At 38.8% G+C, this 288358-nt stretch overlaps 13 protein-coding genes, 1 non-coding gene and 1 pseudogene across 22 annotated transcripts in view; 10 read left to right on the forward strand and 5 right to left on the reverse strand.

Moving 5' to 3' along the window:
* The first annotated feature begins 11375 nt into the window (after positions 1–11375).
* si:ch73-71d17.2 (RPA-related protein RADX) lies at positions 11376–20396 on the forward strand. Of its 2 annotated transcripts, none has more exons than XM_066681945.1 (15): positions 11376–12046; positions 12782–12936; positions 13158–13329; positions 13970–14078; positions 14364–14455; positions 14594–14719; positions 14807–14914; positions 16923–17096; positions 17541–17662; positions 17738–17811; positions 17897–17971; positions 18338–18387; positions 18500–18805; positions 19577–19729; positions 19828–20396. In XM_066681945.1, the coding sequence occupies exons 1-15, from the start codon at positions 11449–11451 to the stop codon at positions 19950–19952; spliced, it is 2439 nt and encodes an 812-aa protein (XP_066538042.1). In that variant the 5' UTR covers positions 11376–11448; the 3' UTR covers positions 19953–20396. The 2 variants fall into 2 exon arrangements, with proteins under 2 accessions (XP_066538042.1, XP_066538043.1); XM_066681946.1 differs by having other exon boundaries at positions 12785–12936.
* A 180-nt stretch (positions 20397–20576) lies between these two features.
* amdhd1 (amidohydrolase domain containing 1) lies at positions 20577–25593 on the reverse strand. Of its 2 annotated transcripts, XM_066681948.1 has the most exons (10): positions 25442–25559; positions 25237–25301; positions 24211–24317; positions 24064–24128; positions 23104–23381; positions 22742–22967; positions 21421–21545; positions 21228–21321; positions 20883–21043; positions 20577–20716 (listed from the first exon to the last, which is right to left on the reverse strand). In XM_066681948.1, the coding sequence occupies exons 3-10, from the start codon at positions 24224–24226 to the stop codon at positions 20611–20613; spliced, it is 1071 nt and encodes a 356-aa protein (XP_066538045.1). In that variant the 5' UTR covers positions 24227–24317; positions 25237–25301; positions 25442–25559; the 3' UTR covers positions 20577–20610. The 2 variants fall into 2 exon arrangements, with proteins under 2 accessions (XP_066538045.1, XP_066538044.1); XM_066681947.1 differs by lacking the exon at positions 25237–25301 and having other exon boundaries at positions 25442–25593.
* A 1523-nt stretch (positions 25594–27116) lies between these two features.
* snrpf (small nuclear ribonucleoprotein polypeptide F) lies at positions 27117–28910 on the reverse strand. The gene is made up of 4 exons (XM_066681942.1): positions 28752–28910; positions 28060–28185; positions 27484–27548; positions 27117–27326 (listed from the first exon to the last, which is right to left on the reverse strand). Exons 1-4 carry the CDS (start codon positions 28752–28754, stop codon positions 27260–27262), a joined length of 261 nt encoding a protein of 86 aa, XP_066538039.1. The 5' UTR covers positions 28755–28910; the 3' UTR covers positions 27117–27259.
* A 1889-nt stretch (positions 28911–30799) lies between these two features.
* Positions 30800–45463, forward strand: ntn4 (netrin 4). 3 transcript variants are annotated; one of them, XM_066681424.1, is made up of 11 exons: positions 31906–31993; positions 33030–33118; positions 35448–35923; positions 36118–36387; positions 38794–38920; positions 39200–39385; positions 41562–41751; positions 41904–41971; positions 42140–42208; positions 43251–43424; positions 44499–45463. In XM_066681424.1, exons 2-11 carry the CDS (start codon positions 33058–33060, stop codon positions 44630–44632), a joined length of 1755 nt encoding a protein of 584 aa, XP_066537521.1. In that variant the 5' UTR covers positions 31906–31993; positions 33030–33057; the 3' UTR covers positions 44633–45463. The 3 variants fall into 3 exon arrangements, with proteins under 3 accessions (XP_066537522.1, XP_066537521.1, XP_066537520.1); XM_066681425.1 differs by lacking the exons at positions 31906–31993; positions 33030–33118 and adding an exon at positions 30800–30916; XM_066681423.1 differs by lacking the exon at positions 31906–31993 and having other exon boundaries at positions 32726–33118.
* A 2971-nt stretch (positions 45464–48434) lies between these two features.
* Positions 48435–120678, forward strand: dock11 (dedicator of cytokinesis 11). Of its 2 annotated transcripts, XM_066680467.1 has the most exons (54): positions 48435–48602; positions 56125–56241; positions 56853–56942; positions 57027–57109; positions 58040–58100; positions 60439–60534; positions 62429–62563; positions 63362–63536; positions 66207–66286; positions 66410–66493; positions 66613–66753; positions 71308–71559; positions 73370–73492; positions 73761–73843; positions 74829–74951; positions 75150–75226; positions 75555–75739; positions 76248–76313; positions 77243–77335; positions 78146–78269; positions 79153–79274; positions 79811–79894; positions 80053–80142; positions 81168–81289; positions 81963–82032; positions 82196–82321; positions 84274–84345; positions 85452–85598; positions 86323–86406; positions 91220–91331; positions 92475–92513; positions 93504–93685; positions 94506–94619; positions 95507–95579; positions 95714–95802; positions 96880–96994; positions 97200–97266; positions 98006–98053; positions 98144–98286; positions 98757–98872; positions 98973–99110; positions 100362–100544; positions 101059–101172; positions 101351–101566; positions 103608–103665; positions 108820–108926; positions 109209–109331; positions 110245–110358; positions 112102–112248; positions 112618–112828; positions 114755–114945; positions 115502–115599; positions 116020–116158; positions 118131–120678. In XM_066680467.1, the coding sequence occupies exons 1-54, from the start codon at positions 48501–48503 to the stop codon at positions 118218–118220; spliced, it is 6234 nt and encodes a 2077-aa protein (XP_066536564.1). In that variant the 5' UTR covers positions 48435–48500; the 3' UTR covers positions 118221–120678. The 2 variants fall into 2 exon arrangements, with proteins under 2 accessions (XP_066536564.1, XP_066536565.1); XM_066680468.1 differs by lacking the exon at positions 92475–92513.
* Positions 120679–124416: 3738 nt separating this feature from the next.
* LOC136707600 (granulocyte-macrophage colony-stimulating factor receptor subunit alpha-like) lies at positions 124417–129753 on the forward strand. The gene is made up of 10 exons (XM_066681770.1): positions 124417–124716; positions 126350–126486; positions 126613–126796; positions 126900–126999; positions 127136–127314; positions 127604–127731; positions 127827–127965; positions 128181–128268; positions 128499–128592; positions 128815–129753. Exons 1-10 carry the CDS (start codon positions 124641–124643, stop codon positions 128896–128898), a joined length of 1209 nt encoding a protein of 402 aa, XP_066537867.1. The 5' UTR covers positions 124417–124640; the 3' UTR covers positions 128899–129753.
* A 21947-nt stretch (positions 129754–151700) lies between these two features.
* Positions 151701–163218, forward strand: il13ra1 (interleukin 13 receptor, alpha 1). Its single transcript, XM_066681400.1, has 10 exons — positions 151701–151962; positions 153539–153672; positions 154991–155159; positions 157139–157238; positions 157500–157675; positions 157913–158037; positions 159723–159861; positions 160572–160671; positions 160755–160833; positions 161930–163218. The coding sequence occupies exons 1-10, from the start codon at positions 151890–151892 to the stop codon at positions 162026–162028; spliced, it is 1194 nt and encodes a 397-aa protein (XP_066537497.1). The 5' UTR covers positions 151701–151889; the 3' UTR covers positions 162029–163218.
* Positions 163219–169702: 6484 nt separating this feature from the next.
* On the forward strand, positions 169703–169776 carry trnar-ucu (transfer RNA arginine (anticodon UCU)). Its single transcript has one exon. It is a non-coding gene; the product is annotated as a tRNA-Arg (tRNA).
* A 2200-nt stretch (positions 169777–171976) lies between these two features.
* Positions 171977–216348, forward strand: kirrel1a (kirre like nephrin family adhesion molecule 1a). Of its 2 annotated transcripts, none has more exons than XM_066680801.1 (15): positions 171977–172221; positions 195957–196106; positions 198519–198668; positions 199727–199884; positions 200265–200415; positions 201745–201850; positions 203811–203959; positions 204392–204519; positions 204981–205107; positions 205354–205454; positions 206821–207031; positions 207508–207615; positions 207990–208117; positions 210322–210432; positions 212472–216348. In XM_066680801.1, exons 1-15 carry the CDS (start codon positions 172173–172175, stop codon positions 213087–213089), a joined length of 2445 nt encoding a protein of 814 aa, XP_066536898.1. In that variant the 5' UTR covers positions 171977–172172; the 3' UTR covers positions 213090–216348. The 2 variants fall into 2 exon arrangements, with proteins under 2 accessions (XP_066536898.1, XP_066536899.1); XM_066680802.1 differs by having other exon boundaries at positions 210358–210432.
* Positions 216349–220811: 4463 nt separating this feature from the next.
* On the reverse strand, positions 220812–228260 carry ndufs2 (NADH:ubiquinone oxidoreductase core subunit S2). Its single transcript, XM_066681356.1, has 14 exons — positions 228115–228260; positions 227306–227409; positions 226925–227115; positions 226532–226652; positions 226157–226269; positions 225331–225405; positions 225129–225206; positions 224841–224926; positions 224470–224589; positions 224202–224331; positions 223862–223957; positions 222981–223064; positions 221615–221672; positions 220812–221144 (listed from the first exon to the last, which is right to left on the reverse strand). Exons 1-14 carry the CDS (start codon positions 228216–228218, stop codon positions 221107–221109), a joined length of 1398 nt encoding a protein of 465 aa, XP_066537453.1. The 5' UTR covers positions 228219–228260; the 3' UTR covers positions 220812–221106.
* Positions 228261–231901: 3641 nt separating this feature from the next.
* On the forward strand, positions 231902–244907 carry fcer1g (Fc epsilon receptor IgFc epsilon receptor Ig). The gene is made up of 5 exons (XM_066681880.1): positions 231902–232261; positions 235052–235143; positions 236061–236096; positions 238985–239017; positions 243586–244907. Exons 1-5 carry the CDS (start codon positions 232198–232200, stop codon positions 243643–243645), a joined length of 285 nt encoding a protein of 94 aa, XP_066537977.1. The 5' UTR covers positions 231902–232197; the 3' UTR covers positions 243646–244907.
* Positions 244908–250245: 5338 nt separating this feature from the next.
* Positions 250246–258801, forward strand: LOC136706771 (very-long-chain (3R)-3-hydroxyacyl-CoA dehydratase-like). The gene is made up of 7 exons (XM_066680389.1): positions 250246–250401; positions 252540–252646; positions 253555–253682; positions 255888–255997; positions 256218–256324; positions 258091–258222; positions 258338–258801. Exons 1-7 carry the CDS (start codon positions 250358–250360, stop codon positions 258418–258420), a joined length of 711 nt encoding a protein of 236 aa, XP_066536486.1. The 5' UTR covers positions 250246–250357; the 3' UTR covers positions 258421–258801.
* A 10-nt stretch (positions 258802–258811) lies between these two features.
* focad (focadhesin) overlaps positions 258812–288358 on the reverse strand; it is a 61709-nt gene continuing 32162 nt past the window's right edge. Inside the window, exons 17-48 of one of the 3 annotated variants that reach the window (XR_010804147.1) lie at positions 288138–288188; positions 286303–286386; positions 285692–285824; positions 282741–282929; positions 282099–282220; positions 279593–279685; positions 278878–278966; positions 277938–277979; positions 276934–277042; positions 276651–276767; positions 276286–276524; positions 275792–275881; positions 275335–275488; positions 274616–274735; positions 273645–273767; positions 273039–273116; positions 271412–271480; positions 271011–271113; positions 270801–270881; positions 270495–270623; positions 269840–269955; positions 269001–269261; positions 268755–268844; positions 267929–268106; positions 267396–267493; positions 266447–266701; positions 266151–266226; positions 265435–265504; positions 261037–261134; positions 260088–260342; positions 259792–259867; positions 258812–259145 (exon numbers count right to left, since the gene is read on the reverse strand). Coding sequence is in view for 2 of the 3 variants with exons in the window: in XM_066680387.1 (XP_066536484.1) it covers positions 265431–265504; positions 266151–266226; positions 266447–266701; positions 267396–267493; positions 267929–268106; positions 268755–268844; positions 269001–269261; positions 269840–269955; positions 270495–270623; positions 270801–270881; positions 271011–271113; positions 271412–271480; positions 273039–273116; positions 273645–273767; positions 274616–274735; positions 275335–275488; positions 275792–275881; positions 276286–276524; positions 276651–276767; positions 276934–277042; positions 277938–277979; positions 278878–278966; positions 279593–279685; positions 282099–282220; positions 282741–282929; positions 285692–285824; positions 286303–286386; positions 288138–288188 (3363 nt within the window). In the remaining variant the exon portion in view is untranslated. Of the gene's footprint in view, positions 259146–259791; positions 259868–260087; positions 260343–261036; positions 261135–265170; positions 265505–266150; positions 266227–266446; positions 266702–267395; positions 267494–267928; positions 268107–268754; positions 268845–269000; positions 269262–269839; positions 269956–270494; positions 270624–270800; positions 270882–271010; positions 271114–271411; positions 271481–273038; positions 273117–273644; positions 273768–274615; positions 274736–275334; positions 275489–275791; positions 275882–276285; positions 276525–276650; positions 276768–276933; positions 277043–277937; positions 277980–278877; positions 278967–279592; positions 279686–282098; positions 282221–282740; positions 282930–285691; positions 285825–286302; positions 286387–288137; positions 288189–288358 lie in introns of those variants that run through there. The other 2 variants (XM_066680388.1, XM_066680387.1) reach the window with 2 other exon arrangements.
* Positions 260261–265164, forward strand: LOC136706772 (very-long-chain (3R)-3-hydroxyacyl-CoA dehydratase-like). The gene is made up of 5 exons (XM_066680390.1): positions 260261–260365; positions 262245–262354; positions 262575–262681; positions 264450–264581; positions 264697–265164. Exons 1-5 carry the CDS (start codon positions 260345–260347, stop codon positions 264777–264779), a joined length of 453 nt encoding a protein of 150 aa, XP_066536487.1. The 5' UTR covers positions 260261–260344; the 3' UTR covers positions 264780–265164.
* LOC136707920 (U2 spliceosomal RNA) lies at positions 286095–286272 on the reverse strand (annotated as a pseudogene).

Raw genomic sequence — 288358 nt, forward strand, 5'->3', positions numbered from 1 at the left:
AGGAGTGATTCCTCTGCAGTATCTCTGCTGCAGGCTATACACTCTTTATCACATAAACAAAATGTTGGGGCTAAACTGTTGTAGCTTAAATGGGCTGAGTTACAAATCACACACATACATTCAAAGCACATTTCAGTATGGGAGTGTTACAATTGTGACTGATTTCATTTATGTCTGGTGTTATGAATGTATGGACTTTATTTCCTATAGAGTCAGTGAGTAATATTTATTTATTTGAGCTCAAGCTGGTTTGCTTATCAGTCAGCCCTTCAGTTCCAGCTTGAGTCCATATCTATATATGTCTGATGCTCAGTTATTGTGTTCCACAGGACTGATTTAAAATGAACAGGTCTTAAACTCACAGTGATTTTCCATGTCGAAGATGAAGCTGGATTTCCTCGTAAATACAAGATTGCAAAGTGTTTTTTCTCCTTGTATCAAAAGAGCCTTTAGCTGGTTTTATCTTCATCACCCTGCAATGAAAGTAATTGTTAGAGCTACACATTCTAAAACAGCATATGATGTATTTGTTTATATTTGTTACCTGTTTAGTGCTGCAGTGACTGTTCGCTGGAAATGGGCACATAGTCGTTCAGTATAGAACTGATGGGAACGGTTGTGTTTTGGGCTGAGGCCTTTCTTTCCCCAGCTAACATTTGTCTCGTAGATATTAGTGTGCCTCAGCTTCAGGAAAAAAACACACAGAGACATGTTGGTTTGATCTTATTTAACCTTTTATATTGCAGCCATTTTTCAGATATTTATTATCCAGTTAATTAAATATATTCATTCATTCATTCATTATCTGTAACCACTTATCCAGTTCAGGGTCGCGGTGGGTTGAATCAAAATATACAGACATCCTTATAACTGAACATATTGTATTACCAGGGAACTTTCTAAACATTAGGGTTCTCCTGCTAGCATACTGAGCTCTCAGTGGTAATGTTATAGCAGAAGATAAATTGGAACCTTATGTGACTCTGAAGAACCGTGTGCTAGTCTTGGTATCACTGCTAGTTTATTATCACAGTGTATGTGTTGAAAGCCTTAGGTAGTGATTGATAATGCCAATAAATAAATTGAAGAGAAAACAGGCGTAGGGCAGCACTGTGGTACAACAGCTCCCGGGATCCTGGGGATGTGGGTTCGAGCCCTGCTCTTTGTCTGTCTGGGTTTCCTCCAGGGGCTCTGTTTTTTTCCCCACAGTCTAAAAACACGTTAGTAGGAGGATTGGCGACACAAATGTGTCCTTGGGTGTGAGCATGTGAGTGAATGTGTGAGTGTGTGTTGTTCTGCCATGGACTGGGGACTTGTTTTGGTATCCTGCATTGCACACAGTGATTCCTAGTTTGTCTCCAGACCCACATCACCCTGAACTAGATGAGCTGCTATAGACAACGAATAATTGAATGAAAATTGAGTAAATATTAATAAATAAATAAATAATACAATATAAAGGTAGATTAAAAATCTAAACAATAAAAAATGTGATTTTCTGCCAATATCAAGATGAGTAATTTATATTAATAATTGTCTCTACACATCACGTCTACACAGTTGTGTACCAGTACACGTATCTTAGACACCAATCGTGTTGATTCAAAATGTTTAATTCATGTGGAAATTATGAACATATTTAAATTTGTTGAATTCAAAGCATTACTTTTTTAACTGAAACCCCCACCCATTTTGTACCTTGCTGTGGACTTTGTGAATGAACCTTTGCTGGGCTCTGTGCAGGATCTGGTTTATATCTGGTCTTCCTTTGTACAGGTCGATGAACTGAGGGGCGTATTCACTCTTCAGGTTATACAGCAGATCAGTGATGATGCGCTTATAGCAGTGACTGTACTCCTCAGCAGGCAACTTTGCCCCCAGACCCAGCTCTACCTCCAAGTCCAGTACTGACACACACACACACACACACACACACTATTAAAAAGCATTATACATTATTCTGGAGAGGGACAATTCTGAAGACAGTGAGCATAAGTAGATTAGAGTGACTCTGATTATATATAAAAAGTGGATTCAGTGAATCAGTAAGTTTTTAATAGACATAACTTCTAAATTATGTCATTTGGATTAACCTAGATGAGTTTTAGGGGGTTAATCAATGAGCTTTAATAGTCTCAAATACATTTAACTTGGCTCTTTATTGTATGACATTAAAATGGAGAAAGCTGTACTGTAGCAGTAGACATCTTGAAGCCTGCATTTCCTCCTGCAGTTTATAACCAAGAAATTGTATTACATAATTACATTTTAATCATAATAGTGATCAGAAAAATATGCAGTTCTATGATTCTGACCATGTCTACCACAGTATGCAAGAACCACATGCACACACACACACACCTGTCCTGAGTAAGTGGGCAGTAGCTGTCTCTCCAATAGCTTCAGGGCCATTGCGCTGGATCACTCCCCACATACGCAGACATGAAGAGCGCCAGGCTTTCCTCGCTGCCTTCCTCCTCTGTCCATCTCGACTCAGAATATCAGGATACTGTGAGCTGATTTATGAAGACAATTTAAAGAAAGCAAAAGCCTAAACAAAATAAATTTGATAAATCTGATAAATCTATACCTGTTTTAACCTGATGCTCACAATACGTCTTCTAGGCTTCATAACTTACAGACAAAATACATACATCACAACATTTCATTGGTTCGTTTTCGTTCATTCATGTATTCATTCATTCATTCATTGCCTGCCCACTCAGAATCAACAAGTGCAAGTCATTACAGGGCCCTCCCCTGTGACCCTGTAGTAATAAATAGTTTAGAGTATTGTTTACCACCTGTCTTGCTCACTTTGGTTCTCCCTGTTCTACATTACTCATGTAATCTTATTAATATCCACATTAATTAAATATATTACTTCAATACAATTCTTGCTACAGTCAGTAAACTAAAAGTCAGAATTGTGCTGATCTGGAAATGATCTGAGCTGAGCATATCCAGCACTGATTATTGTGTATTGAAATATGAGTGATGACTACACTGTGCTCCAGATGTTTGAATTCATGTATGTGGAGGGATGTGTTTCCACCCTAGCAAAAAGTAGAATAACTGCCTTCTCATTTTACAGCTCTGTTCTCTATGTATTGTGTAACTATCCTAGTGGCTGTAAACAAAGTTCTACTGCCGCACTTCCATCCATGGAAACCAAACAATCCTGTATCAACCGGGCTACAGGGCTCAACACTTTAGCTCTTCAATACCTGTAGCCTACTTAGCAACTATGTGCCATAAGGTGTCTTGGATAATCATACATATGTATACATTTACTGTTACACTTATATAACAGCTTTCTAGACACACTAGGACATTTTACAATTAACATTGTACAGAACACATCTTCAAATCACACTAACATACTGTAAATAATAGTTTACTTTATGCTTCCACCTGCCTTGCTCCCAGTGATTTCAGGTAGGTTCTGGACCCACATTGAGTGTGAACTGGTAAAGCAGTTACAAACAATGAATGGATGAAATAATTAATTATGTCATTAAATATTAAATTAATTTAGTAAAGTTTCCCCAGACCTTGTACATATGCACAGGTGTATTAACTTCTGTATGCTCCTTGAATACTACTTTCCTATAATTACTCTCTCATCTGTTATTGTATTCATTCATTCATTCATTCATTCATTCATTCATTTATTGTCTATAAACACTTATCCAGGTGGGTCCGGAGCCCACCCAGAATCACTGGGTGCAATGCGGGAACACACTCTAGAGGGGACACCAGTCCTTCACAGGGCTACACACACTCACACCAATGGACACTTTTTTTAAGTCACCAATCCACCTCCCAACGTGTGTTTTGGGCTGTGGGAAGAAACCGGAGCACCCGGAGGAAACCTATGCTGACACAGGGAGAACACACCACACTCCTCACAGACAGTCACCCGGAGGAAACCCACCCAGACACAGGGAGAACACACCACACTCCTCACAGACAGTCACCCGGAGGAAACCCACACAGACACAGGGAGAACACACCACACTCCTCACAGACAGTCACCCGGAGGAAACCCACACAGACACAGGGAGAACACACCACACTCCTCACAGACAGTCACCCGGAGGAAACCCACACAGACACAGGGAGAACACACCACACTCCTCAAAGACTGTCACCCGGAGGAAACCCACACAGACACAGGGAGAACACAGCACACTCCTCACAGACAGTCACCCGGAGGAAACCCACACAGACACAGGGAGAACACACCACACTCCTCAAAGACTGTCACCCGGAGGAAACCCACGCAGACACAGGGAGAACAAACCACACTACTCACAGACAGTCACCCGGAGGAAACCCATGCATACACAGGGGGAACACAACACACTCCTCACAGACAGTCACCCGGAGGAAACCCAAACAGACACAGGGAGAACACACAACACTCTTCACAGACAGTCAACCTGGAGGAAACCCACACAGGGACAGGGAGAACAAACCACACTCCTCACAGACAGTCACCCAGAGGAAACCCACACAGACACAGGGAGAACACACCACACTCCTCACAGACAGTCACCCGGAGGAAGCCCAAACAGACACAGGGAGAACACACAACACTCTTCACAGACAGTCAACCTGGAGGAAACCCACACAGGGACAGGGAGAACACACCACACTCCTCACAGACAGTCACCCAGAGGAAACCCACACAGACACAGGGAGAACACACCACACTCCTCAAAGACTGTCACCCGGAGGAAACCCACGCAGACACAGGGAGAACACACCACACTCCTCACAGACAGTCACCCAGTGGAAACCCATGCATACACAGGGGGAACACAACACACTCCTCACAGACAGTCACCCAGAGAAAACCCAAACAGACACAGGGAGAACACACCACACTCCTTACAGACAGTCACCCGGAGGAAGCCCCAACAGACACAGGGAGAACACACCACACTCCTTACAGACAGTCACTCGGAGGAAGCCCCAACAGACACAGGGAGAACACACAACACTCCTCACAGACAGTCACTGGAAGGAAACCCACGCTGACACAGAGAGAACACATCACACTGCTCACAGACAGTCACCCAGAGGAAACCCACACAGACACGTGGAGAACACACCAAACTCCTCACAGACAGTCACTCGGAGCGGGATTGAACCCACAACCTCCAGGTCGCTGGAGCTGTGTGACTGCGACACACTACCTGCTGCACCACCGTGCCGCCTTATTGTATTCAGGTTCATTTTATTTTATTTTATGTTTATTTTGAACTGGCAGTTAACCCGAATCAGATTTGTTTAATATTGTACGTTTCACATGTAATGAGGACATCATTAGCTGTACCTCACACACAGCAGTCGATAAACAGGAGGAACCGTGTTCCCATCCAGCTGGTACCAGGCCTGCAGAAGGCTCAAATCCCGATCAAAGTCTGCCCAGGATCTAGCCAGCCGTGTCTCCTCTCCTTCTGAAAAGGAACTATGGGAGTTTGAATATTCGCTCATAAAGGTGGAGCTTCCTGAATGCTCCTCTCCCTCAGACCCATGCGCCACTGTAAAACTGCCATCGTTGCTAACAGCAAGACTGGGCTGTGATTCAAGAGATGTTTCCTTCACTTCTGTTGGTTGTTTGGACAACTTCTTCCTGTTCCTCTTGACAACTTTCAAAATGTCCTCAAAGTCTCCTTGGGAGATGATGGTAGGTATTGACTGGACCTCATACTTCTCCCCTATGAACAACTGTGAAAAACAACAATTGATTACAAATAACCCAGTAAACAAGGAATGTCCCTGGACGTTCAAATAATATAGATCTAAAAGTAGTCTGTCCGTCAAGGACATATTTTAAACGTCACGTCATGGACGTGCAAATTCCATCTTAATAAGTTAGTTAAGTTGTGACCAATCGATAACGTCAGTGGACGTCCAAAATACGTCTAATAGTCGTCTTTTCTATGTCTGTGTTTGGACATCTTTTCAACTCTCATTTTCAACCTTAAGAGAACGTTGATTAGACGGCAGTCATTATGTTATTTCAACGTTGAATCAACGGCTAAATGTTTACTGGGAAAGAACTAAAACATAAAGATCCTCATAATTATGTCTATTCATGTCTTCATTACGGGACCAACACTATATACAAAATTAATAGTCAGTCCTGGAATAATGGAATAATTCAGTATATGATCCATAGAATGGTTTTCCGATTGGAACTATCCATATTTAAGGGTTAGAACAGAATTGATTAAACATACAGGCCACTAGGTGGCAGTATAACAGCTGTTCAAAAGTTACTGGAGGCAATGACTTACTGCTCCTTTAAAAACTCATAAAAATTCAAACTCACAAAAAAACTGGGTCCATCCGTCTCTTGGCACTTCTTCAGCATTTCTATATGTAAATCTGCTGAATCATGGCGATCAGAAACAGGATCAGCCATGTCTCTACGGAGGTCCACCATCCTAAAATCAAAGCCTCTCTGCTTACAGTACAGATACAGCTGAGGATACACTCTCTCCATTAGCGCTGAACGCTCTGCAACTGTGTCTACACATAAACAAATGCACACACACTAACACAAATGCTCTAAAAAATTTACCAGAAATTGTCAAACAAACTCAAACATTGATAATATTTCATGTTTCATAATATATATAACATACTGTCATTGTTGGAACAAAACCTAGTACCTACATTTTTCTTTTTTTCCCCATATTATTAGAACAGAAGCTGTTCTTCACATTGTGTCAATTTTTTATAAAGAATGTAACCACAAGAATGTAGCCGATAACTGCATAGCTTTTGAAATGCTTTATATACGGGATGATTAAAAAAATATCAGTAATAATAAAACGTAATGAATGCTTCTCTTTAATTATTAATTTTAATCTGCAGATTAAAAACAGTTGTGAACAGGCGGCACGGTGGCACAGCAGGTAAGTGTCGCAGTCACACAGCTCCAGGGACCTGGAGGTTGTGGGTTCGATTCACGCTCCGGGTGACTGTCTGTGAGGAGTGTGGTGTGTTCTCTCCGTGTCCGTGTGGGTTTTCTCCGGGTGCTCCGGTTTCCTCCCACGGTCCAAAAACACACACTGGTAGGTGGATTGGTGACTCCAAAGTGTGAGTGTGTGTCTGTCTGTCTGTGTTGCCCTGTGAAGGACTGGCGCCCCCTCCAGGGTGTATTTCCCCACCTTGCGCCCAATGGTTCCAGATAGTCTCTGGACCCACCACGACCCTGAATTGGATAAGCGGTTACAGATAATGAATGAATGAATGAGATGTTGTGAACATAATGCAAGGCTGTATTTCATCACTGTTCAAAATAAATAGTATCTCATTTTTCCCGTTTTTTTTTTTCAGAGAATATGTCATTTTTGCTGTATGAGTCTTTCAAGAAAGATCTGTTTGTTTTAATTTACAAATAAAGTAACTAAGTTGCCATTTTGGAGCAAGGATTTGTAATATGCGGGAAAGGCAATATTATGGGTTGTTGACATTGTATAGCCTTTAAACATTTACACTTAGTTTGGTCTTACCTCTGTATCCTCCACACAAATAAATCATGAATCTTCTCTGTTTCACATGACAGTGTCTTTCTGTGTCTTCTCGCAGGGTTGTTCTATAAATACAGTCCTGTACATCTTGGACTATTCCATCCCATTCTCTAGAATGTAAAATCTTCTCAGCCTCTGAGGCTCCACATGTTTCCTCAGAAGATCCCATGTCAGGACCCTCGTCAGTGCAAGATGAGGAAGTAGGAATAACTCCTGTATCCTTTTGGTCTTGCCCCTTGTGTTCTATTTCTTCTTCTTCTCCTTCTTCACTTTCCTCTTCTTCGTCTTTCTCGTGTACTATTGCTAAACTCTGTGGAGCCTGTGTAGCATCATCCAGCAGAGCTGCAGGTCCGCTGACACTGAGCAAAGTCTTCAGAGCCTGTTCCTGAAAATGTAATATCATTATATATAAGAACTCTTTTACATGCAATGAACCTCTTGAGACTTGTAACTGATATACTCATATTAAGGAACTGCTCCACAAGGGGGTGCTACTCAGTGCTTTGCATCACAGACATTTGAGTGTGACCAGAATGTTTAGTGTCTCTTTTCCCTCTTAGTTATTAATAATACATGCAGTAATAATGTAACTAGTGGTAAAGTGTTCCCTTACATGGTTCTTTGGATGGATGTGTTTTTCTGCTGTATTTATTGGATGATGTGATGAACCCACTGATATATATGAGATCAATTAAGTAATCAGTGTTATGCTGGGTTTACCTTGAGGTGAGCTGTGATCTTCAGATCTGTCTCCACACTCAGTTTGGCATAAGGAACAACCTGACGTCCTGAGGGTTTCTGCTTATACACAGGACATACTAATTCAATGTACTACAATGTACTTTCTTGGAATGTACATTATACAATCAAAGTTTGTACAATCAATGTACAATCAAACACCAAACATTATTAGTAATTCAGATTCTTTATGGCACACCCATTATGCCCTGTGATGTACATTTCTTCTTTTGTCTCCACAAAAAATATCCACAGAAAAAGCATTAAATTAAATAAAGGGTTGCTGCCCGTGAACAGCTGCACAATAGCTTGAGGTCATCATGCTCCATGCATCATTTAGAGGGGCATAAATCCCACTCAGCGTTTGTTTGTGAAGCAGTAGAACTGTGTTTGACCCTCCTGACACTGCACTCCATTCAGTAGTTCAATAGTTAGAGAGGCCAACTCACTATTAATACCATTACTTTCAGTAGAAAAGTTGGATTAACACACTTTGGCCATTTAGTGTATGCTAGTTTTGTAGTTGTGAAAAAGAGGAAGTATGGGTCCATACCTAGAATTATAGCATTTGAGAGATTAATAACTCTGATTGCTCAAAAAGACCCAACTGAATTGAACTGAAAATATGATCCTTGTTCTGCACCTTGTTCTTGACTGTGCTGTTGAGAAGGCCATAATCACTGAGGTTCTGGGAGAAGAAATGTTCTTGAAGCCTTTGCGAAGTACTCTGCCTGGTTTTATGATCCTGAAGAAGTCATGCATTTTCAATGAGGAAAGCAAAAAAGTGTCACACACAAACCTGCTCCAGTGATTGATTCCTGAACACAAGTAGCCTAATTAGTGATGCTAAATGAACAGATTATATTACAGCAGGGGCCGAGACATGAGAAGACACCAGCAGCCTCAGTACTCAGTTCACCGATCTGACAATGACCGGATTAGCAGGTACTATCACATTATTAAAAGTGAATAATATGATCTCAGAGAAACTGAGAAACTCACCTGTGCCACTGCTTTAAAGGGACTATTGGAAATAGGTGGGAAGTTTACAACATCTTGTTTCTGAACATTGAAAGAAAAAGACATATTTGTTTTTTTGTAGTAGGCCCTGATGATGGACTAATAAACAACACATATATCTGTAGTGCTAAGAATCAGGCACAGTTTTTTTATGTATGAAATACACATCACATTTGCCTATAGTTCGGTCAATATTTAAATATTTGGTGCAAATAGAAGAATCATTCACTCCCCTCCAATGAAAAAAAGCCATCATTTTCAGTGTTCCAAAGACAGTGTTTCAAACAGGTGAATTCAGATTTCCAATTTTTTTTCCATCATAAACCAAGGAACCAATAAAGGAAAGTTATGGGCAGAGATATAAATGGAGTTAGAGGTGGGGATTAAATGCATATTCATAGATGCCTGCCCAGTAAACAAGGAACGTCCCTGGACGTTCAAAATAGGTCTAAAAGTAGTCTGTCTGTCAAGGACATATTTTAAACGTCAATGGACGTCCAAAATCCATCTTAATAAGTTAGTTAAGTGGTGACCAATCGATAACGTCAGTGGACGTCTAATAGTAGTCTTTTCAATGTCTGTGTTTGGACGTCTTTTCAACTTTCATTTTCATCCTTAAGAGAACGTTGATTAGACGGCAGTCATTACGTTATTTCAACGTTGAATCAACGGCTAAATGTTTACTGGGTGTGTACTAAATTAATGTGAAGGTGCAGAATTAAATCTAATATAAACTTTGGGGGAATTTTTTCTTATAAATAATGTAATATGTTATTTTAAACCGTCTTCTTCATCACAATACTAAACAGCCATTGTACCTACAGACAGAACATTAATGTATCTGATATGCTGTGTTAAACCTGCTTTAATTGAGCATAACTGGTTCATTCAGAGACGGCAAGACATTTTGATTCATTTTATTGCACCTAATAGAATAAAAAGTTTAATAATATAAAAAATAACCTATTCTTTGCTACTTGGTAAAAATGACATATTGCTCCATTAATCATTTTGTCAGAATTAGAAGAGAATTATTAAAGGTACAGTTGTTAGATATTCTGAATCTATGTACATGTATAAAATATATATTTATCACATTTAGCACACTTAACCTATGAAGATCCTATTTATAAGAGTATAGAGTAAAACTCCAAAAATATTAATTAAGCACAAGCATATTCCACTGTTTTGCAGTACATTTGAGTAAAAAAACAAACAAACAAACAATGTCCTACCTTTTTCTTCTTTTTTTTATGTCCGATTCCATTTCTGTAAATTGTCCACATTGTTGAATTCCAAATTTTACCAGTTGGATTATATTTTACCGAACTTCTACAGCTCTCCACCACCAGCCGGTGTCCACTGTCCAGTAAAGTCTCGCTGAATGCGGTCACCCGAGACTCCACATCAGGGCTCAGTAACAGGAAACATTTAAGACAAGCTGCGTTTAAATGAGAGATAAATCCCGCCTAAGGCCCCTCCTCATACTTCCATTCATTTCGCTCTGCGTTTCATTACTATGGGAACTAAGGAGCTCAGTCTGGTTCACACAGAACAAGCCTCAGGGAAAAGATTTATATACTACATAGGACTACTAAATATTGAAATAATTCAGTTTGTTACCATAGCTAACTACTGACTATGCACCATTTTGAAATATTATATATTGAAATATTGCTGACAAAATAAATAAGAAAAACAATCACAAATTATAAAATCAAGAATTTTCTACCTCATTTGGACACACCAGCTGTGTAATGTTGCATTATGTACATATATTTATTCAAATGTAAATGTAAAATAAAAATATTGGCTCAAAACACGATATAGAAATGTAGTTGAAATATGATTTATTAAAATTAATTTATATATGTAATACATAATCAGAAGTACATATTAAACCTAAGGTTAGGGTAGTGTTTAAAAAGTGTTTTAGACTTCATCATAGCATAATTTAACAAACATACATTAAACACACACACACACATATACATATATATATATATATTTTTTTTTTTTGTCTTGTCTGTAGTTGTTTCTGGTTCAACACTAGGGTGACGTAGCTGGTCCGTTTCGAATGGACTACATTTCCCAGAATGCACTTGTTTATCATTGTGGTGCCAGTTGACAGTTGAAAATGGCGGCGCCACCAGACTGCTGTGGTCTGGAGAGGAGTCTGAACAAGCTGCGGTCGGCCTCCTCTCCCTCTCTGAGGGTTAGGTCTCAGTCCGAACCGCTGTATGTGCTCTCTCTGGAGCGCTACACCAGAGACCCTGAATTCTCTGTGTGTTTCCCGGACTCTGTGAATGTGTGTGAGGACGTGTTTGACGCGGTGCTGACGGACGGACACTGCCGAGTCAAAGTCTCTCTGGACCCGAGCCTCAACAAACTGATCCAAAGAAACAGGCTCCGCTGCGGCTCCGCGCTTCGGGGCGTCGTGTTTTCAGCGGGAGGAGGAGACGCTGATGCCGAGGACAGGACCTTTCACATCTGCAGCTTGGAGGTTGACGGTATGGGCGGTGCGGACACTGCCCTCAGAGCTCTCTCCTCGTTGTCCGTCTTCTCTCTTCCGTGGCTGAGAAAAGACTCAGAGGACCCGGCTACACAGCCCCTAAGAGCCCGCAGGAGCGTGTATTTACCTCTGTGGAACAACCACGACTTCACGGGAGACGCGTGGAGAGACACTCCCCCTTCTCGACACAGAGAGGACCAGTCTGAGGACGAGCTAGAAGAAGGTTGGAAAAAATTGAGTCTTTGTGTTCTTATTATTACATTGGTATTACACATAATAATGTGAGGATTGCCTGCTTTTTTATCACTCACTCAATATTAGCAGCACAAGATTCTTCATTATCTTTTGATGCTTCACATGAATGACATTCTGTATTTTGTTATTATTCCTAACCTGCACTTAATTTCTCATACAATGTAGAAAGTTTTGTATTTGGAATGTAGGAAACCTTGATGATTGTGGTATGAATACCTAGGGCCCCAAAATCCTGGAGATCTGTGGGAGACCATGTTGCCTACATCTCAGATGTGCCTTGTAACTCTGTCACTCATGTTTACAGTCTATGGTTTAGAACAGGCGAATGACTCTGAAGAGCTTAAAGGTTACAGGCAATAACCCAACATGTTATGATATAATATGTAGGGAAATGGATCCCAGTGATTGTAGCTAAGATACATCTTTCCAAGTTGAGGTACTATAAATATTAGTGTATTAATTCAAGCAGAAATTGATTCAAACTTACAATCAGCTTAATATCTGACAGTGCAGGGTGTTGAAACAGAAACACCCTGTTCACTGGATTTACTGGTGTTTTTTGCATTCAAGAGATAGAATACAGTTTTAGTTGTTTTATTAATTGCTTGTTACAGGTTGCTGCTTATTGATATAAGACATGTGGTTTTAACTGTTAACAGTGCTGACACTGTTAATATTGAGAAACGTTGTGTTTTATGTCTAGCAGATGTACGGCCGGTGGTGTCTCTAGCAGAGCTTCGGCGCCGTTTTCTGAGTGGTTCCCGGCGGCCCAGAGGTGCTCTGTGTGTGCGGATCCTGCACAAGTCTAGGCTCATGTATTACGGAAAAGCAGAGCAGAGTTGTGAATGCCCATATAAAGTAAGTGTTTTACAAAGAGTGTCATGATAACGACAGATTTTGCTACTGATTCAGTTACAGATTTCTGTGGGTAGTGTCACAGTCACACAGCTCCAGGGACCTGGAGGTTGTGGGTTCGATTCCCGCTTCGGGTGACTGTCTGTGAGGAGTTTGGTGTGTTCTCCCATACCAATATGCTGATATTGAGTGCTGTTGTTCTAACCTGTCTCACTGTGCTGCAGGCAGAGCTGCAGGTTGCAGACGGCTCCTTGAGCGTGTGTGTCGTGTTGTGGAACACTGTGTGTTTGGACTGGTACCGGTGCCTGCAGCCTGGTCACGTTTTGAGGTTGAGTCGTTATCGGGTCAAGGAGAGCTACAGCAACCGCAGTGGACATAACTCAGAACCAAACATTGGTACAAAAATACATACACTGACATTCGCACCCACAAAGTCTGCACTTACTGTGACCAAGAACAAAGGATCACTCTTCAATCCGATGATATTAAAAATATTAGCTTTCATCATTTAGTGCTGATGCTAGCATTGCTAATAATTACTAATCATTCGGCACCCAGATCTTTATATTAAATACAGCCTCAAAACCCCCCAGCTTGCTCTAACCTCTTCCTGAATTATTGTTGTTGTTTAGGGCACTGTATGATTCGTTATGAAATATTAATATAAACAACATTTCACCATGTGGTTGAATAATGCCCGAAGGCATCAACAGGTGTTGTGCCAAATTTCAACCCCCCATTGTAACTTAGTTTATGTTTAAAGGTAAGAGCAACACAGAAAGGAATGTTCATGCTTTTCGAGACTCTGTAGAGATAATGAATTTCACACAATGCCAATAAAATTGTCCATTTTAATAAGCCATGTCCTCAGCCACAGTCTACAGAGCCTTGATGTAAACCTGGATGTGAATGTAGTGGTTAAAGAGAAATGATTGCTTTGAAGAGAAATTGTTTGCTTGAGTTAATATGGACAGTGTATAACACTCTCATACACTAACTTTCACTTTTTTCTGTCTCTTCTCTCTCTCCCACTCAGAGATAAGTCTAAACTCAAGAAATCCCACTGCTAAAATTTCAATAATTTCAAAGCAGCAAGTTCTTCCAGATTGGAGTTTACCAGACCTGCCTCATAACTTTCTCTGCGGGTACATTTACACATGCATGTTATTAGCTGTCAGCACTTTAACTCCAGACATATCATTTAAATTCCAATTTTGCATTTATTGTCATTTTACACTGTTCCCTTTGACACAACAAATTTGCAAAAAAAAAAAATATTATTTTATTTTTAAGCTGGCTCACATTTTACAATGCTGTGTGACAGTTTGTTATACCTGTGTAACTGTTATTGTAATAGTCACTTTGTTATTTCAATGTCTGTTTTTCTTGTCAGACCAATGTGTTCACTATTTTGCATTGTATTGCTCCAGGCAGGAGTTGTCAAGTTGTCCTCACAGCATCATCTGTGATGTGATTGGAGTGGTTATCTTTGCGGGTCGACAGGAACGTATCAGGCATAAAGGTGAGACATAGACTCAACCTGTACATGTCCAACAAGAGGATGAGAATATGGAGGAATATCTTCTGATTCATAGATTGGGAATTATCACTGTAATTTTCATTTAACATGAAGTTATTTATTTTGATATTTTCTTGAAAGACGGGCATAGGACTGAGTTTGAAGAGTACCGATGGCTTCAGTTGGAGGATGGGACCTCAGATCAGCCCATCACAATCAAACTTTTTTCAACATCACAGCCAGATATACAGAGCCGAATTCAGCCGAGTAATTTCTTTTATGTGTTACATCCATTCTTTTATTATATTTTGCATGTAACACAAAGGATAATACTTTATTTCCTCTCTTTCTCAGTGGCACTGGTCGTTTGTGCTAGGCTCAAACTCATAAGAAAGACAGTGGGGAGAGTGACAGCCTTCGAGTATCTGACCAACACACCGCTTACCCAGGTGTACTGCACAGGTATTGTACACAAGCCCATGTTCACTATGGATAGATGTGGATATCTTTTTACTGTTCAGTTTACAGTCCAGGTATTAATAAATAAAAAGCTAGGAATTATTAATTATTTTCACTTACTTTGATACACAGCGCAGAATCAAAGTACATTACATTTACAGCGCCACAGTAATGTGATTACATCAGCAGGAAGGTAGTATTAGAAGCATGCTATGAATTCTTGAACCAGGCCTGAACCATGCTCTCCTGTGTTGAAAGAAAGTGACTTGAACATTCTGCTAAACAGACAAATGTGCACAGCTCAGAATCTGTCCCACTCTTAAAAAAACACAATGACAGATTCCCGTGTGTAAAACTGTAGTGATTACTGCCAAAACAAATGTTTTTTTTGTTTTTGTGGGTTTTTTGCACATGTTCTCAATAGTAAATAGAGCTTTTGAAATGATTTTGTGGATCTCTTTTTATTCTAGTTGCACACAGCAGATGTTTAACCTTCTGTTTTTATTCATGACAAAATAATATAAAAATAAAATATTTTGTCTTTAGGCCATTAGAATGTTTGTGATTTATGATTATTCACATAGCCATATCATTACAAATTATTCATCTGAAACATTAACTCACTCATGTATATATAAACCCCATTTCTACAAATGTGGGGACACCCCAACAATGGAAAGAAAAAAAACGGAAATTTGTAGGTTATTGATTCACCTTTATTTAACAGACTACAGGGTGGGCCATTTATATGGATACACCTTAATAAAATGGGAATGGTTGGTGATATTAACTTCCTGTTTGTGGCACATTACTATATGGGAGGGGGGAAACTCTTCAAGAAGGGTGTTGACCATGTTGGCCATATTGAAGTCGGCCATTTTGGATCCAACTTTTGTTTTTTCAATGGGAAGAGGGTCATGTGACACATCAAACTCATTGGGAGTTTCACAAGAAAAACAATGGTGGGTTTTAATGTAACTTTATTCTTTCATGAGTTAATTACAAGTTTCTGACCACTTATAAAATGTGTTCAAAGTGCTGCCCATTGTGTTGGATTGTCAATGCAACCCTCTTCTCACACTCTTCACACACTGATAGCAACACCGCAGGAGAAACGCTAGCACAGGCTTCCAGTATCCGTAGTTTTCCGTAGAATTGGATAAGTGGTTTCAGACAATGATTGAATGTATACAAGATGCGTGCTGCTCTTCTTCGGGATGAAGCATACATTATCGGTAGGAGATTATCGGTTCTATGTCTATGAACCCAATGTAACTAGTGTAGAATGAAACTTGGCATGGTCCTACTGAAATAGCTATGGAGTTCCTTGGAAAAGACATAGTCCTGGCAGAAGGATATATCTGTCCAAAATACCAATATAACACACCACATCAATAGTTTCTTCACCTACACACAGATCAGTCATGCCGTCATGCACACCCATGTCATACCAGATGCTGAGTTATGTTCTTTCTGTTTGTAAGATTATTGTAAACGTTACTGTAAAGAATGTAGAAGATAGCTTGGTGATCATGCTTTTTTAGCAGAGATTTCCACACTGTGCACTTATACAGAAATATTTCCCGACTTCCTAAATCTTTTCATTACATCATGAACTGAACCGGGTGAAAACCTGTAGTGGACACTCCTTTTATACCCAGTTTTGAAGACCTAAATGGTTAAACTGCTAATTATGGAACCCTCCAGAACAGGGTTAATGTTTCAGTCTCATTTAGCCTCTGTCCCAGCTGTTTTTTGAGAAATTTGCAGGCATCAAATGATATTTATTTATTTACAAAATACAGTGAAAACACAGATTTTATTTATTGACTTTTATCAGTTAAATAAATGCTATTAAACACTTTGGTTTGAAATTTTTATTGCATTTTTAGAAAGTGTTAACTTTTCTGGAAATGAACTTTGTAGTTTTTAATATCAATACTCAGAGTAATCCTTCTGCACGTACTGGTAGCTATAGACATTAAACTACTGAAATGTGACTGGCATTCAGGTACTGGGACACATCCTGTGATGCCGTACAGAGGTTTTCGTCCAGTCAGGCAGTTCCTGCAGTGGCTGAAACAGGTGGACGAAGCTAGCATGCTGGACAGGGCTGTGACTGGTGGATACTTCAGCTTTCCGCCACTCCCTGTTTCTCTTCAAAGCTTCATGGACAAGAGAGAAGGTAATGACCTTCTATCCACTCCAACACTTAAATGTTCTCCACAGAAAGGCGGTTGGAGGCTCCTGCTTGCCCTCTCAGCTTCATGTGCAATTTGTAGCTGAAATCTCTCATTAGAATAGATGTCAACATATGTTTAGAACACGTTTGACCCAAATAACTTGCATTTTGCAGCATGTGATATGCGCCTGTATGTGATGTAAGCATTTTTATCACGTAGCTTGCAGCTAAAACACTTGATTAATGTCATGTTCCCTGACGATCACATGGCTGCAGAGTCAACAAACACACGCGTGAGAAAGAGCCAAGTTTGAGAAAGGATTGCGTAATAAATCAGCGTTTGCTGCACCCTTGTGGCTAACAGAGGAATTGTATATAGGATTTACTCTCAGTGACTACATTGGCTTGTAACATCTGAAAGAACATTTTAATGTTATTTATGTTTAGGTGAAACAGGTTTAATCAGTGGGGCTGAAATGAAGTTGCAGTGTGACAGGCTGCATTATAGAGAGAGACGACGCTTCGCTATTCAGTGCATCATCACTGCAGCCTGCTATCACGGCAGAGAGGTAAACAAACATAAATTGAATGCCAACAAATATTTGTACTTTTATACAAATAATGACATGGTCTGTCTGTCTCAGGACTCTGGAAGAGCACGATATTCAGACCCTCCATCTGCTCAGCTCAGCCCTAGAGTACCAAGACTAAAAGAGAAGTGTGTTTATAAAATTTACAGCACAAGTCTGCTATTTATATTTAGTGTATGACATGTGTAATCGTGGTATTGTTTTCTGTTTCAGTTCTGAGCCCTTTAAAACCCCAGCAAAGAGGAAACTGATTTTCAACTCTGGCACTCCAGGGAGCACCAGAAAAAGGTAATGTGTAAATGAGGGGACAAGCCCTGTTTCATATGGTGCATCTGTTCAACACACACATATATATATATTTCAGCGGAATAACTGCAAGCACTTGTGCAGAAAATAAAGTGACTTTAGAAACGAGGTCATTTAAATGGTATTGTATATTGTATTGATAGTGAAAACAGCTGTTTTTTTTTTAAACTGAGTGTGTTGAAATGTGAGATGTATATTTGGCTAAAATATGCTTCAGTGTATTATTCAGCTCCACTGTATTTAATGTGGAATGGTTTGTGTAGCGTTGTCTGACAATGTGGCTGATTTTCTTTATACATTCTATACTGCTGAAAGTCACTGTGAAACAACCTGTGTCAATGTTGTCAGGTTGGCTCCACCCCTTCAGCAGGCATCAACAGAAGAGGATATAGAGAATGGTGGGAAAAGACTAAAAATAATCTTTATTCCATTTTTTTATCTACATCTACATGCCATCAGAAGCAAAGTTTATAAATGACATATTGTGTTTATATTAATTTCTTTCTGCAGAGTTCTCTCTGTTTGATGGAGCTATGGAATTTCTGGTTGGAGAGGAGGAGGATGATGAGGGTGATGATGATGTTGAAGATGAGCCTTTTTCCATTGTACCCACTAGCCCAATGCCTCATCACCTTGGTTTAGCCTGTGCTGCATTGGAGACAATACCACGGAACTTCTGTTACAAACGCAGACATGTCCAGGCTGCTGCTGTGGGATTACACACAAACAGTTTCCAAAAGCTCCTCCCACACAGAGAGCTGGGGTCCTTTAGCCCTGCCCCTTGTTACACTGGCTACTTCACATTAACAATGAGAGGTATGAAACAGAATAACGGAAACACCTGTTTACTGTTACATTTTGGCACAGGCATAAGAATGTGAAAAAAAGTGATTTTACCATAGGGTGTTGAGTAATCCTATGTTTCATGCACTGTGCAGAAGCAAGCCTGTGATCACTATATTACTCTTCCATTCCATTCCATATTACTTACTAGTGTCGCAGTCACACAGCTCCAGGGGCCTGGAGGTTGTGGGTTCGATTCCCGCTCCGGGTGACTGTCTGTGAGTTGGTGTGTTCTCCCTGTGTCCGCGTGGGTTTCCTCCCACAGTCCAAATACACACGTTGGTAGGTGGATTGGCGACTCCAAAGTGTCCGTAGGTGTGAGTGTGTGTGTGTGTGTCTGTGTTGCCCTGTGAAGAACTGGCGCCCCCTCCAGGGTGTATTCCCGCCTTGCGCCCAATGATTCCAGGTAGACTCTGGACCCACCACGACCCTCAACTAGATAAGGGTTACAGATAATGAATGAATGAATGGTTTTATTAAAATGTTATATGGTGATTTAACAAACAGAAACAATTAAGATTAACAATTAATTAACAATTAACAAAACAATTAACAATTAATATCTTATCTTTAAAGAGCTATTGACCATAAAAACATAAATTGTACGTAAAGTGTTTATTGTTTTGCTGTTTTATGAGTTCAGTTATGGATGGAAATTGTGTAGTTATTGTCTGAGGGATTGGGATTAGAGGCAGGAAAACCTGATGAAATGATAATAGTTTACTCATGATTTTGTGTGTGTAGCTTTGTCAGATGGAGTTATGCTGGATGTCCTTTTCCTCCCTGCTACTCCTGGAAACTTGCATTGGAGGCCCCTCCCCCTGACACATGACAATACCTGGGATTCAGTTCTATCACACGGTGGCTTCTCACTACACGCCCCACCCCCAACTCCAGGTAAAATAAAGTGTGACCATAACCATGTATACTGGTTAATCAGTAAAGATAAATGATAAACTGTGCTTAAACTACAGGATTTCTTTTTAATCTTACAGCTGACTTGATTGCCACAGCAACACAGCTAACGAATCAGAGACTGGTGTGTATACTGGAGGCCTGTGCACTGGGTGGAGACAAGGTGGAGCTTGTTTTAAACCGTGCCTTTCCTCTGCGGAACTGACCAAACTCCAGACAGCACTCGATTACCCTTTTCTAGATGTGTTATATGCCTCAAGACCATATTTCCAAAAGAGCATTGGATGTGTCATGACTGCATGTACATAGCAGGCTGCACTGTATCAAGATTTCTGCTGAAATCATTAGTTCATTAGAAGACTATCATCACTTTTGGAACAAAAACTTTGTGGCGATATTTTTAAATATATATCTTTAATTAATACATACATAATTGAATATGTAATAATGTAATAATAGATGATGATGATGATAAATTAATACATATTTAATATTAAAATGCCATAAAAAATCAACAGAAATACTGCATATATTTTATCTCACTTTACAGTATTTAACAGTCATGCCCTTATTCCTAGTGTTCAGATTGACCCCTGAAATGCTGGCCTGAGGTTTTCTTTTTTCTCATGCATTCAAAAGGAATGGACAGTAAATTGCTGGACCAATTTAAACCACCTAATGAAGGACTTCCATTACGGCCAAATCAAATGCCTTTATTTTGTTTAACAAATGTTTCATATCGTTATTTATATTATTTATATATGAGTTAATATGTGAATTTATTTTGGAATTACTTCATAGCTGCAGTATATTCTTCATGTAGACTGTTGTTTTTATGTAATAAATCAGTTTTTTAAGCATATTCAGAGATTCAAAACTTTCTCATTATCATAAACAGTGTTTCCTTTGATGATGACAAATCTGATGAGTTCCTGGTGGCTCCCAAACTGGTAAATAAGATGTTCCCATCTGTAAAGAATAAGAATAATTGTTTATATAAGTAATTGGTGGGTCCATATATTTTCTCTGTTATCATGGCGTGATATAAGACCATGGACTTAATTTTTGATTGCAATTTGTTTTAATTGTGAATCATGTGACCCATTTATTTCATATGCTCAGATGTGTCTTTTACCTCGGAGCATTGATGATGAGCAAATCTCCTTGTTTGCCGGGTTCTAGTGACCCGTGTAATTGAGAGCAATTGAGAGCATAAGCTGCATTTATAGTGGCAGCTGCCAGAGCTTCAGGCATGGACATCTTCAGTGTCACACAAGCCAAATGCATCACCATGGGCTAACAAAGAATAAAAACATGGTAAATTGTAATTGTTATAATATACCAGGGTTTTACAATGAAGAGGATAGTGCTGATGGTGTTTGATATCACCAAAGCTCAAAGCTGAAAGGCATCACTTTACAATTAGAGCAAAAAAAAAAATGTTTTGGTCTGATTCTGTACAGGTGCGAGTACAATTTACCATTGAACAGCAGTAAGCATTAGGATTAAAGTCACTCCCCAGTGATACTATAACTCCAGCATCCAGCATATCCCTGGCTCGGGGACACGGAAGCCTGTTTTAACATTAGAAATATATTTGCTCATGTATAGTGCTGAATAATAGTTAAGTGTATTTTGATGTATTTCTAGCGTATTTACTGTTGAGTTTGTACCTGAGAATATAGGCAGTGGTTGGCAGAAGGACAGCTGATGTCTTTGCAGTTGCCATGGCAGCAATGCCGTCATCTGTCACCTCCTCCAGGTGACTTATCGCTAAAGCACCAAGCTCCATCCCAAGCTAACATCACAAATGAGGGAGGGGGTGGGGGAGAAGGTAATTTATGCTTTCCTGTATCTTTCAGTATTTTCCATTTCAGTATTTATTCAATATCTGTCTCCTGCATCCAGTTCAGGTGGGTCCAGAGCCTACCTGGAATCATTGGGTGCAAGGCGGGAATACACCCTGGAGGGGGCGCCAGTCCTTCACAGCGCAACACACACACTCACACATTCACTCACACACTCACACCTACGGACACTTTTGAGTCGCCAATCCACCTACCAACATGTGTTTTTGGACTGTGGGAGGAAACTGGAGGAAACCCACGCAGACACAGGGAGAACACACCACACTCCTCACAGACAGTCACCCGGAGGAAACCCACACAGACACAGGGAGAACACACCACACTCCTCACAGACAGTCACCCGGAGGAAACCCATGCAGACACAGGGAGAACACCCCACACTCCTCACACACAGTCACCCGGAGCGGGAATCGAACCCACAACCTCCAGGAGCTGTGTGACTGCGACACTAACTGCTGCGCACCGTGCCGCCCATGTTCCTGTCAGTCTTGTGAAAATATTAGGTGCAGTTGTGGACAAAAATTTAAGAACCTCTGGGAATTATTTACTTATTATAGGAGTTTGGACAGAAGTGAGATTTCACAGCTTTGAATATTTGAGGAAGTCTCTTGAAGTTTATGGGAGATTTAGAATCATGTGAAGCCTCCATAGTCTTTACTTGACAGAATCACATTTGGTCCCATAATGGTCTGATATTAATTGAATATATTTTTCCATCTACCAGGGCGAACCTCTTCAGCTACCTGCTGAACAACATAAGTTTAAAGCAGTGTATAGCAGATTCACTCCCAGGTTTAACACTGTTCAAAGTGTTCTGTTCATTAAAAGCTGCTCCTTCTTTCCCCAAATATACCTTGGGCAATAGTTACCCAAGTGTTCCATTTTTACTTCATCTGGTTTATTTAAATATTGCTGATATTTGTGAAAAGAGTCAGAAGGTTTCTGTACAAAAAAAACTGTTTAAGAAACTGGTGCAGTCTATTTTCCTGTGGCTACTTCATGATGATGATGATGATGATGATGATATAAGCTTTACTTGAATAGAATCTGCAGTACTGCTTACATACTTAATCCCCAACAACCCTTACACACTTAATCCTTAACAGGTGTCGTTTATAATTCCCACCTGTGCTGAGTTCATAGGATGCAGTTCATCCCCATGAAAGTTGATACTGAGGCCCATGTCTTTCCCAGCCTGCAGGATTCTGCGTGTGGAGTCCAGATCAAACACGCCTTTCTCACAGAACACATCAATGTTGTCCACTTGAAGACTGCCGGCAGTGATCAGCTTCTCTATAGCAGGCAACTGCACACACACTATGTCTTTTGTCGCCTCCTCCGTGGTTTTACCTCTGCACATGAGCACAGGTGATAAAGGTGTGAGAGAAAGTAAGAATGAAAATATAGCTGTGAGCAGTTGAGACCAGTACATTTTCAGTGGTATTTATTTTACAAAAGATTCAAAATATCATGTGGAATATGTGTGACCTCGGTACTGCATGTGCTCCGCAGTATGTTGAAGAAATCCCGATAGGCATGCTCCTCCGTGCTGCATCTATTACCCTCAGCATTTTGAGCTCAGTATCCAGTTCTAGTCCATATCCACTCTTACATTCAACCAGAGTAGTACCAGTCCTCAACATGCGCTCCAATCTGCCCTTTAAACTCTCCAGCAATGTTTCAAAGGCTGCCGCATGTGTGTGTTTCACTGTGAAGTGAATGCCTCCACCAGCCTCGTGCACCTGCATGTAGGTAGCTCCAGCGAGCTGTAACATCACACACAAGGTTCTTTGAATGAAATGATGGACGTTTATATACATTCTGTTTTATCAGCATCATACAGGAGCAGTTTAAGATCTACAGTTACAGACTATAGCACCTGTTTCTCTTTATATCTTCTTATCCCCCAGTTACACACTGCTCTGTGGGGGTCCTGACCATTGACCATGATGCTGCAGTAACAATGATGTGGTGACGATGTGCTGTGGATCAGACACAGCAGTGCTGCTTTGCCCTCAGTGTCACTTCTGGACTCAGAATAGTCTACCAACCAAAATCATCCAGCCAACAGTGTCCTGTGAGGAACTGGGGTAAAACCAACACAAACGGTGTAGCAACAGATGAGCTACTGTCTCTGACTTTACATCTACAAGGTGGACCATCAAGGAAGGTGTGTCTAACAGGGTGGACACATTGTTTAAAAAGTCAAGCAGCCTGCTGTGATCCACTCATAACAGCACAACACACACTAACACACCACCACGTCAGTGTCACTGCAGCGCTGAGAATGATCCACCACCCAAATCATCCCTGACCATTGACCGCTGAGATGGAGGTGGACTACAGTCTTTAATTGTAGAACTACACCGTGCTCCTGTATGGTCAGTGGAGTTGATTGAATGGACAAGATGGGTGAGTTCTTGGGATAGATTAAAGCTGTTTGTTTACCTTCATTGCAAACTCATGAACTCTGTCCCCAGCCCACACTGGATGAGTGTGTGCATCAATCAACCCTAAAATGTATACATATGTGGCTTGTTGTTACGATACCTTGAAAATATGCACAAAGAAAGATGCTACATAGGGAATACTTGCCAGGGAGGACACACATGCCAGTAGCATCTATAATCTTATCAAACACAGCTCCTCTGAACCGAGACTCGATGGAATCTGCTGGGCCCACTGCGTTTATTAGTCCATCACTAGAGATACACACAGAAATTCCTTTATAAACAAATACATTTGCATCCAGTCACTTTCTTTACTGATCCTGCTTCACATTCAGAAACAGCCATTATAATGACACCAGTGATCTGATTCTAGATTCTGTACTATACATAGTGTATTATACACACCCCCTATTTATTGTGTGAATTATTTATTACTACTTTAAACACAAGATTTTTTTCATTAAAGTCATTTTATGTGATGTCAATCCAATGTGCTTTTTGGAAAATTCAGTGAAAGTTTTTTCACAGTTCACTACCACTCCGGCTCTTAAGTATGTGGATAAAAAAGTGGCTTGCACCAAGAAACCCTCACCACTGTGTAACAAGGTGCTTGTGTTCATGCACAGGACGGGGCAGGGAGGAACTGGGGAGATGGCAATGCATATTCATGATTTTATTGGGCAGAGCTGCTGAAGGAGGGGTGTGTTTTTATTTAGTCTTTCACAGTGCAACACACACACACACATTAACTCACAACTACGGACACTTTTGAGTCACCAATCCACCTACCAACGTGTGTTTTTGGACTGTGGGAGGAAACCGGAGCACCCGGAGGAAACCCACACAGACACAGGGAGAACACACCACACTCCTCACAGACAGTCACCCGGAGGAAACCCACACAGACACAGGGAGAACACACCACACTCCTCACAGACAGTCACCCGGAGGAAACCCACACAGACACAGGGAGAACACACCACACTCCTCACAGACAGTCACCCGGAGGAAACCCTCGCGGACACAAGGAGAACACACCACACAGACAGTCACCCGGAGGAAACCCACACAGACACAGGGAGAACACACAAACTCCTCACAGACTGTCACCCGGAGCGGGAATCGAACCCACAACCTCCAAGCCCCTGGAGCTGTGTGACTGCGACACTACCTGCTGCGCCACCGTGCCGCCCAGTGCGTCTTCACCTCAAATGTTTTTTCATCCCAAAGCTAAGCCTAAATATTTAAATAATAAAACATTGGTTAAGGCTTTTCTACTACTTTTTGGTGGTTAAATGACAATAGCTAAGGCATAACTCATGATCACTTTCAATCAAGCCTGCAAATCCTCAGAAGTGAATGCAAAAATGACTTACTGTCCAATCACAACACTTCCATTCTGAATGACTTCCAAATTCTGCATCCCCTCTTTGGTCAGAAACCTCTCCCCATTTCTACACACTAAAACCACCTGTTCAGCTCCCTTCACTAGAAGCTTGAAGCTGCTGGACATTTTGTCTGTGTTAACACAAGCTGAACTGAACTAACTCTCAGATGAAAAGGCAGGAAAATATTTAGCCAAAGATAAAATCAGACTCCCGAGCAAAGGTCAGTCATGGGAGGAGCACACAGGCAAAAAAGTAACTGGTCAGTGGATGGGGTGGAAATGTTGTTTTATAAGTAATACCTTAAACTCAGATCATCACTGTAATTATGATGTTGTGAAACATACAGGAGGTACTAAAGAGCATATATATGAAGCAAATACAACTTAGATGTCCTGTGTATAGTGCAATGCTTGCTATATAATTACATGAAGTGTCTGCACTACTGATGACTCAAATATTACACAGATGTTAGAAGTCATTTTTAGAATGGGCCTTTATCTAAATTGCTGTTTCATCCAAAACTCATTTTGTTTTCCCCAATAATCCTTATGTATTCAATCAGGAAAGGCCAACATCAGCTGTCCTTCTGGTTATTTAACAACTTGGCACACTAAGTATCTTGTGTAATGATTCAGAACCTAGTTCACATGTTAAACTGGTGGCTATGAAATTCCACTTCTTGTGGTGCCAGGAAAAATCAAAAGAAAAACCTATGTCTGACTGAGTCAGGTGGAACATTATTTAAATGTCTTTTTACCTTACACTTAGGCACTGGCGTAGTAAAGTTTATAATTATATAATTTTGTTCCTATTCTTGAATGTTTTTATAATCGTTTTATAGAAACTCCATAATGTAAAACTGTTTGAGTTTCATATATGAAATGTGCTATAAAAAGACTATTTAAAAAATTACTAATTTTATTCACAGTATTTTAAAAATAAATGAGTAATTGTATATGTCCCTGCCTTCTCTTACTTTTGGCTACACCACAAATAGGAAATGGAAATCATGTACAGTGATCCCTCGTTTTTCGCGGGGGATGCGTTCCAGGATATTCATGTATTTAACGAGTATTTGGACTTTTAACCCCCTCCCTGTCACTGTTAACAACCCACCCTTTGCATTAGTCATTCTATGTTTTTCAGCTGGAACCACATGTGTTATCCTACCAGTTTCTTTAATAGAGTCATTCCTAAGCTGTGATTTAGCGTAAATTTCACTCGGATGTGGACATGAACAATACATGTACTGTACGTAACAAATACTTAGTTTCCCTAGATTTTCCCTCAATATCCGCGATATAGCGGCCATACACCCCGTTGAAAAAACCCGCGAAAGATGAACCGCAAAGTAGCGAGTGATTACTGTATCTGCATTTTTGTCGATTTTTAGTTTACTGTCATTTGAACACAACCGCTGTCTTTACACTGAGAAAATTAAATGGTGAATGGCCCAATAGAAATGCTCCAAAATTACTTGGAATAAATATTTTTCCATTGAATGATTTCTATTGAAATTTAAGGATTTTTCCTTAAAGATATTATTATTTTGGAGATGCACAATTTACTACAGAAATGTATCTAAATCTCAGACTATTTCAGAAAGTAACGTTATCAAACTGAAGACCACAAGGAAAATACAAAATGCATAATTTTATTTGGACATTTGTGCCATGCAAATTATGCTTTTACAGTGTACAAAAAAAACCCTACACATGTATTTTACAAAGAAAAATGGAAGAAACAAAGCTTCACATACAACTAAACCAAACATTTCCAACACGTACTCCAAGCACACAATTTAAATCATTCTCTCATCTCGCCATCTTCTTCTTCCTCTTCTACTCCACGAATATATAAAACATTGTTACACCTGTGGAAAAGAAAAAAGAAATGCACTCTGTATTATACAGACTCTTCCAAAAAAAATTTTTGTGGATGCCAAACTGTAAAAGTATAAGCCAAACAATCTGTGCCCTCTAACACTAAATAAATAAATAAAGTGGTGTTATTTGTATACAGTGCATTACCTAACCAGCACCTCCCCAAGGTGACCCGCCAAAGCTCCATCCACATACTCCTCTGTGTTAGCCAACTGGGCAGAGAGACAAGAGGAAAAGAGAAGAGAGAGGGAGGGAGGCAGAGAGAAAGAATCAATGAATAAACTGATTACAAATAATAGCCATATTGCCACAAATCTGCCATTTTGTACTCATCATGACATTCTATAAAAACTTAAACCCAGTGAAATTTTAAAAAGATAACGTGCCCTTATTTGTCCTGAATTTCTGCATATTTTAACATTTCAAATTCTCTCAGCGGATTCTTGTGTTGAGACTCTTCTGGCCCAAATTGTCTAATTAATTAATGGTAGAGAAATACATGTTTTAAATTGACCTGGGTCAGCTCTTCATATGAAAATACATAAAACCTACTTTAATTCAATGGTGTACAATTGTAGACACTGTGTAACCAAGTTCCTATCATCACATATTATTGCAGTTCATTCCAGTGTATCTTTTCAGCACCGAACAGAAGTTTTCATTCATATATTTATAAACTGCACATGTGTGTACAATAATAAACTCATTAGGCCATGACAGTACCTGCATGTTCATGTAGCCATCCACTGATACCAGGTATCCTTTATATTCCATTCCCCATTTCAGCTTCACCATCACGGGTTTTCCAGTCAGACCGTTCAGGAACGGCTTTGGGTTAAGGGGTAAACTCTGTAAAAACAAAAAGAGGTCAGTAATTCATCAGCACTTTGATCCATGCAGACATGGGCAACACAAGGGGTATAAAACCCCCGGTAATGGAGCTGTGTTCATTAAAGTGAAGGCGTACCTGTCCCTAACCTTAAGATGAGTAGCATTTGTGATCCAAAATCAGTAAAGTTCTCAAGGCTTAACGCAAACAAATCATCACAGCAATGTTCCAACATAGAGTCTAAAGCCTCTCTACAAGTACCATAACTACCCTGTATTTCAGAACGGATATTTGAAGAAGTGGTGTACACAAACTTGACTTTTAAGTCTTGTTTAACTGGATTTAGTGCTGCAACATTACAGTATGTGACAGATATAAACTCAACCCCTGTACTGGGTTTTGCTGAGACGAACGTTTGCCGAACGTTTCCCGTTGGTGACAACTACGTTAGCATTCCATATGAATGAACCACTTAGCATTAGCATGCTAACGACAACCCACACAAACACTGAACTAAACCCTATTTATATTCACGTTTAAATAATCGTGCACACACGCAGTGAAACACTCACTACTGAATACTCACCATGCTCAGAGAGATAAATCAGGCTTCGGTGTCTGCAAAATACTGTTTTATCCAAACGCATCTGTTTGAGGAGCTCACCCGCGCCTCGCCGCCAGAAAAGAAAAGACAACGAGTAACGAGTTGACCTCTGTACTCTGAGAACACTGAGCACAGCCCCATAGCGCCACCCATTGCTCCGGACCACTCTACTGCCTCCCACATTCACCCTGTCACCAACAGAGGGCGCCAGAACACAAACCTCCGTCAACACAAAAATGGTAAGTATCTCTGCAGGCCGAAGGCAGCTGTACAAACTATTGAGCACCGAGAGAATGGCGGTGGTGAGGATGAGATGTGAGAATCAATAATTCATTCATCAATTTACTGTAACTGCTTTATCCTGTTCAGGGTCCAGAACTCACCGGGGACTTTACGGCACAAGGTAGGAACACACTTTAAACAGTGCGACAGTACATCACAAGGCATCACAAACTCACCCAGTCCCAATCACATTCATTTCATACAGAAAGTTGACGTGTAAACACCTGTGTTTTTGTTCTTTGTGAGGAAAATATATATTTAGATATGGAGTATTTTCACTGAATATATGTTGCCTTATACTGAATTTAAAACTCACTATATTTGGTTTACAACATTAGGGTGACCAGATCTGAGATGGTGAAAAATAGGACACGTCTCGTTTAAGTCCTTTACACCTTTATTTGCTACACATGGGAAAATATGGGAATTTCTTTTTTAATTCACCCGAGAACTTTGAGTCACTGTGAGCAGTAACTGTGAAGAGACCAAAGCCAGAAACATTAAAAAGTGTACAAATGAAGGTTGGTATTTTTCCACATCAGATTTATAAAAAATATTTTAGATTATTACACTATATTGCATTACCACATTCATTGTTATTGAATGGATGCAGCAGGTAGTGTCGCAATCACACTGCTCCAGGGACCTGGAGGTTGTGGGTTCGATTCCTGCGATGACTGTCTGTGAGGAGTGTGGTGTGTTCTCCCTGTGTCCCCATGGGTTTCCTCCGAGTGCAACGGTTTCCTCCCACAGTCCAAAAAAACACACGTTGGTAGGTGGATTGGCGACTCAAAAGTGTGAGTGTGTGTGTTGCTCTGTGAAGGACTGGCGCCCCCTCCAGGGTGTATTCCTGCCTTGCGTCCAATGATTCCAGGTAGGCTCTGGATCCACCGTGACCCTGAAATGGATAAGCGATAATGGATGGATGAATGGATGCTGTAGTGGCCCCTGTTCTGCACACTTTAAGCCTTGTTCCACATGATGCTCTATGCCCTGCAGTCCTCCTCCATGTCCAACAACATGCAAATTAACCAGGAAGGCTAAATTAGATTAATAATAATAATAATAAAAAAAACATATTTGCTCACTGATTTAAACAAGAGGCTGCTACTGAGTTCAAATGGGGTCCTTGATGAAGACCACACTAAGGCTATTTGTGAGCAGTCATTTGAACGTACAAATATGAAATGGGACACCGTAATTGCACACATAGTTGAGGACTGCAAGACACAAAAATGGAGCAGTAGCACATGCACACAAAAGTGTCTCATACTGCATGGCTTTGGCTTCTGAAGTAGCCTGCTGGTTGAACTTGAGATGCATGAAAAACATAGTGCACAAACTAGCTAAATGTAAAGAAAATATTTTTAATGCTATTGTTGTTTTGTATGTGAAGGATAAGCTAATGAAAGGCTTAGTGTGTAAGGTCTTTAGAAGCAGCTAGCTGTGATGTGTCTCACAGGTTCCCAGTTTAGTTGAATGACACACTAAAGCAAGGGGAATAGGATATTTTATCAATGGCAGTCATAATATAATGGCATAACTGGTAGTTCAATAGAAAAAAAATGTCACAAATATGAAGATTAGTACAAGCCTGTTCTTTCCTTTTCCACCTTTTCCCCTTAAGAAACAAACTTTTGACTTGAACAATCAGAGTGACACATGATGGATACTTGTTTGGATAAATGGAATGAATGGAATGGCCAGCAATGTTTTCTCATCATGTCTTCTCAGGTTTGTGAAGACTATGGGAGATCTGTTGGAGGATCTGCTGTAGTCTGCACCTGAACACCTGACCTGAGCAGAACATCAGGGGAATGAAATGTCAGCTTCTTTCCTCAATATGAACTGGAACTCCCCTCCAAGTGAGTGTTTAATCTTGAAGGGTATTCCCCAGCTAGACTTGTCTAAATATTTGTAGCTTCATCTCTGTCTTCCCTCCAACCTAAATGGTCCCATTCATCCAACAAATAATGACCAGCATGGGCAGTGTCCACCCACCGAACCCACGACAACACCCCTCACTTTTACAGGAACCAACCAAAAGGAAAGACTAAAAACATTCTGATTAGCTTCAACACATTCTCACTGCAACACACTTTCATTACACCCATATTTAATAGCGATTGTTTTCCTAAACGTGACTGAGTGAGTGAGTTAAAAGCTAGTTTCATGAGCTGTTTTATATCTAACGGTTCTGTTATTTTGTCGCTGTCCCACAGTCCAAAAAACACGTTGTTAGGTGGATTGGCGACTCAAAAGTGTTCATAGGTGTGAGTGAATGTGTGTGTGTCTGTGTTGCCCTGTGAAGGACTGGCCTCCAGGGTGTATTCCCGCCTTGCACTACTGTGGTTATTAAACCAGGTATTGGTACTTTTGGTGTGGACAGGAGCCAGGTCCTGCTGGACAATGAAATCTTCATCTCCATCAAGCAGCTTGGATTGTGCCCCTCTCCACTCTTCCTCAGACTCTGGGACCTTGATTTCCAAATGAAACGCAAATTTGACTTTCATCTGAAAACAAGACTTTGGACACTGAGCAACAGTCCAGTCCTTTTTCTCCTCGGCCCAGGTGAGACGCTTCTGGTGTTGTCTCTGGGTCATGAGTGGCCTGACACAAGGAATGTGACGGTTGTAGCCGATGTCCTGGATACGTCTGTGTGTGGTGGCTCTTGAAGCACTGACTCCAGCAGCAGTCCACTCCTTTTTGAATGGCCTTTTCTTGACAATCCTTTCAAGGCAGTGGTTATCCCTGTTTCTTTTGCACCTTTTTCTACCACACCTTTCCTTCCACTCAACTTTCCATTAATATGTTTGGATACAGCAGGAGGGTGTGTGTGACTGGCCTCTGGACATCTGTCAAATCAGCAGTCTTCCCCATGATGGTGTACTCTACTGAAACAGACTAAGAGACCATTTTAAAAGCTTAGGAAACATCTGCAGGTGAGATAATGATGGTTGGGTTTTCATTGGCTGTAAGAATAATCATCGTCCAGTAAACAAGGAACGTCCCTGGACGTTCAAAATAGGTCTAAAAGTAGTCTGTCCATCAAGGACATATTTTAAACATCAATGGACGTCCAAAATCCATCTTAATAAGTTAGTTAAGCGGTGACCAATCCATAACCTCAGTGGACGTCCAAAATACGTCTAATAGTCGTCTTTTCAATGTCTGTATTTGGACGTCTTTTCAACTTTCATTTTCAACCTTAAGAGAACGTTGATTAGACGGCAGTCATTACGTTATTTCAACGACGAATCAACGGCTAAATGTTTACTGGGCGACATTATTAGAAATAAACACTCTGTTTGTAATGAATCTACATAATGAGTTTCACTTTTTGAATTGAATTACTGAAATAAATTAACTTTTTGATGATATTCTAATGTATTAAGAGGCACCTCTATTTCTAATATAGTAACTTTACGTCAGTGTAAAACATTTTATTACAAGTGGTATGTAAAGATAGGTTAAATATCAAGTGGGTAATGGTTCTTCAGGCATGAAGTATGCCCTGTCTCTTGGGACACAGTACGTCTCGTCTTGAGAGAGTCCTGGGTCAAAAAACACTCTGGACAGGGGGGCGTGGCAAGGTTCCAGAAGATTTCAGCGGGAGAAGGGGCGGCTGGCCGGGGGTGTGCAGAAGGGAACAGAGAAAAAGAAGAAGCGGGACTTGGGGAGAGGGAGTGTGAGAGAGAAACAGAAACCAAGAGAAGAGGAACAGAGTAAGGACATGGAATCAGTAAAGGAGAGAGAGGCGGAAATAGAGGGAGTGAGAGTGGGGCCGTAAACAGAAGTGTTCATGGCTGCTGTGGTGTGTGCGCAGGTGAAAGGCTCGTGTGAGTTTGTGCTCGAAATGAGCTGCACCTGGCGGCCTCGCGCTCTGCAGCTCGTGCTGCTACTCGCCGCGTGAGTGCGTCCGCCGCCCCTTGTTTTGGACGCGAGGACTGTGTTTTTTTGTTTTATTTTAAAGGACAGGTCTTGCTTTGACTCTGACGCGGGAAGAATGGACAGATGGACCGTGTTGATATTGCTCATGTGCGGTGGACCTCACCTCGTGCGCTCAGGTCAGTGTTTTGTGTCTGAAGTGAGCTCATGCGAGACGCAGGTGCGATGAAAACCGAGAACAACTTAACACACACAGCTTAACACAGCGGGACCATGTGCAAACTGCAAAAAAAAAAAAAAAACGGTATTAAAAACAAACAGGAAGTTAATTGTTCTTTCACATGAAATCATTTTAAATGTTATAAAATATGTATGTATTTTTATATTTTTTGTAATATATATATATAATTTTTTTCCTTGGTAAATTATATATGGAAACCGGATATTGAGTGTTTTATAAGATATTTCCTGTGTTATACTCAAATACAAATGTACTGTACGACTGCACCTGGTGATTTAAAAAAAGTAGACAAACAAACAGGAACACTGCTGCTTTTATGGGTATTATAGCACAGAAATACTGTCCGTGATCTAGCAAATATGTTGATTAAAAACTTCTAATTTGAAAATTTAAAGGAACCTTCTAATTACAGTTTTAGAATCATTTTGATGGTCCACTGAGCTGTAATAGATGCGGCATGGTGTTCTCCCTGTGTCTGCGTGGGTTTCCTCCGGGTGACTGTCTGTGAGGAGTTTGGTGTGTTCTCCCTGTGTCTGTGTGGGTTTCCTCTGGGTGACTGTCTGTGAGGAGTGTGGTGTGTTCTCCCTGTGTCTGCGTGGGTTTCCTCCGGGTGACTGTCTGTGAGGAGTTTGGTGTGTTCTCCCTGTGTCTGTGTGGGTTTCCTCTGGGTGTCTGTCTGTGAGGAGTGTGGTGTGTTCTCCCTGTGTCTGCGTGGGTTTCCTCCGGGTGACTGTCTGTGAGGAGTGTGGTGTGTTCTCCCTGTGTCTGTGTGGGTTTCCTCCGGGTGACTGTCTGTGAGGAGTGTGGTGTGTTCTCCCTGTGTCTGCGTGGGTTTCCTCCGGGTGATTGTCTGTGAGGAGTTTGGTGTGCTCTCCCTGTGTCTGTGTGGGTTTCCTCTGGGTGACTGTCTGTGAGGAGTGTGGTGTGTTCTCCCTGTGTCTGCGTGGGTTTCCTCCGGCTGACTGTCTGTGAGGAGTTTGGTGTGTTCTCCCTGTGTCTGTGTGGGTTTCCTCTGGGTGACTGTCTGTGAGGAGTGTGGTGTGTTCTCCCTGTGTCTGTGTGGGTTTCCTCCGGGTGACTGTCTGTGAGGAGTGTGGTGTGTTCTCCCTGTGTCTGCGTGGGTTTCCTCCGGGTGACTGTCTGTGAGGAGTTTGGTGTGTTCTCCCTGTGTCTGTGTGGGTTTCCTCTGGGTGACTGTCTGTGAGGAGTGTGGTGTGCTCTCCCTGTGTCTGTGTGGGTTTCCTCTGGGTGACTGTCTGTGAGGAGTGTGGTGTGTTCTCCCTGTGTCTGCGTGGGTTTCCTCCGGCTGACTGTCTGTGAGGAGTTTGGTGTGTTCTCCCTGTGTCTGTGTGGGTTTCCTCTGGGTGACTGTCTGTGAGGAGTGTGGTGTGTTCTCCCTGTGTCTGTGTGGGTTTCCTCCGGGTGACTGTCTGTGAGGAGTGTGGTGTGTTCTCCCTGTGTCTGCGTGGGTTTCCTCCGGGTGACTGTCTGTGAGGAGTTTGGTGTGTTCTCCCTGTGTCTGTGTGGGTTTCCTCTGGGTGACTGTCTGTGAGGAGTGTGGTGTGTTCTCTCTGTGTCTGCGTGAGTTTCCTCCGGGTGACTGTCTGTGAGGAGTGTGGTGTGTTCTCCCTGTGTCTGCGTGGGTTTCCTCCGGTTTACTGTCTGTGAGGAGTGTGGTGTGTTCTCCCTGTGTCTGCGTGGGTTTCCTCCCACAGTCCACAAACACACGTTGGTAGGTGGATTGGCAACTCAAAAGTGTCTGTAGGTGTGAGTGTGTAGGTGCCCTGTGAAGGACTGGCGCCCCCTCCAGGGTGTATTACTGCCTTGCGCTCCATGATTCCGGGTATGATCCGGACCCAACGCAACCCTGAACTGTATAAGTGGTTAAAGATAATGAATGAATGAGCTGTCATAGGGTGAAGAGTGCCTCTGTCGCTGCTACTCAAGGCTTTGCACAGCAGAAACTGCACTATGATGACTCCCCTTTAGAAGTGTGGGGTGTTCTCCCTGTGTCTGCATGTGTTTCCTCCAGAGGTTCTTATTTCCTCTAATGGTCCAGAAACACATGTTGGCTATGTGAATGTATCCGTATGTGTGAGTCAAGTCAAATTTATTTGGATAGCGCTTTTTACAACTGATGTTGTCACAGAGCAGCTTCACTGAATTCCAGTAACCCACCGCGACCCTGAACCGGATAAGCAGTTACAGACAATAACAATGAGTATGTTATAGTAATGGTTATTCTGGTGTGTCCGTGTGTGTATCAGGCTGTGAGAATCGAGTGTGTAATCCTCGTATGGGAAACCTGGCCGTGGGGAGGCACCTGCGTACCGACACCCAGTGTGGCTCCAGCTCACCTGAGCATTTCTGCTACTATGACAAAACCAGCTGTGTGCCGAAGTGTAGCGTGTGTGACGCCACAGCTACGGAGCAGGCTCATCCACCCAGCGCCATGACAGACTCGTCCTTCAGACATCCGCGCACCTGGTGGCAGTCTGCCCAAGGCATGGTCACTGAGATCCTGCAGCTGGACATGGAGGTGGAATTTTACTTCACTCACCTGATCCTAATCTTCCGCTCACCACGGCCTGCTGTCATGATGCTGGAGCGTTCACGGGACTTTGGCCAGACATGGAGCATGCTGCTTCTCTATGCACAAAACTGCAGTGGAGAGTTCGGGGTGAAGGACAGCAATAGGTGCACAGAGAAATACTCTTCAGCACAGCCCTGCAGTGGTGGAGAGGTAGGAGTCTATGCATCTATTCCTCACAGTTTTGCATTGCATTATCACAGTATTACAATATAACAAAGCACTCACACTGCATTTATACAAAAAAAGTAGGATATGGCTGTTTAAAAACTGCGGAATATATAATCACATCAGTTAATCTGCACACGGGTTGTCTTCTCCAATCATGTGTGGGTGTGTATCTCCAGGTCATTTACCGCGCTCTCTCACCCTGGGACACTCTACAGCCTTATGACTCTGAAGCTCGTGACAAGCTGGGTATTACCAACCTGCGAGTACGTCTACTGCAGCCCCAGCCCTGCCCGTGTCAGCTTAAAGATTACAATGCCAGTCAGCCCACTGCCCCCTACGCTATCTACGACTTAATTCTTAAGGGAGCCTGCCTCTGCCATGGCCATTCTGACCAGTGTGTGCCTACCGGTGGCTACCACACAACAGGGCACCGTAGCCAGCACATGGTGAGTAGTGAGAGTGTGTGTGGGTGTGTATTTGGTGCAGTATTAAATCATTGGTACATACCTTCTGCTGTGTTCCAAGTGCACATAATGGACTTATCATTTAAACATTGGCAAGTATCATACTCTCTCAAACAAAGGGACCGGATGGATTTTTGACACACGGTATTTGCTTGACCTGATTTATGACCGGGTAAATTTAGACGACGTTTGGATGTGAGATAACCACCAGATGTGAGAGAGATTGATCGTTTACAAACACTACAATTCCTGCTTGGTGCCCTAATAGCACTGATCTGTCTGTAAAATTATTTGCCAAAAATGTATAATAACGTATAGTAATCTGTTATAATGATAGTTATTACATGAACATGTTTTTGTTTTAAACAAAGCCTTAACACATTACGCAACCTGCTCCATGCAAAATAAATGTAAGTGCGGTATAAGGCCATTTTAGGTGCTTACTCATGAATGACTAACCTGTTTTTAATGAGAAAGTGCTTTCTGGACTACAATCAAATTTTTTATGCTTGGCCTGTTGGCTACCATTTGTTTCACTCCCTCACATTCTCCCATTGTTTTCCCCCCACTTTATCTCTTGTACTGTGGATTATATAATCAGTGAGCAGTGTAAGTGTATATACAGCATGCCCCCTCTCTGTGGAGACATTACTGTAAACCCAAACTCTTGATAGCAGGGCTGAGATTAGACAACAGATAGGAAAGTCAGACAGGAAGGAGGGAAAGAGGGAGGGATGGTGGAGGCAAAATGCAGAGGAGAAAGTTGAGAGAAAAACAGATGAGGCCACTGTCTTGTTGTTTGTCTCCTGTAATCAGACATTAACGGCAATTACTGATACACATGTAAAAGCACTTTACCAAGGGAGGGTCTAACTATTTGATCTTTTAGAGTGCAGACAAAACACACACCCCATGCCAGCTTCATTACAAAGACACGCACTTGAATGAATACACACTGACATTGTAGGCATCCAGATATGGATGGTGGGTCCAGAGCCTACCCAGAATCACTGGGCACAAGGGCGACACACACTCTCACTCACTCACTCGCTTACACCTATGGACACTTTTGAGTCACCAATCCACTTACCAACGTGTCATTTCGGACTGTGGGAAGAAGCTGAAGCACTCGGAAACCCATGCGCACACAGGGAGAATACACCAAACTCCACAGACAGGTATTGTTGTGCTTTCCCTCACCTGTCTTTGCATGGGATCGGCACGACTCACTTTTAGCTGGTAGCGCAGCTCCCTCACGAAATGGAGCCAGCGATGTTGCAAAACCCCATCTCTAATGGAAACTGCGTACATTGAAAACCTCGAAAAAGTTCAGTAAAGTTAGGCGCTGTTACCTCTGTGTATTCATGTGTTGGTTTTGTTTTTTTGGACATAACAAGGCTCTGTTCCCCAGTTCTCACAGATCACAATTTGCCTTGTTGCACATTTGGGTTTTGCTGGAGATTTTTGCTACAGGAGTTTTGCTGCAAGATTTCTGGATAAAAATGTGAAAACTGCTGTAACTTCAGAGATTTTGGTGGGTAGTTGGAACTGTATGCGAGCAGGGACTAAAAAAGTGCCTGGTTCCAGGGACCAGAACCAGATTTGGCTGGAGGTCACGTGTCGGTTCCATGCAGTGCAAAAGCACCATAAGTTGTTCTGTTTCTTCGCTGTTTTCCTGCTTCCATCTTCAGTCCATGTATCCTGTTAAATATAGACTTCTCTGGACAAATCATCACAACAGAGCCATGGACACGAACATGTTAAATGTAATGTAAAAGCTGTGACTCAATATGTTTTATTGGAAATACCGACCCCTACACTAGCTGAGATTTAAGCAAGCCCCAGCCTGCCCATGCCTCATTTACATATTATTAACATGACACACACCCTAATTCATGCAGACGTTTCAGTAGTGAGCCTGTGAAAATATATGGAGTTCAAAATCTTGTGAGCAGTGGCTGTGCTCGTCGGTGGAGGTGTTTAAGTTCAAATGTAAAAAAAAAAAAATAAAATAAAAAAAAAGTTAGTTCCGGCCTCTGGACACATGCATAAAATTATTATAGATGTTTAATAGCTAAGTCCTTTTTGTTGTTGCTGTTATAGAAGATATTTATATTCTGGGTTATTTAACTGCCAATCAAATAACAACCTTGAGTCGGTTTGGTTCTTGCTTGAAGGAAAATAAAGTAACACCTTAAGGGCACTTAGTTGCAAAATGTCAGTGAGAATAAAGCCCAGGTATTTACTGAGTTATTCATTCACTAGTCGCTGGATAAAGCTACTGTTTAAAAGTTTAAATATTAAATATTTTCCTCATGAACATAAGGAGAATTCTTTGTAGATTTGTTGGAAAATGAGAGGTGATTTTAAGCTGTCCTTGCTTCTTAGGTGAATGGCAAATGTGTGTGTCGACATCACACAGCAGGTGACCACTGTGAGAGATGTGACCCTCTTTATAATGACCGCCCCTGGAAACCAGCCAATGGCCTGACTGGAGAAGCCCACCAGTGTGCTAGTGAGTTACTAAATCTCTTTCTTTTCTGTTTTTTTCTATATTTTTTTCTTTATTTGCTTGTCAAGTTTCCTTATTATTGTACCAATCACCTGTTTTTCAACAACACACTAAAGCTAACCACTATATACTGTATCCTGTTTTCTTTCTTCCATACTGTTGTTTTTTTGTGATATTTTAACAATGTCTGATTTTTCAATATTTAACTATGGATAACTGCTGTATATCTCACTTGTGTGTGTGTGTGTGTGTGTGTGTGGAATGTCTGCGTATGCTTCATAGAGTGCAAGTGTAACGATCATGCAGAGAGCTGTCACTTTGACGAGAGTGTGTGGCTTCGCTCTGGTCAGCGCTCTGGAGGTGTGTGTCACTGTCTGCACCACACAGAGGGACGGCACTGTCAGCTGTGCCAGAAGGGTTTCTACAGACATCCACACAAACCAGTGACTGCTCCGGACTCCTGCATATGTAAGGCAGAACTGACCCCTCTATACACATACACACACATACAGTTTTACTTGTATAATTGGTTGACTTTAATGTGATTAATGGCAGTCTTCATATGTAGAATTTACATGAACAGCTCCACTTGGTAAAGGCAGTGTGTGCCTGCGTATCTCTGAGCTGCTGGAAGCTGCTAATCTCTGATTTTGAAAAGCAGCTTAAAAGGTTTAAGGGAAATCTGCCCTATTTTCTTTTTCACTTCCTTCTCTGATCTCCCTTTCATTTCTCACACTCTTTCAGTGCCGAATGTGTGTGTGTGTGTGTGTGTGTTCACGTACACTTACGGGTACATGTGTGTTTATCTTTAAGTATTAATTCGTGGAGTTTGGCTTATGATGTCAATGTTCAGGATCTCTGCATTTTCCTTATTTATTCTCTCTTTCTCTCTCTCTCTCTCTCTCACACACACACACACACACATAGGGGGCTGTTTGGCACAGAGCTCTATTCCAGCTTGGAATGCTGATGGCTCTTACGACGAGCTGAGACATGCAGGATAACAAGAGTACTGAAGGGTCTTTGGCTGTGTGTGTGTGTGTGTGTGTGTGTGTGTGTGTGTGTGTGTGTGTGTGTGGGGATAGCAGACAGATTAATCATCACATGCATTGACATACTGCTCTTATGATACTTTCTTTCATAGCTAAAGCATCAATCTCATCTGGACAGATTTCTGAAATATTTTTTCTGTGCTTTCTATCTACTTAGATTTGTCTATCACACACACATGAAACAAAAGTCTTTTATGGTACTGAGTCTGTTTTAATGTCATGTAATACGTATAACAATCTTGCTTTTTTAAGCAGGTTGTATACAGTTGTTGTCAGATCGTTAACTAGCCTCTGATGATGTATATTTAGGGTATTGTTGGGATCAGGTTTAGGGAAAATACTTATATAGTAAAGCCGTTTTTGTTTTTATTAAAATCAATTTAATGCACTTTGAGAAGCTCATCTAAGGATATTCTCTTTAGCGTAATACATGTTTATTACCTTCTCATATATATATCTGTGTTTCTTGACACCAGTCTTGGACACAAGGGCAGTTTGCATTATTTCTGTAATAAGCCTGTTCCCTTTGAAAAGAAAACTGCTTTGCCCTGAAGGATACATTTTACATTTGGAGCCAGTCCTCAGACAGTATTGACAATGAGGTATTAAACATTAGATGCAAGTGCAGTCTCATTATCAGTAAAATACCAGAAAGTCACTGTTTAAAAAATAGTATTCATGATTATACCATATTTTAGAAGAGCTCAAATATATTAATAAATGTAGGTAATGATCAACAAAGGTAATCTTGATATGAACAATGAGACAAAGGGGCTATACATATTTGCGGTTTTTGACACGTCAGACCACTGGCTACTTCTAAATGGATTTGAAAATAATAGATTTAACATGTCTCTCAAACTCTGTGCATGTGGTTTAAGATCTTCTGGAAGATGTGTATTGCCTCATTGGCCGGTCTAATACGCCATGCTGTGTAGTGTTCCACATTCAGATGGCATATTGCTACAGTTTGAGCACATTTAAAAACCATACTGAAAAGCTATGAAGTGGGCTGCTGCAAGTCATCCAAAAAAAAAAAAAAAAGAAATTAGCATAAACGAGGCAAGTTGGGACAGATGAACCTGTGATGAGGGATCTTGTTATAATCCTGGACGCTGACCTGAGTTTCAAATCGCACATTGAATCACACTTGAATCATGCATTTGAAATTGCTCACTAATACTGCTGTCTTTCATCTTAGGAACACTGCCAGTTAGGCTCTGTAAGATGCTAAGAATTTGACTCATGCTTGTGTTTTCCTGCCAGACAACTGACACAAACCCTGAAGAATGAGCATATTATATTAAACATTCTATCTCATTGTCTTTTCGCGTCATTGGCAAATCAGTCAAAAACTATTCATGTTTGTTTCACTTCGCTTGGAAACTGTTTCTTTTTTCGTTTATCCACTTCTGAGGGACTTTTAAGATCAGCCAGGGAGTACAGACAAGTGACAGTCTCAGTGGCAAACTTCAAATAAGTGTCTTAGGATGATGTAGGACTGGAAAAGTAATTCCTTTTAAAAGACTTTGCCTTTGTTGAAGGCTTTTGTAGAAATGAATGTTTATACGTTTTTCTTTTACACCCCCCAGCCTGTGTTTGCCATCCAGTTGGTGCTGTGACCTGTGACCCCAGCAGCGGTGACTGTATCTGTAAGCCAGGTGTAGCCAGTCCACTTTGTGAGCAGTGCTTTCCTGGATACTGGGGCTTCGGTCATTATGGCTGTAGACCCTGCCACTGTGCGGGAGAATGTGACCCCTATACTGGAGACTGCATGAACGGGTTAGTGGGTGTGTGTTTGTGTTTATTTACCACCAGAAAGACATTTACGTTATGATATGTGAAATACAGTTCTTTTAATAAACCTGAAATAATTCAATTGTGATTGTGGTTTTTTTCATAATTGAGTGGGTATAAAATTTGTTTGCACGCAGGCCAGATGTTGACCAGAACAACACTTTATTTCGTGTGGAAGAACTATTTTCTGCCCTGACCATTCCAGGTATGGAGTGTTAAATAATCACAGTGCTATCTTTTTCCCGATGGTTTATGATTTGTTAGGACAAGGTATGTGCTACTTAAATGTCATGTCTGTTTTTATATTGTCTTGACAACGCATACAAACTGACAACCAATGTGATAATTGCTGTTGCTTTTTACCTCCTTGCAGGGAAATGTGTGTGTAAACAGCAGTCCCTAGGAAACAGAAAATTCTTCTGCAATATGAATTATTCCTATGGTTAGTACCAGCATTTTCACCTGACTCTAACTCTGAGTCCTACACATTCAAACACTCTTACCCAGTAAACAAGGAACGTCCCTGGACGTTAAAAATATGTCTAAAAGTAGTCTGTCTGTCAAGGACATATTTTAAACGTCAATGGACGTCCAAAATCCATCTTAATAAGTTAGTTAAGTGGTGACCAATCGATAACGTCAGTGGACGTCCAAAATGCGTTTTATACAAGTAATTTATTTCAGGACCAATTAATAACGTCAATGGACGTCCAAAATCCGTCTAATAGTCGTCTTTTCAATGTCTGTGTTTGGACGTCTTTTCAACTTTTATTTTCTACCTTAAGAGAACGTTGATTAGACGGCAGTCATTACTTTATTTCAACGTTGAATCAACGGCTAAATGTTTACTGGGTATGCTTTGACACATTCTGCATTACAATATAACTTTCTTCTGCTCAGTATGATGCGTTGCAGTTCCTTGTTGGAACTGTGAAGAAGATGTACATTAGAAATGGAGAATTACAGATTTACACAAAGACTGAGGGCATGTCACTATTGTAGGGCTCTAAAACAATCCCAAATAGATTCAGGAAGCCAGTGTTGATTACAACACTTTGGCCTTTAAAAGAACACTAGTTAAGATTTGGGTTTTATTCTACCGAGGCCCGTGCTAATGTAATTCATATTTACAGCACTGTACATCAACGGGTAGGGGAGGGAGTGGGGTTGATTTCCTGCCGTCCTCCATAAGTTACATAATGCCGTTTCGGCAGTGCTGAGCCTGTGGAAACAATGACAGAGGCTTTATTCTAACTATTAAAGATCAGCAAAACATCGGTGATTTTGAAGATTATTAAATTATGTGGCACAGCTAAAAGACCGACATTTACCGGTGTTTTTGTACATTGTAAAACTTAGGAACAAAACTTTTTGGCTAAAGGTAAACTTGTTCAAAACTGATTTGAAAGTAAGTGCATATTTAATGTGTATGTATAATAAGAAAAGTTTTAGTTAAATTACGTCTTTGGCTTCTCTGTGTGAAGCTCTGAAGGTGAGAGTTTTAGCAGCACACGATAAGGGCTCTCATGCTGAGGTGGATGTGAAGGTTCTGAAAGTGCTGTGGAGCAGCTCCATCCTCAGACACATGCAAGGAGCTCTGACCCTGTTTCCAGAGTCCTGGACCTCACGAGGCTGTACTTGTCCTGTACTGTACCCAGGTAAGCACAAGAATACACACAAAATGATAGGTAACATGACAGCATAAAGTGTTGTGTACAACTCTTAGGACTGCTAAGAAAAGTGTTTGTAAGTGTTCGTAAATTATGTTAATAATAAATGAGGTAATATCATAAAATCAAACAAGTATTTCATTCATTATCTGTAACTGCTTATCCAGTTCAGGGTCGCGGTGGGTCCAGAGCCTACCTGGAATCATTGGGCGCAAGGCAGGAATACACCCTGGAGGGGGCGCCAGTCCTTCACAGGGCAACACACACACACACACACACTTTTGAGTCGCCAATCCACCTACTAACGTGTGTTTTTGGACTGTGGGAGGAAACCGGAGCACCCGGAGGAAACCCACGCAGACACGGGGAGAACATACCAACTCCTCACAGACAGTCACCCAGAGCGGGAATTGAACCCACAACCTCCAGGTCCCTGGAGCTGTGTGACTGCGACACTACCTGCTGCACCACCGTGCCGCCCCAAACAAGTATTTCTAGTTTTAAAAACATTTTGATACTTTGGAGTGCAAAAATAACATTAACCAATAATATAATTTCACTCTCCTCTGCGCTGTCAAATGGTTTATTTGTATTTAAACAAAGTGTCCCTGCCACACGTTTCCAATTTCCTTTGGTTCTGTGTGTGGTCACTGTCAGTGAGGCGTTTGGTGTGTACTTCCCTTGTCTCTGTGGGTTTGCCTTGAGTGCTGTATTTTCTTTCCAATATCTGGAAATGCATGTTGATTGGTACGAAATTGCCCATGGGTGGTGTAAGTGTCTGATGCCCTGTAATGAACTGGTGCCCTGTTCTTGCCTTGCACCTAGTGATTCTTGCACCTTGCACCGAGTGGGCTCCAGACAGCCGTGAACCTGATCTGAATGAAGCAGTTACAGAAGATGAATGAATTATTAAATGTATTTATTAAACAGTTACCTCACTTAGATATAAATCTATTTACCTTCCATTTTTGGAGAGTGACAGTATGTTTTTCAAGTGAGCTAAAATGATTGTACTGTAACTAAAATGGTCTGCTGAGCTATTTGTACCTCTCTTGCTTGTAGGGAAGGAGTACCTTGTTGCTGGGCACAAGGATGTAAGGAATGGTCATCTTCTCATCGGCACAAAGAGTTTAGTGAAGCCATGGAGAGCCAGTCTCAGCCGCAAAGTACTTCAGCTCCATGCTAAGTGCAACTGAGAGAAAGAATCCTTAAGATGAGTTATAAAACAGAGGTATTCAAATCCAGACCATGAATTCAGTCCTGGGTTTTGTAGTCACTGATAGGTCTGTCTTAATGTGGCCAATATGTTTAGTTCCTTACCAGTGATTAAAAAGACCAGGACTGGATACTGGATTCAAGCTTGTGAGTTAACGACTTCTGAGCACAGCCAGTTATCAGCTAAAACTTGTTGTGATTGTACAGTGTACATGTGTAAATGAACGAGATATAGAAAGCCAGAGCAGGTTCCTATAGTGTACAGAATGTATATCCATTTGTTTTGTTTGTATATAACATTATATAATGCTTGTGATATTTTTGTATTCCTTGGTAGCTTTGTGTACATAATATACAGTTTGTGTGTATTTATATATAGATGTATTCAAAAGATATTTTCTGAGAATATTGCTCTCTAAATAAATTAATGCATATATATTTGCACTCATCCTGAATGTTTAAGGAACAGTATGTATAGTATACAGTGCTGTGCAAACACTTCAGGCATCTGAGAAAATGAGATTTAAAAAGCTATTCAGAGTAATAAAATAAAAACAAACACCTTGATAGTAAAAACAATATTATAACAGTGAGAAATGATATTCTCTTTGTGAATGTGTTGCTTTAACCTCCAAATCCATCCAGGTTCAGTACTGAAGTTATGATTCAATGTCTCTTTTTTCTAGTTAATAAATACTTCATGTTAAATCAAGTGTGCTGTTGATTGAACAAATCCATAAAATCAGAATATCTGGAAAAATATGTATTCTTCACATTGGCTCACAATCCATTGATTTGTAGGAAAATAAAAATGTTTAGTGTGTATATACGCTAATGTATTTATTCATTCATTCATTCATTATCTGTAAGCGCTTATCCAGTTCAGGGTCGCGGTGGGTCCAGAGCCTACCTGGAATCATTGGGCGCAAGGCGGGAATACACCCTGGAGGGGGCGCCAGTCCTTTAATGTATTTATTGTAATTATAATTTTATACAAGCACCATGCTTATTGAAAAGGTAAGACTTTGAAAGTGCTTAATTAAAACTTCTTGACTGTGGAATTATGATGACATCTACAGTAAAGCAGAATTGGAGAGGAAAAGTCTGCCCAACACTATATGAATATTATAGAATAAGACCCAGAACCTGGATATTTGTTTAGTTACGTGAGTAATGAAGAGATGCTGTCTATGAGAGTTAAATAACTTGATAGAAACCACTGTGTTGAAATGAGTCTAATAGTAAAGGACTAGTGCTGTGGTGTTTTATCAGCATCAAGCAAACAGTCAAGTGTATTCAGTTTAGTAAACTATTTTTTTTTAATAGCACGTGCTGCCGCTGTGGCTTAAGCACACTTATTTGAAGCTCATAAGACATTCAGTTAGTTTATTCTGTACGTAATGTTATAGTTTTACAAAAAGTCCTTCACTTCAAGTATTGCAGCTCTGAAGCAGTTTCTTCTTTTACTGATGCAAACCAATCAGTGCCAGTAGCTCCCCCTTGTGGAGATGATTTATTATAGCCCTCTATTCGATGACCTTCTGAGACTTATACTATAAACACTATGGTCAATATCAGTGTATATTATATAGCCACCTCTTACAACGTGTCTTTAGAAGTGAACGATATTAAAAATTAGATTATTGAACGTGACTGGGAAAACAGCTGCTGCTTACATTTTTTATATATTTGCTAATTACATTTTTATTTTAACCCAGGCATGCATTAAGAACATAAATTTCATTAAACTTTATTTTGTGTTCACTTTAATTTAAACAATTTAAAAAATCGGATATTATCTCTGATTTTTTCTGATTATTTTTGGTTTTTAAAAGTATAATTATTGATATCAATAGTATTCAGATGTTACTTTAATATCAAAGGCCCTTTACTCAGTTTTGGAAAGGAATAAAGTGCTTGTCATTCCCAAAGCCAACTGTTGTGATGTGACACATTCAGTATACATTTATACATTTTATATTTGTGTAAATAAATGTTTATGAATAAAAGAAACCTTTCTGCATGTTCTGTATTCGTTTTCTTTGTTCAGTGAACGAAAATGAATCCTCTGATCCCCAGGGTCTGTTGTACTACCAAATGAGACCAAAAGATGTCGACACAAGACCAGGAAATAAAACTCAAGCAGCATTCCCCGGTTCAATGACGCCACACTTGTACAGAACGTAAGTTCCACAAATCCGATTCCGCTGATTCACAGCGTTGTGTATGTTACTCTTAACAATAGAAGCTCATTGACAACTTGAACAAAATGGAAGTCACGTAGTATTTGTTACAATGATGGACCGTATCTCATAATGACTTAGAGGTATTGTATACGATTTCAGTCCAATACACTTGTAAACTTTAGTGCAGTGGTCCTCAAAAACCTGTAAGTGATGTCACAGAAACAGCTCCCTGCATCAGTTCAGACAGACCAGTGTAGATTTTTGTTGCTCTGCCCAGCTCTTGCTGAAGTCTTTCATCAGCCACCGATACAACGAATGCTTCTTCAAAAGGCCATGGTGTGATTTTACAAGCTGCTGTTGTGAGTCAGATAAAATAAATGTGATTTCTACCCTAGCTTGGAGATTTTACTGTGATTGAGGCCTGCATTTTGTGGTGATGGATAAGTCTATCAGTCCAATAAGGGCTTTGCAAGATTTCCACATTACATGTAGACCCTACCCTGTTTGCATGGAGCTGTGAATGAGCAGGGCCTATAATTAGTCTCAGGTACAAAAATGCCTAATGGAAAAGCAAAAAATAAAAAATAAAAACAACCTGAGTAGAACCTAGTTGAATTGAGTATGTACCATGCAGTGGAAAAGCATCAAAGTCTGAAGTGCTAAATAGATGTTTGCCCTGCTGCCAAGTACAAACAGCACAAGATACTTTCTCAATAAAAATAAGATTCATTCATCTGTAACACTTATCCAGTTCAGGGTCGCGGTGGGTCCAGAGCCTACCTGGAATCATTGGGCGCAAGGCAGGATTACACCCTGGAGGGGGCGCCAGTCCTTCACAGGGCAACACAGACACACACCTACAGACACTTTTGAGTCACCAGTCCACCTACCAACGTGTGTTTTTGGACTGTGGGAGGAAACCCACGCGGACACAGGGAGAACACACCCACGCAGACACAGGGAGAACACACCACAGTCCTCACAGACAGTCACCTGGAGCAGGAATCGAACCCACAACCTCCAGGCCCCTGGAGCTGTGTGACTGCGACACTACCTGCTGCGCCACAAAAATAAGATACTAACTCATAATTTTTTGTAAAGTTTTAATAATTGTTTAATTATTTCATAAATATTTGAACATATCTTTAATTTTAATAAAGATATGTTCAAATATTTATGAAATAATTAAACAATTATTTTGTAGTATATCATAAATATGAGGTAAAGATTATCTGTGTAATATGTTCTCATTATTCGTATGTTCTGAGCTTCATTCTCTCTTTTCTGCTGCTGTAGTCATCATAACATATTCCCACGTTGTAAAAGGACAGATACGGTTTTTAAAAATGTTGTAGAAAGTAAGCTGAGTTGTTCCTTTGTAAACCATGTTTCATAAAACTGACACACAACGAGTGACCAATTAACCGTCATAACGGTCATTTATTTGTTTATTTAATGTTGGCGCTTTTTCGTATGTCTGGCAACCCCGGTGAGATGGGTGGAGCGCTATGAGGAGGGAGGGGCTCTGTGTGTGAGAGAGTGAGTGTGAGTCCCCACATCTGTCATACTCACACCTGGACCTAAGCGGCATGTCTTTTTCACATTTCACACTCGAAATGAAGTTCTACTCCGCAGTGTGAAAAGAAGGAAATAGCACAGAAACATGACTGAAGTGCGGAAATTCACTAAGAGGCTGAGTAAACCGGGCACGGCGGCGGAGCTAAGACAGAGCGTCTCGGAGGCGGTCCGCTCCTCCACGATTGTGGTTAGTAACGAGAGCGTTCACTCTTTAACGGTTCACTGGAGAATAACCTTACGGCGGTGTAGTTTTATGCCTGCGAGTTCCTGTTTGTGTCCTACACGTATTTAATCAAACCAGGCGTTTTCGAAATACGTTTTACTTTGTCCAGTTTTGCTCTTGAGTCACCCGGTAGTCAGTCAGTCTGTAAGCAAAGTCAACTGATGCTGCAGAGAGAAAACCCTTCAGTGGCGTTATTTTAATTTCAGAGTCTTGGGGCGATGTAATCGGGTCATGAAGATTTAATGTAGCATTAGAGGCTTTTAGTCGTTCTCCAAAGCTTAGAGACCAGGCTAGCCTCAATAGTAGAGGACCACATGGAGCATGTTGCAGTGGCTGCTTTCCTTTGTGTGCAGAAATACTCGTGTGTGTGTGCTTCTCCCTCTGAACACGCTTTGGTTCCGTCCTCTCCTCTTCTGTTTCAGCAGAACTGATTTGTGCTTGGTTCGGTCTGCTCTGTGTCACTGCAGGCCGTGGCTCTACTCGGAGAGTGGATTGGAGGATGTGCCCTTATTCATAAATGATGAATGAGCTCAGTGGAAATGCTCTGGAGAGGTCCTTGGTGCTTTTAGTCTTTTTACGATGTTAGCTAACGGTGCAGAGAGAAAGGTCTGAGAGGCAAAATGGCTGCAGACTGCAAGGTTTACTTAAATCCAGAGCAAACGTGGTTAGGAATTTATTCTTATTCAAAGCCAGCTGGGAACAGTAGTCGGGGTGAAGCCCCCCCTCGGGCTGTTCTGCCGACTTCCTGTGACTTCTGCTTTTCTTCAATACGCCATTTATTCTCTGTCCTCATCTTCAGCTGTGTCTTTTCAGCTTGGACTTTTTGACTTGATGGCGTTTGCGGCTGTGTATAATAAACCACGTTTTGTGTGCCATGGTGAATGTGTGAATACTACATTACCTTAACCTTAGTCATGGAAACTAATGCTAAAAGTCACCATAACAACATGCTGTGTCTTGCTTTTTAGCCCTAGTTTCATTAAGTAAAACTTCAAGTACAGCCGGGCTACTCCTACGTTTTTAACATTTTAAACTATAATTTAACACAGTTTCACCCACTGTTGGGTATCTTCTGTAACAGATGTGATTTTTATTGTAGGATATACAGAATTTATTAAAATATTTATTTTAGAAATACGTTATATTTGGTTTATGCTGCACATGTCCCAGGGTTAACTGGCATCCACATTAAAGAAAGGTTCCTCAGGGGTTCTTCAATATACTCATGGTTCTGTGTTAAAGGTTCATTCTGATGAGAACCCGATAAATATTACCCTTTTAAAAACACTGGAAGATGCTTCTGTGTAACACCAAAACAAATGTTTCACCTATAAATACCAGTACAGAGTTAGCTTGACTGAATATTGAAGTCTAAAATAATGTTAACCAACACACTATGTGAAATGTTTTCTTTTCTGCTGTGTTTCGACAGATATCCCATAATGTAAGGCCATAAAAAGTTCTGTCAAAGTGAAAGTAAGGGTTCAGAATAAGGCCATGATGGTTTAGCCTAGCTGCTACTGAGTGTGTTTGTACACAGTGGCCTAATCCACATCAGCTGTAACTCTGGGCCTCCTACATTTGTGTTGAAGCAGAGGAAAGTCCAACATCTGGAGAACCGCTTGTATTTTTTTTACTCTTGAGTCGTACCCAAGGTTTTGTTTTGTCACCATCGTGGTTGCTTTTACTGCACTGAGTGTTTACAACCTGGTCATGAATTTAAGGTGCTTAGTACATTTCAGTTCATCGTCTCTGTGGAAGCGGAAGTACAAGAAGCTCACATAGCTAATGCAGTGCCAACGCCCTACAAGTTCTGAGTGGTCTCTTGCTAGCTAGCACTTCCGTTTCTCTCAGCTTGTGGTTTGGCGTTCTGTGATTTCACTGCTTTTTATTTTCTTGCAGAAAGGGATGGAAAAGGAGTTTCCAGTTGTGGTCACCTCTGCCAGTGTGGTGATTTGTGCTACAGAGGTTAAGCATGAGATGTGGTTATTGAAGCTGGTCCTAGATCAGAATAAAAGCACAGGCTGCGCAGGCTGGTGCTCAGACAGTTATAGAGTTCAGCCAGAAGAGAAGCCAGTAAGTTTCTGTAATTTGACCCGTGTTAGACGCCTGGCTTGGCTGTGGTTTTTTGGCTTCCCCTTTGCACATGATTGTGACGCATGACAGGAAGCTGTTTTGTTATTTGTGAGTATATTTGACATGTATGTGTGAGAGGTATGAGAGGGTATTGATGTGGGTGTATAGCTCAGGAATCAAAGTGGACATGCATCTGCTTTTAGGGCACATGATGCCTGGACTAGACTACACCTTATGTGTAGGAGTAAATTGGAAAATATCTGTGGCTGGATGGCGAGTTTAAGGGATTGATTATAACACCCTCACACTTGTCTGAGAGTAGTATCAGGTTGCCATGGGCCTGTTGAACCTCAGTGGTTATAAGCAGTGAGCTACCTGTAAGCTGTGTTGATCTTAGACACCACTTCATTTCTATTTACGTTTTGCAAACAAAAATTGGTGGGCAATATTTTAGGAAAAAACGGATCTTAATAACCATGCACAACAATATCAGAATAATACCGACATCAAAAAGAGCTTGGATGGAAGTATGCTTCTACTTAAGCCTTCTGTTGCTGTCAGATACAGTATTTGTTCTGTGCAAAAGACCTTCGTAATCTCATGTGTCTGCCTTTGGGTTTTTGTAGAGTTCTCTAGAGAATTCATACACTGTACCTTTTCCAGGATACAAATATTAATCTTTGCCTGCAATTTTATTTTCATCCCTCTTTTATTTCTCTTGAATCTCATATCTCATTTTTATCAGAGATTTTTTTTCTTCGAAGTGCATCATTTGAACAATAAAATTACCTATTGGTTTCAATGCTTGCAAATAGTTACAGGGAAGCTTTTGAGTAATTCTTGTGGGTAGCGGTTATATTTCACCTAATCTCAAATTTTTCTTGTTCTAGTGCATAATTTTGTATTTTTTATCTTATGTTATGCCTTTTTTTCAAATTCTGACATGATATTGCAGATTATTTTGTCCTGTCTCTCAAAAACAAAAGCTTTAAGTACATTATAATGTGGGGGTTGTTTTGGTGGCCTGCCAGGTCTTGCACAGCTGTTATGGTGGACATGTTTTCCCTTATTTCCTCAAGTTTATACAGTTACCTGAGGGTCATGAAATGTCTGCAACAAACAACACAGCATCATTATCCGGCTCAAACAGCGCTGTTCAGAAAGACCTGTGTCCCTGATCAAACTCAGCTCACCCATAGCTCGCACAGTGTCAAGCGAGGCACACAGAAGCTCTGTTTTAGCAGGGTTCTCATCTGTCTCCTCTCAGATTTGATCAGTTTTCTGATATATTTGCTCATGTTTTGGCTCTGTTTTCTCATGTTTCTGCTCTGGTCATGTCTGTTTCACATGGTTCCACCCCACCTTTGCTCATGGGTCATGTGCCGTTATGGAGATACTCAGTGGGGGTGTGGGAAATTATTAGAAAATGTAAGGAGCAGCACAAAATCATAATGGCTACTTTTATGCTTTGTTTATTGACTTAAGCAAAGTGCTAAATATGTGACTTGGTTGTCATATTTTATAGTGTGTGTGTTGGCTCCACATCCCCAATCTAAGCCTGTCTAATACCCTCAGGAATATCTCATTTGGTCTTTTTTGATGCACATAAAGATAATTGAAAGCCAACAAAGGTGTATTTGAGTTGTTTATGGTTATTGTTTTGGTTTATTTTTAATGCTAGTGTCTATTTGAAGGAGAACATATCAGTTAAACCTTTTGGAACAAGTTTGTGTCTGTGATGTTTTGTTTTATGAGTGGAAGGTTTAAAGTGTTAAAGCCACAGTAAAGAGCAAAAATAAACATTAGACATTAATATGAAATACTGATTTCTGATATTACAGTTAGAACGGGATGATGTTCGCACACTGAACATACTTCAATTTAGTGGCCATTTTGACATGGAGCATGAATAAACGAAAGAATGTCCAATGTACATGATGCTGGAATCAGACCATTTCTGTATTAGTCAATCCCTAAACCTAAAGTCACCTTCTGCTAGTTTCTACTGGAAGCAAGCACAGTTAGTTTAGAACTGTGGTGTGTTGTACATTCGTTATAGTGTGCTGTATTTGTAGTTCTGTGTGTATATGCTTTTTTTTCCTCCAAAATTATAGATACCAATGTTTTCATTACTCTTCTGGTCTCTGATAAACCTCCATTAAAACTTGACAAAACAACAATACAGTATTGTCCTGTGAGGGCTGATTAACATGGTCTAATTCACACTTCCATGCTGTGAACTCCCTGTTCCCATGTTGTATTTGTTTTTATGTAATAAAGGTCAAAGATACCTAACAACGTACTGCCTTCTTCTTCTAATTGTCATTCTAATTTAATGTACATAGTACAGTTCAATAAAAGACACAGAGTGATTTGCAAAAGGCAGTTGCCAGGAGACCCAAAACAATCAACTGAAATTCGTTAATAAACCTCTAATTTGATGAGAGGTAACTGGAAATGCCCCAGCTGATGCATTCCATTTACTGGAATCCATTAGTTGTGTGTTTTACGACTAAGCTGCTTAATATACACCGATCAGCCATAACTCCATCATTACCTTCTTGTTTCTACACTCGTTGTCCATTTTTTCACCTCCACTTATATGTGCTTTTTGTGAGCTCAGATTTAACATTTACATGGAGGACCAACAGATTAGGCATGTGTAATAGTGTGGAGAGTGAGTGTGTAAAAAGTCCAGGAATACTGCTGTCTGCCTTTATCTACTTGTATTAGGACAACACATTAACACCCAAACACCATGTCAGTGTCGCTGCAGCACCGAGAATGAGCCATCACCCAAACAATGCCTGAAGAGAGAAATTCTTTTTTTCATTGTGTTTTTATAATAATCATAATTTACGGTTGTTGATACTTAAGGGCAGCGACCCTGAACCGGATAAGCACTTACAGACAATGAATGAATGATATTTAAGGGTAAGGTAGGACTGTAAAGCTAGCTTGGAGGGGAATGAGTCTGGAATGCCAGACTTCACCTTTGAGCGTTCTGGAGGTGTCATGGACTTAATTTAGTGAAATACTGATGAGGGGAGGTGCCTACCTGATGACCCCTGTGAAGAGCTAGTGATGCAGTGGGTGGTTTGGGTACTCATGGGATCATAAACGGTCACAGCAAACTTAGGGTGTAGCTTTAGGATTGGAAAAATAGAAATTGTGAGGCTGTTGGTTGGAAGAGAGTGGGGTGGGCTCTATGTGAAGCTCTAATGGTTTGGCATATTTCTTATCGTGTGTATGATTATAATGGTTTTTAGGAGGTATGCTCCCACTGGATAAGCGGTTACAGACAATGAATGAATGAAATATAATATTGTTATTAATAATAATAAAATGAATAGTATCTTTAGTATCTTAATAATAATAAAATACGCTGTCTCGCCAACAGAGACGTGAATACCAGAATACCCGGATGAGCGCCAGTGAGTGGTAAATCAATGGAAAAGCCAAATATTGCTACAGAGGGAGTCATCTTAACATTCAAATCTAAAACCTTTGTCATTGTCTCAAAACAGTCAGACCAAAACTTTCATACAGCAGGAAAGAAAAAATACATGTGGCTTAAATTACAAGGTGAGGCACTTATCCCACTGATCCTTAAGCACATTAGGATAGAACCTGGATAACTGAGTTTTAGATCGATGGGTTCTATGTAATACCTTAAATTGTATAAGTTGTAATCTTGCACATGGCGTATTTGAACGCACTTTATGAATAACTTTGTCCCACCAAAAATCTGTAAAGGCCATATCCAACTTATACACAACTGTTCCCAAGCACTTTTAATTTTATTAAGAGAATGTGTATCTAATTGGCTGAAATGTGAATAAATCTTGGATATAAGTGATTTTTTTAAAAGGGTCAGGAGACAATAGGTCATCCCATGGATGCTTAGAAGGAAGATAAATATTATCGGGAGAAAGAAACACAAAGCTTAACTTGGAAATATTGAAACAAATGTGAGGAGGGCAATTAAAATCTCCAGATAGCTGAGTGAAACTACAAAAAAATACCATTCTTATAAAGGTTGCGAAAAGACTTGATACAATGTTTAAAACTTTTAAACGGTTCTTCACCCTCACACACCTCTTACACAAACATGTTCCTTTATGTAACCAAAAGTGGCTCTTCTGTGGCATCCCTCAAAGAACCTTTTATAGTACCTTTTTTCTAAAGAATGTATGTGGTAAATAGAGTCTATCAAATGTACAGTGAATGCAGAAACAATGAAGTATGGCTGATTGGTGTATGGGCCAGATTTGTATTTATTATAATAAACTGTGGAGGAGTGAGCTACATCCCATACCCTAACATATTTAGTAAAAAACAAAACAAAATGAAAAATGCTGCAAAGCTATGAAAAATGTAATTATTATTTTTTTTGCATTTCTTTTAAATATTATTATTATTATTCATTCATTCATTTTCTTTAAGCACTTATCCAATTCAGGGTCGCAGTGGGTCCAGAGCCTACCTGAAATCATTGTGCGCAAGGCGGGAATACACCCTGGAGGGGGCGCCAGTCTTTCACAGGGCAACACACACACACACACACACACCTACAGACACTTTTGAGTCACCAATCCACCTACTAACGTGTGGTTTTTTTATTTTTATTTTTTTTTTGGACTGTGGGAGGAAACCGGAGCACCCGGAGGAAACCCATGCGGACACGGGGAGAACACACCAACTCCTCACAGACAAGTCACCCGGAGCAGGAATCGAACCCACAACCTCCAGGCCCCTGGAGCTGTGTGACTGCGACACTACCTGCTGCACCACCATTATTATTATTATTCTTTTAAATTTATTTTTTAAATCCACTTTCTATGTGACGTAGTGAATTTAATGACATTCATTTCCATGTAATTGCTTGGTGCAAGCCTATCTGGGACCAGTTGAAGCGTAGAGAAAATAAGATTGGGGATTAATACCTTTTAATATTCAATTAATTATTTTAATGTCACAATAATGCCTGGACAATTTATGTGGTATTTCAGGGACAAGGTAGATTTCAAGTAAGATTTTTAAATTTTATCACAATACATTATACTGTGCTTCTAAAATACATATAATATAATATAATATGTCTGATCTCTCACTGGATAAAGACTTGGTGTTATGGCAAGTTTCTGGTCAGTCAAAATATTTCATGGGCCAGGGTCCTTGCTTTAAAGAAATTTCATTACTAAGTAACTTTTTATATAGTTTTCATATTTGGTTTGCCAGCAGATGTTACTGTCAGAATAAAAGGGAACACATTTTTTTCCATTATACTGTACATCCTTTAAGCTACAAGCAACTTAACGGTAGAACAAACATTGGACACATTAAATTTGAATTAGTTCTGTGATCTCCTTGTGTCTGTGTTCTAATCTTTGTGTCTGATTGTTTAAAGGAACAAACCAAGATCATTGAACCACTAGACTATGAAAATGTGGTGTTCCAGAGGAAAGCCCAGATCCACAGTGATCCTCAGAGAGACCTGCTGCTGTGGCCTGCTGATGATGTCTCGGTGAGGTCACTAAAATAGTTTTATGTATAATAAAATACAATGTGCATAATAAAGTCAATTTAAGTCAATTTACAGTTTTTTTCTACTGAATGTTTGAATCTTTTATGTTTACATTAAAATAAAAGTTTAGCATTAATCTTGTTGCAATAATATGTTCTTGAAATTAGTCAAATATTTCTCATGTTTTGACATATCACCATGAACCAAAAATTATTGCAATTGTTTTAGGGCCATATCACCAACCCCTAGTCTATATCTGCAGACTGTTCAGTAAGAGTCCAAGCGCTGTCTGTAGACTTGCGAATATCTTTGTATTTTGGTTTGGTGATTAACCCAGTCTGGCTTTAATAGTTTGGTTAGGATGAAAAGTCACACTTGCTCCTATAACTGAGCTTTTACATGGATTTAGTCAATAAAAGATATATCTAATGTTATATCAACATAGTTATGTAAACATGAAAGAAAGCTATTACCTTAATCAGGCGTTTTATTAAAGATTTTGATTTAAATTATGTAGTTAACAGTAATATCATTAAATAAAAACAGACATACCAAGTATACTGTGTGTAATGTATCAAGTATACACACTGGCTTCTCCTTCATGTGAGCAGGTGTCCCAGATTGATCGTCAGAGAAGAACAACCATCTCTTCAGTTCCTCAGAATGCCGAGAAGGAAGCTAAGAGGCTGTTTGCCAAGGAGGTAGGTCACTTGCTCGTGCATTTTTTTTAGTCTGCGGCACTTGCTGTGATGTTCTAACTGGCCTATGCTGCTTCTGTTTTTCAGTGCATCAAGATGTACAACACAAGCTGGTATGTGGTCAACTACAATTATGAGCCTTACTCTGGATGTTTCCGCATGCTGCCCTGGTAAGATTTTCTGGGGAAAGGGTTTTTTAATCTAATTATTTAAAAAAATATGATATCTTTGCTCAGTTACAAGTTATTTTTTACATACATTTTGACAATTTTTATCTACTCTTTACCTTTTAATATTAAGATATCTGACTGTTGCATTTGTATTTTCCTTCATATTCGAAGAATATTGTTACTCTCAAGTTAAAAACATGTACCTCCATTTTTTGCTGTTTTTTTTTTTTTTGTGGATTGGATAAGCGGTTACAGATAATGGATGGATGGATGGATGGATGGATAAATGGACCAATAGAAATGCTCCAAAATAGCTTGAAATAAAATCTTCTTACATAGACTTCCACTAAGAGTTCTGAATGGTTTTTCTTCAACTATTTTGGGAGCTACGTTTTAATTGGACAGCAACAATATATTCCAACTAAGCTCAGAATTTTGAGAGGTCTATATTTTTACTGACAAAGTGAAATTTTGAATCCTTCACATTTCAGTTTCTTTTTTTTATTGTTTTTTCATGGAGCAAATCAGTAATCTGTTTGACCAGAAAATACCACAGTGAACCTAAAAGTAAAGGCAGCCTCACATTTGCTCAGAGACCACTCAAATACCAAAGGCAGTAGGTTGATTGGCGACTCAAAAGTGTCCGTAGGTGTGAATGTGTGTGTGTGTGTGTTGCCCTGTGAAGGACTGGCGCCCCCTCCAGGGTGTATTTCTGCCTTGTGCCCAATGATTCCAGGTAGGCTCTGGACCCACAGTGACCCTGAATTGGATAAGCGCTTACAGATACTGGATGGAGGATGTAATATGCTAATGTGGAAAACAAAAAAAGTTTCTCAGTGTGTGATTGATGAGGAAGTAGTTATGAAGAGGTTCAACATCATCAGGCTCATTACAAAAACATCAAATGTGCTGTTTTATTTTCTATTCCAGCAAGGGATCTAAGACTGAGAAACTACCAACCCAAATGTTTGAAGTTGACGAGGGTGAGGAGGTAAGATGGCAAGAGCATCTTTGCAGATATCAATTCCTGGACTAAGCACTGAAAGTCTTTAGGAGGCTGGAATAGGCCAACTTTACTATAGTTTTACAATGTTGACACATATAAATAAATAAATATTATATATACATATAATATTTTGTCAGAGCAATCATTGTGTGTTCATTCTAGCCCATAAATCTCTGTATTAGAAATAAACAAGTTTGAAAGCATCATGTCCGTTTATTTACTGCCTAGCTGAACAATTTGAGTTGTGTGGGGAGGCAGTGCTACAAGTCATGGACATGTACAGGAGGCCGAGCAGTCAGCACAGAGGCCTATTAAGTGAAACCAGAGCTTCTGGGTCTATAAATAGCCCAAAATAAGATGTCTGGCCAATCTAGATAAAAATAGAAGGAAAGGATTTGTGTCGATTACAGTGGAAAACATCACTTTTCTACATGCTTTGCATACCCAGAAGGCCCTGGCCGTGACTGCTGTACATAATTTTGTATAACATATATTTTTGGATAATTAATGATATGATCTATTTATGGCAGTGTGTGGTGTCGTATGACTCGGCACTTGGTTTCAAATCCTGTCCCTTTATGCCCTCATATGTGCTCGTTCAAGGACATTAGTGGGGTCCCATTTATGCCTATTAATCAGTGATGGCAAATAAAGGCATTTCATCCATCGAGTGTGGACTGGAAATGAAAAGACGGTAGATGATTGATCCTTTAGTCAGAGAGACGGAGAGAGAGAGAGAAAGAGAGAGGGGGGGGTTGGTGAGAAATGATAGCGCAAAGGGGAGGGAGAGCCCTAATTATATTATAGCAGAGAGCTACAGAAAGGCACATTCATGAAGAATGCCAGACCACTTTAATTATATTAGAGCACACACACAGGCACACACACACTCTGGAAAGGATACAAGCTCATAGCTTAGCCTAAAGTTGTGTATCAGTACCAACAGCTAAGGAAAAGTAGTGAAGACATACCATTGTTATAGTTTTATTAGTTATGGAAACATGTCCACGCTTATGTTTCATCATAATTATATGATGATATAATAAATATGATTTTGAATCAAGTTGCCTATATTTTTCCATGCATATTATATGTATGCTTAAACTTAAACATATATTTTTTAAATGCAACCTGTAATTACTGCCAGTTAAAAAAAAACCACACACATATATGCAAATATATACACTATAAATATGTTGATTATTGTATATTTGGCTGTTTCAAGCTGATGCTGTCCTCTGACGTTTATAGTAAGAATGGAAAGTTTCTCAGAAACGGATGCAAAATGCTTATTTCTGGAAGTGGGTAATATTGGGTAGTAGTGGCCTAATGGTTAGAGAAGCAGGCTTGGCACTGGATGGTCACTGGTTCGATCCCCACAGGACCGCCGCTCTGGGTTTGTGTGTTCTAATCTCTAGTGTGAGTGTGTATTCACTGCTACAGATGGGTTAAGTTCAGAGGTCAAATTTAATTTTACTTTTTTGCACTTACCATAAAAGCATGATTAAAATTTGGATTGAATTGAACAATGCTATTCAGTTTTGTTGTCAGATTTCTCTAAATGTTTTTGCATCCATTCAAATTATCACCTTAATATACAAAACAGACACAGAATGCTGAAACCCTACTTATTTTATGTGATTAAAAAAACGACTTATTTTATAAGTACAGCTGTTTACTGGTGCATTATATCAATCTCAGTTTATTAAACCTTACGTAAACAAAATAATGTAAGTGTTGTGACATTGGGTTTTACTGTCTTTTTACTGTGTGTGTGTGCGTGCTTATTAGTGTGTATGTCGTGTGTGTGTGTGTGTGTATGTGTGAACAAGTGAGAGAAAGAGAGTGACAATGAGAGTGTATGCTGCTAATGAGTGCTTGTTTGTGGGGACTCAGAAAGGCAGCTCATCTGAGTCAGCATTAATCTTAGGGCATTTAAATGAAGTACATATAAATTCTGAGCAGAAGTATGTGAATTAACACTTTGACATTTTTAGCAACCACAATATATAGCTGCACAACAAATACAGTGATTCATTATTTCACATACTACACCGTGTTAAACCTAGTTATTTTAAACAAACATGTACCTTGTCAATATCCTGTAAGTTCCATATCTATAGCATGTTCAGAAATGTACATTGCATATTGTGATAAAATAAAAATGTATCACAAAGATTTAGTATTATCAAATATTGTCATATTATCCACATTCTTAATAGGACATGGAAGACAACAATCCCATAAGCCCACATTTGTCTAACAGTATAAAAGTAAATCTACATGAAATATTAATAACAGTTTGTGTTTGTTTGTGAATCAGGATTCCTCATCGCTGTGCTCTCAGAAAGGAGGTGTGATGAAACAGGGATGGCTCCAGAAAGCCAATATCAACAGCAGCCTTTCTGTGTCCATGAAGGTATCTGTAAATCAAAATTTACAATGTTTTCAATCACTGAAATGACTTAAGTCTTGTTATTCAGTAAATAATATACTTCTAAATATATTTTGGGTAATGTAACATAATTATTATTAGCGGCTTATAGGGTTACATTTTTAAGATCAATTTAAAAAAGGGAATATTTTATCCACTCTGCTCATCATAGGGTTCATTGCTGTTATTGTACTACATATATTAGATCTGTAAAATGCACAATTTTTAAGGAAATATTCCAAATAATAATTTCATACCAGAAATCATCTGGATACTCACAGTTAATCTAACAAAAAGCTGCATGATGTGCTTCATTTATGTCTTAAACACTAAAATATACACCAATCAGCCATAACAACATAACCACGTCTTGTCTACTTTGTGCTGCCAGAACAGCTCTATTCTTTAAGATCTCTGACTTGTTTGTCCAGTGCATCCTAAAGATGACTGATCAAACTTAAATCTGGAGAGTTTGGAAGCCAAGTCAGCACACTGAACTCTTTGTCATCTTTCTCGAACCATTCCTGAAGTATTTTTGCAGTGCCAGGGTGCATTAATGTACTGAAAGAGGCCATTGTCATTAGGGAATACTGTTGCTATGTAGAGTACTTAGTCTTTGACAGTGTTTTGGTAGGTGGCATGTGTCAAGGAAACATGCTCATGAATCCCTGGTCTCAGGTTTTTTTTCCCAGTAGAACAGTGTCCCAAGCATCACAATGCCTTGGCCATCTTGCCCTCTTCATTTAGTGGATCATGGTGCAATCTTTTTTTGGCTATTCACAGCATGTAAAAAAAAACCCCACATACTTTCATTGCTCCATTGTCTATGTCTGGTGCTTGCAGTTAAGTTGTAGGCACTTCTGGTAATGGACAGGGGTTAATAAAAGGACTCTGACTGGTCTGTGGCTACACAGCCCTACATGCAGCAAGCTATGATGCACTGTGTGTTCTGACAGCTTATCATCAATGCCAGCATTAATTTTTTGTTAAATTTGTGCTACAGTAGCTTTTCTATTGTATTCACGTCTATTGCTAGTCTTCATTTCCCAATGCCTGCCAGTGAACCATTAACACCCACAATTCTGTCATGGATTCACCAGTTTCCCTTTCTTGGACCACTTTGGTATATACCACTGCTTACTGGGAACACACCACAAGACCTGCCACTTTGGAGATGGTCTGATTGACTCATCAAGCCATCACAGTTTGGTCCTTGTCAAAGTTACTTAAAGCCTCATGTTATTTTTCCTGCTTCCAGCACATCATCTTCAAAAACTGTTAGCTCGCTTGATGCCTCATATATCTAACCTCTTTACAGACGCTACTATAATGAGATTAGTTTATTGCCATGCATGTGTTGTTAGAAGGGAATTTTTAAAAGTCTCTGAATGTGTTGCCAGTGATAATTATTTTGATGTGTTTACACTGAGGATGTCAAGTTTGTCATGGGATAAAGCCTGTGTGTCATTTTCCTAAATCATCAGAAATAGCCTGGATTATGTCGTACCATTCATCTAGTTTCATTCAGCAACTGTAACATCTCTCAGTGTCTGTTAGTAAGTAGGTTTAGTTATTAAATGAACAAATTGATTAAAAAAGAGTTACTGTTAATAAGGGAGCTTCAGACTGTAAAATATTCTAAAATTTTATGTTGTTAGATTTAGGACATTGTTGATAAATACTGGATAAATCACAGATCTTGTCAGGAATTACATTGAATTACTTTAGCAAATCTAATCCAGGCTTAAGCTTTTCTGATTATCCACCACTAGCCATGTCATCAGAGGTTTTATCAGTTTGCCTTAATGTTTTTCAGTCTGTTTCAGCATGTATTTCAGAGTCTTCTGTTTATTTCATAAGCAATTTTTTAAAATCCTAGGTTTTCAAGCGGAGGTATTTCTACTTGTCTCAGCTTCCTGACGGTTCATATATTCTGAACTCCTACAAGGATGAGAAGAACTGTAAAGAGACCAAAGGATCAATCTACTTGGACTCTTGTATTGATGTTGTTCAGGTGAGTCCTATCTGCGCAGTTAATCAGTGACATTTTAGGCAGATGTTTTATATATACATTGAAACCTCTACTAACGAACGCCTATACTAACAAATTTTCTAAGATACGAACCGGGCATTTGAATATTTTTTGCCTCCACCCACGAACCATGACTCTAGAAACGAACCCGAGCCTCCGCCGAGCCGACGGCTGGAAACGGCCACTGACCCCAATAGGCGAGTCTCCCAGCGCCCAGACTTGAGTGAGCTTTTAAGATTAGCAAATTGTAGCTTTAGCAATTTAGCATTAGTGTAAATAGCAGACATCGAAATTCGTGCTAAGTTAAGCTGTATCTACGCTTCGTAATGCTACATGTATTTTTTTTTACTAATTTGAGAGTGTTGTAAACATATATCAGTGCAAAAATGGTGACTTTCGGGGTGGGGGCTGGAACGCATTAATTGCTTTTCCATTTTTTAAATGGGGTAAATTGACTCAAGAAACGAACATTTCCACTTACGAACCGGGTCACGGAACGGATCAAGTTCGTAAGTAGAGGTTCCACTGTACTATAGCTCAGGGTTTGCCAAACACCTATAGGTACCTATTGGGTTTACTGTAGATCTATAATTAGGAATACAGATTTTGACTAACAAAGGATATAACTACACACAAAAATTGTGCAGGGTATCTCTTGTACATGTCTCATTTTCGCAATGACATTACAGACTGCTACATATTACATTGCATATTAATCTACAACACAAAGTGCTTCATACCATACCATCAAAATATGATACAAAATAATCATTGTTGTAGTGTCCTAAGATGCGTCGGAATGGCTTTGAGCTGAAGATGCAGGAACGCTATAGCCACTATTTGGCAGCAGACAGTGAGGCTGAGATGGAGGATTGGGTGAACACACTGAAGCTTGCTCTACAGAGTGCCTCAGAGGACAGGAGGAATGGAGCAGACTCCTCAGACTGCACTTTAGGTTTGTTGCTTCTTTTCCTGTAATTTTTTCTCAACTTACAGATAAACATACTTATATTCCATACTATGCAAAGTTTTTGAGACCACAGTATATTTATTTAATTTGCTGATTTGCCAGATATATCTGACATTTTAAAATAAATCACTTAATTATGTTAAGAATTTTAATCTTAATCTTAATTATCTTAAGCAATAATTAAAAAATAAGAGTTTCTAAAACTAGAAAAACTGGTCAACCACCAAAATCATTCCTTTTTTTCCTTTTGTTTATTCTTTAACAGTCAAGGTACAGTGGTGCTCTACTCCTGTTTCAGATCTGAAAATAATTTCACATAAAAAAAGCTGTTACTGGGAAAAAAAGATAATTTTTCTAAAAAATGTTTTATCTCCCTAGTGGCCAGACCTTAACATCACTGAATATGTTTAGGATCACTGGGACTCACAGAAGAAAACAATATATGCAACTTTTTGGAGGGTGATAATAATTCATTCATTCATTATCTGTAAGCGCTTATCCAGTTCAGGGTCGCGGTGGGTCCAGAGCCTACCTGGAATCATTGGACGCAATGCGCGAATACACCCTGGAGGGGGCGCCAGTCCTTCACAGGGCAACACTCACACTCACACATTCACTCACAAACTCACATCTACAGACACTTTTGAGTCGCCAATCCACCTACGAACGTGTGTTTTTGGACTGTGGGAGGAAACCGGAGCACCCGGAGGAAACCCACGCAGACACAGGGAGAACACACCACACTCCACACAGACACCCGTTGCGGGAATCGAACCCACAACCTCCAGGTCCCTCAGCTGTGTGACTGAGACATTACCTTCTGCGCCACCATGCCGCCGGGTGATAATAATTTGTTGAATAAATCAGTGAAAAAGGAATTATCAAAATTTACTGAAATGCCCAGCCCTAATAGAAGCACACCACAGATTCATACACAGATAATTTGCATTTCTATCCTAATATAACAGATAAGATAATACTTTATTTGGGGGCAAATGCCAAAAACAAAGTTTTGGTATTACAAAACACAGATGTTCTCTTGGATTTAATTTGTTATGGCTACCTATTTGCTACTTTTCTTGTAGAGTTGTGGAGTACATAATTAAGTAGACTTCAATATTTTAGTTACCAAAAGTCTGCTGAATTGGGTGGGGTTCCCTACATCTCCCTTCACTCAGGAACAATTGCACAGACAAATAATGCTCATGTGCGATATGCCTCAGAATTGCTTAGAAGATAACATCACACATGATCAATTAGTGTAGTTCAACTTGATGTTATTGCGATATGATTTAAATGGTTCCTGTTTTTGGCATTTTACTTTCACTTTGGAAGCTGTTTGAAAGTGCTGGATTCAAAACTTCCAATGTCAGAAAATTTTACATTTTAGTGCTGTTGAACATTTTGTTTTAACGTTATGAGCTTTTCCTAACAGCACACTCATTACCACTTCTGACTTGAATGGTTTATATATTTTCCTGTGCTGACACTTAAAAATTACAAGTCTGTGAGGGATTTTTCTGTTCTGTGGGAGTTAATGTCTATGAGCTCAGCAATAATTAAGAAAAATTAAAAAATAAATCCTCTTTAGAACCCATATTCAGAAAATGTAGACATTTTGTAAAATAAAATAACAAAAATTGGTGATTCTCAAAATGTTCTCTTGGACTAATTACACCTAAAATGTACAAAGATTTTATTTCATTTATTTTTATTTTTATATTATTATTCTTTTATTTTTGGTGGGGGGAGGGGTAATTAATATCTGGAACATATTTTAAATAAGCTGAGATATGAGCAAAAAAGAGTAAAAATGTATAGAATATTTAAGATGCATTTGAAACATTTCCCAATAAGCAGGTGAATAGTAACATGACTGGATACAAAAGGAACAAACAGAAAAAAATCATTTTTATCAAGAAATGCAACCTGAAACTAAACTTTACAAAGTAAAAAAGACAAAATTCATGTTTCAATTCTATGTGACTTGCATGTGAAGATGCTGTTGACACAGCGGTGTATATTGGGATTTTAGAAAGATATATGCTTTTCTTGGGAACCTCACTGTTATTTCAAGAAGACATTTTGAATTTTCATTCTGCACATGGTGTAGCAGCATGTCTTCATAGACACAAAATGCATGTACTTGACTGGAATGTATAACTCATCAAGAGGAGAATCAGACAACTGTGAACATAGACTACTGAGCAGCTGAAGTCAGGAATGAGCGTAATTTTCATATGCAAAAAATCAATTGGTATCCTGAGTTCCCACACAATCAAATAGTGTAATTAAAAGAAAAAGTGATGTAACACAGTGGTAAACATGACTCTGGTCAACCTTTTGTCTTGGAATGTGTTGCAGATGTGGAGTATATTAAAATGTGGAGTATAATCAGCACTAAATTAAACATTCACCAGGTTCAGTGTTTTTAACAATTTACAAAGACCTATTACTTCTGACTGTCTACTTCATAAATTATTGTATTTAAGTTTAGGTGAAGAAATTTTTAATAGATTTAAAAGATATTAGGTAATAACATTAAGTGTTATTATATAACGAACAATGTGGGTATATATATCAAGTCATTATTGTTGTTGTTATCATATTTATGTACTTCACATTCTCACAGCTTACATATGTATATTCATTCAGATGAAGACACCAGTAGCCAGGGGAAACCAGAGAGCATTGTTGAGAATTTTGGCCGGAGTCTTCATCCAGAACTTATGAAGGTATATTAGTTATTACACTAAAGTGTGTTCAAATTTTAAATTATTAAAATGCAGTCCACATCTAATAATTGTTTTTTTTTTAATATATATATTTTAATATTTCTTCATTGTTTCTTTCTCCAGTACGCTAGAGAAACAGATCAGCTCAATAAAATCAACAGGAATGAAAGTCGGCAGAAGATCATTTCTCTAGATCCAGAGACTCAGGTAGGTAACCGTTATGCCCTTCTGAAGCTATATTACTGTATCTGCTGCTGTCTCACATTCTTCCTATGTCTGTATCCTAATGGCCAAATCTAGTCAGTGTGGTGTTTTTCTCTGCTCAGAGACTGGACTTCTCAGGCATAGAGCCAGATGTGAAGCCATTCGAGGAACGATTCGGACGGAGGATTATGGTCAGCTGCCATGATTTGACCTTCAGTCTGCAAGGCAACGTCAGTGAAAAAAACGATGGTGTTCTGACCAATGTAGGTGAACTTTTACCTTTCATTACATAGATTGTATAGAAAATCACACTTTCAATTTTTAAATAATTGAAAAAAAAAACAAAAATGCAGATAACTTGTTCACAGCCATTTGTTTTATTTTTAATAAAGCCACTACCTACTCCTATTCATATATTAACTATCTCTTGTATGCTTTGTTATAAATATGCTCCGACGTGGCACAGAATATATGATACAGACATTTGTTTTTTGATGTATATTTAAACAGTGTTTTCCAAGGTTGTTGACGCTGACACAGTATTGTATTCTACATATCATAGACTTCAGTTTTGTCACTGGCACGCTCTTAGATCTCATTTGCTGAAGGGGCATCCAAACTCAGGCTAGCCCTAGGGTCTTTTCACTGGAGTTCTTGCTATCAGTAATGCTCTGCTACTAATGCTGCAATGTTTACATTGCCACAGACTGCAACAAATCACACAAACACTATTTGATTTGACCAGCCCTTACAGCAGGCAGAATTTTTGAAGATTTAAAATGATATTCAACTGCATTGCTCAATAAATATACACCTCTCTGCCATAGTATTATTGCAGAATCCATATTCCTACACTCACTGTCCACTGATTGTGAAAGTGCACATTGTAGTTCTACAGGGTGGGCCATTTATATGGATACATCTTAATAAAATGGGAATGGTTGGTGATATTAACTTCCTGTTTGTGGCACATTAGTATATGGAAGGGGGGAAACTTTTCAAGATGGGCAGCACTTGGAACAAATTTTGTAAGTGGTCAGAAACTTGTAAATAACTAATGAAAGAGTAAAGTTACACCATTGCACACCATTGTTTTCCTTGTGAACTTCCCAATAAGTTTGATGTGTCACATGACCCTCTTCCCATTGGAAAAAACAAAAGTTCGATCCAAAATGGCCAACTTCAAAATGGAAGCCATGGTCACCACCAATCTTGAAAAGTTTCCCTCCTCCCATACACTAATGTGCCACAAACAGGAAGTTAATATCACCAACCAATTCCATTTTATTAAGGTGTATCCATATAAATGGCCCACCCTGTACAGCTACAGACTGTAGTTCATCTGTTGCTTAATCCCCTGTTCTTCAGTGGTGAGGACACCCACAGGACCACCACAGAGCAGGAATTATTTTGGAAGTGAATGTTTGTGAATGGTGCACTATTCTCAGCCGTGTAGTGACTCTGAGAGGTTTTAAATCTCTAGCAGCACTGCCGTGTTATATATTGAATATAAGATTGGTAAATGCTTATTCAGTGGCACATATTTAAAATTGACATAAATGTTTATAGATTAAAAAACAAGTGTAAATGTGGATGTTTGGTTTGCCCCAGTCAGAAAATAACAGTAGAACACAAGCTTAAAACAAGGCTTTGTAATAGATAAAACCTGTCACCATGGTGAATGACCACTCCCAAGAGAATCCCATGACACAGGTGGTGCAGGGGAGAACAAGGGTGTAGTAACAGCCACAAAACACAAAAGCATGTGCATCAGAATCGATTGAGAAGGTAAGCAAGAAAGTAAAACAGATAGACAAACAGACAGACAGGAGCAAGAATGAGCAGGATATTACAATGACAGCTGCCTCATCTGTAGCCTGCTGTGTAAAATAATAATAATAATGATAAGTTCAATTTATATAGCAGCTTTCACAAACCCAAGGGCGCTGGGTTTGTGAAAAAAATTAACAAGAATAGAGAGAAGAGGAAAGTTTTAAGCAGAGGTTTAAAGGAAGACTGTGAAGGACAGAGATGGAGAGACTGAGGCAAAGTGTTCTAAAGACTGGGAGCAGCTGCACTAAAGGATCTGCCACCCATGGTAGAGTGTCTGGTGTGAGGGACAGTAAGAAGTCCAGTGTTGGTCGATCTGCAAGAGTGACGGTAAATGAGAATCAGGTCGGAAAGATTAACTGGAGCCAAGCCATGGAAAGCTTTAAAGATTAAAAGAAGGATTTTGTATTTTACCCGAGAAATGACAGGGAGCCAGTGTAGTTGCTGGAGGACAGGTGAAATATGTGAAGTGCGCTTGGTAGATGTAAGAACTTTAGTGGCAGAGTTTTGGATGTACTGGAGACGGTTAATTAATTTGACAGGAAGGCCATAGAAAAGGGAGCTACAGTAATCGATTTGAGAAAAAAAATAAAGGCAATTATCAACATTTTAGAGTCATTATCACTAAGCATGTGGCAAATGTTATGCAAATGGAAAAACAGATTGGATATGAGACTCAAAGGAGAGTGTGGGATCAACAATACAGCCAAAGTTTTAAACAACCTGGACCGGCTTGATAGCTGCACCATCAACAGAGTCAACAGAGAAATGTGAAACATGAGAAAGTTGTGAATTGGCTCCAACTAGTAAAACTAGTTTTATCAGCATTGAGTCTTAGATGGTTAATGTGCAGCTAGAGCTTTAAATCAACAATACCGGGACTCACCGCGTGGGCAGAGGCAGTGGGAGAAGCAGTGCTGATATAGATCTGAATATCATCTGCATAGCAGTGAAAATTAATACCATGATTATAAATAATCTGATCAAGTGGGATAATGTATATAATGAAGAGGAGAGGCCCGAGAACAGATCCCTGGGGTACACCTTGGTCAACGGTGGCCATAGATGATTTATGAGATCCTAATGCAATGTAATATTGTCTGTTTGTGAGATAAGACCATAATCAATTAAGGGCTAGGCCAGTAATACCAACAGATGATAGTCTGGAAATGAGGAAGTCATGATTAACAGTGTCAAAGGCTGATGATGGATCTAGAAGAACCAAGACGTTAAGAAATCCAGCATCGGTTGATAGCAGCAGATCATTACTGACTTTTACAAGGGCGGTCTCAGTGCTGTGCATGGTGCGAAACTGTCTGTTGTTACATTATTTGTTGTGATAGATGTTAAAGAGCCATTTCTTTATTTGGATGATTTGTCATGTCATCCATTAAAATTAAACAATGTTAAGTTTGTATTTAAGGTTTTCATACAGCTGCCAGAATGCACTTGTATTCCCTTCCAACTTAAAATCCTCTAAATGTACATTCAAGCTTTTCCTGATCTACTCCAATCCAATCAGTAAGAGAGTGCAAAATATGTCATTCTGCCTTGACAGAAGTTAGTATGTCTTGGCTGAGGCACAGCTGAACAGAAAAAGGGCTGTAAACACAGTAATGAATAACCCTTGCTCAGTGGAGGGCTCCTAAAGGCTTATGGAAGAATGCTGACAGACATTTCTGTGGCTGGAAAAACTGTGGCTGCTACTGTTAATACACACAAGACAATAACAGTGCTTAGAAGAAATGAAGTACAGACCAATAAATCTTGTCCTGGGCAAAATAAATTTTTTTGTTCAAGTTTCTAATTGATTTAAACCTGATATTTTGATATTTTTGAGAATATTTTTCTTATAACATAAACACATTAAATCATAATTTGCAGTGGCACAGTACCACTTTTTTTACAGTTCTTCACCAATTGGAAAATAAATAATTTTTTTTGTTCAAGTTTCTAATTGATTTAAACATGATATTTTTGAGAATACTTTTCTTATAACATAAACACAATAAATCATAATTTATTTTTATTTTTAACAGTTCTCCAGTCTTGAATATGAGCATTGAATATTAGCCAAAAATATCAGATCAGTTTAATACAGTATGAAACTTTAAACAATTAAGATTTAATTTATTTACTAATTTGTCTGTTACAGTGCCCTTAAAAGAACGATAACAACACAACTGCAAATGAGGCAAATTTTCCTGAAAGGCCTGTTTTCAAGTGTCGTCCCTGGCCAGATGTATAAAACTGGCACCATTGGATAAAACTGATTAATATCTAAAAGTGTGACATTTGCATGTGCTCATTTAACAAGCAAATTTGACCGTATGTAGCTTTGATGACTAAGGGCCAGTATATTGACCTATGCAACTGACACTTAAGGCATGTTTTAGCTTTTAGCATGTTTTTACATAAGTATTAAATACATCTTTAATTATTCTTTGAGCTGAAGAGAGATTGAAAATATAGTAATGTTGTATTGAATTTAGTATGTTTTAGTTATATTAAGCAAAATAAATATCATGCTACTACCCCACCAGAGGAAATTAATAATCACTATCAGCTACAATCTAACAACATAGCATTGTGAACATTGTTGGCATTTTTAGGATATGTTTCTTTTTCTTTTTTTTTCCTTTCAAGCCAGACTATTCTGCTGATATTTTTCCTGGTATAGATTCAGTGCCAGTTTAAATGATTTAACAGCATTTTGCTTCAGATCCAACTGATTATTCAACAGTGTAGGTTTATTGTACTGGCACACAATGAAAATGTAATCACTGGTAATATACACAGTCATATCAGAAAATTATGACCAACTCCTTGTTTATACACTCATTGTTAATTCATGATCCAGCTCTAAAAATGACCAATATATATGTCCGCATTTTCTGATATGACTTGATAAAATGAATTGTTTTTAGTTATTATTCTAATGTCACCTAGTTCATCTTGTTTCTTAATCATATTCATTCTGACCTCAGGTGGAGCCCTTCTTCATCACTCTGGCTTTATTTGATGTAGCCAAAGGTTGCAAGATAACAGGAGACTTCCATGTGGACATAAACCCACCATGTGTACGAGAGATGCTGTCAGAGGGCTCCCCTCAGACCCCCACAGAGACAAAGGCAGAGGCTGGAGAGACAGAGGCTGGAGGGACCAGGGATTCAGGCAAAGTCAGTGGCTTGCCTATTATCCAGAGGGTTTCAGAGTCACTTCTGCAATTTCCAACCCAGGTACGACACTGCTTTTGTCTAAATTCTTTATAAAAATACAAACCAATGTCTTTATGTGCCCTGTGAAGGACTGGCGCCCCCTTCAGGGTGTGTGGACCCACTGTGACCCTGAACTGGGCAAGTGGTTACAAAGAATGAATGAATGAAAGTCTTTATGTGTTAGATTTGGAATTCTGTTAGACTTATCATCACACCACACTGGACTAACAATAAAAGAGAAGGTCCTGAAGGAAATTGCATTGTCATAGTACTGCACATAGTACTCAAGAGAAGACATACAGAAATCACAATAAATAGGGCAGGGGTATAAGAGTGAGTTACACACGTATAGATGAGGGGGTTATACAAATATAACAAATATGTAAATAAAACCGCTATGTAACACCACTACATTTCAGGTTCGGAACATATTTAATTTTTCATTAGCGTTTACAATAGAGTTGTATAATGCAAGGTACATAGGTTAGTTCCTACATTTGCACTTGAACTTACAGCTTATATTAGAGAGACATTGTGAACAGGTTTGCACCCATACGCTTTATGTATACTTGTGTAAGTTGCTTTATGTAGTGTCTCGTGAATGATGGCTTATTGAGTATTGTAAGCAACCGGCACTGGGGGGAAAAAGATATTCAAGTGTCACTTGTATTTTGGTTATAATGGAGTGGTACCATTTTCCTGAGGGGCTTTCTGGAGCCAACCCAGAAAGCAGATATATTTGGGCCTTATTTGTATCAATTTTGCATCTCAGTTACAGCATTGTTAAGTGCTCTGTGGGCCCAGATCTGTTCTACAACACACCAGGTATTTGGCCTAACTATATAAGGTGGACTTGAGGCAGCCAGAGTCAATTTGCGTCAGTCACATCATTTAAGGCCAAATATGATCAATTAGAGAACTGCAGAAGTGCCACGTTTTGAACAAATATTCATTGTTATCTGGAAATACTTCCCTAGGTGTGTCTACTCAGCCATGATCCAGCATGGGCTTTGAGTGGCAGAAGACTCAGCTGAACCACACAGTTCTGGTTATTGTAGTTCGTATGCTGTCAGTGGTTAGATTTGCAAATCTATCACACAGCTCGCCATTCATTCTCTCAGTCAGCCAAGCACCCTCTGATTAGCCTTCTGGATGAAAGGTGTTGTGTTTATCTTCTGTTTAAGATATTTGGAGTGGTGATACCTAGAAATTTGAATGATTCCACCTTACATCACTGATGCTAATATCCAAAAAGGGGATGACAGTGTGAGGTTTTATGAAAATCAGTGATAATTTCTACTGGTTTTTCGGTGTTAAGTTCTAACTTATTGGTACACCTCAGACAGATGAGCCCTGTTTTTCCTTACATGAACTCATCTGTATTCCAGTCTTTATTTTCCAGTCAGTGTTTAATCATTGTTACATGTTACATTTTATAGGGCGGCACGGTGGCTCAGCAGGTAGTGTCGCAGTCACACAGTTCCAAGGGCCTGGAGGTTGTGGGTTTGATTCCCGCTCCGGGTGACTGTCTGTGAGGAGTTGGTGTGTTCTCCCCGTGTCTGTGTGGATTTCCTCCAGGTGCTCCGGTTTCCTCCCACAGTCCAAAAACACACGTTGGTAGGTGGATTGGCGACTCAAAAGTGTCCGTAGGTTTATATGTGTGTGTGTTGCCCTGTGAAGGACTGGCGCCCCCTCCAGGGTGTATTCCCGCCTTGCGCCCAATGATTCCAGGTAGGCTCTGGATCCACCGCGACCCTGAATTGGATAAGCGCTTACAGATAATGAATGAATGAATTAATAATATTTTATGTGTATTTTAATTTTTCTCCAGGGTATCTTTTCTGTCACTGTGCCCAACACTGACATATTCCTGGTGGCCCGAGTGGAGAAGGTTTTGCAGAATGGCATCACTCACTGTGCTGAGCCCTACATGAAGACTTCAGACATGAGTAAAGTGTGTATTGTCCACTATTAAATATACATTTAGAGGGCACAAGCATGCACACAATTTAGAAGGTTGATGAAGGAGGAGGAAGTATTTGACTTTACAATGGAATTTAATTTCTGATGCTTTGTGAATTTTGACATTAAAGGTCTTTTTGTTTTTTGTTTTATGCTAAAGTTACTTTTAAGGAGATATGAGGGTTTTTCTGACATCAGGAAAGTGATTCCGCCGCTATTGGGTGTGAATATTAATAAATTATTTTTTGTGTAACTAACAGACAATGCAGAAAGTTCTTAAGACAGCGAAGCAGACATGCCAGCGGCTTGGCCAATACCGGATGCCCTTTGCCTGGGCTGCAAAGTAAGAACTCTCAGTGTAGATTAATGTGTTTTAAAAGCTAACAGTTGGGGGGGAAATAGCAAAAATGTATCTTCTTTCTAAAGAGCACAAAATTGTGCATTCAAGTGTATTAAAAATAATATATATTTATAATTAATATAATAATATAAATATATATCTGAGAATCTGCATTACATGTTGCTTGGTTAATGCTCCTATTTTAAGTGTCTGACTTGTCATAAGTCATATTTTTAATAGTTTAAAGATTATGTAAATATAAAAAGAAATCATCCACCATTCATGAAATAGTCAGTGTTTAGTGTGGGTTAAAGCCCTATAATTCCAGTAAGTTCCAGTAAGCACACTCCAGAAAAATGACTGAATTTGTCTGATTGGACTGAATTCAAACTATACTCCAGTTATAATTACTTTATCCCATGTCCACATGTAAAATTCAGCCTGTCTTTTGTCAGAAAACCATGGGATAAAATGAGCTGTTCTGATTTTACTGTTGTGTCTGATGTGAAATACTGAGGATCTAGAATTGCACTGCCCCCTAGCCTGAATATCTGCAATTACAGTGCTGAACCCACATTTATGTCAGTGTACAGCAGTTTGGTTAAACCTTGTAAAATAAATGAAAAATTACAGTGAAATTGGAGTATTGAGCAAAAATGAGAATCGAAAAGAAATGAGAGCTTTTACTCACTTCTCACTCCAGGACGCTCATGTTGGGGTGAACTGTGACTCATAGTCGTTTAAGGGAACCACCTCCAACCTGTTTTTCCGAACATGGATGTTTATACCGGTTGAGAACATCACAGAGTTTTCTGATTCTTGTGGTATTTTGACCAAAACATATCACAGATGTTTTATTAAGTCGCCAGGCCACTGTGTTAATTTGTGAGAATGGAGTATATCCTCTGTGTCGTCTTTAAAGATTTTGAAAGCTTTAAAATGTGCAGTTTAATTGAATATATTCACAACCTAATTAATCTTGTTTTAGGCAGGTATTTAAAGATGCCCAGGGCACTTTGGACATGAATGGAAAGTTCTCTCCTCTTTATCGGCAAGACAGCAGTAAGATCTCAACAGAAGATCTCATCAAGTTACTAATTGACTTAAGAAAGTAAGTGTGTATATGGTTTACATGTTTAATAGAATCACCCCTTGCAAACAGGTTTTCAGGTAGGTGTTTTAATTAGAAATAAACTGTTGATCTCTAAAGGGATGACACAGATGTGGACAAATATTCTAGTATATTTAATGCTGATTGTCGAATTTGAAAACTAACTGTTATGTCTTTTTGTGTCTTTGTTTTTTACAGACCAGAAAAAAGCAAGATGCAGATAATACCAGGGCAACTGGACATCACCATTGAGTGTGTACCTCCAGACATGTCAAGTACGGTTTCCCACTGGATCATGCATTAATATTTTGCAATGGATTAGGTTGCGGTGCCAGAAAAACGTGCTATGTTATATGTTCTTCTGAATACTATCAAACTAGTTCAGATGTCCAATTTTTTTAATAATGAAAAATATAATAAGCTTTTAGATTTAACTTATCTATTTCAAGTACAGTATTTTAATTGTAAAAATTAAATTGCCTGGTTAAATATATTTTATTATCTTTTGTATTATATCCATGCACCTTAATGTATGTAAAAAAAAAATAAATAAATAACCCTTCCCAATTTGAAATTGGGTGAAATAATGTCTTTATGTTTTAGATTCAGTCACTTCATCCTACATCCCAGTAAAGCCATTTGATGAGCAGTGTGAGAAAGTCTCCATCGAAGTGGAAGAGTTTGTTCCAGAAGAGGCGAAGTACAATCATCCCTTCACCATCTATAAGAACCACTTCTACATCTACCCCCAGCAGCTCAAATATGAAAACCAGAAGACCTTTGCCAAGGTGACCTGTCAAGAACTGTACTCAACTGAGAAAAAAAGAATAATTTTTATAATATGTACATCAAGATATTTTCCAGTACACATCGTCATATCGTCATTGTCTAAAGACAAAACAGTCTCTCAAATAATATCTTTATAGGAGAAGGAAAACCCTTGACTTTCAATGAAAGTCAATGTCATGATTTAATTTAAAAGTACTATTGTCCATTCATCATTACATTTTCACAGAATGTAATGAACAGCAGCTGTGTTCAAAACACATAGTAAATTAAAAATATACAAAAATTGATGTTTTTATTTGAACAGCAATGATATATAGTCTTTTTGAATTTGAGAAAGTGTAATAATAGTCTAAAATAAAAAAGGTACTATGAAAATCTGCGTGCATATAAAACTGAATCAGTATCCATTGCAGTATAAATATCGAAACAGAAAAGAATAGGATATGTATAATATGTGCACAGTCTCTAAGGTTGTTTGTGACTACTTTATATCCATCTGCTCTCTAGGCAAGGAACATTGCTGTCTGTGTTCAGATCAGAGATTCAGATGAAGAGGGTGCAAGCCCAATGAAGGTAAATATAAATAGCCATTCTTCATTCATTCTTCAAACAGTTATGCAGAAGCACAAGAAGTCTTACTTTATTTCCTCAAAAAATCGATTCTCTGCATTGATTCTTTCAGTCTTTCATTCTCTATTTTATTTGCCAGTCTTCACTTACCAATGACTATCAACCAGTACTGAGCCCTCCTGATTATAAATAAAACTTGCTACTTTCAGTTAATGATGTTAGCATGTGGTATCCAGAAGGCAGTAATGGTAAACAATGACATTAATTAATAATCACACAGTTTATCATTGTATAAAAACACAGGTTTTGCATCCTCTTCTGGTTTAATTACCAAGTTTCGTTACCGTTCAAGACATTACAGTGAACTCTTCACTGATATTAATTCAAGTTTGATCTAGATTTGATGTGCTTATTTATGAATATATTTTAAAGGTCATAAAAACACTACACAGAGTTAGGCACATGCATATATAAATGTCTTTTGAATTTTCTCCCAGAGTTGTTGACTGACGGCTTTGATTCCCATCGTTCATATAATAATGTCGCAAAAATTGCAACTGTAAATCAGGGGAAGTGAAATCATGATGGGGATGTGAGATTGGGCAAAGCACGGGTCCTGAGGATCGAATGAGTGACATTCCAGTCCCAAGCCTGCCTCTCTGATCTTAAGGACACTGTTTTGCCTAGTTTTGTGCTAGTTAAAAATTAAACTAGTGTTGAATTAATCACACAGCTCTATCACGTAGTGCTGAATTAAGTTCTACAGTAGTAAATTAATAACCACTCTTTTTTTAACCTAATTGTACACACATGTACAGAAGATTTAACCAAAGGCATTCTGCTGTGTATGGTTTGGACTGGATGGGCTGGTCTTACATGAGCAAAATGAGACATTTTTAAGTGTGTTTGTTTTCTGCTCTTCTCTATTCCAGTGTATCTATGGCAGGCCAGGAGGAGCTCTCTTCACCACTAGTGCTTTTGCTGCTGTGTTGCATCATAACCAAAGCCCAGAGTTTTATGAAGAGGTAATGTTCATTATTGTAAGATTAATGATTAAGCACCGTTTTTGGACTGTAACCAGTATGCACATAAAACACTACAGTGCCTATCTTAGTTTTTTGGTCTTGTTCATTTAAATGAGATTTCATCAATTTTCCTCTTGATATTGCAAAATATTGAACAAGGCTGCGAACCAAACAGAAACCTACTCTAAGGAAACAGAGAAGTACTGAGTCATTTCATTTCCAAACATGTCTTAAGATTCTTGGGACAAAGCATAAACACAAACAAAGGTCATTTTTGTTCATTCTGGTTACATCACTAGTCACAAGATTCCTGCCACTCAAGAAACCCCCTCCTCGTTTCTTAACTGTTTGCAATTGAATTTCATTTCATAATATTAAGCTAGAACGGCAGGCTGGGCTATATTTTATGATGTGTGGCTATCGTCATTCCAGAGTATTTTGTTTTGAGGAGTTTAGCATGCAGGGAGTGCATAATTTATTGATGCCATCTTGTGGTAGCAAGTTGAATTTCAATGAATAATCAACATCCCAAGAAAAGGAGTCCCAAGGTGTCACCCAAAGCAGAGCATAACCTCAAATAAATGTGGTTGTGTTTGTATATAATATTTGATGCCATCTTGTGGCAGGTGGAGAATTGAGTTTCCTTGAATTAATAGGATTCCCCCAAATAGATCATCTTCATCTTGTTTATATTGTTGTCATCTGTTGTTATATAAAGCTAAACATAGAATGAAAAGGATTCTGGTTATCATTAAAAATATTACAATATGATGTACTGATACAGTTTTCATTACACTTTTTTATCTGTAGATTAAAATTGAGCTACCTGTCCACATTCATGAGAAACACCACATTCTCTTCACGTTCTACCACATCAGCTGTGAGCTCAGCCACAAAGCCAACTCCAAAAAGAGAGAAGGAGTGGAGACACTTGGTAAGTAAATTAGGTGATGAACCATTATAATGACATAGATGCCTGGAATTATTAAGAGTCTGTACACAACCTTATAAAAAATTTCAAATATATATGGCACTGCTGAGGTGTTGTGGAAGCCCAGGTTGCTTTGATAGCGGTGTTCAGCTCGTCTGCATTGTTGGGTCTGGTGTCTCTCATCTTCCTCCTGACAGTACCTCATAGATTCTCTATAGGGGTTAGGCCAGGTGAGTTCACTGGCCAATCAAACACAGTGATACTGTGGTTATTAAACCAGGTATTGGTACTTTTGGTGTGGACAGGATCCAGGTCCTGCTGGACAATGAAATCCTCATCTCCATAAAGCTTGTCAGCAGAGGGAAGTATGAAGTGCTCTAAAATTTCCTTGTAGATGCCTGCGTTGACTTTGGACTTGATTTAACATAGTGGACCAACACCAGCAGACGACACGGCTCCCCAAACCATAACTGATTGTGGAAACTTCACACTAGACTCAAGCAGCTTGGATTGTGCCCCTCTCCACTCTTCCTCAGACTCTGGGACATTGATTTCCAAATGAAATGCTGTGTGTGGTGGCTCTTGAAGCACTGACTCCAGCAGCAGTCCACTCCCTGTGTTTCTCCCCCCAGATTTTTTGAATGGCCTTTTCCTTTCAAGGCTGTGGTTATCCGTGCCTCTAAATAATTACATTATTTCTTTATTGTAACAGATAAGCCCTCCAGAGGAATGTGTCTGTGGCTGTTTGTTTTAATGAATCAGATCAAATTATCTGATGTAGCTACATAATCTCATTGCTAATACTTTGTACATGTCATGGAATCCTACTGTATGCGTATGTATGGGTGTATATGTATAATTAAAGATGTACATCAATTCATTGCAGTGGGATATGCATGGACCCCTTTGCTAAAGGATGGTAGAATACATTCTTCAGATCTACAACTTCCTGTTTCTGCTAATTTACCTCCTGGCTACCTCTGTGACAAGACCCAAGATTCTAAGAAGGTACATTTAGATTTTACACTCCAGATTATGGTAGAAACTGAACACAAAGCTTGTTCTTAAATGCTACACACCACCAGTATTCTATGATAAAACTAAGGCTACCACACTTCTTTTTGACCATTTGCATTTAATTATTCATGAGTAATCAGACATATGTTTCATTTTTTTCCATTCTCTTTTTTCAGCGTGGTAGTTTTAATTCATTTAGAACAATTTAGAGTTATTATCTGAATCGCACATTATTATTTCATGACATGCTTTTTATTTAAAAAGTGGTAGCTACTATGCCTAATAGAAATTCTTACTATGAATGGCTACCTTAAATTGAAATAGAGCATTGCTTGTTAAACAATAAAATGTTTAATTAGGGAAAGCCCCTACTGTTAAAAAACCCTTCCAGCCTTAACACATATGAGGCAAAAGTCAACCAGAATAAATGTAGAAAAACGTTGAAAAATGTTTACTAAATGAGACCCAATGTTAGAAACTGTTTAATAATTCAATGTTAAATTAATCATCTTATTTTCTGCCAAAAGTCATCACAAGACATCAAGTGGGTGGAGAATGCCAAGCCATTGTTCAAAGTGAAGACCTATTCCGCATCAACAGTTTACACTCAGGTGTGCTCTTTCTGCATGAGTATTATTCAATGACTATATAACATCTGCTTTGTTTCAGAACATTTAAAAAGTGTTTTAATTCTGATGATCTACCTTTGCATTTGGAACATCTGTTGAATATCAGACAATGTTGGAAGTAACATTTTTGTCCAATCTAGGATTTGCATCTCCACAATTTCTTCCAGTACTGTGAGCTAATGAGGTCGGCCTCAGAAGGGAATCCAGCAGAACTCATTAAATACCTGAAGGTGAGAGCGTTAAATGAATAAAACCAAAACAACAGATACAGTGACAGACTAGAGAACAAGTGTCCTCTGAAGTAGGCAATCAGTTGGACTGTACTTGAATTGCCATTTCCACAACTTTTGTATATATTCATAACATTGAATAAGAATTCATATAATTATTTTATGAAAACAAGAGGGGTGGCACGGTGGCGCAGCAGGTAGTGTCGGAATCACACAGCTCCAGGGGCCTGGAGATTGTGGATTTGATTCCTGCTCCGGGTGACTGTCTGTGAGGAGTTTGGTGTGTTCTCCCCATGTCCGCATGGGTTTCCTCCGGGTGCTCCGGTTTCCTCCCACAGTCCAAAAACACACATTAGTAGGTGGATTGGCGACTCAAAAGTGTCCGTAGGTGTGAGTGAATGTGTGTGTGTCTGTGTTGCCCTGTGAAGGACTGGCGCCCCCTCCAGGGTGTATTCCCGCCTTTCGCCCAATGATTCCAGGTAGGCTCTGGACCCACTGCGATCCTGAACTGTATAAGCGCTTACAGATGATGAATGAATGAATGAAAACAAGATATTTTTAAACTTTTGGCTGTTGGTACCAGTAAAGACTCTTAAAATACATAACATGGGACAAGAAACCGAACACACATTTTACTCTTAAGACAACAATAATTCTATCTAAATAAGTACAGTTGGTAATGTTATGTCCAGAGGTGTCGTAGGCTTAATTCAGTGAAACACCAACAAGGGGAGGTGCCTACCTGATTATCCCTATGAAGGGCTAATTATGCAGCTAGGGCTGGGCTCAATGAGTAACCAAAGGTTTTAATGGTGGCTGGTTGCTGATCGGATCATAAATGGCCACTGTAACCTTAGAGTGTAGGATTTAAACAACAGAAATTTTGTGGCTGCAGGTAGGAACAGAGTGGTTTGGGCTCTGTGTGAAGCTGTAATGGTTTGGCATAGGATACTTTACATCTTATCCTGTATATGATTATAATTATAATGTAAACATTCTCTTATTTCCTCTTTGTGCTGTGGCAGTGCCTGCATGCTGTGGAAACTCAGGTCATAATCAAGTTTATGCCCACGGTGTTGGTTCAACTCTTCCAAGTCCTCACCACGGCAAGCAAAGATCCTCAAGACATCGCCATTAACACCACACGGTCAGTCTTTCTCTCATGCAACAGGAAAACAAAATTAGATGTGTGTTTAAAAAAAACTTTTCTAAACCTCCAAAAATCTCTCAGTCGCACTGCATCTAAATAATTGCAAAATATGACAAATCATAGAGATTACTTGTGTTAATTTTATCATCATGGTTAGTTTGAAAAACAAAAAATAACAGTCAGCACAACCCCCACTATTGTGATCAGTGTTATGACGCATTTAGCTTTAGTCTCATTTGTAAGTCCAATGGAGAGACGGATCACTTTACTGATGAAAACATATAATATGTATTTGGGAAGCTAATGTTGAGAATCATTAGCTGAATGTGTTTTTGCACCTTTGGTAACACTAATGAGTGTTATTTAGCATCTAATATGAATCTAAAATGTAAGCTATATAGTTGTGAAAGTGAGTAACAAGGATGCCCCATAAAAAATAAATAAAAACACATTTTCAGGGTAAAATATATGAGCAAGATTTTATTCTGAATAATGTTTGCACAGTGTCTATTTAAAATGTTCTGTACATCATGACATTTCGACATAATTTAAAAAATGTTGAGTTTTTTGGTCATGTAAAAGACTGAAAATCAACAGAAAAGTTTTGTTTTTGTCAGTTTATCTGTATGTGTATTGATACCAAATCAGTAATGAATAATGTTCCCCACAGCGTAATCATTCACATTGTATCCCAATGTCATGAAGAGGGACTGGAGCACTACTTGCGTTCCTTTCTTAAGGTACCCCCTGGTTTCGTTCTAAATCTCATGTCACTAGTTGCTTTTTTGTATACAGACTGCAAATGTATCACATGGAAGATTAAATAAATGCCTTCTTTTTTCATTTTACTGTAAATGAACATAGGTTTTATTTTAATTATATTTTAAACGTTTCTTTCTGTAGTACGTATTTCTCACAAACGATCCCGCATTATTGAACTCAGTGACCACACATGAAGTTTTAGCCACAACAGTGACTGCCATTCTCAAGCAGACTGCAGACTTTAACACCTGTAACAAGTTACTAAAGGTAAGGTGTGTGTGTGTGTGTGTGTGTGTGTGTGTGTGTGTGTGTGTGTGTGTGTGTGTGTGTGTGTGTGTGTGTGTGTGTGTGTGTGTGTGTGTGTGTGTAATTCCAGTAGCATGACATAATGTATTTATTTGTGGAATGTTATACTCCCTTTGAACAGCAGGTTGCACTGTGTACATTTTCCCTTCAATAACACCATGCACAGCTCTAGGAAAGCCCCTGGTTTAATGCAGATTTAGTGACATGAACAATTTTTAATAGATATCTGTTTTTCTTTCTCTTTTTAGCTTCATATCATGCAATATTCAGTTCTGGTTTGCAAGTTATCAGCTTGTGTGTCTTAGGCTTTAATGTGAATCTCACATTCACATTTTTAAAGTTTTATTTTTACCAATATGTTGATGTACACTGTCCAATCACATTAACAGCTAAGACAGGACTGATTTGCATAATTTATACTGCAACACCCAGGATTATTGGCCAAGAATGATACCCTGAAGTAAGGCAGTGGTTCACACACTTGATCTGCAGTGCCCAACTTGTGTAGATGGGAATATTTCAACTCCGCCCACCCAAAGTCCCACTCTGACACACACACTTACTGTTCTTTTGCTTCCAAACTGCACTGGGATTTTAGACATTGTAATTCATACAAAACTGCTACCTCTTTATGATGCATTTGCCCTGCTGCTCCTGCCCATCCCCCTAAACACACACACACACACACACACACACACACACACACACACACAAGGAACAACTGCATTAAGGATCAGACTTAGAGTCTCGTTAGCATTTTAAAAACTTAAGAAATGCAGGAAGAAATTCCCCATAATACAGGTTTGTGTTTGATGCGTTGTGAACTAATTTACAACCAGCTATCTGCATTTTGTTAAGCAATGTAAAAACAGTTGTATGAAGAATTTGTTTGTGTTTGTCAGTAAAAATGCTGCGAAGCCTGTTTCTTTTTGGACAACACAGTTTTACACAGTTTCAGTTCTGGGGTGTTAATAAAATGTCAGTGACATGCTTTTTGATCAAAAAACAACATAGATCCAACAGCACAGTACTTGCCCTCTCTAGAGCCCTGTTCAGAAGGACAAGTTTCTGTTTACTTTCAAACGTGAGGTGCCAAGTAGTGTGGCACAAGCAGCAGACAAGCTGGCTTTTAGTCACTTTCACTTTGTTCTTTTGTTTCACATTGTTATTTAATCCGTACACATATTTCTCTGCCCTGGATTTTGTCTTGCTTGGATAAACTCCTTGCACTCACAGTTAAACATGGGTCTTTGTGATTAGGGAGAGTCAGATGAGGAGGCGATCACATCAGTCACATTTGGTTTCATAAAGAAATATTTTTGCTAATAAATTTTACACTTGAACCTTTGCATCAACTGAAATTTCTTTAAACCTTTAAAGGGTTCTTTACACTCATACATATCTTTAACAAACAGGGTTAATTATGAAACCAAAAGTAGTTCCCCTATGGCAGCGGTTCTCAAATTCTTTTAGAGATATTGGGCCCCTTTGTGGATGGTAAGTGCCACTGCCACCCCCCAGTTGTCCACAAAAACAGAAAAGAGTTGTCTACAAATGTATATAATGTATGATTATTTGACATAATATTCACCAGTAAGTAAATAAAGAACTGTTTTTTATATACATATACATAGAATTTTTTTTAATGTACATAAATTAACAATGTCTTCAGTTGTTTGCAATCTGCAACCTTACTGTTAGGGACCTGTAAATTTTATGCACTGTAACTTTAATATTTACATAGGGCCTAAATGACAATACAAGCAAATATGGGTTTTTGCAACTCCCACCTCCCACCATATTTCTATTAGGATTGGGTTGATAGGGATTAGTTGTTTAGTCATTGTCTGCAAATAATGTGCACCACATTCCTGTGTAGTATTTTAATGCTGTGCTTTTCATCTTTTTTTCAGTACTCTTGGTTCTTCTTTGAAGCAATGGCCAAGTCAATGGCACAATACCTCCAAGAAGGCAACCGAATGAAGGTTAGTTTTATCTACTTCATATTTTGAATATCAGAGTACAATTTTTTTTATCCTGATACAATAGCATACTGTCACACTTTCCCATTTTTACTTTCCCATTGCCACATGGTTTCTGTGTTATCACAATATTCAAATTTATGTCTATTTGTGTGCCGTCTTTTCTCCTTTTTCTCTATTGTTAGAATTACACACACACACACACACACAGAAATATTATGTATTTGGACACATTAATACTCACGTTTCTCTGTTCTTTAAAACATGGTTTGTTACACAGAAAGAATTTCACAGAAATTCTTGTGCCAGCACAAGAATACATACCTTTTGACATATTTCAATAACAGCAGGGACATACTTTTTAACAAACCCCTTGAACCCTTTAGGGTTAATGCAAGAAAGTGAATATTTCTGCTGTTCAACATGACACTGACATAGTGGTGGTGTTGGTGTGTGCTGTGCTGGTACGAGCGGATCAGACACAGCAGTGCTGCTTGAGTTTTTAAACATTGTGTTCACACACTGTTCACTCAGTGAGACACGGCTACCATGTTCATTCACCTTGTAGATGTAAAGTCAGAGAGTAGGTTCTGATTTGTTCCTGCACAGTTTGTGATGGTCACTCTCGAGTCCTTCATCAGTGGACTCAGGAAGAAACCCACAAGACTTTGTTGGCAGGATATTTTGTTTGGTGGACGAGTCCAGCAGTGCTACTGAGGGCTTTAAAAACTCTAGCATCTCTGCTGTGTCTGATCCACTCGTACCAGCACAACACACACTAACACACCACCACCACCTGTCTGTGCAGCACTGACAATGATTCACCTGATCTCTGGTGGTCCTGTGGGGGTCCAGATTATTGAAATGCAGGGTGAAATGTAGATAAGAAATTATGCAGAGAAACAAGTGGACAACAGTCTGTAATACTAAAACTACATAGTGCACCTTTATGGTCCGTGGAGCTGATAATATGGGCCGTGACTGTAGATACAAGGTAGCTCCGTATCCAGTGATTGTTCAGTGTATGTTGTAGTGTATATAGGGTACTGTATATGCCCTGCATTACTGTAAGTTGAACTGTAGTTTAAATGATCTTTTTCCTCCTGTAGATGCCTCGAGCCCAACGGTTTCCAGAGTCATACCACCAGGTGCTACAGTGTCTGTTACTCTCCATCATGCCTCACATCACATTACGCTACGTAGAGATCCCAGAGGAGGCTCGCTGTGTCAACATCAGTCTGGCCAACTTCATTAAGGTTTGTTTTATACTTACCACAGATCCTGGATGCAGACACAACTGAAAAAATAATTATCACTGCCAGAAGAGATAAGATAATTGCCTGTGATATTAAGAAAACATTTCTTTTCAAATCTTTATTTGAGTCTTGTTTAAACAAATCTAATTTGAACATTTATTTTTTTGGGGGGATCCATTAACATGTATTATTACAAAAATTATTATTATTATTTTATTTTTATTTTTTTTGGAGACTAACTGCATAGAGACTTTATATCACATGAATAAGATTTGAAAAACAAATTTAGAAAAATCATTATATCCATTACTTGGAAAAGATGCAACATAAGGTTACAAACGTCAACTTTTAATGTTTAATGTATATATATTACAGTGGTACTGTTAAAACAAAAAATGCTCGCATAGGTTTCAAGTGCAGAGGGTAGGAGCCTGATTCCTTGTGCACCTTTTCTGTTTTGAGTGTAATCAAGTACATATTGCAAAGCTGCTAAACTTTACGCCTCTTAGTTGGGGCATGTAAATATTTATATTAAGCAGGATACAGTGCTATAACCTGCCGCATTCAGACAGCTGAACATCTGAAAGACTTTTTCACAACCAGACTGAGGAAAAACTTTCAAAAATATACAATCCACCCAAAGCTGTTTTCAATTATTATCAATTGATAATTAAATACAATTATGTTATTGTGGCTGCCATTTCAATTTCACTTTTCATTACAGCGGTGCCTAACCTTCATGAACAGAGGATTCGCTTTCAGTCTTGTGAATGACTATATGTGTGGCTTCAGTCAGAAAGACCCCAAGGTAAGATGGAAAATGTGTACATTACTTTACAGAACACTGATTATAAGACTTGTGATTGGATCAATGTGAAGTCTTGGCTCTGTAGTCACGGTCAAATCAAAGTCGATAAAATTACACAACAGACACAAACATATCCCTGGCCATGTTCTGAGGTGTACACTGTAAATGATTCTTCTAACAAAAGGTATATTTTGAATACCTCTATGTGCATCACAATGGTAGATCTTGATCAGTGTAATTACTGTTCAGCATCTTTTGAAATATGGCTCTATTCACCTCTGCTATTGGAGCATAATATTTAGAGGTTCCACAAACCTTAGGAGATTAGGAACAAGATATACACCCTGCTACACGTTTCTCCAATTAGTTCTTACAACTGTCAGAGTTGAATTTATTTTTAGCAGTGATTGTAATATAAACAACTGTTTAGTTCTTTTTATGGATGCCTGTGACACAGGGGAGAATGGAAAAAAGTCTTCACTGGTCCAGGTTTTTTTGAGGTTTCTAATTGTATAGTTGTTTTTTCTTCAAAGCATGTTGTGGCAGCTGATAATAAATTATTTTTCTTTGTAGTGGTGTCAGTGTTTTTGTAGAGGGCCAACTTTGAATGAATAGAGGGGAAACATGAGTGACCAGTTTCCTGTTTAATCTTTAAAGTCACAGGCCATTTACTGCCTTCACAGCATGGTTTCAAGCATTGTGCCTAGTGACACCCTTGACGTATGGTGTATGTTTTGTTCTCAGATTTCTTGCCATATATTGTAATCTATTTTATCTAATTGGACCAGCTACAGAATGGCATATAGTTGAAGACTAAAATTTAAATCAAATATATATGCAGATTTGAAATGTAACAATTTTAAATCCGAACACTGGCCTAACATATATGACACTGTTAAGACAGTTTTTGAGTTTGATATGTCTTCTTTTTTAAATTAAATTTAATTTTTAAATGAAATGCACATCATTTCATTCTGGATTTTTTTTTACTTTATATTATTTTGCAATTTGTCCCAAATTTCTTGGAGAAAGGATTGTACATATTTTGCAATTTTCCAGAAATGTATTGCATAATGACAAACGACAAACTTAGATTTAGAAAATTAAGAAAGCAAAGCATGGTAAACTATGAGGAAGTGCTAGTGGTAGGCCTTTGATATGGGTTGAATAGAAAAAGCACTATCCTGTGGGAAAGGCATTTACTTATTTGTATTATTTATTGTTGTGTACAAGCAATGGACATTTGATCACAGTATATTCAACGGTTGCTTCTTCTGAGAGTATGTTTTACAAAAATATAATTGATTACATAATATCCACATAAATAAATTTAGTATAAACTTATGGAATTAAGAAATGTTTGCCCTTTTCTAAACTTAAATGGAAATAAAATCACGCAGGCACCACTATAGCATTGACGATTCAGAAAAGAAATTAATGGATCTGCTGCAAGGAAAGTAAATGTTTATACTGGCATATTACCCATCTATACAACTGCTCAAAACAAACATAGAAGACAAGCCCAAAAACTTCCTCTGTCTCAACAGAAAAGCAAGCATTAGCCAGAAAGCTACTGATGGTGTTGATCTAAACAACAGTCAGCTGCTCCATGAGCAGGCCAACAATTGTGAAGTAGTCCTGTGCAGTTTGCCTATGTATGGAAAGAAGTGTGTCTAGTGATCCCTTCACACACACACAGAACTCAGATGAACTATGAATATAAGAACTGGAGTCTTCAAATGTACTACTACAAATAGAGTTTACAAATAAATCATTCCCTTCCATTTATGTATAATTCCAGAGTGCTTAAATTAGTTTTTATTAACTATATTTTATGCTATTCCAAGAATATATACTATATTATGTAATCTAATAGAGAAACACAGAAAACCATTAGAATGGTAAAACTAAAAAAATATATATATTTTCTCATATTCTTATAATTTGAAGCCCTTAAGTTGCTTAACGAACAAGACCCTCTTGTGTTTATTAAAGGCAAACAACGGAGATTTGAGGTTGGATCTTAGAGGATTTCTGCCTGATCTTTGTGCAGCACTACTCTGTTAGTGCTAATTTAAAGGAGCACAGAAAGTAAATGAGATGTGGAAATAGAGAAAATAGTGAATGGCCAGTCTTTTGCCTAATTTCTTCCGGCAGTACGCTTGCTGTATTCTGTCCACCCTCAGCAGGGTTCAATCTTCCGCTCACACTGTGTGATCAAGACGGGGTGGATAGGACTTTGTAGACCAAACACACTTCGTATTAACGAGTTCCATCTGAGCCGAGTCTTTGACTGAAGGACAGTGTATTTGGACTTGGGAGGCTTGGTTAAAAGTGCCACAGATGTATTCCACTGCAATAGATCTAGTGAGGGTCACACCATCTCTGTCTTCTTGTTGCCAACATTGTCGCTATGTATGAAAGCCTTTTAAGGCCCACAGGCCCTACTTCACATAGCAGCAGAGAGTAATGATGTTACCGAATACAGTGGGGCCACTGTAATAACAAAAAAGGCTTAGTATCCAACCCACCCTCCTCTTTTATTTTCCTTCTTTATTAAGCTTCTGTAATTCTTTGGTTACAAAGACTTAAAGCCTTAAAACAAATGTTTAGGTGAGTTAACATAAGTATATGTGTGTCACTAAACGTTTAGAATAGTCTAGAGCAAAATGAGTTGCAACAAACTTTCTTAATTTGTTTTGTTAAAAAACACTCTGGGCCAGGCACTAGTCCATACAGGGCTTTACACACTCACAGCTGTGGACCGTTTCACATAGCCAGTGGACCATGTGTTTCTTCAGAGAGTTACTGGGTGATTGCGTATTGGTCTGTATTGGATGGACACCCTGATCAGTTTCAGGCCCACCACAAACCTGATCAGGATCAAACACAAATGAAAAAATGAAGGGGATTAAATAAAAATAGAAAATTGATCAGAGGAGGATGAGTCCCCTTGTGATCTTGGTTCCTCCCAAGGTTTCTTCCTCTAGTCTCTGCTTCACATTATCTGTTCCGATACTAATTCTGTGAAGCTGCTTTTCGACAACGTCATCTGTAAAATGCAATTGCAAGCAATAGAAAGACATTGACACTAGATGATGTTCTTTAGGTATTTAGTTGTCTGAGGCCATCACATTTATTAAAGATAACTGCATTTTGGACACTTACAACAAGCAGAATGTGAAGATAAAATCACACTTTAATACATTTTTGAGAAATGCTATGGGTCTTATTAAAATAAAAGCTCCTAACACTAATTAGACAAAACATTAAATTTAATATTTTTTTAGGTTGTGTTTTGCTATCCCATATTTATATATATATTTAGGTTAATACCTGAATTGAGGAAGCTTCTTTTCTTGTGGTAACAATAAGATAAATATAGCTTTGTGGTAGATGCTATCTCTGGTTTATTCACTTTTCCCTTTCACTTGCAAATTCAGATCCACACAGCCTTTTAAAGTGGCTGTTGAATTAGAGCAGCATAACAATTATATATATTATTGTTACCCCAAAAAAAGAATGTTTTATTCTTCAGTAAAACCTGTTGTTTATTAACAGTTATATAATGCTTTGTATAAATGTTTGCAAAGGTATCTTTCTCTAATAAGTATTTTTACAGAGTTGTGTATACACTTTACAGTTCATGATGTTGTGGTCTTTGTGTAAATGACAAAAGTCAATGAGCTGTTAGCTTTTGCATGGAGTAATGACAAACACTTGTTGGGTAATGTTCTTTGTTACAGATTGCTACCCAGTGTCGATACAGTGGTTTGCATTTCACAGAAAAACGTTTAGCTGTACACCTACACAAAGTCTTTCACACTGTTCAGCCTGAGAATTCTGATGAAACGTGGGTTATGAATAGAAACGTAAATTTTTAACGGTGCATTGTGTAAGGAGGATCTATAGCAGGAGTGCTATATGGAATATAATATGAACAAAATTAGTGTACAGTCACATGTAACTTCTAACTGTTGTGTTCTCAGAATGGGTCCTTTATATCTATGTAGGAAACAAGTCCTCTTCCACCATGTTATGAGCTCATGTTTCTACAGCAGCCCACTACAGTGAAACCAAACCATGGCTCCAGAAAATTCCTTGTTCGTTTTTGTGTTGAATCTGCAACCTCAGTGCTAGATACCACATACACACTGTGTCTTTATTTAAATGATTATTAGGAATTGTATTAATTTGAATAATTTCAGATGAAAAATATTTTTACATCTATTTAAATGTATTAGTAAGCAAAGGAATTTCAATTTAAATCTGTTGTATTTTAGATATGTTTATTGTCATTACTTCCTTTTTTATATTTAATATCATTCTTGGCTAAAAGATTAAACATTTTATGACAAAACCACAATTTGAAAGAATGCAACTGTTGAATGCAAAGGCTTTACCCTGTTCAAAACCAGACCTTCATAGTCTTTTTGGTTTATTAAACAAAAAGAGGCCTGGACATTCATTTATAGTAATGCATTTGAATATTAGTCATAATATTGTTTCTCAGCATTTTAAGTCTCAATATTTCTCAGAAGAATTGCAACTTAATTTTCCCCACATTTTCTGTACTATTTTCTCTACCGCTTTCATTTTATTTTAACCCAAAAGGATTTAAAATAGACACAAACATAGCCATGCAAATCACTATTCCAGTGCTGATCCTGGACATAAACAGTTTCACTGCCATTCTAGTTACTCAGTACTGCAGTAGATTTTTTGAGCTGCTATTTTTTCCCCCTCTTTCTTTTTCCTTGTAAGTAAGGAGTAGATGAGCTGTTGCCTAATATGTAACATTTGTCATCTACAGGTTTTGACAGAAATGAAGTTCTACTTTCTCATGACCGTGTGTAATCATGAGCACTACATTCCACTCAACCTCCCCATGGCTTTTGGAAGAACGAAATTACAGAGAGTCCAGGGTAAGACTCCGGGCAATAACGGCTTTCTGACGTATATTATCAATTAAAGTTTAACTCCCTGTCTTCCTTATACTGCCTGCACTTGATCCCATCCACATCGTGCACATGGTGCTCATTCAGTAACTATGACCACTGACCTCCACCCTTAATATCTGGCAATAAAGCTGTATGTTAAACTTTACATGAGGAACTTTGTTATACTTGTGCATTTGTAGATACAATTTAGATAATATAGTGTAGGCAATAGTCTGAGACTACTGTACATTTCCAGTCAAAATTCCCAAGAAATGCAAAATAATATAATTTTACACAGGAGACTTGAAAATGAAACTGATCACTTTTTCAGTATTTTGGCTGTCCAATCATTATCACATTTTTGGGCTCTGGAGGGTCCAGCCCAGTGTTCTGAGAACACCAACAGTTTCTTGATTTCTCTATAAGGACCCACAGTTTTGTGTTATTTTCTACTGTTAATGTTTATCTGATGGCACCAATTTTGTGGGTTCTATCTATCAGGACTTTTTACAGTTGTCAGGAATCACTTTACCTATGAGTTTTTGAAATCCTCATGCTAATGAAGTGGGTTATCTTATAGCTCCTGAAACTTTATTAACCTAATGGTTCATTTGATGGGAAATCTTATAAATGAAAGGTGATCTCAGACTTTTGCACAGCTCTAAGCATATTTTATTGGTGTTTTATAAATATACAGGCTATGCTTCTATGTAACTTATTTTTCTCTACTAAATTGCTCTTTTACTGTTATAACAACTAGACAGGTATACAGTTCCTAACTGTAAAATTTTGTCTTGCACTTCCTTCACAGTTAAGTCTCTTTGTTCCACAACAGTAGCAATGTTGAGTTTCCTTAAAGCGTCATATAGAGCAATAAAAACAATAAAGCAATTAAAAGCAGTTAATACAGTTAATGTAGCACAAGTAGCATTCTCTGTCATAGTGCGTATTCAAACGAATGCCTCTGGGAAACGCAATTAAGTGAAATGGCATTAAAAATGAATAAACCATCAGAATAATGTTGCTCATGACCCCTTTGCAAATACATTTTCACACACCCTTTCCCTCCCTGCATGATGTCCTCCTTTTTTCATTTTCTGTTTTCTGTTTTTTTATACTCATGGTCAGATTTTATAACATACGCGGCGGAGTGTTTTGGCGTTATAGGTAGGTGATGCCGGCAAATGTCAGTGGAAAAATAAGTCCAGGTTAGCGGTGATGAGCTTTCATAACCTCACTAACTGGCAAGCCACTTTCTTGCAACAGCCATTAATCATGCTTGGACATCTAACTGCCATCACATCTGACATTTCAGGCCTGGGCTTGTGCTTCTCTCGAGTTGCCATGCGTTATGAGTCTGTTTGTTATGCTGCCATCTAGTGCTCTGTCATACCAGGGTTTGTTTATATGTTTAAGTACAATTTTTTAAAAAAATAAATAAAAGTTGGAAGTCTGTTGTGTCAGCTGGGTTTCATTTTTGTGAAACTCATTTGTGAAAATTAATTTGTTGTCACACATGAATGTGATTTCTCATAGGTAGGTGCTGTAATTCCTTGTCACACTTTATCCTTTCTTGCCTTCTGCACTCTTTGATTGATTGTGCATACAGAAGGATCTTGTGCAGATTGGGGGCTTTTATTCAATTAATAATAAAATAAAAATTAGAAAATGGAATAGCTTTATCATGTGATGAATGAAATCTGCCAACACATGTCAACGTGTTGAATTAAGGCATTGAAATCCTGCTCTATGAATCACAAGTTCTTTCAGAAACTCTACATTTTTCTTGTTGTACTTCCTGTTGAACCAAGGAGCAGTTTTGATATCAACTAGAGCACTAGACCCAAAATTACATGTTCCATCGTACTGTGTTTTCGTTTCTGAAATACCTTGTTTTTGTATGGACATATTCCACTATCAAAGCTTTGTCTCTGTGGCTTAGTGAAAATTTATTGCCAGACAATACTTGCCACAACATTTGCACAAATGCATCTTTTTGTATATGTATCATGGAGTCCAATGATGCATGAAATGCATTTATATTGCTTGTCAGTCAACTTGAAGGATCTGACCTGTCTCAGTTACAAAGGTATACAATGATATGAACAGTGATCACCAGCAAGTTACTGTTGGTAATACGGGTTCACTATTTTGCAGACCAGAGTCTGGAGTACAGCCTCACTGAGGACTATTGCAGGAACCATTTTCTAGTAGGACTGCTGCTGCGAGAAGTGGCAGAGGGCCTGCAGGGCAGTCCGGAGATCAAACAGCTGGCTGTAGCTGTTTTGAAGAATCTGATAATTAAGCATGGCATGGATGAGAGATACACAATGTATAAGGTGAGTCACCTGGGAGAGTTCAGTCATCTTTATATCAAAATCAATCAATCAATCTGAACACACTTTCCTTCATACTAAATAACAAGTGTTTTTGCTGACTAGACTGTAAATGAACTTTGTACTGTAAAGTCTGGCGCCAGTGACATATTTGCGTAGATAGCTGATATGCTGTTTTATTTGACTGAGAATTGTATGAGAGCATTGTTTTTCTCTTCAGTTCCACCAGACCTTTGTCTCAGTACTGTAGTTATCCTTACAGAAACCCTCTGAAATAAAGAATGAATCTGAGTCAGCTATGTTCAAACATAGAGGTTAACATGAAGGAAGAGGATGTAGGATATTGCTATGCTGCAGGATATTGGAGGATATTAGCAAACCCTTCTAATGCCGTTGTGCAAATGACTCTCGAACAATGCTTTACCATTACACTCAGATAAGCACTGTCTGTTATGCAAACTGTCCTCAAACAAACACCAGCAGCAGAGGCAGACCACACGCACCACTGTGTCTGAAAGGACTCAAACAATAAGCTAAATTCATATGGCATATATGGTTACCAGCGCTTATGGAAATATGTAAACCTACATAGTTACCTCCTGCATTACACACAAGGCAATATGGATACAGTATTTTTGAGTCCCAAACTCTTGGTCTTTGTCTCATAGATTTATTGACTCTTTAGTTTATTGGCCTTCTTAGAAAAAGAGGTTCAGTTAGAACAGTATTTTACTGTAATTCTATCATAACTGAATTGCATTGTTTTAGTTTGTGCTCTGTGGATGAGTAATTTAGAAATTGTTTCTGTTTAAACCCTGAAAAGAATCAGCAAGCCCGTATATGTATGCTGTATCTTCCGCTCTTTGAGCTACTGTATCAGAACCTGAATCATCTGACTGCACAGAAACAGCCCTCTGGATCAGGCTTTGGCCTCATGGTAAGCTCATCTTAGGCAATGAGTCAAGAAGCAAAAACATCTGTCAAGAAGCAATGACAAACTGTATTTTTAAAAATGTATTAAAGCTGCTATCTCAGTGTGTCTAGCTGAACCCCACTTAATGAATATCTTATTTATGCCCAAAATGAAATGTATTTTTTCAGATCTGAAAAATAGTGGATATGGATTTTCTCCTTTTTGTAAAAGGTGAAAGCTTTAAGGTCTGTTTACCTCATGAGGACAGTCCCGGGGGTCTGCTAGGCCTATCTTAATTTTTAGAAGTAATTTTCTCTACCATTTTTAATCATTTTTGAGCTCAGAATATTTCACGAAACCCCATTTCATAATATAACTATCGCAACTCCATTTTTTGTTTTTCTTCTCCCTTTTTCATAAATTGAAAATAGCAGCAGCTCTTTATATTATGTTAAAATTCCATGAAGACCAGACCAACAGACATTTTCTTCTTCTAAGTTGGTGTTTTAGTATGAGACATTTTTTCCCTAACAGATTATATATTCTACATGAATATTCCCCTTATCAAAAATACACATTGTCACTGTCTAATAAGAATGTATCTCCCAAAATAGTAACTTTACACAATGTGAACGATGCCTGCTTTGTTTAAATTATGTAGTAAATTAAAACTGACATAAAAAAAATGGAGATACATGTTTGTAATTGGGCAGCAATGATATACTTAATAGTAGATTTGACCAGACATGAAATAAAAGCTGGTGTCTCTTTTTGCATTATATTACATGTATTCTCTGTAGCACAGACTGTTAAAACAATAGTCATATGTTGATTTCACTAGAAGATATTCCCAATTTTGTATCTTATTTCTATAGAGAGAAATAAATAATTATTTTCAAATCTTCCCTCAGTGCAGAGATGACTTGTCCATGACCGGCTCAATAGACAGCCGCCGAGCCAGTACAGCCATAGACAAGGACCAGAGTGAGTTGAACTGGCATTGTTACTAACATGATCAAATTTCACACTTCAACAAGTACTGCAGTATTTGAGATTGTGGCAGAATATCGTCTTTATTTGTATTCTGTAATGATTATACGAATGTGTTTGTGACTTAGCTGGGGTCGTCACCCAAAATGGACACGTAAGGAGAGAAGACTCGAGAAGTTCTATATATGGGGAACCGGGTACACCAGATGTTAATGAGGTTAGACATGTAAAGGCATACAAACATACTTGTATTTGTTCATAATTATCCTTAGTATTATTATTGAAATCATTATTTGTAGTACTCTGCTGTCTGAATGAACACTTTACAAGAACATTGCACTGTGTTAGGTATTGTTTGTATATTAATCTATAGGTGTACGGTTGGTGAAAGAACACTGAGAAGTGATATAATTGCAAAAGTTTTTTTTTTTTTTTTTTTTTTTTTAACACTACTGAGCCACAAGCGCAGTGAAAACAAAAATCCTATAAGCACCAACAGAAAAATGCACACAGAAAACACATGAATCAAAACCCAATGAAGAAATGACAGAAACATCACTGAAGCAGAAAAGGACAAACTTTGATAATTGGTTGTCTACAGGAAGACATATCCAGGAACTGAACGGTGTTAAAACCCAATGCAAAGAAGCATATGCCCAACTCTAAAACCTATTTTTAAAATAATCAGCACAGGAAAAAACAACACTAATTAGTAAACAGAACTGTTTTTGTGCTTACAAGAGATAATGTGTATTTATACCACATGTACCTTCTTAAATTAGAATGTGAGAAATGTGGAAAAAGAAATTAAATAATTCTAAACCCCTATTGTGGGTGGCACGGTGGCGCAGCAGATAGTGTCGCAGTCACACAGCTCCAGGGACCTGGAGGTTGTGGGTTCAATTTCCGCTCCGGGTGACTGTCTGTGAGGAGTTTGGTGTGTTCTCCCTGTGTCTGTGTGGGTTTTCTCCGGGTGCGCCGGTTTCCTTCCATAGGTAGGTGGATTGGCCACTCAAAAGTGTGTGTGTGTGTTGCCCTGTGAAGGACTGGCGCCCCCTCCAGGGTGTATTCCTGCCTTGCGCCCAATGATTCCAGGTAGGCTCTGGACCCACCGCGACCCTGAACTGGATAAGCGCTTACAAATATGGCTTTACAAATAATGAATGAATGAATAAAACCCTATTGTGATTCACCACCTTCTTCTATAACCTGCAGTAATCACAATTAAATATATGATATAATCAACTTAATCTCACTTCAACTTAGAATTTACAATATTGATTTTATTTCCCAGTTACACAGACGTGGTTCCACAATGAGCAACCTTCCATCTATAGGCAGACTCGGAAAATATGAAGTAAAAGGTCTGCTGCTATGTTTCCTACACATTATCAGGACAGTTTCAGAGGGTAAGTACAAACAATCCTACAAAAAATTTGTTTCTTCAATTTCAAATATTTGTCATATCGGTTAAGAATGTGTTGTTTACTGTATCCAATATGTGTGTATTCAGGATTAATTTGAGACATTTGGTTTGTTCTGAGAATCAGTAGGACGACCAACAGCAAACCTACAGATCAAATATTTTTCTTCCATATTTTCTTCTTTCCTAAGATACCTTGCTGGCTTACTGGAACAAAGTGAATCCACAGGACATAATGAATTTCCTCACACTTCTAGAGTGAGTCACTTACTCTGGGAATATATTAATTCACTTCTTGTTCAATCCTTCACAGCTATTCAAATGTATATTTTCTTATCACCACGCTTGGATGGCTTCCAATATCACCAGGTTCATCAAGAGTAAATCATGTAGATTTTGTTGTCTGGTATCGTTTTTGGTGTTAGTGCTCACCTTACTCCACGTCAAACAGTGAATAAAAAGAAGTCTTCTTTGGAAAATGAGTCCAAGATCTTACCAGTGTAGACAAATTCCTTCATGAACAATGACAACTTTTCCCTGAATGACTTCCTTAAAACGTCAGTCAGACAAGTTGAATCCACTGTGGAATTTTGTTTCTGTTGTGATTACAGAAACCATAAGTAAACAATACCCAAAGCAAAGCATGGGCAAGCCATGAGTCACACATTAAAAGCCTCATGGTGTGGAGTAATTCATAAAAATACTTTCCAGATTGCTTATTACTCTCTGAATTATAATGCCAAGAAAAGCTCAATTCCTAGACAAGCTTGGCACAAAAAGTGTTTAACCAGTTGCAACATTAGTGTCAGTAAGTCACGTCATTATATTATGAATAAGCACAAAAAGCAATTGCTAAACATAATTATTCATGTGTTTGTGTAAAAAAATTGCTACAAGAGCTTGGAGCCAAAAACCCTTTTGACTGTTTCTGTCCTGCATTTATCTTTACATTCCAAGCTTTTATTGTTTCAATAAATTGTATTCTGTTGTTGTACAGGATTTGTCTTGTCCAGTTTCGTTATGTTGGCAAGAGGAACATCAGTAGGTATGGATTTGTACAGACTGCTGTGTTTTCCATTTTGTCACTTTTGGAATAATTTCCAAACATTGGTAATGATATCTCCTACTTGTGTAGAGGTCAGGAGTCCTGGGTGTCCAAGATTTTCTCCTCAGACAGAAAGTCTCAAACAATGCCAGTAATGCGTGGCCGGTCCAGCCTTTTGCAGGCGAGCCTTCAGCAATTCAGCACCATGGAGGCCTCTTACACTCTCAACATGGGTAATGTCCATCATGTCACAGATTACAACTCTGGGTTAGGGTTAAGGTCATTGCCTACATGGGCTGTGTCTCCACATACTTGTCGTTGATTGGCATGCAGGTAGTGGAATAAATAAATCAACAGATTTACCTCTACAATTTACTCTTTACAACTACTACTTATTTGTGGCTCAGATTAAGCTTACATATTTAAAAACATTAAATGCATATGTTGCTTATATATTTTGTACCATTTTAAGAGACACTTTTCACATCTGTTACTTTGTTTTGGCCCAAACTGTAAAAGTGAGAAGGTGTGGACCAAATCACGTAGGAACGTTGTAAACAGATTCCATGTTGTAAATTTAGCTCTCATTGCTTTCCCCATTATTTCAATGAGTTATGTTCCACCAAACTGGTCTTACTTTAGAAGATTTCTCAGACATGTTACCATATCAACTGGCCCAAACCTGAATATTATTTTACTACAGGTGGGGGTCCCACAGAAACAGAGATTAACCACCAGGCCTTGTTAGAGGGTAACATCTCTACAGAAGCCAGCCTCATTGTGTTAGACACAATTTCCCTCTTCATACAGAGCTTCAAGGTAATACATGCGATACTTGTTAAGCTTTGTGTTCTTTTTTTACTCCGAAACAGTAACAATGTTGTTTTATACGTTTCTTATTTTTACCCTTTTCTCACAGAACCAGCTTCTGGACAGTGATGGTCATAACACTTTAATGAAGAAAGTGTTTGACATTTATCTTGCCTTCCTAAGAATGGGACAATCAGAGGTGTCCATCAAACATGTGTTTGCCTCACTCAGAGCCTTCATCACCAAGGTGAACACAGGCTAGATAACATCTGCTTTTTTTTATATTTATGGCTTCATGAGACTGTATAATGCCTTTACACAGTAGGTTTTTCGTAAAAATTCAGTTATACTAGTAAAGGATCGAGTTTTTATGGCACATGAAATGAAAAATATTGTAAGCAGTCAAGCATGAGAGGGAGTGCTATAACCTGAGATCTTTAACGGGTTCTGTTCTGAATCTTTGAGCTTTTTCTCTTTTTTCTCAGTGAGCCAATCTGTTTGTACCAGTTATGATGGGAACCAAGGCTGCGTTATTCATAGCAGTCTCAGTCTAAATAAGGACAGTGCCAGAACCAGAAAAATGGTTAATGTCAAAAAATATATTGGTTTATCCATTGTGAACATCAGGTTAATATCACAGTGATAGGATGCCAAGTTCTCTCTGTAAGTTAAAAGTGAGCATTATGGAGTATGGCTCCAGAGCCGTCCTGCTGAACTGGTGAACATGAGCCTCAAGCTCAACACAGCCACAGAACCACACAAACCTAGCGTTTTTGTGTTTTTTTTTTTTATTTCTTTGCGATTTTCTTTTGTTTACAAATCACAATGTGTCTACTGTGCCGTAACTTTTGGAATGGAAACTGAATCAGTTTTCTGTTGGTCGAAAAAGTGTAGGCACCCCACTACTGTCTTGTAAGCACTGGTGTTGTTGCTAGGTTTCGTGTATTTTGTGGAGTAGTACCAGAAGTGCTTTGGTCAGAGTGCAGTATTGGCAAAGTCTGTCACAGCCAGTCACATTACAGGGTCGAACTAACTGTAGAATAATAGTTCATATGATATGTACATTGAAACAAAGCTGCTATTTTGAAATTATCATTGATTTTATATTTTTTAAATGTATTTACCACTATTTATTAATTAATTATATTGTCTATAATTATGTGGTAGATATTGCAAATCCTGATTTATATGATAAATAAATCTAAATGGTAAATTTCTATACAATGCTCTATTTCACAAAAAAACACTTCAGATTGTGCATAAATTGTTAGGATTCTCCTTCAACTATTTGTTTTGTACATTACAGGCTTAAATTCTTTTAAAATCGGCCACTGTACAGGGCAGCCAATAATGAGAGTTATTACTGACATAAATTGGTCTTAAAAACACTGTAACAAAAATTCATTTCTTAAAGGAGACATTCATGACTGTAATCAGAAAACACTTTTTATAATGTTGTGGTCACTCTGATTTCTTAAAATCATTTACCCCATTTCAGTTTCAAGTAGTTCTCTTCAAAGGCCATGTGACCTTGTGTGGATCGCTTTGTTATGAAGTGTTGAAGTGCTGCATGTCGAGACTGGGAATCGTTCGTGGAGAGGCAGCTGGCCTGCTTTACCTCCTCATGAAGAACAACTTTGAGTACACAAAGAGGAAGACCTTTTTGCGAATGCACCTACAGGTACAGTGTACCATGCCCTTTGTATATTGACTTCAGTCCAACAACTGGGTGTTGAAATCATTTGTGGAATTTTATCACAATAGTTGATTCATTGGTGCCCAAGTGAATGTCATTGGAAACAGAAAGTTGTTCGTCTTGGCACATATTTTTGAGTCAATTGTTTAGATACATCAACACAAGAGTAATGCTTTGAAGCTCCCTTCCTTAGACATAAAAAAAAGACTAAACTTTCATCCAGTGTAACTTTTTTCATTCTTCTTAATGAGGGAATGAATTGAAACCAGCTTCCATCCTTTGAACTCCGGTAGCTGAGTACTTCTAAATGCATTTTAACAAAGAGAATGAACAGCTTGAAATCAATCTCATGGTATGCATTTAGTTTTTATCTTTTCCAGACTTTAGAGATGAGCCAAACAAGAATAGCATAATGGTGTTACATATGGTTTGAATATGTCAAGAAATGTCTGCATTTGAACATTTATTTAAAGCTGTGTTTCTTTTGGCTCTTCTGTAGATTATTATTGCCGTGAGCCAGCTAATTGCAGATGTGGCTCTGACAGGCAGTTCACGCTTCCAGGAGTCACTCTCCATCATCAACAATTTTGCCAACAGTGACAAATACATGAAGGTACAGCAAAATTGTGCTGTTTGAGGTCTTTGAAGAGAAATAGAAGTTAAATAATTATAATATAATAGAAGTTAAAAAAATTAATTTGTGCATTTAAGAACTTAAGTTTGTTTTACAAGATATGGAAATTTAAAATAATTTTTAAATGTTCTATGAAAAAAATGTGTGTGTTGTGTAGACTACATCATTCCCAACAGAGGTGAAAGGCCTAACTAAGCGCATCCGTACAGTTCTTATGGCCACTGCTCAGATGCGTGAGCATGAAAAAGACCCAGAGATGCTGCTGGACCTCCAGTACAGCCTAGCCCGCTCATATGCTAGCACCCCTGAGCTCAGAAGGACCTGGCTGGACAGCATGGCACGAGCTCACATCAAGAACGCTGATTTCTCTGAGGTAACTTTCAAACAAATCACAACTTTTTTTTTTTTTTTATCACTTCTGTACCTTTTGTTAAACACTGGAACATAGACCACTAGTGGGCCATGAAGTACATTTTGCTGTGTCCTTCTTAAGTTACTGGTCTCTGAGAAGACAAACTGTCTCAGTCCAGTATGCTAGGCTTTCTCTCTCTCAGCTCGTAGCAGAGAGTGTATTTAGACAATGGAGAGAATTCCAAACATTGAAAAGCACAAAGTGAAATGAGGATATTGCTTGTGACTGCTCAATAGGTGGGTAATATAGACTTATTTTTGCTGTTTCAGCTCACTTAATGTGGAAATGTCTCCAAACATTGGAGTCAGCTAACTGCATTACCAAAAGTGCTACAAAACTAAACAATTCAATTTACAAATCAGTTTCTATTTTAATTCAAACAGTGGATAAAACTTCATCCAAATACAAACAACAGACATTTTCCCCTCAAACACACCATTCCACATTAAAATACACTTAGCTTCTAAAAGTAACCAACCAGAGAGAACTGCAATTACCCACAATCACAGATGCTCCCTTTAAGGCCTTTGTATCAGTTTCAAATACAAGTGGAGGTGTTGTGTACAGAAGCATTTTCTTTAGCAAAGGGCAATGGACTATAAAATATAAGCTCATGCATTTGCATTGAAATAACATTACACAAAAATTAATGGAGATATTTGACCTACAAAACATAACAATGACTTTACTAAAGTTGGAGGAAATATGTTTGACCTTGATTTCTTCTTCTACCATTTAAAAACCAAAGGTATAATTGTTAGGAGCTCAAAGTTGCTGGTTTTTTTTTAACAATCACACACACTGTTTATTTTTAACAATTACACAAACCTGTTTAAAGTTGAAACACAGTAATTATTTTGTCTTAAATGCCGCCATCACATTTTCTCTACATTCATGAGTTGTCATGCCTAGAGATTAAAGAGTTAAATGGTACGTGTGTTAGAAATGCCTTCCCGAGTTTAGCAGAAAGGAATGATTCATATCTTTATGAAATTAACACAGTCCTCCTGGAGCCACGCCCTGTGACTTTGCTGTTCTTATCTTTGCCATTGTGTTCAGTGTGGTAGGCTGTGAGGGTTGCATAATAAATGCTCCCATTTGGCAAGCAGACTTATTGAGCATTGTCAAATAAATCCAGATTTGCTCTATAATAGGAAAGTGTAGTTGGCATATTCACATTTACTGTCATGATGAACTTCTGCTGATAGGCTTTTTTGATTTCCTGATTGGGATTTTGCTTTCACTTAAGCATGTACATAACTACAGCTGAAGCACATGCATAACTGCTGATAAGAGTAGCATGTAGACTATGAATGGTATTTAATTATGTGTTCTGAACTTACTTGCGTGTACAACAGCAAGGTTTCTGCATGTTAGTCATAGCATAAAGGGCAAGGGCAAGCCCAAACCAGTTTGTTGTGTTAGAACTAGAAACCAGGGTTATCAAAACTGCCAACTGTTTTTTGCTCAGAGGATTTGTTTTTTTCTTGTAAACATGTAACACCAAAATATCAGGGACCAACAAATATTTGCTGCATCAAATTCTTTTTGGTTTATCTAATTATTTTTAAAATATTCCATGAAAATTACAGAACAATTTAATGTAATTATTATTTCAGTTGAATTCTGTTTAAGTAAACATACGTCTTAAACGTCTTATACGTCTGTTTGTTCTGCTGAGAAACTTATATTTAAAAAGATGCATCATTTAGTTAAGAAAACAATATTATTTGCACTATATGGCACGCAAATTATATTTGCATCAGTGACTTTGAAGCCAGTTCTTTGTTTCTTTTGGAGCAACGTAAAAAAAAAATCTCATAAGAAAAAGAACATATGGGAAAGTATGGACATGTATATAAGTAAAGAGTTAGTAACCAGATCTGTGTATAAGGCTTTCGGTCACTTTTAAAATAATGAAGGTACTTTGCACAGTTTGTGCCTGCATTTCCTTCTTTTCACATGATATAATTTATTTATTTTTTTGTTCTTTTGTCTATAGGCAGCTATGTGTTATGTCCATGTTGCAGCATTGGTGGCAGAGTATTTGCACAGGAAAAGTAAGTTTCTTCCTTTTATTCGTTAAAATTAAAATTCATCTGTTTTTTATTATTAGTGCATTATTCAGTAGTTTAATGGGCAAGTACAACTGCAGAACAACTACATTTGACAAAGGTAAATCATTGCATGATATACTTAGCAGGGGCAGTTCATTCACTAGGCAATGGGCCGACACACTGCCAAAAGGTAAAGGAAGGACCTTTTTTTTCCTTTCATTCTACTAAAGTAAAAACCCCTGGCTTTGTATTAACCAAGCTCTGTCAGGCAGTTTGTCCCACTTCTAACTATCAAAGTCCACCCAGCATTAGGTTTTATTACGTACAGTCCTTCCTCCATTTTTTTGAAAATTGCCCCAGACTCTTGTCATAAACTCTCATGTTAAGGCTCTTTTTTTCGAGCTGCAGGGCCTTCAGTGCATTCTCAGTGGGTTCTTGGAGGGCTTTCCTCAATGTACTTTGTCAAATACAAGATGAGGGTATATAGTGAATAGGGCACTGATTAATATAGGGCACAACCCAGCTATCAAACTGATCAGTACGACTTCCATAAACTTCACAATACCCTTTATTCTGGAACTCCTGCACCAAAAATAAAATACCTGAAGACTGAAAAGTGAAAAATGTATAGCATTTTATACGAGTAGTGATAAAGCTGGTCTCTCTTCAAAATACTTGTGAGGGCGACTCAGTGGCAATTTTTTTTGTTTATGACCACAGTTGATTGTTAATTCACTGTAGAGGCAAAGTAACTTTATTAAAGATGACATTTATAATGAACTCCTGGATAAAGCCCTCCACAAGTACTGTACAGTATGTAGATAAACGTTTTATGAATCTGGTGGTTACTGGTGGTATTTCTATATGAGGTGACCACAGAAATAAAACTCTTCAACATTAAATGACACTATTAAGTTAGATTCCTATATAATAATGTTATGTAAATGTATGCATAATCAAAGTTCTGGATGTAGGTTTAATGAAATGATCAGAGCATATGGATGGCATTAATATAATGCTGGGAGCGTGGAGATCAAGTTACACTAGATCTTACACATTTGCCTGTATTGTCAATAAAAAAATCTAAAGAATGTAACTCAAAAACGATGCAATATGTCTTGTGGTACTTAGAAACAGAATATGCATTGTGCCATTGGTCAATTTGGTCATGTAAATATTAGTTCCAATGCAAACAACCTATGTGCCACCAAATTTGCATAACTAGAAAACAGATGAGGAGTTCAGTTATAAGGAAGAGCTGATCACAGTAAGAACCCTCAATGACCCATAATTTTGATTTTTAAATGTCATTGATAAATGGGATATTTTCGTATATGTTTTTAAAACAAGAATGTGTGATTTGTTAATGCTTTTAAAAATGTATGTCAAAATTAAACTGAAATGGTTTCCAATGTTTTTTACACACCAACTTGTAAATATAAACCAGTTATGTTCATTTGAGGCCTTTTAGTTTTTAATCAATTGAGCATATACTATGTTGCAAGTTTTCAGCTGTCAGTAGTCCCTGGTCAGATACTCCTCTTCGTGATGCTCTTTGCACTTTCAGTAGGATACAGATCTGGATAGCAGGAAAAACCAGTAAACCATGTGTACTCTGTGTCTACCAAGCCACAATGCAGATTGATAATAATAATAATAATAATACATTTTTATTTGAAAGCACCTTTCAAGTGACCCAAGGACACTTTACAATAGATAAAAAAAAAAAAATAAAAAAAAAAAAAATAAAAAAAAAGGTCAATAAAAGGTAAATGCGCATAAAAACATAAAATGACCATAGAGACATATACATAATATCATCCATATGCCAGTTTAAAAAATGAGTTTTTAGTCTGGTTATAAAAACATCTAAAGATGAAGAAGCTCGCAGTTCGTCAGGAAGACTATTCCACAGCTTTGGACCCGCAACACAAAATGTTCTATTTCCAATGGTGCTTAGCTTAAAATGTGGGACCTCAAGCAAATGGAGGCTTGAGGACCGAAGAGTACGCACTGGAGAGTATGGTTGCAGTAGACTACTTGGGTAAGAAGGGGCAAGGTCATGCAAGGATTTAATCACCAACACAAGCAATTTGTACTGTATTCGGTACTTCACTGGAAGCCAATGAAGACGACTTAGGACTGGAGTAATATGCTCCCAAGATCTTGTATGGGTCAGCACCCTAGCACCAGAATTCTGCACATAAAGCAACCTGCTCAAAGCCTGAGCAGGGAGGCCACACAACAGAGCATTGCAGTAGTCAAGTCTAGAAGTGACAAATGCATGGACTATGGTCTCGGCAGCAGTGAGAGAGAAAAAAGGGCGAATCCTAGAGATATTTTTAAGATGGTAGAAGGCTGTCCTACATGTGTTGTTTATATGTGAGTCAAACAATAATGTAGAATCAAAAATTACTCCGAGATTTCTCACTAGTGTTGAGGTACAGACAACAAAACCAGGGATACAAACAGTAGTGTCACTAAGCCTCCTGACTGTTGCAGGAGAAGCAATTATGATGGCTTCAGATTTTTTATTATTTAAGATTGATGGCTGGCATTGTCTTGCTGAAATAACCATGGATGTCCCAGGAAAGATGTCAGTGTATGGTCCTCTACATCAGCCTTAACCGCCCATTCTGTTGTAACTGACACACCCCCAAACCATGTGGCTTTTATGCCTGGAAGTCCTGTCCCCCATCAATTGCTAAAATGTGGACTCATTTGACCAAAACAGACATTTCCATTTTCTTTCTGACCATCTGGGGTGGGCTTGGGCTCAGAGAACTCAATGTTTCTCTATAGGACAGATGTATGTCTGCTCTATGTATGTATAGACTCTGGTAATAACAGTAACAGTTTTCTGAAGTACTCCTGAGCCTATATGCCTTTATTTATCACAGTAGCATGTCAGGTTCTCATTCAGTGCCATTTGAAGTCTCAAGAGTCATAAACATTCAGCTATGTTCTCTGGATATCCTGAATATTTCCACAGTAGTATGTATGGTGTGCCATGACCTCTTTGCTGGCAAAGAACAAGGTTTGGTGGATATTACTTCTATCATTTAATATTGAACTTCTTCTTGTGGAATGTTTCAAAAAGTTTTTGGCTGATTGTCAAACTTCCAAATTAAGTGTTTATTAAATAAGTGTTTTTTAAGAGTGTGCTACATCCATGAAAGTGAGCTTTTTCACTAAGCACAAGTAATGCAAGACTGGTGTTTGCAAATTATCACCACAGCAAAAGCTTAGATTTTTGAGTGAGTTTTCTCTGGTAAGATGGAACAAAAATTGTACTATGGAAATTGGTAAAAGGGTGTGGCGTGGAGATGGCAGCGTCATGTTCTGAGGCTATTTTACTTCAAAAGGGACTGCTGTAAATAGGTGGAATAATTAATAAGCATGATTACTCAGAAATACTGGAGAAACACCTTAAGGCAACAGCCAGAAAAATCAAACTTCTTTGCAATCACATGTGGTAATCATAGAGTGTGTGGGCTGAACTGAAAAAATGTTTTGAGTAAAGAGAACAACAATATATATATTGGCAAGAGAAATAGACTAACACTCCAGAAAATTATTGTGGAAGCTTGTGCCAGTCTACCCTAAGCATTTGACTCAAGTTAAGCAATTAAAAAGCCAAGCCACGATGTACCAATTAGTGTATGTGAACTATTAATCCATTATTTGAAATGACATATTGTGGAAATCAAGAACATAAACAAATTTGGTTACACTTTACAATAAGGGTGCATTGATTAACATTACATACGAAAGTGATAAACATTATTAAACGGATAAGTAATGTCATACCTAATAATTACACTAGTTGAGATTGTATTAAGCATAAATTATAAAAGAAATGGTTGATGTAGTAAAATTTACAATGTTACAAGGAATGAAATGAGGAAAATAAACAAGTGGGAACATGGAATGGACAAGGTAAGGAGTATATTGTAGCATGTAATGATATCTGCAGTGCATAAACAAAAAGGCCAGTGTCAAAAACAACAAACAAACACTCGAGCTAACCAACCCACAAACTTACCTAACAACACATCATGAGAAAACAAAAGACAATTACTTACCAATCTCTTTAACCACAAAACACACACATAAAACCCATACCAAAACAAAATGGCGACCAACCCGACCCTGGTGAGATGCATACAAAATGAGCTTATTAACACAATATTACAGAAGAGGGTCAGGCTTAAAAGCATACTCTCAGAGAAACTCTGATATTTAGACAAAACAACAGAAGGAGACAAGGCTGAGCACTACAGTATTTATGATTCCTGTGAAGCTGAAACAGATTCAAGCTAACTTTACACAAACTCAGAGTGGACTACAGAATGATGCACAAGTCAGGGAGAAGGAGCAAAACCCAAACCAGGATGACCTGCAGAATTTGAAAAAATCACACACACACACACCAGTCCATGTTTTGCTCCTGCAATGGATGCGTTATGCAGTAGGTGATGTTTCAATTAGTTAATGATTATCTGAGACATTACTTAACATTTTAATAACAGTCAAGATTGTTGTAAGGATTGTTATTTAATGTTCCATCCATCCATTATCTGTAACCGCTTATCCAATTTTAGGGTCGCGGGGGGTCCAGAGCCTACCTGGAATCATCGGGCGCAAGGCAGGAATACACCCTGGAGGGGACGCCAGTCCTTCACAGGGCAACACAGACACACACACATTCACTCACACACTCACACCTATGGACACTTTCGAGTCGCCAATCCACCTGCAACGTGTGTTTTTTGGACTGTGGGAGGAAACCGGAGCAACCGGAGGAAACCCACGCGGACATGGGGAGAACACACCAACTCCTCACAGACAGTCACCCGGAGCTGGAATCGAACCCACAACCTCCAGGTCCCTGGAGCTGTGTGACTGCGACACTACCTGCTGCGCCACCGTGCCGTAGTTAAGACATTACTTAACCATTTAGTACTGTTTATTACTGATTTAAGCACTGTTAATTAATGTACCCTTATTGTAAAATGATACCTTAATTTCACACAAAAAAAAGTGATGTGTAATGTGAGAGTCTGTGAAACATTTAGTTTGAAATTCATTACTCTAGGTTTGTTAATGTTGGGGGGCTCATGCAGCATGGTTTAATAATGTGCACTTGCTTTATAGAACTGTTCCCAACTGGACTAGCAGCATTTAAGAAAATTACCTTCAACATAGATGAGGAGGCTGCAATGAAGGAGGACTCAGGCATGCAAGATGTGTACTACACTGAGGTACGATTTATTGTTTTTGAGCATGATAAATGTGAATAGTGAATAAAGTGAACCACTGAGAAAACAGAAATTAAAATAAGATGTATTTTGTGAAAAGAATAATGTTTATCTCTTTTTAATGAAGTGGATGCTTCTTCAAAAAACGTATTTAAGTACGAAGTTAATGCAGGCAAAACATGATAGTATCAGCCATACCTTATTTACACAAAGAAAATAGTGAATTTATAACAATGTGATACAACTAAAATTAGTTTTGTGCGTCTGTGTGTGTGTGAGAAACAGGATGTCCTGGTAGAGCAGCTTGAGATGTGTGTTGAGGGCTTATGGAAAGCTGAGCGGTTTGAGCTTATCACACACATTTCCAGACTTGTCATCCCAGTCTATGAAAAGCGCCATGAGTTTGAGGTAAGCAGATTTAGGGATGGTTTGTAAATTGCTGTGTTAGTGTCTGCTTTCAGTAGTGCCATTATTTTTATTTCACACCCCAATACATCTTTGAGTAAGTGTATAGGAAATATAAACCTCCTGTATCAGTGTTGAGTACCTCTATATTTAGAACTTAGTTAGTCCAAATCAGTCCCAAATGATATTCATTCATTCATTGTTTGTAGCTGCTTGTCTGGAGACTACCTGGAAGTACAGGGCACAAGGCAGAAACACACCCAGTCCTTCTCAGGGCAGGACACACACTCACACCAATGAACACATGGAGGTTGGGGGGGGGGGGGGGTTACATTTACCACACCACCAAAACTTAGAAACCTCCAACACATGAGCAGCATCCCCTTCCACCATCTATCAGTATATGAATTACAGAATCCTGTAGATTCTGATTTAACATATGTCAGCAATACTAGAAGACTGCATAAATATTGTCCCAGATCCTAGTTGGCTTTGATGTTGGCTGTGTTTTTCCTCAAGGATTAAAGGCTTTCATTCACTGCAACTGAAATATCATCTTAAAGTCCTTTTTACCATAAAAGCCATTACATTTTCCTAATTTCTTCCAACTGTTCTGACAAACTTAAAGTGAGGCTGTAATGTCAGGAATGTGCATGATATGATATTAATGTATAACTAATACTGTGCATGTCACTTGAAAGAAAGGAAAAAATTCCTGGATCAATTCCTAATGGATATTGAGGAGCCCTGAAATTAGAAGAGAACATTTAGATTAGATTCAGATGGAAGCTTGAGTTAACTAGTTGCAAAACCAATTTTATTTTAATGTGTGGTGCCTGGGACCTGTTGCCAAAAGTTAATTTCCCTTGTACAATCACACAAACAAATGAACCATATCCATGGATTCCCTTTGTAGAAGCTGAGGCGGTTGTATGACACTCTACAGAGAGCCTATTCTAAGATTTTAGAGGTGATGCAAACTGGACGCAGGCTACTGGGAACCTATTTCAGAGTGGCTTTCTATGGCCAGGTAAGTGAAGTTAAAATATGCACTCAACAACCCTCTAGGTGGAAAAAAAATTATATATCCAAAATACTTTCACACATCCATATCACCCACAACGCATTTGGTATCTGAAGTGAGCTTTTTTATTTTTTTTTTTTTTTGGAACACCCTGAAATTTAAATGAATAGAACACCTTGGATGCTCTCTGCATCTATTCCTTCATCTTACGTCTTGTATAATTCTATGTGATTGTAAAATAATAATTAAAATGTAATAGTTTAAAGGTTAAATAAATTATATATACTATTTGATTGCTTGCTATTTAATCTCATATTATTAATGGCATCATTTCACTATCTGAGATCCCTGTGGCATTCACTAATGTACTTTTATTCATGCTCCAGTTATCCTTTCTTCTTTGAAAAGGAACTTTGGAATGCTTTGAAAACAGCTGTGTGTATATTAGACCTGCAAAGAACAGTGAACAAAAACACAATAGTGATACATTTCATGTTTACTCTTATGAAAGAAAGAAATATTTGCATAACGTTTGCTGCTTCCTCATGCAATAATAAAATTACTTAAGGTTTCGTTATACCCTAACCTAGGAAAGAAGCATGGAGAGAAAAAAAATATCTGTTAAAGGCAATGTTCACAATTGGAATGAAAAAAAAAAACTTTTTATAAAATTCAGATGTTTCCTCAACATTTGTTAGCGCTTCAGTCTGTTTGCATGCTCAAAAGAGATAAAGTTTAGTAAAGTAATAAAGTAAATAGACAAGTTTGTCTTGGCCTGGTGTGCTAGGCTTGCTCTCTGTCCGCTCATGGCATAGAAAAGGCGGACTTCAAAACAGACTTATTTTTGCTGTTTCAGATCACTTAAGGTGGGAATATCTCCAAATTTGGGAGACAGCTAACTACATTACTGAAAGCTACTTAACAACTCAAGATACAATCTTTTTTGTGGTAGTCTAACAGTAAATAAGAACTTACAGAAAAATTCAATTTCAGCCATATTCAAACAAACAATGTGTCATTCTTCTTATCAGACATACTAATCCACCTTAAAACACATGCAGCTTCGGAATGTAAATAAACGACTTTCCCCACTCTCGTAGAATTCCCATTTAAATATGTTAAGGAAAGGTGTGTACATTGAGACCAGAAATGGTGTACAGCATACATAAACATTAAACAGCTGATATGACATGGCTCATAACTTTTCTCCACCCATTTTCATTAGAATCAGTAAAACCCTACTGCACACCTCTGTTAAAGCCAGTCTTGTTAGCTTACACTATAAAACATGACATAAAACATGGTAGGTTTTGTGCTCTTCCTCTGTAAACATGTTGACTTACATTACATTTTACGTACTACATTTTACACACTACAGAAAATCATCAGTGATGTTTAAGTCTAATTTTCCATATGAGATTTACTGTGACAGCCAGTTTAACAGTATTATTTTACCAATAATTTAATAAAGTTATTTTCTCATACAATTTAATGAGTTCCAATATATTTGCTGGTTGTCCTTAGATTGGCTTTTAATCATGACTACACCACTTATATCTGATGGATTATGAGCTTTTCCTATAGCATTAAAGGTTCCAGTGGACCATATTGAAGCATTAACTGAAATAATTAATGAAAAATTTTATAGGACAATGAGAAGTTTCGTGTAAGTCTTGCAAAGGTGGGATATGTTTTACATGTGGTAAAATGACATGAACTAACAGACAAGCCGAATATTTTCAACTTCAGGGCTTCTTTGAAGAGGAAGACGGAAAGGAATATATCTACAAAGAACCAAAACTGACGGGTTTGTCAGAAATTTCTCATCGGCTACTAAGCCTCTACGGGGAGAAGTTTGGAGCAGAGAATGTCAAAATCATCCAAGATTCTAACAAGGTATTTAAAGGAAAATCTAACTTGATACTCCCATGTTGCTGTAGGTCTTATTTCTTTGCAGGTGTTTTTCACATGGACAAAAGGAACAGTTAGGCCTTTTTTGTGCTTAAGTTGTTTGCAAGGCTTTTTTAGACATTCTGTTGGACTGAGTTCACAAACCAAACAGGAAAGACTTGTTTATCAGTGCTTTTGGATATGGTCCAGCAAATTCCATCTCTTTATACCCCCAATACTTACTGTATTGCTCACAGTGGCTTTCACTCACTTCATTTATGTTTCATTTCAATCTTTACTCAAAGTTGCATGTTTTACATTAATATTTCTTCAGATTGTTGAGATTGCCTCAGCCAATTTTTTTCCACTTAACAGGTAAACCAGAAAGACCTGGACTCAAAGTTTGCCTACATACAGGTCACATTTGTCAAGCCTTACTTTGATGAGAAAGATCTGGCTGAGCGAAAGACTGACTTTGAAAAGTGTCACAACATCAACCGCTTTGTTTTCGAAACACCATACACACTTACGGGCAAAAAACATGGTGGTGTTGAGGAGCAATGCAAGAGACGAACAATTCTCACGAGTGAGTACAGCAGCTGTGTTTGTCAGTGGAGTTTGTATGACATATTTTGGGTTGTCTAGATGTTACTACGCTTGACCTCAACATTTCATTCATGCTTGTTACTAAATATACAGAGTGGCTGTAAACAACATACTACTATGACATTGAATTAAATACTTTGAGGATAATATTAATTGAGGTTTCGATTAAATGAATATCTCATGGTAGTGCTCTCAAAGTCCAAATTTAAGTAATAAATTATGAAAACACTTTTTAATGATGTTTGGTGCATTGTTTTAGTTTAATTCTTCAAATCTACATAGAAGTGCAGGCTGATGTCACGCAACAGCTGTGGATTCCTTCAATACACTATAGGCCTACAGTACAGCACTCGAGACAAAAGCAAAAAGCTAACCTTAAAAAAAAAAAAAAAACAGAGCAAAGCTTCACTTCCCCTCAATGGTCTCCGTTGTTCCACAGTAACCAAATTTTATTTAAAAACAAAAAAATAAATAAAAAAATAAAAGGAAAAACTGGAAGATGGAAAATTACAAAATATTAAATGCATAAGTGCTGTATACGCTCTATGTCCAACTATTTGTAGATACCCTTCTAATTAGGGAATTCAGCTACTTTAAAACCATTGTAAACTCAAACACCTATTATGGACAGCTGTTAATTATACCCAACTGTTTATATAATCTCCAAAATTAATGAATTTAAGGTCACGCGTAATGCCAGGTTTGGGCTAGAGGGTAACCATGATCAATTGTTGTATTGTTTGACTGCTACAGTTCATAGATCTCATGGCAATAGACTTCAAGTTACAGCTTTTTTTGCTATTTAATAATTGAGATTATTCCTTTAACAACTACAGCAGGTGCACAGCGTGCATTGCCCCCTAAATGATGCACAGATAAGGCAAACTAAGATTATTGCTAACAGATCCTCCTGAGTCTGCTCTGTTTGCCTGCTGTCTGACTGGTATTACTAGAAAAAAAGTTTGCAAAGCAGATCACAAAAGGCAGGATTAAATCTGTTGTCACATGCTCTGCCTAGGGCGGAAGGTTTTTTCTTTATGATGAAGAAAACACCACAATGTTTATGCATCTATGTACATTAATCAGCCAAAACAATAAAATTGTCTAGGTCCTCTAACCATATAGATGCATTCTGTAATTCAGCATTTTTTGTAATTTAGTAATCTGCCTGTTGTTCTGCATTCTTTGTTAGCCCTTTCACCTTGCTCTTCAGTCAGCAGGACATCTACAGGCTCATCAACGTGCAGCTATTATTTGTGGCATGGATCATTCTTAGCACTGCAGTGACACAGAGGTATTGTTAGTATGTGCTGTGCAGGTGCAGGTGCACGTGGATCAGACACGGCAGTGCTGCTGGAGTTTCCCCTCAGAGGCACTGCTGGACCGGGAATAGTCCACCAGCTAAAATTTCTAGCTAACAGTGTCCTGTGATGGAGAGTATCTAACACAAACTGTGCAGCGACATTTTAGCTTCTGTCTCTGACATTATATCTACAAAGTAGACCAGCAATGTAGATGTGTCTAAAACTCAGGTCAGTGAGTGGTCACATTGTTTACAAACTTCAGCAGAACTGCTGGATTACACTAACCACAACAACCATTTTGTCACTGCGGTGCTGAGAATGATCCACCACCCACATCATACCTGCTCCATGGTGGTCCTTTGTGGACATCCTTGTTGAAATCCAGGGGGAACGGAGGCTAACAACATGTGCAGTTAATTGCAATTGTAACAATACTAAGTGCATTTATGTTGTAACTGGAACTGATAAAATGGATAATGAGAGCAGGAATAACAAGGTCATATTTAATGTTTAGGTTGATTGGCATTTTTCTCTGTGTGTGTGTTTTTTTCTTTGACTGTACACTGTTGACTGTGTTTATCTACGTGTGTGCATGTCCACAGCGGCAAACACCTTCCCTTATGTAAAGAAGCGCATAGAGGTTGTTGGGGAGAAGCATTTGGAAATGAAGCCCATTGATGTTGCCATTGATGAGATGAGAGAGCGCAGTAATGAACTCAATAAACTCTGCTCAAACCAGGAGGTGGACATGATTCAGCTTCAGCTCAAACTGCAGGGCTGTGTCAGTGTGCAGGTCCTGAAGCCTCTTAATACTTACTTATGTCTTGATGATATAGCTCATTATAGTTCATCAGTATTGGAACTGTGGACCGGTTGGGATATCTAGAATTTTCCATGTACATATTGCTTATGCCAGTACCATTTTTAAAATGTGAAAACTGGGACTAGATGCATATCCTGGTCCACATCAGAGGAATACAAAATCATTTATAGGGGGAAAGTTAAAAGAAAAATGTAAGTGGGGAATATAATCAAATACAAAGTAGGCTTTTGAGCACAGAAGCCCTGTACTGCCTTAATGTTCTGTTCCAAAATACAACAAATAAGTCATTAAATATCTGCATGACAGCAGTACATTTTAGACAAACACCTGCAGAACACATTAATATTACAGTATCAACATTCATCCTTCTAAAGAACATTTTGTAGTTTTAAATGTTTGTTTTTTGAACTTCTAAATTACTAACCATACAGTTCATGCGAGTGATTGTGAAGTTGCCTAAAGAAGACTTGTACATGATTTCAGATTCAGTCACACAGTAATTTTGGATCTTTTTTTCTGTGATTAGGTCAATGCTGGACCCATGGCCTATGCCAGAGCATTCCTGGATGAATCCAAATCTGGCCAGTCCAATAAGAAAGTGAAAGAGCTCAAAGATATTTTCAGGTGTGTGAGTTTCAGGAGTCTCTCATGGATACACTCTCAAGGATGTGTAGACCAAAGAGGAACAGTGTGAACTATATTTTGCCTCCCCGTAAATGTTATCTTTTATTATCTTATTTGTTTGTTCATGTATCCACCCTGTATGCTGATGTAATATGATAGATTTCACAGTGCAACTGCTTATATCATGTGACTCAAATCTAAATAGAATGAAGGTAGTGGTAAGCAGATATTATGCAGGCATTCAGATGGCATTACACCAACCTATTCACAATGTTTACCCCTTCATAAACCTTTAATATTATATAATTTGCATGTTAGAAATGTTACATAAGGGACAGGCACAGTTATTACTGTAATATTCTTAATTACACTTACTAGATGTAGTATTTCACTTGACATTGTTTTCTCTGCTTGTTCCAGGAGGTTTGTTCAGGCGTGTAGCTTGGCTCTAGATATTAATGAGCGGCTCATTAAAGAGAACCAGTACGAGTACCATGAGGGATTGAAAGGCAATTTCAAAAGTATGGTGAAGGAGCTATCTGAAATTATAAATGAACAGGTAGGACACAGTGACTTACGTAGCACCTTTCCAAAACATCATATATAACTGCATCATCTCAGAAGAATGAGCAGCATGCATCAGAAAACAATAACAGTGCATTGCTTAATGCAACATGAATGGAAGCTGAAAAAGAATAACATATAATTATTTTATCTCAGCCTGTGGTGTGCTCTACAGGCTTAAGCTGTTGTTTTAAAAGTTCTTTGAGCCTTTCAAACCACATTTTTGTTACTGAAGTTTTTTTTTAACGTACATTTATTTCTAAACTTATTTCTGTAGATAAAAGATTACCCGCAGACTTCAGTCTAAGAAATCTGAAGTTACACACACTTTCTGTAGATTTAAAGCACATGAAATATCTGAAGAATATAATGTAGTATGTGCTTTTTGCTTTTCCCCAATCATAATAAAAACTTATGATTTTTATTATGAAACTGCCCTGTACTAAACTATGATGCTGTGCAAGACCTAAACTCAGTGTTATACCTTCTCTGCTATTGCTGATTGGCAATTGAAAGTGCACAGTTCATACCTAACTTATCTGATATGCTGATATTTTATGCAAGACGATGACTCTTTAGATGAAGTAAAGCATGAAGAGATAATACCACAACAAGCTTAAAACTTTGTATTCAGTTAAACAACAAGGCGTTTTCACTCAGGTGTGCTCTCTTTGAACATATATAATGTATTTAGGACAGCAAACACATTCTGCACATAATAAACCATGACTGCTAGAAGATGGAAATATGTCTCTTTAAAGACGTAGTACAATCCAGATCTCTTTACTAAGCCTCTGCTTGCCCTTTCACTATTTTTATCTAAAATCTCCAAATCCTATTTTCCCTTACTTTCATTTAGCACACTTACCTCTCTGTCTACTGCATTTTGTTTTACTGTGAATCCACTTTGAGTACAGTATTTCTCTTGGTTTAAGGAAGAAAAGCAAATATTGATTTCTTATTATTCACCGTAGGCTTTGTCTCAGGAAGCAGCTATCTTTCCCTCTCTCTTTCCCCATAAACTGAAATATTTTAGATGATAAAGAAAGTGAGTAAGACCATATACTGATTAGTTTCCTTAAACTGCAGGTAGATGAGGTAGATAATTCTGTTGTGAAACTAGGTGTACTTGGCAGTTGGTTTTCCTAGAATTTCTGAAGTCACCATGCAGTTGTTACCAAGTACAGACATGTCACACAACCCCCTCCCATTCCCTGAACATTGCTATGACCTGTAATTTTTTTTTTATTCCACAATTGATACTCTTCATTTGGCCACTAGATTATTTTAGTTCATTTTACGTTATCTTCTTGAGAAATGAATTTACCAAAAAGTGCCTGTGAAAGCATGTAAAAAATGTAAAATGATATGTGCGATTAAAAGTTTAGTTTGTGCACATCAAGCAAACATTTCATATGAAATATTTCTTGCATTGCACCTAGTGTGTTGTTGAGGATGGTAATTATCTAAATTAATACACAAATTTGAAAAAAATGGAAGCAAAAAACACACACAAAAAGTAAGCAAAATGGTCGTATACTGTAGATAATTCATGATCATTAACTTTTGGCCCCAGATAATTCTAAAAGTAGTTTATTTCCAAAAAACAAATACATTTGTATTCAGGGCAGTTCCTTAACATTCACTGTAACATAGTGTATGTGTGTATTTATCTATTGTTATGTGGGCAATGCAGAAATGTACTCTCTCTCTGCTGTACTCTAACGTGTCTCTGCTTTCTCTCTTTGTGCTGCTTGCTGTTTAGATCGAATGCTAGGTAACATTCATTTAATTACAAAAGGCATGTGATATCTTGAAGCATGTACCTAAGTATTTGTCTGTGTTAACACATTCCATAGAGGATGAGACGGCCTACAAATGCTTTCATGAGTTATTTTAAATTGATGTGCAAGATTGATTCGAATCTGAATGTGGTATGTCTAATTAGTGCTGTTTTAAATGTGTAGATATTCGAGGAGGATGAGATGCGTTCCCTGTTGCAGAACTCTGTACATGTGTTCCGTGCCATCAGTGGAACATCCACTGGCTTCAGCTAAGATCCTGTTTGCTGCTTTACACGATCAACTCTCTGCACACTTGAATGTATGATACAGAGTCGACCTTGAGCATCCATAAATCGTCTTCTGGGTTGACGTAACTAGAATGTTCTAATCAAGTGCCATGTTGTTACGACTGAGCTTTGGTGTTCCATTTAAATTTACATGTTCAGAACATCCATGTCAATCATTCCTGTTCCTGGAACCTACACCCTCAGCAGATCATGTTCATTGTAGACAATGTTAAATGTTTAAAACTTTAACCAAGCCAGCATTTGAATATCCAAATATATTTTAGTTTTATTTGTTTGTTTGTTTGTTTGTTTGTTTTTTCCCCCTTAAACATTCACTGCTGTATCTAGAGAACGCATTTATGTCTTAAAAAAGGAGAGGGTTGGGCTTTTTATGGATTTAAAGGTTTTATACAAAATAAAATCTGCAAAAATCTTTGGATCAAAAGGAAAAACGTATATTCAACTAATTTATTCTTCATTGTATTCAACACGAATTTTAGCTGGAATTTTGGTTTCATTGTTTTTCTTTAGGTGGATTTTGCAATTGAAGTCTCTTGCTTCTGGAATTTCTCATTTGTTTCTGAGTTTTGGCACATTTTCATGGGTGGGAGTGTCTTAGAAGGCATTGCCCTTGCATCTCTATTGTTCAACTGAATTTGGGCTGACGGGTCTGAAACCTTGTTTGAAACCACGCCAATGTTGAATTGTTCCTCCACATGGTGGAACAAATTTGTTTCAATACACAGCAACAGGTTGATTTAATTTTTGCATTAAAACATTAATATAGATATGATAATAAATTAATGAATGGAATCTACTCATACTTCTTACTTAACCTTGACAGAATTATTGATAAAAGCCCAAAAACTGGTTGTTTAACTTTAGATAATGTACCATCTATGCAAACCATTACACAACATTCCTTGTGTTAGCGGATCTATACTAGGGCACATTTTTGCCCAGAACTGTTAAAGTCTTTTATGTTTGAACTAGCCAAGAGATGTGTAAGGAGGACAAAAAATAAGTAAATACGTAAATAAATTAATATGGAAGTGAGAGATTACAGAAGCAAAACACTGTCAGCAAAACCATTGCAAAGAGTAATGAAGTACCCAAGGATTTTTCAAAAATATATATTTGATGTTTTGTTTTTCCTATTTTGCATTCGCAACATTAATTTTCTGTTACATTTTTTGGAATTTTGTTTGCAGATTTTATTTTGAATAAAACTTTGGCACAAAAATTACTTTTTAAAAGATTTTAAGCTGTATTGAAAAATAATAATAAAACAGGTGTACCCTGCACAACTTTAGAGCAGACTGATTTAGCCATGATTTATTTCCTTATTTTGTCTTTTTTTGTTTGTTTGTTTTTGTGAAGTGCTTATTATTAATAATTACCTTTGTTTTGGGTGAAACACCAAATGTAAATTTTGTGTTCCACAGGTAATTAAGAAGTGCTGAATATCTAGTTTACCTTCACATGTGTTGCCTTCTACAATGCCTGGTACCTCAGAGCACTTAGACGGTCTTGCACAATTTATGTGAAAATCTTGTGTAGTCAAATTTCAGACTAAACATCCTCCTCTCTGCATTCCCCTTGGTATTAAGAAGGAAAGCCTCAGAGACTGAGCAAGGCCATTGCTGTATTTACTTGCAAAAATCATATTTGTTTTGTGTTCCTTAATAGTATTGACATTCAGAAGCCTCTGCTGTCGAAATACAGTTGCGGCCAAGCCACAATGTGTATTGGAGAGCTTAACCGTTTTGACAGACTTCCTTTTTTCAGTATTAAATGAGGTTTGGTCAAAGAGCTGTGAAAGAAGCTAAGATAGAAGCAGTAAGAGCTCATACTATACCCACAGACAGCTGCACATGGCATTAAAAAGCGAATCAGTTGTGTAAATTACTATATAATTTAATGCAGTAATTTAATATTAATATATTAGTGTTATCGCTAATATATTATTCAGATTTAGAATATATTTGTGTACATAAAGGAAAAGAGCAGAAATGAAGGTACCTTGTGACGTTGACGTCAGCTGTGGAACTATGTTGTCCTGTGTTACATAAGTGAGTGAAGAGGCTGTTAATGGAATCATTCTTGCTACTAGGCCATTAGAGGTGCCACAGCGTTGACAATGCCTGTGCAGGCTGCTCTATTCTAAAGGACTGGGGTGGATTTCCTCTGTATTTCTCTTGTTGCCAGAGCCTTCACTGCCTCGGGAACAACATCCTTTCAAAGATGTAAATGTCAGTTGAAAAAAAAGTGCTGCTGATACATTTTTCAGAGCTGTGTGTGAGCATATATATATAGTGTGTGTGTGCAACAAAATAGATGTTGCAAAAAGTCATCATGTTTTGTTACAATAATGCTTTTTCCTGGAAAATCTTACAAAAATGCTAATTTTTCAAAAAAGTTTCATTTACTTAACATGTGAATAAACCTGCATTTTCACAATCAGAATGGGCTCACTAGTGTAATCCCTTTTTACCACCAACTTTAATGTGGGAAATCCTTTACTTTCTGTACCACAAATAGTAATTTTCCCTCCTTACTATAAGCTTTCCCTTTAAAATGCAATCTTTCCCAAATTAACAAGCAATAGTAACAGTGCCTTAAGATTAGCTCACACTTCCCTTTCTCAGTACTGCAAAAACCACAGAATGCCTAACAAATAGGATATGGAACCATTTGAGGAAGGAAATAACAGGCTGTATTTCTAAAGATTTCCCACTCTGTAGTATTCCTGTTGAGTGAGCTTTACTTACAGTTATATATAATCACACTAACAAAAAAAAGAGAGATTTGGAAAAAGTTAAACCAACACATTCACACACATAATATTACACTTACTGGAAGTTTACTTGTTTATTAGCAAATAAATACTTACTGCTCAGATAACTCTCATAATCTCTCTCTACAAATATGATGTTTATACATTCATTCATTATCTGTAAGCGCTTATCCAGTTCAGGGTCATGGTGGGTCCAGAGCCTACCTGGAATCATTGGGCGCAAGGCCAATGAGTCACCAATCCTACCAACGTGTGTTTTTGGACTGTGGGAGGAAACCGGAGCACCCAGAGGAAACCTACGCAGACACAGGGAGAACACACCAACTCCTCACAGACAGTCACCCGGAGGAAACCCACGCAGACACTGGGAGAACACACCAAACTCCTCACAGACAGTCACCCGGAGGAAACCCACGCAGACACAGAAAGAACACACCACACTCCTCACAGACAGTCACCCGGAGGAAACCCACGCAGACACTGGGAGAACACACCAAACTCCTCACAGACAGTCACCCGGAGGAAACCCACGCAGACACAGAAAGAACACACCACACTCCTCACAGACAGTCACCCGGAGGAAACCCACGCAGACACTGGGAGAACACACCACACTCCTCACAGACAGTCACCTGGAGCAGGAACGATCCCAAAACCTCCAGGCCCCTGGAGCTGTGTGACTGCGACACTACCTGCTGCGCCACCGTGCCGTCATGTTTATACATATATATGTATAAACATATTTTCAGTCAAACATCTCTTAACCCAAAAATGTAGGCAACATTTTGGTCCAAGGTAAAACAAAAAATCTGCAGTGGAAGCAGTCATAGTACTGGCTCCTCTAAGAGGCCGACTCCGAATCAGAAGCACTTTAATATATTGCACATACAAATAATAAGTCATGCATGACGTACAGTGCTTATCATAAATCTTGACACCCATGGAAACGTAAGCAAAACAAACAAACATAAAAATAATTTCTTGCTTATCTTTCTTTCTGCTTATCTTTAAAACACTTAACATATATATTTAATTTATTTTTAATCTGAATTTGCTACAGAGGCTATCAACCCTATAAATGTTTATTAGTGAAATCTAACTGACGTATACTCCTTTTCATATTTTATTCTTAGGTTAATTTAACTTAAATGGTCAGTTATGACTGCTTGTCTTACTAAGGTATAAATATGAAGCCACCCAAAGGGCAAATTCCTTTGATCATTCATCAGTATTAAAAAGTAGTAAGGCAGCGGATATGGGTCAGAAAATCCAGATGATCTACACAAATCAGGAAATGGCTACATGAATAAAGATAACAGTTGAAAAACAAAAATCAATTCCACTAACAGGGCAATAATTAAGTTTACAGCAGCTGGAGGGACAGAACAGGATGCATCTCTCTACTGACCTCACATACAGAGAGTATGGTACAAGGCCAAAAATTCTCCAAGGATTGCAACTAGGGATTTATGTACAGTTGTGTACTGGGTCACACCAAGTAAATTACAATCACAGCAACTACATAAGCACAGTTAGTTTGCGATGGTTGGCAGAAAAGAAATACTCTGCTGCCAATGACCAGAAATAGTTAGCAAATATAAAAGCAAAATCTTACTACACCACGCAGGAAGCTTAAACTTGGCTGCCGCATGGATATTAGGGCAGAAGAACCAAAACGAAAACAAGAATTGTTAATTGACCAAAGAACCAAGGGCCTGTCATAGCCATCCCAGGCCTCTGACCTAGTCACCACAGGATCCAAAGGGAATTGGGACATCATTTGTATGGATGAGTGGTCACAGATCCCTTGCTATGAGTTCTCATGCATCATTAAGTATGACTGTAAAAAAAAACACAGCTGTTATCTTTGCAAATGAAGGCTGCACAAGTAGGCGTGAATAAAATTGAGAATTTCATCATATTTTCCTCAAATGTAAGGAAACTTAAAATGATTTGGCAGACAGTAACCCAACCTCATACATAATCCGTGGGGGAAGGAGGAAATCTGTTAGTCCATGGTTTCCCACTTTTTCCTCTCCATTTCACCCTCCACAGGACCACCACAGAGCAGGTATAATCAGGGTGGTGGGTCTTGCTCGGTGCTGCTGGAGAATAGCCCACTAATACAGAACTGTGCTGCAACAGATGAGCTACTGTCTCTGACTTTTCATCTACAAGGTGAACCAGTGAGGTAGGTGTGTCTAACAGAGTGGACAGTGAATGGTATAAAAACTCCAGTCTGATTCACCTGGACCAGCACGACACACACCAACACATCACCAACATGTCAGTGCTAGTGCAGCGCCGAGAATGATCCCCCACCCAAACCATACCTGTTCTGTGGGCGTCCAGGGCACTGAAGAACAGAGTGAAATGGGGATAAGAAACAGGTGGAGTACAGTCGGTAACTGTAGAACTACACAGTGCTCCTGTACGGTCAGCAGAGCTGACAGAATGATCAATGAGTGTAGTCAATAAACAAAGTGTCATTATTATGACAGGAGTTTGTATTGATTTAAGAAATAATTGGCTTATTTGGTTCCAAACTTGTGCATAAGCAAGTCCAGTAGTCATTTCTGTTATCATCCAGTTTAATTAATAAGCTCTTTTTTTTAGTATGTTCAGTTCATTCAGTATGGAGTGTTCCCAGTAAACAAGGAACGTCCCTGGACGTTCAAAATAGGTCTAAAAATAGTCTGTCCATCAAGGACATATTTTAAACGTCAATGGACGTCCAAATTCCATCTTAATAAGTTTTATACAAGTAATTTATTTCGGGACCAATCAATAACGTCAACGGACGTCCAAAATACGTCTAATAATCGTCTTTTCAATGTCTGTGTTTGGACGTCTTTTCAACGTTCATTTTCAACCTTCAGAGAACGTTGATTAGACGGCAGTCATTACTTTATTTCAACGTTGAATCAACGGCTAAATGTTTACTGGGTTGGAACAAACTGATGTTTACAGTGCTGTGGTTAACGCAACAGCCCTCCACATCAAGACTCCCCACACTGAAAACTCTTGGGAATAGAGTTTCTGTTAAATCATAGAATGAAAGGGTCCCAGTTATGTTCTACTTTACGCTTTAATGAATCAGTCTTTTTACAGTTGACTCACACGGTACTTACAAGCAGAGACATTTATTGCTTGGATTATATAGCATTGCCTTCTAGTGGCTAAATATTTGACTTCCAGGATTTCTGGCTCTTGGTTTATGAAGGCAGAGACGGATATGGAGCCAGAATGTTTGTTTCCTGAGAGGCCAATGTGTTGCGATAGGATCTTTCCTGACTTCTCTCCTCCCACCTGTCACGACAGGCAGAGAGAGAGAGAGAGAGAGAGAGAGAGGTTCGCAATAAGCCTGCAGTAATGTGTACGTGAGAGAGAGAGAGGGAGTGTGAGTGAGAGAGAGAGAGAGATAGAGATACAGATAGAGGCACACGCTCAAAGACAGAGCTGCTTTCAGACAGCTCTGCTCGCTGTGGATTTACTGACACTGTGGCACAGAGCCCGAACTGGACTGAGGAGAAGCTCTGGAGTATTTCAGGAATAAACAAACCCGCCGGAGTTAGTACAGAATCCTGAAGTTACACAGTGCTGGAGACCATGTTTGGCCGTATCTGGGATGTCACTTTCGTTATTTGCCTGTTGCTTCTGATTGCTGAAGCGGACAGCTTTACAGGTACGATCTGTCACTACCTTTACCGAGCTCTGCCGTTGATACCTTCGTGTCGTTGTTAAAGGAAGTCCACTCAGGGTTAACCCTGCTGGACATCCTGCAGGCTTCCCGACAGGGTCTGACGTCAGAGAGTCACTATTTAAGTGAAGTTTGTTCCTTTTTTGGCTCCCCAACCTAAACCCAACGGTCTTCCACAGATCCAACGGTCAGGGACAGGGCTGTAGGTCAGAATACTTCAATGACTCTGAACGCCGTTGACGCGGAAAAAACAAACGAACCGTAGCTCAAGCCGAAGAAAGACCCTTCCCGTGCTTTTATTTTTACCCTGAATCATTTTCTACACGACATTTTGTAACACTTAATTAGTCCCCTGTAGGTTTTTTGTAACCTCATTTTCAAAAACATGACACAAATTCTAAATCTGTAAGAATATTGATAATCAATTCAGTCTTCAAAAAGTTGCTCATAATCTAAATACCTCAGATTCATACACTAGGGTCATTAAATAATATTTGAAATTAAAAAGTGTAAATATTGAGGGAATTAAACTATAAAATGTGCCACAACACTTATAAAGGCAACATTTTATGAACCATTTGCCCCAAATATGTTAAATTCAGCTGTTGAATTATACGTCAATTAAACGTCTTTTGACCGGCACGTCTTTGTTATCTTTAATTAGAGAAATTTGTTGTTTTAGGGTTTTATTTTATTTACTTTTAAATTTCTTGTTTCATTTATTTTAGAGTCTTGGCTTTTATTTTGTTGTTCTATTTACAGTTTAACACACAACTACACTGAGTTCTGTGTGGAGAAGAGAATGTATGTAGTACACGTCTTTAATACCGCAGTTGTACCTCTGAGGGTACGTTTAAATTGTTTGCACAATAAGGGAACAAGACATTGTACAGTAAATTTTTGACAGTGTACATATCTACATACAAGTAATACAATGTTAAATAATGCTGAGGGTTTGTAAATTGTAAATTGTCTTTTGAAATTATACAAAAATAAAACAGGTTTTGGTGTAGTCAGCACAATCGTGGTTTGATATACTTCTATAGTTTACACTTGGGTTTTAAAGTAATATTTTAAGTTAATCGCATAGCTATAGAGTGCTGTTATTTTTGTATTTTTGATTGTAACACAGATATATATATATATATATATATATATATATATATATATATATATATATATATATATATATATATATAGTCTTTGTTTTGGTAATCCTCAACAGGAATGAAGCTGATGTATTTGCAAATATCATTAGGCAAAAAATATCTCTCAGTGCTGGAAGCTAATTTACTTAACCTGGATATGTCTCTTCCTCTTGCGACCCTTATCACCCAAGCTTCTCATTCTGGGGAGGACACTTTTTTGTTTTTATTAGAATACAAGTCATGTAAATATTTCATGAAGAAACAAACAGGAAGAAAGGTGTATACTCCCAGATGTAAAACAAACTTCCATATGGGTATAACAGTCCAAAGTCCAGATCATTATCTAAAGCCTTAAAATAAAATACGATGAAACTGTGAATCATCAAATGTTAGTATTACACAGGGCTTACATTAAAGCCCAGTGCTTTCAAATCATTTTTTACACCATCGTCTACTTCACTCTTTTGTAGAAGATGAACTGCCTCCACCAGAAAACCTTAACCTCTCATGGAACCCGGATCATTCCTCTGTAACTGCTGAGTGGAGTGAACCCGCAGGTTTGGACGCAGACTGTAAAGTGAATTACACTGCTGAATTACATTTCAAGGCGAGTTCCCACTCTTTGTGCAGTTCCACTGTTTCGTTGTTAGGGTGTGTGGATTGTGACCATCGTTTTCAATAAGAGAAATTCAATTTTCTTTACATTTTTAATTTACTCTGACTTTCAAAACAGAAATGTCTTCCCAGCAGCACTGAGCCAAATCCACTTGCAGAAAAACGGCGCACAAAACATTTGAAGGAAAACTGGAAAGTTTCTAACGAGAGGGAAATATGCGTCATTGTACGGACCAACCCTATGGAGTGTGGAAACATGAAACCCAGCAAATCAATCTACCAAAACATCTCTCCACCTTTGGGTGAGACTTTAAGTCGATAATAAATCAATGCAAGTTAAATCAATTTTGATTTCTTGTTTGTGAAACATCACAAATTATGATGGACATCACTATTGTATTTCAGCTTTGGTGAAGAACTTCACCTGTGTCTATTACTCTCATGAGAAGATGAACTGTACCTGGAGATTAATCAGCAATGCCTCTGATCTCCAGCTCTACTACAGGTGACAAGAACTACATTTTCCTCTTAAATTCATCCCCCCTTTTGTGTAAGAAATCTAGTGCTGTTGTTTATTTCCCAAAAAGTGTTGTACTCATTCCTGCATTTCCTCGTACTGAAGCCTAATTCTCTCTTATTAGAAATAAAGAGTCTGGCATCCTAAAGGCTTGTGGTTCATATTTCACCAATGGACCCATGATGATGGGCTGTCATCTAAATGACATTGATTTCGGAGCTCACGAAACGTTCTTCATGATCAATGGAACCATGAAAGGTTCCACAATTCCAAACAACTTCATAATAGCACCTCGAGATTCAGGTAGGAGCTCTGTACATCTCTTAGATGAATCAGTAGAATAATATATGCCTGTATATTTCTTATTAGATCTCTTGGGGGAGAGATCCCCTATGCTATGCTATGTCTAGCAATTAAGAAATATTAATATTATACAGACAAACACAAGCACATTGTGTAATGTAAAAATGAGTGGGGTCAAAATTTAGGTTCAATTCCTAATAATAACTAAAAACATTAGTCAAAAAAACGGGTGCTTTTCCAAATATCTTTCACATATATTTGTATCCAATGTTTTTGATTCCATTTGCAGTAAAACCAGAGCGACCAAAGCTTAACATCATAAGGAATGGAAGTCGTCTCTGTCTTCTATCAGACGCTCCAAATTTTTCAACGCATTGTTGGAAATACAGGTTTAAATACAGGAAATGCAATGAAGAGGTGAGCCACTTATACTCTGTGGTGCACTGACACTATTTAATCACCTGTGTTTTTTATATTTATCAGTAATCCTCATGATGTTTTGTTCATACTAGAGGGAAGTTCCATCTCTGGAACCAACACTTACATTGGATTATGACTCAGCCTGCCCTTACAGCGCTCAAGTGCAGAGCATATTCACTCAGAACTGCGGGGTAGAGAGGCAGAGTGAGATGAGTGAACCTGTGTATTTGGGTACGGTATCTCCTTTCTTTACTTTCCTGCTTCTTTATATATGCACAATTGTCTTACAGTAGGTCTTACAGTTTTACAGGTGTCCATTTGAATCCTTTAAAGTCATTTCATTCTTTCATAACGTTTTTATTACTGCAGACTGTTTTTACTTCATATTTAGTTCATTTATGGACTTTACCTGCTTTACAAATATGTTTTTTTTTTTTTTTGTGCAGATAAGAGTATTGATCTAAACATGGCTGTGATAATCGCCCCAATAGCGGTGTCCTGCTGTCTTATATTGGCTCTAGTGTTATTTAGAAGGTAAAAAAAGAAGAGAAAATCATATTTCACCTGTGAATTGCATTTCTGTTTGGATTAGTCAACAGAAAGTTGCAGCCATTTATATCTGTATATATTTGTATCTGACATTATTTGACTTAAATTTTCCAATCGGAATGCTTATTTAAACTATGTGCTATAATTATGCATTGTTTCAGATAGGACATGTTTATGAAGCTACTCTTTATTTATAAAACCACTTTTCTTAACAGGTACAAAGATATTTTCCTCCCGGAGATTCCTGCACCATCGTTAATTTACTTCAAAGATATGCTTAACGGTAATAATGATGGAGGACAGTCCAAGGTAATGTGTGACAATCCTGAATTGATCAGTACCTGTTTCATTTCAAAAGATATCATCTGTGCAATATGTCCTTCCTTGGATTGATTTTATTGTGTCTAAATAACAATGCAATAAATTACACTGTTAGATCTCAAAGAGTTAATTATCACTACTAACCTACTCATCGGGTACTTGGAGATATAAAAACATGCTAATGGTGCTCTTGTCTCTTCCTCACCACAGAGCCTCTATGTGCCTACTACAGAGGTCGTGGAGAGAGATGTCAAACTGGAGCCGTCATCAACATTCTTAATCTCCAAACCATGACACCGGCTTGTAACTCACACAACAGACACTGTAACGGATTAACAGTGACTGGGTTTTGTCAACTGTCTCAGCAGGTCCAAGTCTTAGGCCAGTGAATACATCTGTGTTCTGTCCTAAAGGGCATTTCTGTACTCTGCACTGCTGTGAGTGATACCCTTTCTTCATACATGGCAAAGAACTGCCTCGCATTCAGAGGAACACCAGAAGGAAAATAAGCCAGTCTCCTGATGGAATTTCAATCTGTTACTGTGGAATTATTTCCAAAGGATTAATCATGTCCCCTGTGTAATGGATCCGTGTAATTTTCCTAAAAACCCAGGAGGGTGGGTTGGTCGTGTTATTTGCGTAGATTAGCCATTTTTAACCAAAATCTGCAGGTCTAAAAGCAAGAATTCAGCGGTGGCTTGGGATGAAACAAGCACAAAGCTATCATCTGTTTATTGTAGACTCTCACTTCAAGATACACAAGATCACACAAGCTGCAGTAGAATTTGACCAAGATTTCCACTGAATCGTCCTGAACACTGTGACAAAGTGTATTTGGATCACAATATGCAGAGAGCATTAGTTCCCAATAACTGAAAAAAAGAGATGCGTTTTGGAAGAATGGTAACAGTCCTGTTACATTTTGTTGTTACGTGCATTTTCTTATACCTCCCTCTTTTTCCATCCGTTCTACCCATGTGTGGAACAATGTCAGTGGTGACCAATTTGTTTCATATTAAATGAATATTTTATTTTAGTGGTAAGACACTAGATGTTCCCATTTCTGTAAATAACCATCTGTACATATTGTATTATAGTACTGATTTAAATATTTTCTATATGCCTTGTTCTGTAAATAAAGTTAACATAGTGGTAACTCAGGTGGTGTGTGCATGGATTTCCACAATTGTATGGCTCTTCTAATCATCCATGATGAATGAGTTGTTACGCTTGCTCTTGTACCCTCTATAGCCAAGAGAGTGGAACCTACATGTCCAACTTCTGATTAATTGGTAGTTGGCCGTCATTTGCTACTTGAGAGGCTTTAGATGCCGTGTACAACATTGCTCTGAGGATATATGCAGCTCAATGTCGGTCCACATTGAGCTGCACCTTAAAGTAGCTTTGCTGCAATACCAGACCTGTCCAGTTGGCCTTCAAAATAAGGCATGTAGAAGCCCTACACTGCCATCTATAGTTGAATGATAAACAGTACAACAGACATCGCTCAAAGCTATGACTTCTTCCCTCTTACGTTAATAATGTATGCTTTTACTACAGAAATAGCATTTAGGTGAGTATTTAAGTCTATAATTTAATCAAAGCACATTGAATCAAACCCTACTGTGGTTAATATGGCCAACAGGGGAGACCAACTTGTGTGTGGACTGCCTATAGCTAGCAGTAGGTAACTAAAGCTAACTTTACAATTTGTGGTAGTATAATTATTGGGTATTTACCAAGTCTAATTAATACTCTGCTGTAGTACAACACATAAAAATAGTACACAAGTGCTGTTATCTGTCATAGCCAAGGTTCTGCCTTCCTAATTAACAGGCAAAAATAATTTGGCATTTCTAGAACAGAGAATTGAAGAACAGATTGTCGGTTTGCAGTGTGCTTGTATAGGAAGATCAGATTCTGCCATGTACACTACAGTCTGAGACAAGTAGAGCCTAATTATCTAAATGACATCAACAAAGCGCTGTTTAATGCCCATTGTAGTGTTGTTTCCTTCCCATCTTTCAGTTGCAGCTGAATTGAGAGAGGGATTTGAGGCTAATGGTTTTTACTGAGATTCAATTTGACCACAGAGGAAGGGAAGGCCAAGCCCATACGGACCAGCATCCATATATATTTACATAGAGAGAGAGAGAGAAATAAATAAATAAATCGAGTTTGAGGGTCTTGTGTTTTACTTAAAATTTGTCCATGGACAGAGGTTTAAGATGTTTCTGCAATGCCCATGCCTATATTTACTATATTCATTGGTCAATCACTGGTCATACTGCTTCTGATCAGGTCTGGAACATCTAAACTCCATGATAACATCTAGCTGATGATGAGATCTGAGTAAGTGCTTACTGCACTTCGAAGGAGAACCCACTTTGTGGGCAAAGAAATCAATGCTTACCACTGGGAGTGAAGCTGTTATCAATCCATTTAGGTCAAAGTCATGTCTGCACATAGTTTGAATGCTTTACACACTTGAGTTCATTTAGAGGTAAAACTCTGTCTAACTGGTTATACTGAAGTGCAATAATCGGTAGCACAATTTTCTCAGCTTAGCTGACATTTTGTTAACACCTCAAGCTGTTTTAAATTTACATCTTCACAGTTCATGTGGAATATGGTGTTGGAGAGGAATCAGGAACTTTGTGCCACATGTAGAATTACAGTCAGAGAAAGACACCTCCTTAAAGCTTTACTGTTTCACACAGGCCATCCATAAGAATCCTTAAAGTGGTGCAACCCACATACTCAGCTCTACTGCTCATCCCTCAAATGCATGTTCCTTACAAATGTGGCACCATTTAAAAAGGAAATGAACAGGCTTTCCAATGGTATTAGATCTAATGCCAAAGAGGATTGTTACAACAAAGAAATAATCTACCAACACAAGTTTCCTTACTTTTTGTGCTATGTTTGTTTGTTTGTTTATTTATTTATTTAAACGTGTTATAAATGCCTGGAGTGTAAGTGAAGCTTGCTTGCTGAATTCACATGCAAAAATTACTCACAACTGCCATGAACAAAGGTATTTTATATATATTCTAAAAAGCTGCACCATAAATTCTGGCAAATTGCATTAGCGTATTTTGAGTAAATATCCGGAAGTTACACTCTACGTCCCTAATTGTTACTCTCTTGTTCTCATTTTCTTTTGCTGTAAATACATTTAAGCACTTAATTCACATTTAAGAATACATACATACATATACAAAAATACATTTAATTATTTTATATACAGGAGGTCCTCGGGTTACGTCAGTCCCGAGTTGCGATGTTTCGTGGTTACGACACATCTCCCATTTACTGTATAAAGCCTTGTTTCGACTTAAGTGGTTTTGCGTCATAAACGTCGTAAACCGAACATCGTGTGTGGTGTGCGCGGCGGAAGAATACACGGTTACACGGCTTTTTGATATTTACTGTGTAAAATCGGTTTACGACGCGACGCAGGAACGGATCAACGTCGTAAGTCGAGGACCCCCTGTATATAGATTCATAAATGTAAGTAGCTCCATTATTTATGGGATGATGTACTACAAGTCCCGGGTCAGCAAAGCTAAAAAGTACACCCTAAATAACGAGATGTCACATTGCAAGTCCTGATAAGTACACTTTAAAATGGGGGGGAAGGTACACAGTACATGTGGTGTAAGAAAACATTAAAATGCAGGCTAACTTATTAAGTGTTAACTAAATCACCTGCCGCTCCCAAAAATTTCCTGGAGAACCCTATGCAGCATGACTGTACCTGCCTGTCTGGATATGAAAATCAACATCCCTGAGTAATGTCCTGAAATAGGTCATCCGTTGATGTGGTTAAAGAGATCCAAACTTTAGTAAGCCCTAAATATCTCTGAAATCACAACAGGATTTCAAAGGTAAATGCTAAGAAAAGTGCAGATTCTTTGTGTCAAGGCTATTGCTTTCAGGTTACAGTTGCCATGGTAATGTAAACAAAACTCTGTTTACCTGTGATAAGACACTTACACACATTCACTGGAACACTAAAACCCAATTTATACTTCTGCGTCAAACCTATGCTGTAGGCAAAGCATCGACGCAAACCCTGTGCCATAGCCTATGGCGTAGCCAGATGTACACCTCTCCAGATATGTAACTAAGCATTGCGTTGACCCAGAACGTAACAACTGTGACTGGTCAGTAGAGGTGGGCAGATCGATCCAAATATCGATAATATCGACACCAACGCTGGTATTGGTATTTATCAATACTCGTGGAAAAAGATCGATACTCCAGCTTTTTTTTCTCTCCCACTGCTCTCCCGCTAAAATCTGTGGGTGTATGTCGTTATTTTGGGGCCACCATTCTGCACACGCGGATATTTTGAACGAGCAGGAAGGTTTCTGAGCGCTCATGGATATTTTAAGCGAGCAAAGGACGTTTCTTGAACGCACATTACAACCTACACTTCTTGCTCTCCTGTCCTACGCGCAACACTTACAGCCATTACAATGTGCCTCAGTTTCAGCCAATCAGAAATGACAAAGGTAATTTCTGATTGGATGGCTTGACCGCCAAGTGGGAAGGACATACAGGCCGGAGACCAGTAAATAACTGTTCATGTAGAGAGAGGAATGCAGGTTTAAATCTTGCATACTCGAAATATCCCCGCGTGAGCGCGTGCACACAACCCCCCCCAACTTGCTTCGGCACCTGCACGTGGTGAAGATTAGCGGTATCGGTATCGGTATCAATATCGGCGATACTTGCCCTGTATTTACTTGGTATCGGATCGATACCAAAACTCCTGGTATCGCCCACCTCTACTGGTCAGTAGTCAGATGGACAAAGTTTAAGTTGAAGCATAGAACTATAGAAACATGAATTCCTCCACACTGCAGACAGCAGCTAATTCATGGCAAGAGATCAACTCAGACATGATGTGGACATCAGGGATTAATGTAAACTCATGTAAACTGCTGTCCCAGTGACATACTCCCTAAATAGTACACTTTAAAGATTTATAAATGTCATAGACATCTGACAAGAGCATTTTGGCGAATGTCTTGCTTCTGGCGCAGGTTTCTGTTAGAAACTGATTTTGACGCTTTGTGCTGTCTACCAAGTGTTTCACAATAGCAAAAAACATTCTGACTCTTGTCTGGTCTACATCCTCATTGTCATCACCAGTGGGATGATTCCACATGAGCAGACTGCTCCTGTTTTTACATGAGGGCCACATAAACAACAAATTAGAGTCACAGGTCACCACTTTATGTTAGCAATCAATTTGGAATTCTTGATGCACAACCTAGTGCTCTAAATTTACCTTCCAGAAAAAAGAAAAACACAGCAACTTTAGATATTCCAGAACTTAAAACAACTTTGCAATTTGTCAGCAAGCCTTACAGACTTGTCAGTCTTCAGTTTACAAACTAATCATGAATAATGTCTGTGTATGACAGCTTTGTCATAGTTCACCCTTCCCTTCTGAGTAACAAGCCCAGAATTCTATGGAAGACTTACAGTTTACATTTAGTGTCTGAGATGTATGGATCACTCTCTTTCTGACTGCATTTAGTTTTGGACTGGCTTTGATATGGTTATTAGAGACATTGCATTTTTAAAGGCTTTTTCAGGCATAACATAGGATTTTCATAAGAAAAATAAATATTTTCCAATCCACCAACTGGTTTTGTATTAGGTGCGTTTCCACATCTCATAATTTGCAGACACTGGGACGTTTCTGTCAGAACATGCTTCTCTTTCATCTTCTTTGGAGTTTATGGCGGTCCAGGTAATCCTTGTGAAAAGGAAGCACATAAGAACAATTAAAGTACATTTGAATTATGTAAAAAATACTAAGAGTATATTTTGTGTCCTATATTTTATAATAAGATACTTTTAACTCATTGCTATAACATTTATTTTAAATTAATATACTTTTAGTTACTGAACTCTCACATCAACAAGTATATTTTTGCCGGACTGCCTGCCAGGCCAGCCTAGAAGAGGCATTTGCGCTGACTGACTGACTGACTGACACCTAATGTTGATCTGCCAACTCTGCAAGTCTTGTAGTCTTGCTGGGTTCTAAGCTCTCTCTCAATTTTTCAAATACATTACCAATATTCCCTCTCATTTTACTCTGTCTGTGACCATGGAGATTTTTAGGAGGATCATGAGACTTTTTATTTTTTTTTTAAAGTACAAGGGACTCTAACATGGGCGGCACGGTGGCGCAGCAGGTAGTGTCGCAGTCACACAGCTCCAGGGTCCTGGAGGTTGTGGGTTCAATTCCCGCTCCGGGTGACTGTCTGTGAGGAGTTGGTGTGTTCTCCCTGTGTCTGCGTGGGTTTCCTCCGGGTGCTCCGGTTTCCTCCCACAGTCCAAAAACACACGTTGCAGGTGAATTGGCGACTTGAAAGTGTCCGTAGGTGTGAATGTGTGTGTGTCTGTGTTGCCCTGTGAAGGACTGGCGCCCCCTCCAGGGTGTATTCCCGCCTTGCGCCCGATGATTTCAGGTAGGCTCTGGACCCCCCGCGCCCCTTAATTGGATAAGCGGTTACAGATAATGAATGAATGGACTCTAACATTATTTTTGCTCCCTTTCTGACTTTCATGGCTGCAGCACGCTTTGTTTGTGTCTGGTATAGTGTGCCATACCTGGCAACCCAGGTGTACAAACTTCATTGTGATTGGACAGTGGGTGGGATCACAGGCCTTTATCTTTATATTTTCCTTTATCTCTGATGACACACACTGGTAAAGAAGCAATCTGTAATATACTTTTTGTAAGCAGTCACCTTATAAGTCTTATGTAGAAGTCCAGGAGTTATCATTTCAAAGCAAATAATGCGACAAATTTCTTTAGAAAACAAAGAAAATACATTTTGTGAATTTATTTGAACCTGTCTCAATCGCTTGTTCATTTTCAAATTTACTGTTTAAAGTGAAAAAATTAAATAAAATAGACCAAAAGAGTCTAAAGAGACTAAATTACATATTGGAAATTAAAATAGGCTGCAATTCATATATTGCATCATACACAGTATCTCTTTTACTGATGTTTAAATCCTCAGAACTATATTCCCATGACTTATTTCCATTTTACTTTCATAACTTTTCGAAAATCAGCACTGAAACTAATGCAAAATGGATATCCAAATTGCTAGATAATCTTTAGGGAAAAGATGAACAGTCAAGTTTTGGATTGAGGAGCTAAATCTGATACATCAGGCAAAATTAAGACTGATTCAGCCCTAGATTTCTCTGCAAGGATGACAAGAAAGAAAACATTCTAACAGTATGAAATACCATCGTGTGTATTAGGAGTATTTTTGTGTTCATTTCGTAATTAGTTGTAGTAGTATGTGTTATTTAGGAGCATGTTTCTGTTTATGGGCCCTTCGTCTCACACAGCAGAGCAGGTGTTGAAGTCGTCACAGCTTGCAGCTCAAACTTGACTTAGGACATTTTCAGAAGATGAGTCTTGATTCTTGACATAAAGGCTCCTGGCTCTGGCTCGGCTAATTGTTGGTTGAGGTTGTTGAGAATGAATTAGACAGAGTCCCGCGTGTGTGAAGAGAGTATGATTGTTTTATTTTAAAGTAGAGATGGAAAAGTTTACAGAGATGTCTTGGTCACGTCTCTCCCACCGGAGCACACACATATTATAGAGAATGTTATCAACGTCAATTGTTCCATAAACAATCAAGGCGATGATACACAGGCAGAGAAGAGACAAACAATCCTGAAAGAGTTCACAGTGACCTAAAACAGAGAGAATCAGAATAAATTATAGAATTAATATGAAATTAATCACTTTCCAACGTTCACAAGCATGTCCTCTACTAAGCAGGTGGACAGCAGCTTGGCCCTTGTCTAGTGTGGTGTAAATAATTATTTCTTAAACTTTCTTACACTTTCACATGAACTCTGTAATGTCACCTTTCCACTGCATGGACCCTATATGGCTCTACAAGATTGAGCACGGCTCTTTTGCTTTTCCACTGGCCAAATCTGGGACTTGGCCCTGGAAACAAGGAAAGTTTGTTTAGTACCTTGCCGAGTAGGTACTAAAAATTGACGTGTAAACCAGTGGCGGATGCTGGTCTTTCAAGGAGGGGAAGCTCAATTTTGGCCTACATCATAAAATGTGTCGGTTTATTTATACGTAAATTCTACCCTCCATTCCTTTTCAAGAAAATAATCTGTGACCCTGTCGTACCAACAACGCGTCTTTTCCAGGGAATTGACTAGTGTCCTCTCAATGGCCAGCAGAGCTAGGCTGCTTAAACGGCCTTGGCCCATGTGAAGTGTGTCCGCCTGTGAGTGCTTTGTGACGGTGGAGGGGCTCAGCAGCACCCGCTGGACAGAAACTGCGATAGAAGTCAGAAAGAGTGATAGAAGTCAGTCTCCAAACACAAGCAGCTACAAAAACCCACCAGAAATAGAAGCTCGATTTGTCGCTAGTCATTTTTAACAAAGAAAATGCCGCTAAGAGGTTTAAGAACGTCTCTGGTTCAACTCAGAACAGAATGAAAATTTAATGCTCCCATGGATCTTTACACCAAAGGATCGCTGATTCGCTCATTTCGCTGTCAATCAAAAAGGGATTCAGCCTCAGACAGATCATCCAATCATCATGCAGAAGCTGAGCGTCCGGGCCAGCCGAGGCCAGCCCACTGCCCCATAGACCCCCAGAGACGCTGAGCGTCCGATGGGCGGGACAAAGCCCAGCATTTATCCAATGACTCGTCTCGTTTCGCTGCACTTCGCTGCTTCGCTATTGAACTCTGTGGACGCTCAGCGTCCTCACTGTTTAAATCACTGTGAAGCTGCGGGAATGATTGAGAGGAAAGCCGCGTCTTTACCAGTGATAAGAAGCTGATTCTGAACAAAAGTTGAGCGCGTTGTAGTGCATATTTATTCAATGACATGTACACACAACAGTATATATTTGATCACTTATTTTTTGACATTTTAGGGGAAGCTGAGCTTCCCTTGCAGTCTTAGAGCAATCGCCTCTGATATAAGCCCTGCAGAACGCTGATTGGCCAGAGCCATGTCAATCGCCATGCTCATTCAAATCCAGCACAAACGCACAGCTTGTAAAATCTCTTAAGTTATAGCAGCTTTCACATTTATATTTAAATGGACTCATAATAGTGGCTCGTAACTTTACCTTAAGGTGTTTTGAAGTGGTCCTTGGGCCGATGTTTAACTGTTATCTTCTTACTGCCTCACTGTGTTATTCTTAAAAGGGTTTTGTACGGAGAGATATTTAGACTCTCTCTGTACAGATTGTGTGCACCCAATAAACAACATTTCAGTCTCCTCTCCTATTCTCAAGAATCAACAACTTCCAGCGATGAACACAGACAACAATTTTTGACCACGAAGGTGGGATCCCGCTGTCCGACATTGTGAACTCTTTCAGTTGTCGACCAAGAATTCTGTTTTTCTGACAGTCTGCCGGTAGCTGACCCTGGTGCTGTAAAGAAGATGAACCATCGCCTCATACAACAAGGGGGAGCGAAAGAAATCTCAAGCACAGCACACACAGCCAGTGTAGGAGAGTTGTCTTATCTTATATGTGGGTAGGAAGGATCCAGTAGGACATGCTGAGGACACCCTACTGAGAATCAGTTTTTTCTGGTTTTGGGGAACAGACGGCATTTCTCTTCTCGGAATTGGATTTGTTTCCCATCTTTATCTTAGGAAGGCGCAGGAAGTTTAGTTATACTTTCTGGTCTTTACAAAAGCAACAGCGTTTGCTTTGGATTTAGGTGTGTCCTATTTCCACCAGTTCTTAGATCAGATTCAAGATGGCTTCCTGGCTCAGGGTTGGATTGGATCTACTCATTACTGTAAAATAGCAATCAATAGATTGACTGATGCCTCAACTAACATTAATACAGAATGCGCATCTCCACAGGATACAGACAGGGGTGCATTTGAAAGACATTTAGATGCTACACAGATTTTGTCTAAAAAATAAAAAGCTAAATTGTGTAAAAGATTTAACATCTCAGAAGATTCAGAACGGAGTCTGGAACGGTGAGTCACAGTTCTAGCAAAATGTATAAAGAAGAAAGGAATTGAAGGCTACGTACAGGTTTTCAGGAAGTGGAATTATTTGCTAATGACAGAACATCATTCTAAAATTGAACAGTTAAAAGAAGAATGATCCCATCATAATTGTGCTGCCACGAATGCTCAGAAAACCTGTGAACACAGTTAGAAATCACTTGTTCTTCTTGAAGCAAAAGTTGAGTTGCTAGAGAAGGAGAAAGGGGACTGACAAATAACAACACGATAGCTACAAACCACCAGCCAAATCCATCCTTGGATGCTTTTAAGAGAGACACTGAACAGTCCAGTGGGTCATTAAGCAGGTGAAAACCAAGGGAGGCAAGAAGTTAAACACCGCTATATACAGTTAAAAGCCGCTTTTAAATTTTAAATTTCCAGAGCAAATTGATCATCTCTCTAAAGGGTTTAGCTATCCTAACATTATGGGATTGGGTCCTTTTATGACACAAATGTCAAGTAAGATGAAACTGTACTCTCTGCATCCATTAGAGGTTTTGGCTGTGTGTTCACAGATGCTAGATGAGATAGACAAATTAGAGTCATACTCTGTGAGACATGTAGATAAGCTTCAGTTTATGAAGGCTGTCAAAGGGTGCAATGCGAGAGCATGTTAGTGGTTTTAAAAGAAGCCATGAGTTCTGCTGTCTGTTTCTGCCAAAATTAGTGGAGTGTCATCAGGAAAAAACTGAATCAGTAACCCAGTATACGTCACGTTTTGCTGAAGTTTGCATGTTGCATGGTGGACACGATGAGCATACTTTTGATGAAGAATTGTGCGAGCTCATAATTAGGGACAATTACAGTAATATAACTGGGAAATTGGGACAGGGGTCAGGCATCTCTGTGATTGGTGGCTGTGAGAAAAGGGTACTCTGATTAATTAATGAAACTGGGTTAACTGTTTCTACTGCTGTTCAGCCCAGTGGGCCTCAATGGGAAGCTACAGCAGACTGTCAATCAGTCTAAGTGGGATCTATGTAAACCAGTGGGCCCTGAATATTATTAGATGTAACATCAACTGAACAAATGAATCGCCCTGTAAAGGACTGGCGCCCCCTCCAGTGTGTGTTCCTGCCTTGCGCCCAGTGATTCCGGGTAGGCTCCATGAATGAATGAATGAACAAATTAATGAGTTATCAGCATAAATGCTGGGCTTAGGCTAATTAAAATAACAAAGCTGTATATGCCCCCATAGCCTTCAATAACATTAAATTAAACTGTTTACATGCTTCATTAATGTACAGCTGAGTGCTGGCTATGGTTGTATTTGTTGAGATGCCTGAGGCTGCAGAGTGTCTGCAAGGGCTTTTTAGCCCAGGGTTTAGTGAGTCTCTTGTGTTGTATTTTGTATTCCACAATCTCCAGTTTTGAGACCATAACCATCAGTGCTGCTGCCATTTTGGCTCAGTATCTGGTTTGGTTTTCCTGGTATGGACATGCGTACATTGGCAGAGAGAGAGAGAGGGAGGGAGAGAGAGAGAGAGAGAGAGGAAAGATAATATCAGCTGTACAAGAGTTAATACCGGACAGACTTTACTCATTAGAGGGAGCTGAGAGAGACATTACACAAGACAGATGTATCTTCTGTGTTGGACTAATAAGTAATAATAATAATGCGGTTCCTGTGTTAATTATTGATACAAACAAACATTCTGTAAAAAAGCATCCCACAAATCTGGCTCATGAGGACGGATGTCCATTAAAATGCTGCCTACCTAAACAGCTATCTATGTAGGCGTTGCCTATTTATGGGGCTTTTCCACTGCATGGGTTCGGCTCTGCACGACTCTACACGGCTCAGCTCGGCACTTGTCGCTTGTCGCTTTTCCACTGTCGGGACTCCCCTACAAAATGCAGCCGGTGATGTTGCAAAACCCTGTCTCTAACAGGAATTGCTGGCTTTGAAAACCACAAAATATTATTCATTCATTCATTCATTATCTGTAAGCGCTTATCCAGTTCAGGGTCGCGGTGGGTCCAGAGCCTACCTGGAATCATTGGGCACAAGGCGGGAATACACCCTGGAGGGGGCCCACAAAATATTACTCATCGTATATTCGTATGTTTTTGTTTTTTTTGGATTGAACATGGCTCCGAGTTTCAGTTCTCACAGATCAGTTTACTTGTTGCATGTTCAACTTTCACTGGAAATTTCCCGCTGCAATTTATCCCTCTGTAAGTGATCACAGAGATAGGCAAATGGCCAAAATCTCACTTAAGAAGGTTGTGTTAAGTATAAATGCCATTTGTGGAGGTGTGCAAGACAATCTGCTGTAAAAGTATAACTCTTTAGAAAGCATAAATTAATGTAAATCCTTGCATATCAAGTTCCCATACATTAGAAACCAATACTCATTCATTGTCTGTAACCACTTATCCAGTCCATAGTAGGTCCACTGTGCTGGAACACAACCTGGAGGGGGTGCTAATCTTTCACAGAGCGACACACTCAAACATTAGAAACAAATATATAAAATGAAAATAAAAGCTACCAATTTAAATGCATTAAAATAAATTTTCACTCAGAACAGTTTTCTTCGTTTGCTTTTTTTTTGATATTTTATAAACTTTCTGGTCTGATTCCTGAATCTAGGGGATTCCTTATATTGTGGTTATTTGAAATTCACAATCTTACACTAAGGGCGGCACGGTGGCGCAGCAGGTAGGTTGTGGGTTCGATTCCCGCTCCGGGTGACTGTCTGTGAGGAGTGTGCTGTGTTCTCCCTGTGTCTGTGTGGGTTTCCTCCGGGTGCTCCGGTTTTCTCCCAAGGTCCAAAAACACACGTTGGTAGGTGGATTGGCGACTCAAAAGTGTCCGTAGGTGTGAGTGGGTGAGTGAATGTGTGAGTGTGTGTTGCCCTGTGAAGGACTGGCGCCCCCTCCAAGGTGTATTCCTGCCTTGCGCCCAATGATTCCAGGTAGGCTCTGGACCCACCGCGACCCTGAACATTTTGTTGTTTTTAATCAAGTTGCATTTTGTTGTTACAGGTCCGTGCGGAACAAAGTCAGTGGACAGTACTAATTTGTTTCCTATTAAATTAATGTTTTTTTAAATGCTTAGACATTAGAAGAAGGCATTTCTGTCATTTTTGTAAATGCATTTGGTAGTGTTTGCCACATTAACACTAGTAAACTGTGTGCAGCTGCTCCACTGTGTGCCATTTTGCTCCATGATTTTATATGGACTCCACAGACATTGTTCTCGCACTGTCTGTCCACACTGGGTGCACCTTAAAGTAGCTGAATTCATTCATGAGCCATTTGGACATACAGAGTTTGTTACAATACGGGATCTGTCCAGTTGGCCTTCAAACGTAAGCATGCAAAAGCCCTACACTGCCATCTATGGTTGAATGATAAAGAGTACAGCTCCCAGAATGCCTGCTTTTATTATATAAATAGCACAAAACACATTGAATCAATTCCTTATGGTTTACACTTGGTAAAATCAAAAGGAAAACCAACTGATTTTGTATCACTGTCTAGTTATGAGCAACATTAAGTTAATTTCTTAATTTGTAATTTGTGGTAGAAGTTCTGTTGGGGAGTTATAGAGTGTAATAAATACATATATTAAAGTATAGAATTAGTACAGTGGATATTGATTTTATTTGAAGCAAAAGAGGCTGTGGTTGCGCACAGTGTACTTGTATAAGAAGATCAGATTCTGCATGCCATATAGACTATAGGCAGAGATGAGTAGAGCCTAATTATCTAAATGACATAAACAGGGCACTATTTAATGCACATTTCAGTGTTGCTTCCTTTCCTTCTTTCAATTTCAGATGAACTGAGACAGGGAATTGAAGCTAATGCTTCTTTACTGAGTTTTAATTTGACCACAGAGGAAGGGAAGGCCTAGCCCATACTGACCAGCATGTAGATATATGAATATAAAAATATTGGAAAAACTTGGCTTATTCAAGTCTTGGTTTTGGAAGAAAAATAATGTGGTTCATGGACAGAGGTTTAAGATGTTTCATTCTGCTATGCCCATGCCTATGTAGTTATTCATTGGTCAGTCACTGGTCATACTGCTTCAGGTCTGGAACATCTAAACTCCATGATAACATCTAGCTGATGATGAGATCTGAGTAAGTGCTTACTGCACTTTGAAGGAGAACCCACTTTGTGGGCAAAGAAATCAATGCTTACCACTGGGAGTGAAGCTGTTATCAATCCATTTAGGTCAAAGTCATGTCTGCACATAGTTTGAATGCTTTACACACTTGAGTTCATTTAGAGGTAAAACTCTGTCTAACTGGTTATACTGAAGTGCAATAATCGGTAGCACAATTTTCTCAGTTTAGCTGACATTTTGTTAACACCTCAAGCTGTTTTAAATTTACATCTTCACAGTTCAGTGACTATGGTGTTGGAGAGGAATCAGGAACTTTGTGCCACATGTAGTAGTACAGTCAGAGAAAGATACCTCCTTAAAGCTTTACTATTTCACACAGGCCATCCATAGGAATGCAGTTCCTTGAGAGTCTTAAAGTACAGTATCTTTTCATTCATTATCTGTAACCGCTTATCCAGTTTGCAGTGGGTCCAGAGCCTACCTGGAATCATTGGGCGCAACACCCTGGAGGGGGCGCCAGTCCTTCACAGGGCAACACAGACACATTCACATTCAATCCTACCAACGTGTGTTTTTGGACTGTGGGAGGAAACCAGAGCACCCGGAGGAAACCCACGCGGACACAGGGAAAACACACCACACTCCTCACAGACAGTGTCCCACCCGGGGTGGGAATCGAACCCACAACCTCCCGGAGCTGTGTGACTGCAACACTACCTGCTGCGCCACCGTGCCGCCCCAGTACAGTATCTTAAACGTGTCAAACAAAAGTAAGCCAAAACTGCCAACACATCAATACTAATGCTCAGCACAGTAAGGTTATCACTAAACAGACACAATGCTCACACAGAAATGCACAAAGAAAACATCTTTGGGGTTAACCATAGTCATGTTTCACAAACACGGTGTCTATTCCCACAGATACAAGATACATTTTCTTTGTCTAGAACTAATGTCTGAAGTTTAAAACCATCACAGACACATACTGCACATCCTGATATAGGGGACACTCATCCACATACCGGATAATTCATATCCACTATTATTGCATAAAGACAGAAAAAACTGCACATGGCGGACAAGCATAGACAGACGTCGTTTAAATTAATGTAATTAAATGGTCACAGTTACGATTATATAAAACATATTTTAATTACTCATACTGGATGATAACCCACAAGCTTGTCATAACTATAACGATTAGTGAAAATGTGCATGGTTTGAGCAGTTGTCAGCCCTTAGTTTGCATGTTATATAATGCTTTATTGATCAGTGTTGGTCAAAGCTGGCATTAGGATTCAGAGCCGACAGTGTCAGTTGTGATAAAGATCAGAAAATACACTGATGATTGGTTCTGAGTCATGTGGAACCTCAGGAGCGAGGGCATTCCATTCAGTATTCTGGAAGAGACTGGAGTGGCACTTGGGATCTAGAACTATTCTGAACTCTCTAATGTTTATATGGCTGAATATATTCTCACATTGACATTCAAATTCTCACCGCAATATGTCAACATATTGTCTAAAGGCTTCCCAGAAGAGTGGAAGCTGCTACTTCTGCAAACTCGGGGGACAAAAGTCCTATGAATACTCTGATTTCAGAGAAAACACTGAGTAAGAGAGTGCATGGCCATGCTGTGTATGTGTAACATGTCAAGCTAGTGTGACTAAAGGGAAAAAGTCTGAATCATCAGATATGTTAGAAAAATGTCTCATGGTCAAGGAGATATGGGACCAATAAGAATTCCTTTTTTTATTTGATCTTAATCTGAGATTTTGGCTGTATAAATTTAACTCTTACGTATAGGGTGTTTTAAACATGAGAGGTCAGTTGTATGATTTGTAATTTATAGCTACAATTAGGTGTGTTTAGTTTTGAGATGTTTAGGCTTAGTTGGCTATTTGTAGTATAAGTGAATACATAAATAAAGAAATCCTGGCAATAAAATAAATTGGACTTATCTTTCGTTACATCTGTGTTTGACTCTAAAAAATGATCTAAACTAAACACTATTCAGTTTTAAAGAGGTTTTCTTTGTTTAAACAGTGCAGAAGGTATCCAGTCAGCATGTTTCAACTTCTGCATCAGTTTACCTCTAAATCTTATGGAACAAAGCACTACTTGACAAACACTATACTAAAGAAATGTATTCACTAAAGTAATTTGGAGATTCTGGAATTTAATAATAAAAATGTAACTAAATACTATAATTTATTATAAGACTGCACCCAGAAACTTTAGACATTTACATGTCCAGATGCAACTGGTAATACATTCATCTGAATTTTTCACAACAGCATGTACAATCGTTGCGCAAGAGAGTCATCCTGTTGTGAAAGTCTATGATGACTAAGGGTGTTTAGCAATAGGGTTTCGTATATATTTCAGTTTTGTGACAGAGATATAAAAATGTAACGGTTCTATTCTGTGTCATCAATTTTTTTTTGCAGTGTTATAAAATAAAGGCTAAATTGTGGACTTTTAACATTTTAATCTCTATTTTCCCTAGAAAACTACATCAAATCATATAACTGATATGCTGAAATGCCATGTCAGCTAAAATTGCACATTTATTTTTGGTTGTGACAAAACTCCATGTTTCTTAACAAGGCTTGACAACATCTTTCTGCTTTTGTTTCATTTACTTATTTGACTTAATCTATGAATTGGCATTACTTCCTATTCATTTTCATTCAAATGGTGAATTGCTTCCAATATGTTGTGTTATTCTATGTGTTTTTTCATTTTTATAGCTATTTCAGATAACATGATCATTTCATCATATAAAGTTATTAATCAATAAAAATGCTTTGTGTAGAAGATCAAAAACTATATATAAATAAATATAATTTTATAATATACACTTAGGGGGGCACAGGTGTCGCAGTCACACAGTTCCAGGGATCTGGAGGTTGTGGGTTCGAGTCCTGCTCCGGGTGACTGTCTATGAGGAGTTGGTGTGTTCTCTCTGTGTCTGCGTGGGTTTCCTCCCGGTGACTGTCTGTGAGGAGTGTGGTGTGTTCTCTCTGTGTCTGTGTGGGTTTCCCCCCGGTGACTGTCTGTGAGGAGTGTGGTGTGTTCTCCCTGTGTCTGTGTGGGTTTCCTCCCGGTGACTGTCTGGGAGGAGTGTGGTGTGTTCTCCCTGTGTCTGTGTGGGTTTCCACCCAGTGACTGTCTGTGAGGAGTGTGGTGTGTTCTCCCTGTGTCTGTGTGGGTTTCCTTCCGGTGACTGTCTGTGAGGAGTGTGGTGTGTTCTCCCTGAGTCTGCGTGGCTTTACACCGGGTGAATGTCTGTGAAGAGTGTGGTGTGTTCTCCCTGTGTCTGTGTGGGTTTCCTCCTGGTGACTGTCTGGGAGGAGTGTGGTGTGTTCTCCCTGTGTCCGCGTGGGTTTCCTCCGGGTGCTCCGGTTTCCTCCCACAGTCCAAAAACACACATTGGTAGGTGGATTGGCGACTCAAAAGTGTTCATAGGTGTTAGTAAATGTGTGTGAGTGTGTGTGGGTGTGTAATCCTGTAAAGGACTAGCGCCCCCTCCAATGTGTGTTCCTGCCTTGCACCCAATCATTCCAGGTAGGCTCTGGACCAACTGCGACCCTGAACTGGATAAGCGCTTACAGAAAACTAATGAATGAATATACAGTTATATAAATAAACATAAAGATTCCTGTTTAATGCCATATTCAGTACAGCCACTGTGCTGCTGTTCGTCTCTGCGGTTCTCTATTGTGAGGTATCCTTTCTGTTAATAATACAGTTTGCCAAGGTGACTCATCCTGCCCTAGAGTTTAGTTAGGACCACCAAACCCAACTAAAGTACAGACACAGAAATACAGGAAAATGTTTTTATAATTATTAATATATAATAATTTTTTTCCATACTTTGTGACATTTCATGTTGATTAGATCAAAAGAAATGCTCTAAAATTACTTGGAATAAAATTTACAATACATTCACTTCCCTTCCATTGAAAATTAAGACATTTTTCCCCCGTACATGTGTGTGTGTACCGCGACCCTGAAATGGAGAAGCGGAGAAGAAAATGATGATGATGATGATGTGTGTGTGTGTGTGAGAGAGAGATGATAAATAAATAAATAAGCAAACACATACTTTTATAAATGATAAAGTTTAAAGTTGATGTTTGAAAACAAATATATCTGAGACATTTATTTACATATGCCTTTTTATGACAAATTATATTTGTTAATTTATTTATGTATTAAAACACGTACTTGTATATTTATGTATTTCTTTATTTAGTCATGTATTTATATGCTTATTTTTAATTCTTGTCATTTTGGTCCTCCGTATGTTTTATGTTTGTTTATACATTTTTGTTTTATTACTGTGGCTCAAGGGAATAATTCCCATGCAAAAAAGGACAGTAAGAGTCTTGCAAAGTGACTCTCAGCACACTCCCATCATTTTCCCGGGGAGAGACATTGTACTTTAATTAGTTAGTGTTTATTTTACATGCATTATTTAAATACCAGGAGTGTTTTGTAGTGTGTTTGTACACGAAGATGGTAACTTGGTGATTAAAGGGGTCACCTGTGTGGTGAGGTATGCATTCCTAAAAATAATTTGGTGTAATGCCACTGTATAGTTTCAGTGAATTTAATTACAATCAGAAATTTCTGGCATTCTAATCTAATACTGTTAGCCTTCACATTTGTTATGGTACTTTCCTGTGAAGACTTATGGTACTAGATTATAAAAAAATAAATAAATATAATATTTAACTGAAGTCTAAACAAGGATGGTACACTATATTATTCTGACTCCCGTTATAGCAATAAAGCATTAGGGTTAGTAAACAATACAGCAGAACATGCATTGTATTTTTCCTAAAAGAAATACAGTTCCTTAAGACAACTTATATGCCATATCAAGCTGTTTCTATGTTTAGTATTTGCTATTTATTGGCTCAGATAAAAATTTAGTTGAAAATAAGCATGTAACACTACTTATTCCATGCATCTATATTACTTAATCTCTCTATGTCTACCTCTAGCTAATAGAACTTTCCTTTAATACTCCATAACAGCACATTAAACACGACATTCAGGATTTTAATCAAAAAATCTTTTTATATAATATTCTGAGGATGTTCCTGGTTGCCTGCTCAAAACCAGTCTAATGTGTAATGTGTCTAATGTGTTTCCCCATCAAGCAATGTTCCACGTTAAAAGATGTGTAGCTTCTGAACATAAATAAACCAGAGAACAGTGTTTCCCCAAAAATGACCAATATTTTCTAATTGTGTAACATAAACACGAAAGGGTCAAACTTGAAGTAATGTCAACAGTTAAGAATTCGAAAAAAATTTTATACTTCACTCTGCTATAGCTAGAGAAACACACATTAATGTTACTATAATAATTATACCCTTTGTGTAGTTTAACTTCATAAACCTGTGTCTTTGTGACACACTGCCTCCCTAACGTGTGCATGCAAAGAATCACACTCAGTGGGTCCAACGTCATTTGAATATTGACTGAACGTTTTTGATGATAATTACACTTTTCTAGACACTCATAGAGTTGTATTTCTTTGGTCATTAGGCAGTCATCCAACAGTGTATATTAATACACTTCTAAATTTTCTCTTATTCTGCTTTCAAGCTCTGTTGGAAATACTGCATTTAAGTTAAAACATAAGCAGGCATGATATCACCACAGTGTTCTGTTGACTTTTGGGAATTTTCAACTTATCAGTTGACTTTTTTGAGATGGAATTGTGTCAATAACAAAAGGTCACGCTGGAAGTTTGTCCTGTAAGCAAAAGCCTCTTGAATGCTTATCATTTCATAACTAACCTCTGGAGAACTGAAGGCAGCAAGAAACAATAACAATCTTAGTAATTTAGCCTTCCATCTCATCCTGGTTTGTAATTAGTTCCAGGATAAGGTGGATTACATTGGCAGAGATCAATTTTATTTTTGCAAGAAACAAAACCTTCAAGAAAATGAAAGTCTCTGAGAAAGTTCAAATAATACCATAATAGTCATTCATCTGTCAAGTAGCTGACTCAGGGTGAGCTGGCTGAACTTTAACTTCTCCCACCCCCAGTGTGTGAAAAAACATCTTTGCCAAAGTTTTTGTTTCTTGTGTTTACTTTGGATGTTAGTCCCTTAATAACTTTATAGAAACCTTAAAACGACAAGGAAGTGAAATTGCTATGATATTTTTCTTAAAACACTACCTTATCTATTCCAATAGCTTATTATCTAGCTTATCATTGCTCAGGTGGTTCATTGTTCAGAGAATTCACAGGCAAGTATTTGTTTATTAATTGATAGCTATCGTGACCACTCAGCGACGTTATGTTGACCGTGGAATGGGTTCTCAATGTTTTTTTTTTTTTTCCAGAAATATTTGCCAAGTTTTCTGTTGGCTCTTTCCATCTTTTGGCGCAAAAGCAATTTAACTGAAGCCAGTGCATGGTCTCACTTTTCCCAGTTAAGTGAATGTTTATTGTTTTTCAACAAACAGACATCTGTGTCGCTGCGACTTTACGCTGCTTTCACTCAAAATAGAGCTTAAATCCCTTTGACAGAAGGACCCTCTAATAATAATCCACTGATTTATAGCATCAAATATTGTCCACAACAGCAAATTCCTTCAGGGTTAATTCTACTGGCTTTACAGCCGTCTTAGATCAGCACTTCTCCAAAGTCACTAAGTCAAACACACGCTGCTCTGTCTGTTAGGTGCCTTGCTGAAGGGCACTTCAGGATTTGCTGGATCTGGGAATTGAACCCACATATTTCCGGTTACAAGCCTAGCTCCCTAACCACCAGGCCACGGCTGGCTTGCGTTTGTAATTTTATACCTTTAATATAGAAAGATATGTTTGAGTAGAAAGACTATAGCTTGTTCAAGGTTGACGCTGAAATGACCCGTCAGCTTTTATTCATTGTTTGATTTACCATTAAAACTCGTTTGTGACTTGAGCTTTTTTTGTAGCACTCTTTATGTGTGGAATTTTATGCAGTTATCTGTAGTCCCTTGCATTTTGAATCTGTTCCACCTTAAGTAATATATTTTTAGTATCTGTAAAAGGAGGAGGAATAGAGCAAAATCCGCATGTTTTCATGTCTTTCAGAGGTTGGAGGTCTCCGCACCATCCTCCTGAAGTTCAACTCTCCACTGCTCCTGTCCACCCCACAGGGAACTTAAATTGGGCTTTCTTTTCACAAAACATTGTCGGATCCCGTTCCCTCCCTCGGTGGAAAAACGCGGGGAACACCTGTCCTGCCGCCCCTCGCTACCTTCCCTTACAGACGTAGCTAATGGACTACGTTGTATGCGTAGCACATGTTAAATTTTTATAATATAAACAAATTGTAATGCGATCCCGTGAAACAGTATGGAATTTACAGGAAAACTTTACACTTTCACTTATTAATTAATTACTGTACATTTTTCAAGGTCTTCTGGCGTACCACAGCTTGAGAACCACTGGACTAGAGTACAGGGGGTCCTCGACTTACGACGTTGATCCGTTCCTACGTCGCGTCGTAAACCGATTTTCGGTGTAAGTCGGAACATACGTACATACTGTACGTAAATAACATACTGTAAGCACTTTTTCTATCCTAACACAGTAATTATAAAAAAAAACACCTCGGTCCCGAGCCGCGTAACCGTGTATTCTTCCGCCGCGCACACTAAACACGAAGTTCGCGTTACGACGTTTACGGCGCAAAACCACTTCAGTCGAAACAAGGCTTTATACAGTAAATGGGAGATGTGTCGTAACCACGAAACATCGCAACTCGGGACTGACGTAACCCGAGGACCTCCTGTATTGCTTTTTGGTTTGTCTGAACCACTTTGTTAAATTCCCATTAACAGAGCCATGAATGCGCACAAACCCCTCACCTTTTCCAGAGCACAAACAGAAAGGAGAGCTAGCGAATAGTTAGGGAACATTTGCTGAATTTTACAAAACGTGCACGTGGATTTGCATTATAGACAGTACCTTTAACTCTAGAATGCAATTTCAAAGAAAATCAGACATACAGGTTGGATAGGTTTTAAAGCCAGGTTAAACATATGTAATGTGGCTGGCCTGTAGTTAATTTAAAGCAACTAATTTCAGATTGGTTGCAGTCATACAGCTCCAGGGACCTGGATGTTGTGGGTTCGATTCCCGCTCTGGGTGACTGTCTGTGAGGAGTTGGTGTGTTCTCCCTGTGTCTGCGTGGGTTTCCTCCGGGAGACTATTTGTTTTCCCTGAGATCTGAAGTTAGAGGCACCACAGGGGCTGGAAATTAAACTCTTTTTAATTTGCAATTAACAATTTTTTTTCCAATACTCCAATTTCCAATAACAGGAATATGGTTATATTTCTAAAAATCATGATGTGTCCACTCCTAGTTTAATGTCAAATGTACAACTTCTAGGTTTTCAGAATTAATTTAGTTTTAATATAACTGCTATGAATCAATTCAAACATAAATAGGAACACAGAATATTTTTCTTTGTACAGATTTGATTTGATGTTTTGGGCGACATTTTGGTGATAGTCAGTTTGACACCGTCAACACAGTCATATATTTGCAGTACTTTTATTTATTTAGTTTTATTTATTTGTTTGTTTGTGGCGTGTTGTCCAAATGAGCATTTATAATATGTGAACTGAACACATTTGGTTAACATGCAGTTTGAAAGATGAAAATTGAATTTGCAAATAAATATAAAGTCTCTATTTTCTTCTGAGATGATACCTTCCAGAAAAAACACCAAACCTAGGCTTTACAGAACTCCTTTGCCTTTCGTCAGCAAGCTTCAGCTAACTATTCGTGAATAAAGTCCGAGTGTACATTTCCTGAAAGTCATTGCTTTGTAAAACTTCAACGGTTCCTCCTCCCTCCCTCCCGTGTTAAAAGCCCAAAGTTTTGTGGCAGACTGCTTTCAGTTTGCAGCTAGTGTCTGAGATGTGTGGCTCGTTCCCTTTCTGACAGCGTTCCCATTTTGTTTTTAACGGACTCCGATACGGTATTATGGACAAAGCGTATTAAAACACGTTGTTAAAGAGAAACCTAGGCGCTTTTTTTTTTCAGGAAAACTAACTTTCCCGAGTCTATCAAACTAGTTGTGTGGTTTCTTTTCCAAGAAAACCACGATGATTTTCGGATACTGGGACTTTCATTTTATAATCTGTTTCTCTCTCGTCTTTTTAACGGACGCTGTGCCAGGTAAGATTTTAATCTAGTTTTTCACTTTAAACTTATCTATATGTCGTTGGAAGCTCACGACAACATCTTTCCGTGGAACAGAGTCTGTGGACCTTTTTTTCCCTCCCATGTTATTACAAAACTTCAGCTGTAAACTCAGTGCTCGTGGAGGCGGGGTTTTGTCGGAAAATGGGCGGGAATCTGAGGTGGATGGGAATGTGCCTATTCTCTTTGGTTCTTAGAAATCAGTGACGTTAACCTGGATTTGTCACCACTTTCCCAGGAAAAACCCGTCGTTTTTATCTATATTGTATATCTTTTTCTGAATTGTGATAACCCTGCTTTTTATAATTACGAAATTGTTGTTTTTATTTTTTTAAATTACTTTAAAACCAAACAATACAACCAGTATAGACTGAAAACATTTCAAGGGGCAGAGGTGACCTTTCTGTGGTAGGGCACAGCACTGGCCTTATGTGACCCAACTATAGAATAGAGGAAATGGAGATGACTAGTTGCTCATAGGGCATTTCCCTGCTTTATTTTTATTCAGCTAAAGGTAAATGAATGACTGTGCCGGGTGCTGGAATATTTTAGCTCTGTTACAAGTCTGTATGAAAAGCAGCATTAGCGGGCAATAATCCCAATTCCCATGGATCATGGGTTTAGGTGCCATGCTCAAAGTCTGTTCAGCCATGGACTGAGGAAGGAGACAATGCTGTTTGCCCAATTTTTCATATCCCTTAACTCTCTAGATCATTGGTTCTCAAAAATTTTAGTTCAAGTACCACCCATTATCAAAACAAAACCTCCTAGAACCACCTACGAGTCTTACCACAGAAACATGTGCGCGTATGGTTCTTCCTCTGTTCCAGGGGCATAAGGCTAAATCTTGCTTGAATTTGTTGCTTTTCTTATTTGAATGCTTTAAACAAAATTAAAGATAATTCTTTAAAATTATAGAGGGGATACAAATAACTAAACCAAAAGTGAATGTGTTGAACACAAGTATACATTTATGAGAACAAATTTATGGGAAATAAATGTTTTGAAAGAAATAAAAATGAGTAGAAATTAATTTAATATCTGTTGTGCTTCAATTTAATTCAATTCTAATGATGCAAAGAATGGCCGCGCTTTCCTTCAGCTGAGCATTTTCTTCTATATTGTTTTCATGTGTACAGAATTCTCGCTTTGTTTCTCTTTCTTTTTGCCTCTGGAATTAGACTTTCCGGGTTCCAGAGTATTTCTCATGCTTGGTATCTGCTCGTTTTTATTTTTTTCATTCTGCTTTTTTGTAATGAAATCCAGGTTTCCCATGTATGCCTTTGCTGAATTTCTCAAAAAACTGGGCGATTGTGTTCCCTTCCCAGAAAATGTTGGGTAACACGAGTATATTTTTCAAGGTCATTTGGTGTACCACTACTTGCTGCTTTATGTACCACCAGTGGTATGCGTACAACAGTGTGAGAACCACTGCTCTAGACAATTACTGACACACTGATTATTATTAAGAAAATTGCTGATTTAAGAAAATTGTATTTTTAATTGTCTGGCTGCATGTTGTTTTATGTTACATATTCTTACTTTGTTGCAGATGAACTCCCTCAGCCAGAAAATCTGACTCTATCATGGAGCACCAAGCGTTTCTCAGTGACAACAAATTGGAACAAACCATCTGGTTTAGAAGCAGATTGTACAGTGCTCTACGAGATACATTTTTATTCAGAGGTAAATATTTAGTGTTTTGAAACAAAGTTTAGGTTTCTTGATACCTTTTAATAGCTGACATAAAATGGATTTGTAATTTGTTACGTTTCCTCTAAGGTCATTAAAGCTAATATAAAAGGGAAGGGTTTGCAGATAAGCAGATGGATACATTTGTAAGTTATTTTGAAGAATACCATGTGTGCACATCAGCTAGTCATAAATTCCTCCTTACCACAGAAATAGCTGAACAGCCTAAACTTGTCTGCTGCCTCTAGTTTTACCCTGGGGTAGAGTACATTTATGACATGGAAACAAATGCCACCCAAATTATTTGTGGGTAGCATAGAAGTGTATTAATGTATAATTTAAACAAAGGCATCAAGGTGTGATATAAGTGTACACGTTCAGGTTTAATTCAAAGCAACACACGTACTGAATTAACCATTTTTAGTAATTACACCCAAAAATGTTTAGGACCAAATAACAAAACTTAAAATATAAATAATATTTTGCATACTTCCTGAAGCCGGGAACCAATAAAAACCAATAAATACTGATATTCATTCATAGAGGAATACCCTCTGTGTTTATATTCATGAAGACATCTCTTGTTTGCAGACTCTGACAATAATACATTGTGTCTTCTTCTGTTTTATTGCCTTGACTATATATCATCAGGGTTTTTCTTAAGAATTCTGTAATCCACTTGTCTTCCATGGTCTTCCAGTCTTTTTGGTGTTGCTGAGCTCACCAGTTCCAATCTCTCCAATAGTTTGTTTATTTTGGCCTAAAGAGACCTTCCCTCACATGCACTTGGGCCTCATATTGAGAACTCTCAAGAACAGTTTCCTCATGCAAATTCAGTGACTGTAATCAGCTCTAGACCTTTTATGGTTCTTGTGAAACAGGCTGCACCTGGACATGGAACTGCTTATCAGTCAACTGCCTACGTTTGAGCCTGTGAAAATTGAGGGACTTTATAAAATGTCTGTAATGTACTGATCACATAATGCAATATTTTGTTTTTCCCTTTGATTTGAAGCTGATAATCATAATCTTCACTTAATTAATTAATTAATTAATTAATTAATTAATAATTAATATTAAATTCGTTCAAATCCACTGGTGATGTACAAAGGATAATTTATGGAAATTAATAAATAAATATACAATGCTTCAAGACGATCTGTATGTAATGGGATGAGCTTTATTAATTTGCTAAAGCTAACTGAAAACTATTTTTTTTATTTTTGTTTGCTTGTTGAAAATGTAGTTGAGTGCATTTGTGTTTCATTTGTAGATCTCTTTTAACCCAACTTTATTGTATCTCTCAAAAAAGAAATGCCCTCCCAATGCAGCGGCGGTGGAAAAATGGCGAGTTAAAAATGTCAATCACTGGTGGTACACTGATGTGAATGAAGTGTGTGTCAGCATAACTACAATTCCCGATAAATGCGGGAACAAGACTCAGAGCAAATCATTACTAAAGGACCTCTCTCGACCTCAAGGTAATTACTAAAACTAACACTGGAAATGTATTCTCACTTCCTGCATGCCACACATTTGTAGGTGCATATATGCTGAATGTGGCGTATTGTTAGTTTGCCGCTGTGTTGTTTGCTTCTTGAATTTAGTATCACATTAATTGTCATCTTAACGAAGGTTGTTTACTAAATGCAATGCCTAAATATAAATGTAACTTGGCTACATTAGCACAGGCATGTTTCTAACCAAATGTTTCCTGTCCTCCTCTAACATTTTGATTTATTTGTGACATACAAAATATAAGCTTATATACAGGGCCATGCACATATTTTTTATTATTATTATTTATTTATGTTTTAAATATAATTTTTAAGAAAATTGTTTCCAATATTACAATCTACATCAGTTTTTCCTGCTGCTGTACATCTGAGGCATAACGAACAGTATTCAGAATGCATGACATTTTGAACATGTATTGGTGTTGTATCACCTCTTCTTTTAACAACACTGTGAACATTTGGGAACTGAGAAGATCAGTTGCTATAGTTTTGAAAGTAAAATGTTTTCCCTTCTTATGTCACCCTTATGCACAAATCCACCCCAAACCATCGTGGATGTTGTCTTTTGAACTGTGAGCTTTCCTACGTTGCCTCAGATCATTTTAAGTGAGCTCGGGTCCAGAGAAGGCAGTGGAGTTTCTGCTTTGTTTTTGTGAATTTTAACTTGCATTTGTGGATGGATGGATGCAGCATACTGTGAACTGTGTTCAAAGACAGTGGTTTTGAGACACGTTTCTGAACCCATGACATGATTTGCCTTATAGAAACTCTTTGTAATTCGGTGCAACCTTAAGGCCCAAAGACCACTGCTAGCTAACATTGGTTTTGGGCCTTGTTCATTGCAAACAGACTTCCCTGGACTCTATACAAATCTTTTAATGATATAAAATATGGTCCCACTTTAGGTTGAGCAACACGATTCTTGAATTGTTGCACTATTTGTCTCACAGACTGGTGAAATTCTCTTCCATTTTACTTCTGCTCTTTTTGTAACCCAATCATTTCACTGAAATGTTGCCAAATTTACACATCATTGCATTCTGGTTTTATGATGTCCCTCCATCTTTGGAAATGGAGTTTGTGCATAATTGTTGCTGTTTTTGTGCGCATAGCCTAATGACATTAATCTTGACATCTTAAATGGATAATTCTTTAAAGGCATAGTGTTATTCCACATAATAAACCAAATGAGGTTCTACAAACATGACGGTCAATTCCGTTTACTCCACTGGCTCATTTTAGTAGTGGGGCAAAATGTTTGCTGGATGAATAAGAGGCAAAAGGTTCTTAATATTAATACAGCATCGACCCAAAAAGAAATGATCCAACTTTGTTGAACTGCTGCTACACAAGGCAAAGAAGGATAAAGAATTATGAACAGCTGCTTCATAATATGCTGTCAGTGATGGGCCTTGGATGCTTACTACCTGTCTCAGCACCAGTGCAGATATTGTACTCCCTGGAGTTCCCCAGTGGCAATGATCACTTTTACCAAGATAATGTGCCCTGCCACACTGTGCTGTGTTTACATAAGATTTTGGAATACGATGAAGTGGTTGTGGTCTTTCCCAGGCCCCAAAATTCCCCAAAGTTCCCCAAACATCTGTGAGATGTACTGGAACACAGTCGGTCTACAAATGGTTTTGCGTGCTAACGTTTATTTCAGACACCATAGAACATCTTCAGTTGATGTAGAGTTCATGATGCCTTTGGCAAGTCAGAGCTAATTTAACAGCTGCTTTGATTCCTTGTTGTTTGAGATGTACTACATGGTTGTCATAGAATTGGCTGGTTACTCACCCACTTGCACTAACTCATTTTAGAAAATGCTCCACACGGGGCGCTATGAAGTGCTCTGTGTCAGTGACATCTTTGTACTGTATAATTTCACTTGTACACTATAAAACACACAAGCCTGTATTTAACTCTGAACACTTTTACAGGTGTAGTGAAAGACTTCACTTGTGTTTATTACTCTGATAAGAAGATGAACTGTACCTGGACCATAATCAGCAATGCCTCTAATCTCCAGCTCTTCTACGGGTCAGAATGCTTGAAAAAATTAATGATCTTTCCTCCTTGTTCCTTCTTGTTATTTAATGTGCATTTGTTTTTTTTACTTTTAATACTCTCTTCCTTTTTTTTCCAGACCCGTTTTTCTTGTCTTATTGTATATCTTTTAAACTCTTTTTCCTGGTTGGGAATTTTTGCCTGTGTCAGACATTTTCATTTTGTTGGCAGTTGATGCCAGTTACTTTCATATCACACGCCCACTTAAACTTCTTTTTACTCTTTCTTTCATAGAACTAACCCAACAAACTTAAAGCCATGTGTCTCTTATAATGATACTGGATCCACAAGGACAGGCTGCTACCTACACGATGAAAAGTTTTTAGAAGGTGACACCTTCTTTATTGTTAATGGAACTCTCAAGGGTTTGCCCATTCAGAGCAACTTTATACGGAAAATAAGTAATTTTGGTAGGTGTTTTTCTATTTAACCCTCTCTTTGTCTATTTTTTCTATTTATATAAGTTAACTGTTGTTATCATTTTATTGGCATTCATGTGTATATAGAGTACATAACCTAAATGCTGTGTCTGCATTAACACATTTGCAATCATTTGAAAGTTGTTATAATCTTACAGACTTATTTCAAAGGTCATATATAAAAATAACTCTCTCCTCTTTCTCTCTCTCTCTATTTCTCTCTCACAGTGAAAATAATGCCTCCAAAAATTCGTATTACTAGGAATGGAACACTTCTTCGTTTTCAGTCCAGTCCACCAGGGTTTAATAAACATTGTTGGAATTACGAGTATTTGTACAGAAAATGTGACGAGGTAAGATTTCTCTGTTGGGGTGGAGTCATTTATATCATTGTTTACATACAGAACATAGTGGCATATAAAAACATATCAACTCCAGGTGGAAATACAAAACAAAGCACACAATATAAAACATAATAACACAATTTAACATTTTGTTAAACATAAATAAAAATAGAATACGATGAAAATCATTTTCAACATATATTCAATTGAATACACTACAAAGACGAGATATTTAATATTCAAACGGATAACTTTATTGTTTTTTTTGCAACTATTCCCTCATTTGCAACACGTTCCAAAAAAGTAGGGATCGGGGCATGTTTACCACTGTGTTACATCACCTTTCCTTTTATCAACACTCAGTAAGAGTTTGGGACCCGAGGACACTAATTATTGAAGCTTTGTAGGTGGAATTCTTTCAGCTGTTCAACAGTTTGTAGTCTGCTGTCGTATTTTGCGCTTCATAATGTGCCACACATTTTCAATGGGAGACAGATGTGGACTGCAGGCAGGCCAGCCTAGTGCCCACACTCTTTTACTACGAAGCCACGCTGTTGTAACACGTGCAGAATGTGGCTTGGCATTGTCTTGCTGAAATAAGCAGGGATGTCCCTGAAAAAGACGTTGCTTGGATGACAGCATATGTTGCTCCAAAACTTGTATGTACCTTTCAGCATTAATGGTGCCTTCACACCCCCATACCATCAGAGATGTTGGCTTTTAAAGTTTGCGCTGATAACAATCCGGACTCCTTTCCCTCTTTGGCCCGGAGAACACGGCACCTATGATTTCTAAAAAACACCTTGAAATGTGGACTCGTCAGACCACAGGACACTTTTCCACTTTGCGTCAGTCCATCTAAGATGAGCTCGGGCCCAGAGAAGCCGGCGGCGTTTCTGGATGTTGTTGATATATGGCTTTCGCTTTGTATGGTAGAGTTTTAAGTTGCACTTGTAGATGGAGTGACGAACTGTGTTCACTGGCAGTGGTTTTCTGAAGTGTTCCTGAGCCCATGTGGTAATATTCGTTACAGAATGATGTCAGTTTTTAATGCAGTGCCATCTGAGGGATCGAAGGTCATGGGCATTCTGCAATACTTTCAGAGATTTCTCCAGATTCTCTGGATCTATGATATTATGGACTGTAGATAATGAAATCCCTAAATTCCTTGCAATTGTACGTTGAGAAATGTTGTTCTTAAAATGTTGGACGATTTGCTCATGCAGTTGTTCCCAAAGTAGTGAACATTACCCCATCCCTACTTATGAACGTCTGAGCCCTTTGGGGAAGCTCCCTTTATACCCAATCATGACACCTACCTGTTTCCAATTAACCTGTTCACCTGTGGAATGTTCCAAACAGGTGTTTTTTGAGCATTCCTCAACTTTCTCAGTCTTTTGTTGACTAGTAGTGCTTTGTAGTGTATTCAATTGAATATAGGTTAAAAAGGATTTGCAAGTCATCGTATTCTGTTTTTATTTATGTTTTACACAATGTCCCAACTTCATTGGAATTGGGGTTGTATTATTTATCTTATAAACCATTGTCACTGAAAAACTGAAGGTAGAATTCTAATTCCAAAGAGTATAGATAAGAATTATGTCAAAAATATAGATTGTATGTGCAGTATTATAAAGTTAAATAGTACATATTAAATAATGGTAACAATTTAGGTTGTGAATCTTTGTGCCTAGGATGCAAAAAATCTTCGTGGGGATGATGATTGGTCTGCTAGTGTGGATTATGATGAAGCCTGCCGCTACACTGTTCAAGTACAAGCAACGTATAACTGTGGAAAAGGAAACAGTAGCATGAGCTTACCTGAATATTATGGTATACCTTTTATGGGCTCACTTAATTCTTTGTTACATTTATGATTGCAGTGATGTACAGTGATTTGCCTGTCAGATTTAAAATTATTTTCTTGTTTTCTTATTGTTTCCTACATTTCTACACTTATTTTTTACTTGAATGATATATACACTGTCAAAATAACTCTCACTGTGATGGTACATCTGGCTGTCACTGTGGAGGCATTCTTAAGTATATATTCAGGTATATATTCTATAAGGAACATAAATGTACCATTTTCTATTATAAATGTTTTTTTATTGTATTGATTCCTACATTCATTTTATCTCTCGGACAGGTATTAAGTTATTTTGTTTTACACAGTCCTATAATGAAAAAGGAGAGGAGAATGTAATGTTTAGGGAACAAAACTGTTATTTAAAGTCACTGTTGTATCTTTTAAAGTTACATTTACACTGTTTGTACCTTTTAGTAATCAATAATCTACTGTACCTCCTCTTTCTGATAGTGTGTAATGAATGAGTTTGGATGTAATTATTGGCAAAGTAGTATAATTGTATGATTATTGATTACCTTCTTAAATGGAAAAGCCCTTTCTGTAGGCCAAAAGCTTGATTCCACAATACATTTCACTGTAGTCTATCATATCAATGAATTTTAAAACTCAGGATATATTAAGTCTGGTATTTGAGATGGTTAATATCTAAATGCCATGTATGCTTTTTCTGCAGGTGAGAATAGAGACCTGAATTGGTCATTGAAGGTGACAAGTATAGTCATTCCAATAGTCGTGTCTTGCTGTCTTATAGTTGCTCTAGTTCTCATTCGAAGGTAAAATTCACAATTTGGAATTTGTGCTTAGACGTAATTTGAATGTTAATTGCTTAAAATGACTAAATGTTTCTTCTTTGCAGACACAAGGATTACCTTTTCCCCAAGATTCCTGAACCATCAGCGATGTTCAAAGATATGTTTAATGGGAATAAAGACAAGGTAATTCATATGTTTACTCATTTAATTTCTACCTAAATTGCAAGATCATTCTAGTCCTGTTCTGGCCCGTATTTAAAAGGCTGAATTACCACATTAAACTATGTTCCCTTTACACCCTGGTTAACTGGCCGTTGTTAAACTTGTGTCGCAATATACACTGGTGCACACTAGTTTACAAATTAGTGCTTGGTCAATCTCCACCTTACTTACAAAACCTGTTGCCACCAGTTTCTGTTAAGTACAACACCAGGTCCTCTACTACCATCCAACTGAAAATCCCCAAAACAAACACCACTTCGGCTCCTTGTCTTTTCCGTGATCTGCTGCTAAAGACTGGAATACACTTCAGAAGGCTTTAAAGTTAGAGGTTTTTAAGTGCATTAAAAATATTTGTACTGACACACACACCTGCTTTGATGATGGTTAGAGGATCAGGCTTGGTACCGAAAGGTCGCTGGTTCAAAGCCCCAGGACCGGCAGGAATATCCATGGCTTGCACTTGAACAAGGCACTGAACCTCCAAGTGCTCCCCGGGTGCCAGGGATGGCTGCCCGCCGCTCTGAGTGTGCTTTCGCAGCCCTGTGTGTGTGTGTTGCCACAGATGGGTTTAATGTGGAAGACACATTTCGTTGTACAATGACAAATTATTGCACATTATACGTGACATTATAAGCTGACTTTTTTTTGTTCTTTTTGTTGTTGATGTACTTCTTTTCCATCCAACAGCTTCTGATACTTGCCAGGCTCTTATTTTAAGAATAAGAATATGTTTGTAATTACTTGCCTGGTTGAAGTAAAGGCTAAATAAAATCAAATAAAATAAAAACACACGAGCCAAATTAGCGTTTTTAATATCCGGGGCACAGTGGGCCAGCATTGCGTCAACCTTTTCAGCAGTCTCCCACATCTGCATGCTGTCTGAGTAGCACTTCATAAAAGGAGACCTCAAAATTTATTCAAAGTTTTAGATACTATATACAGTTTGTAAACTGACTCTCATACTAATGGTACCACAACAAGCAAAAAGGACTTGATTTTAGCTTTTTGTTGAGGCTGATGTGCTTTAAAGACATTTGTGTCCCTTCCTGTACCATAGGGCCTAGAAGATGCCAAACTGTACGTACCTACTGAAGACATGGTGGAGAAAAAGATCAGCTTGGAGCCTGAAATTACGTTCCTGCACATTGAACCATAATAAAAAGTTGTTGTCCCTATTTAGAGTGATGTATAAAAGCTATTAGAATGTATTGAGTCACTTCACAAGAGTAGCTAGGGTAGTGTTTATTTTCGCTCTGTTTATGTCTCATTTTCTTTTCCCAATGTGATTTTCCACAAGGGAACTGACCTTGAGATACCCTATATGGCCAAAGATTGGTTGACACTTGATTTTTTTAAAATAGTTCTTTGGAATAGAAATACTTTAATAGGAATTTTGTCACCCCCCTATCAGCAGTGACAGCCTGTACTCTTTTGGAAGGGCTTGATGCTATATGTTGATATTGCTGTGAGGAGCTTTAATACCCTTGTAGCCCATATTTGGCACTGGTTTTGGTGACCTCGGGACTGTGTGCAGTAGCTCCAGACGATCCAGTTTGATTTTTTGCTTCTCTATGTGAACTATACAAGCTGTGTGTGTGTGTGTGTGTGTGTGCACGTGTGTACGTGTGTCCACAACAGGATCACTATAGTCATTAATTATGAGGGTTGTTTACAGACTTATATACTTAGTTGACTTTAGTCTGATCTGCATTTTCATTTGTTGGAGAGAAATGTCACAGTTAACTACATCTGGAAATGTGGTGGGACAGCACAAATCTAAATTTATCCACCCCAGGTTTCTTTGATTTGCATAGATCTGTTACATGCTTGCGACACCAGAGCTAAGCATTCAAGGGCAAAACAAGAATGTTTCACATCTGAAAAATATTTTTGTTTATAATTGCACAGTTAATGTGTTACTTTATAGCTGGCAGCTGGCCTGTGCTATTAGTGGAAGAGTGCACTTTTCTATGAACAGATTCATACCTGTTAGAACCTGAATTTGTAGACCATTTTTGCTACCTTTATACTGTGTATTGCTATATCTCTGAGGTCCACTTATGATGTTTAACTGTGTTAAAGTACCAAAAACGATCACTGGTTTTGTTTACGTCACTATTTCTCAAGGACTGTTAAACCTTTTTTTTACTGTGTCTTTAGGACCAAATTATATGAATAAGGACTGTATCCTGGTTTTTTGCACTGTTTGTTGACTTCTATAAATATATTATTTTATAATTATATATTTATACACAATGTGTTTAAAATCTTTAAACACAGCTTTATATATGCATATTATGAGTGGCACCAACTGGAGAGTGAATTGTAAATTCTGAAACTTTGTTTTCATACTACTATATTAAACTTTTTTTTAAAAAAAAGGAAATTCAGATTGTGTTTTTTGAGAAACATGCATGTAGAATAAGACATGTATTTATGTTAGGTTACTAGATGTATATTTATATTATGTTACTAAAGATCCCCACCAGTGAAAATCAAGTTTATTTTATATATTAGTGTGGAGATGTTTATAAAACAATTATACGAATATAGTCTCAAATGGATGGATTCAGTGGACAGGTTTTCTTATGGTCATTCATCGTCTGTAACCGCTTATATAATTCAGGGTTGCGGTGGATCCAGAGCCTACCCGGAATCACTGGGCCAAGCCAGGAACACACCCTGGAGGGAGCACCAGTCATTCACAGGGTGACACACACACACTCACACCTACGGACACTTTTAAGTCGCCAATCCACCTACCAATGTGGGTTTTTGGACTATGGGAGGAAACCGGAGCACCCGGAGGAAACCCACACAGACACGGAGAACACACCAAACTCCTCACAGACGGTCACCCGGAGGAAACCCACGCAGACACAGGGAGAACACACCACACTCATCACAGACAGCCATCCAGAGGAAACCCACGCAGACACAGGGAGAACACACCAAACTCCTCACAGACAGTCACCCGGAGGAAACCCACACGGAGACAGGGAGAACACACCACACTCCTCACAGACAGTCACCCGGAGGAAACCCACGCAGACACAGGGAGAACACACCACACTCCTCACAGGCACCTGGAGGAAACCCACGCAGACACAGGGAGAACACACCACACTCCTCACAGACAGTCACCCGGAAGAAACCCATGCAGACACAGGGAGAACACACCACACTCCTCACAGTCACCTGGAGGAAACCCACGCAGACACAGGGAGAACACACCACACTCCTCACAGACAGTCACCCAGAGAGGGACTCGAACCCACAACCTCCAGGTCCCTGGAGCTGTTTGACCAGCTGTTTGATCGCCTTAGCTCCTAAGCGTCTCACACACTGATTGTTTATGGGTTCTTTTTGGGGTTTAATTTTGTTTTGGGGCTATTTGCCGTGTTGTGCCTTTGTGTGTGTTGCAGCTGGTGCAGGCAGAGCATGAAGAAGTTTTAGGTGATGGTGGATTAATGACTTTGGTCCCATCACATATCACATATAGTGCTCTTGTTCACTCTGCCCTTCTTAGGGCTAATAATGGAGTCAATACAGTAGTATGGCTGTGTCTCATTTTCCCACCTGGGGGTTATTATTCGGCTTGCTGAAGTCCATGTAATTAAGATACAGAAAAATAGTGGGGAAGGTCTCTGTTCAATAACACGACTCACAGCGAGTGACATTTTAGAACTCTCCTCTCTTTATTGAGTTTTTCAATGAACAAGTGCTACCTACAGAAGGGCTGCTGTAATACTGTAATCCTGTAAAACGCTAGTAACTCTTGTCATTGTGGTTATGTGATTAGTGGATGACCACCAGGGTGGAGTTTGCATAGTGTATGATCCCTGCTATGCCAACTGCAGACCGAGAATTTGAATACCAATCATTCATAGGTGACCTGACGTGTGACGTGAATAGTATATCAACTCGAACAGTGCGTCAGAATTTCCTCCAGGACCTGATCGCCTTCCATACACAACAAATGACTAGGAACCCTGGCTGTCACCCACTACTTACATAACCACAATTACATGCATAACTAGGATTATGTATCGTATCCCCGACTGCCAGGGTTGGAGCTTACATAGAGGATGACGAATCCCACAGCGTCATCAGGAGTGCCCAGCTGCCTCACGGGTGGTTGACAGGACAGCAGACGGATGCCAATCTTGTACACTCATGCAGGGAGAATACCATGTAGCCACTGCACAAATATCTGCCAAGGAAATCCCTTTCAAGTCAGCCCAAATGCTGCTACACCTCTGCCAGAGTGAGCTGTAGTCCAGGTAGATGCAGGAGTATTAACTCTCTGATATGTCATACAAATAATGACAGGGCATGTAGCTCACAAACACGCTTAGCAGTTGTCAATGCGAGAAGGATTGATTTTTTCAAGGATGCCCACTTAAGAGTGTCTTTACTCATGGGCTCAAAAGGCAGGCCACAGAGAGTGTCCAATACCATGGGGAGTTCCCATGGTGGGGTTTGAGGGGCTAGAGGTGGAATCAGTCTCCGTGCTCACCCCCAAATGGGGGCAAGAAACTGGCTAAGACTGCCAGGTAAACCTTAATCATGGAGGGTGACTTCCTGGCCTCCAAGAGTGACTGAAGGAAGGAAAGAACAGATTAGATAGAACAAGAACTAGGCACTATCCACTGTTCCCTGCACCACAGCTTAAAAACCTTCCAGCATCCAATATATAAAGTTCTAGTGGACGGAGCACAACCATTAAGGATTGTGGACTGAACAGCTTGCAAACATCTGAGCAGCACCGGCAGGGACCCAGAAACCACAGCCACAGCTGCAGAGTCTCAGGTTTGGGAGTGCCATATTTGGCCTCAAGTGCGATATGAGGGGGCGATATGGCCATCAAGGGGCTACTAACTCCCTCCGAACTCTGTCCAAGGCGGTTGGTCTTAGTGGAAATGGTGTGAACTCATGTAACAGCGTCTCCAATCAACTGTAAGTGAAGGCATCCTGGCCTAGTGGGCTGCTCTTCTTCAGTTCTGCAAAACACAGGTGTCAATGAGTCATGTCTTCTCAGGCAAACAGGTCCACCTATGCCTCGCCAAACATCCTCCAGATGGTCAAGACCACTTCTGAGAGAACTGGACATTCCTTCAGAGATAGAAACCAGGGATGAGCCCACTCTCAAAGCTCTTAGGAAATGCCTAGCAGTGTCTCTGATAATGTGCCCACAAAAAGATTTAAATGCTATACCATCACCCGCTTGTCCTAAGTTTGAGGGCACTGCTATGTTCTTGACTGACAGTCGCTGACCAGACACCCTGTGTCCACCTGAGTTGCCATGTTGCACTCCATCCTGTGGTCGATGCATCCATGGTCATGACTTCCCAAAGGAACACCTGAAAAAAAGCATCTCTCTCTACTAACAGCCGTGAGTTTCTGTATCCACATCTGGAAGGGCTTCATGGGTAGCACCCCCAAAGCTACCACATGTGCCACTGCTGTTAACATCCCTTGAAGGCGCAGTAGGAAAAAATTATAATCCTGTGCCCTGGTCGAAGTTGCAGGATAGCTGGGTACAATTGAGTTTTTTGCGGAATGAATCTCAGGTAGAGATCCTGAACATGGTGCAACAGGGTGTGTGTATCCCTGAGGGCTCGGTCCTTGGATGGGGCACACACTAGCCAGTCGTCCAGGTACAGCAATAATTTTAACCCCTGGGCCATCAGGGGTGAGAGAGCTGCCTGCATACAGCGTGCAAATGTTTTTGGGGCCAAAGAAAGGCAGAATGGAAGGACCCTGAACTGGTAGATGGTACCCTGAAATGTGAAGCGCAGGAACCTCCTGTGCTCTGTAGCAGTGGGCACCTGAAAGTAAGCATCCTTCAGATCCACCATCATAAACCTCTCACCCTGTGCAATGTTGCAAAGAACAGTCGCTGTCTTTAACATCTAAAAAGGGAGGTAACTTTAAATACTTGTTCAGTTTGCAGCGGTCTAGAACAGGAGGAAGGCCTCCGTCTTTTTTATTTGGAACAAGAAGTTAAACAGAATAAAATCCCTCTGAGTAAACAAAAGGGTCCATAAATTTGATTCCTCCTTTCTCCAGAAGAGAATGCACTCCCTGGGAGAGTGGGCAAAGCCATGTTGCTCGTTTAAGCCTCTTATGTCATGAGGTCACTTATGACAGCAGCCAATTAAGCTTCTTCTGTAATAAGGTCATGGGCATGAGCACGGAGGAGGTTTTCGCGTGTTGCTCCAGATAAACAGTGGGTACTTGCCAGAATCAACCACTCGTCGCTGTATTCCTGCCATTTTAAGACAAAATATTTGTAGCTATAGCAAAAGCTGCAGGGCCGAGGGCTGAATTCTGATGCTCTGTGTGAGTTTATATACTATTCACTTCACGCGTTAGGTCACCTATGAATGATTGATATTCAAATTCTCAGTCTGCAGTTGGCACATCAGGAATCGTTCGTTACCTAAGCTCCACCCCTCGCGGTCAGGAGCTACGATACATAGCTGAACTCTGAACAGATTGGCTGAAAAAAAACTTGTTGTAATTTGTATGACAGAGTTTTAGGGCCACAGCATCTTTGGATTATTATTGTTATAAGGTGACCAGATCTGAGAGGGTGAAAAAGAGGACACGTCCTTTTGGGGGGGCTTGGTACATGAGCTTTGCCTGACGTGAATGTTTAGAGAGAAGGTTATTGACAAATAAGGGTAGCTCTACGGTCAGACCGTCCAATCAGAAGATTTTAGGCTACTTCACCACGCCCCCTTCTCACTCAAGCGAACCAATCGGAGTAGGGGAGGGCGGGACTAGTTTGTGAACGAAACTTCTCGAAGTTCTATGTAAGCTCTAGAAAAACAAAATCCCGGACGTTTGTGAAATTCCGCCCGGACATTTTTAAGTCTAAAAAAGAGGACATGTCCGGGTAAAAGAGGACGTCTGGTCACCCTAATCTGTTATAACATTTAGAAAGACAGACTCCCAGTCTGTGAGTTGTGAGAGAAGCCGTCAGTGACGTGAACAGAATTATTTATAAAAACACTTCAGTTTAGCCGCTGGAAGCGAAGCATACAGCTTTAGTTTATAGTCCACAAGCCAAGTTCCATTCCCTCTGGATCGATCATGTTCATGATCATTAATTGTATCCTGTGCAACTACACGCCCTCTTCTGAATAACACTAAGGAATAACACTCTGGTCCTGAGGAGTGATGATTTATTCCTGGAATCTATACCATGGTATGACTTCAGCAATACACGGCATTCCTCAATTACACTGTGGTTGTGTCTGCCCCGTACTAAATTGCAGACTTTATTCTCAGAACTTTTCCGACTTTAAACTCAGAATTCTGAATTCTGAATCTTTTTCAGTGCAGTGGCCCTAAAAAAAAATATTGACAGGTTCCTCATCCCTGCCTCCTATTGGTCTCTGGTCTGCAGCACTCTCCTTCAAGTCCTTCCTAGAGGTGACGATAGATGAGCAGTAATAAAGGGTTAAAGTAGATTTAACGGTCAACATTTAGATTTAAAAAGAGTATTAGTAATCACAGTATTCCAGGATTTGCATTGCTATTATGAATAAGTACCAGAGGGGAGCAGTGTAGTACATTATACATTAACATATAAATCTGACACTCAAAGTAGATTAATCAATGTGTTTTTATTTTTTAAATATTTGTTTATTTTATCCTTAAAGAACAACAATATTAAAGTAAATGAATATATAAAAGGCCAAGTGTTTGACTGCCTGAGCTGTTATGAGAACTTACATTTATATAAAATGCAGTACCCTTAACTATTGTATACAAGAGGCCATATGTGTGTACAACGGTAGCAGCCTTCACCAGGTGTATGACAAGCACCCTGATCCAATTTAAATTTACTTTCTTCTGACCAGAATATTTACACCAATATACACTGTGATTCTGATTGTATTAGACCTTGGTAGTATTTGCTGATCTGGTTTACTTTTCTTTTATACAAGAGGGCCGTTCAAAACTTCTTCTTTTGTGTTTAGCATCCATTTTGTGCTCTTGAAATAAAGAAGAAAAACACACAAAGGAAGCATTTACCAGCAGTTCTTAACTGAGCCATTAAACTCAACAGAGATGTGATTTAAAAAAAAAAATAGCAGGATTTTTAAACTTCTTAAAGTAACAGGGTCATATTCTGGTCGTGGAATAATAGCATTTGCTTGTTCTAGATGCTTGTATGCTTGAAAAAAAAATACGCTCATACACTGACTCATTGTTAATGAGGGGCCTTAGGACTACACGGCCTGCTGGTTTGATCCCACCAAAATTGGGGCGGGGGAGTCAAAGAACATCATTGTCTCCTCACGTAACATCCACAGCTGATGTCCCCTTGGCACTGCGATGGCTGCTTGCCACTCAGGGTGTGTATGTTTGTGTGTGTGTGTTTCCACTGACCCTAGAGCACTAGTTTGTGTGTGTGTGTGTGTGTGTGTGTGTGTGTGTGTGTGTGTGTGTGTGTGTGTGTTTGCTGTGACACGTTATTTAAACACAGAGTTACGGTTGCATTTTATGCTGTGCACTGACAACACACACACACATTTCAATTTTCCCAGTGTGCCACATTCAGCACATGGAGTAACTGTGTGTTGTTCACTGTAAAAAGTGTATCATCTTATTTTCACTTATAAACTCGACAACAAATAGAATTTAAAAGGGAGTGTAAATTTAGCTGCGGTTGATGTGCTGAGACCGCCCTCTGCTGGTTGAGAGTGATATAGCGTGGTGCTGATGCTGCAGGGCTCTGACTCTGATGCTGATGGAGGAGGATACGGAGCGCTGTGTGGCTCTAAAGCGGCGCCGCACGCTTCTCATTGGCTCGGTCTCTGTGGCGCAATGGAATAGCGCGCTGGACTTCTAATCCAGAGGCTCCGGGTTCGAGTCCCGGCAGAGATGCAACGCCAAGGATCGGCCTTTACCACGGGCTTTGTTTTGGTCCTCTGCATGATCAACATCCCAGGCGAAAGATACAAGAAGACGGACCTCTGTCACATGAGCTGCATTGCACAAGCAGGATTTGGCACGTGGTTTGGCACTGATTAAACTAGACATTTGTAATACAACAGAGTGTAATACAATTCCTCTTGCTGTGAAAAATGACTCTGTGTATTGTTATATACAAGGAGGAGCACTTTGTAGTTCTACAGTTACAGACTGTAGTCCATCAGTTTCTCTGTCTACGTTCTTATCTCCATTTCACCCTGCTCTTTAATGGTCAGGACCCCACACACAGGACCACCAGAGAGCAGGTAGGATGTGGCTTCACTGCAGCACTGATGCGGCTTCACCGTGTGTTTGTGTGTGTATAAATATATGTATTTGCTACCTTTATATGCAGATAAACTTGAGTGAAGTGCCATTCTTAATACGTACGGTGTAATATGATGTCGGCCCACCGTCTGCAGCTGTAACAGCTTCAACTCTTCTGTCAAAAGCTTTCCGCAAGAAACATTTTTCATGGACTTGCTTTGTGCACTGGTGCACAGTCATGTTGGACCAGGAAGGGGCCAACCCCAAGCTGTTCCCACAAATTTGGGAGCATGAAATTGTCCAAAATCTTTTGGTATGCTGAAGCATTATGGGTTTCTTTCACTGGAACTAAGAGGCCAACTCCTGAAATTAGATTGACAGACGGAGAGGCGTGATTTGTTATTCCAGGGAACACACCTCTACCGCTCTAGAGGTACACTGCCAGCTGCTTAGCCTTGGAAGCCCATTCCATGAAGCTCTCTACACCCAAATCTGAAGGCTACATTAAGTTTGGAGGTCTGTAGTGAATGAATATGCAGAAAATTGGGGACCTCTGTGCACTGTGCTCCTCAGCAACCCTTGGCTCTGATCTTTTGTTTTATGTGGCCTACCACTTTGTAGCTGAGTTGCTGTTGTTCCAAGTCATTTCCACTTCTAATTTAGTAGCGAGGAAATCTCATGACTGGACTTTCTATATGCACAGGTGGCATCCTATAACGGTACCATGCTGGAATTCACCAGGCTCCTGAGAGTGACCCAGTCTTTCACAAATGTTTGTAGAAACAGTCTACATGCCTAGGTTCTTGGTTTTGTACACATGTGGCCATGGAAGTGATTGGAACACCCGGATTCAGTGCAATTTAGTATATATATATATATATTATAATTTATTATCTTTTGTTGGTTTCAATAAGAACACCTGCACTGAACACATTTTTATAAGGAGAGCAGTATCTTCATCATTTATTCACCTTCTGTATCCACTTTATCCTGATCATACTGGCTTTGTATTCAGAGCCTGCTTGGAATCGTTGGAGGCAAAGCAGGAACACACCACTGAGAAGGCACCAGTCCATCACAGGGCATCACACACTCACCCAGTCAATTTCACAATCACACCTATGGACAATTTCGCACAGCCAGTTTATCTCTTCCCAGACAGTAACTTGAGACCCCGTGGGACTGGAGCAGGGATAGGGTATACTTTTTGTTTATTACATTGTATTTATCATGGGACTTTATTAAACTCTCAGAATACAGAGTGAAGAGAGTTTTCCAGGGAGAGGATATATTTGACCAGGAGAGTCCAAATTTTGCACACGTCTCTAGATCATCTGAGGTTATGTCCAGCAGGGGGCGCAGCGCCACCGCTCATCTGCAGAGTGGCAGCTCCTCCACAGTTTTCATCTGCGAGTAATGACATGGACAATCTCGTACTGTCCCGTTTCTACGGCCTGGGCAGTAAAGAGAAGAACCGGTCACACTTTCTGGACATGTGTTGAAGTTATGTGGGTGTATCATTGCTAGCATAGACGCCATTTCCTTGCACTTTTCTGTTGTGGGTGAGCTGAACCGCTGGTTGTTTGTTTGACATTGATATGTGTTGCTGTGGTTGTGGCTGATGATCTTTAAAAAGGGCTAGTTTTCCTCACGCCTGCTGTGTGTTGTTCTGCGTGTTGCAAAGAGGGAGAGAAGTGAAAGGAGGGGGACTGGAGGCAAAAGAAAAAAGGGAAAAGAGGGAGGGGGGTCAAATGCTGACGCCAGAAAGAGAGAGAGAGAGAGAGAGAGAGAGAGAGCTGCGAGGAATGTGCTGCCGTTAATGAGAAAACGGAGCGCCGCTGCTCTGACGAGAGGGACAGACCGAGGGAGGAGAAGGAGGAGGAGAAGAAGAAAGGAAAAAAACGGACATGCTGTAAAGCGGGGAAGAAGAGGCAGGGAAAAGGTGGAGAGACAGACGAGAAACACGCATGGAGAGGATTATAGCGAAGCGTGCGGGGATTTTTGGCGCTACTCATGCGGACATTTGAGCTAACGGCTCCACCATGCAGGGCTCGCTGCTTCTCCTGAGTTTGGCGCTGAGTTTTCACGCAGGTAAGAAAACCCAAGGAGAAGAAGTTGTTACACGAGTGGCGTGGATTTTAACCGTTACTCCTCGAGCTGCAGAAATGCGAAAGTTGGTGGAGTAGCTTAACCGGTCGTGAGAGAGAGAGAGAGAGAGAGAGAGAGAGAGAGAGAGAGAGAGGTGGGGGGAGATAGTGTCAGCTGGAAAAGGCACAGATTCGTAGAGAAAAAGGAGAGAATGGAGAGACAGAAAGAGAGAGAAAAGGCATAATGAGAGACAGGGATGGAGAAACGGAGGGAGAGAATGAACAGAGACATGGATATAATATTGGAAAAGGACTGAGAGAGAGAGAGAGAGAGAGAGAGTGACCGTTGCCTTTCGCCCTTATGTAGTTTTCATAACTAGTTTATGGTCAATGATGGATTTAAAGGTGAACTATCTATCTATCTGTCTATCTATCTATCTCTATATCTATCTATCTGTCTGTCTATCTGTGTGTGTGTGTGTGTGTGTGTGTGTGTGTGTGTGTTCCTATAAGACACGGTACTCGGCCAGTGCGGAACAGTGGTGCGCTTTTTCCTCAAATGTCCCTTCATCACGAGCATACCAATTGGGGGAGGAGTGGGGGGGGGGCACACGTACACTTACACATACACACCGTTCTTTCATTGGGGTACATGAAGTTAACAGCCCTGCAGGTAAACGAGCCCTAAAGCCCCCTCTATGCCGATGTATAGCCGTTGAACGTGAGCCGGAGATGAAGAGTGTGGCAGTACATCAGCACTTTCCAACGTGCACAGAGCAGAGACACAGTCCAGTCAGAGAGGTTTTTCATGACAGTCCTTCAGCAGAGTGGCGAACGAGTTGCTAGGCGACATTACGGACGGGAGAGCGCGATAGCGCGCGAGCGAGCTTCTGCGAGGAGAGGTAGAGAGGGAGAGAAAGAGAGAGAGAGAGAGACCTGTTAGAACACAGCAGCAAGCTCGCGCCTCTGCGGACACCGTTACTGACCATTTTCCATTGAGAAAGAGAGAGAGAGAGAGCAATGAAGAGAGATATCGAGAGACAAGAGGAGAACATGAGAGATGTAAAATGGAAGGAAAGAGAGAAAGGACAGAGAAGCATTAATAGTGACAGGATACAGAGAGGGAGAGCAGGGGAGAACCATAATGGAAAATTTAGAGGGAGAGGGAGAAATGAAGTGGAGAGAACTACCACAGAGTGATAAAAAAGGGAGACAAAAATGAAATGGAAAGTCAGAGGAAGACAATGGTGGAGAGAGGTGATATAGATATATTAAAACAGAGGGAGAGAGAGAAAGAGAGAAAAAAGAGAATGAGACAGACATGAAAAGAGAGAGAGAGAGAGTGGGCGAGCACCAGAGCAGGTACAGACCACTCCATCATAGGTGAGGGGCGTGTTCTGCTTTGTCCCAGCAAAGGTATTAGAGATGATGTAATCCATTCTTGCGGTGTTAAATCTGTTTCAATCATTTAAGCACAGAGCCAGATCTAACTCACCTTATAAACCAAAGAGAATGTTAATTTACTGTACTTTTAGAAATGCCTTTTACTCTGGTGTTAATTCACAGCACAGAGAGTCTGAAAAAATGCACAGCATTCCTTGTGATGTCACCCCATAACGGTACAGGCATATTCAGTGGCTAAACAGCTTCATCAACATCATCAAGATGTTCTTATGATTTTAAAAAACACAAACCACATTCCTGGGAGTCATTCAAAGCCCACAAGGTTACCTCAGGATTCCAGAACTTACCTTATGAATGTCCTGAAATGACCTGTTTCTAAACCCCAATAACGAATCCCTTTTATGAGCTGTAATCGCGTACGTCTCTTATATAAATCATAGCTTTAAAATTATTTTAAATACATGCAACACTTTCTAATCCTGGAATCTCGATTTCCAGTTGCATGACACTGTAACCAGTTTGGCAAATAAAGATTAGTGTGCTCCTCTGAGTGCTTTAAAGCCATGCTAACAAACACTCTCAGGGGGAAAAAAGGTACAGTGGAGGTACATTATTGTCACTAAAGGTACAAACAATGTTAATGTACTTTTAAAGGTACAACAGTGGTTTTGAAGTGGTCTCCAGAAGAAGAGGTTACTATTTGTATGATTTCATGACAGAATTGTGTAAAATAAAAGAACATAATATAAGCCCTTGAGATAAAACGCACAGAGACCGCAAAAGGTATCACCACAGTGGCCATTTTTCTCAGTGTATAGTAACACAATCAAATCAAGGGGCAGGAGCCTAAAGAATTTCAAAATGGAGGATTTGTTTTGCTTATAGAACTACTTTTACTTTATTTAATGTCGTATAAACATCCAGTTATTCATGAAATTGAATTTATTCCTCTGTCAATTGAAATTCCATCTTATCTTCCATTCAAAACACCCTTCCCTTGGCCAAGTCCTAGTCCTTTAGGATCCTCAGATCCCAGATCAAGATACTGTAATAAAATGTTGTCATTTCCCCTTTTTGAATGTCTCAGTATCAGCATCTATTCAGCCAAGATTGCTGATATGTTGGGATACATTTTAATAACATATCCCTACATGTCTGTCCATAAGTAGCCATTTACACTGCTTTCAACTTAACAAAATGGAAGATTGAAAAGTATAGATAACTAGCTTTATTCTTTATTTTGGAGGGGTATGTTTTCAGTAAGTGGTGTCCCATTGTTGTCCCATTTATTTTATGTCTGTTTAACTTGCTAGTTTGTTATCATTGATTCTGAGGCAAAGTATTGGTCCTACTATATTTTTATGCTGTCAGATTATAAAATGACAAAATTCATCGTAAGTGGGAAAATAGCATGTAGAGCAAAGATACAGACAAGGAGAGAAAAGCAGGGAAGCTTTCTTTATTCTTTTCATGATTTTGAACTGCAAAAATAACATTTAAAACTGTGATTCACACAGCCTTGGTTTGGTTTGGGATTTTTTTTATGATTAATTTATTTTTAATAGCCTTTAATGAATGAGATTTATCTAGCATTGCATTATCTGTGTTTACAGGAAATATTCTTTGCCACAAGGTCAGACGTGTCAGAAGTCAAATGTTTTCAATTGTTGCATACACCCCTTGAGCATTTTTTAAGCTTCTGTCTTCTATATCCTAACCTTTACGTAAAGAACTGAATTATCTTATCAACTTCTTTCTACCTGTGTGCTCAGTATTCAGCATTAAGTTTCTCAACATCTCAGTCTTCCATACAGGGGTGTGTAATGTTGTGGAAATATGTCTCAAACACAATTTGTTCCATAATGTGAAAATCTTCTGATCATCTTTGATATTCCAGATATTCCACATCTCACATCAGCACAGACACATGAGATTATTGTATGTTCTAACATTGTATCTTCACCATACAGTTGTATGTCAGTTACATGTACATTCAGTAGCTACTGGAATATGTGTGCTATGGTATATATTCACTGTTGTATTGCATTATTCACATTCTAAAAGCATACTGTTAATCATAGTCAGGGATATTGGGTATTATACTATCATGCATTTGAGAGCATTACTGTTCTTTTCTTGAATGTTGGACTGTAGAAATGTGGTGCGTATGTTGTACTCAAGTATATTTAGTGTATGCGTCTGTAAATATATATATAATTATCTATATATCTTATGTATACATTTAAAAACCCTGTTTTTATTTGTATTGTTCTGTTCAGTATGACATTTGAACACAGTGCCAATTGCAATCATTTTGTAACTATGTATATTAATGAAAATGTGAAATAATAATAAACATTACAACAAGTCCAAAAAAGTATTACACAGTGAAAATAACCAGCCTTACTTCAGAATTGTTTGGAAATTATTTTGGAAAACAATTCCTAAGGATTTTTACCTGATGTTTGTCCATGGAGTCATGGTAAAAATGTATAGTCTATTTGACAACTCTGGTTAAATGCTTATGTTATTCATATGGAAAATATTGTGATCAGAACATAAGTTAGTTAAGGCACATACACCATTGCACTGCAGTACATTTCTGAGTAGCGACCCCACTTTTGGTTGTAAATCAAAATGGAAGTAATATTTGCATATTCATCCCCTCATTTTTAATTTACATATTGACAACATCTATCAGCAAAGTCTTTAAATTTATCCAGATTTATTTGTATCTGTGATCTCCCCCTGTAATATGACATTAGTAATGTTATTGTTCTAGAAATCCTACATAGGCTCAAAACATTACCCTACTTAAACTCTTCTGTCTCATTGAGACCATAGATAAACATGGGTCTTTGCTTGTTTCCTCCCACAACATTTCCAGATGTGTTGAAGTTGTCTTTTCATCATTTCCATTTATTTAAACCCAAAAGTGTGTTTTCATTAAGGAGTCACGATCCACAATATCCATTAAAACATTAATATAATATGATTACAGTATATTCCTTAAGGTTTGACAAGCACCTGCTGTGGAACGCTGCATTAGATACACCTCAACCCAAGATTCCAAATGGAACCAGACTGGTTCTTTGGAGTGATGACATAGAACAGAGTTCATCGTCTTCGTTCCTGGGCACAAAAGCAGATTTTTTTGGGGTGCCTCAGAGCGTCTAATCCAGCTTCTGAAGTGCTTGTCAGTTAGCTGATGCTGTGGATCTGGTGTGTGGTGGTAGGACATTAATTGAACGTTGCAGGAGAAAACATCCTCACACCCAAAGCCAAAAGTTCTTCATTGTCAGAGCAGAACCTTGTAGTGAAAAGGGTTTTTTTTTTGGCTTGCAGCAATACCTCTCAAGTGCCTACTACAAATGTAAATATCTGTTGTGAGAATGAGATATGTGAGTGTGATGTGCATTTATAAAGTTCAGATAAAGTTCTGTACCAAGTAGTAAGTTTTTGGTAGAACCATTTCGAAGTCAGAAGTGCTTTAGGGGGCATTGTTTTTAAATGCGTAGCTTTGTAGTTTTCAGTAGGACGTTTGTAAGTTATGTGGGGACACCAAATGTTTGTGTGGAAGTCCAGCTGAAATAAAAGGGGGCCCTGGGGACAGGTGGGTGAAGTCGAGGAGCAGATTTGACAAAGATGAGTTTTTTTCTGGGAGTAGTGGGGGATGGGAATGAAAAGAGAGAATGCAAGATCCAAGAGACAGAAAGAAAGAGAGAGGGAGAGAGGAGGGGAGTGGTTTAGACCATAGGGAAAGAAAGGCATTATTACTCATGCCTGACTGCTCTCATAGGGGGATGGTTTGTACCCTCTCTCTCTCTCTCTCTCTCTCTCTCTCACTCTCTCACTCTCACCCCCACCCCTTCTCTTCAATGAATGTCGGGGGAGTGAAAAGTTCAAAGGCTAGGCATCATTGCAAATATTTGAACCCCTTCCCCCAATGTTGGTCATGACTTTTTTTTTTAATTCTCTCTTTTTTATTTATTAATTTTTTTTCAGAAGAAGAAATCATATTCAAACAGGTTTGGCCCACTTCAGATAAACAGTGCTTCATCCATTTGCTACATCTCTTTCCATCTTAATCGTATTCTCCTCACTTTAAGCCACGTTTTGCCAATTCATCTGTAAATCATAGCTATCTTCTGTTTTCTGAAAAGTAGTTGCTGTGGAAGCCTCTTGTTCTGGCCCTCTGTCTGCTTTTCATTCTTTCGCTCGCTCAAGTCTTCTCATTTTTCCCTTCTCCCTCTTTCCATCCTCCTCCCCCCCCCTCCCCTCCCCCCACCCCAGTTTCTTTTTCCCCCTTCCCTCTCCCTCTAATAAGTTCCAGATGTGTTTCTTGCATTCCTTTAGTCAGAGCTGAGGGGGAGGGGTCATGGAAGGAGAGAGAGAGAGAGTAGAGGACGAGGGGCAAGAGAGAGGAGAAAAGAAAAAGGAGAAAGAAAGAGAGAGCAAGAGATGGAGGACACGAATTAAGAGAGCTCATGATGAACAGGCACTCTGTACTGTAGACACATTCTTGAGACTATCATCTGTCTTGTGCGTGTGTTTGTGTCTGCATATATATATATATATATATATATATATATATATATATGTGTGTGTGTGTGTGTGTGTGTGTGCGCGTGCTATGAATTTTCGGACGCCCCTCCCCACTGGTCTCGCCCCCCCGCTGCCCTAGATGCAGTGGAATGTGGCTGATGATGATGATGATGATGATGTCATTTCTCGCTCTCTGAAGTTTTCGAATTGGGGAGGGCACACAGCCGGAGCTGTCCAATCAGCTTGCCTGCGAGAAAAAAACATTACACAGTTTCAGAAGCCAACTAGGCAGCCTACAATAAAGGCATTGTAAGTGTTTTGGCCAGTGAGGTTGTGGAGGGCCCAGATATCATGCACTTCGATGGCTCAGCCAGTCAAGCGCCAACAGAGTGAACCTTGCACATTTTACAGTCTGTGAGTAAAGCATTCCTCAAAGTCGGACAGGAACTGTTAGTGATTTTGCTCTTTATTTGTCTGACCAGGCCAGCATTTACCATCACTTTCACATAGTTATAGACAGATAAATACATAGATAGACATAACTATATTGTTATTGCACACAGTTCCAATACAGGGTTTAAAACCAGTTTTGTATCTACCAGAAAGTGCAGAGTAAGCAGTGCAAATCTGCAATACAGTGCAGAGAAAACAGCAACTAGATTGTTAAGTTTATATGCCATCGTTGTCAGGTTGAAAACATGTATCTCATGGATTTTGAAGACAGTAGCAGCCCTTCTCATTGCTTCAGAATTACTTCGAATTAAATCTTTTTACACTGACTTCCTTTGAAAGTTAAGAAGATTTTTCCCTTCTTCTGTAAGGCTGCTATTTTGGGAGATACATATTTTTAATTGGACAACAACAATGTTTAATATGCTTGTATATTAATATATAGTTATATGATTCTCATATTTTGTAGGTGTAAATAGATTATGCATAGTAAACACTTAACACTGTGCAGTCTTCCACGATGTACAGATATTGCTCTGCTCTGCTCTGCTCTCTCTCTCTCTCTCTCTCTCTCTCTCTCTCTCTCTCTCTCTAATTATTATCTATCATCCATATCCATAGAAAAACATGTATCTCAATTTTGATCAAGTTTTAGGTTACTGCATCCTGTCCTTCACGTGATGAATGGACCTATAGGAATACTCCAAAATTATTTTAGATTTACTTCAATTGAGATTTAAAGGCGACATTCACAATTCAAAATTTAGAAGACATTTCATCACCATTTGTTCCATCTCTACAGTCCTTTTGTGTGTTCTAATGTGTTTATGAAGCCCCAGTGTCTGTAAATCTTTAAAAAAACAAACTGTCTTGGTCTGTTTTGCTAGGCTTTCTCTCTATCTCTGCTCATTGCAGAGGCATGTGGAGTTTTTAGACAATGGAGAGAACTCCAAACATTGAATAGCATGACCTGAGCTAAGGATATGGTATATAAATGTAATATAAATGTAATATAACTAAATAGTCCCAATCAAGTTTTTTTTTGCCCTCATCCTGATTCGAGTCTTTTAATATTGAATATCTGTCGATACCGAATCCCGATCTGATACTTAGATTTACCTAGATAGTGCTGTTACACAGTGCACACTTCAAGTAAACTCAGCCCAGTGTTATCTGCTTGACACAGAATATCTCGCATTAAGAAACAAACTGCCTGCATCCAAGCTGCTACTTAATTTTTTTTTATAACAAAGTAAACAAATGGTGTCTTCACAATCCAAATAATTTAATATTATATTTAGGCTTATGTGAAATTATCTAATGAAATATTTATGTATAAAGGATTACTTTGATTCTAAAGGTCAGTCAGTTTTATTGTCATCACAGATGTGTTGAGGGAAAAATTAAATGTAGTTTCTTCAAGACACGGTGCAAAAATATGATTATTTTTTAAGCAATTACTCGTTTCTCTCAGCGCCGCCACAAAACCAGCAAACCCCCTTTAGGCGGGACAGTAACTCCATTGGCTGCAGCACTACATGATGGACAGCTTACTCTGGCTGCAGATTGGCTAAATATATATAATATCAAATCAAATCAAATTTATTTGTATAGCGCTTTTTACAACTGATGATGTCACAAAGCAGCTTCACAGAATTCCAGTAAGACAGAGTTTTGACATTAAATGATAACCAATAACCAATAATAACCAATGAGAAGTACATTCTCTGTTTAGGAACTGTGTAGTAACCCCCATTTAGCACATTTAGGTCATTTAGCACATGGCTCTGTTTGTTTTGTTCTTGTCTCCACCATAGCCCCGCATTAGTCCCGCCTCAGTCTCATTAGTGTTTCCAGGTGTTCCTCGTTTGTCCTGTGCATTTATACCCCTTTGTTTGCAGCGCTCCCTTGTCTGGTTTTGTGTTTTTTCTTTGTCTCTCAGTTTACCCATGCCTACCCTGGTTTACGGCTGTTTCCTGTCTGTTCTAGTTTATTCCTGTTTGGTTTTGTTCACTTTAGTCCTGCCTGTATTCCGTCTGTCCTGCATATGTTTGTTTTCTCTTTTGGTTTTGCTTTTGTTTTTGTAATTAAGGCTTTCCTTTCGTGTACGTCTGCCTCCTCGTCTTCCCTGCCCAGCCATGACAGACGGCTAACTGCATTACCGAAACTACAAAACTAAACAACTTGAGTTACAACTGAATTTCTGTGGTCATTCAGACAGTGAATAAAAACTTACAAAGAAGTTAAACTTCAGCCACATACAAACAAAATATTAGTTTTGTTTCTCAAACTTACCGTTGCACCTTTCCCCACAAAACCTTTAGGTTGCTATTTTGGAGATACAGGTTTTTCCTTGTATACCAGCAGTATATACAATGATAAAGGACAACAATGATAAAGATTTGCATCTAAACCATAGTAGTAGTGTATTAGAGTTGTCACAGTTACTTTCAGTTTTGAGCAGTTACTGTTCGACTGGGTTGCTCATTTGAACTCAGTAATAAAGTTAAAGCAGTGTTTTAGTATCTCAGTTGTAAAAGGCCTGGTGCTGCTGTGTTGTCTGGTAGTACCAGACATTAATGACTCTTGGTTTGTTACTCATGGTCCGACAATTTATTAGTCACCCCAGTTACTCACATCAGTGCAGATGGTTACTGAAGATGAATTCCAAAATCCTGTGTGTAGGGGATTTTTTCTATTGCTACAATTGACGAATAAACAAGCAGCCAGCTGTGTTAGCTCAGGAGAGTTATATTTGGTATGATGGATGAATCGCAGGGCACCGGAATTCCATAGCCTCTGCATATTTATTTGGACATGCTGATATTTAGTGCGTCCAGAGGACATCTGTGAGCTATTAGCTAATATCTCATGGTCTTGGGCAATTTGAAGTGGACGTTCGACTTCAAGCACTTGCATAGCTTTCTAGTGCTGACCCTTGAGGTTGCCATAGTCACTGTGTGTATTATTGTGTCAATGTTCCCGCAGTGGCCATGGCAACAATAGCTGCAGCAGTGATTCACGTGAATAAAAACAACATTCAAAAAAATCACCCAAGAGAAAGTGGGAAAGAGAAAGTGAGAGAGAAAAGGACAGAGAAATGAGGAAGAGGGGAAATTGCTGAGAAATAATTTTCTTTCCCTCCCATTTCAAATAGATCTGTTTCTATAGCAACGGCAGGGCTGCACAGATAGAGGGACAAAGAAATAGAAGGAGGGAATGAAGAGAGGGATAGAGAGGAGGATGGAGAAAGGACAGACAGAACAGTGTATAAGGGCGAGAGAGAGAGGGGAATGAGGGAATGAAACAAGGAGGTGCAGAATATCTTTCTCACTCTCTCCCTCTGTCTCTCGCTCACTCGCTCTCTCTTTTTCAGAGATGGGAGAGTAGAAAGAAAGAAAAGAATGATGGAGGGAAAATGATGGTCCAGGCTACAGACAAAAGGAGATGACTTGAGGGAAACTAGTGCAGACAGAGAGAGCAAGAGAGTATGAGAGGATTGAAAAGTAGAAATATAAACATGCTAGATCCTCTAGCTACTGCTTGCAGACTCAGATAAACATGAGTAAAGCGCTTCTCACTGACGTCAGAATATGTTGGTGACTTGGTCCTTTATCTAACTGGCCATGTCAGCAGTTAATGTCCCTTACTCCTGGTCAAAGATTCATATCTGAACATTAGTAAATGTATTAGGTTTGTCACAGTTAATAAAACCACATTCATTCAACCACATTTAGTGAAAAAAAAAAAGAAAAAAAAAAATATGTTTTTGCAAATTGCACATTTTTGCAATGTAGGGCTGCACGGTGGCGCAGCAGGTAGGTGTCGCAGTCACACAGCTCCATGGACCTGGAGGTTGTGGGTTCGATTCCTGCTCCGGGTGACTGTCTGTGAGGAGTGTGGTGTGTTCTCCCTGTGTCTGCGTGGGTTTCCTCCAGGTGACTGTCTGTGAGGAGTGTGGTGTGTTCTCCCTGTGTCTGCGTGGGTTTCCTCCAGGTGACTGTCTGTGAGGAGTGTGGTGTGTTCTCCCTGTGTCCGCGTGGGTTTCCTCCGGGTGCTCCGGTTTCCTCCCACAGTCCAAAAACATACGTTGGTAGGTGGATTGGCGACTCAAACGTGTCTGTGAGTGTGTGAGTGAATGTGTGAGTGTGTGTGTGTTGCCCTGTGAAGGACTGGCGCCCCCTTCAGGGTGTGTTCCCGCCTTGTGCCCAATGACTCCAGGTAAGCTCTGGACCCACCGCGACCCTGAACTGGATAAGGGTTACAGATAATGAATGGATGAATGAAAATGAATTACAATGTACTCTCTGCATGAATCAACATTGATGAGTTGGTAGATTTTGAAAATGTTTATCTAAGGATGTGTCTGGAACAAACAAAATAATTATACATTATTGTATTTTAGTCCTAGTTTGCTTATGATTCACACTGACAAATATACAATTAAACCAGCAAGAAATAAAAAATATATATACATGTGACACACTTACAATGTATATTTTGTGACATATATTTGTCAACAGAACAATGCACTAAGCTGGGGTTTAGTATACCTGGTGCTCTGTTTAACAAATGGAAAATGCACAAGTCAAAACAGCACCAGAAATTATTATCCCCAGGTAATCAAGCCAAAGATAACAGTAGCAAGGAAAAACTCCCTCAAAGCTGAAGGAAGAAACTTTGGAAGGGAATAAGACCTACAAGGGGCACCCATCCTCCTCTGTTTAGTCGCTCACTCACTCATTTGTTAAAAACAAATTATAAATAATAATAATTACAACTACAAATGGAAGCAGCCTTGGTGTCTGTATCGATGTTAGAGATATTTAGTTAAGGTCTGTGCTGAAACAGTTCCATGGACAATCCAGTAGCTGCTGCATAGTGATGACAGGGGCCACAGATGTGGTGTAAAGGTATGGATTGTAGCAGATACTGGGAATGGAGGGCAGATAACTAGTCTCAAGGCAGGTGAGCAGAAGCCTCTGGAAGCCAGTGCATCATCAGCCTCCCGCCGACAAGATACCAGTCATTAAATCAAACAGTGTAGAGAGGTGGCACACCACACCAGAATTCGTTTACAAACAGACTGTCTCCGTCCACTTATTTGGTGGTTTGGACCCTCCTGCATTCTTTTACATTAAGACATTTACACCTGTACTTTGCCAAATAGAGTTTCTGTATACATTTATAAAGTCAGTGAAGCCTTTCTGTGTCGAACAATGGCCAGAGTGAGCACAGTAAACAGTACGCTGGATGAGTCCTTATAGCATTTATCAGTGACTAGTAAAGTTTATTAGTCATAGATCATGTTAGGCTTTGAATATACTGGACGAACAGTTGGTTATATACAAATAGTTTTTTTGCTAATGCTAATTTACAGCAGCAATTTCTATAGATACAAATGTGCCATATTAATATTTTTGTTTAAAGAAAAAGAGTTAAAAACCTAAAAATCCAAATTATGAAACAATAAATTCATTAAAAATCAAAAAAACAAAGCAGATTTAATAGGCCCTATAGAGTAATTTAGAATTTTTGAATGGCTATGCATTTGCACATTGATCATTCTTAAAGCTAGTAGTACCCACTTTGTTTGAGACCATCTTTGAAAGTGAGGAAGTCCACACCAGCAGCTGTAGTCTGTATTATTAAATTCAGTGATAGTTAATAAATATATCTTTATAGTTTAGCCTTAAAAAACAAATTAGCCTGTTACTCATTAAATAGCTAGAGATACTAGTGGCCTACAATTTGTAAGTCCTGCAGTAGAAAATCCAATGCTGTTGAGAAAGAAAGACAAAGGTGAAACTAGAGGGAAAAAAACAATTGACAGAAAGGGGCAAAGAAGGAGCAAAGGTCTTGAAGAGTCATAATTAGCATAATTCATTTTCCTTGAACAAGGGAGCGTCCAACAAAAGAAAAAGCACAGACATGCGCTCTCACTCACACATGCACTCTTACTCACACACACACACACACACACACACAAAGACACCCAGCAAACAAGCAAAAAACTTTTGGGGTAGTTTTTTGCATACGGCAGCTGTTGCTATGGTGACGGGACACTGCGAGTTGTGTGAAGTGGCAGGATTGGCTGGTGAACAGCAGGAGAGAGAGAAAGATGAGATGAGAGATGGATGAGGGATAAACGAGGGGGCAATAATTATTGACAAAATAATTATAACTGCGAGTGATGCGACATTGATTATGACATTCAATCATAAACGATACAGTGTTGAACATTGGAGGAAAAAAGAATGACAAACTGTAAATGTGACCAGCTGGATATAATAGTTAAAGGAAATCTTAGAAGGGGTACAACTTGAGCCTAGCACATTTATTTGTGTCTATATTAAGGCAATAGGGGTAAGTTTCTCCAGGCTATAGCATGTAGCGTCTTGACGGAGGCAGGTGATGTATTCTTTGACCAGACACACTTCTTTGTTGTCTACGAGTGGCTAGTGTATGAAGTCACACAGCTGTCTAGTCCTGAGCATTAGCCAGAGAGGGCAGCTGTAGAATTAGCACACTCCTTCATTAGTCATTGTAACAACAGGCCTATGTTAGTCATTTGCATTCATTTGCATTAGTGTGTTTTAATAAGAGCATTCCTTAAGACCTTTAAACCCTCTGTTAAGACCAGATCACTGTTTCTACCCTCCACAAATGCAACCACAACAACTATCTCAGGGAACTGACAGACATTATAACAGACACTAAATCAACTGGCATGTGATTGGTTGTGACAGGGTCAGTAAATGTCAACACAGAATACGTTTGTGCAAGTTGAGTAGTAACGCAGTTGATTTCTCAAATCACGCTTTTCTGATGATAAGTCGCATCTTAGGACATTAAACAAAGGACTGTACCCTTTCCTGAGGAAGTGGGTGGTGCCAAGCCAAATTTATCTCCTCCCATGGGAGGGGGCTATTTCTGGATGACATCATCTTTTTTCGCTCTCTGTGGCATTCCGGTACATATTCATAGTCTGGCACATCAGCAGCGCTGGAGAGAGAGGTCTGCAAAGCTGCTCAACCAGAACTTCACAGAGTCGACTACAACAAATAATATCTGCTTGAAAATTAATGTAAATCTGGCCCCTACTGTTATTTGCATGCTAGAAATTGATTTGGATTTAGAAACTGGTGCTATCCCAGGATGTAATATGGATAAGTAGATACTAATGCTTGGTTTAAGTTGTTGCTGTAACTGACCTGAGTTTGAACGGAATTGATTTGCTGATCCGTGTTATTATAACCGTGTTATTAAAAAAATTATAATAATAATACATTGCAATTTCTTTAAAATAAATACATACAGTGAGGTACAAACCCTGTGAAAGGGAACTGTTTTCCAAAGCTGTGTCATGAGCTGATTTCTGATGTCTGTCCCCTAAATGTTTCAGCATTTTAAGAGTATCTGTACTGGTGGCAATGGAGGCAAATACTGGAAGGTGGTGCATTGCTATTAACAAGTCTATCTTGAAATAGCACACTCTGACATAGTGTGATTTCAGGTTGTTAACTGTGTATTTCCTCCTATGAGGTGCAAGAGTGTATTAGTAGTTTGAGCACGATGATCTAGTGTGCACAATGCTGTAACTGATCACAGTTGGAATTCAGGCTTAACTGTGAAATTATACGTATAAACTGCTTTTTCACGGGAGTGCTTTTCCTATGTTTTGAGAAGTGCAAAAAGCTGTAAAAATATGATTTTTTAAAAAATAGTATTTTAGGCTCTAAAATGCAGTGTAAACTGCCTTTAACATCCATCCATCCATCCATCCACCCATCCATTACCTGTAACCGCTTATCCAGATCTGGGTCAAGGTGGGTCCAGAGCCTACCTGGAATCATTGGCCGCAAGGCGGGAATACACCCTGGAGGAGGCGCCAGTCCTTCACAGGGCAACACACACACTCACAGACACTTTTGAGTCGCCAATCCACCTACCAATGTGTGTTTTTGGCCTGTGGGAGGAAACCGGAGCACCCGGAGGAAACACACGCGGACACAGGGAGAACACACCACACTCCTCACAGACAGTCACCCGGAGGAAACCCACGCAGACACAGGGAGAACACACCAACTCCTCACAGACAGTCACCCGGAGCAGAAATCAAACCCACAACCTCCAGGTCCCTAGAGCTGTGTGACTACGACACTACCTGCTGCGCCACCGTGCTGCCTGCCTTTAACATAAAAAGCTATTTCTTGCTCATATACTTCCCAAACTTTTACAACTTTGTAGTTATCATCATATTTTACTGCAAAACATCATCATGTTCTATTTTTGTTAAAGTTCCTTGGCAAGAATTTTCCAATGCAAAACATATTTCATGTCATGTTAGAATGTATCTATAAATCTATTTATCTTTTTATAGAATTTATCTTTTAAAGGGGTGGGGTGGATCTGGTCATTTTTATAGCTGTGTAGAATAACAGCAAGGATAAGTGGGAACAGGCCAGACATTTCTACTAAACTAATCAGAACTGAGCACTGTGTTCTTGGAAGAAATCATCAGGCGTAATTATAGTTAGCCTATATATCCACTTTGAAGCTTTGCGATGCTGCTTGCTTGTCATTCCAGTCGGCATGCTTCAGTTTATTTGGATTTTCTCCATAAATCAGCCTGGACCTGCGCTGCTTTGTGAAGTCTAGGACAGGAAAACACTAAGCTGTTCTGATCAGTCCCAGACACTGATGGGAATGCATCAGATGAAATTCTCTTTGATACTCCGGCTAATTAGAAACTGTCACATGCCTGAGGAATTGAATATATAACAGTCAACACATCTGAGGTCAAATGACTTAGATGGCTTCAGATCCAGTGTATGTATGGTTTGGTTAGGATAGATATTGCTGATTGTGTCTCAACATATTAACAGTTTAAGATGTTCATAAGGACGTACTCAGTTCTTACCGTTTATCTTTATCTCTGTGTCATGTTTGTGGTAGTATTTTGGGAGTGTATTTATTTCTGATTTCATTGAGCAGTATTTTGATAATTGTAATTTGTTTTGCCCTCAATTTTTCATTCTCTATGCCACAAGTACATTATTGTGAAATAAAGTGAATCACAACATGTACTATAAGATGTTCCACCGAAAGTAAGAATACGCCCTTCCTTCTTTTACAGTGTTTCTGTGAGTAATTATATTTTTGAACAATATATAGTAAAAAAAGTAAAGTGATATTGATAATTGTGGTTTGTAATATTTGAGTTTTTTTTCTTTTTTTTAATCTTCAATATGTTGAAATGTAATATATTTTATACCATTAACCTCATTTTTGTTGTGGAGCTGGATGGACTTTAGATTGGAAATCCTTCAGCAGGGTTGGGTTGGCAAATATGATGCAGTCATCTTTACTGACCTTTTTATTTATTTTTTAATCAGTTGACATTAATGGCCATGGATAGTCATGTATTGTGATCATCAATTTCATATCACATGCTTTTACAGGTTTGTTTAAAAAATTGAATGTGTTTAAATTAGGGATCTTTTTGGAAAATATAAAAGAACAACAAACTTTCACACAATAGGACATTAAAACTAATTTAAAGAAGCCATCTTTCATTTTCACCACCAAAAAATTTAATTATTACAGTGCTTATTATATGGGCGGCACGGTGGTAGTGTCGCAGTCACACAGCTCCAGGGGCCTGGAGGTTGTGGGTTCAATTCCCACTCCAGGTGACTGTCTGTGAGGAGTTGGTGTGTTCTCCCTGTGTCTGCGTGGGTTTCCTCCGGTTTCCCCCCACAGTCCAAAAACACATGTTGGTAGGTGGATTGGTGACTCAAAAGTGTCTGTAGGTGTGATTGAATGTGTGAGTGTGTGTTGCCCTGTGTAGGACTGGCGCCCCTCCAGGGTGTATTCCCGCCTTGCGCCCAATGATTCCAGGTAGGCTCTGGACCCACCGCGACCCTGAACTAGATAAGCGCTTACAGATAATGAATGAATGAATGAATAATTATTATATAAGACTATATTTTATAAAGTGCAACTTCGTAGTCCTTGAATGAACCAGTGTATTCTCCGTAAAGCAAGACCCCTCATGGCTTAGTACAGGATCTCTCATACTGTCAGGCTATTCTCAGTACTGTTGTTTCATAATTTGAAAAATAAATTTTTTGGAATATCTGACTTATTGTAGTGGTCTATCCATTCTATAATTTTCTTTAACCCCTTCATCCTGTTCACAGTTGCACTAGTCCTGATAGCCAAACTAGCCACACAGCTATGAGTTAATAATTATAGCCAACATATTATGCAATTTATTGTCACTAAACTAAACTAAATTAAAAATATGTCTTTTTCAGCAAAATGGATGCCAAACTTTCAGAAAGCCTGGTATTTACTAACTAGCTTTAGTTTTTTATGCAGATCTAATGAGTGATCTATTTGATTTATATGATGATTTGAAGGTCGGAGTAATTAATTAAAATTTACTAAGGTCAACTTAGTATTTTCCCAAGCCTAGATCCGGAACATATGTCATATTCAGTCCAGTCCAGTGCCATATTTCAGCATCATTTAATATAGTTAACAACTGACTGCCAATTCAAATTACAATTTCATTTCAATGTATTTCAATATTATTAATAATAAAAATAGCAGATACTGTAAATAAAATACCCGTTTCTTGTTTCAAGTAAAATGTACAAATAAAGCACTGATTTAGAATAAAAATGTATACTTTAAATAAAGTCCTTAATGACTTTTACAGCTGCAGTTGACTTTACTGCTTTTTACATAACCAGCAATCTGATTGGCTGTTATTGCTGAAGGACAGGACTTAATCCGTTAACAGCAATCTGATTGGCTCTTATTGCTGAAGGGTAGGACTTTAACCATAAACAGAATTTATATTCAGCGTTATGAGAATTTCAACTGTTAATCATTCCTTTCTTATTAAAGTTTCTGGTTTTACCTCACACAACACTGTCGTCCCAAAAGAGCTTTTATCGTGCCCCTTGTGCTATTTTTGTTGGCCCTGGACAGTTATGTCTGGAGTCCTGCCCTGTGCATGTCATTCATTCGATTTAATTCACAGGTCTGACTGGCTGAGTAGCCTCACGTGTGATATGCAAACGCATGAGCATAATCTGGTAATTTTCTGGAGCACTAAAACTGAACTGTAATGTCTAGAAAAGGCACACCATTTAAAACAAACACTGTTGAAAATTAAACAGCTCTAAATAGTTTATCAGGTCCAGGTCCGGATAGGACAGCGTCTGTTTATGGACTCTGACCACCTATTCGTGACCCCTGGTGTAGGTAAATGGTATTAGAGGTTTGGATTTCTTGCAGCTATCTGACATCTATCTTCACCAGCTAAAAAACACAAATACTTCAGGTCGTCCCAAGAGATCCACCTGGAAGCTGTTGTAGTTATGTCCCTCTGCCATCAAGATACACCATTCGAGGGGTTCCCTAGGTTATAAACCAGAAAAACTTTCCTTGGAGACTTGTAAGGAGCTGTTGTAGGATGCGAGTAAGCATATTTACAGCACGTTTACCAATGGCCACATTTTTAACTTTTGCCTGAGTTTCCCATTTTCAGCATTTATCATATTTTATCATTAATTAAATGGTAATGGCTCCCAAAGGAGGACTTGTTGACACTTGATGATGTCTGTAATGGGCTTTTCCATGGCAAATAAGAATCCAAAATGAAATATGTTCTAAATAAATCTGTACTTTCCTAGACAGCAATGAGATCAGATGGAAACATAAAACTATCTGCTCTGGTTTTTCTCTTGGGAGAAAGAGCTCATAAACCTCACACATCTCGTGAGATTTAGTGGTGATCTCATTAAAGACTCACTTTGCGCTCTGATTTGTCAAAGTTCCTAAACTTTTCTCACCTTTGTCTTTCATGTGTGTCTTCTGTGTCTGTGCCTCCCTTTTTTAAATACTACTACTACTTCTGCAAAAAGTGTAGGAGAATCGCCATTAAGTCTACTGAGTGATTCAAGGGCAACGATTTGAGGAATACAGTTCCCTCACAGTTTACCTCCACCAATGAGAAATGAAACACACACACATATATATATATATATATATATATATATATATATATATATATATATATATATATATATATATATATATATATATATATATATATATATAATATAGTCAGTAACATGGAGGCTGCACTTGCGCTTTAATGCCATTCTGAAGAATGTGTGGCAACACTGTGCTGTATAACTGTCAAACCAAGGTTTACAGCTCTGGTTCACACCAGTGATTTTGGTGAAGTGGATTAGACGTGGAGGCCAGCCTCAGTGATCATTGATGAAAGGTTGTTTTCTCAGATTGGTCAAGTGATGTGTGCTTCACGCTGGTGTGGTGTGTAAGTGTGGTCGGTGTGGTGTGTGTGAATGCTGTTGGGTTGGGATATGTGTGTGTGAGAGAGAACATGGCTCTGTGCGGTCAGGGCACTGGCAGAATGCAGCGGACTACTGCTGGTACCCAGGGATCAGTGACTCAAGAAAATCAGGACACTCTAAATTTGTCACTGCAGCATAACCCACATAATGAACACTTTCTCTCTCTCTCTTTCTCTCTCTCTCTCTCTCTCTCTCTCTCTCTTTATCTATCTCTATCTCTCTCATTTTTTATCTTCACCCATTTCTCTCTTGCTTTGATGGCATGACATTTTTTTTACTTATTATTCTGAATCATGTTAAAAATGTACATATATCCAACTGTTTAGCTTCTCAAAATGTGCAAAATTTTGGCGAGTTTAACACTGGAATTTTAATTTTGGCTATGCACAAGTATGTCAATTGTATTACACTTTGCTAGAATGGCCTTGAATTGAGCATGGTGCCAAGGATGGGTTGAGATCTTGATTACGAAGTAAGAGGTAACATGGCTGTAACACAGGCTAGACAAGAGGCTTTAAAAAAATGTTCAATTGACCCACATTTTGTCTATTGATTTACATCATGACCCAGGTAACAGAAACTCTGATTGTTTACCCCATTATAAAATGAAATATAACCAATGTTGACCTTTTAGTTTCTCAACACCACTATTAACAATTTTCAGAGTTAGGGTGAATCAGGGGTCTGAGAAATAAACCCACAAATGTCAGTATTTTCTCTTTTAAAAACTATGATAACAAGTCAGAGTTAGCGGTGGGCAATTATATATGATTGTTGAACACTGCTGAGGGTGTGTGATACTTTAATTTAGTCCAACGGTGGTTCTATGATATCACTGCCAACCGATGCACAGCTACATTAAGTTCACCGGTAGTAGCTTGGGAATGACACATTGATCATTTATGCTTGTGTCCTTATGACGTATCAGACTCTTGAAGGGTCATTATGTTTTGAAGGTGAAGATTGTAAGCACTATATGATGAAAACTCCATTCCAGGGATGACTCTCAAAAAGAAGTGTACATGTTAAATTTGTGTTTATGTGCCTGTTAAAGGCTAAGCACCAGCTCTATGAAAGTGTCAAATAAATACAGTGGAATTTGAGTTCCTAACTTGTGTTTATTGAGTCAGAAAACATGTTATTTTTTACTAATTCAAGGAATAAGGTTTAAAAAACCGTTGCTCTCTAATAGGCGTCTTGCCTGTGACGTAGACGGTGGACAACAACTCTAGAAGTTGCACCTAATTTAATGCAAAATGACGAAAAGGTGTGTTGTTTTTGGCTGCAATCATTCAATGTACAGTGGGACATCTGTGCACAAATAGCCCAAAGATCCCAAAATATCCAGGAAATGGACTAAATTTGTCAACTTTAAACGGGCACTTTGGAAAGGACCATCCGCTCACTCCGTTATCTGTAGCTCATTTCACTGGCGCTTTTCCAACAATATGGGCATGTAAGGACACCAACGAAAGGTGTTCAAGAGCCTCTGTAACATGGAGGTAAACCGGGTAAGGACACTTGTGTCGCCTGTTAATTAACGTTAGCTTGACTCGCTAAACTCGGTGGCTCAGATTATACTCGGCTACGTAGCTGCATTACGGAGGTTTATAGCGTCGGATGAATTCGAGTTCGACTTTGATCACATTTACAAGAATAACGGTACCTCTACATTTGAGTTTAGCTTATTGCTAGGCTATTGTCATGAATAATGTTGGTTATTTAGCTAGATACTGTCATAACAGTCGGTCATAACGGTGTTTTACCGCGGCGTTGTTCAGCTGTTGTCCACCAGTGACGTCACGGTCGCGTTCAAGAATTTCCGTAGCGAGCTCGGGTTTTTCTGTCAATTTAATAAAATTGTCTGTTTTAAAGCAAATTAAGCTGCTATTTTCATTTTAATTCATACTTATATATATCAGTAACTACAATAATGTGAAATATTCATGGAGGTCCATTAAGTGGTGCTTAACCTTTAAGATTCAGTTACTTAATATAATTTTTCTATGAGACCCATCACAGTATTGCATCCTGGGATTTGAAAAACAATGAGGTAGTCTTACTACTCTAGCTAACATTAGATCCATGGTATCCATTCACTCTTAAGGGAAATTTGTGAGAATATTACATTTTTAATTCACAGAAAGTGAAACATGGATAAACATGACCCAGCACACAGGTATTCCATTGCTTCAAATAATTATTTATTGAAATCCCATTTAGTAGACCATTGCATTTCTCATAGTCCTTTAAACCTTTTTAATCAGTTATGATACCCTAACTTAAGCACCTTTTTACACATGCACTGGAACCAAGAACCTTTACGACATTACCTGAAGGAACTATTAGCTACGTGTGTGAAGAGGCATCTGGCTTGTTATAATATATATGTTTAGCACAATGCTTCATCAGAGGCACAATTCCTTGTTTTATCCCAGTGACACCATGTGTTCATGTTGTGGGATTGTTGGTTAATATAGTAGTGGAGTCCAAGTGTGCACTTGCTATGAATTAAATTAACACTACATTGCCTTAAATATGATTCAGACCATTAAACAAATTTCATCATGGGAGCGCTTTTTTACATTTTTAAAAAGCATTTCAAGAATGAAAAGAATGAATAAATAAACCTAAGAAGATCTTTCTGAGTTTTTCCAGTAGTATCTGAACTTAGAAGATTTACATTTTCAGGGGCAGTGATAAATTAGTTGTTGTGCTACATTCATGAGCATATTTTATATACGCATATGAGCACATTTGCCATAAGGTGAGTCGGTGTATCTGAGTGGGATTTCTTGACAAAAGATTTATGGCATCATCAGTACAGCACACGAGGTATATGTCTAGCCGTGCTGTTATTATACATATATTATATACTATACATCCTAGCCTGCACGTTTTACATCCAGTTTATACTACTTCTTCTTCATGCTGTACAGTTTTACTCTCTTGCCAGGAGGAGTATTTGTCTGCTGTGTTGTGCTGTGGTCGTTAGTGTGTTTTATTCCACTTATTTGGTTTCATTACTTTATTCAAATTATGTTTATCATTATAAAATGTAGCATGAGAGAGAGAGAATGAGAGAGCCACATTGGGTCACTAGAGGATGAGTGGGCATATGCCAGTTGTTAAGAATGTGAGTGAGATGGGGACCTACAGAGGAATGCTGGAGGGATGAGAAAAAAAGAGGGAGAGGAAGAGGGAGAGAGTGAGGGCTGGAGGGCTGCTATTTAATGTGATAAATGGGTTGTGACAGTGCGTCTCCAAACCCCCTCCAACCAGGGAGCAAGACACGGAAATAGAAAGCAGGAATGGGTTTAGGAAAATAATAAGAGAGAAGAAGAACAAGAAACTCTAAAGAAGTGTGTGATAAAATGGACGGAGCGCCGTCTTTGTTTTCAAGCACAGTGCCTTCGCTTTCTGAGATAACAGCAGGGAATCCTCTACGTCGTTTCATTGAAAGCCAGCAAGAAAGAAAGCAAAAGAAAGAAGGGAGAGAAAGACAAAGAGGATGAGGGTCAGGACAGCAGCAAGTCTGAAAAAAGCTTTGAGCTTCAGAAAGAAAAAAAATGTGAGGGGAAAATCTGAGTTGGCCTTTCTTAATTTACAACATTCTTGATTTGTGTCCAATTAAAGATACACAACTTGACTGAAAGCTCTCATTGTGAGCCGCGCGCTCGGACTTCAGGCCAAAGTTTTATACAGTGTCAAATGTCTTGTTACCCGTTAGAAAGAGGGAGTAACCTAGGTGGACGTGCTGATTTTTCGGGTGAAGAAATGTGCCTGGAATTCAGTATCCAGGGACAAGTCCCACATCCCAGCACTTGAAACATCCACACTCCTCACTCTGTGCTGCTTTCAGACCGGCTGCACTTCTGGCACTTCAGTAATGTGTTATAGTTTATACTTCAGCAGTAATAGTTTATTAGCACCAGTACATGACCCTTGGCAACACAAGTAGCACGGTTCTCTGTGTGAGACTGGAGCAGACCAAAGTTGACAAGCAAGGCTGTTTAATTTGGCTCACCACAACATCACCCCCATTTTCTCTGCCAATAAGAGAACATGCATTTTTAATACTATTTTTTTAGCTTTTTTTTTTTTTTTCAACGTTTGATTTTAGTAATTTTATATATTTTACATGATATAAAAACACGATGACCTAAAACACGGTGCAGTGGTCTTTGATTGTAAGGTTGTCGATTCAGTTCCCTCAACCACCAGGAAATTGGGGGCGGGGGCAGTGAAGGAACAATGCTGTCTTCTCCCTCAACTTCCATAGCTGAGGTGCCCTTGAGCAAGGCACCTAAACCCCAATGGCTCCCAGGGCACCAAGGAGGCTACCAGCTGCTGTGTGTGTGTGTGTGTTTTCACAGGCATGCAGGGGTTAAACACACAATTTCCTTATACATAATTCAACGACAATTAAAGCATGTTATCATTCATATATAAACTCAAAGAACATTTTAATTCCCTGCTTATTACAATAGTGCCCTGCCCAGAATGGGAAGAAAAATGACATGCTCTCTGACTGCTCGAACAGAATCATGTGATCAGAATTTATTCATAATGACATACACACCTTAATAATTATTGATTAAATTTTATTTATTTAATTGTGGGGTATTTTTCCAATCTGTCAATGTATCTTTTCTGAAGTGAAATAAAAACTCCATAGTATACATCCAGAACAGCTTTCTTCCTGAGCAGCACAGAAACACACACACACACAAACACACACACACACCAGCACGAGTCCTTGAAGTGAACACAGCATGAATGCTGATGAGATGTTAATGCAATGCTGGGTGTTGGATTATTCACATGCTTAAAAATGTATGTTGTACTTTGAGTCTACATTTTAAGCATGTTTGGATACTGAAGTGTGTGTTTGTGTGTGTGTGTTGTAAATGGAGCATTAATGTAAGGTTTTGTGTTGCAGTGTGGACGGCCCGTTTCTCTCAGGAGCCTGCAGACCAGTCAGTTGTCCTGGGCCAGAGAGTGGTTCTGTCCTGCGTGGTTTTTAACTACTCGGGCATTGTGCAGTGGACCAAGGATGGACTGGCCCTAGGCATCGGAGAAGACCTACGGGGTTAGTCTTATAACCATCTCTTTACTCGCAACAATTCCTCACACACAAACACATTGTCTTTTCTCAATATTTTCAGAAACCATTACATATACTTAAATATATTTTGTGGAGGCTTACCCCAACCCTAGAATATATTCCATTACATTAAACCACATGTAGCTGTAACAATGCATCAGAACAGACCCCCCCCCCTCCTCCCTCTCCTCTTTGTTTTTTAGTTCTCTTTCTCCATTTGTCTGTCTTTCTCTTACACCTCCTTTTACTTTTATTTTGTTCTCCATTTTTCGGTGTATTCTCTTTCTCTTTTTCTTCTTATCTTCCCTTTCTCTCTCGCTCTTTCCTTGCTCATGTGTCTCACTTCCTCTCTACAGATTTACAGGTTTAGTCTTTCTATCTCTCACACTTTTTCTCACTCTTCCCCTCTTCCCTCTTTCTCTCTGCTTGTCTTCTGTCCTTATCTCTCTTGCCCTCTCTCTTTCTCTCTGCTTGTGATGCAGCATTGTTGCTGTAATGCTTCAGTGCTCTGTCCCATGGCTTTTAAACAGAATCATGTGAATGAGCACCGTGTTAGAGACACACACACACACACACACACACATATACAGAGTCATCATGCACTCAGATGAAAATGCCCACAGTGAACATCTTGATCAGAACACATACACAGTTAACACAATGACACAAATCACTGCACATGGTACACAAACACCCACAGACACCGGTACACTAAAACAGCTAACTCATGCAGTTTCCAGAGAGGAGGAAAAAGAATGAGAGAGAAAGAGAGAGAGAATGATGTAATCCACAGCAGTATTTCTGTCATTTCTCTTGCAGCAGCAACTAGAAATGCCCATGTCATAACGCTGCTAGATTTTATACTGCCTTTGAGAACACACTTTTCTGCCACCTAGTGGAGACCAAAGAATACATGGCTGGGGTGTGTGCATGCATGCAGGCGTGTGTCAAGTACGCCGCTGCATCCCAAAGCCTAAGCTGTAGCCAAGCTGGGCTGTATTTCTTGGCTGTTATGTCACTGGAGGCTGTGAAGGCCAATGTGAAGAATCCTCAGAGTACAGTCAAAAAATGCAGCCTTGAGATTTTGGAGGGTGCAACTAATGTACCCTTCATATCCTTTGGTTACCCACAGTTTACTGCAAGTGAACGAGTAAGCAGGCAAACAATACCAATTCTGTAAAGCTGCTTTGAGACCACAAGCGCTACGTAAATAAATTATGACTAAAATAAATTAGGACTGGCGCCCCCTCCAGGGTGTGTTCCCGTCTTGCGCCCAGTGATTCCGGGTAGGCTCCGGACCCACCGCGACCCTGAACTGGATAAGCAGTTACAGACAATCAATGAGTGAATAAATTAATAAAGTCCACAGTTAAGATGTCATGAATTCCACCCATTACCTAACACCCCCTCAGTGACACCATGCTACAAGGCCGGCAAGATGAGAGCAAGCACATGCTTCCTGCTAGACATGTGAAGCCAACCACCACTTATTTTTTGAACTGCTGTTAACACAACACCACTGGACAGTTCAGTGAGTTTGGAGAAGAGTTCCATCTACCAAGACCTGCTATGTCAGCTATCAGCCGCCCACTCTGGCTAACATGATACTGATTGACAGGGAGAAGGAGGGCGACCCTCCAGCTGATCACAAGATAAGTCTAACACTGCTTTGCCGCTTGAGAGTCCTGGGTTAGTGTATTTAGATTGTTATCAGTTCAGAAACAAGTCCCTAAATAACATCCTCCTAGTACAATGTACATTTTTTCAGTTTTGGGTGAAAGATTAATGTTTTATCCAGTCTCCAGAAGTGCTATTTTAAAATAAGTATGGTTTATTCTAGCATTGACTGCCAGCTTATTAATGCTTAGTAAAAGCAGTAAAATCTGTAAGTCTCTATCAGTCAAAGGGACTTTGAAGTATTTCCATTATCTGTTTACAATGTGTTAGTTTACATTGTTCCACTAACACACTTTTACCATTACTACTAGTTCACAGACCTCAGAAAAGCTAGGTCATACTAGTTCAGGAATGAGCCTGATTTCTTTATTTATTTTTTTATATTTAGGACATCTTTATGACAACCTATTATTACGATAGGTTGTGTCAAATGTCTTGTGCCTGGATATTTACTGTCTGGTATCGTGAATGCTACATGGTAGGGTTAAAGGAAAATTAGATTATTTGCTCTAATTATTCTTCCTCATGTTATAAAACTTTACACTTTAACATTAACTATTACACTGACACCTAGTGACACGAATACATCAGTTTCTGTACAGGTTCATAAACTGATTCATTCATCTCTGAGTTGCATTTTATGGAGAAAAATAAAAATTTAAATGGTATTTTAATAACATTTAATAATAGCTACTTTTCTGTGTATGCGCTGTGTTTCAGCCTGGCCGCGGTACCGTGTGTTGCGAATGGTGGATATTGGGCAGTACAATCTGGAGATCTCCTCTGCTGAGTTGTCTGATGACTCTCTGTATGAGTGCCAGGCCACAGAAGCTGCCCTCCGATCTCGCAGAGCAAAACTCACTGTCCTTAGTAAGTGTGTGTCTCTCTCTCTGTTACGTGTGTGTGATTAAAAGTGGTTAAAGTACTGGCAGGTTGGGTGTATACTTGTTTGTGACAAACCAATTTCCAAAATACATGATTTCCAACATGTGCCTTTTATAATTTGTGGCTCTTTGTTGTGTCAAGCACAAACTAATATCACGATTAATTGTACATTTTACAACGATTACGATTAGTGAATGATTATTTTGTTTTTGTATTTTTGACACTTATAGTTCAGTGATGAAGCTTTTACAGTAAATGTGCTCCAGTATTAAATATGGGATATATTTCTCATGTTGCTGGGAGCTGTGTATTTCTGGTGTGTGATTGTGCTTTGGTCGCTGAAACTTTTTTTTCTCAGTGTTTACATTTGACTTCTTTTTGTTCAGTGTCGTATTAATTATAGTCAAAACACAGTGCAGCCAAACCACAGACACTGTGGTTTTTCTTTGGTACTAACTGCTGGAGTCGCTTGGTCGGCCCCTGCATTTAGGTTGCTTCCGTGTGGCAGACAGGGGCAGAATCATGTGACTACAACTTGGTAGCGTGGTTTTAAAGGGGCAGTACAGTGGGGACATAACAGAATAAAAAAATAAATAACGAAAAAAACTGTTAAAAATAGTTGATAAAATCGATGTAGACAAGATTATGTCGATTAGAAGTTTCGAATCTCGATTCCAATGTATTTTTGATTAATTGTCCAGCCCTAATAACATGTGAATTAAATCTACCTAAAGAATCAATAACACATTGTCATCCTTTGACAAAGTTATTTCCCATTCATTTATTACATCCATTGACAAAAAGCTGCTAAATTAATAAGCTATCTGTGTTTTAGCATTGGTATAGTTTGTTTTTTAAGGTGTATACATCACTAAAATGAGATACAACTGCATCAAAATATTAAACATATACATATACATTTTCTGGTATTGCCATATTAAGAGCATCATGCATTCGGTCTCTTAAAAAGAGCTGGTCATGCGGTGTAAACACATGTAGGATGTGTTTTCTCTAAGTGTTCTCTCTGTGTGTGTGTTGTGTAGTTCCTCCTGATGAGCCGGTGATTGAGGGCTCCCCAGAGCTCCTCCTCACTGCAGGGGTCCCACAAAACCTCAGCTGTGTGTCCCGTGGAGCCAAGCCCCCTGCTGCTATAGAATGGCAAAAAGACGGGCTGCCTATAGAGGGAGCATTCAGCACAACGGTGGGATACACATACAAACAACCTGACACAGACACACATATTCTTTGCACCATCTCATCATTATGTGTTCATTTTTAATAAAGGCCTATTTGTCGTCAAATGTTAAATCAAAAAATTACTGCTATTAAGAAAAACACATGTCTCAGAAACAGTAATTTGGTATTACAGACTAATAATTATAAAACTAACTTTTAGAAGAATAAAATACATGAGCAGGAATAGAAGTCACATGTCATTACTTTTCATATAACACCAATAAGTACCAACCCTTATAGCAAATGCTCACTTTAAAAAAATGAATACAATTTTGTGATGAATTGTTAAGCTGTAAATGATGTAGATGGATGGACTCATGTGTGCCCTGTTCTCTCTGTGTACAGGAAGTGCTGCCTGACAGGAAGCGTGTGACCACGAGGAGCTTCCTGCCCATCCTCCCAGTGGACACAGACACTGGAAAAAACTTTACCTGTGTGGCCACCAACCCAGCCTTGCCCACGGGCAAACGCACCACCGTCACACTCAATGTCCACCGTGAGTCCAGACCTACACTGATACGAAACAATGCTGTTCAACATATTGGAATCACTGTGTATCATGTAGAACTGAGTTTTGTCCGAATGCATACAAAAATGATTGAGGTATAACACTGTAATGCTACGGTTTCTTAAGTCGCCAATAAACAGGAAGTAAATCTGTTTCAGATGTGTTCTGAATAGTGAAGCAACTTAACTCAATAAGAGAACTATCACTTTATTTTGATTAATTGTAACTATTTTTACTTGGATTAAATGATTAAGAACTGAAAATGTTCAAATAATATCAATACAACAATGCCTTTTTATTTGGAAATATATATATTAAATAATATATATGGGGCGGCACGGTGGCGCAGCAGGTAGTGTCGCAGTCACACAGCTCCAGGGGCCTGGAGGTTGTGGGTTCAATTCCCGCTCCGGGTGACTGTCTGTGAGGAGTTGGTGTGTTCTCCCCGTGTCCGCGTGGGTTTCCTCCAGATGCTCCGGTTTCCTCCCACAGTCCAAAAAACACACGTTGGTAGGTGGATTGGCGACTCAAAAGTGTCCATAGGTGTGAGTGTGTGAGTGAATGTGTGTGTGTCTGTGTTGCCCTGTGAAGGACTGGCGCTCCCTCCACGGTGTATTCCCGCCTTGCGCCCAGTGATTCCAGGTCCTGGACCTACCACAACCCTGAATTGGATAAGTGCTTACAAATGATGAATGAATTAATTAATTATTCTGTAATGATTACAGTGGAACAGCTGTGTAAACACTAAGTCTAATGTATGGTATAAGATCTCTTATAGATAGAGTGTGGTGTATACAGTATGTGAGGTATTGAATAATATTTGTGTGTATTAATAATTGTTTTGTTAATAGTATGTAAATGTACCTTTTTTTGTCAGAATGTCATATGTATTGTGTACTGTGAACATGTCTTTCCCTACTTTGATAAATTATATTTCTTCATTTCTACCCTGCAACACTGCACTGCCGTTTTTAAATACGACACGCCATTCTGAACCATTGTACATTTTCTGTATTCTGAGCCTTTTTTGTACATTTAAGACTACCACGCTAAAAAGCTCTGCATTCTACTATCTTTGCCGAATGGACTAAGCATGACCACTGTCCATCCATCAGTGTGGGAGGCCTTTTACACTAATAGCAGTCGTACACAGCAGTGCACTTAGAGATTACTGCAGCTCTCCAGTTCAAACAGAGTTCCTTGTATTCCATATGTTCACTTATAGCTTTATATCTTTCCTGGTTCCTAGTCAATTATGTGTTCAGTGGTGGTCATTATTATATTCGTAATGCAGATAGCATTATTTTCCCTTTTCAGACCCTCCTGTGGTGGTGTTGTCCATTGAGCCTCGCTCTGTCCTGGAGGGAGAGAGAGTGACCTTCACCTGCCAAGCCACTGCCAACCCCCCCATCATGGGATATAAGTATGAGTCTCTCACCTTTGTTTTGTGAAGGCTTTTTATAGTGTCCCAAATGTCACTCTTCCTTCAAATTTTTATTCTGTTCATTTTTAAAATGAAATCTGCTGCAAATATTCACAACAGAGACCAAATTAATAGAGGGTGCATTTTAAGGTCTTTTTCTTTAAAGAATCAACCAGGCACTTTGTACAATGACTATTCTTCACATTATGACACAGCGACTGTATTGATATCTGTATTCGACTGGATGTATCAAGGATTTTGTACTGAAACATGGCTGTCTCCATGTAGGGGACCTGCTCTGTGATACATAGTGTAGTTAATTCAGGGACTACAAAGCAATTTGGGTTGTCATTTAATGAGTTACATCCATAGAATTAAATAATACATGTATAATAGTTTTTTGTATGTATATAAATGTAAATGTCCTGACAAAATCTGCACTGAAACACAACTTTAGCATTTTATTAGGAAGAAGTGAACATTATCTTCTGGTTTTATATTTAAAACAAAATACATCATATTTAGAAAATGTATTTATTAATTAACAGGGAAAAAAATGACATTCTGTTAAAAGACTGAGGAACTAAGAGTGATGCTTTTTACCTACAATGTGTTAAGCAAGAATCGTGTTACAAAAAATATAATAGGTCATTAGAGCCATAATATGTCATGGTACTTTTACTTTCAATACTTAAGTACATTTGAAGGTAAATAGTTTTGTAATTTTACTCAAGTGGAGATCTACAACAAGGAGTTTTACGTTTACTGGAGTAGTATTTTACCTTGAGTATCTGTAATTTAACTCAAGTACATGGTTTGTGTACTTTGTCCACCACTGATTTGTACATAACACATGCTACTTATACTGTTTTGACGTGTCTAATTTATAACTTTTGAAACTGTGCTGTAAGATGAATATTAATGGATAAATCTAATATATTTGAAATCTATAAGGAATAAATGCAAAAAAATACAGGAGGTCCTCGGGTTACGTCAGTCCCGAGTTACGATGTTTCGTGGTTACGACACCTCCCATTTACTGTATAAAGCCTTGTTTCGACTTAAGTGGTTTTGTGTCATAAACGTCATAACGCGAACTTGGTGTTTGGTGTGCGCGGCGGAAGAATACACGGTTACGCGGCTCGGGACCGAGGAGGATAGGTGTTGGGATAGGATAAGTGCTTACAGTATGTTATTTACGTACAGTATGTAAGTATGTTCCGACTTACACCGAAAATCGGTTTACGACGCGACGTAGAAACGGATCAACGTCATAAGTCGAGGACCCCCTGTATAATTATATAAATATAAGTATAAATACTTATACTGTGCTAAAATTTCATGATGAACAGAGCCACTGAAATAGTCTGAATGACTTTGGGGTAAAATCTTGTTTCACTCAGTTGTATACAAATGAACAGGGTTTTATTTCTTCTCTTCTAACATTATCCTTTATAGATGCAGGGTTCCCTCCTGGCATCAATGATAAGAAATATCTGATTTTACAAATTCCAGGAAGTGTTACAGAACATAATCAGAATAGAAGAAGGGCGGCTGGTGGTGTGATGTTTATGTCACTTCTGCACAGCTCCGGGGCTTGGGGGTCAGGGATTTGGTACTTGCCTTGGGTCAGTGTCTGCGTGGAGTTTGCTTTTTTCTCTCCCTGTCCGTCACTCAGCCTCAGGGGACTGTGCTGGTCAGTATGTTGTTAATGCTGGTCCCAAAGCTTATTGGAATGGAAGGGCATCTGGCATAAAATGTGTGCCAAGTTGACTGTGTGAATTGGTTGGTCGGCTGTGGTGAGTCCTGATGAAAGCAGCTCAAAGTGAAACAACAGCAACTCAAAATAGCTGGTTTTCTCCAGCAGCAGAGTCGTGTGAAGTGTCAGAAAACTGTATGTACTCGCATACCATTTCTTCAGCAGTGTACCCTTCTAAAGGCACTCTTCTCTCTGTGGCAGATGGGCTAAAGGCGGTGTGGTCATCCAGGGGGCAAGGGAGAGTGTGTTTGTCACTAAGGCTGACCACTCCTTCTTCACTGAACCAGTGTCCTGCCAAGTGTTTAATGCCGTGGGGAGCACCAACGTCAGCATACTGGTGGACGTCCATTGTAAGGAGGAACAGCTTGTTAAATCTAACCTTATCTTACATATTTATAATCTTATTTGACCTTTAAATATACTGAATATTCAGAAGTCTATTTTAGCTCACTGCTTTTGGCTGAAAGTCTGGGGTGCTTTATGAAATGGGATTATGTATATCTATAGACAATAATTGTGACTCCTAATTTAAACGGAAACATATGAGTTCTCTCTTACACATTTATTCCCTTGTAATTAATTGGATTCTTCTACATCGTTTGACCACAGCTGCTGTCCTTTAAATTGTGCCATTGTTTAATGAAGAATGAGTCGATAGAAGAGCTCCAGAATTTCTCTAAATTAGATTTTACGATCTTCGTAAGAAGTAAAGATATGACTTATTTGACTGAAGTAGGATTCACTGCTTTACAATCCTCTCTCTTTACTTTCTTTCTTCATAGTTGGTCCAATCCTGGTGGTGGAGCCCAAGCCCGTGACTGTGGACATGGGGTCTGATGTTACTTTGAACTGCAAGTGGGCTGGGAATCCCCCTCTCACTCTCACATGGACCAAAAAGGGCTCTAGCATGGTGTGCAATGCAAAAAAATCTTCATTTCTCACTGTCTGTGCCTTTGTCTCTCTCCTGCCCTCTCCCACACTCTCCCTCCCTCTCTTCCTCTCATCTGATTTAGTTTTCAGTTTACCACTTTTGCAAAGGCATTCTCTGAATTGTATTGCTCTTCAACTCTCTGACTACTTTTCTGAGCTGAATGTTCGCTTTGTTGATTTTTTTGTTTTTGTTCTGTGCTCCTGAAATAAATTTTTCCTCCCCATCATGGTGTGTATGCTCTCTCTCTTTCTCTCTCTTCTCTCTCTCTCTCTCTTTCTCTCTCTCTGAATGCTGTCTGCCCATGGTTTATTGTTACAGTTCTTCTGTCATTCACTGCATGTTGTTGAGGTTGAAATGGTGCTACGTCATAGTGGCTTTTACCCTGGTAAATTATTTTTTTTTTAACATCTGCACCCCTCCCTCCCTCTGTGCGTCCACAGGTTCTGAGTAATAATAACCAGCTATATCTGAAGTCTGTGAGCCAAGCTGATGCCGGTCAGTACGTCTGTAAGGCCATAGTACCCAGGATTGGAGTGGGAGAAACAGAGGTCACTCTGACTGTCAACGGTCAGTAACAAAGCCAGAAACCCTCTGGATGTAGATAGGCCAAGTTTGCCTGTCCATGGTCACACAACATGTTTTATTGATTGACAGAACGGGAATAAGCAAAAATATTTTCTAGACATTTTAATACACATTTATTCTTTATTTGGTTTCATTTGAGTTTTTTATAAAATGTCTAAGATTATTAGAAAAAAAGTGATTTTATAATAAGTTCATTGAGGTCTGATTAGGCGTAATATGTGTTTGCAGGTCCCCCCATCATCTCTAGTGAGCCTGTGCAGTACGCAGTGAGAGGAGAGAAAGGGGAGGTGAAGTGCTACATTGCCAGCACTCCTCCACCAGACAAGATAGTAAGTCTCATGTCATAAGAATGGGGTAATATTTTATGCTGATGGACCATTTTAGAGCCTTTGAAACTATCAAAATTGAAAAACAAAGGCTCAGGCTTCATGTAGCTTCAGATGACAGTCCAATATCACCACCACTGTGAAGAGATTTAACGGTTGCAGAATACTACTTCTGAAACATGGGTAACTAGGGCTGAACAGTTAACCCGGCATGCAGCTAGTTTAAGAAAAGAATTACATTCATAATCACAAGGATATTACTCATCTGATAAATCCACAACTTGAGTTTCCTTAGGCCCTAGTTCCAAGTAAGCCCTCTAAAACTTTTAAATAACATTAGTGTGTGGAAGGCTGGCCTGAGGAGAGCTGAGAATGGTGCTTCCAGTTTTAGAAGCAGGAAGTTCAAAACGTCCATCTGAATCACATTAAAAATGTGTGAAAGTAATGAAACTAGACTTCAGCAAACAGCAAAGAAAACTGGTGCTCTCTGTGGCTGAAGTTGACTGAAAGGCCTTAGCTCAGCTCTCTCCACATTTAGCCTCTCCTCAGTCTGTGGATGAGTGTAATGTGGAATGACGAGCAGCCTGGGCCCTAATGCAGCTTCAGAAGGTGATTTATGAAATATGAAATATGGGAACGGGGCACTTGTTCCCTGCATGCCTGGCCCTCGTGTACTTGCCGTTTGTGCAGTAAATGGAGGCTTATAGCGAACATGTGGAGTTATGCATTTTTAAATATGCTCATAGTTCAGTATGAATAATACAGTGCTTTTCGGTGGAGTTTTAAAAGGAGCAAGTGTGATGCTTTCTCACCATTTTCAAGCTTCTTTGTCACAGAATAGAAAGGGCATTAGCTACTAGTGGGTGCAGAGGGGGTTGCGGGGACAGGTACCAGATAAAAGGCCGTTTTTTTACATCAATATGTAAGCAGTGGATGAATTTTAAAGCATAAACATTATTCATGCAGTATTAACTTTGAAGATTGGAGGGGGATTCCTTTTTTTGTGATGGCACTAAGGGTCAGTGCGTAGTTAAAGTAGTTTCATTTTAAAATCAGCCAGTTCAGCTCAGAATAAGCAAGTTCAGTGGATTGAGCTTGATACATCACAAATAATTGATAGCGTTTAGATTGAAACTTCATGTCAGGACTGCCACTGTAGATCAGCTTGTTCTCCAGATAAAGAGGGCAGTATGGCTGGCGTGTGAGCAAATCAGAGCGCATCAGTCTGAAGAAAATAGTTACAGTATCTTTTAGACTGCAACAAAAGGCTGCATGAAGTACTCAATATAGGGGTGGAAACAAACAGCTGTAACATGGTTTTGATTTATCATTGATTGGTCATGTGTGTGTGTGTGTGTGTGTGTGTGAGGTGTGGGCCTGGAAGGAGAACGTGTGGGAGAAGGAGAAGGGAACTCTGCCCGAGCGTTACACGGTAGAACAAAGTAAACCTGACGGAGGAGCAGTGCTGTCCACACTGACCATCAACAACGTGATAGAGTCGGATTTCCAATCCACTTACAACTGTACAGCATGGAATACTTTCGGCGCAGGGACCATGATCATCACTCTAGAGGAGACTGGTACGTTTTTTCTTTGTTGGGTTTTGTCCAGCAGTGATTACATGTGATAACAAAATGCACCATATGTCTCATTTTCTTCATCTTTCAAAGATGTTTGTCATGTATTTACACAGTCACTGTATTTGTTATTTTAAGTAAATCATAGCTTCATTTTTTTTACTATTCACTGTTATTTTTCTGCTAATACACACATACGTGAATTATGTATGAATTATATTACTTAGTTCAAGGCATTTGTTGAAGTGGCACATTAAGAAGAGTCATATGAGAAGTGTCATCTTTAAAGGCCTGGGAGGGCTCCAGATCAGAAGGGTTCAGGTCAAAAGTGAATGTTCTCTTAGTTTTTGAGACATTTTCTTCAACAAATCATGGTGCAAATGATATTAAAGAGCTATTGTAAAACTTGTTACCAGTTACCAGTAATCTAGGTGGATGTTTAGAGAGTGTTTTTTGACCTGATATCCTCTCCCACACAGAAATAGTTCCAGTTGGTATCATTGCTGGTGGCACCGTGGGCTCCTCCATTTTCCTATTGCTCTGTCTTCTGGCATTAGTGCTTTTCCTATATCGTCAACGGAAAGGAAGTAAGTACACACACACACACACACACACACACACACACTCCAATACTGGTAGATTTCATTGGGTTAATAAAATTATGAGCAATACGTTTTAATAAGAAGCATTTTTACCACCAAACAAGGAAACAATAGGTTTTACTCCATAGAGTGGGTCACTCCCATGAAGGAAGTCATGTTTCAAAGAGGTTTAGTACAAAATCCCTAATACATCCCAGCCACTTGGTGGTTTCATGAAGAAGAAGAATCACATCAACTTCCACATCAACTAAAATTATGTGACCTCTGACCACAAATCAAAATATTACCTTTGAACCAAGAGCTTATGAGCAGTGTTGAAAAAGGTAACAATAATATATGTGCTTGTATTTTGTTTTCAGGTCGCCGTGGGGTCACACTTGGTAAGCCAGACATCAAGGTGGAGACGATAAATAAAGAAACCCACAGCCTAGAGGAAGACACGGGCAGTGTCTCCACGGCAACCCGCATGGTCAAGGCCATGTACTCTGTGAGTATGAGGCTGCCATTATAACATACTGTAGCGAACACAGTGGAGAACTTTAAGATGGATAAGAATTTAGTCAAAAGTTGAGTTAGTTGACATATTTAATAAATCCAAAGAATGTCAGTAGGTATATTAGTGGAAATGAAAACATTTATAGTCATATACATAATTTCACTTAAATAGGTGTAGTTTATAACATTCAAGGCGAAAATTCCACTGTGGCGAAAATGTAGTGTCGCTGTCACACAGCTCCAGGGACCTGGAGGTTGTGGGTTCAAGCCCCACTCCCGGTGACTGTCTGTGAGGAGTTTGGTGTGTTCTCCCTGTGTCCGCGTGGGTTTCCTCCAGGCTCTTTGTTTTTCTCCCAAGGTCTAAAAACACACGTTGGTTGGTGGATTGGCGACTCAAAAGTGTCCGTAGGTGTTTGTGTATGTGTGTGTTGCCCTGTGAAGGACTGGCGCCCCCTTCAGGGTGTGTTCCTGTCTTGCACCCAGTGAATCTGGGAATCTCCAGACCAACCGCGACCTTGAACTGCATAAGCGGTTACAGACAATGAATGACTAATAAATAATAATAACATCCTAGGTTCATATTACCTGAATCACAGTAACAGTACCAGGGTTGGTCCAGTTTTAAAATATTGAATATTCATTAATTTGATTATTAATCATTTGTAATTCCTAATGAAACAGAAATATTATTTTTTTAAGTGTGAAATGCTGTTTGTTCCTGCCCTAGACACAGTACTATATCATACTGCAGAATTATAGAACTATAGAATTAATAATAGTGCAAAAGCTAGAGGAGTTCCCATGTAGAACCAGGGGGTTGAGAGGAAGATATTTGCACCATTAAGATACTTAAAAAATAATTGAGAAAGGACAAGAAGGAAAGCAATTTGTGTATGGGTCAGCTTTGTTAATAATAGGCTACAATGCTAGGACACAATCTTCAATGCAGCATTTGTTCTTCAGAATGAAATTGTTCCTTGGCTCATTTCAAGAGTACTGACATTCAGTGGCACATTTTCATTGACACAGTGGATTCATTAGGCTCTCACTTGTGCCATTTTGTAGTTGCTTGACCTTGGTGGTGAGATGCAGCATCCTTTTATAGAGGTTCTATAAAGAACTAACACAGGAGAATTTCTGTCACCAAAGTCCACTGGGAAACTGAGTGTCGCATCACATTTTCATCAAAAGAGCACGGTGGCAGAATACCTCCGAAATCCAGAGATATTTCACCCTGCAGGAGTTTCTTTAATCTTATGTGTACTTACACTGCATTAATGCAGCATAAAAGGATTAGAATTTTTGATTTTGTGGTTGAGGTAGAGGAGAGCTCTTCTAGTTTCAGAAACCTTTTGAAACTAGTTTCAAAAATCTTTTCGTAGTAAAAAAAAGCAGGGTGTAACAATGCTCTCAAAAATGAACCAACTGCATCCATGTTACATATGGTCGCTGTCCAATAAAAAACATGTATTTCCATTTTCGTGAGTTTTTAGTTTACTACATCATTTACACACAGCAATAGATTAAAAATGGTCCACAATTACTTGGGATAATATCTTTTTTTTTATTGATTTCCATCTCCTTTAAAGCTACTAATTCTGAGATATTTTGGAGAGTAATATTATATAATGAGACTAGAGCTTGGAGGCATGTGACATGAATCTTCTAGAGTGCCCTAGTGTTCATGATTAATGGAACACCATTGGAATGGAATTATCATGTCTCTGTGATGTACTGTCATAGTGTTGCATTGTGATAAGTCAGGGTTTCGATGTATTGTCACGCCTCTCTTAAAGGGCACTACAAATCCATGCTTACGTTTAAGATGTCAAGATGTGCACTAAATGTGTCTTCCTGTGTTATTTTGATATTGCTTGTAATTATGTGTTTTGATTAATTACTACAAACCCCATCAAGCCACTGTCCCCAGTATCACTGAAGGAATCTTTATTCTTAACCACTTAACAAACCGTTCTGGATTGTCCCTGATTACTAAACCTCATTCACAAAGTAGATTTAGTCCCTGAGTTACATCTAAAATATTAAATGTAAAGCTGAATTTAATCCTCTCCTCTTTCTTAACCGCCTTCTCTTCTTTTTTTATCTCCTTCTCTTTCTCCTAACCTACTGGTGTTCCTTCCCCTTTGTGTTGATTCTTTTCCCCTCTTGGTTGGTTTCTTGTCATTTATGATTTAGTTTTTGCCCTCTGTGACCCTCTCTCCCTCCTCCCAGCCCTTTAAAGATGACGATCTTAAGCAGGAGCTGCGCAGTGACACTCTGGACACACGCCAGGATTATGAGCTCAAGGTGAGAGACATCACTCTCTCTCTTTCTCCCTCTCTCTGTCTCAGTCAGTCACTCATTCTCTCTCACACACACACACACGCATGTGAAGACAATAGCCAACATATTTTGTGTGTGAGAACATAGGTTTTAAATATATATATATAAAACAATTATTATTATTATTACCTTTCAAAGCATTTTCTAGTTTCACCTGTCAAACTATTAGCACTATCCAAGCTGAAAACCAGCTGCTTACATGCTGTTCATATGACTCTGTAACTGCAGCCTTCTCATTCAAATAAAGATTTTAAAAAGTCCCTTTAGCTTAATTTTTTAATCATCAAAGTGTATTTAATCATAATTTTTAATAACCAGTGAAAAATACAACTGGCAATACCATTAATATCTGTAACATTAGTAGCTACATACACTACAACACACACTTAGAAATGATGGTTCTACAAGGATTCTTTATTAAATTAAAGGTTTTCTATAGAACCCTGATCACTTAAGAGACGTTTTTGCATTATTAAAGGTTTCTTTGCATTTTTTGAAGGAGAATGTGCTATAGATATTTGTAGACAAAAGTTTAGAAAAGGGTTGTACATGTGTAAGGACTGGGGTGGACGCAAACGCTATAACACAAACTTTATTTGACCAACAAGAGATAACAAAACAGATAGATATGGACAAAGAGACAATACACAGGGAGCTAAACTGAGACTTAGACAAAGGAGCTAAATGGACTAGACTTGAACACAGAGTAAACCAGACTAAACCGGGACATGGAGAGCTAAACATATTAAACTTGGAGACAGAGGTAAACAGAGTAACCTAGAACACAGAGAGCTAAATAGACTTAACATGAACTCAGGGTTAAACAGACAACTGGTACTGACAGACAAAAAGAAGAGAAAGAAAGTGGAGCAAGGTGAGCGCAAACCAAATAGAACCAAACCGAGAAACAGACACGCAAACATAGAATGTCCAACAAACAGGAAGTAATAAAGGAGCCTAAATAGACGACACTGACAAGGGACACCTGGAATAGAAAATGAGGGGGAGGAGCTAGGGCAGGACTAGGGTGGAGACAGAAACTAAAACAAACACAGCCATGTGCTAATTAAGCACATGGTGGGAACAACAAACAGGACAGGGCCAAGGTGTGACAATATGTCTACAAACTTGACATCGTAACATTAGAAAATCCATTTTTATTACCCCATAGAACCCTTTTTTAAAAGGTGCTATATAGGACCATCTACAGCACACACTCTTAAAAATAAGGGGTTCTTTGTGTGATGCCATAGAAGAACCACTGTTGGTTCCATGAAGAACCATGTTGGCTAAAGAGATGTGATTAAAGAAACTGCACTAAATGTAATGTTTTGATGTTATTATCAGAAATGGTTCTTTGTGGAACCCAAAATGGTTCTTCTATGGCATCACGCAAAGGACACTTTGTAGCCTCTTTATTTTTAAGAGTGAATTCTCCATCAATCTGAAGACTCCTTTCATGATGCAAAGAACAGTTTAATCATGTAAAAGTTTCTTCAGGTGTTCTACGTAGAACCATCGCTTGTAAAACCATCATTTTTAAGTGTGAGGTTCCACTGTTTAATGCTTGTGAGAGAACTCTGGTTTAATCAGTGAGCAACAATACAACAAAAGCAACAGCAAAGGATAAAGCATTTTCCTCTGAAACAAGATGTAAAATATCAGTATTAGTATAATTTAAGGTGGAACGGAACATCTGAATACGAAGCTGCCAAATCACTGGAGGATCTTTTCCAATCCGTTTCTCAAATGAATCAACACAAGAGCTCTGGAACCTGCAGCCTGAGGATAACAAAAGAAGAGAATACAAAAAAAGAGTTATATGAATTTATTCATGTGTAAAAAGTGGTCCTTCTTTTGCAAAACAAGATTGTAACATTTTTCTCACATCTCCCTCCAAGTACAATCACCAGTGTGTTATTGATTGAATGTTTCTACACAGTTTCCTTGTTATGAGTGTTACAATTTTGGCACATTACTCAGATTTTCCTCACTTTGTACAGGACCCAACAAATGGCTACTACAACGTGCGAGCCTCCACACACGATGAAGGCCGGCCCGCTTCACGCTCAATGCACTACTCTGACTATCGCTCCTCTGCCCAGCCAGGGGGCGCTGCTTCGGTCAGTGGCAGCTCGGTCACTCCTGGAGCTACGGCAGGTCCCGGAACTCCCAGCAGCTTGGCCCCTGGGTCACGAGCCGGGTGCTATGATCCCAGGCCTCCATCCAGACTCTCGCACAACAGCTACGCCCAGTTCAACACCTTCAGCCGCGCTGGGCAGTCACAGCAGCCCCCGGCCAGCTCAGGTCCTCAGACAGGTGACTTCCCTCCTGACCTCAGCCTGCTGGATTCTCCACCTCAACTAGCGTACGACAACTACAGCTACCACTCGCACTACTCCACGTATCGCATGGGCTTTGCTCCACCCAGCCTAGCTCCTTTAGAAGGTGGCCCGGCATACGAAATGTACAGCGTGGGGCCGAGCGTAGGGGCTGGAGCCACTACCGGGACGCCAGACACTGGACTGGGAAAATACGGCAGTTCCACGCGTTTCTCCTACACCTCACAGCATTCCGATTACTCCCACCGGCACACGCAGAGAATGCAGACCCATGTGTGAACCACGCACCCTAGTTTACTCATCACTTCAGTCCTCACACACTTACCAACATGCACATACACATCTAGGAGGAGGTTCTGAAAGAAGTGAAGAAAGATGGAGAGTAGGAACCAGAAAATGAACAGAGGCCAAGAGATGAGAGAGTAGGTGGAGATGACAAGGGACGGGGGAATTCTCTCTTTCTGTCTCTTTGTTGCTTATTTCTCAGCTCAAGGAGCTGACAGCGAAAGTCACAATCAAGATGAAAACAGACTAGCACCAGTGAAAGGTCTCAGAATCTTCACAGTGCTGAGAATGGCTCTCTGTGAATGAAGGAAGCCTCTGGGTTTGCCCATGTGACAAAAAATGGAAACACAGCAGAGGTGGTCATGTAAAACATTTTGGTGAATGGCTTCTTCAACTCGTCTCCACACCTTTATAACGCTAACCTAACGAGGAAATGAGAAACAAAGCAATATGGCAGAAACCATGCCAGATTTAGTAATTATTCTTATGGACATTGATATATTTCTGCATACTTCAATCACTTAGAAGCAAACAAAGTCATTCAGAGTGCTTTGAGGTGACATTCTACATTGTTGTTTTTGTTGTTACTGCATAGAAAATTTCTTCACAACAGCGGTGACACCAACTTTGGGTTACTATGTAAACAGTGCATATATTCTTATTTTATTTACTATCCAAAATGACCAGAAAAGCAGCCTATGAAACTCATGTTCATCCAAATGTTCTATGAAAAAGCTATTTAGTGCTTTGCATTCGTAACAATTTCCATTCTGAATGGCTTTGTTTATGACTTGGTGACAGAATTATCCAGAGTTTTTTTTTCAAATTCAGTGAAAATTGCCTTTTAATTTCTACATATCCAGCTCTGAGCAAAGGCTGCCAGATTAGAAGAGCACAACTCTATCACCATATACTTGGCTACCAGAGCATGTTTTATTATTTGGGAACCAGGTGAGGAACTTTTAGTACTCTAACTGCTTTACGTGTTTACTAATATCTAACCAGCTGTTTGTCTTGCTAAGCTACCTCATTCAGTAGACTATTAGCCTTATTGTTCAGCGGCCAATGTAGAAATAATCAATATGCGGTACAGTTAATCTACAATAACGTGTAACTCAGTTGTCTGTGTCGGGATGTTTTGTAATGCCCATTAATCAGGTTACAGTCTGGGTGGGAAAAATTTGAGCACTTTTATGTAACATTTTTGTCCATTTCTTAAAAAAAAAAAAAAGAAAAAAGTAGCAAGATGTGAGCAGGTGGATAAGGAGACCTGTTAAGGAAGCCATTTTGAAATCGCCAATTTTAGCCATTTTACTTTCTTTTTTAATAAATTTGAACAAACCATTGGGTCGGAACCTCAATTGGTGGAGTACACAGTATAATGGGATGGGGAGGGGCATCATAGTAGACCATATATATTTTTTCATAGTGTTTTTACATGGTAATTGGTTAATCTAAGAGCACATACAGTGTATATATATATATATAAATATATATATAATGTGTGTGTGTGTGTGTGTAAAATATCTGAATCCCCACACTTTTCCCATGGTGCTTTTGTAGTGGGGTCATTGTTTGCACTGCATTCCAGTATTCTGTCATAGATTACTCTTATAATCTACCTGTAATCTCTCATTTGCACACTTAGGCTAGAGTGTTTTTTGAATAATCCCAAAATACATTTATTTTTTTCCTCATATTTCTGTAAGGAATTGTGGACCAAAGGTTCATCGTTAGAGTATCAGTCTTTATTTGGGTGATATTCACCTCAACAAACAAGGAAATATGCAGATTTGTTTGTTTTTGTTGACTTTGGATTCAATAATGATGGGTGTGAAGGACCTAGGGAGGGGAGGAGGATATCAAAGGTCTTAAACCTTCTGATCCAGCCTTAGGTACACTTACTGATCTAAGATCAGGCTGCTATGCCATCACATTTGTACACAGTTGATCATAAAGAACAAGGTGGAACTGAGACCAAGTCAGTTCTGGAATGTTGGGTTTTTTTTGTTTGTTTTTTGGACAGTTGCTGATTCCTGGACTCAGCCCAGAGAATGGAACTTTCATATACACGCATATATATAAAAATCTATACTATAATATGAAGTTTATCAATACTTTATAGATTGGAGACTCTTCTGCACACTTTTTCACAAAGACACACCTGCTGTACGTGCCGACACAGACACCACAGGTGATGGAAGCTTTTTGACCAATAGGAAGAACATATGGTGAAAAATGGAAATCTTCAGACGTGGAGTTCTTCAGACAGATGTTTGAAGGAAGTGATTGCGAAGGCGTGAAAGTGAAGACAATCCGTCTGGAATGGCTCTCCATCATGGAGTGGTGAGGTACCGTCTACAGCTAGTCTTTGTCTGAGTTTCGAAACCTTTCAAGTGAAGGAGTCCTGTAAATACTTTCCCATGTGTAACTCCTATTCCAAGTATTATTTTACATCACCCAATGTGATGCACTCTTTAAATGCAGTATTGTTACATTTCAGTGGCATGAGGGAAAAGATTTGGCAGGAGGACTGTGTGTTGGCAACAGAATTTTATGACCCAAGTTAATGAAGTGCGCTCAGCTTGGCTGGAGGCCAGTGCGGTGCCAGAGAGCATTGAGAAGAACAAGATGCTCATCATTATCAGAAAACACCTTTATACCTGCCTGAGCTGCCAGTCAGTCCGTCTTAACGGTACGTTTGAGTGACTGACAGAAGGAGAAGCGTCCAGGAGGCGTGACCTCACCCACTGGACAGGACATGCACTTCCACCCAGCTTCCTCCTTAAAGGACTGAAGCTCCACCCACACGAAACGAGGGAAACACGAAGGTGTGTGTTGGTTCAAAAACAGAGTGGCCTTAGGAAAAAAAAAAAAAAACATGACTTTTATAATCCCTCACTTTATAAGCCAGTTTAAGGCCAGAGGTGTACAATGATGGGATGAGAAGTGCGTGTGAATGCGTGAGTGCGTGTGAGCGTGTGTCTCTCTCTTTGTGTATGAATATCTTTATGTAATCATTTACTTCCCTCGAGTTCCTGCTCCAATACTTTTATTCTCCTGGTAGGACTGTATTCTGTATAATTGTGTCTTAGAAAACAAAGCGTTGACCTTACTGTACTGTTCTTCGTAGCTGAGAAACGTTCTACAGAAGTTATTGAGATTTTCATTTTTTTATTTCGTTTTAATTTTTTTTTTTCCAATATTTTTTAAAAAATGTTATGTAATTATTTTTTCACAGTATATCAGAAATAAAAGCACTGTTTTATAAGAACGCATTACATGGAAGTCATTTGAAACACCAGCTGTCCCTTCCTAACTATTACTGGGTCATGAAACATTTACAGAGCACCAAACCGAGGTGGTGATTTATCAGGTTTGTATTGTGCATTGTGCATTTACTCTGATCTAATGTATGTTTAGCAGGGTTTGGGTGGAGGGGGCTGTCGTTGTATTGTACATTTATCAATTCCTTCCATTGGCAAGACTCCCCCAGTCACAGCATGCTACCAACATACAAATGAAATGCTGCTTACACGACACAACAGGACAGTTTAACAAACTTTGAAGAGAATAGAACTGCTCTCGTGAATCATGTTAGAGAACAGACATGGTGCTGATTGGTGCTGGGGACGGTCATCTGCTGCTGCAGTCATTTTTAAGACATTTGGTTTTGAGCACAGCTGCATACATTGAATTATCGGTTAAAGCATGTAAGCCATGTCCCCTGAGAGCCCCGTGCGCAGTCATACATACCTTGCCTTTTTCCACCAGTAGTCATCGCTTATCATGGGCAGCTTCTTTCCTTCACATTTTCCTCATTCCATTATTCAGGTGCAGGTTAATCTTTGTCCCATCTGTCTATTAGACACTGGTGTCCGGGAAGAGCAGAGCACAACCTAACCACGTTGGTAAATAGTCTGAAGAAGATTACAGGGCCGCACTGTGGTGCAATGTGTAGTGTCAGGGCCACACATCTGGACTTGATATTCAAAAGTGTCCACAGGTGTGTGTGAGAGAGAGAGAGAGTGTATGTGTGTGTGTGTGACTGGCTGAGTGTGGGATGCCCTGTGGTGGCCTTGTGCCTTGTTCAGGGTGTGTTTCTACCTTGCGTGTATGATTTATCAGACTGGAAGGCCTTTGGCCTCGAAGGTTATCCTTGATGGTGGAGACTGCTCGTTTCATACATACCTTTCTACACACCGACAGATTAACTCTGATTTGGTGACAGCCTGCTGATAGACATTTATTTGGTCACAGTGGTCTTGGACAACAGCAGATTCTCCCGATACTCATCAAACGCAGACCTTTTGTTATGGCTCATGTATGAACTACTGCTGCAGTGACACAGCTGGCCACAAATGAACTGAGCAGCTAATTGCATTAAAGGACCTAGGATTCCTATATGCTTCACCCAATATAGATATAAATAGCCCCAAGCTAACGTGCACATTATGCATTTTACCTTCACAGAGCTACAAAGAAATAAATCGAATGAAATAAATAAATAGAATGAAAAGAGTTTGTGTCATAATCCATTAGAATAGACTTATTTTAGGACCAAAGTATGACAATGATTTGAAAGACTGACAGTATTTTGTAGTTATAACCAAGAACATCACGCATCGCGCAGTAAATAAACTTCCACACATTTCTGGGAGTTGAAATGATAAATAAAACTATGTTTTGGTTGAGATTCACACTAATCAAATAAAATGAGTAAAATATGGCAGTAATTTCAGGGACTAGTTTCTACACTGATATTTCAAGACACTTTCAATTACCTGGAATTAAAAAATGCGTAAGTAAAAAAAAAAAGAGAAAAAATTAACAAATACTATAAATAAAACATTCTCATGTCAGCAAAACATTGATGAATATGTCTGGGATTTGAGATTTTTAAATATTATGGGTTTGTTCATTAAAAAAAACTTATTTAAACATTTTTCCCCAGTATATAAAAAATAAAAGCATTTTTTAAAAAACTATTATTTATTATGTGGGATTACCTCGGCACGAACTGTTTGTTGACACCTTCTTAACGGTTATTGGGTCGTAACATTCTACAGAGCACCATATTCTGGACCTCTTCCCTGGTGATTTATTTTCACTGAAGCCAAGCAGGTTTGGCATGGACACGTACATAGATCTGTTGCTCTGCATCCTTTGCTAAGCAACATGTGGTCTACAAATGAACTGTAGAACTACAAAGTGCAGAAACATGGAGATCTTTTTAAAGGCTAAACACCAGCTATATGGAAGTGTCAAACAAATAAATACTTTGAGTTCCTAACTTGTGTTTATTGATAGTCAGAAAACATGTTATTTCTTACTAATTCATGGGTCATTCATCCCCCCCCCCCCCAACGGTGTTGGGAAACTCTAATAGGCGTCTTGCCTGTGACGTAGACGGTGGACAACAACTCTAGAAGTTGCACTTAATTTAATGCAAAATGACGAAAAGGTGTGTTGTTTGTGGCTGCAATCATTCAATGTACAGTGGGACATCTGTGCACAAATGGGCCAAAGATCCCAAAATATCCAGAAAACGGACTAAGTTTGTCAACTTTAAACGGGCACTTTGGAAAGGAACGTCCGCTCACTCCGTTATCTGTAGCTCATTTCACTGGCGCTTTTCCAACAATATGGGCATGTAAGGACACCAACGAAAGGTGTTCAAGAGCCTCTGTAACATGGAGGTAAACCGGGTAAGGACACTCACTTCGCCTGTTTTAGTTGGTGTTAGTTAACGTTAGCTTGACTCGCTAAACTCGGTGGCTCAGATTATACTCGGCTACGTAGCTGCATTACGGAGGTTTATAGTGTCGGATGAATTCGAGTTCGACCACATTTACAAGAATAACGGTACCTCTACATTTGAGTTTAGCTTATTGCTCGGCTATTGTCATGAATAATGTTGGTTATTTAGCTAGATACTGTCATAACAGTCAGTCATAACGGTGTTTTACCGCGGGGTTGTTCAGCTGTTGTCCACCAGTGACGTCACGGTTGCGTTCAAGAATTTCCGAAGCGAGCTCGGGTTTTTCCGTAGTTTAATAAAATTGTCAGTTTTAAAGCAAATTAAACATGCTATTTTCATTTTAATTAATACTTATATATGTCAGTAACTAAGATAATGCGAAATATTCACAGAGGGCACTTAGCCTTGAAATGAAAAAAAAAAAATGTTAGTTGTGTATAACTTGACAAAAGAATACACAATCCAATGCTTTCTAGAAACATTTCAGAGAGTGAATTCAGCTATTTCAAATAAAATATTAATAATGCAAAACCATCTGATGAGTTGTATTTGATGCACACCGTGACAACTGTATTACACCAAAGGCTCCACTGCTTGACTTTGTAGGTCACAGAAGCGCTTACCATATTTTAGATGTTAGAGTTGCCAGTTCTTCTGAGCAAATGTTGCCTTCTAGTGGTAAAACAACAAAACTGCATCTTTACTGCTGACCTTAAACCTACCGAACAAGGTTTTCGTTCCTTATATAATCCATCGTACATATATTCGCACACACGCGCGCGCGCACACACACATACACACACAAACACTATTCCTTTACTCAGCAGAAGCAGCTAAACTGAAGCAGTAGTACGTTAAACACTCCCAGATGGGCTGGATTTGGCCTGGGCATGTGTTGGACCACCCAGAAGTGACTCAGGCAATGTACAGTAAAGACGAATAAGGTGTTTGTACATGATGGAGGTGAAAACACAGGAGCTATATTTTCATTTTTTTAATATTCTACTTTTTAAAAGCAGCAGTAGAGAGAGCAGAGTGAAGTTAAACCACTCAATAAAATGACAACTCATTCATTCATTCATTATCTGTAACCCTTATCCAGTTCAGGGTCGCGGTGGGTCCAGAGCCTACCTGGAATCATTGGGTGGGATCAAGGTGGGAATACACCCTGGAGGGGGCGCCAGTCCTTCACAGGGCAACACACACTCATTCACACCTACGGACACTTTTGAGTCGCCAATCCACCTACCAACGTGTGTTTTTGGACTGTGGGAGGAAACCGGAGCACCCGCAAGAAACCCACACGGACACAGGGAGAACACACCACACTCCTCACAGACAGTCACCCGGTGCGGGAATCGAATCCACAACCTCCAGGTCCCTTATTCTATAATAGTTATTAAACAGCTGATTGAAAACTTTGATTCCAGTGGTGTAGCAGTTTTCTCAGTTCACTATTCCGTTAAACTAGTACTACACTGACGTACAGTTACTGACCTCAGAGCACATACCACCTTTTTAGGAGTAAGGTTCATAGGTATGATATTATAACTGATACATATGATGAGTAAGACTGCTTAATGTTGGTTATGGACGTTTGTGGCATTTAACCAGTGTCTCTGTGAGGGGGAAAAAGAGGAAAAAACAAAGAGTAAGTGACTGAGTAACAAGCCAAGCCAATGAGGTGCTTTGCATCTACAAAGGCATAAAAAGTGCAGTGTTACATTTCCCTTACTGCTTTTTTAAATGTTTAAGTTTTGGACATTTTTAAAAGATCATCAACACCCAAAACCTTGAAATTCACCACAACTGTTTAAAAACTAAAACTGAGTAAACTGTTATTTTTCCATTAACTGAGAAACTTTTTTAATTATTCTGAGAAACATTTTTTAATCATTAAGTTTAATAAACAAAAAGCTTAAGAAAAATACATAAATAAGGAAATTCTGCTCAATTATTTCTTAAAGAGTTTAATTTATGGAAAAAAAGTCTAAATTATTCAGGAGGTTCATACCCTTAAATTGAAGCACTACTTAAGTAATTATTACTTTGAAGCCCACTATTCCACAGTCATGGCAACATTCACAACGGAGAGGACAATGAGTGTCAAGAGTCTTAAAATATTTATTAGTTTGAATAAGCTTTTTGTTTTTACACTGAGAGACCTGACTGAAGTCATCCATTGGAGCATAACCAGAATGAATTTGAAAAGACGGAACTAAACTGATGCACACAAACCATTACAGTTCTTTAACGGTCCACCTCGCCGAACACAATGTCCTGAGTGCCTGCAAGGGGAGCAGATATTCAAGTTAGAAATACAATAACAACAAGAAAGTGACATCAACGTTACACAGAACAAAATCAGCCTGAGTGTAGATTTTGTGTTTCAATAACGTCCACGTCAAACAGTCAAATTAGCATTAGTTTATGTAATAGTGTTTGGAAGATTTCAAATGTTAGGCCGGGTGCTAGCTAGAAAGCCTGCCAACTCTGCTCCCAGTCACAGCTCTAGACAGGACTCTGCTCTAGACACTGCAGTCCAAAAGTATTCGCTTCCAACTGTTAGTGAGCTACAAAAAAAACAGCACCAGTACTGACTGGATCCCCTTCGTAAGGATTACGCTGTCAGGATATATTCCAATCACTACAGACACTTGGCACTCTTATTGCACAAAGAAATCCACTTTGTACTTCACCAGCTTAAAACGTGAAAATATAATTAATTAAATTAATTCAAAGCAAAAACAGTTCTTACCGATAATGGCCACTACATCAGCAAGCATGTGCCCTTTTGACATTTTATCCAAACCGGCCTGTGAGAGAACACAAGAGCATTCATTCAAATGATAAATGTATATATTTATGTATAAAACATCTTTAGGCAACAAATGAAATGAGCACTGGAGTTTGGAAATAAAGCTTCCTATTCTCTCAAATACACCATGCAGCCAAATGCTTGTAGACAATTACTCATCCAAAAATTTTTTTTTTAAATGATAAACATTAATGGGTAATTTGCAGTAGTAACAGCTTCTACTTGTACTCTACCTCCAGTGCCAATGCTGAATACTTGGCATTGAGCATAGGGACGATAAATTCATGTGTCTCATTTCATTCATGTTTTTTTATATACATTTAACAGAACCTGTGCATGCACAAATGAACGTCTGTTCTCCCGAAATTGCGCATTAAATAACCCAAAACAGCATAGATAAGGCAATATAACCCGCCTATGAAGCAGGAATATCCTCATCTCGATTTGTGCTTTTCAATGTTGGGTGTTCTCTCTGTTATGACAGATGCCCCTTCTGTGCCATGAGCAGAGAGAGAAAGCCTTGCATACAGGACTGAGACCTTTTTTTTTTTTTTCATTGTCTGCAAACGCTTATCCAGTTCAGGTTGGGTCCAGAACCTACCAATCATTGGGCGCAAGGCAGGAAAACACCCTGGACGGGGCGCCGGTCCTTCACAGGATGACACACTCACACCTATGGACACGAGTCACCAATCCACTTACCAATATAAGTTTTTGGAGAGAAATCGGCTTCAGAATTTCATAAAAAGTCTTCCTGAAACTATGATCATATTAAAAGTTAACTGCTGTTGTCTCTGGTTTGTGTACATTAAGAAGCTCAGCATCTTTCAAGTTGCAGCAGTATGTTTGAGGAGAAAAAGGACCGTCTGTATGTGGCTGAAGTTTGTCTGTATGTTTTTAAGTCACTGGTTGAACTACCACAGAAACTCGTTTGTAATTCAAGTCGTTTAGGACTGTAGCATGCAGTTAGAAGTCTTACAAATTTAGAGTAGGTTTCTACACAAATAATCTGAAACAGCAAAAATAAGTCAATATTACCCACATATGACGCAGGAAAAAAAGAGCAATAACTTAATCTCTTTTCCATTTTTCTGCAGTGAGCAGAGAGAGAGGAAGCCTAGCATGTCTGACTAACACCAGGGTTTTGTAAAAATATTAGACCTGTTTCCAGCACCCAAACCGACTGGAGACCTACAAGGTGATAAGGAAAAATGTTCTGAATGTTATAAAAAAAAAAGCATTTTTGATAACATTTGCGAAAGTCACTTTTAAGTGTTCAAAATTAAATATAAAATCACATTCTTACCAAATGAGCAAAGCCAGGGGCTTTGATCTTGCAGCGGTATGGTCTGCTTGAACCATCAGAGACCAGGTAAACCCCAAACTCACCCTGCAGGAGAGGAAACATTTAATAATGAGTAACCTTTTAGAAATGAATTAGAGGAAAATAAACAGAACTGAGCACATTAGGACAGAAATGATAAGACATGACTCAGTGCCCAGGAGGTCACCACAGCCAGGTTCTTTTTAAAAGTATGTTTGTTGTATACACATTGCTTACATGCCTACAAGTCATCAACTGAGTTATTCAGTGACACACACACACACACGACAATGAAACTGAAACACCTGGTTTAAGACCACAATAATTTATTAGTATGGTGTAGGGCCTCCTTTTGCGGCCAATACAGCGTCAATTCGTCTTGGGAATGACATATACAAGTCCTGCACAGTGGTCAACGGGATTTTAAGTCATTCTTCTTGCAGGATAGTGGCCAGGTCTCTACGTGATGCTGATGGAGGAAAACGTTTCCTGACTCGCTCCTCCAAAACACCCCAAAGTGGCTCAATAATATTTAGATCTGGTGACTGTGCAGGCCATGGGAGATGTTCAACTTCACTTTCACGTTCATCAAACCAATCTTTCACCAGTCTTGCTGTGTGTATTGGTGCATTGTCGTCCTGATACACGGCACCGCCTTCAGGATACAATGTTTGAACCATTGGATGCACATGGTCTTACTGGTGCAATGTGCAGTTAATGAAGACTGGTCACCAGGCTGCTCCAATTTAGCCATGAACCCTCCCACACTACAATGACAGGTTTCAGTTTCATTGTCCAACCCCTGTGTGTGTGTATAAATATATATATATATATTCTTGGATGCCTTGATTATGTGAACTCACCTTTGGTGCTTCAACAGCTGTGTATGTGGCTCCCGGAGGGACCTGGTAGCCCTCTGTGTATAGCTTAAAATGATGGATTAGTGACTCCATTGACATCTATAAGGAAAATAAAACAAAAACAATTTAACAACTATAGCAAAAATGACCATTTCACATCAGACCACTCTGATTCAGTTCCTTTACATCCATTTACTCTTAAACAAAGGTAAATATTTTTAAGCGAAATTCCTGTTTTAATCCATATTCAAGAAAAACATTAATTTTAATTGTGAGTAAAGGACTATGCTTACTGTAATCTAAACTTTACCATAAACAGACAATCAACAAACATTACTCCCACCTTCATCTCAGATCTCTTTGGTGGTGCGATCTTAGCGTCGTCCACCTTGATCTCTCCTTCAGGCATCTTGTTCAGACACTGGTACATAATTCTTAGAGACTGCCTCATCTCCTCCACTCGACACAGGTACCTGAAGGGTAAAATAGTAAATATTTAAAATATTATCTTCTAGTAATTCTGATTATCCTGATGTACTTGACTAATTATATATTTGGATTTTATTTATTTATTTATTTATTTTTTTCCCTTAAATCTCAAAAGATCTTACCTGTCATAACAGTCACCATTACTTCCAATAGGTACGTCAAATTCCACCTCATCGTATTTGTCATATGGCTGAGATTTTCTCAAATCCCACTTAATACCAGAGCCCCGCAACATCACCCCACTGAAATAGAATGAGAGGCATATGTACATGTTTTATCTGTTGTTTTTTTTATTATTTTTATTTATTTATCTTGACTTCTCCCGTATCAATTTTACTGTTGAGTATCTAATAAATTGTTTGGCAATGGTCTATTTAATGGATACTAAACGTGGGATCTAAAAGTCTTGTCAAATGAATACAGACACACTTAAAAAAAAAAAAAAAAGCTGTAATAGTGTAAAAGCCCCACCAGAGTTTACAGTGTACTGTACCTGAAGCCAAAGTTGAGTGCATCTTCTGCTCCAATAACCCCAATATCAACAGTTCTCTTCTTCCAGATGCGATTGTTGGTTAACATCTATAAATATTCAATGCATACAATTAGTACACATCTTAACAAACTAAAAACGTAGTTCTCATAGTAAGATTGCACTAATATTACAGACACACACACACGTTCATGTTCATGTTTGTATATACATAACATCAACCCACTAGTCACTTCTTACAGTAATTCCTCAAGTACATTCCTTTAAATGATATAAACACAACACCCATACCTCCTCCACCTCATCGATGCGTATTGAGAAGTTCTTACACCACTCATAAATATCATCCATAAGACCCAGGGGCATGTCCTACAAAACACATTAAACCAGGTTCAGGGCTGTTTATCAGCATTCAGGCTGATTTTTCAGTACATCATCGTGTTGGACGGAAAACAATTCCCACTGCAAGTGCTTGTAAATTCAAATTGCTGACCTGATGGACTCCTCCAGGTCTAACGTAAGCAGCGTGCATCCTGGCTCCAGACACACGCTCATAGAACTCAAACATCTGTGAGAGAGACGTAAACAAACAGGAATGTACAGATGTTAATACTCTGGTCAAAACATCGCAGAGGGATCTCTGCATTCTTCATATTCCCCATATATTCACATTTAAGTCCCTGACAGTATGCAGTTCCTGGCCGTCTTCAAGTAAGGACTGAATTTATAAACTAAAATATAGCTGACCAAAATTAAGGATTTCTAGAGCCTCGTTTGAGCTAAATTCTTTATACCTGAGAGGAACAAGGACTCATCTGACTTAGATATGCTTTTGCAAATCTAAGAGTACCTCCTCAATTAAAGGGCTTATATGTCTTCTTTCTTGCTATTAGTTACACATTCATTCATTCATTATCTGTAACACTTATCCAGTTCAGGGTCGTGGTGGGTCCAGGGCCTACCTGGAATCATTGGGCGCAAGGCAGGAATACACCCTGGAGGGGGCGCCAGTCCTTCACAGGGCAACACAGACACACACACTCGCACCTACGGACACTTTCGAATCACCAATCCACCTACCAACGTGTGTTTTTGGACTGTGGGAGGAAACCGGAGCAGCCGGAGGAAACCCACGCAGACACGGGGAGAACACACCAACTCCTCACAGACAGTCACCCGGCGCGGGAACCGAACCCACAACCTCCAGGTCCCTGGAGCTGTGTGATTGTGACACTACCTGCTGCACCACCGTGCCGCCCTATTAGTTACACAGAGGTTTATAATTTAACATCATCTCTACGTTCACAATTTCCTCTCACCTTCTCTCTCTCCTCAAACATCCAGAAGAATGGCGTCATGGCTCCAATGTCCAGAGCGTGTGTGGTGATTCCCATGATGTGGTTGAGAATACGGGTCATCTCCCCATACAGCACTGAGGGCAGACATTAAATAAACTTATTAGAATTAATATGCTGTTAATGGCTCAGAAGCTAAATAAAAATTATGCTTAGTACAACCAGTCAGAACAAAATAACAAAGAAAATTCAATTATGTGAATGGCGTAATGAAAACAAACCTCAGTAACGTAGCCTAGCAATGAGACTATAGGGGAACTACTAACCAAAATAACAATAGGACGGTGCTACTGTTTAAAAAATAAATTAATGGGATGAAGAGTGGCATTAGGCACTGACCTCTGATCCACTGGGCTCTGGGTGGAGCCTGGATGTTCAGCAGCTTTTCCACGGCCAGGGAGTACGCCTGCTCATTACACATCATGGACACATAATCCAGCCTGTCAAAGTATGGGAGGGCCTGCAGTCACAGAGTGGGAGAGGAGATAGAATTCAGCTTTATAGTATGCCTATTATTACTGGACAGTCTCGGTTTTAGTGCTTTGATCTTAATCAACCTCTCTGACCCATGAGAACAGCTGTCAAATACATACTGGGATAATGACCAACTAGACACTTGCCTATAGACAGAACTACTTCCCCTGCAAATATGGTCATATTTGGACACAAGCTTTTATTGTAATAAGATTGTAATACGCAAAATAAGCTGCGCATGCGTCACTGCTGCTGTACCTGTAGGTAGGTCTTGTACTCTATGAGCTTCTCAGTGCCACGGTGAAGCAGGCCGACGTGAGGGTCACACTTCTTCACCGACTCTCCGCTCAGCTCCATCACCAGACGCAGCACACCATGGGCAGCAGGGTGCTGGGGACCAAAGTTTATAGTGAGGTTGGACACCTCCTTCTCTGCTGGGGGGTCTTTGTCTGTGAAGAAGTAGATACTTGATAATGAAGCTTTACGATACACAAAACCTTAGCCTGTCGTTTGTAATTCTGTGACAGGCACAATTGTAGCATTAATCTCTTATTGTTCGAAGTCAAGTTCGTTATTTAAGCAAAGTCAAGCAACATTGTGACCACAAAAGTAATGAGGAGAAAGCCCACAAACTCATACCATTCCAGGGCGGAGCGATCCATTTCTCAGTGATGACACTTGGGTACATCACTGCTCCACCATATTGCTCTGCCCATTCCACATCTGGCTGCCATTGCTTTTGCCTACAGAGGACACAGAGTAATTAGGCTGGGATTAATGTCACATGTATATACACATCTAATAGCTCTCTATTCGTTCTGTTAGCTTTACTTTATCACCTCGCACTTGAGGGAAAACACTGTGACTCATAATTGCCGTGGACATATATTATTGAAGCTACATGCCCTCAGACTGACTACTGAGGAAAATAAATACACAAACACAACACAACTGTATCTACAGTTACATTGGCCACCAACTGCGAAATACCATTACAGCTAATTACAGGCAAAGCACTGCTAAGACTCTGCTACTGTTTTGATTTTCAACCTGACTCCTGCTTAACATTAAATACAAGACTAACTACGCCATAAATCTAACTGCCGAACAGGTATTAAAGAGATTACACAGCACTTCACCAGTAATCTGAATTAGCTAAGAGCAGTCTGTCTGCTAACTGTCAGCTAACAGGACTAACGTTACACTGTGATGTAGCTAAATGACTCAAAATTTAGGAGGCGCTGTACCTACAGAAACACTGAACACACTGTACAAAAACGGCTAGAGAGGTTTAATGCAGTGCCGTTCCGTCCTGCGATAACAAAGACGTTCTGGAGCTTTATCCCGGTTCACAGAAAGTTCACCTTTATATAAACAGCCTAATGAAAGCGAGTGTGCGGTTTACTTTAGACTCGACCTTCACTCCTTGTCTTCGCCGTGAGACGTACCTTTTCTGGAGCAAAGCACAGCCAGGATTCAGGACACCGCTGTTTAAAACCGCCGCTGAAGGACGTCCGACTCTGGAGAGCGACCTCAGCAACGTCGCCGCCATGTCTCCAGCAGAACCACCGTCGGCTCTGGGATTATTTCACGTTTCTTCCGCTGCTGCCCCCTAGCGGCACGGGAGACGCACTTCATCCGCTTACCACTAGGTGGCAGCGCACACACAATTTTGCGCGCATTGTGGGCACATCATACAGGCGTTTTCTGTGTGTTCTTCTACCATAAACTTAACCGTTACACGCCTTTTGTAAATTTAATGATGTGGGTTTATGAATCACAAAATCTCTTAATGAAAATACTTAACTACAGCGTGAACCAGAAAAGGTTTTGGTCTCTACAACGTGAGGCATAAACACAGGTTTGTTTTCATGAATTGTAAAGCCCATAGACTTCCATCAAAAAATACCTTTACCTTATCCATATGTACTACTACTCTAACCCTAACATATTACCTTGTACACCCCCCCCCCCCCCAAACAAAAACAAAAAAATACACACACACAGTGCGCTACCACTACACTCGCTGTAGCCCATCCACAAACCACCTATTGCACTATGTGAGATATGAAACTGAAAACAATTCAGAAAATGGAAAGAGAGAGAGAGAGAGAGAGAGAGAGTGACCATAATTTGATTTTTTTTCTTTGTAAAGTCTGAGCAGTTATGAAAATGCAAGTGGGAAGGACGTCCTAATTCAAGTTTTCCATCTTGACCTTCTAAAGAAAGACAGAGTCATTGCACATGACTCAGTATGAACGGAGGAATCATCTGTAACAAAACTAATCACATTTGTTTAGATACAGTATGGACCAATCATCGTTCAGTAAATTTACATATGTACAATATGATCCAGGTGAGGGACTGAGTTTGTAGATGAATTAATTAATTACAAATGTGTCAGTGTGTCAGATCAAACAACATGCTATATAAGACAAACACTGCTGAACATTGAAAGCCTTTAATTGGGAAATGTGTCTCTATCCAGGATTTGGAAATGAGTTTTGTTTGTAATGGGAATTAAAACGTGTCGTTTTTTTATTACTTACCTTCACATGATAACTGAGTCGTGATGAGACTCAAATGTACAAATGTAAAAGTAATAGTATGAATTAACTGCTAACATCTATGGAACAAATAGGTAAGTTATGTAGATATTGAAGTTGAAGGGCACATACAATCTCATAGTGTAAAGGGTTAAACACAGAGGAGCCTATGCCCTTTGCATGTCATTTTATTTTTAACAATTAAAACATTTGAGACAAAATAATGCAATTTAATTTTAGTATAGTACAGATTAGGTTTAAATTTGTCCACTACAAAAAAAGGGGGGGAAGTCAAAAAGGAACAAGTGCAAAACAGTACTGAAAAACTAGAACTAACATGATTAAAAATATAGAGAAATTTATTTATCTCCTAACAGACACGCAAGGCCTAAAATAAACCACCAAAAGATGACCACCAGATAAAGAGATCAGCTTAAATTTTTTTCTGTATAAATTTATAACTGTTCTAACTTAATTAATATGAAAATGAAGGGTGATTTGGATATTAAAGGGTTAATAAAATAATTACTAATATCACCCTGGTTTCTTTTTCAGAGACATGACTACTTCCCTTTTTTTGGTAAAACGTGTAATGTAAAAACTTAATGAAGCAGATTTACAGGAATATAATATCCAGAAGTCCAAACCAATTTCAGCAGAATTATATTAAATGTATGAGTATGTAATGAACAGCAAAATGTGTCATACATTATTATAAAGGCAATATTAAAACCTCATAAAAAGTGAATTTCACTTTTCTTTCTATTAACTTTTTTTATGCAGATGAAATTCCTTCACGATTAAAACGTTACCTTCTCAAAGAACCCTGATGTCTTCTGAGTGGAGTGAGCCCACAGGTTTGGGCACACACTGTTAAGTGGACTACAGTGTTAAATTCCACAGGGTGGGCCATTTATATGGATACACCTTAATAAAATGGGAATGGTTGGTGATATTAACTTCCTGTTTGTAGCACATTAGTATATGGGAGGGGGAAAACTTTTCAAGATGGGTGGTGACCATTTTGAAGTCGGCCATGTTGGATCCAACTTTTGTTTGGATCTGCTGCAATGACCTGGTTACTGCGTTCACCAGACATCAACATAATTTCTATCCACTCCTCACATGTTAACCTCTTTTACGTTAAATTTTTTTTTTGTGAAATTCCCAATAAGTATTCAATTCCCATTGAATAAACCAAAGTTGGATCCCAAATGGCCGACTTCAAAATGGCCGCCATGGTCACCACCCATCTTAAAAGTTTCCCCCGTCCCATATACTAATGTGCCACAAACAGGAAGTTAATATCACCAACCATTCCCATTTTATTAATGTGTATCCATATAAATGGCCCACCCTATATATAGAGGTGAGTTCCCACTCCCTGGTCTCAAATATCACCACAATGTCCAAGGGTATTCTTCAAGACTCTTTTTAAATGTCTTTGTCTTTTTAAATAATATCTTTTCAGGTATATTTTTTGTATTTCTGTCAAGCAGTGTCTTTCATTGTCTTTTAGCATCACTGAGCCAGATCTATATGTAAACAAATGTGCATTTGAAGCACAAATAGGATGTTTCTAACGAGTGGAATATATGTATGATTATAAGGACAAACTCTGTGAAATGTAAAAACATGAAGCCAAGCAAACCAATACACAAAACCATCTCTCCATCTCTGGGTAACCCACAAACAAATTAAAAACGCACATTTTATAATAATGTAATACAATGGTACTAAAATATTTTATTACTTTTAGACTTTTAAACCAATCCACATCTTCACCTATGAATATTTAATGATAATCACTGAATTGTAATGATAATAACTTATGACCTCAGCAAAAAAAAAAAAACACACACACAAGGAAACATGTTTATAAAAGTTTATGTAAAAGAAATAATGAAACAATTGGCTCAACAATTTGAGCCAAGATTTGTGAGCGAATTTAAAAAGAAAAAGAGTATGATTATAAATTATTAGTAAATTAGATCTTCATCTAATTAGATCAAATATTATAAACAATATTGTGAAACTATTCTGGGTGTATGGAGAAATCTCCACTTGTGTAGCGCAATGCCAGACTCTCAAGCTGTCAGATTTAATTTCATGAGAAAAACCATAATGCTACTATGCTAACTACAACCACGTTAGCCTGAGTAATTCAGAAGGTTGTGGTTATCTGGGCCTGAGCTCATGTCAGATAGCCAGAGAGATACTGGAAACGCTCTGTGGTCAGCTGAGGCAATGTTTCAGCTTGTTTTCAGGTAAATGAATGTCGTATTTTATGTGCCAAAGACAAAATGGACAATCCAGGCTTTTATCAGTCAAAAGACTTTATCCACAGACCCCCAAATGAATGAAAGTCTAATTAAAAACAAAGGTGAACATGCCTCTATCCTATTTTGAAGTGTGTTGCAGGCCTTCTAAATTTGTTATATTTCAAACACATCATTACTTTGGTCAGTGAAAACACTGTTAATAGTTCTTTGTACTTTGTGAGTTCTAAGAATGATCAAAACACAGATTCCCAATGTTTCTGGACTCTGGATTGTAGGTGGGTCTACCTTATAAGCACACTTTAGTTTGCTGTGATTGGGTATGGGTACAGTTTCAGAGTTGCAACACAACATAAAAATGCTGTGTTGTTGTCATTGCAGTGACAATACGCCAGACAGTTCTAAAGGCTACAGACCCAAGGTCACAGGTACAGTGAAGTCTCTATAATCTCAATGACACTGCAAGGTACAAAACTTGTGTCATCATTTAAGAGAAATCATGAAGTATATAGCTGAAAAGTATTTTTTTCTCACCTCGTCACTGCGAAGTAGGGTTGGCTTAAACTTCAAAACGGACATCTGCCGACCACAACTTCCCCTTGTTCACCTCTCGCTTCGTTCGCGTCAGTTTCCTTAAAGCCCCCAAGCTTGCTGTCCATCGCTTCAGCCTGTGGTTCTGGTTCTCTGTAAAGCTTAGGTTTTAAATATGAAAAACGGCAGATTCTCCATTTTTTCTCTTTTTCCACTTTGGATGAGCTTTGGCAGTGTTGGTGAGTTCAAAAGACTTCATCATTATCTGTTGTTATGTAACGGTGTGGGTGGCAGCTTCAAACTGAACTGCATTATTTGTCCTTGAATTATTATTGTTAGATTATAACGTACAATTCCTCTTTCACTTTTATCACATCAAATGTGCGTATTCAAACTCTATTCTGTGTTACCATTTTGTTGGAATGTTGAATTCTTTGGCTCTGAAATAATGGCTTTGGAAATTTCAGGTTTTTTTAGGGTACAAAAAGACAGTTGACATATTTGTTTCTCAGAAATATACACAGACAGAAAAAAGCTTGTTTCCCAGTCAAAGCCATTAGTTTTAGTATTAAGCAGGAAGCAACCACCACTGATATCAGTAAGGTCCTATAAAATGCTGAAAACAGCTAACGGTACTGAAGAAAGTATAGTCCAAAATAATTAATGATTAGTATCTCTAAGTGTTACAGCACAGAAAACTTATGAATGGTTATAAATATACTGCCCAGTGATATGTTATCCAGTAATGATGGAGATGTACAAGTGTATTTTAAAGCTAAATATTCCCCAATAAACCTTATTTGTTTTAGAGAAAACTTCACATGAAAATCCAGGGGTCGTTTTGGGTGATTAGTCGGTCAGTATGTACCTGTACAAAGCATCGTTTCATTTAAAACACTCTGAATGCTTTGTTTATATCACATCTATCTCAGGATGGTCAATTAAAGATATCCAATAGAGAGTCTTCCTGTGGTCAGAAACTGACCCCTGATGAAGATCTAAAGGACAGTATAACTGAAAACTAAATCATGAACAATAAATAGTTTATATGTTTCATTTTCAACTACCAGTGCATTAATACAAACCGTGGGTCTGTGCCGATGTCAGACAATTTGTCCAACATCACCTAAATTAAATCAGCTCCTCCAGGTCTTCTAGTAATAAATCAATTGTTAGTTGAAATACTGATATTATTGTGAATTGCATCTCTATTTTCAGCTGTTCCATTTCAATTAAACAAACCTTACTTTAAGTTGGTGCTGTTTTTCCGTTTCCCACATCTTTAATATGTAATAAAAAGAACTCTATTAGATTTTCTAAAGTATAAAGTCTTACCCAAAATTTTTTTTACGAATCAATCACATTTCTAGTCTTTCAGAACCCCCATTTTAAATATCCCTAGGTGGATATTTACATTTATTGCGCAACAACAATTTGGCATGCAAACGCCCAATATGAAACTGGACAAAGTAAGGAATGCATTTTTTAAACATTTATTAATAAAATGTTTAGGGTAGAGTAATGAAATACTTAACTGCTGTATCATTCTTATAGGGACTCTGTACAACGTTCTCATATAAGCACTTGCACATATACATACATAAATGTTTGTGTGCATGTGTGAATATACTGTGGCCTTTGTCTACATTAATAACTTCTACACTTCTGCAAAGGCATTTACACTGCATATAAGAAGACTGAACTTATAGTGTGTAAATATAGAACTGTGTGTTAGCATATTTTTGATGTCACATGTGGCTTGACCAGATGGGTTTAGTGCTAGTGCAAAAAAACTTGAACCTCCAATGTTTTTAGCCTGTGGTTTTTACACCATTCAGTTAAAAAAAAAAAAAAGAACAAACCAGAATACAAAGTGGCCGTGTGAAAGTCTATAGACTGATTAAAGAATTTACCATATGCTTGGTTCAAACACATATGCTTGGTTCTTATCAATTTATGATATTTTTTAACAATAAGTTGTGAATAGTAAATAAGTAAATACACAAATAAACGGACAGGAGAACAGAAGACCACAGCTATGAACACATAGGTCAACCTAATTTTATAAAAGAAAAATAATAATGAGACAAGGTCCACTCATAATAGGAAACATATCACCAAATGTATGCGCACAAACTTTAGTACTGAGAACAGCACATATTTGATTATTGCACTCATATATGGCATTTGAGTGTAATAAATTCATTTAAGACGAGCTGTGAGGGGATATGGAATGAGAGGGATTACCCACCTTGAATCATGTATTGTAAGCTGGCATCCGTGCTAGCATTCGCATGCAATAGTACACATGGAATGGTCCCTTGCACATCTGTGAAGGCACTGTTAATGCTGAATGATGTATATGGGTTTGGCAGCAACATGGTGCCATCAAAACAATGTATTTTCTGGGAATTCTGGGAAGACCTTGCTTATTTATTTTCTGAATTTTAAAGCCATTTTACATTCTGCATGAATTACAACAGCATGACTCTTTAGTAAAAGAGTCCAGGTGCTAAAATCGCCCAGACCTCTCACCATCTAAATATAACTGAATTATGAAAGTAAACACCTTACAATGAAGACCCTGAGTTGTTGAGTAGCTGAAATCCAATAAAAAGCAACAATGAGAAAATATAAAAAGAAACAACAAAAATATTTTATTAAGCATATTAAATGTAGTCTTTGTAGTGTTATGAATTAAATATCGTATATTACTAGCTTAATGGCTTTATTAATAGCTTTAAAGGATGTGCATGTTAGTTCATTTTTTTTATTTCTTTGCATTTCATTTATATTTTTCACCTTTACATACAAAATAGATACCTTGTGACTTCTTGGGATTTGCATTTCACAGTATAACAGCTGTTACTCTTTTCAAACATCTTCTTGTTACAAGAAAAAGCTTTTTTTTTTTTTTTTTTTTTTTGCAAGCTGTGCCATGTTATATTATTATCAGAATAATCTTATTTGAAGTAGAAGACAAAGCATACTACTGTTTAATGATTTCCACTCTTTAATTCCTTGTAAAGCTGCTTTGGATGAACCCAAAATCTGCTACATCTTAGATGCCATTCTCTTCATCTATGGAGTGGTCCTAACTGTCCTTTACTGCAGAATGAAGGTATTTTCTGTTACACTCTCTCTTTATTTCTTCATGGTATTGTCAGTGGTTCAGGAAAGTGTGAATCTGTTTGGCATGTTTTTGATTTGTGTTGATGATGATTTCTCAGCTTTCAATTATCTTTAATTTCAGTGTATGTTATAATATTCCTATCATATCCAATATTCATATCCAATGTTAAAGAATTAAACATATATCTACTGATTAGACACAATCAATTGCAAAGGTTTGGACAAAACGTCTGATTATATGTTTTGTTTTGTTTTGTTTTTTTATTTGTGAAACAAATAATAAGCACACATTCCATATGGAGAACACATTTTTGTACCTTTTTATGCACAATTATTATTTATTTGGTAAATTTAACATATTTAGGAAAACTCTTAATATATGTTCTTTGCAAATATTATGGCACATTTCTACTTTATTTTTCCCAGTTGGTTGCATTCAATAGACTAATAAATAGACGTAATGCAGTTACATTTGAATTAAACACCAATAATTCAGTGCATTTCAACAAGGGTTTCAAAATTTTATTCACAACTGTCTACCCCTTACGCTCAGAAACCAAAACGGCTTCCTAGTGTTTAGACGAATACATAACCCTATATTAGACATCAGTTGATGATTTTATTCTTCATGTTTTTCCGGTCTATTTTTTTCCACCTAGTGGCCTGTATGTATCAACCATTCTTTACTAGAGCTATTTATTACATAGCTCCATGTGGAGCATCATTTTATTTTCATGAGAGTTCATTCATGGACTACTCTATTTTATTGCTCTTGAAAGTATCACTTCATAGAAAAAACAAAACATGAAAATGACAATCACTGTCATAAGTATTATTTGCTGCTGTTCGACGGTGAAAATATGAGCCTCCATTTTATCACTATAAATGTTGTTTTCACATTCACAGTTGCTGAATGAACGTGGAAACATCTCTTACCCCAAGGTAATTATTTATTTTGGTTAAATAATATTAACGGCAACATTTTCTGTCACTGTGCTAAATGGTGTAAAGGTCGATGGTAAGGATACACTTACTAAAAGAGAAAAAAACAAGCTGTATGTTATACAACTAACATATAACTAATGTTATCTGTATAAAATAATTTTACATATTTTAAGCAAATTAATCAAGTGAAATAATTTTTACTCTACTGGCTGGTAATTGTGCTCCTATGAAAATATTTTTGAAACATTCAAAACATTGAGATTACAGTTGTCAAAATCCAAAACTACTGACTTTTTACACTGTGTTATAGTTTTTAATGTTAATTAAAAGAGCTGTAAATAATTAATTTATTCATTACCAGCAATATCTGGATGTGGATTTGCATTGTTTAGCTATTATCATTATATTATCATTACATCAGTGGCATAAATTGGACAATGATATCGTTTATCACAATTATTTCTGTGATTTATTGAATTATTTCTATCGACCAATAATTGACTTGCCTACTCTCTGACATAAAATAAACATTGATGGATTTGTAATTCTTAGTGTATTTACAAATCTGAATACTTTTTACTAGTACTCAAGTGTTTTAGTGAGTTAAGGAATTATTATTTTTTTACTATTTAGTAAATTATAGTCTTTTTTGGTGTAACAGCTCCTGTTCTGTTTAATGAATGGCCAAAACCATTCTGCTTTAGCGGTTTATTTTAGACCATAACAGATTAAGAAAGGAAGAATAATGTACAAATTTCAATTCCGATATTGATAGATGCTGAATGTAACTGTCTAGTTTTATATTTGTATTATTATATTAGTTGTTTTTGGGAAAGGCCTTTTGTTTGAGTCAGTGTTTCAACAGTAGATTATGGATTTTAGTGGCTCTTCCCCAAAGTTTTGGGCGACTCAGTGGCTTGGTGGTTAGCACATTTGCCTCCCAGTGCTGGGATCAAGTTCCATTTGAGCGGAGTTTCAATGTTCTCTCGGTGTCTGTGTGGGTTTCCTTCAGGGTCTACGGTTTCCTCCCACAGTCCAAAAACATGGAAGTTAGGTGTATGAGTGAATGAACGTGTATGTGAATGAATATCTGGATATGTGTGTATGCCCAGTTATGGATTGGTGCTCTATTCTGGGTGAAACCCTGGTGCTTGATGCAGTCCTTCAGGTGGATGGCCGTTCCTGGTTAAAAGTACCTTGTGCACATTTGGCTGCCACTTCTTGCCAATGTGTGTCTGAATTGAATGTTGAATGGAATTGCATTCTGTGCAGTGTGGATTGTAAAGTGTCCTTGTGTGTTTAGAAAGGTGCTGTATAACTGTAATGATAAATAAACTGTTAACAGTGGACTTGATGACATAAATGACACTGTTTTCTTACATTACTGAATATTACTATATTACACTGTGTTCACTTTACTTAAAAAAGTATATTAAAAAGTATATTCACATACTTTCCCCAGTTCATATGCAGTTTTAAACAAGTATTCAGATACTGATGTCCAAATTTGGTAAAAACATTCAGTCAGAACTAAAATGTTCTTCCTATGCAGCCTTTTGAATAGAAGTTATAGAGATGACACCTAAAAGCAGTTACACTTTTTTTTTTTAAAGAAATGGGAAGAAAGTCACAGTTAAAATAGGAAATGTGTACTGCTCACAGTAAACAGCTGACAAAGCTGAGTTTATTTTTACTGGGTTCCTGTATAATTCACTTCTTATTTGATTAGACTGAGCTTGCGTCATTTAGCTCTTTCTTTAGGTTTTACTGCTTGAGACGAAAGCTCGATTTTACTGATAAATCAATATATGTTCATTAGAACCTTATGCGATAAAAGTTAAATTTGCATGACTGAAGTTAATAACCTCAGATAAGAATGAGGCTCACTTTTTAAAATGTACATAATTTATCAGATGCTGTTATCCAAAATCATTCCAAATAATTACAAAATTATTATTCTAGATATTTCTACATTTAAACATTTTTTTTTAATCGAATCTGATATTGCATCCTAGCAAGTCCAAATAGGTTAGAACTAAGGCACTGCTGATATCACAAAACAGAAAATAAACATAGCTTTAGGGCAATAACCACATAATACCAAAATAATTTTTACAGCATTTTGACATTTCTTTCCCCTGTTGAGCCCCTCTAATGTTGACCACAGTGTTATACCAATAAGATGGAAATAAGCGACCTTGACTAATGTCAGTATCTTATAATCAAGGGCTTGGTGGTTTCTGTGAAACTCTATTAAGCAACACTACTCGGGTGTGGAATGTAAGTTTTAGAAAACATGATCAAATCTTTTTAGAATCGCATCACCTCTCTGTTTTTTTTTCGTTTTTTTTTTTTTTTTTTACCCAGCTTATCTCTGAACATCTTGGTTTCTGAAAATCTGCAGCACCTTCTGTGAGAAACATGTATATATTAAATAGGTCCAGAGTGGCGTTTGATTTACCTTTAACATTAACAAACATAGGAAGATGGTTGTAGGGTGAACATAACTGGGTAACACTAACATAGGTCAACATTAATAAGGCTAAATGACACCTACATAAACTTTTACTGATATAAAGTAATTCCAGCAAGTGGCAGTTGTTTTATAAAGCTTCACATTTATTTAAAATTCATATACAAAGTATTCTTTTAGGATAAAAGTTACTCAAAGTTACTCATTTTGTGTAAGGTATTGTCTCAGCAGGTGAACGTTATTACAGAAGTACTAGCATTACAGTAAAAAACGTGCATACAACTTAGTAGTGTATTACAAAAAGTGTACAAAAGTTCATATATGTTAGCGATATTTATTGTACTTGTGTAAATTGTGGGTGATTGTACGGTTCACCTGTTCAAACACTACTTTGTTCTTTTCAATTTTTCAGAAAGATGCAGCAGCAGCAGAGGGCGTTTATGAGGTAAGCTTTTATACTTTTTTAAAGGTGGTCAGAACAGTGGGACACCAATAACAAAAATACTACACTTTATTTACCAGGCTTATTCAGAATGTTTTCTCAGAGGAAAAAAGAGGTTTTTAATCAAAGTTTTTATCACCGTCATCCTTTGCATTCTTTAGTTTCCCAAATAATTAAGCTGTCACAAATGTTCTTTGTTCTTTTGCTATTATCAGGTTATTAGTCTATTGCTACTGTCTGATGATATCTTCCTCTGATTAGTAATAAATGTGGCTGACGCGTGTACTTGATCTACCAGTATGGCAAATATCACTTCTGTGAAAGTTAAACCCTTTCATTCTTTGTCTCCACATACACGGACAAATCTGTGATTCATTATATTTATTTAAATTAAAGTAATATTTAGAGGGGGAAAACTAAATTAACTTCTTCATTCAAATCAGAGTAGTGAAACCACTTTTACAAATCTGGACAATATATGAATTATGCGTTATTTATCCGTTCTTTTTAATAATTTTCTATGTATAGTCTTATGCAAAATATTTGCTCAGTCTAAAAATGTTTGAATTAAACCTTACTAATGTCATATTAATTTATCCTTATTTTGCATCTTGAAATCTGATATTTTGGGCAAAAATATATTTAATAAAATATGTAATAAAAAAACTGTATAAATAGATAAGTAGCAGGTGCTTCAGGCAAACTCTGGAGATAGATACCACATAGACAAATATGTCCATCAACACTGACGTCTTTCTAATATAGTGTTTATGGTTTCTATTTTTGGAGTCAAGGTTAGGCCACATGAATTAAACCTTCACCACATCGCTTTACTTCACTAGTAATGGAAAATGAATTAGTGCAGAATGCATCTATCTAGCTTTTATGATTGAACTTTTCTTTGTAAATTGTTGCAGATCAAAGAAAGCCTTAGTATCTTCTAAACTGTAACTTTACATGAGAATGCAAAAAAAATTATTTATAATTTTTAATGTTAATTAAAGAGCTGTAAATAATTAATTTATTCATTAATTTTCTGTAACTGCTTTATTTAAATGCAGTGTGTGCCGGGTTGCAGTGTTTAGAGTCTAAACACACCATGGACAATGTGTCAATGCATAACATGTCGTAACACACTCAGGTTTAGGGGCGTTTTAAAATAAACAATCCACCAGTCAGCATGTGTTTTTGGACAGTGGGAAGAATCGCATGCAGACACAGGGAGAACACACCCAGCAGTGTTCTCCTCAAGTCTGCATTGGTTTCCTCCTGGTGCTGGGACTCTTTCCACAATCCTAAAAAAAACATGGAACATTAGTAGGTGGATTTTCTAATCAAAATTCTTTATAGTTTTGAGAGTATACATGATTGTGTGAGAGTATGATACTGGCACACTGTCCAGGGCTCTGTTGTAGGCTCTGGACCCACTGAGACCCTGAACTGGATAAGCGGTTACAGGAAATAAATGAATGAAGGAATATTTACATCCTCAGTTCATACGTGATAAAGATTCAAACAGCTTTTAAATTGTGCCTGGTTCTTCTAGTATACGCTGCACAGTGCAGGTCAATCACATGAGGAAGCAATGTTTAAAATTGCATTAAAAAAGAATCTCAAGGCGAAGCTTGAATGCATATGAATTGTTTCAAATTGTTAAGAAGAATTATTGGGTAAAATGACAGATTGCTTCTTTAATGTAAGTAAAAAATATTTGGGACAGATTTTATTGGTCCCTTTATCACAAATGATTGTCATAAGTAGGTACAAGTAGGGATTTTAGCAAAACAATATGCACATGGAAAGAGAAAACGATACACTTTTAAACTGCACAATGTGTAAGGCTTCTTTGGCAATGCACCTGAGACACACAAGGTTCTGTCTATTTTTTTTTAAATTTCATGTCAAAACGTTTACATTCGTGTTGCTAAAACGACTGACAGTTTGAAAGAGACTGAAAGATTTTAAAGGAAAAAAATCTAGTACAAAACCTAATGTGTAGTAGAACAGTTATAGCAAGTAACTATTAGGAATGTATTTAAATATGACACAAGTTAACAGTGCAAGCAGATGTAGATGTGAAAGAAATGTTTGCTGATTTTTATGACGAGCAGCGCACAAATCTAGCACAGAACGACAAAATTACACAAAGATGCAAAGATGCATTACATGATCAAGTGTGCTGCTATAATATTTAACCAGATTAACACCTTGAGTGCGCCCGAGCAAAAACAACAACAAAAATATAAAAAAAATATATATATACACTCTCTCTCTCTCTCTCTCTCTCTCTCTATATATATATATATATATATATATATATATATATATATATATATGGGCACACTCAAGGTGTTAATCTGACACACACACACACATCTATAGATAGATTGGTCCATAGATAGTTTTGAATATATAGTAGATTATTTAAGCATTATTTTAAATGATTTGTGTTTGACTCTGAATTCAGTTAGATCAGGTGCACAACACTGAAAATATAAACTCTTAAAGTACTGACTTCACAAATCATTGCAAATGGTATGTGTGTTTGGAGTGTTGTGTTTAAGTTGAGTGACTACCTATTAGTGACTGTGTTGTGTGCATGTCGGAAAGCAATCCCCTATGCCTTAAGAAATAATACTTTGTGCAAGCAAGTCTACCCATGCACACAAAAGAAGAACTGCTCTTACAAGGAAAAACACTGTTATGCCTGAAAACAAACATGTGCCTGATGCCATAAATGTCTCTGAGAGACTGTGTGTCAGATCCTGTGTGTGGTGTAATCGATGTCTGAATAGCGCTTGACGTGTCTGAGAATCTGCACGTTGTGATAAATTTAACAGATTTTCAAAAAAAGCCACAAGTACTTCCCATTTAGGTTTGGAGCTGCTTTGCAAAATATCACACATATTCAAGCCAGTTTCCAAATTATTAAAGTTCATGTTCTTAGGACTTGTCTGATACCACCTACGTTCATATGGGTTAAAACCCAGAGACTAGTTTTGGGAGGTGTGTGATTTTGTACATTATACAAATTAATTCAGATAGAAGTGGGCAGAGTTTACGGGTTCCTGAAGTGTTTTTGTGTGTTCTGACCCAAGGTATCATGGGAGAAAATAATGTTGTCTCCATGTCATGCAGAGTAGGTGATATGGACCTCAAAGCACCACTATAGCACCACCATCAGGCCAGTCAGGCTGAGCTCATGTACCGGGTACTGCTACCACCTGGCAAAATTTCATGCCTGTACAACGTATGGTTGTGTGTGCATTCAGTTTTAATCTGAGATAAAGAAAAACTACAGGGTTCTTTCACCTTTGGTGCTTGGACTTCTAATTAATTAGCATTTATTTTATCCTCATCACAGAGAACAATAAGTAAAATGATAATAGTAATATGCATTATTATAATTATTGTTGCTATTTGTAGTATTTAGTACTAACTTTTATTAGTAATAAGTGTTGTTAAAAAAAACGTAGAAATTGCAGTAGAAATGAGTAAAATATAGGAATAGACAGTTTGACACCAGCACAAATACAAAATTAGAGCCTTTAAAGTAGTAAATAGTAAAATAACATCAGACATGATTTAAAAAAAAATTAAATCAATATTAAACTATATTTGCATTTTGGAAATACACAGTGTTTGAATGAAGCTGAAAATATGTGTATGAGAAAGACTGAGTGTTTGTGTGTGTGTGTGTGTGTGTGTAGCAGTGTGTGATTCTGTGTATGTGATTATGTCAATGCATGTGATTGTGTGTACACTGATCAACCATAACATTATGACCATCTTGTATCTTCACTCATTGTTCATTATCTCAGCTCCACTGACCATACAGGAGGAATTTGTTGTTCTCCAATTACATCTGTTCCTCTGCATACTCTGTTTGCACCCTTTCATTCTATTTAAGAACAAGAAGATTTGGTGATGGACATCTACAAGGTGGACCAACGAGGTAGGTGTGTCTAAAAGGGTGGACAGTAAAAACTCAGTGCTGCATTGACACTGACCTGGTGGTGATGTGTGTGTAGCGCTGGTAAAAGTGTATCAGACACAGCAGTGCTGCTGGAGTGTTTACTGTCCACCCTTTTAGACACACCTACCTCATTGGTCCACCTTGTAGATGTAAATTCAGAGACAGCAGTTCATCTGTTAAAAAAATACAAATAAATATCCAGCAAAAACCCTGCTGTGTTTGAACACTCCACCGTGTGCAGCACTGAGAATGATCCACCACCCAAATCATACCTGCCCTGTGGTGGTCCTGATCATTGCAGAACAGGGTGAAAGGGGGCAAACAGGGTATAGAGAGCAACAGAAGGACTACAGTCTGTAGAGCTACAAATTGCTCCTGTCTGGTCAATGAAGCTGAGAGAATGGACAGTGAGTAGAGTGTGGAAATAAGGAGGTAGTCATAATGTTATGGATGATCTGTATGTGTGTGTTTGTGTGTGTGTCTGAGAGACTTCTAAACAATAATAATAAAATGTAAAAAGATGGAATAAAATTTAAAAGTGAAGGGAAATGAGACATAAAAACATCTCTCCTTTCTCTTTCTCTCCTTCTCTCAGGGTCTTGCACCACACACTGAAGACCCCTATGAGACCATCCAGATGAAGAACAAAAAATAAAACCATCATAATCTTTTTGTTTCCTCGTTGTCATTACATGTAACTTCATGCCATATTATATTTCTCATCATGTAGCTGTGTGTTTGTATTGTACATAATCAAGATCTATTACTTATTTTTATGCTTAATTATTTTGTAGAATATGTGCTATATATGTGTTAGAGACTTAAGTGAGAAGAGAGTTGGTTGGTGTAACATTAAAAACGACTGTCCTCTTTGACATCCATTTTGTTAAAAATGGCTCAGAGTAAAATAAATAACTACACTGTCAGAAAACTTGTAAATGTTGTGGTACCCTCAAGGGTACATATTCAGTACCTTTAATTAGGAACCAAATTTGTACTATTTTCTATTATAATTGTAGATTTTAAAATAGTGTTGATTTAATATGCCCAATTCCCTCTCCTGAACTTATATTATTTTCCTTTATTTTACAAAATTCTATAATGAAAGATTACAAATATTCACCTTCATTCCCTTCAATGTACCTTTAGGGAACAAAACAGGCTTTAAAACCATTATTGTACCTCTACAGGTCCATTTAAACTCTTTATAACTTCAGTGACAAATAATGTACATGTATCTTTGTCTGAGAGTATGTAGATATTAGAAAAACATAATAATTTAAGCTATAAAATGGTCTCTGATAGGTTTGAGTAATGATGAGAAAGCCTATTATAAATAAAGGTTGCCAGATAATGTGTGCTGAGGTGGTCGGGGCTGGTTGGAGCAGGTGCTGGTCTGTTCAAGTGTATATAATTTGAAATATAAAACTTTCAGGATGAACACAATACATCTGGTCCAAAATACTTGGAAAGTATTACTTTTATACATCATCTTTCATTAAAAATGAAGTATGCTTTCTCCTGCTTCTGTTAAAGAAGCATTTTAGGGTTATGAGGTTTGTCCCAACACTCTGAGACAAGCACATGATTCCAGGAAGTGCTTGCTGGCCTTAAAGCTTGCTGTTTTTAAGTGAACATGTGCAGCTTTTTTGTTCTTCCCCATTAGTTGATTTATCGTAATGTTTAATATACGGCCTGGGAAGTATAGCAGAGATCACAAACTGTAACAACCAACCCCACACTGCACTGCTTCCCATGAAAAGCATAACCATTATATAATTCTAATAACACAATAAGCTTTATGTTTGTAAAATTTCCCACTAATGCTATTTTTGTCGTGTTTATATCATTTGTACTGTAACATTGTATAGTTCTTCAGTGTAACTCTTCTTGGCTGGTCATATTAAATGTCTTCTTTTCCACAAACTCAACATACATTGTCATTTATATTGAGGTTGCGTTTCCGCCTTTGGTTGCTATAGCAACCCACCCCTTCCTCCCACCACCCAGTGTCCGACTCACTTCCTGTTCTGTGACCATGTAGCTGTGTGACAGACAGATATTTCCACTACAAAGGAAAGTACAGACATCATTTCCCTCACTTATATGAGCCAGTCTGTGTGTGTAAGTGAAAGTATGCGGGCACTGTGTGTTACAATCGTGTACTATTTCAGTGTAAAACCAACACCAGAGAGCAGCATTTTTACCAATTCGACTAGAACTGTATCTAAGGCCTACCGCCAGGAGACAGAGGGGTGTAGCAGCAAGTTACATTTATTCAAATAACTTTTAAGTATGTGTCAAACATTTACGTCCACATAGGTATATTAGTGAGTAAATTAACATATTTTTACTCATGAGTGTTCATATTTAGATAATAATGCAGTAATTGTTACGGTTTTTTTTTGTTTACCTTTGACCTTTCAGGATTTTAACATTTAATTTTGGACCAAAAGGAACCGTTTTTTTTAACGGATACTTTTGGAGTATTGATTCAGGGGACTCTACCCACCTCTGCTGGCAGCAGCTGGTAACAATATATCAGAGAGCCCAAAGCCAAAAGAGAACAAAATGGGCAAGTGGAGAGGAGAAACAGATAATCTTCTGGGCTACAGATCCTCTATCAGGCTTCTCTGAGCACAGGAATGTTTAAGTATCTAAGTTGAAGGCACACATTTTGCTGTTGAGGTTCTGGATGGTGAGAAAGGGAATTTTGAACATTTCATTTTCATTATACTTTATAAATGGCATCAGGAATAAATAACTTACTATATATCACCGAGAAACCTAAACTTAGATTCAAGTGCAACTGATGCTGTAAGTGGAGTACACTTTGTAGTAAATGCCATTAACTTGCAAAAAGCTTGAAGAAGAAATCAAGGATATTAAAGATGAGAGGTCTCATTTGCTGCAGAAAGCTCCTCTACACTACTGGCAAGTTTTTATGCATTTTTAAACATAGCTGTCAGACTGTATGGCATCCAGCTATGAGAACAATGTTGTGATTTGATGCTGGATGAATGCTTCTATATGATATACATCACTGTGAATATACTGAAAATACATTACTCCAGAGAACACAGTTACACTGATTTATATACCCCCTCACCGATTTATGGCATTGAGCACAGTGATATAGGAGGCTTATATGCAGCTGCCCCAGTGTGTCTTTATTTCATTGGTAAATGCTTGCTGCTTGAGATTACCCGAACTGTGGTCTGTACACAGATGAAGATATGAGTCCATAATGGGTGTGCCTTAAAACACTGCACATGAGGTAAGATCCGCGTTGAACAGGACTCTAAGAGTCTAAGCATTCCAACCCATTAAAAACAGCCTTTTAAATAGAGCATGTCCTTAGAGTATTTGTTTCAAAACACATGGAGGTTCTATGTTTAAGAACCTAATACAGCAAATCACAGCATACTGTCTTCTGAAATATCTCTGAGCTGCTTGCATTTGCTCTGAAGATACGGCACAGCTATAAGAGGTAAACTTAAATGTGACTTATCCTGCTTCCTTCTGTTGGTTACAGCACATGACGTGTAGAGACATGGACTTGTTTTTGGAAAAAGTGTGGTGTCTGGATTTTTAACCCTGGAGATTAATGACACTGACAATACAGGAACGTAAAATATTATCGTTTTAAATGAACAATTTCAGTGCAATTATGATGTCACTGTACACCATACTGTAATCAATAATATGCATATTATGATACACTTATTTAGAATACTCTAAGTAATATTCAGACAGTTTTGGAGGTTGTAGTGCTCCAGGCTGCACGGTAGTTTATAATAACAGGCCACAGCATGTTGGGTGTGTATCACACATTTTTTGGAGCAGACCAGAGAGTCAGTGCATAGAGCAATATACATATTTACAGCTAAAGAGCATTTTATAAGAAAAGTAACTCAACAGGGATTGGGCGAAGAACGGAAAGAAACGTGTGAACATAATTCTACCAAATGCCTGATTAAACCAAATCGGAAAGGTTGTGCTGGCAGGAACCGGAGTGTTCCAGGAAGTGCAGCCCCTTTGGGGAGGATTACAAAATGCACAGGAAATACTAACATTCAACTAAACATATTTAAGACATTTATGTGTCAAGTGGCATGAGGTGTGTGTGTGTATGAGATTATTGATGCCTGTACATTGAACACATTCATTGTCTGTAACCGCCTATCCAGTTTAGGGTCGCGGTGGGTCCGGAGTCTACCCGGAATCACTGTACACAAGGCAGGAACACACCCTGGAGGGGGTGCCAGTCCTTCACAGGCACACACTACATTGAAAACACCATTTACCTTTAAGTATCCCATCTATTTCTCTGCATACTTTCTTTGTTTTTCAGTTTTTCAAGAGCAGAGCAGGTATAAAATGTGGTGGTGGATCATTCTCAACCCTGCACTGACATTTACGTGGTGGTCTTCTAGTCCTTAATCAGTGGACACAGGACACTATTGGATGGATATTTTGGGTTGGTGATCTATTCTCTGTCCAGTAGTGATTCGTAGTGCTTTAAACGCTAGCAGCACTGCTGTGTCTGATCCACTTGTACAAGTAAAAGACACACCAACACATCAACCCAATGCAGGGCTGAGATGATCCACCACCCAAATCCTACCTGCTCTGTGATGGCCATTTGGGAGGGCAGATAATTGAAGAGCAGCCTAAAATGCAGATAACATATGCAGAGAACCAAGTGAACTACAATCTGCAATTGTAGAACTAAAAAGTGGTCAGTGGAGCTGAAAAAATGGACAGTATAGACATTCAGTAATGGCCCACAGTGCACTGCAATTTTTTCAGTGTATGGAATATACAGGGGTTGGACAATGAAACTGAAACACATGTCATTTTAGTGTGGGAGGTTTCATGGCTAAAATGTAGCAGCCCGGTGGTCAATCTTCATTAATTGCACATTGCAGAGTGTGAAGGTTTAATTAGCAGAGGGTAAGAGCACAGTTTTGCTCAAAATATTGCAATGCACACAACATTATGGGTGACATACCAGAGTTCAAAAGAGGACAAACTGTTGGTGCACGTCTTGCTGGCGCATCTGTGACCAAGACAGCAAGTCTTTGTGATGCATCAAGAGCCATGGTGTCCAGGGTAATGTCAGCATACCACCAAGAAGAACGAAACACATCCAACAGGATTCACTGTGGACGCAAGAGGACGCTGTCTGAAAGGGATGTTCAGGTGATGACCCGGATTGTATCCAAAAATCATAAAACCATGGTTGCCCAAATCATGGCAGAATTAAATGTGCACCTCAGCTCTCCTGTTTCCACCAGAACTGTCCGTTGGGAGCTCCACAGGGTCAATACACACGGCCGGGCTGCTATAGCCAAATCTTTGGTCACTCATGCCAATGCCAAACGTCGGTTTCAATGGTGCAAGGAGCGCAAATCTGGGGCTGTGACAATGTGAAACATGTATTGTTCTCTGATGAGTCCACCTTTACTGTTTTCCCCACATCAGGGAGAGTTACGGTGTGGAGAAGTCCCAAAGAAGCGTACCACCAGACTGGTGCATGCCCAGAGTGAAGCATGGGGGTGGATCAGTAATGGTTTGGGCTGACATAACATGGCATTCCCTTGGCCCAACACTTGTGCTAGATGGGCGTGCCACTGCCAAGGACTACCGAACCATTCTGGAGGACCATGTGCATCCAATGGTTCAAACATTATATCCTGAAGGCGGTGCCGTGTATCAGGACGACAATGCACCAATACACACAGCAAGACTGGTGAAAGATTGGTTTGATGAACATGAAAGTGAAGTTGAACATCTCCCATGGCCTGCACAGTCACCAGATCTAAATATTATTGAGACACTTTGGGGTGTTTTGGAGGAGTGAGTCAGGAAACGTTTTCCTCCACCAGCATCACGTAGAGACCTGGCCACTATTCTGCAAGAAGAATGGCTTAAAATCCCTCTGACCACTGTGCAGGACTTGTATATGTCATTCCCAAGATGAATTGACGCTGTATTGGCCGCAAAAGGAGGCCCTACACCAGACTAATAAATTATTGTCATCTAAAACCAGATGTTTCAGTTTCATTGTCCAACCCCTGTACATTCCGTAATTCAAAGCACTTAACAAATATCAAATATTTGTTAACACATTACTTAGTTTTTGGAATAATAGAGTTTAATGGGGAGTATTGTAATATGTTCTACTTGGAATGGGTTATTTTACGAGATTTGAACAACACTGTACAGATTTGTAAATGTTTTTAAAATTGTCCTTTACACATTAAATGGAAAAACGTACTAAACTGTATCTGTAAATCAATTGATGAGTTTGGTTTCAATCTTAAATATTCCAATACGTAACATTTAAAGTGTAAAAAAAAAATTGGTTGGAGGCCAACATCACCCTAATTGCATTTCTGTAGTTGCCCTTCACTCAACAGGCGAGGGGTTCAAATTTAATTTAAATTTAAGTTCGCCTTATTCAAATTTTCTATTCCACCTCTAATGGCGTAGGCATTACATTCTGGCACCAATGGAGTGGAAATGATTATTCTATAAGCTACTTTAGCAAACAGCTAACTACACTAGGGTGACCAGACGTCCTCTTTTTTAGACTTAAAAAATGTCCGGGCGGAATTTCACAAACATCCGGGATTTTGTTTTTCTAGAGCTTACATAGAACTTCGAGAAGTTTCGTTCACAAACTAGTCCCGCCCTCCCCTACTCCGATTGGTTCGCTTGAGTGAGAAGGGGGCGTGGTGAAGTAGCCTAAAATCTTCTGATTGGACGGTCTGCCTGTAGAGCTACCGTTATTGGTCGACAACCTTCTCTGTAAACATTTAATTGGTCAGTCTGCACGTCAGTAGTCCTTGTTTACGTCAGGCAAAGCTCATGTACCCACCCTCATCTCGAGCAGCTATGCTGAAACGTAAACGTAAGTTCTCGGATGAATTAAAAACGAAACTCAAATGTTTTCCCATGTGTAGCAAATAAAGGTGCACACATAGGTTCAGCTAAGGATACAACGGCAGCGAGGGGCGTGACCTCATCACCCCCCCCCCCCCCACCCGACACGAGACGTGTCCTCTTTTTCACCATCTCAGATCTGGTCACCCTAAACTACACGTGTAAACATCTCAAAGAGCTGAGAGCCCCGGTCACTCAGGTGCGTTCTATAACATAAAACATCTATATATGTAGCATACTTTTAAAACGTAGATCAAAAGCAGTCAGGCTGGTGATGGCCCCATGCAGTCTCAAATACGCCCGCAGTTCAGTGCAGTTTTTTTAGACTCTGGGAAACCCGCTGAGGTCCTGCCCCTCTGACGTCACCGGGAGATTGTGAAGGACAGTGAGTTTCGGAGTTCATTTCCAGAAAAGAGATGGAAATGGAGCACAGCCTCAGCGGAGGAGCGAGGACTATGAGGTAAACCCTATCACACACTCGGTCAGCGGTTATTTACTTGGTTACTGTGTGTTTTCAGGGGTTTGTTTTTGTGGAAGTCAAGGGCTGGGTTCACCCTCGCGGTGGGCGTTACACTCCCTTCACACACGCTACTCTTCTCTCAGAGAAACATTCAGTCAGAGCTAAAGAGAAACACGTCCACGGTATCACTCAGGGGTCGTATGTGGACACTTATTTGATTACACCTGGCCACATGGCTTGCTTTATTAATGTTTTCATTGAAAATTTGTATTTGTAGAGAGAATAAATACTAATTCAGCGCTTTAAATGCTTTCTCCCCCCCAGAAAACCCAACTCTAACCCTAGACTTTATTAAATAACAATAAAAAAAGGAAATATGCATTCATTTTAGCAGGAAAATGCACTATCAAACCTTGCCTGTTTTTATTCAAATGCAGGGCAGTACTTAGGCTATCTAGTCAGGCTCCTATGGGGCATAGAACAGCTTCAGTTAAAAACATCACACTCATCTGTTGGACTGCCTTTCCTTGAAGTCTTTTTCTCCTGCAACATTTATCTTGTAACTGCACGACACAGTTGTTTGAGGATAAGTGAACTTTAATGAGGTGAGGTCCATCACTCCATAGAATTAAGTTCCATTGTTCCACCACCAGGGTTTATACCCCTCTAGCTGACACTATCCCTACCGCACTGGGCATGGTACCTGTAGACCTGTGTGCAGCCATTAAATGATTTCATTACACAAACTACATGAACAGCTGAATGTCTGTGTCCACAATAGGTATCGCTAACTGCAACATTCAAATGAGCAAGCAGCAGTCAAGTAGTTCCTAAATACCACAAGCAAAGTTACACAAGCAAAAAAAGATGAAGTCCTTTCTTTACCGATGGACTTTATGTTGTAATTTGTAGCTGAACCGACAGTATGCTAAAAGCAATTTAATATCTTATTATACAAATATAATGATGCACTATATTTTTAAATGTTTAAATATTTTTAAAACATGGAACAAAAGCAACCTCAATTCTCTTTTTACTTCTAACTCTTAAGGGATGTTAAGTACAGACAGAAATCTACAAAATGTAGAATGATACACTGTGCTATTAAAAATGAAACTCAGAAAGCTTCATATAAATAAATATATTATACATATTATGTCCAGGGAAGGGCGGCAAGGTGGTGCAGCAGGTAGTGTCGCAGTCGCACAGCTCCAGGGACCTGGAGGTTGTGGGTTCGATTCCAGCTCCGGGTGACTGTCTGTGAGGAGTTGGTGTGTTCTCCCTGTGTCTGCGTGGGTTTCCTCCGGGTGCTCCGGTTTCCTCCCACAGTCCAAAAACACACGTTGCAGGTGGATTGGTGACTCAAAAGTGTCCGTAGGTTTGAGTGAATGTGTGTGTGTCTGTGTTGCCCTGTGAAGGACTGGCGTCCCCTCCAGGGTGTATTCCCGCCTTGCGCCCGATGATTCCAGGTAGACTCTGGACCCCCCGCAACCCTAAAATTGGATAAGCGGTTACAGATAATGGATGGATGGATGGATTACTGAATATTTTTAACATGTTACCAGTGTTTTTGTCTCGTTAAGGTTTAAGATTGCATTTTGCCTTAATACTTCCCATCAACTTGGATTCATCTCTAGAACTGGACAGGCTTTTCTCTATATTTTCTAACAAGGTCTAACCTGGCCTAACCTCAGTGTAAATATAGAGGTTGTGTTTGACTTCAGCAATAATAATAATTATTATAAGGTGAGTAAGGTGATCATCCACGTTCGTTGTCTTGCGCGTGTCTATCTGTCTGATCGCTTATTTTGCATTGATGCCTTTCTGGACCATATATTGAGAGCTCCCATAAACAAACCACATTCAAATTCAGCACTTAGAATCAAACAGACATTTAAAAAATGTTATTTATTTAGTTAGTTAGTTACAGGCCCCATCTGAGACTGCAAAAATGAGGGTACTGTGTAAAAGTCTGGAATTATTAAACAGTTTAAAGTCTCCACTTCAATTACATCTTGATTTTGAAAAATGTGCGACTGTCTGAAAACTAACTATACAATGACATTTTTGCTCCATACAGCATTGCATTGTGGAGAAGTCTTAAATTGCCTCAGTAATGCTTTACTGTGTTTTACCAGGTACAGCATTGGGCTGGCCTATCTGTTCCTGTATTATTTGCTACAGTTTTGTGGACACACATGGATCTTTGCAAACATGTCTGCCAGATTTCTCTCATTTGGCTGCGGTAAGCAACAGCTTTTAGCTCTCCACCCTAAATAAACAGAGTGAAGGGGGAGCGTTACCGTTGTTTAGGTTTCTGCAGCCTGTGCCTTTGCTTTCTTGCGAAATCAGCAGAAAGTGGTTGCTGATAAGTTTGTAAACACATGCTAGAGGAAAAAGAATGATAAATTGGGCAAAAATAATACAAATAAATAAAAAAACATAACATGAACGCAGAGTAATGGTGTAAAAGATGTTAAGGACTCCACTAAAAGACAGTTGCTATGAGGCTAAATTATGCATCATACTTCTCCAGAAGCATAACATTTATGTCTCACTATATTCTATCTGCATTCCACCACAGAAAGACGTAGGAAGCAAAATATTGGGACAGTTTTGTGATTTGTATAAATATAGGGGTATACCTGGGCCCACTGCAGAGTTGCATTGCTGATCTAAGAGTTACTCATACACTCTACAAAGTATTGGGATGGATCATTGATTTCAAGTGTGTGATTCAGTCCCATTGCTACAAATGTTTAAAATCCAGCACTTATACATACAGTCTAGCTTAATAAATATTTGTGAAAGAATGGGTCATTCCAAAGGCCTCACTTAATTCATGCAAGGTGCTGTAGCAGGATGCCACAGTCGCAACATTAAGTTTGTGAAATTCCACCCTTCCTACATATTCCATGATCATCTGTGAGTGGTATTAGTGAAAAGTAAAAGCATTTAGGAACCACAGCAACTCAGCCATAAAGTGGCAGACCACGTACAGTTATAGAGCAGGGTTTTAAGATGGTGGAAAAGCAAGCACTATGATCTGGAACATAAATTATAGGCAACAAAAATAACCAGTTTCACCTCATTGCAGTATTTCTGCTTCTCATCTTATATTTAATAATCTACCTAGTCTTATTCTCTCTTTAGATGCTTTAGCTGGCACATTCTATTTTGTGGGAGTGATGATGTGTATGTGCCAGCTTTTGTCAATACTTGAGCTCTTCCACATAGCAGACGGGCTTGAAGAGTGTAGACTCCTCCCTCGCTTTGTCCAGGTAACACTGATGTTATGTATAATGATGAATATGATATAATATGATAAACCACCTTACTGTGCACCCATTGCTAACACAGATATCAATTGTGTACACATGGCTTGTATACTCTCCACAGAAATATGCTATATGAAACGGGAGCTTAGGAGCAGCTTCCCCTGACCTAATGTTACAATGCTCACTGCCAAGTATCAGCCAGAGGGTTATAATAATAATAATAAAAACAAGCATTCAGCTGTACAGCAGTGGAACTGTTTTGTCTGGTGTGACGGAGCAACCTATGGATGAGGTGGAGTAGTCTTTTGCCCCTTTCACACATTTATCCACGATGAGGGTAAAGTCCGGCGCTGTGTCCGAAACTGTGCCCTATTCACTTTATAGTGCACTATTTTGGGGTACCGCCGTTTTGTATTAGTGTTCGAAAACTTAGTGTACAATTTTTAGTGCATGCAAACAATCCAAAAATGCACTGCAAAAAGTACTGTACAACCCATGTACACTATCAGATATCAGATTACCTCTAATCCACAGCGTGGTTTCGTAAAAACCCACACAAGGTAGTGTCCGAAATCATTCACTACCCCACTGAATTCAGCTCCCTATAAAAGTTCACTAGTTAATAATCTAGGGAATATTGAAAAGGGAGCCAATTCTGACACAGGACAGGGAAGGTCCGGTATGAATGATGCAGGTGGTCACGTTCACACATCCATCTCCTCCGGGTAAACTCCGGAACAACTCTAGATTACCATGCATGTGTGAAAGGGGCATTTGTAATAAGGAGCCAATGATGCTAATCCAGCCTATATTAGCATGTTTGTCTATTTAGTGTATGTTTATCTCTATTAGCATGTTTGTCTATATAGTGTATGTGTTTAGCCTATATTAGCATGTTTGTCTATATAGTGTATGTGTTTAGCCTATATTAGCATATTTGTCTATATAGTGTATGTGTTAGCCTATATTAGCATATTTGTCTATATAGTGTATGTGTTTAGCCTATATTAGCATGTTTGTCTATATAGTGTATGTGTTTATCTCTATATAGTGTATGTGTTTAGCCTATATTAGCATATTTGTCTATATAGTGTATGTGTTTAGCCTATATTAGCATATTTGTCTATATAGTGTGTTTATCTCTATATAGTGTATGTGTTTAGCCTATATTAGCATATTTGTCTATATAGTGTATGTGTTAGCCTATATTAGCATATTTGTCTATATAGTGTATGTGTTAGCCTATATTAGCATATTTGTCTATATAGTGTATGTGTTTAGCCTATATTAGCATGTTTGTCTATATAGTGTATGTGTTTATCTCTATATAGTGTATGTGTTTAGCCTATATTAGCATATTTGTCTATGTAGTGTGTGTTTAGCCTATATTAGCATGTTTATCTATATAGTGTATGTGTTTAGCCTATATTAGCATATTTGTCTATATAGTGTATAGTGTATGTGTTTAGCCTATATTAGCATGTTTGTCTATATAGTGTATGTGTTTAGCCTATATTAGCATGTTTGTCTATATAGTGTATGTGTTTAGCCTATATTAGCATGTTTGTCTATATAGTGTATGTGTTTAGCCTATATTAGTATGTTTGTCTATATAGTGTATGTGTTTAGCCTATATTAGCATGTTTGTCTATATAGTGTATGTGTTTAGCCTATATTAGCATGTTTGTCTATATAGTGTATGTGTTTAGCCTATATTAGTATGTTTGTCTATATAGTGTATGTGTTTAGCCTATATTAGCATGTTTGTCTATATAGTGTATGTGTTTAGCCTATATTAGCATATTTGTCTATATAGTGTATAGTGTATGTGTTTAGCCTATATTAGCATGTTTGTCTATATAGTGTATGTGTTTAGCCTATATTAGCATGTTTGTCTATATAGTGTATGTGTTTAGCCTATATTAGCATGTTTGTCTATATAGTGTATGTGTTTAGCCTATATTAGTATGTTTGTCTATATAGTGTATGTGTTTAGCCTATATTAGCATGTTTGTCTATATAGTGTATGTGTTTAGCCTATATTAGCATGTTTGTCTATATAGTGTATGTGTTTAGCCTATATTAGTATGTTTGTCTATATAGTGTATGTTTTACCTTACCTGCCACAAAATATCAAAATAATTTACTTCACATTTGTTGATTTCTATTAAGAAAAATATGATTTATCTTTCTCCATTTCCTTGTCAGGTGATGGAGAGGAATTTCCTTTTATTCCTGATCATCAGTCAAGAGGAGTTTCAGAGTAACACAGTAGTGTGTGTTCTATTTTATATGTGGAATATATTAGATCTGTTAAGGTACGTAGCCTCCACAAGTAATATTTAACAAAACAGTTTTTCATTATTGATATTCTAAACATAAAACATTTCTACTAATGCAATGTTGTGGAAAGTACTGTATATTTCAATCTGTCGAGTCAAATATAAACATCTCTTATTTGTGGTCTGAAGCCTAGTTTATGGGGCCTTTCTGAATATTAATTTCAATGAACATCAATAGCACAGCTGTGTCTTCTAGGTATCCATATGAGCTGCTGTGTCTCATCAGTTCTCCATCATTCAACATGCTGTGGGCGCGATACACTGTCTCCATCCCAGTTTATGTATTGTCTGTGATTGTAGAAGGTACGACATCAGCATTATACAATAGAAAAATGAATATCACGTAGTTTAACCAAACGCCCCAATAGCATTTCACTGGCTGTGAATAATGTTTTGAAATGAGTATTTGCATTCAATCGCACTATTTGTTCAGATTTCATTATTAACTTTAAGTATGTTCACTCATTTGATTTGTGCAGTCCATTGTGTAATTAAATATATTTCAGTTTTCTGTTTGCAGAGAAGACGAAAAGTTATTGACATCACAAACCTGTAGAGAGGAGTTTCTGTTCACACTTCAGTTAGTTTAGTTAGTTTCTTGGTAATGGCAGATTTCTAAAGCCTTGTAGGTCCATTGTTAATTGCCATTGTCTCCTGATTGTATGATAAATAATTTGTTCAGGGCCTGTATGTCTGAAATGATCAGAAATAAATGTTTTCTCATAATTCAGCTGGGGTCTAAACGTTTTACAAAACGTTACAAGTGAAATCTAACCTAACGAATGTATATTCAAACTATTTAGGACAGCACTGCGGTTTTGCTTGTACAGTCTTTATTAATCTGTATATAGTATCCATCCATATCGTTCAATTTTATGGACCAAATAAGGAACAATAGCATACAATTCAGATTTTGCAAAAACAAATTAAAACAATAGACATTGTTCAGTTGCATCAAGTTCAGTCAAGTTTTGAGGTTAAAATGCTTTATTACTAAACTATGTTGTTGTGGCTAATGGGGATTCACAAATTCACAATAAACACACAAATGTATTTCAAAAGAGCAGAATGCATAGGTTCTTTTGTGGTCCTATACAGAGTGAGTATCTCTACAAAGGCACATTACATTCCTCTGTAAATGCTAAATCAGGGGGATACAGTTGCTAATTCTATATTCTGGAAATGTTTATGGATCAGTATTGGAATCTGTAAAAGCAGACTTGCACGTGAAAAAATATGAAATACTAGCATCAGACCAAAATTCCCAATACAGGTGGACTTATACCAGTAAATCTACTGTTGGAAATGGCAATAGACATGCTCTGCTCACATATAGACTGACAAAGACACATCAGATCAATATCATTTGAAACTAACAGCACAGTAAATGTAGTTTTGACATTTTGATTAAATCTGAGTTGTACAATAATATTCCTCATTGGGTTAAAAGAGATATTTGTGTTCTGTAACGCTTGTTCAGTTCAGTCTGACATGACAACACTTGCTAGTAACAGAGCATAGATAGGCCAGTAATTTTGTATCAGTACCAGTGTCTCTATTAATATCTCACTGGCAAATCTGAAGAAGTTAGACTGAGAATGTTATTTAAACATAAGAATAAATATTGGGTCAGTCTTTAGAATTTTTACAGCAGTGTAAACAGAAATCAGGCCATTGTTTGAGTCTCTGGCTAAAAGGGTCATAAGGCCTTCAAACTGTCCGTGTGGCTACACAGATATTTGAACAAAAAGGAAGTGAGACTGTAAGTAGGCCTGAGTTTGTTTGTTTGTGTGTGTGTGTGTGTGTGTGTGTGTGTGTGTGTGCGTGCGTTGGCTAAGATGAGTGGTTTGGAGGGCGGTCAGGAAATGTGTTGATAGAGCGTTCCTGCTGCATAACAGCCAACAAACTGATAGCTTTATCTCTGCTGTCTCTAAAACGTCTAAAATATAAGACAATACAACACACTCTTCTAAATACCTCTTAAAGAAGCAGATTCAGTCCCCAGCTGCAGTTGATGTTATTATTGCTGTAATTTTTACCTGACAAAACTCTTTTTCTCTTATTCTCAGGAATCAGTATTTTCCTGACGCTCCCTTACTATGAGTCACAGGGGACGTATTCGGCACAGTTTAAAACACCTATTTCTGTCTATGTCCATTTTCCATACGTGCTAATGGCTTACCTCCCACTATTAGCCACAGGTGAGACTCCAACCGAACCCTGTTCATTTATCATTTCCAGCAGCAATTAATAAACGCAGCAAAGGCAGGATTAGCTTACAGCCCAGTTCTGAACACTTTTATTTCTGTTTTAAAGGTACTGGTGTCTCAGTCCTGATCTTATTGGAGGAAAGGAGACAAATGCTCAAGTCCTGGACAACAAAGATAAAGACGAGTTAACTGAAGGAACTTTCATGCTTACGGCAAAGATACAAAACGAAGCTCTCATGTTTAAGTGAAAAGGACACGAAAAGGAAAAGCAAAAATGCACTTTGGTGTCTGCTTATGTTCTGTCTTTCTCTACCAGTTCGGACTGGAGTAGGGTAAATGTAAACGTAGCATAGAGTGTGGCACATATGGAATGGACTTCACAAGATATTGCACCTTTTGTGTAAACGATTAAATGGTAATTAAATTGATCTGCAACGATTTACTGTTTTGCTGCCTAAACACAAATGCAGCCTAGTATCTCTTTAATACAGCAGCATCATTTATTTTCAACCATGAAGTAAACCTCTAAATGTTTGTAACAGAGCATTTCTAAACAGGATGCATTTCAAAATGGCTGAAGTGTATGGCATGATTTATGGGTTTGATTGCTCTTATTCACAGTCTCAAACCTAAGCCTGTGAATGTGTGAAACTCTGCACCAGGGACCTTGATACACAAGCTTCCCTCTGTGTGCTTTCAAGTGCTTTCCAAGACTTTCTGATCAATCCTACAATTTAAATTTGTATCTAAAAAAAAAAACAAAAACAAAAAATGAAATTATAAAGAAACGAGTTTCTTTGTAAGAAGAAAAGCTAACTGTGACTAATTGTGTTACTGAAGTCACCAGCCATATGCTCTGGTCCACACTGTCTTCTTTTTGAACTCTGGGGTGGATTTCAGTGCCAGTAAAGTCGCTGAGAAGAAAAGAAAGTGAATATTAATGAAGAGAAATATTGACAATATTGTTCTTTAATCTGAAACTAAATCCTAAACTCTCTACACACGAGTTTCTAAAACCAGACACGTGATAATGCTCAAGAAGAGATTTGGGGAAATATTTCCTAAGAAACCTGCATACATAATTCTTTATTTTTGCATTTATAAGGCATTGTATGGAATTAAATGCCCATAAGTATTTATGCTAAATGTTTTTATGACAGATTTTATAATATATCATGAAACACAAAGTCTTACTCTCTTTCAATAATATCATTTAACTTAGTAGCCATTTGTATATAACTGTAAACGCTTGTGCCAAGACCTATAAATTATATATGTATGTCAAGTAAAAGCATTATAAAGCCTACAACAGTGGGTGCCAGCTTTTTTCTGCAGTACCCCCTTTTGTAGAACATTTTTGAGCCCCACATGCTCAGACATGCCTTCCTGCAATGGCCCTCTCACTTTGGAGACCAGTGGATTGAAGAATACAGGATTTACAGGAAGTGGTAGTAATTTCTGCACTTAAAGGTTGCAAGCAGTAGCTTTTTTGGTTTTGAAAACCATGTTAAATTTGGTTAAAGCCGTCAGACAGCCACAAATGAATAAGATGCTTCTCACCTCTGGCTATAAAGATAGCAGTGTGTGATAAAGCTTCCTCAGGAGCTTCCGCTATGCTGAAGAGCCAGTCAATAAACTGTGAGAAACACGAAGGTGCATTTTCATATTCAACTTTTAAAAATAACCCAATAATGAAGTAGTAATTGCTTTATTACAATTTATGATCACTTACACCACTCTGAAAACTAGGGATTATTATTAACACAATATATTCTTCAGCTTTTCTAAATGCTCTCAAGTTCAGTGAAGTAGTAAAAACATCTACAGTCTTTAAAATGTATCAGAATAATCTGTACCTTCTGTGACTGGGACTTCCATGGCTCCTTGTCCAGTAGATGCTTCAGAGTATGTGGCATGGCTAGCACACACTGTTTAAGTGACTCGTCAATGCTAACAGTATTTACAAAGAGACCATGGGGCAGGCCTGGGTAATGGGTGGGTGACTGTTTCCATGGAAACCACTGGGCTCTGACCCCAATGAGGAGAGGCATGGAGTGGTCTGCCCAAGATACCAAAGCAGAAGCGAAAACGTCCAGCAGGAAGTCTGTACCCTATGGGAAAGGATGAAAAAAACGTGAGGCTGACCACAAGCACAATATGAGGAACCTGCTATAAGAACTGAACTGTGTTGGGAAATTTTTAAGGGGGAAACCACAGAAGCAGCAGTCAGTCAGACAAGCTAGGTTGTGTGTTTGCTTCCTTAGCTTTGCCAAGGAGCTGTGAGGCTAATGAGCTAACATAATAACAAAGCTAAAACCACACTAATGTAAAGTATGTGTAATGAATGTAAACTTCAGTCGTAAATATAAGTAAATTTATGTTGTTTCTGAGGCTGTATGCTATTGTTATTAATGAAAATCAACAAGCACCTAGAAAAGGAAGCTTCCAGAAGTTTTGCTAATCAGGCTAATATGTTCTGACCATCATATTTCCAGGTCTCTAGGTCAGTGCTTATGACTGTTACAGCACTGAACTCTCAGATTTGTATTGCTTTCTGTGTGTGGAGAGTTTAATGACCTGTCACTCCACAAAAGCTAAAACTAAATGGTGACAGTTCGATCCTGTCCTGCATTGATATGCTCTCTTATTTCCCCTCACAAATCACACTAATGCAGGATCAATATACATATATTTATGGCCACAATTTTCAGGCCTATTTATTTTTTATATGTCCTTCAGAATCTAAATATGCATTTGGCGCAATTAGGTGTTTGTCTGATATTTTTTTCCTCTTCTTTTACACACCTCTTTGATGTTGGTACATTTCACTGAAGGAGCTCCGTATGCCACTTTCCTGATATGCCCCATTAACTCCAGCAGCCATTCCATTCTTTTGGCCACACCTAAAGGCAAAGCAAAAGCTGTTTGAATAGGGAATTGCAAAACGTTCTCATGAATAGCTGCTAGATTATTTATGATCAACAATTAAATTTTTTTATTTTTACATAACATCACAAGCTCTTTCATTTTCTTGTAGCTGGTGTTTATATTCTCAGTTTCTGGCAGCAACTGCTGTATGTGTTTAGCCTATATTAGCATGTTTGTCTATATAGTGTATGTGTTTATCTCTATATAGTGTATGTGTTTAGCCTATATTAGCATATTTGTCTATGTAGTGTGTGTTTAGCCTATATTAGCATGTTTATCTATATAGTGTATGTGTTTAGCCTATATTAGCATATTTGTCTATATAGTGTATAGTGTATGTGTTTAGCCTATATTAGCATGTTTGTCTATATAGTGTATGTGTTTAGCCTATATTAGCATGTTTGTCTATATAGTGTATGTGTTTAGCCTATATTAGCATGTTTGTCTATATAGTGTATGTGTTTAGCCTATATTAGTATGTTTGTCTATATAGTGTATGTGTTTAGCCTATATTAGCATGTTTGTCTATATAGTGTATGTGTTTAGCCTATATTAGCATGTTTGTCTATATAGTGTATGTGTTTAGCCTATATTAGTATGTTTGTCTATATAGTGTATGTGTTTAGCCTATATTAGCATGTTTGTCTATATAGTGTATGTGTTTAGCCTATATTAGCATATTTGTCTATATAGTGTATAGTGTATGTGTTTAGCCTATATTAGCATGTTTGTCTATATAGTGTATGTGTTTAGCCTATATTAGCATGTTTGTCTATATAGTGTATGTGTTTAGCCTATATTAGCATGTTTGTCTATATAGTGTATGTGTTTAGCCTATATTAGTATGTTTGTCTATATAGTGTATGTGTTTAGCCTATATTAGCATGTTTGTCTATATAGTGTATGTGTTTAGCCTATATTAGCATGTTTGTCTATATAGTGTATGTGTTTAGCCTATATTAGTATGTTTGTCTATATAGTGTATGTTTTACCTTACCTGCCACAAAATATCAAAATAATTTACTTCACATTTGTTGATTTCTATTAAGAAAAATATGATTTATCTTTCTCCATTTCCTTGTCAGGTGATGGAGAGGAATTTCCTTTTATTCCTGATCATCAGTCAAGAGGAGTTTCAGAGTAACACAGTAGTGTGTGTTCTATTTTATATGTGGAATATATTAGATCTGTTAAGGTACGTAGCCTCCACAAGTAATATTTAACAAAACAGTTTTTCATTATTGATATTCTAAACATAAAACATTTCTACTAATGCAATGTTGTGGAAAGTACTGTATATTTCAATCTGTCGAGTCAAATATAAACATCTCTTATTTGTGGTCTGAAGCCTAGTTTATGGGGCCTTTCTGAATATTAATTTCAATGAACATCAATAGCACAGCTGTGTCTTCTAGGTATCCATATGAGCTGCTGTGTCTCATCAGTTCTCCATCATTCAACATGCTGTGGGCGCGATACACTGTCTCCATCCCAGTTTATGTATTGTCTGTGATTGTAGAAGGTACGACATCAGCATTATACAATAGAAAAATGAATATCACGTAGTTTAACCAAACGCCCCAATAGCATTTCACTGGCTGTGAATAATGTTTTGAAATGAGTATTTGCATTCAATCGCACTATTTGTTCAGATTTCATTATTAACTTTAAGTATGTTCACTCATTTGATTTGTGCAGTCCATTGTGTAATTAAATATATTTCAGTTTTCTGTTTGCAGAGAAGACGAAAAGTTATTGACATCACAAACCTGTAGAGAGGAGTTTCTGTTCACACTTCAGTTAGTTTAGTTAGTTTCTTGGTAATGGCAGATTTCTAAAGCCTTGTAGGTCCATTGTTAATTGCCATTGTCTCCTGATTGTATGATAAATAATTTGTTCAGGGCCTGTATGTCTGAAATGATCAGAAATAAATGTTTTCTCATAATTCAGCTGGGGTCTAAACGTTTTACAAAACGTTACAAGTGAAATCTAACCTAACGAATGTATATTCAAACTATTTAGGACAGCACTGCGGTTTTGCTTGTACAGTCTTTATTAATCTGTATATAGTATCCATCCATATCGTTCAATTTTATGGACCAAATAAGGAACAATAGCATACAATTCAGATTTTGCAAAAACAAATTAAAACAATAGACATTGTTCAGTTGCATCAAGTTCAGTCAAGTTTTGAGGTTAAAATGCTTTATTACTAAACTATGTTGTTGTGGCTAATGGGGATTCACAAATTCACAATAAACACACAAATGTATTTCAAAAGAGCAGAATGCATAGGTTCTTTTGTGGTCCTATACAGAGTGAGTATCTCTACAAAGGCACATTACATTCCTCTGTAAATGCTAAATCAGGGGGATACAGTTGCTAATTCTATATTCTGGAAATGTTTATGGATCAGTATTGGAATCTGTAAAAGCAGACTTGCACGTGAAAAAATATGAAATACTAGCATCAGACCAAAATTCCCAATACAGGTGGACTTATACCAGTAAATCTACTGTTGGAAATGGCAATAGACATGCTCTGCTCACATATAGACTGACAAAGACACATCAGATCAATATCATTTGAAACTAACAGCACAGTAAATGTAGTTTTGACATTTTGATTAAATCTGAGTTGTACAATAATATTCCTCATTGGGTTAAAAGAGATATTTGTGTTCTGTAACGCTTGTTCAGTTCAGTCTGACATGACAACACTTGCTAGTAACAGAGCATAGATAGGCCAGTAATTTTGTATCAGTACCAGTGTCTCTATTAATATCTCACTGGCAAATCTGAAGAAGTTAGACTGAGAATGTTATTTAAACATAAGAATAAATATTGGGTCAGTCTTTAGAATTTTTACAGCAGTGTAAACAGAAATCAGGCCATTGTTTGAGTCTCTGGCTAAAAGGGTCATAAGGCCTTCAAACTGTCCGTGTGGCTACACAGATATTTGAACAAAAAGGAAGTGAGACTGTAAGTAGGCCTGAGTTTGTTTGTTTGTGTGTGTGTGTGTGTGTGTGTGTGTGTGTGTGTGTGCGTGCGTTGGCTAAGATGAGTGGTTTGGAGGGCGGTCAGGAAATGTGTTGATAGAGCGTTCCTGCTGCATAACAGCCAACAAACTGATAGCTTTATCTCTGCTGTCTCTAAAACGTCTAAAATATAAGACAATACAACACACTCTTCTAAATACCTCTTAAAGAAGCAGATTCAGTCCCCAGCTGCAGTTGATGTTATTATTGCTGTAATTTTTACCTGACAAAACTCTTTTTCTCTTATTCTCAGGAATCAGTATTTTCCTGACGCTCCCTTACTATGAGTCACAGGGGACGTATTCGGCACAGTTTAAAACACCTATTTCTGTCTATGTCCATTTTCCATACGTGCTAATGGCTTACCTCCCACTATTAGCCACAGGTGAGACTCCAACCGAACCCTGTTCATTTATCATTTCCAGCAGCAATTAATAAACGCAGCAAAGGCAGGATTAGCTTACAGCCCAGTTCTGAACACTTTTATTTCTGTTTTAAAGGTACTGGTGTCTCAGTCCTGATCTTATTGGAGGAAAGGAGACAAATGCTCAAGTCCTGGACAACAAAGATAAAGACGAGTTAACTGAAGGAACTTTCATGCTTACGGCAAAGATACAAAACGAAGCTCTCATGTTTAAGTGAAAAGGACACGAAAAGGAAAAGCAAAAATGCACTTTGGTGTCTGCTTATGTTCTGTCTTTCTCTACCAGTTCGGACTGGAGTAGGGTAAATGTAAACGTAGCATAGAGTGTGGCACATATGGAATGGACTTCACAAGATATTGCACCTTTTGTGTAAACGATTAAATGGTAATTAAATTGATCTGCAACGATTTACTGTTTTGCTGCCTAAACACAAATGCAGCCTAGTATCTCTTTAATACAGCAGCATCATTTATTTTCAACCATGAAGTAAACCTCTAAATGTTTGTAACAGAGCATTTCTAAACAGGATGCATTTCAAAATGGCTGAAGTGTATGGCATGATTTATGGGTTTGATTGCTCTTATTCACAGTCTCAAACCTAAGCCTGTGAATGTGTGAAACTCTGCACCAGGGACCTTGATACACAAGCTTCCCTCTGTGTGCTTTCAAGTGCTTTCCAAGACTTTCTGATCAATCCTACAATTTAAATTTGTATCTAAAAAAAAAAACAAAAACAAAAAATGAAATTATAAAGAAACGAGTTTCTTTGTAAGAAGAAAAGCTAACTGTGACTAATTGTGTTACTGAAGTCACCAGCCATATGCTCTGGTCCACACTGTCTTCTTTTTGAACTCTGGGGTGGATTTCAGTGCCAGTAAAGTCGCTGAGAAGAAAAGAAAGTGAATATTAATGAAGAGAAATATTGACAATATTGTTCTTTAATCTGAAACTAAATCCTAAACTCTCTACACACGAGTTTCTAAAACCAGACACGTGATAATGCTCAAGAAGAGATTTGGGGAAATATTTCCTAAGAAACCTGCATACATAATTCTTTATTTTTGCATTTATAAGGCATTGTATGGAATTAAATGCCCATAAGTATTTATGCTAAATGTTTTTATGACAGATTTTATAATATATCATGAAACACAAAGTCTTACTCTCTTTCAATAATATCATTTAACTTAGTAGCCATTTGTATATAACTGTAAACGCTTGTGCCAAGACCTATAAATTATATATGTATGTCAAGTAAAAGCATTATAAAGCCTACAACAGTGGGTGCCAGCTTTTTTCTGCAGTACCCCCTTTTGTAGAACATTTTTGAGCCCCACATGCTCAGACATGCCTTCCTGCAATGGCCCTCTCACTTTGGAGACCAGTGGATTGAAGAATACAGGATTTACAGGAAGTGGTAGTAATTTCTGCACTTAAAGGTTGCAAGCAGTAGCTTTTTTGGTTTTGAAAACCATGTTAAATTTGGTTAAAGCCGTCAGACAGCCACAAATGAATAAGATGCTTCTCACCTCTGGCTATAAAGATAGCAGTGTGTGATAAAGCTTCCTCAGGAGCTTCCGCTATGCTGAAGAGCCAGTCAATAAACTGTGAGAAACACGAAGGTGCATTTTCATATTCAACTTTTAAAAATAACCCAATAATGAAGTAGTAATTGCTTTATTACAATTTATGATCACTTACACCACTCTGAAAACTAGGGATTATTATTAACACAATATATTCTTCAGCTTTTCTAAATGCTCTCAAGTTCAGTGAAGTAGTAAAAACATCTACAGTCTTTAAAATGTATCAGAATAATCTGTACCTTCTGTGACTGGGACTTCCATGGCTCCTTGTCCAGTAGATGCTTCAGAGTATGTGGCATGGCTAGCACACACTGTTTAAGTGACTCGTCAATGCTAACAGTATTTACAAAGAGACCATGGGGCAGGCCTGGGTAATGGGTGGGTGACTGTTTCCATGGAAACCACTGGGCTCTGACCCCAATGAGGAGAGGCATGGAGTGGTCTGCCCAAGATACCAAAGCAGAAGCGAAAACGTCCAGCAGGAAGTCTGTACCCTATGGGAAAGGATGAAAAAAACGTGAGGCTGACCACAAGCACAATATGAGGAACCTGCTATAAGAACTGAACTGTGTTGGGAAATTTTTAAGGGGGAAACCACAGAAGCAGCAGTCAGTCAGACAAGCTAGGTTGTGTGTTTGCTTCCTTAGCTTTGCCAAGGAGCTGTGAGGCTAATGAGCTAACATAATAACAAAGCTAAAACCACACTAATGTAAAGTATGTGTAATGAATGTAAACTTCAGTCGTAAATATAAGTAAATTTATGTTGTTTCTGAGGCTGTATGCTATTGTTATTAATGAAAATCAACAAGCACCTAGAAAAGGAAGCTTCCAGAAGTTTTGCTAATCAGGCTAATATGTTCTGACCATCATATTTCCAGGTCTCTAGGTCAGTGCTTATGACTGTTACAGCACTGAACTCTCAGATTTGTATTGCTTTCTGTGTGTGGAGAGTTTAATGACCTGTCACTCCACAAAAGCTAAAACTAAATGGTGACAGTTCGATCCTGTCCTGCATTGATATGCTCTCTTATTTCCCCTCACAAATCACACTAATGCAGGATCAATATACATATATTTATGGCCACAATTTTCAGGCCTATTTATTTTTTATATGTCCTTCAGAATCTAAATATGCATTTGGCGCAATTAGGTGTTTGTCTGATATTTTTTTCCTCTTCTTTTACACACCTCTTTGATGTTGGTACATTTCACTGAAGGAGCTCCGTATGCCACTTTCCTGATATGCCCCATTAACTCCAGCAGCCATTCCATTCTTTTGGCCACACCTAAAGGCAAAGCAAAAGCTGTTTGAATAGGGAATTGCAAAACGTTCTCATGAATAGCTGCTAGATTATTTATGATCAACAATTAAATTTTTTTATTTTTACATAACATCACAAGCTCTTTCATTTTCTTGTAGCTGGTGTTTATATTCTCAGTTTCTGGCAGCAACTGCTGGCTTTCCCTTGACTAGTCTACATGCTCAATAAATGACTGTACAGTAAATCTAATAATACACAGAACACAGTTTAATGTTGGTATATTTAAACCTCATTACCAGATTCTTGCATACGAATGTGTTCAGTCAGAGTCCAAGGTATGGTCATTCTACTAAAGGCTTATGTTAACCAAACATGTTAGTTCTAATGAGTTTGCAAATTCGAAATAAACCTCTTACCTACATAATGTACCATTGAACTGCATATAAAATATTAACTTGCCTGTGTTAGGGCTGGAAGCCATTCGTGATTGGTAGAGACACTGCAGTAGAAGCCAGCTGACTGGCACACACTTTCCTTTCTGTAAGACAGTGCTGATGACATCATTGAGGCCCAGGAGTGGGATTCTGCCTTTTGAACTGAAGTAGGAGAGAATGAAGGTGGTCTTCTCCACATTGGTCTGTAGAGGTCAGTACAGATCAGTCAGAGGAGAGCTACTCGAGTGGATCAGTGTAGGGTTCCCTGCTCTAACCCCATGGTTAAATAAAGGGCTTGAAGCTGATGTGTAGGACGAAGTAAAACAACGATATCTACACTGTATTACTTACATTATAGTGTCAGTACATTTATACTTCTGTTATTCCGTTATCAAACGTTGTAGTGCATTCTTTTTCTATGCCACGGGGTATTTCAGCAGGATCAGGAAGGGAGTTTGCTCTATGATGGCTGAAGTGGTCGGAGGCTAATGTGAAAACTCATATAAGAGGTTAATGTTATTTTTAACCACCTGTCATTGCGTGGTGATGTATCCAAAAGTGTGTGTTTTGGTTTAGACGATTTAAAGATGGACAGAGCACCAGTCCATCAAAGACTATCACACTCTCACACAGTTATCACACACTCACATCTGTGGACAACTTGTATTTGACAATCCACCTACCAGAAGGTGCTTTTCAACTGTGGGAGAAAACCAGAGCACCCAAAGCAAACACACACAGACATTTTGAATCGCTAATGACATGCTTTGGTCAAAATATCACAAGGACCAAACAACACAGCACCATTTCCTGTTGTTATGGTATGATGAATTGTCAATAAATGTACGTACCTCAGTGACTTTAACGATCCTGTCAATCTCTGTGTCACTCATTTCTGATAAACAGGAACAGATTCCCTCATAGAGAGCCACCTCACTGGGCTGTAACATTAGGAAAGGCTATGTCAATAGACAAGTATAGCAAAATAGCAAAGCACTGCATACCCACTTTAACGCATTCACACTAATTGTGATTCCCAACTTTGGAACGGTAGTGTGTTTCTTTACAACCTTCACCTTCCCACTGGTGGTTCCTACCTCTATATGGTCAGGTAAAAGTTTGTAGATCTTCTCTGTGGTAGAGCACAGGGTGGTCCAGCAGTTCTGGGCAGGATTAGGGAGAGCCATGGCTTTGGCCAAGCCATGCAGAATGGAGAGACAGAGAGAAAGACGCTGTGGCCGAACGTCTGAGTTAAACTGCTGCACGGCCAAGCTCTCCACATGTACCTGCAGCTTATCCTCCGCCACATGCTTCATCCAGCAGCAAACACACTCATACAGCAGCGCTCTGGTGCGAAGCTGCAGGAGAAAGATTAGTGATTACACAACAGAAAACACAGACGATCACCAGGTGGTTATGGAATCATTGGGTAATGTGCTTGTGATGTGCGGCACGGTGGTGCAGCAGGTAGCGTCGCAGTCACACAGCTCCAGGGACCTGGAGGTTGTGGGTTCGATTCCCGTTCCGGGTGACTGTCTGTGTGGAGTTGGTGTGTTCTCCCTGTGTCTGCGTGGGTTTCCTCCGGGTGCTCCGGTTACCTCCCACAGTCCAAAAACACACGTTGGTAGGTAGATTGGCGACTCAAAAGTGTCCCTAGGTGTGTGTGTGTTGGTGTTGCCCTGTGAAGGACTGGCGCCCCCTCCAGGGTGTATTCCTGCCTTGCGCCCCATGATTCCAGGTAGGCTCTGGACCCAGCGTGACCCTGAATTGGATAAGCGGTTACAGATAATGGATGGATGGATGGATGGATGCTTGTGATGTCCTGCACCTGCACTAAGGCCAACACCTAGACCTGAACCATAGTTACTTACCTTACTTAATTCAACACACATTTGGTATATGATAAGAAAATAAAATACAAAAAGAAATGACTCACGCTGAGGCTGTGGACAAGTGGAGGAGCGAGCCACACTCCCAGGAAGAGTGAGGCGCTGGAAGAGGACTGAGTCTGGCTGGCTGCCAGCTCCAAACAGTGATGCTGAACCTCCTCACCTGCAAAACAAACACAGAAAGACGTATACATACTTACAGCTACTGATTCCTAAAGGCCTGACACTATGCCCAGCTGTATATTTCCTCTACTGCTTCAGGCAACAACTTATTACATATAAAGCACTACAGTAACCTTGCCTTTAGCTAACTTAAACCCAACTCACTTGCACTTAAACTCAACAGGAGGGCGCAGTGTTTCACATTATTGACACAGCCATCTTGTTATGTAATCCTGCATTTACATTTATGGCATATGGCAGACATTTATCCAGAACTAAAAGAGGTTACAGAGGTTTACAGACAGTGTTTAGGGACTTTATTGGTGTAATGGGGTTTACGTCTAAGCCAAGAATGGAACCTTAGTAGGCCAAGTGAAAGGCAGCCACGGTGCACACTACACTGCACAAACAGTGTTTATATTAATAACTTTTATCTGTTTTTGAATTTGGATGAGTTAGATAGATCTGCACGGTTTTCTGTGTCGTCCTGTAACTGTCTGAACATGGTAATGTCACATGAAAGTCATAAAAGAAGCTTACCAAAGTTGAGTCTCATCAGGGGTGAGAGGATAGCGTTCCAGTTGACCGGTGGATACTGGACATTAACCCCTATTTTGGCCAAGGGAGCCAATATTACCTTTATGTGATCGGGGGGAATTATATCTGGCCCTAAAACCACCAGGAAGATCAAACATACACATGGTTTTTTGGGGTCTTTATTTAAAAAAAATGACATACTAATTGTGTTAAAACAGAGAACCGAGAACATTTTGATCTTGAAGTAATAAAGGCTGTAGGAAATGAAGGGATCTATGTGAGTTAGTGGGTAAAATAGAGGTATAATACCTTTCCTTCCTGCTTCAGTGATGTACTCAATTGAAGCTCTGATTATACTCTTCTCTGGGAGATAACTGAAGTCTTGAGGCACTGAAAGAAAATGAATATAAGAGTGTGAGTGAGAGAAGAGAATAAAGAAAGAGAAAATAGAAATACAGAGAGAAAGAGAGAGAGAGAGAGAGAGAGAGAACTGTGGGTACAGTAGTTTAAAAGTGGAACCTGCAGTTCTGCTGTGGCTGCTAGACATATGAGCCAAGTACAGATGGCCCACCAGACATGCTCCATTAGACTGCAGCCCTATAGCTCCAGAGAAAGAGACGATCTGGTGGCAACAAAAAAAGGCAAAAAAGGCTATTAATCATGAGAAACATTGCTGTAGATAACAGAACTGGGCTGTTAGTGCTCTACTCCAATGAAGCATGTTAATCCAATGATGTGTTAGTAGCAGGTTTACAGTAAAACATTTAGAAGTGGAGATTTACTAATTACAATTAACAACAAGCCTGAATGCTTATTTCTACACAAAATGTGTGCTACAATAATATTGCCAACAAACCCACAAAAATGAGGTTAAATGAACAGACAGCGAGGAGAAGAGTGTGGGTTTGTGGCCATCTCACCTGTGTGATGGACCTGATGACCTCATTCAGTCGAGCCTGCTGCTGAGATGACTGTTCTTCACTCTTCAGCTGCATCAGAGAGGAAACAACAATGATCTGAATCAACTGTAACAACAGTATTATACTTTATTACGTGTAGAACTGTATTTATTTATTTTTTTAAATACAGTAAATTCCAATGCCTGACTTTGATGTCTGAATGAAACAAATTGGAACACTCTGTTGATACATGTTTGGACAGTGTGCCATGTTATAGATCCATTGACTAGTAAGCAAAACTTGATATCAGTTACCAACAGAATTCTGCTTAATATGTACCCCAGAACACTGTTTTCAACAACTTAAACTTTCACTTAAATATTAAACATTCCTGTATTTAAAATAAATTGTATCTGGTGCTGTAAAACATAACTGTGCTGCAATTCTCTTGGGACAACTCTTATAATTAAAGTAATTGGTAGAGACATTGAAGTCCATCCTTTCATGGATGGGGAGTGCTGTGCAATCATAGACATCCACCAGGGCTTCATTCACACTGAGAGAAAACCCTTCCCTCACTACTGTTGTCAAGTTCGGCTGTTACTATGGAGACACTTCCTGGCCACCTTCCAAGTATGGCAGCATTTGCATTTAAATAGGCGAGACAGCTCTGTGTGTGTGCGCGCGTATGTGTGTGTGTGTGTGTGTGTGTGTAAAGAAGTGGGTGGGCACTGATGGGTGTAATTTACCACACAAAGCCTAAGCTGGCACAGGTGTGGGTTTTAAAAAGGGCAGCAGTGGTATGAGACTGGCACTTGCCTGGCACCCTTTCTGGTGATAATAGCCCTGGTGCTGAAAGTGGCAAATGAACAGGTAGTAAACTGCTGTTTAGTGCCACGTTTACAGCCTTGCTTTTAAAAGTCACTCATTTGAAACCTGGGCTTTAGTACAAACAATAAAAGAAATCATTGGGTGGAAAGGCAGAACCGTACTCAATCTGTTTTTATAAGTAATTTTGTACCGTGAAATATGAGAAGTTTTATTATTGTGAGAAATTATGGTAAATGATACACTGCAACCAGCTTTTCTAAAGACATTCTTAGTACTTGAAAGAACATGGACCACATGCAGATTTCATTACACACAGAGAATGACTGGTGCAGATTATCTGAATTTAAGTGAGATATCACTACTCGTTTTATATCAGTTCTGACACATCGCAACTCCGAAAAATGTACGTTCAAAAACATCTTGAAGTATTGTTACTATATTTCTGTCACATCTACAAAAGTGCTGTATTGCTGTAGTAACCTCATAGGGAGGTTACCCACCTTCTCCTCAGATTCATACCCCTCTAGCCACCACTTGTCATTAGCCTTGGTGACCTAAGTCTCACAAGCATCTGCGCCAGTGCATTCTGTTCTAGTAGAGAGATTATGCAAAGTAAAATAGCTGAATCGCTCATTAGAAGGAGTGTCCACAAACCTTTAGACACTTAGAGGCTCACTTTTCTCACTTTGTAATTAAACACTTTATGGTGCATGTTACAACAGTGTATATTGCTCATCAGTACGCCTCATTCTGTTGATAGAGCTAATGAAGCCGCAATTATGAGTTATGAAGTGAGCGGCATTCTGAACAGAGCTACCTGAAGAAGAGCAGTCTCAGACCCCACCAATGAGATCAGCCCATTGAGCGCTGACAGTCTCTGCATGGTCGGACAACCCTGAGAGAGAATGAAGAGAAAGAGTTATCAAAACCCAAAAACGCATTCATTGAAACTGCAGTTCTCATGAGGAATTTAAAAAAAAAAGCAAAGTAGTAGGCATTTCTCCACTCACTTTGGTAAAAAAAAAAAATTGCAAATGTGGATTTTAAACTTTCAATTGGTAACTGATTTGTTTCTGTATAAAAAATCTCTTAATACAGAAGTAAGGTTTTAAGGTTGAAATATCTCAAATAACAGGTCCGACATTGGTGAGCAACTCGTACAGAAAGTCTTGAATACAGCTATTACAGTTTCAGTGCTGACATCCAGAAAGCAATCACATTTTCTATTACAGAGTGGAGTAGAAATCACAGTGAAATGCTCAGACTACTGACTTCAGTGACACAACACTACAGTCTGTATCCTGGCTAATTTAGGTCATCTGAGTACACTGTTGATGATACACACATCAGGCAGACATTATTGTTTATTTTACAGGTAGGAGTGTGTGAAGCTCAGTTAAAAGTGTGGGAGAAAATACCGTACCTCTGCCAGTAGGATCTTGGTCCATGCAGACAGCAGGCGAGAGTGGATATCCTCTGCTTTACCGTGGCCAAAGGAGGACAGACCATGCACTGTAAGTCCCAGAGCAAGGGCAAAGCCTGGAGTCTTCACACCATGCAAACACATAAAGACATTTTCTGGCATAGCTTGGGTTTTTCCGTCAATTTAATAAAATTGTCAGTTTTAAAGCAAATCAAGCTGCTATTTTCATTTTAATTCACACTTATATGTCAGTAACTAAAATAATGAGAAATATTCATGGAGGTCCATTAAGTGGTGCTTAGTCTTTAAGCGAGCGAGCAAGTGAGAGAGAGATGTGTGAGAGACCTGATTTCACGACAGTACAGTAAACGTGAATTATACTCAGCACCAGGTAGGGGGTTCTCAGGAGACAAAAAAGCCAATTATTGCATTGTATTTCTTTAAGTTCAATTTTTTTTGTTCAAAAAGATTAAACACTCTAAAGCCTCAATAATGATTCTTACATTTCCCAGCGTTTCCCACTAAAAGATGCAGTAGTTACTTTCAGGCACCAGCATTGGATATAACTGCAGCACCACTTAAGACGGACATTTCAAATCAGATATTTGGGAGACATGGGAGAGGTTCCTCCCTGCATTTGAAACATGCCAAAGGTGTTATAAGTATGCAATGAATGGTAAAAATGTTCAGCCCATTTTCCTTAATTTACTTAAGCTTTCTGTGTATTGTGCAACTCTCAACTCTGTGTTCATTTAAATGCTTTCCTTTCTACGTAGAACAGGCCCTGAGTATATAACGTTTTGACATTTTAATATCCAAACTTAAAAACATCTGAAAAGGTGCTGACAGTCCAACAATGAGATGCAATGTGTGGGTTTTGGCATTATTCCAACAGCAGCACTGTCATAAAAACTGTCATTTATAATTACAACTGTAATTTCAGCTTTTGTTCAAAGAGGAGATGTCTTCACCTGTTGGCTCTCCTCAGTCAAGGAGCGAAGGGTGTTCATCACCTCCTCAGCTTTACTGCCATCAATAACTCCAGAACTGAAGGCAGATACTGCTACACATGCCACAGAGTACGCCAGAACCTGCATGATCACACAGACAAATGTCACTGCTGAATAAAAACACATACTTAGGGACCACTCGTGCAGTGTAACAGGCTCCAGTTGGGTGTCAGGCTGTCAGCCATTTCCTTGTGTAATCAAATATAAAATGTGAAAATCAATGCTGTTGTCACCTACAAATATGTTTGAGGGTGTTTTAAGTTCAAATTCCCATTAGTGAAGGCCCTGCTAAATCCATGGACATGTAACATAAGATGTTACTATCAAAACTGCCCTGTTTTAGCACTCAGAGTAGTCTTTCATTACAATGAAGAGAGACAAAGGAAGTAACAACGCTGTGGAGATGCTCTAGAATGCATGGTGCATATGCAGTTTGCATCATTATTAACTGAATTGTTTATAATGGCCAGAAATAACATGCCTGGACATGTAATGTCCAGATTCAGCACGATCTCAACTAAAGCTTCTGTAAAAACACAAGGGATGCACAAAAAAAGTGGTTATGAAGGGTATAGTTTAGTTTTCCATTGCTCCAATACTACAGCAGGTGAAGGAGCATTGTATTAACAGTGAGCTGTGTTTGAGAAGGTTTGAGCCAGTGGCTTGCGTGTGTGTAGAACCTCTTGCTGCATGCGTCCGAGGCCATTACTGCTGCTGTCCTGCAGTGTGTGGAGCAGTTTGTCTAGAGAGACAGACACACGTGTTCGCTGTGCACCATCGCTGCTGCTGCACAGAGACCCCAACAGGAGCCCTACTGCCAACACACACCCAGAACTGATAATTTTGTAGAAGAGAGAGAGAGAGAGAGAGAGAGAGAGAGAGAGGCAGAGAGGGAATGAGAGAGAGTTAGTACAAGTTCAAACCAAGGGCTACTATTTTTTTTTGATCCCTACATAGGACTCTCGTATATACACTAAATATGTGTTATGTTACAAATAAATTCCACTGAAGTGTTCCCAGCTGTTACTGAATAACACACGATGGGGGTTAAGAGTGTGTAAGAGTCTGAAGAGTTATAAAGATGAGACATTTCTCTATGCAAAGCCTAAAATAGCAGTAGAAGTGTTTTGGACACACTTGTATTCCAGCTGGGTGCTGAAGCAGCATGACTCCAGAGGCTCCAGAGAGGTCAGCACCAGATCCCACATGGACTGACCAGCAATATCACTGCCAGATTACAACCAGAAAACACACACACACACACACGCGCAAGCAAACAAAACAAGTACAGTCTTAGGCAAACATTAGGACACCCGTGGGCAAAATACATTCAATAAAATATTCCACAAGCAGATGCATAAAATCCTCTACAGAGAATATAAAAAACCCTAAATATCCTTTATGCATAAATTACACTATTAAATTATTAATATGTAATTATTAAATTACACTAGTAAATTACACAGTATTATAAGTTTTTCCCTGTTGTGTTAAACTAAGCCAGTAAACAGAAACTGAGCCTTTAAATTGGAGTGAAATCCACATATTGAAGTCTGTTCCCAGTAGTGCAGGGCTTCTCAACAGCTGGACCATGAGAAATAGGCCAGTCGCTTCACCCACTTTTCTCCTACCTGACCTTCTCCTCGTTCAACCAGGCCAGCAGCATGCCCAGCGCCAGGCCACTGTGGAACTGCAGTGCCTGAGACTCGTCAGCAGTGGGCGCTCCAGGTAGTCCTGAGCTCAGAGTGGACAGTATGGTGGGAACAGCCTCTCTGTGGGTAGTAACCAGCACGGGCACCAGCAAGGCCAGTCCCAGAGCAGCGCAGGAGCGAGCGATACCACTGGCTGTGTTTTCACCTGAATATGAACGCTGAAGAGGGAAAGAGGGGAGACAGCGTTTTTTATTTGTTTGATACAGAGCTAAACCTCAGTAATGTATGATTGTTATAGCAGTAAGTGGTTCTTAAAGTCTACATTAATACGGAGAACAACTCACATGAACAAACCAGGGGAAAACTTGTCCTTTAGGCCGACTTCTGCTGCTCAGAATACTCAGGAGAGTGTCAATCACCATAGATAACCAATGGGCAGTAGGGATGATCTCTGGACCCACCTTAAGACACAAAACAGCTCCATTGTAATCTAGAAAACACCATGTTGGCCATGCACTTATAATTGAGTTATTTTTTTTATATTATATGTGCTGTATTCTCATTCATTTTAGTGTATTTAGAAAATTAAAAGACAAATTAAGAGCAGTGAAAGAAGTCATTCCTTACCTCCTGTGCTCCACTACTTTGTGCAGGAAGGCTGTTCTCATAGCGGCTCAGGACCACAGCCAGTCCACTCAGAGCCAGGATGCAGTTCCCCTGCACCACTGGACTGTCTCTGCACATACACATATTCACCAGAGTAACACAAAACTTAAAAAGAGAGTGCTCTTATGCCTGAATCAGGCTACACGTCATTGTTCGCGTCATTGTTTCTCAGTGAGACGGGTCAAGAAACTGTCAGTCACAGCTACAGAAGCGCTGGCGCTTTTGTGTTCCAAAATGAAAACACAATTGGGTACCCGTTCCTGTGTTTCGAGGAGAAGAGAATAGACTGTCTCCTGCAAAGAGAACGTGAGGTAATGTGTTAACATGTCAAGAGCATTTCCTCAGTTTCGTTTTTCCACCTGACGGCTGCAGTAGCAGCCTCCCACTTTCTCTTCGCTGTGTTTACGTATGCACACCAGACAGCGCTCTGTCCTCCTATTGGTCATCGTCAAGGAACATGCCGTAGGATATGTCAGACTAGGCGAAACGATCCAAAAATTCAAACATGCTAGACTTTCTTTTGTGGTGTCGTGGTGCTGATGATGCCACATCGCTGATCTTTGATTATGTCACACTACACGACCGTTACTCGCACCCGACGCTCAAATTCAGTTTCAACACTGGAAATTTGTTGGATACGACAAAATTGTGCCAAAATAAGGTTACATTCGTGTAGTCTGATCCTGGTATTAGTTATTAATGGCAGCAAAAAAATGCCCAAAATGCCCATTTAAGGTTTTAACAACTAAAGTAATGAGTTAAAAATGGTTTTGTAAAGAGAATACTTCTGTATTTAACCAATGTGTATTATACATTTATTAGTAATTGTTTATCAAGTTATCCTCAGTTATGTGTGATTAAATACGAAAATATTTTGTTGACGTAGAAAAATCAAGAAAAAAAAGGCGGCAGCGACAAGGGGGGAGAAGGGAGGGGGAGGGATAACAGTAGGGTCAGTAACTCACTTAGCTGCAGCCTTCACTACATCAGTCAGCTGATCTCTGACCCTGAGGAGAGAGAGAGCAATGCAGAGCAGATTTACCACAGACTGTAGACAGAGGGGAAAACCTTTCATCCCTACAGGCCATGATTTAGGAGTCAGGGTAACACACACACACACAGATATACCTTTGTCCACAACACCCTCTGGTTTCACCATGTCCCACTGCTCTCAGGCTGAGCCATCCCTCACCTGACAGCTCTGTCTTTTAGGAGTGAAGTCAGTGACCCCTTGAGCCTCACTGCTCTCAGCCCCCTATGTCAGCCCCCCTCGCAGCCCCCTGCTGTGTTCCTGGACACCTGACAGCATGAGAATGGCTCCACATCCCCAGGAGGTGCATAAATGGAGTGTTTGATATCACAAACTGTGTTGAAGTGTGTAGGACTAAAACACAAGACCTACAAATATAGTATGGTACATGTACAATGTAGGGGTTACATTAAACTGATACAGATTATGAAAATTCATCTTACGCCCCACCCCCCACTCCCAAAATGAGTTTCTGAGAGAGAAAATAGTTCTGAGAGTGGGGAATACCATGAAGTGAGATGAGAAAAATGTGTAGGTGTGTATTAAACAGCTGGATACACACCCAGACATATCTTTTTTTATTTAATTCCTGTCAAATGCATATGTTTAATATGTGTTTAATATCAGTGTTTGTTTAATTGCATAACAGCTGTATGTTTATAAAGTAAACCCTGATTATACAGACACAGTTGAAACATGGAAAACATTAGAAGAGCAGACTAAATACTCATTCCTAAAGGGTACTTTCATAATTATAGAAGGTTTAATGCTAGAAATCCTGAGATTGAGTGAACTATGTAAGTAAAGGAGGATAAACGAGGAAGTGTAAGAGGAGCCTAAACATTGGTGAGAAGGGTTCATGATCAGATGCTCACCAGAGCCAGGCACAGTGCTGTTTATACTGGAGCTCCTCTGGACTCTCTTTCCCCTGCTTCTGCATCATCTCCAGCTCGGCCTTACGACCCTGAAGCACATTACATCATACGGTGTTATATCCAGACACTGGACTCCTCGACACATCCTTTTATCTACAGGAGAAACAAGAAGAGCCTATGCCTACTGGCTTTTAGCTAGTGTAGCTGCAGATGGGTTTTTAAAACATGATAGTTTGATGTTTGATGAGTTTAAGAGCCCTCAAGCACTTACGGCTAATTAGCTGATCTGAGATGCTTGCTAAATACTCAAGGCTAGTTCTCTCATACTAATCACTTACATCTGTACACACACGAATGAAGCAGCTTCATATCTCTGTAGCAGGCAGCAATATCCATTTAACGCAACTTTAACTTTGCAGTTATTACGTTCAGAGGTGGCAGGAGGCCATCTCAGGCTTTTTCCAAGCATTTTGTTGTTTCTCAATTCTGCAGTGGTGTACTGAAAGCGTTTCTTCCTCCTGAAAGCACTGAGTGACTATTAACTGCAATTTAGTGTTTGTGTGAGTAGTTCTTTAAAAGGTATAGTACGCATGGAGTTGCATCTGTGTGAAATGATTGACAAAGTGCTGACAGGAGCCTTCACAAATTCAAATAGTGGTTGAGGTTCTCTCTCTCTCTCTCTCTCTCTCTCTCTCACACTCACACACACACACACCTGCAAGACGGCATGGTAAGCTCGGCTCATGAAGCCACGCCAGGCCTGAGGAAGCAGAAGGGATCGATGCCACTCTGAAGGCTGGATGTTCACCTGAGAGAAAGAGAAAAAAACAAATGAAACAAACAGATAAAAGAGATGATATGACACTTGACATTTTCCTTCACCAGGCAGAATCTACCTGAAACAAGTGACCAAAGTATGGGCAATTCTGAAAATGTTTTAAAGTAACAATCAGCCAATTTTGATACATCACACCCATCCTGTTTAACTAAGGCCACCATCATGAGGGAGACCCACAATATGGAGAATACACTGTCCCATTAAGGGATTCTTCATCTTATATAGACTAACTTCACAAATGCTGTTTTTTAACTTCAGTCTTAGGCCCCGTCAAAACAGATACATTTAATTATAAAAAACGGAAGCCATTTGTCTGAGATTTGGCCTCGTACCCACACGAAAATTGTGTTTTAGGTCACAGAAAACAAAGGTTTGCAAAAAGTTGGAGATTTTTGAAAAGGCCGTTGTCAATGTTCCAATGTGGATGAGAGGAAAACCGATATTTTCTGAAATGCTGACGTTATACAGGGTGCCTGTCTCTGGTTTAAATTCAAAAAGCTCCTCACTCCCTATATAGTGAAGTACGTAAACCATTAAACTACAATAAACATGCAGCTAGCACTACATTTCAGATTACCACATATGAATAAACATTAATTATGCTGTATTAGAAATATATAATGCACTATTTAGATCTAGATTCATGCACTACATAGGGAGTACAGAGTAATTTGGGATTAACACTTGTGTTTCTCTCATGTTTTATGGTGTTTTGACGCCTCTCTTTAAGAGGTACTATGGCCCCCTACTGCACTGGCATGATAATGCAGCCGTTTACGTATTCATCTTGAAAGGAAATTCTCAGTTTTTAAAAATAAACGGGTCCATGTGGCCCAGCCATTAGAACAAAATATGTACAAGTAGTTTTCCGCAGGGAAGTAGAGTAATATTCTACAATTAGTTTTACAATTTGACAGCTGCAGTACGATTTTAGAACAAGACTATACTTCTAAAGGTTTATATATGGGTTAAAATCTGTTTACTAGTGGTTATTTATTATATTGTTAATAAATTAAGTCGTTAATAAACTGTTACAACACAAAGCACACAGATAAAGAACCAGTGACCTGTTGTTTGCCAAACACGGTTAAACCTCAGATCTTGCTGCATACTGACATTATTTTGTCTTCCCCATCAGTCAACGTTCAGCCAGTCAGCCATGTCACATATTTGTTAATAAGTTTAACCTTTTAAGCATCCATCCATCCATTATCTGTAACTGCTTATCCAGTTCAGGGTCGCGGTGGGTCCAGAGCCTACCTGGAATCATTGGGCGGGTATACACCCTGGAGGGGGCGCTAGTCCTTCACAGGGCTACACACACACACTCACACATTCACTCACACACACACACCTACGGACACTTTTGAGTCGCCAATCCACCTACAAACGTGTGTTTTTGGACCGTGGGAGGAAACCCACACAGACACAGGGAGAACACACCAACTCTTCACAGACAGTCACCCGGAGGAAACCCACGCGGACACAGGGAGAACACACCACACTCCTCACAGACAGTCACCCGGAGGAAACCCACACAGACACAAGGAGAACACACCACACTCCTCACAGACAGTCACCCGGAGGAAACCCACGCAGACACAGGGAGAACACACCACACTCCTCACAGACAGTCACCCGGAGGAAACCCACGCAGACACAGGGAGAACACACCACACTCCTCACAGACAGTCACCCGGAGGAAAACCCACACTGACACAGGGAGAACACACCACACTCCTCACAGACAGTCACCCGGAGGAAACCCACACTGACACAGGGAGAACACACCACACTCCTCACAAACAGTCTCCTCACTTTTAACCACCAAGTTTAATTAATTAACCACCAACAGAATGTTTTTATACATCAGTGATTTTATGATGACCCTTAATATGTGATAAAACTAAATTTACATTCTCAGGTCATGCTTAGCTTATTTTCCTTGACACTTTCAATATTAGAAAACAAGTGGTCACTGTTGCCCTTTCTATGTCTGTGTTACAAATGTTTCTTAATTATCTTTAATTAATGCATTTCCAACTTAATTAATAACCTTTTTTGTGGTTTAAAACCATATATAAACCTTCATAAGTGTAGCCAAATTTAAAGCACCATGTCTGTAAAGACCCTGGAGGCTTTACACTCCTATGAAATTAACTGTAGAGATAACCCCATGCTCGTAAATGTTCTGTGCTAGTAAATAAAACATATTTTCACACCTCCCCATGGAAATCCAAATAGAAATCTAGACTAAAATATGTGACAACATAAAACTATCATTCTCAACAGAAGCTTCACGTTATTTCCCCACAGTAAACAGACCAAGCACTAGTTTGTCTAATCATGATTAGAAACTTGAGTGAAGTGACAGATATTGCACCTCATGGATGAGGCTGGTTAAGGTCTGTTGGAAGCTCCGGCCTCTGCTGACCATGAAGCGGTTAATTGGTCGTCCATCTCTGTCAATCTGAATAGGGAGGTCGTAACAGAGCAGCAGTCCAGCTGAAATAAACAGGTCATTACACGTGTCAGAGAATGCCATCCATTCATGGATAAAAATGGGTGTTTCAGGAGAGGTAAGGATAGGAATATGAGTAATATTTAAGCAATATCACACAAGGGGGAGTGCTGTTATATTGAATATCATCCTGGCTGCGATTCGGTCAGAGGCTCAAAGATATTGAATTGTGCTTCATCACTCGGGGGAAACACGCTGCTTCAAAACCCCATGCTGGCTTTTGACCCCTCTAGCTGACACTTAGCATTAAGCACCGCTTCTTCAGGGCATCCCATATCTTGCTTTTCTAAGGAGATTGAGCCAGCTGTTTACAACTGATGCAACTAAAGTAGTTGAATGCATCATTTACAAATGGTGTTTGGACATTCAGCACATTAGAGTGGAGTGTGTGCTGGCAGCACGGAAAACTTGCTCTATCCCAAATCTATTCCACCTGAACTGCTTAACACACACTAGATTTTAAATAATAATGAGCTGATATTATATCAGTGGTGGCAAAGTTACCTGCGAGACCAGGTTTGAGTCCTGGCTGCTTGTTCTTTTCATAGGTTTTCAGCATGAAAGCAGGGATCCCAGCGAGAGTTTTCCCCTGATCTGAGTGCAGGTTCCCCCCTCTTAGAGCAGAATGGTACACTCCACGGGGCATCTGACTCATCTCTTGTCTTACTAGAGCAGTCAGGAAAGTCTCCATAGCTGTGGATGTATACGTAGTTTAGAGTTGCTATAGGACTGAATAAGGAAAATACAGACACTTCGATTACAGAGAACCCCATAACCATCTAAAAAACTAAACAATACAAATAGAACAAAGCAGGATGGGAGTCATTATAAGCATGCAATTGGATGTTTGATCATTTCCACCTACCTAAAACCTTCTCTATAAGCTCTAAGAACTACAGCCTGCAGTAACAACACTCCTTATCATGCTGATGTGGAGGGGTGGAGCTAAGCTGCTGGGCGTAGAGGGTCTGAAGCTGAACACTGAGAAGCTAAGGATCAAAGGGGGCTCTAACTGCTCTGATGGGGCGAGTTAAGATTTTGTAGGAGGGACTACAAACAGATAACGTTTAACACTCTGACCTCTCGGGACCCAAAACAACATTAGCTTGTTTCACACAGAGGGAAGCGCAGATGACTCTGGTTGGTGTGTGCCATTTGTTAAAATACGGCGATTCTTCTGAACAATAAACATGTCCTACAAACATTGCTTTCAATAGTTTTTATTGTGGGTATTTTGTTTTTATGCACCACAAAAAAGGTGCCATATCAATAAAGAGTATTATTATAGTTTCCTAACCAACTCCAATGCTTCCATCACTTCAGAGTACTCTGCTCCACTGCCCAGTGATTTATACATCTCTCTCTTGTCCATGTTTAAAACTGGATGACATTGAATACTGTTGTTAAGGCTTTTGGGGCTTGAGGCATCTTTTATAGAATACAGTTATAGGGCGTTTTCTTACTGTATTCTGTGCGTGTACTGGGGGATTAAGTTTCAGATTCTTGATTGTGGAGCATCATTATTAATTATATCCTCTGTCCCTATATAAGTCTATGGTGGAGGTGTGTTGCTGCTGAGGGCTTTTGTGATGTGTTTAAACTCAAAAGAAGATGGTTAGAAAAATACACTTCATAACATTCAACTTAAACTGCACTTATTTAATACTGCTGCTGTGTTTTTCAGATTTTCAGAGACTTCCTGGTATTGAAGTGGGGGGATATTTATTAGCAACTCACCCAACATCTCCATTTCCTCAATTACATCAAGCTTTGATCAGCTCAGGTTCAAAGCCTGAATGATGTTTTGATTGCCTGATTAAAAATCCCAGCCACCTCTTTTCATAGTGGAGGCATTTCTTTGCATTTGAGATAAGCAGTTTTAATTTTCACCCATTTGCTAGCCTTCTTTTATTATTTCCTCTGTGTGTGTGAGGTAGGACTGAATTGGTCAAGGGAGGCTATTACGTTCATTCATTCATTCATTCATTCATTCATTATCTGTAACTGCTTATCCAGTTCAGGGTCGCGGTGGGTCCAGAGCCTACCTGGAATCATTGGGCGCAAGGCAGGAATACACCCTGGAGGGGGCGCCAGTCCTTCACAGGGCAACAGAGACACATTCACTCACACCTACGGACACTTTTTGAGTCGCCAATCCACCTAACAACCTGTGTTTTTGGACTGTTGGAGGAAACCGGAGCACCTGGAGGAAACCCACGCGGACACAGGGAGAACACACCACACTCCTCGGGCTATTACGTTTTTCAGTTAATTTCATCAGAGTTTAAAGGTTCCAGAAAATGTACAGACATGGTGCTTTATACTTGGCTACATTTACAAAAGTCTATATATGGTTTTAAACCATTACATTAAACACATTAATTAAAGATAATTCATAATAATATGTAACACAAACATAGAAAGTGCAACAGTGACCTCTTGTTTGTCTAACACTGAAAATGCTTCTTTGGGAAATAAACAACACTTAACTGAGCACAGAACAGAAAAGAAAGTCACGCTACAGGGGAGATGCAGAGTATTGTCTTCTTAAACACTTTGGAAGAGTTAAATAGGAGCAGCTGACAGGCTGGGGAACACTCAGACGAAGTCCTAGATGATAAGATGTTTAGCTCTTGCTCAGAGGCACACTCTAACTTTCAAGTTTCTCTGTGTTGGCAGTGTGCTAGTGTTTCATTACAGCTTTGGAAGTTGAGCTGGTGGTCTATTGTTGTTCCAGAGAAAGGCCCAACAGCTCCCTGTGCTCCCGCATACTCTCCCTTACGTTTTATTCTCCACTTTAAGCCACAAGTCTGTGGTGTTATCTGAGATTGTTTCCCCCCAGGCTTCTGTAGCAGGAGAACATCTGGTGGAGTTCTTGGCAGATTTTAGGTGTTAATAACAGTGAAAAGTCACAAAGAGAGGTCTTAAATCCTTAAATCCTTTTACTGAAACCCACCAATGGAAAAAAAAGGTGGAGATTTCAAAAAGCTTAGTGGCAGTTTAGCGACGATCAATATTTTGCAGTAAATTAAATTATAATGTTTCAAACTTTTTCCTAGGATTTTCTAAGGAAAATGAATTAGCATTTTTATTCCAAACATAGCAGGAATAAAACTATAAATCATATAATCATGAAACTGGCAGTAGGACTGTTCCAAAGTAAGTGTTCCAGGTTGACTGCATCTCTGTGTCCGTATCAAAACTTTATATTTACATTTGCACTTATATTGTGCCTTTCTAGACACCCAAGGACACCTTAAAATCAACACTACACGGATCAGCACACACACTGCCGTGAAGTGGAAGCCAAATGCGCACAGCATATTTTCAACCAGCAACGACCATCCACCAGGATAGAGTGGCAATCAGACATACAGATCTCTCATTCACTCACACTAGGACTTTAACACAACTTCACTTCAGAGAAAAGACAACATCTTATCTTTAGCATATACCTGATAAAACTGGCCGTGGCGTGAGGCCAACAAGTTTTATGTATGAAATCCCTGGAACTGTTAGATCTTCATCCTGCTTATTTTCTTTCTCCTCTTCATCATCATCATCGGGCTGCTTCTGTTCTGGTCTGACCTGTGAGTACATCAAGACACTGATGTGTGTGCCATTTCTGTACAATGTACTGTACACTTCTCAGTCAAATACGTCAAGATAATGTTTAGTTTCTCATCTGAGTCTTTCATCTTACACACTTATCTGTGGCTTTCATTCTGATTAGCATCCCAGACTTGTGACTCAGCTCTGGTTAATATCCTAGTGTGATTACAGTCAGTGACTCAACTTGTATTTGTGTATATATATATATATATATATATATATATATATATATATATAAATATTCTCTTCATTTAACCCAATCTATGCTGTGAAACACACTGTTCCCGGTAGTGCTGCTATAACAAGCAAGCCCCTCTTCCAACTCCCTGCTCTAAAAACCAATTTAATATGTAGTCTTCATACAGAGGGCATATCAGTTATTAAACTCATAAGAACAGATACTAAAGAAAGGCTGAGAAGTGATGTGCCGTCCAAATATTAAGTGGATTCTTACTTGCTCAGGCAGGTGCAGGATGGAATGAGATGATTCTGGGAATTCAGACAGAGCTCTGTAGCCACTGCTAGCCACCTCTGCATCCTGAAAAAGACAAACATTTACAGCACTAGTTAAAATTCACAACACTATTAATGTTCCTATATAACATACAGGGGTTGGACAATGAAACTGAAACACCTGTCATTTTAGTGTGAGAGGTTTCATGGCTAAATTGGAGCAGCCTGGTGGCCAGTCTTCATTAATTGCACATTGCACCAGTAAGAGCAGTGTGAAGGTTCAATTAGCAGAGGGTAAGAGCACAGTTTTGCTCAAAATATTGCAACGCACACAACATTATGGGTGACATACCAGAGTTCAAAAGAGGACAAACTGTTGGTGCACATCTTGCTGGCGCATCCAACAGGAATAATTGTGGACGCAAGAGGACGCTGTCTGAAAGGGATGTTCGGGTGCTGACCCGGATTGTATCCAAAAAACAAAAAACCACGGCTGCCCAAATCACGGCAGAAGTAAATGCGCACCTCAACTCTCCTGTTTCCACCAGAACTGTCCGTCGGGAGCTCCACAGGGTCAATATACATGGCCGGGCTGCTATAGCCAAACCTTTGGTCACTCATGCCAATGCCAAACATCGGTTTCAATGGTGCAAGGAGCGCCAATCTTGGGCTGTGGACAATGTGAAACATGTACTGTTCTCTGATGAGTCCATCTTTACTGTTTTTCCCACATCCGGGAGAGTTACGGTGTGGAGAAGCCCCAAAGAAGCGTACCACCCAGACTGTTGCATGCCCAGAGTGAAGCATGGGGGTGGATCAGTGATGGTTTGGGCCATATCATGGCATTCCCTTGGCCCAATACTTGTACTAGGCGCATCACCAATACTTGATGGGCGCATCACTGCCAAGGACTACCGAACCATTCTGGAGGACCATGTGCATCTAATGGTTCAAACATTATATCCTGAAGGCGGTGCCGTGTATCAGGACGACAATGCACCAATACACACAGCAAGACTGGTGAAAGACTGGTTTGATGAACATGAAAGTGAAGTTGAACATCTCCCATGGCCTGCACAGTCACCAGATCTAAATATTATTGAGCCACTTTGGGGTGTTTTGGAGGAGCGAGTCAGGAAACGTTTTCCTCAACCAGCATCACGTAGAGACCTGGCCACTATCCTGCAAGAAGAATGGCTTCAAATCCCTCTGACCACTGTGCAGGACTTGTATATGTCATTCCCAAGACGAACTGACGCTGTATTGGCCGCAAAAGGAGGCCCTACACCATACTAATAAATTATCGTGGTCTAAAACCAGGTGTTTCAGTTTCATTGTCCAACCCCTGTAGTTAATGTATATTAAACCATTTACTCCTAAACATTAACCTCTAAAACATCCAGACCTTTATTAGTTTGTACTAGCCATTATATTGACTAAGATTTGGTCCAATCAATTCATAATAAGAAGTTTGGGAGCTTGAATTGAAAATCAATTCTTCTTCCAGTCTCAAGGGAGTTTTTCCTTGCCATTGTTGCCTTTGGCTCGCTCACATGGGGCTTTCTGGTGCACATGTTTATCTGTTCTGAAACTAATTGTGTAAAGTTGCTTTGCGACAACATCAATTATAAAAATATACTAAATAAATATCTTTTTTATTTGATCTGACTTGACAATCCTAACCAAAAATATTTCGGTGAGTTAGGGGAGTGTTCAAGAGAAGGTCAGAGATAATGCTTACTTTAAAAGAACAAACACAATTGTTTATAGCTAATTAAACTGAAACAGGAGCCTGTTTTCTAGACAGCCCTGTGATTGCCCAACAATGATACAGACCTGACTCAGAGCGTGACTCCACAGAATACTGACCACTTCACTTTTAAATGTCTGTTTGGGAGAAGACAAAAACCCCAGATGAATAAAATTCTGTTATTATAATTGATCAGTTACGTATAATACATATACAGTACATATTCACACACACAAACACACATGTACATTTAAAATGCCATATTCTGTATGTAAGTAAATACATCAATTACAAAGAACTTAAATAT

Source organism: Hoplias malabaricus, chromosome 9 (genome assembly GCF_029633855.1).
Source record: "Hoplias malabaricus isolate fHopMal1 chromosome 9, fHopMal1.hap1, whole genome shotgun sequence".
Taxonomy (NCBI): Eukaryota; Metazoa; Chordata; class Actinopteri; order Characiformes; family Erythrinidae; genus Hoplias; species Hoplias malabaricus.

What these genes read in the sequence shown, in the direction of transcription:
- si:ch73-71d17.2 (XM_066681945.1), top strand. Translation starts at nt 11,449, where the DNA reads ATGGCGGCGCCACCAGACTGCTGTGGTCTGGAGAGGAGTCTGAACAAG. An exon ending in CCTCATAACTTTCTCTGCGG is followed by an intron (nt 14,079 to 14,363) that starts GTACATTTACAC and finishes GTATTGCTCCAG; the next exon opens with GCAGGAGTTGTCAAGTTGTC. An exon ending in GTACCAAGACTAAAAGAGAA is followed by an intron (nt 17,812 to 17,896) that starts GTGTGTTTATAA and finishes TTTCTGTTTCAG; the next exon opens with TTCTGAGCCCTTTAAAACCC.
- il13ra1 (XM_066681400.1), top strand. Translation starts at nt 151,890, where the DNA reads ATGATTTTCGGATACTGGGACTTTCATTTTATAATCTGTTTCTCTCTC. An exon ending in GGACCTCTCTCGACCTCAAG is followed by an intron (nt 155,160 to 157,138) that starts GTAATTACTAAA and finishes ACACTTTTACAG; the next exon opens with GTGTAGTGAAAGACTTCACT. An exon ending in GAGCTTACCTGAATATTATG is followed by an intron (nt 159,862 to 160,571) that starts GTATACCTTTTA and finishes CTTTTTCTGCAG; the next exon opens with GTGAGAATAGAGACCTGAAT.
- ntn4 (XM_066681424.1), top strand. Translation starts at nt 33,058, where the DNA reads ATGGACAGATGGACCGTGTTGATATTGCTCATGTGCGGTGGACCTCAC. An exon ending in AGCCCTGCAGTGGTGGAGAG is followed by an intron (nt 35,924 to 36,117) that starts GTAGGAGTCTAT and finishes GTGTATCTCCAG; the next exon opens with GTCATTTACCGCGCTCTCTC. An exon ending in TGCTCCGGACTCCTGCATAT is followed by an intron (nt 39,386 to 41,561) that starts GTAAGGCAGAAC and finishes TACACCCCCCAG; the next exon opens with CCTGTGTTTGCCATCCAGTT.
- LOC136707600 (XM_066681770.1), top strand. Translation starts at nt 124,641, where the DNA reads ATGTTTGGCCGTATCTGGGATGTCACTTTCGTTATTTGCCTGTTGCTT. An exon ending in AAACATCTCTCCACCTTTGG is followed by an intron (nt 126,797 to 126,899) that starts GTGAGACTTTAA and finishes ATTGTATTTCAG; the next exon opens with CTTTGGTGAAGAACTTCACC. An exon ending in AATAGCACCTCGAGATTCAG is followed by an intron (nt 127,315 to 127,603) that starts GTAGGAGCTCTG and finishes TTCCATTTGCAG; the next exon opens with TAAAACCAGAGCGACCAAAG.
- ndufs2 (XM_066681356.1), bottom strand. Translation starts at nt 228,218, where the DNA reads ATGGCGGCGACGTTGCTGAGGTCGCTCTCCAGAGTCGGACGTCCTTCA. An exon ending in TGTTTGAGGAGAGAGAGAAG is followed by an intron (nt 225,406 to 226,156) that starts GTGAGAGGAAAT and finishes TCTCTCTCACAG; the next exon opens with ATGTTTGAGTTCTATGAGCG. An exon ending in CAAAGAGATCTGAGATGAAG is followed by an intron (nt 223,958 to 224,201) that starts GTGGGAGTAATG and finishes TTTTCCTTATAG; the next exon opens with ATGTCAATGGAGTCACTAAT.
- dock11 (XM_066680467.1), top strand. Translation starts at nt 48,501, where the DNA reads ATGACTGAAGTGCGGAAATTCACTAAGAGGCTGAGTAAACCGGGCACG. An exon ending in AGACCCAAGATTCTAAGAAG is followed by an intron (nt 79,275 to 79,810) that starts GTACATTTAGAT and finishes TTCTGCCAAAAG; the next exon opens with TCATCACAAGACATCAAGTG. An exon ending in GAAATTACAGAGAGTCCAGG is followed by an intron (nt 91,332 to 92,474) that starts GTAAGACTCCGG and finishes ACTCATGGTCAG; the next exon opens with ATTTTATAACATACGCGGCG.
- amdhd1 (XM_066681947.1), bottom strand. Translation starts at nt 25,578, where the DNA reads ATGTCCAGCAGCTTCAAGCTTCTAGTGAAGGGAGCTGAACAGGTGGTT. An exon ending in GGAGCACATGCAGTACCGAG is followed by an intron (nt 22,968 to 23,103) that starts GTCACACATATT and finishes GCTCATGTGCAG; the next exon opens with AGGTAAAACCACGGAGGAGG. An exon ending in ATGCTTACTGCTGTTCAATG is followed by an intron (nt 21,044 to 21,227) that starts GTAAATTGTACT and finishes ATTCTTTGTTAG; the next exon opens with CCCATGGTGATGCATTTGGC.
- LOC136706772 (XM_066680390.1), top strand. Translation starts at nt 260,345, where the DNA reads ATGGGAAAGGATGAAAAAAAC. An exon ending in ATTGTCTGTGATTGTAGAAG is followed by an intron (nt 262,682 to 264,449) that starts GTACGACATCAG and finishes TCTTATTCTCAG; the next exon opens with GAATCAGTATTTTCCTGACG. An exon ending in CCTCCCACTATTAGCCACAG is followed by an intron (nt 264,582 to 264,696) that starts GTGAGACTCCAA and finishes TCTGTTTTAAAG; the next exon opens with GTACTGGTGTCTCAGTCCTG.
- kirrel1a (XM_066680801.1), top strand. Translation starts at nt 172,173, where the DNA reads ATGCAGGGCTCGCTGCTTCTCCTGAGTTTGGCGCTGAGTTTTCACGCA. An exon ending in CATCACTCTAGAGGAGACTG is followed by an intron (nt 207,032 to 207,507) that starts GTACGTTTTTTC and finishes TCTCCCACACAG; the next exon opens with AAATAGTTCCAGTTGGTATC. An exon ending in TGGTCAAGGCCATGTACTCT is followed by an intron (nt 208,118 to 210,321) that starts GTGAGTATGAGG and finishes TTTATGATTTAG; the next exon opens with TTTTTGCCCTCTGTGACCCT.
- fcer1g (XM_066681880.1), top strand. Translation starts at nt 232,198, where the DNA reads ATGAAAAACGGCAGATTCTCCATTTTTTCTCTTTTTCCACTTTGGATG. An exon ending in GATGAGCTTTGGCAGTGTTG is followed by an intron (nt 232,262 to 235,051) that starts GTGAGTTCAAAA and finishes TTCCTTGTAAAG; the next exon opens with CTGCTTTGGATGAACCCAAA. An exon ending in TCCTTTACTGCAGAATGAAG is followed by an intron (nt 235,144 to 236,060) that starts GTATTTTCTGTT and finishes TCACATTCACAG; the next exon opens with TTGCTGAATGAACGTGGAAA.
- LOC136706771 (XM_066680389.1), top strand. Translation starts at nt 250,358, where the DNA reads ATGGAAATGGAGCACAGCCTCAGCGGAGGAGCGAGGACTATGAG. An exon ending in GGAGGAGCGAGGACTATGAG is followed by an intron (nt 250,402 to 252,539) that starts GTAAACCCTATC and finishes GTGTTTTACCAG; the next exon opens with GTACAGCATTGGGCTGGCCT. An exon ending in ATTGTCTGTGATTGTAGAAG is followed by an intron (nt 256,325 to 258,090) that starts GTACGACATCAG and finishes TCTTATTCTCAG; the next exon opens with GAATCAGTATTTTCCTGACG.
- snrpf (XM_066681942.1), bottom strand. An exon ending in ATGGCTACATGAACATGCAG is followed by an intron (nt 27,549 to 28,059) that starts GTACTGTCATGG and finishes CTCTCTGCCCAG; the next exon opens with TTGGCTAACACAGAGGAGTA. An exon ending in CTTGGGGAGGTGCTGGTTAG is followed by an intron (nt 27,327 to 27,483) that starts GTAATGCACTGT and finishes TCTTTTCCACAG; the next exon opens with GTGTAACAATGTTTTATATA.